The sequence below is a fragment of the Argiope bruennichi genome, chromosome X1 (assembly GCF_947563725.1).
Source record: "Argiope bruennichi chromosome X1, qqArgBrue1.1, whole genome shotgun sequence".
In the NCBI taxonomy this organism is placed as follows: Eukaryota; Metazoa; Arthropoda; class Arachnida; order Araneae; family Araneidae; genus Argiope; species Argiope bruennichi.
In genome coordinates, this window is record NC_079162.1 from 131,868,731 (window position 1) to 132,157,088 (window position 288,358).

At 29.8% G+C, this 288,358-nt stretch overlaps 4 protein-coding genes across 5 annotated transcripts in view; 2 read left to right on the top strand and 2 right to left on the bottom strand.

Moving 5' to 3' along the window:
• Positions 1-20,234: 20,234 nt before the first annotated feature.
• Positions 20,235-141,663, bottom strand: LOC129958364 (potassium voltage-gated channel protein eag-like). The gene is made up of 10 exons (XM_056070798.1): positions 140,342-141,663; positions 90,638-90,871; positions 72,823-72,951; positions 71,764-71,885; positions 60,365-60,760; positions 56,785-57,217; positions 46,370-46,569; positions 36,502-36,754; positions 34,815-35,011; positions 20,235-24,282 (listed from the first exon to the last, which is right to left on the bottom strand). The coding sequence occupies exons 1-10, from the start codon at positions 140,418-140,420 to the stop codon at positions 23,530-23,532; spliced, it is 2,796 nt and encodes a 931-aa protein (XP_055926773.1). The 5' UTR covers positions 140,421-141,663; the 3' UTR covers positions 20,235-23,529.
• A 52,018-nt stretch (positions 141,664-193,681) lies between these two features.
• Positions 193,682-217,591, top strand: LOC129959022 (uncharacterized). Of its 2 annotated transcripts, none has more exons than XM_056071792.1 (3): positions 193,682-194,133; positions 204,465-205,238; positions 217,301-217,591. In XM_056071792.1, the coding sequence occupies exons 1-3, from the start codon at positions 193,755-193,757 to the stop codon at positions 217,432-217,434; spliced, it is 1,287 nt and encodes a 428-aa protein (XP_055927767.1). In that variant the 5' UTR covers positions 193,682-193,754; the 3' UTR covers positions 217,435-217,591. The 2 variants fall into 2 exon arrangements, with proteins under 2 accessions (XP_055927767.1, XP_055927768.1); XM_056071793.1 differs by having other exon boundaries at positions 204,465-205,124.
• A 6,265-nt stretch (positions 217,592-223,856) lies between these two features.
• Positions 223,857-246,375, bottom strand: LOC129959406 (protein-cysteine N-palmitoyltransferase HHAT-like). Its single transcript, XM_056072225.1, has 10 exons — positions 246,254-246,375; positions 245,563-245,692; positions 244,932-245,116; positions 233,973-234,167; positions 233,565-233,777; positions 233,079-233,404; positions 232,952-232,987; positions 224,441-224,642; positions 224,050-224,185; positions 223,857-223,948 (listed from the first exon to the last, which is right to left on the bottom strand). Exons 2-10 carry the CDS (start codon positions 245,636-245,638, stop codon positions 223,857-223,859), a joined length of 1,461 nt encoding a protein of 486 aa, XP_055928200.1. The 5' UTR covers positions 245,639-245,692; positions 246,254-246,375.
• A 257-nt stretch (positions 246,376-246,632) lies between these two features.
• LOC129958786 (endoplasmic reticulum mannosyl-oligosaccharide 1,2-alpha-mannosidase-like) overlaps positions 246,633-288,358 on the top strand; it is a 43,854-nt gene continuing 2,128 nt past the window's right edge. The window contains exons 1-9 of the mRNA XM_056071461.1: positions 246,633-247,193; positions 252,877-253,131; positions 270,631-270,706; positions 276,230-276,415; positions 276,502-276,650; positions 276,858-277,046; positions 279,342-279,529; positions 283,405-283,528; positions 286,497-286,691. Coding sequence (XP_055927436.1) covers positions 247,056-247,193; positions 252,877-253,131; positions 270,631-270,706; positions 276,230-276,415; positions 276,502-276,650; positions 276,858-277,046; positions 279,342-279,529; positions 283,405-283,528; positions 286,497-286,691 — 1,500 coding nt within the window. The 5' untranslated portion in view covers positions 246,633-247,055. The remainder of the gene's footprint in view (positions 247,194-252,876; positions 253,132-270,630; positions 270,707-276,229; positions 276,416-276,501; positions 276,651-276,857; positions 277,047-279,341; positions 279,530-283,404; positions 283,529-286,496; positions 286,692-288,358) is intronic.

Below are 288,358 nucleotides of genomic sequence, written 5' to 3' on the forward strand. Positions count from 1 at the left end.
ATATTTAAGTTATGAACATTTTCATTTAATTACAATAATTTTCGAAATCTATTTATTCTTGATATATGTAAGAAAGAGCGAAACATGCATATTTGTCAGTCGAACAATTTTATGTCGTACAAGAAACAAAAAAAAAAAGGAATTGATAAAAGTTATGTTTAAATCAACTTTGAAAAATTGATTATAAGAGTCAGAGAAGAATTGTATGGTAATAAAATTGATATCACTATAAAATCCTTTTTTAATTTTAAAGTGGTGTAAAAATAATATTTATACGATGATTTGTTCAGAAGTCATGTCAGAGAAAGCCTAAAACATTTTTACTCCCATTTCATCCCTCTTAGAAGGGCATAGAAACGTTTTAATAGCTCACTTAATCCTTCTTGGTGCTAAGAAATACATGACGTAATTTCGTTAGAATCTGTCAAAGGATATGGAATTGTATGAAATAAACAAAGGAATATTCAATATACAAGGTGATCGATAAAGTCCTTTATGCCTTTTAAATTCAATATGGCGTCTTGCATAGCCAGGGAAGTAACTTGTACCTGTAGTAAAGTGATTATGCTAAATTTATTCAGACACTAGAGGCCAAATAACGAAGTTACACACACACATACAAAAAAAAAAAAAAAAAAAAAAAAGAGATCGGTCAAAAAATTCAGTTAGAAAAATTAATAAGTTATAAATTCTATGTCATACAAAAACATAGAGGAAAGGTTCATGGAAATATCTGTAAAATTTACGGCGATGTTTGAGATTAAAATTATGAACTTGAAATTCTGTGAATTGAAAAAATGTTCGTCGTAAAATTAAAAAATATCACAACCCCCACCTCGAATGGGATTTCCAGATTCTTTAAAAATTATTTTTGTTTACTTTCTTCATTACTTAAATTCCACTTCGCCGTTTTTCAATTTTAGACAAACCCTTTTTTCAAATTCCGCAATGTTCTTAATTTTAATCTTAAATATTTCCTAGAGTTCTGCAGATAACTTCATGAAACTTTTTCCTGCACTTCTATTATTTATTTCCTGCACTTTATTATTTTATTTATTTTTTATTATTACATACATTTTTCATCATGTACTTTTATAGATTTATAATACTTTTTTGTTAACCATGCTAATATAAAATACATATTAATAATATTCCTAATGCCATACTTTGAATGGTAATGGCTTTTGAAAGGATTTAACACTTAACTTTCTCCCGTTATTTTCATTATTTATCGAAATTTTTCAGCTTCTAAAGAAATACAAAAATCCTTTTAAAATTATGTCAAATAGTCGAAAAATCAAATCTAATAAAACCAGATGATGATTTCCTCTGCACGTTCGCTGCAATGATTCATGTCTGCGATTTTTAGCACTATCTAATAAGACGTTTACTTCTTTTTTTTATCATTTAATTATTGAGGGGAAAAGAACATTTAATTGGACAGCATATGTGAATCATAGGCGATTCACATGGCGAATAGTGCGCTGAAACAAGAAGATATAAGCTAAATATAGGCATATTCTACTCTCATCAATTTCTACACAGAATAAGAAACTTTTACTGTCAGCCAAATATAAGTGATACGGCAGTCAACGTGTTAACTCATTCGCATATAATGATATGTCTGACTTGCGCATAGAATCACAGAATTTTTTTAATTCATAATTAATAATAGAAATTAACTGGACTCGCATAGGAACAACCTCCTAATTAGAACATGTTCTTTATGTACTTATATAGGAGACTGAATAAAGCCGTCAGTTAAATGTTACAAAATTCTAGACATCTCCTGCAGAACGATAATTTAAATATAGACTTTTCAGAAAATGTATTTAACTTTCTATGGCAAATGATAAATGTCATTTGAAGTGCAAAGTAAAAATTTAAGAACTTAAATGATCCTACTTTTATATTTACTTGTTACTTTGAAAATAAAAGCTTGAACTAATGGAATCATCAATAACTTTCTGCAAGTCTTCATTCCTGTGAGGAATGGATAATCAAATAAATAAAGAAGCAATTTCCTTGGCAGCTTTCGGGTTAGGATAGCTAGTCATATTAACTTCCCGTTTTTAAAGCAACATTAGGGCTATCTTGGGGCGGGCCTCGTAATTTTGAGCATCGGTTAAATGACGAGGACGGCACCTGGACTGGCGCTCTCTCTCCAAACTTCCGTGCTACACCAGTGGCAGGGCCCTTGGACCTGGCTGATTTGGCGTTCACCAGACTCGCTTACACGACGGCCCTTCGGTGGAATCGGGTCTCGAACCTAAAACCCTTCGACTACGGAGCTGAGACCTTATCACTAGGCCACCGCGGTTCCCTAAGTATGAGCCTAACCGTTTTCGGAGTATTGGAATTATGTGTTTTGATTTCATTTACGATAACCATGCACTAGCTTCTACTTAAAGTAAAATCAAATAACTTTTAAATTTTTGACCATTATTCTAACAATATTTCTTGTTAATTAACTTCTATAAGTATTTTAGTATGTTATTATTTGAGCTAGCGTAGTATTTTTCTAGAAATCCCTTCAGTTACAACTCTTGAAAACAATAGAAAAACTGTTGAAGATATTTCATTTCTTTGAATAAACTTTATCCTGAAAATTGAAATAAATTGAAAGGGGATTTGTTCAATCACTGATCATCATTCATATATCATAAGCGCCTGACTATAATAATTAACTTGATCTAAAATCACTTTCAGTCAAAGTCTTTTTATTTGAAAGAAATCACGATTATCAATATAGTATACAAAGTGTATTTTACAAAATCAATTGTTTTCTCAACAAAACTGGCATTATAGTCCTTGAACCCTTGGCAACTCAAACTCTGGTAACTCATTTCATTCTGCATGTTGTTTTCACATTCCCAACATCAAAATGAATTGCCTTTCGAGCCCTGTTTGAATTCCTTTGAGGATATATTAAGCAGCGAAGTATTTGGTATTAAAGAATCTCAGTATAAAATTCTTTTAACGTATTTTTAACGTGGGAAGTATTTTTTTTTTTTTTCATTCATATTAAGAACACTTGGTGCTCACTTATTCAGACTAGCCTTTATCCGCATTCCCTGATTTTAAATGTCGGGAATTCTTTTTACAGATTACCAAAATAACAATTCACTGACTTCAACCGCTTTTAATGGCTTAAGCTGACTTTGAGGGCAGAAAAGTACAGATCTTGACTGGATTGTTGAATTTCTCCACAAAACTAAATCTTCTTTAAACCACTCACTTCACAATATTCAAAAATGATAAACTACTGATTAGTTTTTTTACAATGAAGCATAGTTGAAATGAAATGGAACATAAGCTATGAGTATAATGTAGTAATTTTTATGAAATGTTAATCATGTAAGATTTATCAACACTTCATAGATAAGTAAATAAATTGTTCAAATTAAAGAACTGAAGATCCTTAAAAAATAACTCTCCCTATTAAATTAACCCCATGTCATGGTTCGTGAGAAATGATGGTATATTTAAGTAACAACATGTACACTACAGAAAGCTATCTAGAATACTTTTTTAAAATCTTACAGTAGCATAAATGAAGCTCAAAAAGAAATAGTACCAACCCAAGAAGCGAAGAAAATTAAAGAAGTCCTTGGATACTGATGATTTATGAGTAGTACTTCGTCTTTGGATTTTCTATGCGAATGTCATTCATTAATCATATTTCTTATTTTTAATTTGCTGGTAATTGGTATTAAACTCAGAAATGTAGCTGGATCATTCCAGTTGGATTTTGTTCTTTCAGCAATAAGATGGATGAAGTACATCGCCAAAGATAAATGAAAATATTTTATATTGATTTAAAATGGCTACCAATAGTCCCAGTAATGAGTGTTCTCACATAAAATTATTATTATGTACTAAAATTATTATATGTTTTTGCAATTCTCATTAAAACTGCGTAATAAGCAATCGTTTTGTGTTTGTCACAGTTCTACTTATTCTATATTTTCTTAATTGTTTATTGATATTTTCTAATATGTTTCACATTGATTTCAAATGTTTTGCACACAAAGTGAATACATTCAGCTTATTTTTTAAAAGTGTTTTGAACCTATTTGTGACAGGTCTATGAGCCCAAAATAAAAAAAGTTGTATGGTAGTACCTGTTGAATATCAATGGTGAAAGAATTCATTGTTGTTTACTTCTTCTATTTTATACACACCAAAAAACTAATATATATATATATACAGGGTGTTGCCGAATTCGACCGACAAATTTAGAGGAGTGATTGTAGGCATCAAGAGTATAAAGAATCACCATACAACATGAGGTCCCAAACGACGTTAAATTGGTGAAAATCGCAAAAATATAGAGAATCAGGCACTGTAAAAAATTAATAAAAAAATAACAAATGGTACTTAAACTATGATTTTTTTAAAGTGAAAGCACATTCTTGAAAGTTATTTTCATGCTGGTAACATGTGGATTTGATGATCTAGAGAGTCGTAAATTACTGAAAACGAAAAAGTAGTTTAGAACCCATATTTGCAAAAATATTAAAACTTGATAAAAAAATAAAAACTTGAAAATGTAAGGAATTTTATATTCTATAATTTGATATAAGGGTGTAGTGTGAGAATTGGGAAGTTTTAAAGATATTCAAGAAAAACTAAAATGGGAACTAGAAAATATCGCTGCACCATCAGTGCCGATGTTCACAGAGGGCGCGTTGTCAAATTCGAAAGACAAAGTCAGAGCAAGGATAATAGGCAATTAGGCATTAAGTAGATGAAAAATTACCAGAAAGCATAGGGTCGCAGGTAACGTTTATTAAGTAAAAATCGCAAAACAGACGTCGGAAAGACAATGAGTCTGGCGAAGAGAATGGCCCTATGAATGCGAGGATTAGGAACAATGTAATCGAGAAGAAGCCTTCTCGTATGTAAATTTTTCATACGTTCTAGGAAAATAAAAGCAGCGAGCAAGTATTCTTTTATGAGCGTTTTAGAAATGATGGTCATTATACTTTATTCGCAAACAACAAGTCAGATTTCACGAATGTAACTAAAATGTGCTGGTGCTCCATCATGCATTAACCAAATTTTCTGGCGTACAATTGTCAGCGTTTCCTGAAGTTAATCCGGAGGAACGTGCGACAAGAAAAAGAGGTACTTTTCGCCGCTGTGGCGTTTGAGCAGAAGATAGGGTCCAATTAGAAGACTCTGCCCATATGTTAATATCAAACTTGTGTTGTACGTTCGAGGAGATAGTGATGTGCGTGAGGATCTTCAAATGATGAAATATTCACATTGGGCGTACTGAACACACTTTATCTCGTAAAGCAGGCTTCATCTCACAATAAAACTCCTGCAGAAAAGTGCGCATCTTTCTGTGTGGCATCAAGCATCCAGCGTGCGAACTCCACCCGATTTAAGATTTTCACTGAATAAACGTTACCTGTGACCCTATGTTTTCTGGTAATTTTTCATTTACTTAATGCCTATTATCCTTGCTCTGAATTTGGCTTTCGAATTTGACAACGCCCTCTGTGAACATCGGCACTGATGTTGCAGCGATGTTTTCTAGTTCCCATTTTAGTTCTTTTTGAATAACTTTAAAACTTCCCTGTTCTCACACTACACCCTTATATCAAATTATAGAATATAAAATTCCTTACATTTTCAAGTTTTTATTTTTCATCAAGTTTTAAATTTTTGAAAATATGGGTTCTAAACTACTTTTTCGTTTTTAGTAATTTACGACCCTCTAGATCATCAAATCCACATGTTACCAGCATGAAAATAACTTTCAAGAATGTGCTTTCACTTTAAAAAAATCATAGTTTAAGCACCATTTGTTATTTTTTATTAATTTTTTACAGTGTCTGATTCTCTATATTTTTGCGATTTTCACCAATTAAACGTCTTTTGGGACCTCATGTTGTATGATGATTCTTTATCCTCTTGATGCCTAATATCAACCCTCTGAATTTGTCGGTCGAATTCGGCAACACCCTGTATATATATATATATATATATATATATACAAAAGTATTAGAATCAAGTTAATAGGAAAAACAAAAAATCAAATAAAAATTAAACCAAAAAAAATTATTAAAAAAATATAATATATATATATATATATATATATATATATATATATATATATATATATATATATATATATATATATATATATATATATATATACTATGCTATACTACAAGGATATATGGCATTACACAAGTATCGTTGAAGAAAGTGAATTTGGTCCAAAGCCTAGATTGGAACAATATCGTAACTTTAATTCTATTAAATAGTTGTGCTGTAAAACAGACAACTTATGTTACAACTATATAAATGTGATTTATGAAATTATTTTTTAGAAAAAGCTTTGTTTGGATTGAATAAGGGAACAAGTCCTTACATTTAGATATCAATTGAATGCTTTTAAAAAGACTAATAGTTTTTACATAGTTTTAACAATAAAAAGATGGGAACGGCCAGTTTGATCCCACATTAATTTTAGATGTTGATATTTTCCTTTCTCATTCTTCGATTTTTTATCTGTTCAGTGATTTTTTCCTAATCATTCATAAGAATGTGTAGGACAAAAACTATTTGATTTTGTTCGTTATTATTGCCACTATAAATGCATATACATAGAAAAATGCACCTTGATAATTTTGGCCGATGACAAAAATAGCTCAGGCTATGAAGAGTTTTCTATTCTATTTTAAATTTACATGCACACTCTGTGCCTTTCATTTCACGGGTAATTGAATATGATTTTATTGGAAAGTATATAAATAAATAGAAATAGTGGTAAAACGCACCTGTTGGTCATTTATAACACTTTTTGTGTTTGAAAGCATCTGCTTTATTGGAATGACTACTTATCATTTCTTTTAACGATTTTTATTTTGATTCACTTATTTCTTCACTTATTCGATATATTTTTTCTCTCTAGATGTCACACAGAACCTTTGTGAAAATAAATCTATTGGGAAAAGTTTTCACAGTGTTGCGGAGTTTATGTGAAACTGATTCTAGTTCAGATATGAAATCTTATTAATCTCAAGGTGAATATATTCCTGACGATAACTGTGAGTGAGCTTCAGCCCACGAATACTGATTTCATCTGAAAATTGCAAAACAATATCTTCTCTGAACACAAAAATGAAGAAACTTTATTGATAAACTTCGATATTCTGCATATAAGTTCTTTGCGAGAAACAGATAAAGATGAAGGAGGTTTAAAAGCGAAGTAGAGTAATGGAAAAAATCAAATATATATCTCTCTGTCAAAATGATCAAAATAAGCGAAATTAAGAAGTAGTAATAAGATCCGCATTGTTTCAGAGAAGACTTATACGGTTTTATTCCTGAAGATATTTTAAAAAAGAATCTGCTGTGTATGATTTGGAGTCTATTCTTTAAATAATGACTCGTAACTTATGTAAGAAAATCATGGGATGTTTGCGGTATGATTTCAAGTCTACAGAATTCTAAAGCGTTTGAAAGATCAGTTTATTCTAGTAAAATACAGGATGATCAGGAAATAACAAAAGATGTTTGGAGCCCTGTAGTATATTATGTACTGGACGAAACATAACAAAATTTGGCTACCATACACATTAAAATATGCGGTTTCGATTTAACAAGAAAAAAAAATTAGTACCGAAAAAACGCCGATAGGGAAAATCCTGGCGCTGCGATCGAAAATTGTATTATGTAATTTGCTTATACGGGTACTTTGTGACATGACATCGAAGATAAAAAGAAGGGTTGTGGGAATTTATGTCATTCTGCAATAATTCACTCGTCGATTGCGTTGTCACTACGTGAACGCGCTTTATTAGTAAAGCTGTTTTATCAGCGGGATGAAAATGCCAGTGCTGCTCTTCGTGAATAACGGTTTTTAAAACAGTTACGTAGAGGACCAATGACCGTAACTAACTTATGAAGAATATTGAAAGATTTGAAACAACAGGAATTCTTGGTGTGCAACCAGGCCGAAGACGTAAAGTTATCAAGCAGGAACAAGCTGAAGTTGCAACTGCCGTTATCGATCAGGTGATAGCTAATAAGCAGATTTATCAGCAGTGCACATTCAATATCACGACAAACAGATACCCTGTTCTCGACAATGAAGAAGAAAGCAAGCAGGAACAAGTTGAAGAAGTTGCAACAGCCGTTGTGGTTCAAGCAATAAGTAATAAGCAGGGTACCAGCAGTGCACGTTCAGTATCACGAAAAATAGATAGATATAGTATTATATGTTTTGATATTGTTTTAAAGTTATAAAATATGACGAATATGAAAGTCCTCTGCTGTACTTATCTTATTTGCTCTGTCTATGCCGGCTTTCGCCAAACTATTTGTAATCTACTCGGAGATCCGCTTTGGAATGATTGGGCTTCTCTACCTGGGATATTAGAAAAGTGTACAACAGACATGCCTTCCATCGATTTCATACTTGAAAAATTAAAATTAAATGAATAAAAATTACTGAATTTACTGTTGAAATTCACAAATACGAATAATCACGAATAAATAATATTTATTTACTTTTTAATCCAGCGTTTCTCAACCTTTCAGTATTCGTCGCCCAGTTTTCAATCATAATTTTCATCGCGCCCCCCGCATACAATAAAATGTATACAACAATAATGTATATTGAGTATTTGGATTCTGTTTTTAAATTATTTTTAACTAACTGCCAAAACAAGAGTAAAAGCGAGCCAACGTTGGCGAAAAACCACATCTTGTATTTTGGACAAGCCGGCAGTAAACAGATGAAACGAATGAAAGCGGGGAAAATTTAAATATTATATTTGAAATGAAAGCCAAACAGGGAGATAACGTTAAAAGAATATGAAAGTAAAAAAATCCCTGAAATCGCGAATCTTTTCCGCACTTTGTAAATACATGGGTTTCAATGCATTCAGCATTACTATTTTATTGCAAGGCAAGATGGTCATCACGTGGGAAATTTTTGCAACGTGTTTATGAATAAAAAGAAGAAATCGCCAATTTCCTAGCAGAAGAAAACAGACCGGAGGCCGAGAATTTTCGCGATGGTTTATTTGTGATAAAATGGAGGTACTTGGTCGACATATTCGAGAAATTAAATAACTTGAATCTTCAACTCCAAGGAGCAAATATACATACAGTGGTTAAAAAAAGTTTCCGTACGGAAGACTAAAATAAAAATGAACTAGTATAATTTCTAATCTTTGCATTTTATCTTTATAAACTACTTATATATTGTAAATATGAGTCTTTAAAAGGGAGTTTCATAATAAATTTATCTTTTTTACAAAACTCAGCAAGTCCGTTTGCAAATTTTAAGATAAATGACGAAGTATCATGCAAAAAAGTTTCCGTACGCAATATGCAAATTCCTCCTGACGTGCTCTACAACTAATCCACAGTAAATATTCGAAGTTTGATGGTTTGTCGGAGTGAAGAATATGACATAACAACAGTTGTTTAATTCCAATGTTTTTCTGTTCGTCTTAAAATGGAAATTCAGAAATCCATCCGAGAGTTAGTGATTCGGTTGCGAAAAAATAGATTATTTATGAAAAAAAAATCAGTGAAATGACTTACAAACCAAAGTCTACAGTGCAGTATATTATTGAAAGATACCGTGATGTGTAAACATTTGAGGATAGAGATCAACCGGAAGAACTCCGAAGTTAAATCGCTTGCATAAAAGAAATATCATGTGTAAGTTGCAAGATAATCCCTCGGATTAGTGCACCTCAACTTGCAACTGATTTAACGGTTAATTACAACATTAAATTCGCATCTTAAATTATACGAAATGTCATTTTAAATAAAGGTTATAATAGATGTGGGACCCGTAAGAAGCCTGTTATAAGTCTCTGCTACAGAAAAAGCGTCTCTAGTTTACAAAGAAGCATATAAGCAAGCCTCTATCTTTTTGGGAATCGGTCCTTTTTAGTGATGAATCAAAATTTAATATCCTTGGGTCAGATGGTCGAGTTATGATCTGGAGGGAATCAAAACAGCACTTAAGAATTTATGTGGAACTGTGAAGCACGGTGATGGTTGGAATATAGTACGGGTGGTGTCGGATATTTATGTTTTAGAAATGGAAATACGTATAGGTACATACATCTTGACATTCTAAAACAAAACGTTTTAACCAATACAGATAAACTGTCCCTTGGAATAGACTTTATTTTTCAACAGGACAGCGATCTTAAGCACGCCTCCTAGATTTGTCAAGAGTAATATCTCTATAATGTTAAAAAACAGCTTCATAGCCCTCACCAGTAGGGATTGCAATACCGGACCAAAATTTCAATACCGGTATTCGGTATTTTTTAAATCTTAATACCGGGATACCGGTTTTAATACCGGTATTAGAAATTTTGGAAAAAGAAAGACAACACAGGTGTTTCTTTTTATTTTCCAGTTTTGTTAGAGAGTGTAAATATCACAAAAAATAATTTGTAACTTATAAATTATAACAATATATAATCACAAAAAAGTAAAGAAACATCTTATTTATTTAAATCACAAAAAAAAATGTAAATATCACTATTCAGTTTGTGGTACTATTACAAATTTTTGAAATATGATCTAAAAAAACATAATGCATCAATTGTTCTGTCATTAAGCCTGAAAAGTAATTTTGTGTAAAAATTACCAGCTGTCGAAGACTCTCTTTCGGCATCTACGCTAGTTGGTGGTATACTGTTAGCAATGTGCGATATACTTTTTCCAAGTATTTACCTCTAAATCCCTCATCTTCAAATAAATCGATTTCTCGTCGGATGGTTTTGGATATAGCTGATTTCTGTATTGTATTTTGGTTCGTTGAAATTTTTTTATTTATCGCTAATTCTAATTTTTGTTCAAGAGACAATTCCTTTTCACTATCGGCAGTAGTGACATCATAATCTTCGATAATTGAACCGAATTCTGAATGTGGATAGGTTTGTGGGAAAAAAAATTTAAGAAACTTTATTCTAACTTAATCAGATTTGAATTGGTTATTTTCTTTTCTTCTTTTCATTTTTAAAATCATTAGAATTATGTAAATACCATAAGACATTTTCTATTTAGGTATGCCTTTCTTCTGTGCGATTTTTCAATGTAATATATAATTCTTCAGATACTAATGTGCGCTGTTCTTTCAGTGACTGCAACATTAAATTTATTGTTGCATTAGCTGTTAATAAATTAGAATCTCTCCGACATAATGCTTCAATAGTCAGTTTTATTGGAAGTAGAGCTGATATAGTTCTGGATAGATATCTGAAAAATTAATTTACAGATTTAAGACGATTATTGCTTTTTGGATTGGATTTCTCAGTTTCAAAAATCATTCCATCATTAGGAGTAAACTGTTCCAACGTATTTTAGAATCTAATATTAACATATATTCTGTTTTATTTTCAATTAGTATATATTTTAGTAATATATCCTTTTTATAGGGGAACGTTTAAATATTTTTAACAATTTTTCGAACTTTATAAATTATAGGAAGCAATTCTTGATAGGTTAATATTTCATCCTCATTAGCAATATCTTCTTCAACAATTACATTGTCATTATCTTCATTGTCAACATGACTCTCACTCTTACTCTTTTCAAAGTTGGAATCCGAAGTTTCTATATCCACAGTATTTGGATTCTTCTGTTCTTTATATTTTTGATATAATACATCTATTACTCCTAATTGAATTCCATGTGCATAGCACAACTGCTGATTTGCACCAATCAACTTTCCAACTTTTTTCATAATTGTTGCTCCATCACTCGTTATGGATACAATATTTTCTTTCAGGGATAATCCATGTTTCGCTAATTTAGATTGAAGCAATTAATTAAGCTATTAATTAGCTAATTAATTTCGCTCGTTAGGGAGACATAAAAACAAAAACGTATACTATATTGCTATGTTCGCGATACCTGAACATATAGTAGAGACAATTTTAAAAATTTCTAGTAAATACCGAAAAACCGGTATTTCAACTTGTGAATACCGGTATTACAAAATTGTACAAATGGCTCAAAATACCGGTATTCGGTATCCCGGTATACCGGTATTGCAATCCCTACTCACCAGTCGCCCGATTTCATCCTTATAGGACAGCGTTTCTCAACCTTTCAGTATTCGTGGCCTAGTTTTCAATCATAATTTTCATCGCACCCCCCGCTTACAATAAAATGTATATAACAATAATGTATATTGAGTATTTTGGATTCTGTTTTTAAACTATTTTTAACTAACTGCCAAAACAAGAGTAAAAGCGAGCCAACGTTGGCGAGAAACCACATCTTGCATTTTGTATAAGAGTGCGGTGAACAGATGAAGTGAATGAAAGTGTAGAAAATTTAAATATTATATTTGAAATGAAAGCCAAACAGGGAGATAACGTTAAAAGAATACGAAAGTAGAAAAATTCATCAATGAAAGTTAACCTAGACAGGGTGAGCTGAATTTAGAAACTGGGAATACATTTTTTCGAATAAAAAAAGAAATAAAACAGACGCATGACAAAACAAAAGTGAAAAAATAGCAATGTTTGTGGAAGGGAATACACACGACCGATGCCGTCTCGAGCATGCGCGGAGCAAATGTTTTCTCGTAAGAAGAAGGAAAATATTCGATAACGCAAGTTTCAATTCCAGCCAGTGTCATTCTAGTCGATCCTTTTATCGCTATCGAATCTATCGTGAATTTGTATGTTATATATGTTTTCGTGTTAATTGCAATTCACCACATAAAATATTCACAGCAGCAGATTATTTATGCAGACTCATGAATAAATTTTTAAGCGGAAGTAAGCAAGCATTACACGATAGTCAAGCATCAACAAGTACACAGACGAGCATGGTTCCGAAAATAAAATCAAGGAAATATTCTCAAGAATACTTAAATTTTGGGTTTACCAGTACTGAAGTAAATGAAGAAGAAAGGCCCCTGTGTATTATTTGCTCAAAAATGTTGGCCGTAGTCAGCATGAAACGTAATAAACTTAAACGACATTCGGAAGCGCTTCATAGTGAGTACGTCAACAAACCCAGAGAATTCTTCGAATTAAAATCATATAAAAAACAAAAATCATTTTTTAAAGAAACTTTGTTTGTAAATAAAAAAAGCTTTAATTGCATCTTACAAAGTTCATATAATTGTAGAAATCCTCACACCACTGGTGAAGAGCTTATTTTGCCAGCAGCAATTGAGATTGTATAAACTATGTTTGGAGATAATTTTTCAAAAAAATTGCAGTCCATACCTCTTTCAAATGATACTGTTTCCCGTCGAATTGGCGATATAGCTAAAGATGTACAGCGTCAACTTTTCTCAAAGTTTTGTGACAAATTGCTTTCAATACAGCTTGACGACGCAACAGATAGTAATAAAGATGCTCATTTAATTGCCTATGTTCGAATTTGTGATAATATGTCAGTAGTAGAACTACTTTTCTGCAAACCAAAAGAACTCAAAACATCAGCACTCGCATTATTTGTTATTTTAAATGATTTTATGAACGAAGCAAACATAGAATGGAAAAATTGCATCGGAATATGCGCCGATGGTGCTCGTTCAATGTCCGGCAGATTCCAAGGTATACAAGCACTTGTAAAACAAAAATCGCCTCAGTGCAACATTGCATGATCCACAGAGAAACTTTGGCTTCGAAAGAAATGAGTCCTGGTTTGAATATTGTGTTAACTACAGTTGTAACCGTAGTAAATTATATAAAAATGAGATCCCTGAAATCGAGAATCTTTTCGCGCTTAGTAAAGACATGAGTTCAGTACATTCAGCGTTACTATTTTATTGCGAGGCAAGACGGTCATCACGTGGGAAATTTTTGCAACGTGTTTATGAACTAAGAGAAGAAATCGCCATTTTCCTAGAAGAAGAAAACAGTCAGGAGACCGAGAATTTTCGCGATAGTTTATTTGTGATGAAATTGAGGTACTTGGTCGACATATTCGAGAAATTGAATCTTCAACTCCAAGGAGCAAATACACATATGTTGGATACGAGTGATAAAGTTAATGCTTTTTGTAGAAAATTAAAATTGTGGAGAAGAAATTTAAAGCAAAAACGCTAACAATGTTTGTAAATGTGGATGATTGTACTAAAACTTACAAGGCTGAAGAAGAACATGTAAAAGTTGTTTTTGTAACCATTGAAAATCATTTAGCCATGCTGGCAAAGAATTTTAAAAAGTATTTTCAAGCTGACGACAAACTGATAGCAAGTTACGAGTGGATTAGGGATCCATTTCATAAGACTCCCGAAGGACTCTCAATTGATGAGGAAGAAAAATTCATAGACTTCACGACAAGTGGCGAAACTAAAAGGCAATTTTGTAATAAATCACTATTTGAATTTTGGGCAGGAGTAAAGTTGATTTTTCTGAACTAAAAACAAGGACATTTCACATTCTATTACCATTCAACACCCTACCTTTGTGAAACTGGATTTTCTGCTGTGGCTTCTTTGAAAACAAAATATAGAAACAGAACTGAGAGTGGCTATTTCTAATATTAAGCCTTCCTACAAAAAACTTTGCTCTGCAAGACAGGCCCAAGGAAATCACTAATAATTATTAAATTTATTTTTAATTTAGTATGTTTTGATTAAGTAAGTTGTTTTACTTTAATAAGTTATTAAATATGTCGAAATGTATTTTGTTTTCTATGTGTATGTGTGCCTTCCTTTCAGTCAGTTAATCAATTTTTTAAAATAATATTTTCTCTTGGATATTCTTGCACCCCCCTCTTGTGTGCTCGCGCCCCCCTAGGGGGGCGTGCCCCACAGGTTGAGAATCGCTGTTTTAATCTAAAGAAACACTAAATATTATTAACATAGAATGAATTTCCCTTAGATTTGATCAACCAAGTATAAATGCTTCTTCCTTTGATTTTCTCTAGTCTTTGAGAGTAGGAATGGCACTTTTTTTAAAAAAAACATTTGTCTCAAATCCCAGGAGAAGCCAATATCCAATCAGTAAGAACAATTTAATAATCTCTCTGTGTATTGAACTTAGAGGCTATAATAATTTATCTTCTTTAATAATCTGAGAAACTTTGAAACACTCTCTAGAACTGATCGATGTAGAGGGTGTCCTAGAAAACGCGAAAAAGAGTTTATTTCCCTAAATATTGAATCCAGACATACAGTCTGTCAAAAAAGTATTGGGAGACACGACAAGTTCACAGATTTTTATCATAATATTTTACTTAAATATACAAATGAAACCAAAACTAAGAATTAAATATTATTTTGATGTATACAGATTATAATAATTCAAACAAAACTCTCATATTAATGCAATTATTGTTATAAGTGAAAAAAGAAGAAATCAAGTAAAAACACAGGCTCAAAAAAGTATTGGGACACTTTCCAATAAATTAAGAAAAACAAAATTAATATCTTGTTGGGCCGCCTTGCTTTTTATGATCTCTCGTAGTCTATTTGGCATGGATTCGACCCATTTTTTGCAAAATGATCCTTTGATTTTGGCCCATTCTTCAAACAAATGTTTTCTTAAATCTTGGTTATTAGAAATTTGACGTTCACCTAGTTTCTGCTGCAAATAATTTCACACATTCTATATGGGATTAAGGTCTGGACTTTGTGCAGAAGTCTTAATAACTCTAGGAAGTGATAGAGGACCCATAACAGCAAATATCAGAACTATGTTTCGAGGCATTATCTTGGTACAATTTAAAATGTCTTGAGATTCCCAGGTTGCTCGCACTTTGCTTTAACCCTTAACGGGGGGGGGGGTTAGGACTTAACTGGGGAGGTGCGGTCTACGAGACCGCATTTCATTTACTCACAAATTAAATTTTCTAATGAATGTATTAGTATGAAAAACTACCAAAATATTTTGCAGATATTTTTCTTGATATATAGATATGTTTTAGAAATTTTTCAAAATATATCATTAAAAAAAGTAAATGCGCTGGAACATAAATTTTCTTCTCAAATTACATGTTACAATACATAATGTAGTGATTGGATTTTGAAGCGTTAAGAAAATAAACGTTCATAGATGGCGCTAGGCAACTAGCGCGAGTGTAATTCAAAGAGTGATGTCATTCGAGTGTTGGCTCTTGGTGGAGAAGGAGTTACTGAGCAGAGTAACTCGAACGAATCTGAAATAAATCTGTTAAGTTTTCTATTTGCCTAATTTTTTTCAAAGCACTCACGAACCAGCCACGACACATAATATTCTTGAAAAAACATATTACTTTTTACTTTTTAAATGATATTTATTTTTACAGTATATACATGTATATAGAAGACAATATAATGTAAAATTCATTGTCTTCTATATATGAAAAATAAAAAAAGATTGACAATGGGTAAAATTGGCCCTTTTTTTATCGGCTTGTGTGACTTTCATAGCACGATTTTCTAGGGTATTTTAAACATACAGGTTGAGAACTAGTATAAAAATCAACCTATAAATTCTGTATATATTTCTCCTGGTATATTAATATATTTTATAAATTTTTGAAAATACATTATCACTAGAAATATTAATTATGTTTGAACATGCATATCAGAATCAGTTGAATGCGAACTTTCATCGAAAAACTATCTGGAGCACTGCTTCATAATAGGATCAGTAAATTGGGTGATATTTCAGAGTCCAAATTTTAGCGCCATCTGCTAAGAATTGTTTATCACTGAGACACTAACAGGGGGGTGCGGTCTTAGAGACCACGCTCAAAGAAATAACTGATTTATTTTAAAAAGCATCCGCTGAAATCAGTTGAAAAAGTGCACATGTATTGAAGATCACAAAACAGGAAGCTACAGGGTCAACCCATTCAATTGAGCTAACAATTGAAAAGGGGTGACCCAAAATCCATCTCTAGCGGTCTCACCAACCGCACGTCCCCAGTTAAGGGTTAAATTTCGCTGGAGAATGTTAAGATAGATATATTTATTCATTTTTCCATCAATAAAATGTAAGTTCCCAACACCGTGCTTGCAATACTATATTTTGGTCAAACTATATTTTGGCTATATTTATATACTAGCTATATTTATACAAACTATATTTTAGCATGCATTGCCGTATTTGGTTTACGCCAAGCTTTTTATTTGCCTTCCGATTGGAAAATGTTATATTTGCTTTCTTCAACAAAAATTACATTTTCCCAAAGTTCTTTTGGCTGCTTTATATACATTTTAGCAAATGCAAGCCTAGCTTGTTGATTTGCTGATGTAGGGCTTTCTTTGAGATACTCTGCAATGATAATTAGGTTTTCTTCAAACATTTCTGACAGTTTCAGAATGTACAGATTTTCTAAACTTATTTTTCTATTGCAGAGTCAATTTTACTTCTGTAGTTTTTGGATGAAAGTGAACTTTTTTCCCAATCCACCTCTCTTCCCGTCCTTGGACGCCCTGATCTTTGCTTGTTTTCAACACTGTTTATTTTCTTGAACCTGTGAATGACGTTAAAACAATTACACAATTTAAAAATTATCCTAACAAGCTGATTGATTTTCCATTTTTCCAATGAATTATTACAAGATTTCGCACATCAAGCGATGTATCTTTGTTTCTCGCCATTTTTTCTATTAGAAATTAAATAAGAAGTTATCTGTTGAAACTTTTATGTTTAAAATTAAAGTCTAAAACAGTGGTAGCAAACTCAATTTTATTGATGTGCTATATAATTGTTGAATTTCTCATTTCAAAAGTATCCCAATACTTTTTTGACTAATATTTACCTTTTAATTATATTTGAAAAGATAGATCAAATTATAATTCAAAAACACCAATAAAATTTTCCTTACAGACTGTACACCATATGTTAAAATATTTTTTTGATCATTTTGTTTTTATTTTAATGTGATAAATAGCTTCGTAACTATTCATGCCAAGTATCCAACACTTTTTTGAGTTACTGCATACTTCCAAATGCAGAGTTTCCTTAAATAAAGTGGGCATTTCTACGAAATTGTTTTGGCGTTTGTAGAAGTTGATAATAAAAAGTAAAATAATTCATGTGTATACGGTCTCCATAGTGTAAAAGTGTCAATTAGGGAAATGTTGCTATTACATTCATTTATATACACGCAAAGTTTCACGTTTCTACTTATAAAACTTATAGAAATAGGTTTATTTGTGAATTTAAAGGGATCGCAAATGTAGATGGAAACATTTACTTTTAAAATGTAAATTTATTCAATACATAAAAACTGTCATAAGCAAATATTTGCCTATTTGTACATTTTCATTCATCATGACTTGATAGAAAATTGCTAATCACTCTGTTCACTTTGATTTTACAACAGTTAAAACTAATAATAAATAGAAGATTAACTCGCGATTATGTGCGTGACATAAAACTTTCCTAAAAATATTACACGTTTGAGCAACGAGGAACATTGTGATATTTGGAGGATTCATCCTACTTGTAGTCGCAACGCAGCTACATATGTAAGTGAAAATTGTTAGAAAAATGCAGTTTTGTATAAGTATTGAAAATGATCATTCTGAATGTTTGGTAAATACTTCAATTTACGTATTATGAAATTGAATAAAGTGATATGCATTATTTTCTCATCTCGCCTTTCTAATAACCTGATGTGATATGTCTATTGACCCTGAAAAGTACAACGAAATTCTCTTTCAAATACCAGCCAGAGGTATGAAAATGTGGTCTAAGTTAAAAAATGATAGTTTTGAATGTCAGTATTTCTGTCTCGATTAAAGCAAAATTCGTTTTTCCAAATTGCATTTTTCAGAAAACAAGGACGTGATTTTACCTGAACTAAGACCTAATTGTAAAATTCTGAACTTCGACCGTATAGTTACCCATATAACTCCTGTAAGCTTCCATGGATTTATCGAATACTCTGTCAGTTTTTAAGTAGAAATATTTTAATCACTGCCTATTTTGGGATGTTAAGTTCTGAGCTGAGTTTTAATACACTAGCCCAAAGGTAACTTGAAACAAAATGTCAATTTATGAATTGCTTGTATAATATCTAATCCACCCCGTTTCTCTAAAAGAAAATAAGGTTCATGTAACTTGTCATCGCTAAACCGTTCTGTAAACCCATTTCATTAAGGAACACCGAGAATTCGGAAATTTGACTTCTAAAACTCGGGCGGTGTTACAATTACAAAGTAAATAGCAAAAAGAAAAAAAAATGTTCCTTGTTACAGAAATATGTCATTCATTTAGAAAGCATACGAGAGCAAGGAGATGATTTTATTTTCTTGTTCGACATTTTATTACTTGTCTGAAGTATGTTAAACGTTCAGTTTCTCAAGTTCATATACTCTTAATTATAAAGTCGGCCAATAAATGTAAACAATATTATGCATGATTAGCAAATTTCTTTCGAGACAGGATTATCGGATGATTGGTTATTAGATAAATATTTAAATATGACAGTTTTTCTGTTTTGAACACATTTTCTTTTCTGTACTAAATCTTTTCCTCTAAATGTGTGATTATTACCTCTAAACTTAAAAATAACTCTGCAAAACTTGTAGACAGAAATGTGAAACTTCGTGTGTGCATAAATGAATAGAAGAGTAACATTTTTTACTATTTGACACTCTGACACTATGGCGGCCGTATAAAAATGTGGTCTTTGCAAATTTTTATACTTATATAATTAAGTCAAAGCGTTTTCATATAATTGCCCATCTTATTTAAGGAAACTTTATAACTGGAAGTGTATATTTAGGTGCAATATTTAGGGAAATAAAAGCTTTGTCTGTTTTTTTAGGACTCTGATTGCTTAATTCTGCGCTGCACTTACTTTGCTTGTTCCATCTTAATGAGTGGAATGAGCTAAAACACAATAAAAGAACATTAAAGGCCACAAATATTGATTCAAAAAATAAGGCTAGGCAGTTTTTTCTTTCCCACACAGGCATTTTAGAACTGTGGCTACGTGGTTTTTTTTATCACACTTGAGAAAAAAGAAAAAAATGATACTGTGGATTCATACTTAGGATTATAAATTTCATACTTAGGATTTTACACTTTGTGCTGATATGAATTTGAGATTGTAAAACTAATTTTGCTTTCATTGAGTTTAAATGAATGTGTGTTTCTGTTTGGGAAATCGGCTTCTTTAATTGGACCGCGGACATACATTCAGTACACACTTTTTTCAATTTTTAAATGTATTTCTTAGGAAGCTAAAATTATTTTGAAAATAAATCAATAAACTCCTTTATTCATGAAATTTACATTAAAAATGTTTTAATAGTCCAAATTGGTTAAAATCGGCATTAAATTTATATTATTCTCTTAATAGATACAAGGTAACAAAAGGAAATATCCATCATTATACAGAAGTTTTTGCAAAATAAATAAGCAGACAATACACAAATTTACACAGCACATAATATTTATTACAAAATACGCATAATTTGACCTAACAGTTCAAAATAGTGCATCTTTTGATAGGAGTGTCTATGAACAATATATATGTACAGTATACTCAGAATGTAGAATAAAAATATCGTCATCTTCCGATCTTTCAACTGTTTCTATATGACAATTAAATAAAATATTTCTGTCATTGATAGAATATTGTAAGAATGATCCCAATTTCAGTGTTCGAAGAGTAGATGACTGAAAAATGTGCAGGCAGTAAAAAAAAGAAATAAGAAAAAAATGCAATCCTATCACATCTCTACTTTTCTGTTATAAAAAGAAAACTTATTCGGACTCTGCAGTATATCTAAAAACACTCCACTGCCCGAATTCAGGTCATTTTTTGTAGATTTGTTATCTATCAATAAGGCTATTAAATTTAGAAGCAAAAATACGCAAGAAAAATGATCTAACTCTATCATGTTATTTTAAATAAAATTTCTAAGCTAATCTGCATTTGTTCTCTGCAGTATATTCAGAGAAAATAAAAACTCTAACTTCAGGATGCTTACTGATGTTTAGAACTTTTTCTTTTCGAAATTATGCTGTTACCTTGAGTTATCTCATAACACATTGAATAATAACTCACTTTGATAAGCATCAATAGAAACAACTCAAGCTGTTTTGCCTTAATGAAACAAAATATGTAATTTACAATTGATTATTTTATATCTTCAGTTAATTTTAAACATCATCAATTATAAATTAAATGCAACTAAGAAAATAACATCACTATCACAATGCCTGTAATCTTAGCAATATTAAGTAAAAGCAAATCTTAACACATAAGATTTGCGTCCATTTTGTGCACATAATTCTACAAGAAAATGGCTTTATAATAACAATTTGGAAGCTTTATAATGTTTGTAAATAAATAAGAATTCAGTATTGAATTTGATACAAAAGTAATAGAATCCGACAATATTGGACACAATATAATTCATATTTGTTTTAAGTATTTAACTCGTTTGATTGTAATTCACTAACTGACATCAGTCCAACTCTTTAACTTTTAGATTTCTGCGCACATTACTTTAACCTTTAACTGGAGACGAGAGTCAAAATGACTCCGCGTTGTTCATTAGCTCTGATTATCACGTGGTATTTTGTCCTTGAATGCAATCATCTCTTCAGAACCTTTCTTTTGTTCTTTAAACAGTATATTGGCAAAAGTCTAAGTATGAATACGCGCATATAACCGAGTTATTCTTTTTCTTCTGCTTTCAATTTGAATAATGCAAAAAGAATAAAGGAATATTCTTAAAATAATATTTTATAATATTGTATTCTTCATTTTTTTTATAAATTCTAATAGTTATTAAAATCCACATCATTCCGTAGTATCTAAACGAAGTAAATACTCATTAAAAGATTGTTTAGGTTTTTCTAATAACATTTATCCAATATTTAATATTATAACATTTAACATTTTTAATATTCTTGGTAACTACATGATTTCCAGAATATATTGTGTTTCCAAAATAAATCCCAATGCGGTTTACAAAATACAAAAAAGAACAATAACAATGGAGTCATATTGATTCCATGTCTCTGGCCGCGTGAGGAATTTCATTTCTCCAGTTACTGGTTAAACAAATTAATGTAGGTTTCTCAGAATATCATGACAGCTGATATTCCTACATAAGCATATAAAAGATGAAATCATTAAATTACTCATAATAACAACATATAGACGCACAGTAAAATTCTGTTTGATTTACTTACAAAAGCTTGTGTCTTTTTCAAAAATCCATTCCTTTCTATTGTTACTATTTTTGTCCGTGTTTTAAAATGAATCACATGTTTCTTAAACATAAAAGTAAGTGAAAAGAGTCGTTTTACTTGCTTGTACTGTTAATCCAAAATTTACTTCAAATCAATCACCGAAGTGTAATATTTTTAGTGGTAGAACATGCCCTGGTTGTATTCAACAGATATTCCTTCGAACAAAAAACATGGCATCTGGCAATAATAGTTCCTTTACGAAAATATGTATCGTAAGGAAAGGTAACAATACATGGAAAATGTTTTTTTTTATTACACTAAGAGTCTTGTAATGTAAAAAAAGCTTCTATTCTCATTCAGAGAGCAGTCAACAATGCAATAATGAGTCCTTATGATATATCCTTAGTGTTCTCCTTTCACATGCTATTCGTTTCACAGACTAAAGCAGAGTGGCATGTGTTGAAGCTCAGCTGGGGAATGTTATCAATCGATTAATAATTCCATTGTTGCTTTTCCTCACCCATAGTGCTACTGAGGATGGCAGAAGACGGGCGAGTCCACTTCACCGCTTTCTATGCGAAAAAAATAGTCCGTATGGAACGGAATTCTGGTTTTGACCACCTTCAATAGTCAGAGGATTAAATGATAGAACGAATAATGATTTTTTATTTGATTTTTTAAAAATTAATACCCGGGTAACCAGTAAAGGCCCAGATTTTTAAATGAAAGCTCTGAATAAAGAAACAGTTTTTCCAAATCACGTTTTATTAATTCGAGTTTGACGGTAACAGTTATTTTACGATTAGAGAATTATAAAATTTACAAAAAATTTCTTAGCATGAATCTACATTCAGGTAATTAAAAAATTTACATCCAATAATTCAAGTTGATTTATAAAATAAGTTTTATTTATTGTTAATAGGAGATAAAGTACCCCTTTCTCGATTTGCCTTCAGTATTATACTTTTAGTGAAAATATTATAACATGTAAAATAAACGATTTCTAGAATGAAACAAAACGATAAAAATATTGCAAACGTTAAATCAAAACTACTGATTATGTTTACAATTTCTGTATTTAGAAAAATTATAAAATACTTTTTTCGTCACAAAACAGAATTGTATTTGAATTATTTTCTAAAGTATGCTGTGCAAGTCAAACTCTTCTATGTTATCTATTGTCATTATTAAATTATTACATTTTTAGTATTAAAAATAAACATTAGAAAACTAAAAAAGAAAAAAAACCCCGAAAAACTCAATTCATTGACATGATCCACAGAGCCCGAATTAAAAGGAACCTTGGAATCGGAAGACTGAACTCGCACAAATGGTAAAAAACTGTCAGCTTCAAACAGCCTATCAAATGGTGAGATGCCGGATAACTAAAATATATGTACTTTTCAGTTTATTGCATCTTACTTTTTTCTACATCATCTTTATCTTGTTCATAGATTTCATTTTCAAGCATTGCTCTAACAGCATCTTTGGGCCTTCTTTTGGGTAAAGAGTCTTTTCTAGTAAGGGATTTGCTTCGCTGGGGTTCCGGAGCCCGTAAACCCAACAAAGCATGTGGCATTTTCTCATTTCTTTGAGGTTTCACCAACCGAATCAACTGTCCAATTTGTTCATCAACGCGACAGATTTTTGTATTGAGTCTTTGCATTTCTAATTTCAAATCAACTCTTAAATCTACAAGATTTGCAAGAATTTTTTGGTATTCTGGTGATGATTCTCCTTCCGAATGAGGCGAACATTCTTCTTCAATAGTTGGTTCTTTAGCAAGAACTCGAGACCATTTGGAAACAGAGCGGTTTCCAGTCTTTTGGACATCCTTCTTGACAACTTGGGACACATTTTCAGAATGAGCGTTCTCCTTGTCGTCTCCAGGATCTGTGGTGACGGTCCACCTGGTTGGGCACTTCATCCCTCCACTCTCATTGACTTGTGCTATTCTAACTCGATTTTCAGTAGTTTCAGTTATAGGGCCTCTTTCCAAATCACTACTTAGAGCCCGATTCTCGCAAGAACCGTTTCTGCGGAATTTTGAAAAAATCTTCCGTACGAGATGATCTTGAGACAACTCCTGAAGAGGTTCATTTTTCCGACGTTCTGCCAGCTCTCGTTCACGTTTCACATCAGCCACCTTGCGAAATATCAGCTGAAAAAGATATCAAGTCACTTTAGGAAATTAAAAATAACACATGTAGGTTCCTTAAATTTATCAAATAATTCTTAATCTTCGAGAAACCTTTCTAAGAATTAAATTCTGTTGTATTTTATTGTTTGTTGTCTGTGAAACATTTATAATATTACTCAATAAATTTATTTAACTTTCATTAAAAAGGAATCATCTTGAAGACCATCAAGACCTTATTTTTAATACGATAAGTACAAATCGAAACTCTTTTAATCATTACCAATTTCATGCAACGGCTAAATACTAATTTGTAGTTAAAGCTCTAGAAATCATCTACAGAACTACTTTTAGAAATTAATATATGAGACTTTTAACTAAAAAAGCAAAATTTCACTTAAAAAAAAAGTAATTTTTCTGAAAATTAGTCTTTTTTTCGATGAACGTCGAAGCACGCTTCTAAATTGTTCATGTTTTCGAGCGATATTAACAATGTTTTTTAACTCCTAACGAAATTCCTTGTTGTCATCGGGATATGTTATTTAAAGATAATACATTTGATATAAATAAAGAGTTTAAATCTATATCGTTAATTTCTCTCGAATCGAATTGAAGATGCGTTTGTTCTGTTAGGCACAATATACTAGACTGTATTAATTCTTCAATTATACGTTGTAAAGTTTTTTGATGGAATTATTTGACCCTCGGACATTTTTTATCGAAAATACTGAATTAAATCATTGCGGTTCCAAATGAGATTTTGCTTTAGTAGGAAATTTGTAATACTTCATAAATACAAATAATTATATAACAATGGAACAGCATTTTTCTTCTTAAAGATGTATTTAATTTTGTCTCGTATATTGCTGAACATATAATTGCTGATAATATATATTATTCATAAACAAGTCCTATGGGGTTTTAGCTTAATTTCCGCATTATCTTGTCTGAGGAACAAATTGTGACAAGAAAAGAGTGTTTAATTCGTGTCACCCGTTTTATCCCGTTTTCTTTATTTTCAGGCTGTTTTTATTATATACTAGCCGCCTTTGGCGACCAGCCGGTTCGCCAATCTTAATGTTCATTTAAATTTTAATAATTAAATAGGTTGAACCGGAGTTTAACCCCCTTCTTCGCCAAGTTGCGATAACGCGCCAAAGCTGGCAATCTTTATTATGCACTATAATTGAACATCTGCTCCTTTGCTTTTGAACATTTCGCTAAGCCGTTGTTGGCGATTTTAAAAAATTGTGCCAAGCAGGGGGTTAAACGCCGGTCGTACCATTAAATATTTTACGCAATTCCAACTTTAATAGATTCTTCAGCAAAATATTTTAAAACTTCAAATTTTGATAGTCATATAATTCACTCATAATATTATAAAGGCCTTCAGTCATAAAGTGATATGTATCTCTCTAATTTTCTGTTACCCCTCGTAGAATTTATGCTTTAAATTAAAGTGTAAATGATTAATCTGCAATTAATATAATAATATTTTTTACTGAAACAAAGCATTTTTTTAATAATATGATTACTGATAATAGAGTCACTGAGCGTTTAAACTTTATGAGCACTAAAGAATATCGTTCTTAATTTATGTAATATCTCAAGAATTTGCCAACAAAATTTTCTCAAATTCATCAGGAACAGATCGATTCATTAACAATGTTTAATTTTAAATGCATCAAACACTAAGAAAATAAAATGAATCGTTTAAAATAATCGGTCGAAAACAGGTTTAAAAAAACTACTTAAAAAACGATGTACTTAAAACTATAAGCATATACAAAAAATATATATAACTAACATAAATACAATTTAATTACAAAAGCATGCAACTAACCTAAAAATAATTTAAATCATTGAAAACAGGTTAAAAAAACTACTTAAAATACGATGTACTTAAAACGATAAGCATATACAAAAAATATATAATTAACATAAATACAATTTACTTACAAAAGCATGCAACTAACCTAAAAATAATTTAAATCGTCCGTTGATAATGGTTGTCATGGCAACAATCGGAACAGAATGCGCATGCGTGAATTTTCTTCACCAATTACGGTAACGCAAATGCGTGAATTTTTCTACGCCAGTTGGGGTAACGCTATGTAGATTATACATTTTTAATTTCCTTTATTCTGTGTTATTTTAATTCAAAAGTACTTCAGAATGAATCTGAAACATGGATTAATTAACAATGTTTACTTTTAAATACATAAAACATTAAGAAAATAAACAGAATCGTTTGAAATAATCCGCCGAAAAACGTTAACCCTAGCTTCATTGCTGTTGGGAGAAAAAAAATACTGAAGCCTTACTCATTTGGCGGTGGAGAAAATGGAAGATTTTTTTGGCGGAAAAGTTGGCGGTGAAGAAAATGGAAGATTTTTTTGGCGGGAAAGTTAGTTTTTAATTAATAATTAAAATTTCAAAAAAAGGGACCAAAGGTGCACATTCCCGCCCTCTAAGGTATACATGTACCAAATTTGGTAGCTGTATGTCAAATGACCTGGCCTGTAGAGCGCCAACACACACACACACACACACACACACACACACACACACACACACACACACACACACACACACACATTGAGCTTTATTATAAGTATAGATTAGAAAACTTCACTTCATATTCTATTTTTGTAAACAGTCTTTTAAACATATTTCTCAACGAGATTTTAGAAGAAAATAAATAAAACTTATTTTTATTGAAATCTTATCAATACTATTATAAAAATATACCACATAATACAGATGTCATTAAATCCATTCACCTTTAAACTGTTTACTTCATTATTACTTAAAAATAATAATTATTTAAACCCATAACCATAACATTTTTGATAATTGTTGATACATCCGAAAAGTTAATAGGATAAATTCTTTAGAGTTTTAGCTTATTATGTATTTAATTTTTGTTTAGTTTTTCATATTGCAAAGAGTACATCATAATACTAAACAAATTCTTATTGATTATCACGAGTTAAAATCAGAATGAAAAATTCAGATGTTCTGTAAATGGTTTATAATTTATAAAAAAATTATTTTATTTTAATTTTCCAAACCTATCATTATAAAATTTCATAAATGATGAACTACTACAAATTTTTCAAGTAAAAGCCTCCTAATTTCTGAATTTGAGCTGATTATTAAAATATGGGAATGATTTTTTTTTTTCATTTTTCTTCTTTTCATACATTCTAATTTTTTCCAAAAACTTAACGAATCCTTGTTAAAAAATCACAAAACATTTAATCATAATTTAATTTTCACATCTTTCAATATTTCTTACCAAAATTTTTTCTATAAAAAGTAGCTGAAAATTGCGTATCTGTGATATTATTTTATACATATTTCCCTAAATTATATTTAGTATCAACAAATTAAATCGGCACTAAAAGCAGATGTCATTTTACAGATAGCAGGGGGGTTTTTCTGTGCGGATTTAGCAACTTGTGTTTTCACAACATGATCACTAATTATAAGGATTTCAATTTTTATGAAATTCACCTTTCTGTAGTGTGAGATACTTCGGAAGACTTCAAAATTTACATTAAAATGGGCAAACAGTTTATTTATTTTAATCATGCTCTGATATGAGAAAAAATCAGTTTCTAGTCTTGATTATTGTTTGTTCCTTATAACTAAACACTATTAACACAAAGATATTATTTGATGTTCTGAATGCTTGTTGTACACTAGCTTGAAAATATTGTAACGATATTGTAAATCATCTTATTCTATTTCAGAAAGTTTATCTATAAATGCGTCTATGTATCTTTCTTTTATTATTCTTTGATGTAGTTTAGCTAGAGAATGGATCTTGAGCCAGAATAGTATCCACATATTCATTCTTTCTTTTATTATTTCCTTTCCAAGCAGTACACAGAGTATTGGTATTTGCAAAAGTAATATTAGATTATATTTGTTCAGAATATTTAAACAATGTAAATGTAAAGCTTTAAGAATTTTGTATAATGTCATACAATATCATATATTATTTTAATATGGAAAACAAATTCTTAACAACTACGTTATTCAATCATCTATTTCAATAGAAGTCTTGTTAAAGCACATATGATTTATCATGAATCCCAAGTTGCGCATATATATATTGTACAATATTGTATGATATTAAACAACATTCATAATATTGTTACATATTAAATTATATGATATATTAATGTACAATATTATATAATACTGTGCAACAGGATGTGCTGCCTGGGATTCCGAACTTAAGACTCCATTTAGTTAGATAAAGATTCCTATCCATTAGATCAATCAGAATTCAAATGACATGGGTGGATTATGATAACGGTTTGTTGATTTAGAAGCTCTGCTTGATACGATTTGTTATTCACCTCCATATCAAATTACGAATAGACATATCAATGAAATAAATATGTTGTTTGAATTAAAAACCCAACTTGAAATCGAAGAAGATGCGATTTTCATTCACAACTAAAATTTGTACATGGAATAAGTTAAGGAATTACGGTTAAAATTTAATTGCTTTTAAAAATAGGAGACATTAAAAGAGTTTTTATTTCTCCTGAAATATTTGTGTGTGTTTATTATAAAAATTTGTGTGTGTGTTTTATTTAGTTTATAAGCATTAAAACTTCATAATTAAAAAAAAGTTAAAGACGAATTCTGCATAAAATGCGGAGTGCTAACGCATTGTTGATATTATAGCTTGACAAGGCAAAATAATTTTGAGAAATTAAGGATAAATTCTCTTCTAATGTGTTACGAAATGAATCAACGTCTTAAATATTTTTGAAGTATTGAAATTACCGAATATACGTGCTACAATATTATTTTGAATATATTTTACAACCAACAAGCTTATAACTCACACTATTGTTTTTATTGCATTGTACTGTATGTTACGCAGGCACCTATTTTTGGCAAAATTGACTTTACTTTTGTAGAACTTAGCATTTTGACTGGGAAAATTTTCGAAAATAATAATTTTTAGTGTTCCGAAAATAATGTTACATATTATGCAATTTTTTTCGTACGACAATTGGTATTCTTCGGTATACATAATATTGTGCAAATATCGTAAGATATTTCTCACCTACTAAATCTACAAAATGTGAAACTACGGGATTTCAAAACATATGAAGTTCATATGCCTGATAAATGAATAAAAGTATGAAAATTATAAAAGATAATTTTGAAAATATCATTAAAAATAGAGGCAAATAAATTTCTTGATTAGAAAAAGAAAAAAAAAATATCAATTGTAAAAAAAGATTGTTTGAAAAGTAATTTTGTTCGACATGCAAATAACTTGCTATGTATTGCACATGTAAAGATTTATAATCATAGTAATCTCACTTTTCGGAAATTGTTATAATTTCGGTAATAACAGAACCTCGAATTTATCAGTTTTCTATCATCAGATGGAGATTATTAGGATGACTGATCTTACTTTTTAAATTTACTGATTTCAATTAATGTATGGTGTGACCGTGGCAACTAGATGAGAATGCAGCCAGGTAGAAGAGCTGGTTCGATAATCGAACTTGAACATCGCGATAAATCGTCCAACACATATCGATATTTTTCGATATATCGTGATATCATTATTCATTTATAGTTATTATAAGTTATAAATAGCATCTCTTGTCATATATCAGGAAGATTCCTAATAAATGGAAGTTTCAATTTATGTAATAAAAATATTCGTTTTCTATTGAATAAAAAGAGTTGGAATATAAATAAAGTGTGTCAATGCCAAAGCAATGCCTGCCTGTTACAATTTATAATAATGAGTTTTTTCAAAACAATAATTTTTAAAATTTTACCCTTTTTACTGCTGACCGAAAAAAAACTTCAGTTTCTTTCCTTCTTCATTAAAAAACAGGAAAGCGACATAATAATGCCTTTAGCAAGTAAATTTAAGTAGCTTAAATAAATCATCAATTCAAAATCTGATGTCTTGGAAAATTAATTTTGTATATGCATTACATAAAATTTCATTCTTATTTTAATAATATTATTGGCAGATTTAATATAAATATGAACTAGAATTTAATATAAATATTAACAATAGGTATGCTATTTATATGAAATTAATATACTTCATTTACTATTTCAAAACACAAAAAGAGACGAAAAATAGTAATTCCGAAATAAGTAAAACTTTAATAATAAATATTATGAAGGTAAATTTATTTATGGACGAATGATGTAATACAAAAAAAATTTTAGAAAAAGTCCTGATCACGTTCAAATAAAAAACAAACATGCCATTACATATCATCATTAATATAAACTTAATGAAAAAATTATCAACACTCTAGAACAACTCTATATTTCTGAATATTAAAATTCTAGCTAATTATCTTTTAATTCTTAGTAATCTGTCAAAGTTTTGGCATATTATAAAATTTGAAATGGAATAAAAAAATTAAATTAAAATTAAATATGAAAAATTAAAATGAAAGGGGGAATGAAAAAAGGATTTTAAAAAAAGCAGTTAAAAGATTAAAAAATCACTACTAAGATATCTTTACATTAAAAACAGAAAAATAATAATTTCTCAAAAAGTTTCTTAAGTCAAATTGAATGCAGGAATTTTTAAATCAATTCAAAATACTGTGTATTTGAAAATAAAAAAAAGAAAATTAATAATAAAAAAGGAAATATGGAGTCAGACTATTTTACTCCATATTTTTATTCATTTTTTTAAATTTAAGATAAAGATTGTTTTTAATGGATGAATTTTATTACTTCAAATTATTTCACTTTATGTGATTGGATTATTCATTGCGATTTTTTCAAATTTTCAATCAGTGTAAAATAGTCTAATTTTACACTGAATAAAATTGTGGATTTAATCTGAATTAATTCTTTTTGCTTTTATCTCTGGTGATGGATAGGTAGCAATTGACCAAAGGACAACCAACAACCTTCTGATAACTGCAATTATTTTTCCATAATGGTATCAATCAGTTAGGGAGCAGAAAACAGTTCATTCCAAAATGGCAAGCTTCAAACAAGTATTTTTATGTAATCGTATATGATAGTATTTTTAGAAATATTACCGAAAATTCTGTATGAAGTTCAATAAGAAGGAAAAGCAACAAAAATAAATACTAACCGGTAACCAATGCGAAATCGAAAATGTATATTAATTGTGAATATCGAATTATTGTATCGCGATTCATCGTGAACTGATCATGATGTCGATATTTTTCGAAAACAGGCATCAAAAAATCGATTTTTCGAAAACAGACATCAAAAGATCGATTTTTCGAAAACAGACCCGATTTTTCGAATTGAATTTTTTTTTCAATAAAGCGAAAATAGGCACTGTCCTAGTGCCAGGAAGGGTAAATCGGGTCAAGGAACACTGGAAAACGGAAATTACATTGGAACAACATTCTTCATCTTCCATCGGATATACCTGATAAGGTGAAGCCTTAGGGAGCTGGGAAGTATGTACCTTCTTTAAGAAACTCTAAGAAAAGCCAAACAACACTTCCTCGCAATTGTGTTATTTCCGAACTTTTGTTTCTTTTAGATACAACGTACTCAAAACATCGTTATACATTTCATACATCGCTAATTTACAAATTTATACATTTTTTGGACCTTGTAGGATATAATAGTTACGAGAAAAACTCAATTTTCAATTTTGATCTTCCTTCTGAGGAATAGGAAGTGTTCTATTTCAGGCAATTTTCATCCTGGGAAAATCAGGAAAGGGCATTTATTATAATAAAAACCTATATTTTTCAGAAATTTGGGGTTATTTATTTTATGAAAAGATCTGTTAGTTAGTTATATTAACGTCCCGTTTTTTAAGGCAACACTAGGGATATTTTGGGACGGACCTCGTCATTTTGAATTGTCGTCAGATGACGAGGACGATACCTGAACTGTCACCCCTTCTCTAAGCTTCCACACCACACCAGTAGGATGAAAATATCTGAGATAGAACCTAAGAGCGCTGTTGCATTCCGTCCCACCAATAATTGTCATTATTTTATGTCAAACTATCAACTGACAATTTTAAAGTAACTGCCATGAATCTACATTTATATTACTGTTCACGAATGCAAGTTCTTTAGTATTAAGGATTTGAAGTTGTTTGACGTCAAGTATGGAAGAAAGCATGAACATTTACAACGAGGAAGAAAAAAATACGATGCTGAGGAAGAAATCTGATGATTTTGACTCTTTTCACTAAGAAATGGCAGTAGTAGAAATAGAGGAAGTAACTTATCTTGAATCATCCATGGATGATTTTCAACATATATATATGTTTTGAATGCTTATGTTGGAGGCACCAGATTGAAGACACGTTATTGATAAACTTGAGGTATTAAAGGAGTTGACGGTGAACAGCTGAATGTGACAGGTGTAGAGAATATAAGTTCAACTAAATCAAAATTTGTTTTGGTGGCTAATAATAATTCGCGATTTTTGAGAGTTGTATAAATGTTATTCTAAAAGGTCCTATCGCCTAGGTAGACTTCTTCATGTCAGAGAAAAACGAACTAAGTAGAGGATTAAAAGTTCAACTTGAAGTGAGTACTATGTTTTATACTATTAAATTGAATTATTAGTCATACTCATTTTGAAGTATGTTTATAAGATATGTCATGTCTCAAAAATTCTGTTATTTGTCTTTTTATAAAGGTTCATTTTCTGACTTTAAATTGAAGGTATTAAGTAGCTATGATAGTTTATGGCCTGTAAACCATTAAACAGAATATGTTTGTAGTGAAAAACAGTAAGAAAATAATATTTCGGGGGTGCTGATCACAGGTGGTAAAATATTCTGGGATAATTAGTAGTAGTAGTTTCTTTTTATCTCAAATATATTCTCTTCAACTCATTATGTTAGTGTGTTCAGAATCCAATGATTCTGGGGTAATATTGAAAGTTGCTGTAAAAGATATTGTTTAATCAATAAATCAATTTGAAAAAAAAAAGGCATTGTTTAATGATAGTTTATGGCTGATATACCATTAAACAGAATATGTTTGTATTGAAAAACAGTAAGAAAACAATATTTCGGGGTTGCTGATCACAGGTGGTAAAATATTATGGGATAAGTAGTAGTAGTTTCTTTTTATCTCAAATATATGCTCTTCAACTCATTATGTTAGTGTGTTCAGAATCCAATGATTCTGGGGTAATATTGAAAGTTGCTGTAAATGATAGTGGTTAACCAATGAATCAATTTGTTTAATGATCCCTCTAGAACATGATTAGGCACCAATATAAATTATAGATCTATTTTCCATCGTATACAATCATTTCAAAGAGAAGAAAATAACAAAGTTAGCAAAAACCATCTCGAATTTACTGAATTGTCTTTACCATCTCAAAGTTGAAATTGAAATGCATTTGCCTCTTTTATTTCTTACAAAGAGAGTGAAATGTAAGAGGGAACTAATTTCAACAATCAAATAAATAAGGGAACAGAATTTTGGCGAAAAAATGACAGGATATCATACAACACTTATAATATTTTAAACTAAATTTATTTTCGGCTTAAAAAAAATATAGATTGTAAAAATGAAAAATCTAAAAATAAATTTACAGCAAAACAAAATTATTCATTTTTTAAAATTATCTAATCTTGTCTTAATACAGTATAATGAAGATTTTTATATATTTTTCCCAGCTTTCATAGGAAATAAAATAATGTATAATCTATAAAGAAACATAAAATAATTTATTGAATTTTGATAGTCTTGGAAAATATTATCAATTATAAAGGAATGTATTTTATCCGAAACATTCACAAACAGAACACGATGATTCATAGTGTTACTTTGATATCTTCACAAAAGTGTACAAGTTTTGAAGTATCGAATAACATCAGGAAGATGTGTATGTACATGCAGGATTCTTTCGGTTTCGTTACCTTACTTGCATCTAATGAATAAAGTGGTGAAGTTCCCATACAGTTTTGACTACATTCTTTAATACAAATCAAAATGGTTTTTAATATAATAAATCTTTTAAATAGAATTCATTCCATACACTAGTAACAATAACTATTCCCTTTTTTCAGCATATGATCTTAAATAACAAGAAATCAATTTCCAACTGCTTTTTCTTATTTCAGATATAACATACATGTTGCTAAGTAAACATATTAATAAAGTTAACAAATTTAAATGAAAGAAGTGACAGAATTTGGTGCAGAAATGTTCTATTCTGAGCAGTTTAAGATTCTTAAAAGAATAAATAGTTGTACTGATTAATTTTTATTATTATTTTTAGATAGGTCTCTCAGTTTCTAAGCTTGAACTAAAATGACAGAATCTTAAATAAATTTTTGATCTCTTAGAAGTTTAAATTTTTATTTGGAATGAATATCAAGCTATTTATAAATGGGAATAAATTCAATTAAAAATAAAACATTATTTTTTCGGAGTCACTGTTTCTGTGATTTTTACTTTTGAGACTCAGTTCAGCTACAACAGCTTTAGAGAATATCTTATTGGTTATGAAATAAAACATTTACATCAGTAATGCAAGAAAAAATAACGGGGAAAAAATTATCTCACCCTGTGTCGCAAGTTATAAGTGAGAAGTAGATTCCTAGCAAATGAATTTGCAAAGGCGTGGTAGAAATTCAGCACTTCAAGTAACTTATCTCTCTTGATTGAATGCAAATCACAATAGGTTAAGCCACGAACATTGGCACATGATTGACCAATAGTGGGCTCTTTCCAAAATGCATCTCCGAATACATCTCCTTTGCCTAAAAGAGAAACCACAATTTAGTACGTTTTTAATATTAGATTTTCAAAGTAATGTAAAAATTACATAACATTTTTTTGGGGGGGGAATGAAACATAAATAGATATAAAAATTGCTTTCAACTGGATGTCATCTGAAAAATTTTTAATAAAACTGACCCCTTTAAATTAACTAATCGTCCCTGTCATATCAAAATGTGAAAACATTTCATTGCTGCAAAATACTTGCGTTAGTTAGGTATATGTGTTCTCCTATTTTTCAAATTGCATGCTTTCACAAAATACCTCACGTTGCTTGTATTAAAGCTCCACATGTTTTGGGCCACAAAAAGTACTCATTTGAATGAACATTAGCCATCTGAAAAAGAATGAATTTCATGGAAAAAATTTTCCATTGCTGGAAAGCCTTCTCATAAAATGTACACGTGATCAAGTTTGCCTTAAGCGTCCATTAAAAATTTATGCTTTTAAATGAAACATTTAATTTTTTATGAAACATACACACTTCAAGAGAGAGTGAAATTTAAATAATGCGTTGTAGCAAATAATTGTGAAATTAGAAAATTTTTAATCAGTGGCGATGGTCTCTCTCATCGATACTCATATAAAAAGTATCTCTATTACCAAAATCCGTTCTACATTATTTAACTACTACATTATTATGCTCCTTTATGCGTTATACTCACAGTATTAAGTGACATTCAGAAAATCGTAGAAATATCTTGTGCTAAAAGAGAAAGTAATTACTAATAATTCCTTCAAAAAATAGGCTGAGATTTGAAAACTGAAAAACCAAATGGATTTTCGGAAGAAATTACGATATATCACAGTGTTTCATATAAATAAACATCATCCATCTTTATAATGAGTTACAATGTGATAGCAGATTTAACTTTTTGCAATTTCACTTAAAAACGAATTTGTTACACGTTAACGAATAGATGTCTGTGGAAATAATGAATAAAAATGATTAAATAAAAAATACTGTGTAAAAACTATTTCTTATAATCATATTAATACAAGATACCGTATAACATCTTCCACGATGTTGTTAGATATTTTGAATGCTGTACAATATCATAGATATATATTAGCAGTATTACAGAGCATTCATGCTGAAAGAGGTCTATTTAGGAAATTCAATCACATTCTTTCGTGATTGAGTTGCTCTGGGGAAACAATTATCAGTAGCTTTTTAGCGAAATATCAAAGGATTCATTTATGTGCTCCTTTGTTCATTCTGATATTATAAAAAGGAATCTGGAATATCTCTATCTGATTTGAAATAGTTTTCTGAATCATACTGTATTTAAAGAGGTAAAGACCAGTTTACAAGGCTTCTAGTCAAGTATTGCTTTAAGGAAGGAAATGTTTGTTATGAAACGTTGGATATCATTATTTTAGACCGACGACTGCTTTAAGGACGATTATCCATTCAACCGTTTCCTCAAGGAGGCCGTTAATGGGTCAATATTAAGAACTCTTTCATTACCTAATATTGCAACCACTTCATCATCCTGAATCACTTCTAAAGATCCTGTCACTACGAAACATAAGGTGTCAATACTTTCTCCGGTATGATAGAGCAGATCTCCTGGAGCACTGTGTTCCATTGTGAAGTACATCGCAAGGGCCCTGAGGCAACCATCACTAGCTAAACGGAAAGCTGGGTGCTCGTTGAAAACTTTCCGATTTAAATGTACGCAGATGTCAGCTGTCATATCCTTGGGACAATAACTTAGGACCTAGAAGAGCAAATGCAAATAGTTCATATTCATCATAAGAAGATATCGAATGCAGTTTAGGGATTTATACTGTACTGTATTAATTCAATTTATATGGTAAATTTTATTCATAATTCATAGTTTAAGTTAAACTACGGATAAATGCAGAGCTTGAAACAGATTACACAGAACTTCAAAATGTTACATTTTGCAATTTAACTAACCCTCAACCTCCATTTCTCTTTTCAAAATACTTGAATATTTTTTCAGCAGCTTAGCACGGACAAAACAATTTTAATAAATGATTGATTAAAGGTATGAAAAATAAATGTTAAGCTTTCTAGCAGTAATTCTTAAAAATAATGATCTTAATTTTATTTCTAGCTTCAAACACTGAGACCACAGTATTAAAAAAAATGGAAAATGTACAGATGTTTGTTATCTTTAGAGTTTTATTAGGCAATTTCGATCTCATTTTATTAAGATTTGTTTCAGCGTCATTGCAAATTAATTTGCTTGATATTTTATTCAAATATCTATCATTTCATAAAATACTAAGACATATTATAAAGGCATTCACAATATAAATATTTAAAGCACACAAGAATAACACTTGAAATAAATCCTCAACGAAACTTTTCTAGAAGTATTTCTGCGAATAGAAACAGAAAAAGAAGGAATTGTGAACATTTGGAGATTTTTCTAAGAAGCAACGATAGCACACTATTTGTCACTTCAGGAAATTTAGTACTGTCTTTTATCTTTATTCCTCAACTTCCTACCATTTAGAACCTCCATTCTTGGTTTTATACCCTCACATCTCTTTATAAAAACTTTATGGATTTTTTTTAATGAGAAAATGGCTTTGTGAATGATTCGGCACTGTTTTGTAAGAAACAAACCAATTCATTCCATCTTGTCGGATATTGCTTACTTTATCTAATATTCTTTATTTTGTTAATGAAGAAACAGTGTTTGTCTTAATGAATTAGTATATTTTATTAGATTCATAATAAAAAAACAACAAGAGGCATTTTTTCATCAATAAAGCATGAGTGCAATGTGGAAAGAATGCCGCTGTGCTATTGAGAAATTAAATTTTTTAACATTACAAATAATGTGATTTGAAAATTTTAATCTATAAAGTTTGTTCTAATATTACTTATTCAAGTTTCATATATGTTTGAATGCAGAAAATATCTTGCTTAGGGTTGTATTTGTGGCAAATTTCTGGTTCATTCTTTCTGTTTAAAGGTTTCAAGGTGATATTTAAAATCTATTACATGTTTTGGCGTTTTCCATAAACATTTTCGGTAGTTTCTAAGCGATCATCTTAAAAATCTCTTAGAGCCTTATTAATTTAAAGTGTCTATATTTTCTTATTCTCATTCTAAAATTAGAATATTATTTGCTGCAGGGATACTAAATAAAATCTAAGAAAATATATACAAAAAATTAGAAACAATAAAAAGTAATTTAAAAAAAAATTAAGGAAAAAAAAGGAAGAGAGAAATAACTCATTTCCTCGAAGTTTATCATCGATTGACTAGTTTTCTTCCGGTTTATTTATCGATTCAGAGTGACTTATTTTATATACAGGATGTCTGCTGTTATTGTGACCTGATTTTCTAAACCGTTAGAGACAGACATTTACTTCCAATTAGAAAAATGCTTTAAAAGATGGAAAGAATTATGGATTTGAATCAATAAATATATTTCTCTAAAATTTACGAAATATAACTTTTTTTTTTCAAATCCCAGGCCCAATCAATTACATTTAGTAAAATATTCTTATCATTGCAGCATTTTAAACAAAACTTTCTTTCATTTGGAAATTGATAGATTTAGGTAATATTGAAAATTATCATTTTAGATGAATTTTACAGCTAAATTCGCTATTTCAACAAAAATTGTAAGTGGCTGTTTGCAAATTGAAATTATCCATTGTTGTGCTTTTAAACCGAGCTGTGTCGAATACATTACATAAGGAAGTATTACTACATCTTTGGAAATATTTTTAGACTATGATTATTTTTTCAGTCACTCTTTTCTCTTCTTTTACTTTCTTTTGACTATTTTTTTAGGTATTTTATTTAAAAAGAAACTTTAAATTTACCGAATTTGCATTTCTTTTATATATGAATATTTTTTGTGCTCTGCTTAGCCGCAAATTTACACTTTCAGATTAAAAAACAATTGATGTCAATAAGAAGACTTGGGAAATCATAAAGGAAAAAAAGGAAAGCAAATATTTACGTTTCTAAATGAAAACAATAATTATTTTTCATAAATTACAAACAAGCTGTGAACGGAGAAACGGAAATTTAATTTTTCTTCTATGATGAAAAATTTCAATTGCTTATAACATATTACTTTCTATACTTTCCTTTATACGGAAAACTTATTCATTTGGGTAATTGATTTTGGATTAAAAAGGCGTCTTCATACTCACGCTTTTGTTACCGCTATTTACACTTTATCTGTGAGATTATACACCTGACCAAGAATTAACCACATAACTTAAACTTTCTTAAATGTACGTAACTTTTAAAAGTTAACAGTAAAGTTACTCTTATTTTGTCTTTAGAATCAATGATTTTAATTACTGCATTTTAATTACTTAATTTTGTAATAAATATGATTTAGCTTTACTATGAATTTTTATGGAATAAAATATATTTTTACTGTTAATTATAGGCAAGTTGAATATATATTTTATATTTTTCTATTGAATAGATGAAACATTGAAAAATTATAATAATATTTTTAATTTCATCAAAGCATTTTATTTTTCAAATTGTTCTTTAAAATACATTTATATGAGATTCTTATTTAGGTGAAACAGCTATAATTTGGCCAATTTTAGTCATAAAAAGTGTTTTTTAATCATATATTTTAAGGAATGAACATTTTTTTTAATTAAGTAGTATTGATAATAACGGGGCAGAAAAAAATGTTAGAATCCTTAACTTCTTCAGAAATATATGTATTGATTTAAATGACATAAAATATTCTTCTTCTTGCCGTTGAAAGCATTCTTTCTTTTGGAGCTATATATTTATTTGTTAGCGGTTTAGAAATACGTAATTGTGCCACAATAAAAACGTACATTAAAAGATTAGATGCAAAATTATTCAGAAATCAGATTTCTGAAACTTGAACCTAATTTTCATTTTTAATATTAATATTTGCTAGGAATTATGATCCAGGACAAAGATTTAACATTTGGGACTGCTCAGGCACTTCATTCTAATTTAATCTTTAAAAAAGTTGAATTTGCATTTTCGCAAATGAAGGGTGAAAATCGATATTAATCAAATACAAATAAGCGTTTTATGCATTTCACTTTAGTAACTACATTTCCAGAACATTAAGAGGGATTAAAAATGCCAACCTTCAGATTGTCTGGCGGTGTAAACGGAGAAGCCATCTAAATGAAATGAAATGACAGGGAACGTTTACATGGAAGTGAGTGATTGTGGTGGTTCAAATATAAATGAATTTCGTACAGATCAGATTAATACGCAGATGTTATTTAGGGGCGAGATTCCCTTTCTAAATAAATTGCTCCGAAACTAGTTAAGAGCCTTATATCTGCATTTAGGTGAAAAGATAGTAGATTGTAAACCAAGTGCAAGAAGTAATTTAGAGATAAAAATTTCTTCTTTTGTGAAATTATTAGGTTTATTTCTATTTAGGTGTTGTTTAGAAATAGCAATTCTCTTCATTCCAAAGTAATTAGACTTATTTACAATCCTAGCATCTACATAACGATATTTAAATTTCTCCACTTAAAGAATTAAAAACTACTATTTGCTTCGAGAAAATATCGGTTACATTTTTAATTATAATAAACGATACTATCGAATTAAAACTAATATTCTAAATTGAAATTTAAGATTCCCGACAATTAAAGTGCCTCAAAAGATAGGAAAACGGTATTTAAAGAATTTCATTCCTATGTGTTTCTGAATATTAGTTTGTCATATTAACACTCCAGCGAAAGCCACACTAGAGATATCTTTATTACATAATCGATAATCAGCAAAGGAATAGGTAAAATTCTTTCCGCTGGGGGGTCTTGCAATATCCTCAAAGTAACGGGTTTATATAACTACTATTATGCTATTTTCGTTACAAATTTATATAGATCTAGTTACAAGTCTAATTTCTAAATAGAGATTATAAAATTTTGCCAGCTCGAGAATTAAATGACTATCATACGACAGAAGAAAATATCCATTACATTCTAATTCATGATAAATAATATTATGGAATGAAAACTAATTCAAATGATCGAAGATTTAGATCGCAAAAGATGTGTGCATTAAAAAATAGGCCAACGCTATTCGAAAAATTTTAGTAATGAGAAATTTTGAGTTATTGTTTTTTAATAATTTAGCAACATCTAATAGCCTTAAACAGGTAAAAAGGATCGATTTGTAAATCTCATTAAAGGTATCAAATACAAGAAAATTGTGGGAAGAGCTGCTCTAGAGATGAGTAGTTATTAAAACATAAACTTGCTAAAACCAGGATGCATTTAGTTCAAAATTTAATACGGATCTTCACTTTAGAAGCTAAACAAAAGTGCCAACTTTTATTTTTTACGTCTTTTCGTACAGTCAGGCAGACAAACCTCTGCGAATGAATTTTATTCCAAACTTGATAGAAATTTACAAACTTGACTGGCAATATAATCGACCAAATTTCATCTGTCAAGCTAAAAGTGTCTTTCTATTATTATTATTATTATTATTCATGGAGATATGAAAGTAAAATACGTCAAACTCACGAGGTCGACATTTCGACAACTACAATACTTTCTCTTTTTAGACTTCGAAGATGAGCAAAAAAAGAATATTACCTCTATCAGTGAGAAATTGGCATTATCGCGAAGCTGAATCTACCTTCAGAATCATAATCTGAAGCACACATTACAAATTGTGAAGGAATGTTTGGCGATATCGGATATCAAAAACTTTCTGTCGTCCTTTAGATCAGTAGTGGGCATTAGAGTGAAACGAAAATGGCCTTCATTTTTTTTACAGATTTTTAGTTTGGTAATAGTGTAGTAAAGGTGCCGTTTAGGTTAAAAACATATTACAAAATTTGGTTGTAATACAACAACATCTTGAGGTGCCACAAAGAGCTCAAAGTTTGTAAAAAATTGACAAATTTTAGAATAGGCCTTTTAAAAATTTGTTTAGATTTTAGTTTGGTAATAGTGGGAAAAAGTTGCCTTTTAGAAAAAGAGTTGTAAAAAATTTTGTTCCAACTACAACAACTTAAAGTGCCGCAAAAAGCTTAAAATTTGTAAAAAAACTGAAAAATTATAAACTTTGAGAAAATATTTTTTATGAATTTTTCGTAAGTATAATGCTACAAAAGATGATTTTAAAAACATATATAAGCATTACAGTTAGAAAAAAATATTAATTACAAAATACAATAATAGTAATAAAATATTTTTTTAATGTCAAATTTCTTGTTTCTTACTTCTGTATCCTTAATGACTACAAATGTTACAGCTGCAAACTGTTTACTTCTACTTTAATGCCGCATTAAACTGCCATTTTTTGTAACAATTTTTGGCATACTCACAGGTGAATCAACTTTTGCTCTTATGTATCCTTCTCATGCAATTAAACCATAGACATTTAGAGCCGATTCGGTCTCCAGTTTCAGAGCTCTTTCCACTGCTTGAGTGTGACAAGGAAGTCAGGGGAAGGGGATAACCGGATCCACTACACTATTTGGCTCAGTTTCAGATGCCTTGCGTATAAATACAATATTACCAGCTAAATATAATATCAATATTACCGAAATGGTTATAGGTAATATTGATACCTAATTAGCTACCACAAGCGCTTTGAGAAAGAAAGAAGCAAGAAAAAGTAAAGAACTACAGAAAATAGTTAAATTTAATCAAGAATGGACAAAAAACACTAGTGTTTCAGAAATGGTTACGGGCAACAATGAAAGCGCTGAAGAAAAATAGTGTTATTGCCAAAAAGAGGGAAACCAACCTAATCCTTCAAATATATCCCAAGACTGGCTATTATTAAAGTGTATGTGCATATGTGGTTTAATATTAAGTTGAAACCTTCGTATACTTATGGTTCCAAATACCTGTTTAACCTTATCTCATATTCAAGATATCTCTATGACGAACGTTACAGACCTCATTCAAAAGATGGGTACTTTGCTACTCCAGAAAATATCCTTTAGTCCATGCTAAGTGATGAACTTAAAGTTCAATGATAACTTGGTTTACGTGTTTTCAAAGAAAGAAGAGAAAGTAGAGCGGTGTCAGGAGGTTTAAAGTTCCAAAGATAAACTTCGATGCAAAGGATTACATCCACATGTTCTCATGACTTGAAAATTGACGAAACGAATCCCCCCCCACACACACACACTCCTTATTGAAACATGTTTGCAGAGATTCTCTCTCAAAGTGTTACATATTTCATTTTCAGAAGTAATTTTGAGGTTATGTCTAATATAACAGTAGCATTTCATAACAGATTTGTAAGTCGGCAGTTTTAACTCCAAGCAAATCACTAAATTTTCCAAAACATTCCGACATTTGTCTTGTCTTACTAATTTAGTCTGAGCCATTTTTGCTAACAAGAAAACGCACAAACACACAAAATAACAAATTAATTACATTAAATAGTTACATAATAGACGGAGCGGAGCGGAGACGCCAACTCAGTTGAACTCGGCAAAGTTGCTGATCTCACACCAGCTCTGAGCTTGTCACCACACGCAGATAAATTTCCACCTCCCCTCCATAACATCTGCTCCGGCGATGACTCAATGTTCCGGATGACATGCCAATGCAATAGTAAAACTGTTTTTATATTTTTATTCATATTATAACACTTATTTAAAAAAATTGATTTCATAATCAAAATACTCAAAAATCTTTGAAAGGTTCCAAAAAGTGTGTTTTTGTGAAATTTTAACGCCCTTGTGGCACCTCAAGATATTTTTCATATTTTTAATTTATCTTATCAACACCAAAAGGCAACTTTTCCGTGCTATTACCTATTAAAAATCGAAAATTGGTTTTTTCTTTCCACCGTAGTGGGCATTAAGTCGATGGACTACCAAGACATTTTAGAGTGATTGCCTTTACTAAGACTTGAGACGTGCATACTAAACGAAACCAATTGTTACATTTATGTGTTACCCATTTGGCAATGTTGATGTGGAAGAAATAACTGGAAATATAAATTATATATTATCTTTATCTCTTGAGGAAAATGAAGTTTTTCTCCTTCAAAATGACATAATTTTAAAAGCACGTTGTTCATCAACTAAGAATAACTTTGGGAATCAAATGGATGAAATAAAGTATTTTAATTTTAAAAAAAGTTCATATCATTTAACAAGGTTTTTTGACTCTACCTACCTGTGTGAATCAGCATTTTCAACGGTGAACGTATTTAAGACAACATGTCTTTCCTTTCTCACAGACGACCCCTTAGAATCCAGTTAAAGATTAGCAGAAAGTAATTATATACAGAGATATTCTAAATTGGCGATAGTTTTCAGACTAAGTCTTCTATTAACTATAACTACGAGAATTGAACTAACTTTCAATGAAAATGATTTTTTAAATATATTTTGAATTATATGATATTAAATGTATCATTTGATATTATCAGATTTGTGGATATTATTAATAAGTTTGCATTTATGTAGATAACTACATATTCCGTATTTATTATTAGGCTATAATAAAAATTGTGGAACTTTTTAGTTTCCCACACCTACACCACTGGGTGGACCGCAATACCTTGGAAAAAGTTAAAAGCAGTCCGTCCCCTGGCAAAGTCTGCCCACCCCTGCTCTAGATCTTAATCACATTAAAAGTTTATGAATGTATCTTGATAATAAAATACACCAAAGAATCCTTTGGAATAAATAAGATATGAAAAGAATTATTATGAAGAACAGTAATAAAAGGAGGCAAAAAAAAAAAAAAAAATTCGTAGAAGATGCCTAGACCTGCCCAGAAGACTTACTACTGTTGAAAGGTGAAACCCAAAGAAAACATTCGAAATATTAATTGCTACTTTTTCATATTTATTTTTTTTCATTTTATACTGTTTATACGCATGAAATTTGCTTCACTCTTGTTTTAATATAACTATTGCTTGTTGCATATAAGTTGTTACCTAAATAATTTTGTAATATTTACTTTATAAAATAAAGCATTTTAAAAAGCAATCATTATGAAATTCAATTAAAAAATATTTCCTGAACAACTAATAAAAGATACATTGTAATTAATCCCTGGTTTGATTCCCTGCCTGAGGGTGACCCTTGAAAAAAGTCTTCAGGCCGGATTCATCATTTCCTTATTTATTTCTTTATAGTTCTTTTTTTGCATTTAAACTTAATATTTATTTCTAATTCGGCATTTTAAAAAGGAATGTTTTCTTCAATCTCATAGAATTTTTATTTCACATTTCTCAATAAAGATCAAAATGGATGAATTATATTCAACTATTTAAAATGTTAGATTCTGGATAATTTCTATGGATTAACTATTACAATCTGAAGAAAATAACAAGTTTTTTGGTTTAGCCAGGACAATCTCCATTCTTGACTGTTACTAGTATTACTTTACCCCACCTTAGTGTTATTTTAAGAGCAAAAATGTGTGTATTAAAAAACGGAAAATGGTTGAAAAAATGTCATTTTTAAGCTTTGTTTTCTGAGGAATTTGTCTTCCCAACTTTTAAATTGCATAACATAACTCAGTGAATGAATCAGTCTGAAGAAAAAGCGTGCAATTTGTAATATTTGATTTTTTCATCGTTCCACCTCCTTCATCCTTCTAATCAAAGTTTCCGATTTCATGCCCACGATTTCGAGAACCGCTGATTGAATATATATTCACATTAGGCAATGATAATTTAACTTTTTCTTTCGAATTTACCTCCAAACCAATCAAATCGAAATTTATAGAATTTTTACTTTTACATTCAATTTCCTTTGGGCGTAAAATTTATAAATGGCACATTTCATTTATTTTGCACTCTAGAAAGTTTTTCGTAAAAGCTAGAGTCAGGCAAACAGTATAACATTTTTGATGTTGTCTGAAAACAAAGAATAAGTATATGCCCAATTTATCAGGCATAAGATCAAAATAAATTAAAATTATTTACATAGAACTGGGCATTCGAATTTACAACCGTTTTAAGATAAAGTTACACTTGTGCTAATATAGTAAGCAGATTAACCTTTTGACTAGCAATTCACACTTTTACGCCATAAGTTTAAGATAGTACATATTTAGTATTGGCATTATTAGTAAAAAAATTCAATCAGCTCTGTTAAATTTACATATTGCAGTGAACCAAGCAATAATTTTATTTCAGAAAATTGCATCTGGAAACGTCCTTACTTAAAGAACATTTTATTTAAATATCGGTATTCATATATCTAATCAAGGTATGCAAAACAAGAGGCACTACATAAAAATTATTGTACTTAAAAGTTGGCACTTTGTTTTTGAAGATCATGCTAGGTAAGCCTTTTGAATTATAAACATGTTTTATAAATAAGCCTCAATAAAGTCATGCATTTGACATAACACAGATATAAATGTGAGATTACTTTATTAGTATCTATTCCTTTAGTCATGGCCCATGTAGATACCACATAGTCCATAACCCGTTCGCTCAGAGCCTTTGGCACTTCGTGAAGTTTCATGAATTCTCGGACGTTATTCAGCATTTCGTGATATCTGGCAGTTGCTGAGGTCATCTGCTGAATTATGGTTGTCACATGGCCAAATATAGTTGCGTATAAAAGTGCTGTCAAGAAAGAAAAAGCATATAGTGGCATAGTATAAAGGACAAATATAAATAATGCATTTAGAAGCGTAACACATTTGGTAATTGAAAATAAATTTGACAAAAATAATAAATTTCTTATGATTACAACGAGGTTGATTTTTAAATAAGGACGTACGTAAGAAATGTCAAACTTTGTCATTTGCTCTTGTAAAAACGACTGTATAAAGTGCATTCGCCGTTTCTGCATTTTACGATAGCAATGATTGTCTCGTGGCCCCATTTCAAGATTATTTTATTTCCATTCGCAAGAATACAACTTGTGCAATCAAAGTGTGCTTAATAAAAAATGCTGTGGGAAAAAGAATATTGCCTCATCAAGTAATTGGCCATTTTAAGCTGTTATATGCATTACACAAAATTAGCAAAGATTGTGTTTTCTTATACCAAACCCTATGCAATGAAAAAAAAATCTGAACTTGTAAAGTTTATAAAAAAATATAAACTAGTTCAGCAACTATTACACAAAAACGCATGTTGCGTCACAAAGCAATAAATATATTAGAAATTATTTACAACATAACATTAAAATGGTGTTATGATACATTCATTATGAAAATGTATAATGGTTTTCTCTTCATTGAAAGGGACGAATGATAGCAATATTATATATATATTGTATGGAAAATTGCATAGCTATTTTTCTGTTTTTAAAAGAAGTGCTGTGTGTTAGGAAGATAAATGCAGAAAAAAAATGGCGAACATATGTATATCAGGTTTCATCTAGTTATTACAAACGACGAATAGAAGTCAATACGAAAAATACAGTTACAGGAGTTGAAATTTGTTTCATTCAAGATATCAACATTAAGGAATATATAAACATTTATGTTAACTGGTGAACAGAGTTAAAGAGCTGCTATGCAAAAAGATCCGGTTTTATTTTAATTCAAATCGCAGGGAAATAGTACGCTAGCAAAGAAGATTTGTACTGAATCATGCATTTATTGAGTATGCTTGTTAATCAGTGCTTAGTTATTGTTTACCATCAAATTCTATATATTATTTCCGATTAGATGAGTAATAATTTGAACTGGGTCAGCAGTCAAACTTCCTTTTCACTTTTTTTTAAAATACAGATCCCCCACTTTCCATTTCGACTGATAAATCGTATATCGGATTAATATTTTCCAATAATATTTTCATCCAAACGGATTATAACGGAGTATAATTAGACACAATATTTACGCACTCTAAATAAAAACACAACTAGAAATTAAATATTGTTTTGAAATTTCAATTTTATGTTTCAGGAGGATGAGTAGCAGCTGCATTTAATAGATGTTTATTCTTATTGTTTCATTTCACAAATAATCTTCAGCTACTCCAGAATCCTTTTTTTTTGCGGATAATAAGGGATTCATTTGCTTAAAATGAACTACAATAATTTATTCATCTTTTAAATGCATATGTTTTTTTTATCATTTTCATTATTAATCGATATCGAAAACGAATGGTTATTTAATAGTCAGATTCTTCAGATGCACTACGTTATTTATTTATTTCATCTTAGAAAATTAGTTAAGCCTCGGACAAAGAGCATATTTGAAAAAACAGTCGATGAATACTCCTAGAGAATTACATTTTCTCATAAACTGCTGAAATAAACATTTTTTTAACTTGCATGCATATGAATGAAATGTGAATAAATTTCCATGAAGTAAAGATGATGAATCTAATGAAACCATTTCATTTTCCGCCACCATTTATTTTTATCTGAAATTTTAATAAGGCGTTAGAGCGAAATTTTACTAAGGCGTTTTCATCTAATAATATTTTGTTTCCATAATGTTATAAAATCTATAATGTTATTTTGTGTTAATTGTAAATGTTTTTAGAGGAAGTAGGAGGTAATCGCATCTTTACCTGGTTAAATTCAATACGATTGATTTCATCGCTCTTTAAATCTTTAAAACTATTTCATTTTGATTCAAGACAGCTAGAGCTAGATTACTGGCTGAATAAATTGATATTTCGATTTAAAAACATTTATTTAAAAAATATTTAGATGATTTTATACAATTTAGAATTTTATACAATTAAAAATATTTAGATTTTTTTATACAATTTTATTTTACTTGATTTGTTCCATGTTTGTAAAGATGGAATAATGCAATATATTTCTCATTCATTTCTTAATATACTAATGGATTGAAATTTTGATTATTTGAGCATTCTCGAAGATAATATTCTATTTTAATATTTTTAGAGCTTTGTTATCAGTTGATCGACTCATTTAATTAAAATTTGGCTTCGGGACAATGGAGGCAAGTGGTAGTGACGTTAAGAACTAATACGTCCCAAAATTACACATCAGAAAATAATTAAAATAGAATTGTGCTGATTAGCAGTATGTTTCTAAAAGACACTTTCATTTGAATTTAATACTAAGATATTTGTGATCCATACAAACTGAACCTAGTGATTTTCTGGCACCATTTTTTTATGTAAGGAACAAAGCGGAAATATAAATAAACTAAAGAAGTGACTGAAATAATTTATAGTGTTTAATTTTTAGATTTACATCCCGTTTTGAAACTACATGATGGCTATTTTTCATAGACACGAGTGACATTTGAGATAGAACTTCAATCTTATGACTTCAACATAAAAGGAATGTAGGGTTGCTTTATCATACCAAATTCAACATTTACCACGGACAAATGCAAGTAGAATGTTCTAATGAATTCAGTCTCTTATTTTGTGATGTCCGTACCAAGATTGCAACTCTATGCCAATGCACACAACAATGTTCTCTTTGCGGTATAACTTTTAGATGAAGTTTTTCGCTTTCAGTACTTGTGAAATTCAATATCCAAAAATTTCTGTCCTGATTAGCGGCAGGAATATTAGAGTACTTGGTAAGTGGAAACCGCTCTAAATTGGAGAAGATTCGTTTATTTAAGTGCATTTTATAATAAACTCACCACTTCTTCTTGATCTTGATGATCTTCAATTTAATTGGCATATCTATAGACAAATATACATTAGGCGTATTTACCTTTTGTTGATTCATATCAATGATTTGAGAGACGGAATCATTTCTGATACAAAAAATATCTTTCTGAAATGTTTATTGCTAGTTTATTCTTGCTATTCACTAGCAGCAACTTCTGTGTCAGCAACATCCAAGAAATTTTGATCTAACATTTGAAATACGTTCGGCAACTCATAATAAGGAAATAATTTTAAAAAAGACTGTCTCACCTAATAATAAAATTCATTGTGTATACTCAGCAAACAAATCTCTGCAGTATTAGTTTTTATTAAGTACCACATATAGAAAGTTGATGTCTATACAATTCATGCAGTAATATCGTCGATATGACATGACCTGAAAAAATTGGGTGATTGATTTGAGTTGTTTAATCAATACCAACTCTTGTTTTTCTAACTTGAAAATTGATAGATATTTCATAATTTGAATTGTGATCAAATATTTAGCAAATTTTCACTACATTTGACGATCTCTATTTATTTAACCTTTTTTTCGATTTTGATGAAGTCACTGGCACCTTTTATAGACGATCTTGCGCTTTCCTTTTCTTTACATGCAGATGCCAGAAAAATAAATTAATTTCTCATTACTTTTAAATTACGGAAGTCTACTAATGAGCAATAAACAGAGAATATTCTCCGGGGAAAAAATTAAGAAGCCTCCCATTTGATTGTGCATCGATTTTTACTCTATCAATCGCATTTCAAGTTATTTTTCCAATTACTTGGGTTTCGAAAATTTCACATGACTTGTCAATGATATTCACAAGATATCCCAAAAGATCATTTGAAAAACTTAAAAGTTAATCACAAATAGCGAAGCAAGTTATTTTTTTAATAATAGAATATCGGATAACAAAATTAAAGGGAAGATCAGTGAATGAAGTAAAAGGAAAAGAGAAGGAAATGCAACGGAAAACTAAATTGTAACAATACGTGAATAACAATACAGCTATGTGAGAGTCACTTTTTTTTAAAGTTTCGTTGCTAACATTTCCCATTGTCATGATGCTGTTATGGTGTTAATCATGTATTCCGTTCAACCTGTCCTCTCCAGCTCTTTTAAATTCTTTGAAGAGCTGAAATGAAAGAGGAACTAATTCTTATGTTAATTATTTCTTTTATGATAGCACATACGAATTTCTAATTAGATAAAAGAAGGATCGGTTGATTTTTCTTTCTGTTTAAGATATGCGGTTTGTCAGAAGAGTAAAATGGAATGTTTAAATTGTTTTCATGAATTTCAAGGGAAAACAACCACCAAAATATTATATGAGAAAACATTGTTAAACCCATTTTTAGACATTTTAACTTACTCTTTTTAATTGAGATGAAGTTTTAAATCGATTTATTACTCCTAGATTTGGCAGCGCTCTGAAATTTTCAATACTTCCTACGCTTTCGATGGCAATACATTGATTATGTTTTAAAATTTAACTACCAGCTAACCTATTAAATATAATAAAATTTTGCCTCCATATTAGAAAAAAAAATCGTATGAAAAGTTTAAGAGAAAATTATTCCTGGATTTTACAATATTTATTATACTGATTATATACTAAAAAGGAGAAATAGTATTTTAATTAAAAATAATATCTATAGTGCAGAAATAACGAAAATCACAAGAGAATTCATAACATAAACTACGATGTTTACTCAGCGTTCAAAATGACCGCAGTCAACCGCTCTAAGTATATACATTTGCAGCATTTATAATACTGAGCAAAAAAAAAAGTTCTACGTCTACTTAATGAATACAAAATTAGACAAGTGAAATATGAACACATAAACTTTGTTTGCTTTCAAGATGACCGCTTCCATCATTATTTGCGTTGAATCCAATTCATCTGGATTTTTTTCATTTCTAAAGGGAACTATTTATTTTGATGAAAATAAAAAAATTCGAATATTATATATTATATATATATTATCCGAATCATTTTTCAGAATCATGCTTGAGTCAAAGAGCGAAATTGTACCAGCGTATCTGAAAGGTTTGGTCACTAGGTCAAAATCTTGAAAATATGGCCCACTGTCAAGATATGCGCGAATGGTATCTCTTTGCCTAGTGATCTACTGCATTTTGTTTACAAGCATTAATAATCTTCTCCAACTCCGTTAAAAATAAAATGTATACCACTCATCCATATTTAATATCAAACAAGGAACGTATACTCCGTGCATTCGTGCTATCTTTTTAGGAACTTTCGTTTATAATAAACTCACTTTATTTGGCGGTTTCATTTTCTTTTTCTATCAGCAGCATCACCTTCATGCCAGAAGTAATTGAATGCGAATTTCCGCATTGTAACTTCCTGATTTATTAATGTAGAGCATTTCCGCTGGCTAAGCAATGCACATTTCTGGGATCGTTTTGGCGGTTTCCCTTGGCGTTTTTATTTTTTCGTCCAGGATAGAAAAGCGAGTGCTGTTTACGGAAGACGAATTACTGCCCGTTTGGCCGCCTTTATTGTTTTTAATCATTTGCCTTTTCTTTTTGTTTTGTTTCTACTTTTCGTCAGAAATTGGCAAGCTTTTGAGTTTTAAAAATATTTATCTGGATTAGCCAGCTTTTATGGGCATCATTCCGAGTTTCAACAGTTTCCGAGTTATTATATATATATATATATATATATATATATATATATATATAAAGAGAAAATTGCAATTGAAATATGTATCAAAGATGGAGGCAGATATTTTCTGAGAGGAGGACAAAACCCTTTAAAGGGAAGGGGAAAGCAATTTTTTTCTTATTTTGCTTCAAAATAACACGCAGTAATTAATTTCTTTTTTTATATCAAGATATTTAAATATTTAATAACTAATTTAACTGAAATAAATAATTATTTGTATAATGTATGGGAATAAAAACTGTACAATCTAAAAATTTTACTTAAGATTACTTTAACTGATCGATTTGAGAAATCTTTGAATATAAGTATTTTTTAGCTACAATTTTGCATTTTTTTGTATTCTAAAACTAAATCTATTATAAGTCTTTTTAAATATAAGAATTATATAAAACACACAGAAAAATATACATATTATCTAAATTTCACGCAAATCTCTTGAACACTCCAGTTGTTTTTCCATAAAAATGACGTGTGTCGTTAAAAGGTCAACAGTAAAAAGGTTTAGTTTGAAAACATAAATCACAGTGTTAAAATGATAGTAAAAAAACAGTTTCAAATATGAAAGTTGAAGAAACTTAAAATTACCTTTAACTATATATCTTTATTACCATTATTACCTTAATTATAAAATTACCTTTAATTATATTAATCTCCCCAACCCACCCTTCAATATTTCTGCCAAGTTACGATGGTAACGCATGCATTCATTATTCAAATGACATTTCATTCCGTATGAAGAACTGGATCTTCTTCAAAATTAGATATAACCATAAACTGTATTTCCTGAAAATTAAAGTTATTCTTTTTTTTCCATTTGTAAACAAGAAATCTACATACGACACAACTAACGAATAAAATAATTTTAAAATGGATAATTATTTAATTATAAACCCACTCATACTTTCCTGATCAGGACAGTTAAGTTGGATCAATCCTCAAAATGCTTAACATATTTTGTAATTAATCCCAATCATTTTAATATGAAGTTTAAAAACAATTATGAAAGGTCCTAAATAGTTGACAATTTATAATGAAAAACACATTACATGAAAGCATAAAAAGCAAAAATTGTAGTTGGTAAAAAAATCTTTTTTATTTGAAATGTAGATTACGAATAAAAGATATTAGGATACAGAAACAAAGATAAAATTAATTGTCTTTTTATAAATATTTTTTTAAATTGATAATCTATTACAATATTTGAATATTCTTTTTGAAATTATCGGGGAAAAATTTGTTTAATAAACAAATATAAAAATACAACAAAAAATGGTAAATTGAAATTTGTCTCCATATACAAATGCAGAATACTTTATTTTGCATCAAAGCTAATACTTCCTATACGAAACAACTTTTTGACTGTAAAGTAAGCTACTAAGAAGATTTCTTGCGTTCCTTATTGTGTTTCAGAAATTTACTGTCTCCGATATCCTTTCGTTTGTTGATCATTGAGGAGCAGATGTATCAGACTACCTTTTAATACATATTTACGATTAATGTATACATAGTGGAAAAATTCCCTCACATATTTAGCAAGAAAAGCGAGAGACTCCATTATTTCCCGCAAATTGATGTTTTCTAGTCATACGTCCATAGAAATGTTAGATTTGAAGAGGAATTGCTTTCATTTTTTACAATTCGCAACATTTCTTTTCCTTGTGTGTGTATATATTATATATAACTCATTCTTTGAAAAAGTTCAGTCCAAATATAGACAGAATGACGATGGTAACGTTGGATCCTCATTTAAGTTTGTTATGCTGAATGCAATAGTTTCTGAAACAAGGGATATATTAAATTTTCTGAGCTGCAATTTATTCCCGCTTTCGTCCTACCAGAAAAGAGTGACCAAGTGTACCTGGAACATTCGAACCTGTTTTAAGCACTGCACAATGTTAAATTTTCTTCAAGGAATAACTTTTTTTCAGAATTTGTTACATCGGAGAAATAGAAATATGTACCTGAGAAGGTTAAAACTCTCTAGACAGAAGCGGGAATTGTTGACTTCTTGTCCACTAGATAACCTTATTACTTTTCTAAGCAGATCTTCGATGATCGTCAGATAAAAAAAGAAAACTCAAGGTATTTCTTTTTTGAAAAATCATTAGATTTTATATCTTGGTTTTTGTATTGGCGTTTTATATAAAATTGGCTAAAAGGATTTTTTAAATAAAAATGCTTCACTGTCAAATGCGAATTTATGAATTTAATATTCTGGAATTAATTTATCCAAAAACAAGAAATAAGATCTTAAATTCGTCATCGCCTGTCTTAATCTTTAAAATGGGTGTATGGGGAGGATCTCTCCCATTTAAGAACTCTTTTTCTCAGAACTATGCGAGCTTTAATAATCGAAAAAATAAGGATTTTTTTTTTTGCACAGCTTAAATAGTTTTTTTTACTGTGGTAGATATGAATATTTCATCAAAATGTTTTCATTAATTACTTAACAAGACACATTTATCATTTGAAGAAACATTTGGAATAAATAGCGTTTGTCTTGAAATAATTGGCTGAAGAAAAATACATTCATAACCGAATTTTTGTTTATAATAGTTTATATGATTTCTAAATAATCTTGAAATGAGCTTATTCAACAAATTTTGTACATTTTTGTATAAATTCTTTAACTGTTGATAATAGCCTACCATATTATCTATACATACTGTTTGTCGTCAAATCGTAAGCAGTAATATTTTATTAGAGAAATAAGTGGATTATAATAAATTAAATCGTAAAACACAGATATTTTAATCTACTTTCTATTTACACATTTTACTTAAACATTTGGTTTATGTTGAAATCATATCATTTGACAACAATAAAAATAAGACTCATAAATTATTATTATACATGTATGTATGTATTAACCTCGTGTCAAATCCTAACTAAAGATTATAGTTTATTTTTCGGGATATTTGTACATTATGCTTATTTGAGTAACTACAGCAACAATATCAACACACATTATATATTCTGCCTGCTTGTATTCTTGTTTTCTTTCTGCTATTCATTTTTTCAGTTTCCTTATTCTCGTGCCTTCTTTTATGAGCAATCATATCACGAAACTTTATCACTTTCTAATATTTAAATCACAAATTGCTTTATTTCCACTGCAGTGTTTTACTTTCTGATTCGCTGATTGTTGTACTCATTTTATGACAATACTTTGATTGCATTGGAAGTCAGAACTGCTGGATAACAAAAATCCATGAAGATTCTTGCCTCTCTATTTTTATTGAAGCTAAAGTATATTAATACGCCATCTTAATTTCTGCTGCAAGAGTCGCTAAATACTTTTAACATAACTAAAAAAAATGGATAAAGCGTTTTAATAATATAATAGTTCATAAAATAGCTAAAATGTTTTATAACACTAAGCAAAGAGTTTTACAAGTGTTTTAACGCATTTTTAACATGTTTTAAAAGTGTGTTTTCAAAGAACGCATTTCTATATTTTTTTCTACATAAGATACCGCTCAACAGCACAAGAGCAAGAATGTTCCAGTAACTCTTTCTAAACTTAACTGAAGTGACATGTATATGAGAAGTCTTTATTATTTTGCTTTTCAAGCGACTCATTAACTCCTCTTTCAAAAGTCAAAGGAAAAATACCTTCCCATTTTCAACTGTGCAGAGTATAATGGAGACAATTTTGAGATAAAATCAGTGAATACAATTTATCTAATGAATTCAATTTTAACATTTTTGGCATAAATAGAATTTCTTCCCCAATCGATGTAAGTAAGAAGTAGGAAACTATCTACAAAATGTTTTTAACACACTGCAGTTATATTATGTAATATCTCATTCTAATGCAACATTAATATTATTTTGAGAGGAACCTTCTAATTGTGAACAATGGTCAGATGATGAGAATGACATCTGAAAGAAACCCCTTTCAAATTTTCCCGCCACATCAGCTGAACCATGTTTTCTTCTGAACATCAAACCACCAGGGCGACGGATTTTCCGTGAATGGCATCGGCCCACAGAAGTGTCACTGAGCAGAAATTTCTGGATAACACTTCATTTCACAGTCGAACGAATCTATGATTGACGAAAAATAACTTCCATTGCATCATCAATCGCGCCTAATTATCATGAAAAAGACAGAATTCTCTATTTGTTGTTTCATTGTTTTCAGTAATATCTTATTTCATAAAAAATAAATATTACACATTTAATATTCATAGTATAAACATTCATTATAAGAATTCCTCCGCATTTATAATATTTAACCTTTTTAAGAATAATTCAAAGAAGAGATATATATCCTTTACAAATATTTTGAAATTAAGAATACTCATTCTGGTCACTCTAATTTTTTTAAAACAGTAAAGCATTGAAAAAAAAAAAAGAGCTGGTGTTTATTCTTAATTACAATGCCATCTTTCAAAGAATAATTTTCTCTATTATTCAATGAAAGTATCAAATTACATTTAAGTAAAATAAAACATCAGATAACTATAAAATACATATAGAAATCAGAACTAATGTAGATTGAATAAAATTTTTCTTTAGGTATCAAATCAGAACTTACCTCCAATGATCATCATGCAAATCGTGAAGACCTTCTCATTGTCTGTCTCTGCTGCGACGTTTCCGAAGCCAACAGAAGTCATACAAGTCATTGTAAAGTAAAGAGCAGTTATGTACATAGTTCCTCTTGGCGGACCTCCAATCAATTCATATTTAACAACATCTTTGTTTAAGATTCTGCTGAAGTTAAACTGTTGTTGCGTAACATTGCCCAGCTTCCAAAGCCAGCTGTAGGAGACACCATTTTCAGCGTCGCTGCGTCCAATGCTGTAGAAGATACAGGCTAACCAGTGGGCAACCAACATGTAGAAGCACAGAAGAAGGATGAGCATTGCAGCACCATATTCCAAGTAGCGGTCGAGCTTTCGGACGACGCGACCCAACCGCAGTAACCGGACCACCTTCAAGGCGCTGAACAGGCTTCCAATACCTTGCTACCGGGACACAACGTGCATTTTAGTGAGCCTTGGTACCAACAATCAAAAGGACCTTTGTTTTCCTCGCCTTTTGTGAGAAAAACGCCATTTCTTAATACTACTTTCGGTTTTTGCGATTTAAAAGTTTTTTTTTTTTTTTTTTTTTTTTTTTTGTAAGAGATGGGATTGAAAAAATATTAATGAAGATAGATATTTGGGGAGGAAATTGGACAAAATTTTAGATTTGGATCTAACTTATGCTCACCGTTTGTAAGATTGCGACCCATTAAAAAATTCGATTTAGTTTAAAAAAAGGTGAATGATTTCGTATTCATTTTAGGAGAGGATTATAATTAAATTAAATTAAACTAGCAGATTTTTCTTTCTTGACATTATTAAATCTGTTAAGAAAAGTTTCATATTTTCACTGAGAATAATTTAAGTGTTCCCGCTTCGAAATTTAGCAGAATTTTGCAGATTTTTGGAATGTAAATGTTTTTCTATTTGTTCCGTAGATTTTGTAACTTTCAAGGCATTCTTTGAATACGTACATGCTATTTTCTTCAACAACAAAGCATCGCTGAATATTCAGAAAGTAGGCAAATATTTAGTTGATCTTAAATGCAATTTGGAATCATTAAAATGCAGCAACAGGGAAATTTTGGTTGAGAATCTTTTACTCCTGATGTAAACACCCTACAATCCAAATTTTCATTTCCTAAGTGAATGCAAAACGAGAAATTCAGATAATATTTCTAAGCATTCATCACTTCCGCGAATGCAAGGAGAAATTTTGTTCTAGAGAAAAGCTGTATAAATTATTGCTGTTTTATGCTAATTTGGAAGATAATCGAGAAAACTTGCATTTCACTTTTACAAATATTCTCGAAATTGTGCGATTAGTATATGACAATCCATTAGAAAGTTTCCTTTTTAAAATCTTTCAAACGATTTATTAAAAATAAAATGTACCAGAATTCAATTATAGATAATAAAATATAGATGACTACATACTATAAACATAAATAAATACCTTAAATATATACTATAGAATATACAGTTAATAAAAATTTAGTTGGAAACAAATTGAACAACAATTTATCATGAAGAATTATAACTATTGGATAGATTGATCATGAACATTAATAAACTATTCCGTATAAAATTGTTAAATATACGCTAAGGAGCAAAAAATAAAACAATTCTTGATAGTATCTATATTTAAAATGTTAACGAAGAATCCTAGGATTATATTAATATTTTCATTGAATCAACAAATTTGTAAAATACTGAAGAAAGTTGTTAATGGTTGTTAGGAAGATCTGTTGATAAACAATTATTTTCACTTGTACTAAATAATTTGGGTAGCTAATTAACTTAAAGCCTTTCAAGGTGCATTCTCAGTTATTTCAAAAATCACGTTATTCTTCCAGGAAAGATTACATCACGAATTTAAATAACTTAGATTAATTAAGACTCTTAAGACCATTTGACATAAGTTCAAACACATACTTAGAGGGAAGACCTAGTTCTGAAAGGAGAAAATGCGTGCCAGAGTACAATTTTATAGATCCAAAATTTGAAGAACATAATATTGTTGATTTTCAAAATTGAATTCTCATAACTAACGTAAATACAGAGATAAAAATCAATGAAAAATTTGAAAGAACGGCAAGGCTTAGTTTTTGTAGTTGTGTCTGACTGTTGAAATAGATCATACTAGGAATCATTGCCAATGAAACTGTCATAAAACATGCAAATGAATAAAATACATTTTAGTTAATTTTTATCTTCGAAGATAAAAAATTTTCTATATTGCTGAAATATTTTTCTTGTGCTATTGAAAAATTTAGATACAGAATTATTTTTCGACATAAAAGCAAAATTTATTGTTTTTCAATAATCATGAATATTAACAAATAATTGCAATGTTTTAAAGAGAAAATTCTATGATAAAACATTTATAGAGTGATAGTGTTAAGCTTAAAAACCTTCACTGGTTGAACTTCTTTTTTTCCGAACTAGAAAATATTGAAGGAGATTATCCGACATAAGTTAGACTCTGATCTGCCGGCGTCCTAGCATAGGGGTAGCGCGTCTTCCTCCCCTTCCCGGGCGTCTTGGGTTCGAGTCCCGGTTTGGGCAGGGTTGTTCTTCCGTTGTTCTATCTGTGAGATGCGTGAATGTGCCCTCCTGTAAAAAGGGGTTGCGCAAGCGAATGAGTGATGCGTGAGTGGCAAAGTCGCACTCTTGGCCAAAATTGGCACTACTAAAAAAACAAGAGACGCTCCCCCACCGGCTTAAAATCGCTGTCTTCGTAACAGTGGGCTTGTCCATGGCAAGTGCCATAAGAAACAACAACAACAAGAGACTCTGATCTTGTTTTGTTATTTTAAAGAAGATTTGTTAGGTTTTGAAATATAATGAAACGAAACCATTAACTAAAAGAAATAATAAAATTTATCAGTTAAAATTAAGAATAAGATAAGTAAAACCTGAAGGATTTATAAGAAAATTCTCCTAGCTTACAAAACATTAAATAACAGAATAAAAAAAAGATCAGTGGTGTTCCAAAAATAAACAATTTAAATCTACGGAATCGATTTGTTGCCGTATAATACTCATCGACATTAAAACAAGGAATTGGGGCTTTGAAGAATCCACTTTTTTATATGATTAAACACAGTTTAAATTGATATAAAATAGAATATCATAAATTAACTATTTTTTCTTTTAGTGTTGAATCATATCTTCAAAAAATTTGCTTAATTAGTAAATTTATACTATTGCTAAACACAAATGAAAGACAATCTCTTCTTTTCAAAATATGAATCAGAAAATATTTATGTATCAACCAATAAGAAACAAAATTAAAGTTTCATACTTCAAATAGTTACACTAATCCTAACTACAAAATTCATTTTAAACTTTATTACTCTGAAACCTGTTTTCAAAATTTTCCATACTTTAAAAACTTAAAATTTTTTAAAAGATAGATAAAGCAAAAAAATTTATAAATTTTTAATTCTTTTAGTCAATGCGGGAAGTTAAATAAATTCTCTAGATAAATATTTTTAACATTGGTTGCCCACAAGGTTAAAAGACATTAAAAAAATCATGCACTTTCTAATGAAAGTTAAATAGGATATTCTCCTTAAAACTTACATCTTCTTCGTGATCAAATGCATTGAAAACATCGTATGGTAAACAAGAGAGTAAATCGATGATGAACCAGCTCTTGAGATAATTCATGCGAATGATTTTTGGATCCGAGACGACCTCGCCCCCTGGTCCAACGAATGTTGTGTGAAAATTGAGTACAATGTCGATGAAAAAGATGACATCGACTATGCTATCTAGGACAAGAAGTGATACATCTTCGGACGTCTTGTTCTTGAAGGCCACATTGTACGGTACCATGATGGCGGTGTAGAATGTCAAGCACAATATCACCCAATCCCAGATGGCTTTGAATGCGCAATAGTGAAGCAAAATATGAGGTGGCGTTTTCGGAGCTTCTTGTCGATACTGGGGGAGGACCTCGGAGTTCAAACTGATCATCTGGAAAGTAAAACATTTTTTATGTGTGTTTACTTGTCAAAAAACGAAATCTCAAAGAATTCACAGTGCTAATCGCAATAATGCCATTGCAGTATTACAAAGAAACTGTGATTTGATAGCATCGAATGAAGAAAACCCGACCCAACTTATCCTGTAAGGTGTACGGCCACATACAGAATCAGCGGATGAATGTCTTCTTAAAGCGACACAGTACTAGAAAAACGATTAAAAAAAAAGTCGAATATTTTTATTGGCTCATATGATAAATCGAGTCTTTCTAAATGTGCCTGCAAAATTTTAGAGCTGTAGCTTTATTTTTTATTAAGTTATTGAAGAATTTTTGATGCATGACAGGAGAGTAAACAATGTTGCCACGCCCACTTTTCAGATTCAAACATCTTCAAAAGAAGCTCATTCGGCAAAAATATTACCAATTTACCAAAGTTTTGCATCAAATGAGCTATTAGAGCGATGTAATCGGTGCATGATACAAAATTCCAACGAGACTCTCCATAGTGTCATTTGGAGTAAATGCTCACAAATTACGACTGCATCAATCAAGCAGAGTAGCAGAAATATACATTTAATCAATTTTGATATACTTATTAATTTTTTAAGGGTGTTTTGATATAGATTTGTGTAATTTTGCTCTTCCGTTAGTTTTTCTTTAGATTTTCAATATAAAAAAAATCCTATTTTGTTACAATAAATTTTTGCATTTTTTAACTTTAAATAATTTTGAATAACTTGAATTACATTTTTTAAAAGTTACAGGTAAATTGGATAAATTTTATATTATGATTTAGATTAATCGAAACTTTAAATGCATTTTTCTCCATGTTGTGTTTTTGCTTATATGCTACATTTCGAAAGCCTAAGGCTTTCTTAAAAATGGAGGTAGGAGTGTGAAAGTTTTTGTAAATGTTCAGAAATATATGTTTTATAAAATTTAGTATGAAATTAGCTTTAAGGTATGTAATAATTTTATTAAAAAGGTCCAAAGTCAGAATTTCTGCAATTTTCAGAATTTTTCGTGTTTTTTACAATAAAAGAAAATAAATTTAAATACGGTTGGCAGGAGGAAATCCATACTAAGTTTTATATAGTATATTAATAGGTACCTGGTAAAAATTGGAGAAAAATCTTCATACTTAAATAAGCCTTAGGGTTTTAAAAAAAAGCTCAAAATTTTATAAAAAATAATAAATTATAAATTATTTCAAAAAAATTTAGGGGAGAGTTATGGAATACTGTTTTACATAAAATAAAATAAAAATATAATTTTAAACTTTAAAATTTAAAAAAAATTGAGGTACCGTGTCACCCCTTAAGAAATGTTGCGAACTTCAAGGGATTTAATTTTCTAATCACTGTCATTCACTCAGTGAGAATTTTACGACCATTAAGAGATTTTTAAGATGAGCTAATATTATATGTCAAAGTTATTCTGTCACAGCATGTTACCTATTATATAAGGATGAAGTATAAATAATGCTTATACATAAAGATTAAACCACATTGCAAAGTTAATTATTTCTAACAAGTTATATTTTTCCAGTCAGTGAAAATTAATCAATGTTGTCAGTGTTAAGTCAGCGTTGTTTCTTTATTATTATTCTCTCTTTCTCTATATTTACAAATTCACATATTTGTAAAAATAATAAACGCAGAAGGAAAAATATAATTAGACTGAGAAAACATAATATAAAAATAAATGCAGAGTATATTTAAATGCAGAGTAAGCAAAGTACACAAATAAACATAAAAAATATAGAGGAAGAAAATTACACTACCAATTTACTTTGGGAAAGCCAACAATTTTTGCTTAGTTTTCAAAGCTCATACAGAATGTATTCCATAACATTTTTATGATTAGTCATAAATATTTCCTATTGCTAAAGCACATGTATTTTTGAAATCTTTTCATTATGCAGTTACTCCTTACATTTTTTAAAATCCAAATATTGATTCATATATGTTGAAATGATTATTTCTATTCCTGCATAAATATAAAAACAGAAAATATTAATAATTCGCAAAATAGTTTCATTTTAGTGAAAATGATGATGTCAAAATGTTAAGTACTCATGAAAATCTGTCACTTTTGCGCTTGTGAACAAGGTGCAGTAAGTAAGCAAGCAACTAAAAGTTTTGATTAATTTTATTATTAATAAAATATTTGCATAATCGAAAAATTGGCGAACGTATTCCATTGTTTAAAATACTTGCATGTAATTTGACTTGATCCGTAACGGTAACATTGGAATTAAGTAATTCCCTTACTTCCCGACATGCTAGAACTTTGAAACTTAGTATATTTTTTAAGGCAGTGTTCAATTTCAATACTTTAAGAATTTAGTTATTGGTTTATCGATTGATTTAATAAAATTTGGATTCATATGAGCAATTCCATTTAGTTCAGAAAAGTTCATTTTAAAAATTCATACTATCCATAATAATGAATTACAAAGTGAAGACTAAAAGGAGAAAATCATTAGATTAAAAAATTGTCATTAATTTTATTTATCATAGAATTACATAGAGCTATTAAACCCAGGTTAATACTTAGAAGTGACTTGCGCAGTTTCTAAATATTCTGTAAGTTCGAACTTTCTAATTAATTTTCATTTATGTTAACATTAATCTGGTTTTATGAAATAATAACATATAAGTAAATTTTGTCAAGCAGCTCAATTTTTGAAAGGCTGCTCTTTTAATTGATCATGTTAAATATTTGAGCGCAATGGATTTTTAGCTCTATATATTCTTATTTTTAAGGGCTATTATTTGTAATACATTTTAAAATTGAAACTAGATGATAATTTTAAAATATGACATTCCTAATAAGTCTGTGAAAAAAAATGAGAATTATGTTTTTTTTATTGCAGCTTTACCATTTTTAATCGATTTTCATTTATTTCTAGTCAGAGTTACAGACTTTTGTACCCTAAAGTAGAATAACTTGAGCAAAGTACATGGAATAATTCAGAATACGTTAAGCAGAGCAACTCCTCTATGATAAAAACATGATACAAAAAACAGAAATTCAGTGCTAAATTTAGAGATTCAGAACCTACTTTTGTTTCATTTCATTTCGACTCACATTGATAAGGAATTCTGAATTGAAATCAACTCCAAAAACGCACTGCCGCATGAAAAACGTTCAGATCATTTAAAACTGGAGAGAAGGAATTTTCAAGGTGAAACAAAATTCTTCAGCCATTTGTAAAAATGGTTTGAAACTCATCTATTTCATCATATTCAGAGGCGAGATATTTTCGTCAATTATTCATATTGTTATAAATCTGTAATGTTGCTTCCCAACACGGTTAGTTCATTTACTGAAAAGACTGTTTTATGATCAGTTCTGTTGGATGATCGATTGCCGAATCAGTGATCCCAGGGCTTGGCGACGAATTTGGAGACAAAATAGATAAAACCGGAATCTTCGAGAATTTTGGAGATAGAAACCATAGAAGCCGATATATGTTTGATTGTTCCAGAACCTTCTCTGCCCTGCTTCGGAGACTATAAAAGGTTAGCAATCTAAGCCGTTACAGTCATCGAGAGTTTAGAGTCGCCTAGCGAGTCAACAGCGAAATAGTTGGATTATTCCAGCGAAGCGCAAGTATTGAGTGGAGCTCAAGTGATTGCTGAATTGAGCTGTGTGCCTAGTCCTGGAATTTATTGTAGAAGCAGCATCGAGTTACTGTGAGGAGTAGCCAGTAGCGTAGTAGTGAGTCGGCAATTGGATACAGATAAAGTGAGGAGACAGTGGAGAATTGTAGGTGTTTGGAGAGACCGTAGAGAGTAGCTACGAAGATCCCCTCCTCATGCTGAATTCTGTCTAGTCGTTTTGTGTGCTGTGCTTGTTATTACTACCGATTACTACTTGTGGGCTACTGTTTGTTTTAATGTGCTGCTGTGTGTTGATTATGTGCATTTGTTGTCTGCGGCTGTGCAATTGTTGTCTGCGTATTCTTGCCTTCGCATTAATAAAAGTCTTCGTTTGTTACTAAGGCCTGTTGATTGTGTTTCTTCACCTACTAACAAATAGAAAGAACCTTGAATTCATAACAATATGAAATAACTGTTTATATCTAAACCAGTGAATTAATCAATGCACATTCCCTTTATATTACAACAATAAGGTGACATATATTTGAAGCGGTATTTGTATTCGCATACATCAAGGAGTTTTCTCATTGGATGCACAAAAGAAGTAGTCGGAAGAATTGTCTTTTCTAAACTTACAATATTAACTTGAAAAGGCCATATTTAATTATGCTATCTAGTCAAGAACTGCATTCCGAAAATTGAAATCTGAGCAATACTAACAAAACGAATGTTTACATTTAGAATTTCTTAATTTACTTTATTGCTTTTTAGTACTACATAATATTTAATAGCTTAAATTTAAGACTTCATTCATCATCATAGCCAGAATTAAAATAATATATTACGTTATGCAGTAAGAAAAACCAGACAGATCATTACGTATTCAGGGCAGTGTTTTTCGTTAACCTAATATCTGAACAAACTGAGCCAAGCATTAAGAGGCAATTGGACATAATAATGGGACTTTTAAATGGGGGGAGATCGAGCATGAAAATGCATTTCGACTTACAATACAACTAAAATTTTATTCTAGTAGCACAATCAAATAACCGAAACTTGTTTTAATAGGTGTCTATCTACAAAGTGAATTAGTATAAATGTTAATTTTTTTTTCCATTTATCTTGTAGCTTTCAAACAGAGAGACATTTGTTCCGATTAGACTTAATAAATAGGTAAAGTACTAGGTAAGTACATAGGTAATAGGTAAAGTAAATAGGTAAAGTACAGGGAAAAATACATAACATCTTTTTGCTTTACGTTGGATGTGGAGGTTGGAAATATGCTACATATAGATATCGGAGCGGATAAGGGACACGAGAGGAGAAGCTGAAATATTAGTTTTCCACTCTTAAATGAAAATAACTAGTAATCTAAGAGGAAAAATTTAACTTAGCAAGTCACAAGTAATAAAAAAAATTATAAAATCAGTCGACGGATATTAACATAGCTTTGTTACGCCAAGAGTAAATTTTTACAAAACATCAATTTTGAAAAATAATTATATTTTCTAAATTTGAGTTACATCATCAATTTCGGGACCCTATCTGCTTCCTTTTTCGAAAAACAAAGGGGGGGGGGGAATTGTCGGCAGTGAGAAATTTCAAATATGTACTTTTCTATCGGTTTGAAAACACAGAGAAGAGAAAAAAAAATCAATTCTAAAACTGTTCGACAGTTCCAGATGATTTCTATTTGATTTTTAATCAGAAAGTATGTTGAAAATTAAATTCGAAATCAATATTTTGCTTCAATGAGCATCCCTTTGCATGTGGATATTACGAATGAGACATAATTTTTATTCAAATACTCAAAACTAATAATTATCCCGCCTTGCCCTTCCTAGCCGGATATGTTAATATAAGGGCATAATCTGGATGGTCAACCCAATAAATAGAAGCAATAAAAATATTTTTAAGTATCTTTTATCATATTTTGATACTTTTGATAACACTGAGCTAGTAATTTGCCCTCATTCAAAAGGTCTGTTTTGGGCCTTTTTTCTAGTTTTAAAGGGGGGTTGGAGTTGGTGTGTAGGAAGGAAGTGTAGTGAACAGCAAAACCGTGGTATTAATTAAGGAATGGGAGCCGGTACAGAAGAGAACTTCAAGGTATTCAAGGAAGAAAATTTAAAAGCTGAGAATCCACTAATCAACAAATCATTTTGCTCCTTTAATAAAAGAGGGTATTAGCAGCATTAAATAACCATTACCAGAATGGGCTTATGCTACAAGTATTTTTAACAAGATTTTAATATACTAAAATATGTTAAATTTTTATTATTTGGGGAAAATATTCAGCTGTTAATAATCAGCGAAATAAAGTACATCAATTTAAGAAAGTCCAATTCTATCTTATGTTTCCATGTGTAGAATCTTACTGTGTCATTGTCAAAGATATAAGTTAAAATAATAATCAAATTTGTTTTCACTGTTGAGATTGCATAACTTCTCTTAATAAATTTAGTTCGCCTATATTGTTCATTAAAAGTTTGAAGTTGCATTTTCCACACTCAGTATTTCAAATAGAAATGTTAACATCAATATGAGTTTGTGTTTGAAATAACATCAGATAATATATGAATAAATAGAAATGACAAATCAAAGAAAGAGAATCTATTAAAAAAGGCTAAAAATATTTATTAATAAACGCAGATACAGCAAAGAAAGAGTAAATATTATGAAGTAACCGTTTTTGAAAAATAAAAAAGTGATCCTTAAACCAACACCTGGAAATTGCGGCGCTCAGCTCTAAGCCTTTTTATAAGATTGACACTGCTTCGCTTTGCATTATTAATCAATCAATATAATGCGATAAATTAGATTTCGATGGAAAAAACATTACTTTTGATAAAAATAGATTCTGGTCATAACTTGCATGGATAGATTCAGAATGAAATATCAAATGCGTTCATTTCCTATGTCTTCAAATAAAATTCGAGTTTTTGAATAATTTTAATGAAAATAATAGAAGCAATATGATTTACGTACTTTAGATTTTTTAACGACATCTTAGGATTCTTTTCTTACAAGTTAATCAAGAATCGTTTAAAAATTTTGGAAATGAAAAGAAAAATGAAGAAAATTTACTGCTACCATATTTTTACAAATTAAGCTCAAGTAGAATTTATCACTTTTTCACGTCGAAATTCCACTATTCTTTATTCTAACATAAAAATCGGAAGTTCGAAAAACTTTCCCTCTGGAAATATAGTTTCAAATAAACCAGAATATTGAATACAAATGTACTACAAGATCATCTTTCTTCGGTTCTTTCCTTCCTTGAATTCAGTCGAAATCCCATTACCCGTTGGATAAAGAGTTTTCGGAAGAACGAGTTTCCGATTAAAACGCGACTCATCCATATCAATTATTCAGCGAGATCCAGGAATTGGAAAAGATTCAAGTAGGACAACAAGTTGACCGCATCCTTCGATTAAGAGCTGAAACTACCATGGATCTGCCAGATTAGAATTTCTTTGATGGGATGTAGATGTAAAGTAAAAGGATTAAGTCCAAAAAGAATGTTTAAGATTCGTATATCAAAGAATAAGACTATTTTTTTTATTATTTTTATTCTTTGTAGCAAAGGTTGATGTTTGAACGGACACAATTTTTTTCTCTAGCTCAAACGTTCTACAGTAGGAAGTTCAGAAACATAATAAATTTATTTATTTTAAAAGCAATAATTATGATCATCTGATATTTTTTTAATTTCATAATTTTTTAAATAATTATAACCTGCGAGATTTATGGTCTTGTAGATGTTTTCAACACAGTAGATTGTGACAGATCAAAAGTTAATTCTTTCAATCCATTTTTTTAAGTGATCGAAAGGGAAATAAAAAAAAAATCTTTGGCATATAATTTGTATTTAAATGTAGATCAAAATTAAGTTGAGCATAAATTACTTTAAGAATGCAATAATCATCCATTTTGTTTCATTTATCCATTAATATAATATTCTTTACGACGACGAAATGAAATAATCTTTCTTTCTTATATTTAACTGACGTAAATTTCTTCATAGCCTTCACTTAGTAAGTATGAAGCAAAAACTAGAAGACAATAGTGCTGTTGATGAGTTTTGAGAACAAGTAGAAGAAATAAATATTATTGAGTTTAAAATACTTTCTGTCTGTTTCGCTTCTCTCTATTAAACAAATGAAACAAGATATAAAGAGTAAATTTGCATTAAATTGTCAATTGATTAGATTCAATTAGTATTATTCACATCAAAACTTTAATTTTTATAAATGTCTTCGGTACGGAAAAGTTATTGACATGTTCCTTAATAAATTTGTGGAAACAAATTCCTCTCATTTTATTTATTGTTTTCAACGCTCTTCTAAACGCGGTATCAGTCGCTCGTTTTAAAAGAACAAAACTTAGGACCACCAACATTTCCGTTATCTAGAACATAGATTGTCATTCTCACACTGATATTAATAGATTACCAAATGTCGTTCATTGCCAATGCGCCAAATCTTATAGACGAAAATAAAATTTATATGGCAACCATTTTTACTCTTGAGCGCATATAGCACTAGTTAATGAGCGAACTCAAATGCGAATGAGCGCAAAGCAATAAAGAGATTTAAAAAGTTGCTCTCTAAATATCACAAATAATAGAAGCTACTAATCGAAATGTTAGTAGATAACATAAATAATATTTTAAAAAAAATAATGCGACATCACTGAAGTTATCCAAAAGTAAAACAAGCGCCAGGAATATAATTGCATTTTGGATTTTGCATCGCAGTTAATTTATTTGTTAAGTTAACATCCCGTTCTGAAGCTCCATTAGAGCTTCCTGGTGCCTTGTAATTTTCAAAGGTGTTAAGGTGACATCAGAGGAAAAAAAACGGAAAAAAAAAACCGCACGTTTCCGCCCTTCAAACGAATGGGCATTATCATCGCGTCTTAATATGTTTACTAGTAGCTAATTATCGTGTTCCACCTTTATTATTACAGTGGAGTTGATCATGATGAAAACATGTAAAATCTACTCCAGATTTTTACTGTAAAAATTATCTAAAATAATGCGTAATTATTAGATTCTTAGATAAAACCGCAAATTCAAAAGTCGCGGTTCAGAAAACTTTTATCGCTTTAACAGTCATAGAGTAGCAATCTATTTGTACTGATCAATAAATAGGTAATCAGTAATGTAAAAAAAAAACAAAAACACTTTTGATTTTTAATTGGTAATAGAGCGGAAAAGTTGCCTTTTGGTGTAGATAACAAAAATTAAATGTCGCAAAGACGTTAAAGTTTCATAAAAACACACTTTTTCGAACTTTTTCAAAAAATGTTGCATACCTTTATTATGAAATAAAAAGATTTAAATAGGCGTTACAATATGAATAGAAATATAAAAACAGTTTTGCTATTACATTGGTATGACATCTAGGACAATAAGTCATCGCCGTAGAGGATGTTATTGAGAAGAAGCGGAGATTGCGTGTGGTGACAAGCTCAGACCTGGTGTCAGGTCAGCAACGTTGCCGAGTTCAACTAAGTTGGCGTCTCCGCTACGTCTATTGTGTACTAATTAACGTATCTCATTTTTTAGTTTGCGTGCTTGTGCTTTATGGTGAGTAAAAATGGTTCAGACTAAATTAGTGAAGTCAAGACAAATTTCGGAATGTCCTTTTTTGGGAAATTTAGTGAATTGCTTGAAGTTGAACTGCATGCTTACGAATCTGTTATTAATTGCTACTGTTAAATTAGATATAACCCAAAAATTGTTTCAGAGAAGGATCCTTCTGTAAGTGAAATATATAACACTTTGAGAGAGCCTCTGGAAAAATGTTTTGACAAGGGACGAGAGGTTCATTTCATTTTTGTCATTTGCAAGCTATGAGATCATATCAATGCAATACTTTGCATCGAAGTTTATCTTTATAACTTTAAACTTCCAGATTCCGTCTTTATTTTCTGTTCTTGCTTTTAAAACAAATCATAAACCAAATTCTCGTTGAATTTTACGTTCATTACTTAGCATGAACAAAACGATATTTTTCGGAGCATCAAAGTACCCATTTCTTAGAATAATCGGGTCTATAACGTTTTTGAATCGTCGTAGAGATGTCTGGAAAATGAGATAAGGTTAAACAGATGTTTGGAACCATCAGTATCTGAAGGTTTTAACTTAATATTAAATCACACAAGCACATACACTTTCACAATGTACTCAGTCAGAGTCTTAAGATATATTTGAAGGATGTGATTGGTTTGTCTCTTTATGTAAAGAACACTGTTTTTCTTCGGCGCTGTCATAGCCGCCAGTAACCGTTTTCAACACACTAGTATTTTTTGTCCATTCTTGATTAAATTTAACTATTTCTATTAGTTCTTTACTTTTTTCTTACTTCTTTCTTCCTCAAAGCGCTTGTGGTAGTTAAATAGATATCAATATTACCTATAACCATTTAGGTAATATTGATATTATATTTAACTGATAATATTTTTATATGCAAGGCATCTGAAACTGAGCCAAATAGTATAGTGGACCCGGTTATCGACTTTCCCCGGCTTCCTTGTCACTCGCAAGCAGTGGAAAGAGCTGTGAAACTGGTGACCGAATCGGCTCAAAATGTTTATGGTTTAATCGTAAGAGAGGATACATTAAGAGCAAAAATTGATTCATTTGTGAGTATGCCAAAAATTATTACAGAAAATGACAGTTTAATGCGGCATTGAAGTAGAAACAAACATTTTGAAGCAGTAACATCTGTAATTATAAAGTAAGGAATTGAAAATTTGACATTAAAAATATTTTATTACTATTATCGTATTTTGTAATTAATAATTTTTTTTCTAATTGTAATGTTTATATATGTATTTAAAACCATCTTTTGTAACATTATAAGAACAAAAAATATCATAAAAATATTTGATCAAAATTTATAATTTTTCATTTTTTATTTTTTTATTTTATTTTTATTGTTTTTGTTTTTTTTACAAATTCTATGTAGCACTTCAAGTCGTTGTAGAATTGCAACAAATTTTTTTGAATTTATTTGAACCTAAAAAGCAACTTTCCCCCGCTATTACGAAACTAAAATCTAAACAAATTTTTTAAAGGTCTATTTTAAAACTTATAAATTTTATTCAATTTTTTTTACAAATTTTAAGCTTTTTGCGCCATTTCAAGATGTTGTTGATTGCAACCAAATTTTAAAAAATTCTTTTCTTAGCTAAAAGGCGACTTTTCCTCACTATTACCAAACTAAAATCGAAAAAAAAAGAAAAAAATTAAGGCCATTTTCATTCCACCCTAATAATCAAGTATTTATACAAATCTTATTTCAGAATATTTTTATATTCTGAATATAATATATATATATAATAAGTCTTATTAATTATTTAAAATATGTACTTACATGAGCGATCTGTGATTGTTTTGTGTTTTCTGTTTTTATAGGCAGGTGCATCGAAAATTGCTGAACAAGAACGGATCGACTTCTCGTCACAGACCGCGCTAGTCGTGCGAACTTGCTCAACCCTGAAACGGAAAACAGTTCCTCTGATCATTTTTACAATTTATATGGCACAACAGTCAAATGTTGTCTCCTAAAAGTATGTCATTTAATTAACTTTGCACAGTCAAAACAATGAATGCAATTGAAATCATGGATAAAGCTTTGAGCAATATATATATAGAGCTCATGTTAAAACTCATGTTAAAATCCAGTTGCTCCATCCACATACTCATGTAAATGTAATGAAAAGTGACAAGCCTATTAGGAAGAGAGAAGGACATGGAAAAAAAGTGTAACGTTAGCAAGTTTTTGTCATGAAGTTCATTTTTAGGTAATTGGGCATTTTTTATCGTCTAATGCGTTACGCAGAACAAAGCATTCTTTCAAAACCTTGACGAATCACAGAAAATACGCTTTATCTTTTTTTCGCATACTTTTCAATAAATTAATGCCCCTAGAGGTGCTTATAAATAAATAGTAAACTATTGTGAAATAAAAAATAAAAATTTGAAAAAACAGACTTTCAAAAATTTATTAAAAAGCATAAAATATTCATGTAATAATATATATGGATTAAAAATAGCAAAAGCGCATGATGCTGATAAAAACAATGTAAGTGAATACAAATTTTAAGTTTTATTAAATGTTTCGGATTTTTCTTTCCTATAATCCGGTTTTTCATCTCATTTCTTCACAGTACCTCACGTTTTTGTGATTTCATGAACTATCATTAAAATTAGTGGAGAATTTTATAATCGACCTTTTTTCATATTCACTGGCAGGGCGTGCTTTCAAAGTTAATTGATTCCAACCAAGAGTTATTAAGTTCCTAGTTATTATTAAGTTACAAAAATATTATAATATCGAAGAGAACACTAAAATCATAACTCTATCTCATAAGGAAATGGATGAAAATTCCTAAGATGAAAGCTCGCACAAAGGGAATTGAAGGGAATTTACCTTTGGATGCATCGTCTTCCAAGGGCTGCTTCAAGGCTGTTATATCTCTGAAGGTGAGAAGAAAAAGCACAACCATGTCTTTCTCGTTCTTGATGGGTGCGATATGCAAAAGCAACCATAGCGGAGATCCTGCGGAAAAATGAAATTTATCATTTGACATCTAACATGACTAGGGAGTCCACGCTAATCATCAAGGATATTTGAAACATATCAATGACCCAAAATGAGCCATTTTCATTATGTGCAAGGGATACAAAAATCGTGCATGGGCTAACTGAATTTCTGTACCTTACAGAAAGAAAACAGGTTTAGTTAGATGGCATATTCATTGCAATTCATATTGGGGGTACTCATGATGAATGATGTGCAGTTAAATCAAAGAAAGTCATAGTCCGGTGATTAATGTTAAATGTAAAATATTTGTATAGTTTTAATTTTTGATGGCGAAGAACGAAATCTATGTACTATTCTTTACAGTGAGTAACTGAGAAAACGAGGGCTGCTGTATTTCTACTTGCCTCTAATAAAATTAGTAATATTCACCTTAGCTAGAAAAGAACCAGAAAATTACGATTTAATCACGATATATAAGAATTTTCATTCAAATAGAATTATTTATTGTACTGTACAATGGAGAAATAAACGTTATTAACATCATTTTCTTCTCATTTAATTATTCTCTTCATTCTCTCATTCATTCTCTTTTAATTATTAATAATTAAAAAAAAATCTTTTAACATACCTCAAATTCTAATTTCTGCTAATTTCTTTTATTTCAAATATATGAGCATGTAAAACAAAAATGGAATAGAAATATTAAAGATAGAAAGAAATATTAAAGTCAAGGATAAAGCTGTTTAATCAAACTGAGAGCAGCTGCGATAGTGAAGATTTATAAAATCTTTGATAAATATTTCAACTATCCGCTACCTAAAATATACAGTATTATTTCAATTATTCAGCACCTAAAATATATACCATCAGTCTGTTATACATTTTGTCTCAGAAAAATCAAATGCATGAAAGATTGAACTATCAATTTCTAATATTTTAAGAAAGTCTAAGGAGAAAACGTGACGCCAAATGTTCAAAGTTTAGTAAGTTTTTTTTTTTAATTATTTTTTTTTATTTTTATTTCAAAACGCAGTAATGCAAGAAATATCTATGAATAATAAGTTTTTACGAAAATAAAGTATGCAAAGAGGAGCGAAATTCTATGAAAATCTTTCCTCTAATATTTTTTAATTAAATTTGTGTTTTCCTGTCTATGAAACTATTTAGTGGTTTGATTTTACCATATATTGGATGTTTGCTGTATCCGCTATTGCATTTACTGAAACTTAATACATACACCATATAGGGATATAAATTTATAAAAATAATAAAATGAACATGTATCCAATAATATTTCGCAAAATTCCTTATTTATTTACACCTTTTCGGTGCCCTTTGTCATGATCAGAGCAGTACGCCTTTCGAAATATTTCTGATTTTAATTTGGGCTTGACAGGGTTTGATGGCAATATTATCAGGATACAAGGTGGATATCTTTAATTATTAATTAATTAATTAATTATTAATATTAATCTAAATACAATTAACCAGTTATTTGATTAATGAATCGGAAAGAAATCAATCATTTTAGTTTGAGAAATATTTCGAAAATCTTGTTTCATTTTTTTACTAAAAAATACTAATTTAAATGAATGAGTAAAAGTAATGAGTATTGAAAGAGTGAATACATTTCATATAAATATCAACACATGATTGCTGAAAAATGGATTTTGAATGCTCGAGAGGATTTTAATTAAAGAATTAATTTATTTTATATTCAATCACTGGTAAAAATCTCCCACAATGCAAAAGACTGAAAAGGATTTTTGCATAAAAAGGAATAAAAAAACATTGCATTAAAAAAAGTTCAAATATGTTTTGAAAAATATAGCGTGATACGAAAAATACCCTTTCGGATTTCCAAATATAATAATGAGCATTTATAAAGCTATGCATCTTAGAAACTGGAAAAAAGGACGAAATTCCGAAAAGAACTCTTATTTTAAAAAACTAATTTCAAATCATTTGAATCTGATTAGAGAAATCCTAAAATATTTTGTCCAACCTCTAGACAATGCTTAAATAATTATATATACCATTGTGATCAAATATTTTTGGTATAAAGTGTATGAAAGAAAACGTTAAATTAACAGGGAAAACGTTTTATGTTTTCACCAAATTTTTGGAAAAACACCAATGAAATTTTCTGATGAATTATTCCTTTTTTATGTTAATTTCGTATAAAAATTTAAAAATATGTATTCAAATTTCCTTTTTCAGGGAAAAAATAATTTTTGTCGATGCAAGCTTGGTACAAATATATATTAATAAAATCTATTTTTTAAATGCCATTTAAAAATATTCTTGTCGAAATCGAAAAAACACATTAGCTGATAAATTTAACAAGAATATTTTCAACAATAATTTATTTCGTATTTTCTGGCTCTGCTGTATAGTGATACATTCCAAAATCGATTCAATTTAATTATATACCCTTCATCAAAGCGTTACGCTGAAATTTGAATACATCGGTGCAATTATACAAAGAAAATGAAGGGAAAGAAAAAGGGCCAAATATTCCATTTATTCAGCCTTTTTCGTTTTATTAAGAAAAATTGTGTTTTAAGCATTGAAACCGAAACCTTAAAGAAGTATCGGTTTCATAAATCACGCAGAAGAGAGCTTTCACTCTTTTGAGCAGCTGTTACATTTTTCTTTTACAAAATAGGTGAAAAAATCGGTCCATTGCAATTAGGTAAAAAAGGCGAAAAATTTATCAAGTTCTGAAACTTAGTCAAAGGCTGCTTTGATTTCAAGAAGGTGAAAATTCCCATCTTTTCGAGAGAACTCTCCCCACTCCCAAAACTAAGAAAAGATCAAACCGGTTGTATCTTGCTTAGGAATTACAACATTGATTTTTCATAAATATAAGGAATACATTTTTCTGTGCATTATTAAGTTAGATTGAAACAAGTAATATATTTTATATAACTTTTCTGTAATATATTTTATATAAAAAAGTATCAGTAAATATAATTACTATAATATTTTTTATTAAAACGAACCAAACAAATATTTTATTGAACTGAAGATATAAAATAAATTTAGTTAAGCATTTGCTTTATGTTTTGTTTTACTAGTGTTGTTCTTAAATGCCTATACGATTTGGTCAATGCTGTTTAAAAATAATTTCTCATTGCCTTTTACAATAGAAAACGCATAAAATAGTTTAAACCCAAAGCTTTGTTAAACATCACATACAAAATTCTTTGTAAACAGAAAATTTAGAATATAGTCATAAAAATTTATTTGCATTGAAAATGGGAAAAAAAAGTTTCGGTTATATTTCAATATAACTATTTCTTTTTATTTGAGGATACTGTATTCTATAATTTTTCTTTCTGGATAGTGTAGAATAATATAATTATTTTGGTTTCATTGTTTTATATAATTTTCTCCGACGATGTAGAGATTATAAATTGGCATTGCCAGTTCTATCACATAGTAGGGCAACGTAAGTTATGCAATGAATGAAATGTTTTCAAATAGGGAAAATGAATTTTCTGAAATATCTATCTATTTATTTATTCCAATTTTTATTCATCTTTCAATAAAGTGCCACTGAAAGATTGATTCAAATGTTATTCAACGATGAACTTTGAAGTTCGTTGCTTCCCTCTTAATTTAATAAAAATTTAATAATAGGATATACAAGTTTCAAAATTTTGAGGGGATATTGTGAGCTTGGTATGAAAGAACCCTATAACAGCCAACTTCTTTTTAACAAAAAGGAAATAGAAAAGATTTAAAAGGAGAATTATAATGCCTACTAAATTGGAATATGCAAATTTTTCTACAATTTATAAAACGACATTCTTTCTGCACAATATATTAATCTGTTGAGAGAATTAACAGGCACAGATTGTTTTGTAACAGTGAATACGATGTCCCAGCAACATGGCTTGACTGAATAGATAAACTAGAGGGTCATTGGTTGCTTAGAAACAAGTCAAACGTAATCTATTCTTACGAAATGTTTGGAGATTTTCAAAGTGTCGTTTCCAGGCAATGGAATCGGTTTTTGAAAACTGAAAATGTTCACAGAACATTGGGGCAAGGTTGTACACCTGCAATAACACAAAATGAGGATAAGTTTTTAAAGGTAGCCCCCGCCCCAGCAGCAAACGAGCATTCTGTGCTCGTTTTCTGCTGTGGGGGAGGGGGGCTCTTCAGATAAGAAAATCAATGGAGCAACACGGTCATCACGGACCAAGTCCCACATCAGTGCACAACCTGACAATAAACGGATTCCCATCTGGAGGGAACCTGGTACTTGTAATAATCTTATATTTGTGCATGAAAGTGTCCGATCTGGTGAAATTGGAGAGATGGTCTACACCGGTATTACTATCAATGGCCGCATTGGCTCGTGCATTTTCAGCAATGGAGCACTATCGACTCAGCAACATAATTATGACTTCAGACTAATTGTGGACCTCTACGCTGAAGAAATCTGGTAAATTCATTCTCATGGATAATAACACAACGCCACATCGTGCACAGCTAGTGGACAATTTCCTTTTCGACGAAAGATTTTTCCGAATAAATTATACAACATATTCCTCAGACATCAACCCAATATAATATGTTTGGGACATTGTAGGGAGAACAAATGCTAGCTGCTTATCACCCTCAGAAACAATTCAGCAGTTTCTTCTATAGGAGTGGGAGCTAAAACTCCAGTCTCTCATTGATTCCATGCCTCCAATGTAGGGGCGTGTCATTGCTTTCGGTTAGGGAAAACATTACTACTTACTGAAACTCATTTTTAGCCGAAAAATCATAGTTTATAAACAAACAAAAATGTGAACGTACTGTACATTTCTTGTTTATTGACAAATATCGTCGATAATTTTATTTCATTTTCATCAAATAAAATATTGCTGGCTATTCGAAAGAAATGTATCAGAATTGAAAGTAGGAAAAAGAATTGAGATCTAATACTGCTATGAATATATGCCAGAAAGAAGAAAAGCGATCTTAATAGATTGAATATACCCACATTCTAGCGATTGATACATTATATATGTCAGTGAATATATTATCTCCATATTAATTATAATTATGCCAATTATAGCACAAATGACAGAATCGGCCTTAAAAGAACCAGAGCCCTATTAAAAAAATAATTTAGCCTCAAAATTTTTATGTTTTAAAAATATAGATTTAGAAATAAGAAAAAAATAATCGGCCCTGTTTGCTCCGATTTTCTGTTATGTTTGCATAATTTGAAATGTTATATGATTCGTTGTAAAATGTAAACAAACTAAGCAGTCCTTTTCTCTCATCAGGAAACAACATTTCATTCAGAAAAAGAATTTTGTTGATAAGAACAAAATTCTTTCAATTTCTTTTAAATAAGATATCCCATTTTTTTATTACAGTTTTCACATATCCAAGAACAAATAAATAGACAGACAATACACTCTTTCATAGATTTTGTTCAAAATATGATGCAATAATTATAATGACAAAACTTTATGCTAAATTTTATATTTCTAGATCTTTTCGTTTTGGAGTTAACATACCCACACGCAAACGGGCGTACAGACAAGTTTTATGTAAAAGTATTTAAAATTTGATCGATATTTGCAGTTTTAGTGCTATGAATACAAAACAAATTTCATCGGTTGCGTTTGATTTATCGTACTATACAGACTTAATTATTCCAAAGGGACATTTTTTCTTTTCATTGAAAAAATCTAAAACAGGAAGATTTGCCAAACTCTCTTGATTGAATTTAACCATTAACTGGGGTAGTGCGGTATCTCAGACAGCTAAAGATGGACTTTTGGTCACTCCTTTTTTATTTTTAACTCAATCGAATGGATTGACTCTACAGCTTCTTGTTTTGCGACCTTTACTACACTTTCAACCGGTTTCAGCGGATGCTTTATAAAATATTTCAGCTACTTCTTGCCCGACGTCTATGAGACCGCAAGTAATTTTTAGTGTTCCATCATTATACAACTCTTAGCAGATGGCTCTAAAACTTGGCCTTCGAAACATCACTTAACTTACTGATCCTCTTATGAAGCAGAGCTCCAGAGGCTTTAAAATGAAGCAGAAAGTGATTTTAGTGATGAGAAGGATAACTGTATAGAAGATTTTTTAGATGAAAGTTCGTATTCGACATATTCTGACATGTATGTTCAAATATAATTAATTTTTCTAATACTAATGTATTTTGAAAAATTTCTAGACTATATTAATATTCCAAGAGAAATATCTAAAGAATTTAAGGGTCGATTTTTGCACTAGTACTTAACCTGTATGTTTAAAATGCCCTCGAAATACGATGATGCTGATAAAAATAAAGGTCAGTTTTACCCATTGTCATTTTTATTATTTTTCATATAATTGTTAAATTTTCCATTATATTGTTTTCTATATACTTTTGTATACCGAAAAAATAAATGTGATTTAAAAAGTAAAAAGTAATATGTTTTTCAAAAATATCATTTATTGTAACATGCAATTTGAGCGGAAAGTGTATGTTCAAACGCAATTACTTTTTTCAATAATAATATATTTTGAAACATTTTTTAAACATATTTATATATCAAGAAAAATATCTGTAGAATATATTGGCTGATTTTCATATTAACACTTTCGTTAGAAAATTTAATTTGAGCAAAGAAAATGCGGTCTCGTAGACTGCACTTCCCCATTTAAGACCTAAATTTTTACCTCCCCATTTAAGGATTAAAGAAGGATTGCAATATTTTTCTTTTGTATATTTTATATGCGGCAAAGTAATAAAAAAGTGGCTTTTAGATTTCTTAATTGAATTTTGCAATTAAAAATGCGTGCTGAGCATTTGCTCCGATTTACGCAACTTGAATAATACAATTATACTGAGCTGAGAGTCAACAGTACTCTAAGCATGGAATCCGATCGGAAGCAACTGGTCCAATCGATTAAGGCCGACCTTAACCAGTGAATTTTATTCTATTCTTTTCAGTTGCATTAATGTTTATATTTACCATTAAGAATTTGCAATATACAAACTGATTATTATGAGAATCATGGTAATCTTCAGTTTTAATTCTATACATGCTTAAAATGCTTATTTCCAATCTTTTAGCGAGCGAGTAAATTGAAAATAATTTTTATATTATAAAACTTTTTACGAATGAAAATTCGTATCAAGTCACATAACGTATCTGTTTTGAAAACTTTTTTCTTAAAACATTCTTTCGCATTTTATGATTTCTAATAATGTAGGATGAGATGAAGCTTGAGATTTATATAAATATTAAAAATTTATCTATAAAGCCGAGATTTATATAAATATTTAAAAAAATTTCTATAAAGCCAGATGTTCACGTATGCGTATTAAAGTTTGATGCGAATAATATATTAATATTTTGTGCATGATTAGACAAAATACATAATACCCTCATTGTATTTGGCAATATTTGTTTTATTAACAATTAAAACACTGCTTCCATATAAGTTATGCATCAAAATGTTTTTTTAAAGGCTTTGAAGATAGATTTCAGAAACATAAACAAAAATACGGAAATCTTATTTAGCCTTCTAATAAAGAAATTTCCCAAACGAAAAGACTGTGGAAATAGCCTTAGTACTGAAGATGTTTTAATGGCTTTATTAAGCTTATTTTTGACATGAGGTAAGTAAGCGCTATGAAATATCTTCATTCCAACGTAGCTCTTTTTGAAAAAAGACGTTGCGTAATTTACAGCAAGATAAAATTTTAAATATTTTAAGTGAATTAACAGGCCAATTGATGCAAATTAAAACAAAAGGAAATAAATTTGCTAACATTAATATCAGCTAGAAATTATAAACATAAATAAAAAAAATTGTGTATGATTTTGCTAAAAAAATGAAATCAAACAATACTTAAAGCATCATTATTGCTTGGAGTATTGCAATGCTTCAGTGAATATGAGTCAGAGACGCTTGAATCGAGCTAGAGATTATAGCATGAAACAAGGATGCATCCAGAACGACGATGCTGAAATCGTAATGAAGGTAGGTTGCCACGGTAACCATATTTCATGCAGCGCCTGATTCGAAGAGTTAGGGAGTGAACTGTTTGGGTGATGTCATGAAATTGCTCCGTTTTGACCGAAATAATGGTCCCTGCCAGAAAAGATGGCAAAATGCTCATCTGATTGGAGAGCTGTCTAGAATATATTTTGGTACTGACTCCAGACAACGCTTGAAAAATTTGGTATTTTTTATACGGTTTAGAAATATGTGTTTAGCTTCTTTGCCAGAAAAGAAATGGGCGCCTTAAAGAGAAAAGAAAGCCTTAAAATATTGATTTCTTTAACTCCAGCTTTTGCGGGAAAAAAAGAAAAAAGAAAAACTGGTTTTGGAATATATAAAAAAAAATTAGATAAATTGACATGGCCATTTTTATAGTTAGCGATTGCGTTTTAAATTTCTAATGATATAAAAACAAAATGAAACTGCAACAAAGCAAATGAATAGCAATAAATGTGCGTTAAATTTACAAAATTTACATTAAATTATTTTTAAAACGAGTCATTTCAAATTGTGTAACACAATTTGTAAGAGAAAATACTTTATAAACATTTTCAAAATGCAGGCGAGATTTAAGTACTCGTTTAAAAAATGAAAAAGGGAAATTGAACCCGGGATTTCTAAACTCTTAGCCTTTATTATTAATCTATAACGTATTCTTGAAAATGTTACGTGAAAAATGTAAGTGTTTATCTAATGCTACATTTTGCATTTGTTCTAATTTCTAAAGAAAAATTTTAAAAAATACGAAATTAATTCTCCTTTTAATATATTTTAAAAAGAAAAGAAAAGATAAAAATAAATAATTAATAACAGAATATGTATTTTCTCTACTCAGTTTTGAAGATTAGTAAACTCTCTGACTGAAATCTAACAAGCCCGAACTATAAAAAAGCCTATTTTATCATAGGAAGGATAATACATTCTTAATTATAGCAAAGTCACTCCAAAATGTAAAACGGAAACATCTCGCACAAAATTTGGAGTTGCTTAACTTGATGCATAAAGCTTCTTTCGTTTAAGCTTAGGTCTTTGATAAAGATAAAAAGAAAGCAATGGTCCCTTTACTTGCATATTTACATGGTTCCTATAAATTAATTATCTGCAAATTGCAATGAAGTTTAAGCATTGTGCTTTTATCTCAAGAAATTAAATTCATTAATTTTGGCAAAACATGTAATTTGAGAAATAGGATTTAAATCTATGGTAACTAAATTATGTTATTCTATTAGAATTTCAATTTATAATAATCATATTACTTTATTCCATTCCTTTTTAATAACCCTTTCAACCTACAAAGATGCTATTAATTTGTTAAATATTCTGACGGTATCTTATGGAAAATATTTAATGTAGCTGCACAATCTGAGGCGATATTTTACTATTCAAATTTCATTTTAGTAATCTTGTTTCCAGCCAATTTGATTTAATAAACAAGAAATATTCTCACTCTTACAATTACTGACATTTTAAGTTAAAGCTTCCATAGGTGAAAAAAGTAAAGTTGGATCACTCCCAGAGAAGGAGTATATTTTAGAGAAAGGGCAATTTATAATTTTCTAGAACTACAGTGACGGATAAAATAGACGGATAAGACATATTTCTTCTTAACTGAGAACGTAAACTCCAAAAAATGTATTCACTGCAAAAGTCCTTATGATACGGTACCAGCGACTTTACACTAAGTTTAAGTGACTAGGTGCCGAAATGTGGCATCGCAATCACAATCCTTCTCAATCCGTTCTTCGAAAAAGTCACTTTTGCAGGTAAGAAAATGTTATCCATTTCAAGTGCCTGGTATATAATAATGTTGTAGAATTACGCAATTCCAGGATGGCAGTAATGAAACGTCTTGAATGACAATGTATGGATTAATGGTGCTCTTCCACTCGTAGCTAAAGATGTTTAATAAGTGCTGCAATAACACTTTGTTGTTTGAGGCAACTTCGTAACTTTTCGGTTTCTTGGCTACCGCGAGCAACCGACCTTATTACGATGGATTTCTGGCTATGCAGTTATCAGAAATCTAAGACATACACATCAAATCCGCGAGATTTGCTCAGAATTGAAAGATGTTATATAAAACATCAAATTATACATATTCCTCTTGCATCATTACATTCGTCATTGTTGTCAACTTTCTCCCGAATGCAAAGACTTGTTAACTGCGAAGGTGGGTATGTTAAAACTTTAATTGGAATTGCAATTTTTTCCCTTTCTTCCCTGTGCTCTTTACAATGCTCTTCTTTGCAAATATTTTGGGCCGTCATAGATGTATCGCCCCAACACAATTTATAATATTTCACTGTGCTGATCAATTTGAGCAAAAAAAAAAAAAAAAAAAAGTGGGTTTGGCTTTCGAAAATTTCGAAATCATTACAATCATCATTACAACCGCAATCGTCAGAGCTCTATTGATTTAAATCATCGCCAAGAACACATATTTCAAATAACAATATCTGAAATTTCCTTTCGATTGCTGTGCGGATAGGCCGCTGGAGCTTGTATCAGGGAAGTGTTTTCGTGACCATCTTGTATTTCAATGAATAATAAAAAGCAAAAATGATCTCAAAAAATAGCATCTAGTGTAGCGACATCTAAATTTCCTTTTTCATTTCAATCATTTGCATACTTGTTTTTTTCAATTTTATCGAAATTATTTCAAAATAATATGCCATTTTAGAAACTGCTAGTGATAAAATACATATTCATGTTGCAGAAAGCATTACAGACTGTGTAATACGTTTGCGTCTGTTTCTAAGGTGGAAACTTGCATTTTCATCATAATCATATGATCGATTTCCTTTGTGATTTACATAGAATCAATTTTATTGTTGTTGAATTAATTAGTTTTACATATCGAGCGACTATTTGCGTGTCGTATTTGCTTGGTTCTTACAAGGTTCTGCAAAACAATCGAAATATTTTTAAGCCTTCTCCGAAATATTTTTAAGCCTTTTCTCAATCATAACAGCACGCAATTTTGAAAAAGTAATGTTGTCTTTGACTCCGAAGGAAAGACCTATTTTTCAAAATAAATACTACTTGGCTTTTCAAAGACTGATAGAAGAATCCGAAATCATATGGCCAATTTTTGTATCTGAAAGTTTTTTGAAAAATACAATTTTATCTTTCATGTAAATGTAGTTGCCTAGCAAACTTTAAAAGAGAAGAGAATTAAGGATTGAATGAATGAATGAATTAAGAAAATATGTAGAGATATAAACACTATTGAAAGATTTTATCTGTGGCCAAGAAAAGAAACAAACAAGGAAAGAACAGTTTCTCAATGAAACTCTGCAACAGTATTATCATGATCAACGCAAATTCAAACTCAAACTTTTCAAAACTAGAAAGGATTTAAATTAATAATCTGCTTTACCAAATCGCTATTTTCCTTTGAAAACTTTCAACAATTTAAAAACAATACTGGGCTCCTAAAATATTTATATTTTAAAGGTTAGTTATGATACTTGAAATTTTATAACAAACTGAGCAGTTCTAAAAGGAATTCATTTTCTGTTGTGACAAGCATGATAAATAAGAAGGAGATCCTTAATTTTCTTTCATTCTGTCCGATTAATAAGCATACATTTCGATTGTACTATGAAGAAATTCATCTTTTTACATTCAGTTTTTTTTTTAAATTTTATTTTCCTTCTATTAATTTTTTAATTTCAAAAACGAATTTTTCTTTTTTAGAGCATCAGTTTATTAAAAACATCAAGTTCAAATAGAATTAAAATTGAAATGTTAAACAAAATTATTAGAAATTTTTTGATTGATTAAAATTCTGTTTTTGACAGGCCTCGCATTTCTAATTCTTGCAGAACGAGAGACTATACTACTGTATGCAGCTGTCTACAATACTCTGTAACTCCTAAGGATTTGTTGCTAGACAGCTTTTGCGCCATGCTCTTGAGAATCATTTCAGTTGTTTGAAAGAAGATTAATTTGAATTTTACGTTGTACAGGATAATTTTACAATGAGATAACTTTTCCAAGGAAAAGAAGTATCATCAAGATTTAATATAATAGACAACACATTATGGCTAAGATTTTAGATTTAATTACTTAATTAAATTAAAATTTAAAGAGTTTGAATCTCTCTGTATTCAAAAAAATCAAGCAAGCATGCTACAAATCAAATCTATAGTGGGAATTTTCTACTACTGTATATGCCAAAATCCTGTTAATATATTTTACCGTTAAATTATTGTAATAATATATAAATATAATTGTTCTGATATAGTTACTGCCATTCAAATTAATGACAACTTCAGTTCTTTCTCTATCAAAATCAAAACCTGATACACAAACATTAGAATTCACAATGTTTTTTTTTTTTTTTTTTTTTGCACTTTTAGTTCTAGCGATTTTGCAACATCATATAATTATTAATTACTTTATTTCAACAAACAGAAGCATCTGAAAAAAAAACATCCTAGATTTTCCAATTTTTTATATGCAATATAGCAATGGAAAAATCGTGGAACTCTGTCTAGTATCTGATTTTTCATATTATGTCAAATATATCATTTCAAAATAATGACCACATCTTAAATTGATTTTAACTATTTTTTTCGAATTTCGTTGAAAATAAATGTAAAATTATTAAGAATTCTTTTAATCGCCTTTCGGTTTTTCAACTGATCTATGCAATATCGAATTATTAACTTTCAAAAAGAATTCAAATTTCTTCTTACCTAGATCTAGATTAGACCTATCCAAAGACTATAAATTTTGTTTTAAATATTAAATTCAACCATTTTATGGATGCAATTGGTAAGAATTACTCCATGTTTCTAAGTTTTTCAAACATGAATGTAAACAATTTGGTTTCATTTAATGAACACAAATGTGCTTTGATTTCATTTTGCTATATCGCCATTTCAAAATGAAAAGAAAAAATTCAAGATATTTTTGCTTATTTTCGGGAATAATAGAGTTTGTTGCACTGCTCTGAACAAGTACATATGACTTCGTTTCTCAGAGACAATCGTTTACAAAATCTTGTATTTGCATCAATGTTTAAAAAAAAATCAGTCGAATGAAAATTTTATTGTCAGAAAAAAATTCTTCCTAAAAAATAATTTTCAAAGAATAAATGCCTTCTTGACTTCTTTTGCCATTACTAAAATTCCTTCTACACATTCTGTTGATGAAAATAAACTCTCTGGTCATTGACGAATAACCATATCAGTTGAAATGAAATCTTCGCAGATCTTTGAAAATGCGTTTTTATTTCAAACAGATTCAATTTGCTGGTGCATGGATAAGTACGAGGGTTGGAACTTGAATAGTGATAACTATTTATTTACATGGAATAGAAAGTGATTCATGTCACCATGTTTTACAGTCTTTCAATAGAGTCGCCAGCATTGTGTACAATCCGTTTCCAACGATGTGAAAATCGCAGAACACCTGAAGCAGCGCCTGTTCTGTTGATAGTTCGAATGGACCGGCAGTGGAATTGCGGCAGTTCGAATCTACTGCCGCAAGAATCTCTGGAACAGTTTTGAAGCGAATGCCACGAAATAGTTCCTTCATCTTAGGAATTAAGTCAAAGTCACAAGGGCTTAGATCTGGGAAGTATGGTGGATGGTAAAGTACTTCCCAGCCCCATCGATCGAGTAAATCAGCTACAGCTTGCGCTGCATGCGGCCGAGCATTGTCATGCAAAATGATAGAAACGTTCTTCAGAAAGTGTCGCCGTTTTTCTCTCAAAGCTGGTCTGAGATGGTGCTCCAAAAAATGAGCAGTAATATTGTGCATTGACGGTCTGCTATGGGAGAATGGTATGCGTTAGGATGACACTATCACAGTCGTACACGAAAATCAGCATAACTTTCACATTGCTGGAGTTCTGAAGAAATTTCGAACTTCGTGAAGACCCATAATGACACCATTCCTTTGATTGGCATTTCAGTTTTGGCTGGTACGACCTGGCCCAAGTCTCATCCAGCGTATTGATACTGCGTAAAAAGGCCTCTCCTTCGCTCTCATAGCTCTCCAGGTAGGTTTGAGCAGCATCGTATCGTAGCCATTCCTGCATTTCCATCAAATGATGTGGAACCTATCGTGAAGCAATTTTTCTCATGCCCAGGCGTTCATTCAGAATGTGCAGCACAGTCGTATGCGCAAATCTTGTCTGTCGGGCCTGCTCACGAATGGTTTAACATCGATCACTGTCCATTAGTGCGGCAGCAGCATGCACTTCTGCTTTGCTGACACTAGGACGACCTGGCCGATGCATATCTGCCACATTTTGGCATCCTTCATTGAAGGATTTTACCTATCTTGCAACAGTTCTCTAAGGCAAAGCAGATTACCCACAAGCCTCTTGAAGCCCTAGATGACATTGTCATGATGTACGACCTCTGGCACATTCAATTTTTATCCAACTTCGTTGTTCTTGTTTTTAAAATATCCTGACAACACTTACTTTAGACAGCAAGCTAATAGAAGGATCAGTACTTCGTGTCACTCCGCATGCGCGTGAAGTAGGAAGGACGACTCTTTTTGCTAAGAGGTAAGGTAGGTATGTAGCTAACGTGTGGTATGCTTGACATTCTTTGGTTTTGTTGCTTGGCGTTTTTACAGCAGTGGTGCCACTATTAAAGTTCCAACCCCCGCATGTAAAAGCAGTAAATTCTATGTAAAAAAAGTCATTTATTTCAGTGATATGCATTATATTCAGAGATTTCAAGTTTGTTTGTGTCAGTAGGAAACAAAATGAAAAGTTACTATAAAAAATAAATTGCTATTAATATGAAGGATTTTAAAGTTTTGTTTGGAAGTGCAGTTTATCTCTCTTAACTCGTTTATATAGCGCTTATATAAAATCTCCTCAAAGGCTTTTTTTCAAAAAAAGACAGTGTCGTGTTATATTTTCTTATAACAAAGAATTTATTAAATATAATCTTTTTTCGAATAATATATGTCATCTGGCATTTAAATAAAGGATTATTGCAACAAGTTGAAAAATTCAAATTTTTCGACTTTTGGCATCTTGTAAACTAGTTGCTCTATCAGAAATGATAATTAAAATATTTGAGCACTTGATAGGATATTATTTGTCCATAAAGAAGAAAATCGATATACTGTGCATATAGAATCTCTGGAAACTAAATTCTCGCTAGAAAATATAGCTTCAGAAAATTTAAAATAGTTTGTGACTAATATTTGAAGAGTTGTCAGTTTTTACATGCTTCTCAAAATATCCTATTTTGAAGTTTTACAAGTGAGGGAAGGATTTTATTTCAGATGATTAGCAGACACCCCATATCAAAACAATTGCCTCTGGGTCACGGCAAGACTGAATAAGCATCACGTTAGCGCAATGATGGATTTTATACGAAATAGAGTCTCGAATCCATGATCCTTAAACTTTAAGTTAATATAACTTTGAACGATAGGGCATGCAAGTTCGAAGCTTATGAACGAATTTAGACTCTAACAACAGGTCAAATATCTAATAAAAATTAATAATTGAAATATCGAACACCAGGTGGCAAGATGGAGCATAAAGATCAAGAAACACAAAGCGTTTTTTAATCACATTATTTGTTCATTGTGCATTCTATTTGAGTTAATCGCTTATTCAAAACTTGTTATAGTATATTTAACAGTAACGTGAAGCATTTCTGGAGGAATTGCAGAAACATGGCTTATTATTCTTGCTTTCAATCAGGAAGAGTCCATATTCTTTCTCCAAAGAATATGGACTCTTTCTCCAAAGACAAGATCTTCCAGGAATGATCCAGAATGATCAAATAAGAAAGTAGCGCAATCAAACAATTCTTTTATTTACAGCCTTATATATGTACATAAAAACAACTGGTTCTCATCTAGGTTAATATTATTTACAAAATTCATACAACATTTGAAAGTTTAATCATCAAATAGTTCCTCGGTCAAATCGAAGAATCGACATTAAAAAGACGCTAACAGGCTTTTAGCTCAAAATGGCTATTCCAAGGATATTTATTGGGTAGATCCTAACACAGAAACCCGAATCACACGGAGTTTCTCACAAAATCAAAAACATCTTCTTCGAACACCGACTTCTCTTTCGATGCCTCTAACTGCTATGCTCTTTTCTTCTCTTCCTTTCTCTCTCTGCTGTATTTTCGTTTTGTTTGAAAACATTTTATTTCCGTCAGATCTTCGCCTTTTATTTTATCATTGACGAACTACAGTTCCCTATCACCCAATAGCTGCTCAACAATGCTTCCTCAATGGTCTCCAGTCGAACTTGGGAATGTCTGTTCAGAATCCACCTTTGTAGCTGACCCTTCCCAAATACATGTTAATTATAATCAATTCACAACTAACACCGGCTAAAGTCCACCTGACTTCGACATTTAATGACAACGGTTTTTGGTGATTGATCATTTCTACAACATCTGTGGTCCTTCACCTGGATACAACAAATGACCAGACACAATGACTCTATACTAGTAAAAAGAATCTACATCTGGCTATCCGTAGACATTTAATTATGTGTGAGAAAACCGGTGACGTTATATCTACCAGAATGCAATTTCCATGTGAGAAAAAAAGGGATACGTTACATCACAAATCACAGGTCAAATCTGAGAATGAAGAGTTCAGACAATCAGATAATGTCTCGAAATTATCTGATCAATTCCAAAGTAGGCACAAAGCAGTGCTTTCACTTGTCTAATAATATAGGATGTTGCGCCATCTTGCATCAATAGTCTTAACATTCATGCTCTGTCAAGGCAGGAATAACTTACTACATACATCTAGAGCAGTAATGAGCGCCCATGATGAAACTCCATTTAAGCCCTTGAGGAGTATTTTTCGCAAAGAAAAAGGAACCAAGAATAAAATCAGCAATAAAATAGCAAACTATACAATAATGTAATCAAAATGTAGAAGCTATTCATGCTACAATTGAACGTGATGTATCGTATACGTGACAGCTCTTAGTATTCGTGACTCCTTCTAGAGTAAAATGACCATATCTGACCATGGCCATATATCCATCAGAAGATGTTACAAGGCGTTTCATTGTCAGCGGCTATTCTAGCCAGAAACTGGTAAGCAAAATCAATGTCTCTTTCAGGGTCTTGGAAAACCTTTCATGGTGAAGATTGATTTTATGACCCAAACTCCTAGCAATTTTATATGTTTATAATTTGTACAACAGCCTTTCTACATCGCATGGAAAGCGCCGTCTAGTGATTCAAATGTAAACACTTTTTTCGCAATTTTCCTTTTCCTATTGCCCATATAACGCATAAACCAAATTTCACTCAAGTACTTCAACGAAAACGGGCTCTATATAGGTCGAAAAGAGTCACATGAATTATAATCACCTAGTATGTCTGTTGTATTTGGTATTGTGGATTCTCACATTGATACGGTGTAAAATTTTAGAGAGTTGAGTTCACCAATAATGGATTCAAAACTACCCTCACTCTGCGCTTTAACGTAATTTCCAAATGTGAATTTAATGTACTTAAATTAAATCAACTCTTTTCTTTTAGTCATAAGTAAAAAAGCGTATGCTTGGAAGATTTTAAAAAATTGTAGACGACTTTTCTCATTGCCCTTTAATGTATTTTTTTTTTCTGATGAGAAAAAGATTTTGAAAATAAAAATTTCAATCCCCAGAATGTTTTAAATAATATCTCTGAGTGTGCATACTTACTGTTCTTTTTATACAGTAGAATTTCCACCTGCATCTGATCGTGATTTTCCAGACTATGTTCCACTTTCACGATACTGGATCGATCTGTGAGTTCTCCATACATAAAACTGCAGCGGCAAGACTTTTGCATCACCTCGGCTCGATTGTAACCCGAGATTTTGCAAAATGATTCGGAACAGTAGACGATGGGGAAGTCAACGATCTGGGCGTTGGCCAGTAAAAAACTGCAGTCAGCTGCAAAAGAAAGAACATAATGACAGTCGATCGAACACCCATTTAATATTGACATATAATGGAACACTTTCACAGTTATGAACGTTAAATTCCTGACATTTTTGAAACCCCTAGAGGTAATAAAAAATACTCTAGATAGAATTATCTCATGTAATGTCTATGGAGTTAAAAAAATCACTGAAATTGTTGCTATTTTTCTTTTTATAAATCGTAAGCGTAATCGTTTTTCAAAAAACGATTACGTTTAGGGCTTGTATTTGTCCCAAAGCAGCTGCTCTGTACTTCAAATGAATATAGAGCTAGGTTACATAATTTAAAGTGTGTATATAACCCCTCCATTTTTTAGTAAATGACTCTTTTTCAAAAAATAATTTTGAATAGTTTTATAATTCATAATATGAATTATTAAACGCATTTTTTCATTTGAAATTTATTAATGAAGAAATTTTATTTCAACGGATAGTGAGTTTATGATTAAGTTATTCTTAATCTGAGAATTAATCTTACTATATTTATTTTCATCAGATTTACAAATTTATGCCTGCAGTTTAGAATGAATTGAAGACTTATTGTCAATTTTGCTTTTTGTTCAAATATTACTCTTCCCACGCAAATACACCTTTCCTACAGGTATTTATTTGCATGCATTGACCAGATATTATGCCAAAGGAATGCGAATTAATCTATTGGGAAAAAAATATAGAAGTCCCGAAAAAGTGCTTACTAACTTTAAATAATTCTTTACTAATAATATATATGAATTGAAACAAAATATTAATAGAAAAGAAATTTTGTTCTTTATGTATGGAATGTGTAGATGGCAAAGATATAAATGTAGCCAAAGAGGTAATGATTAGGGCGAAATGAGATGATGAAAGTGAAGGACGATTTTGGGGCGAATTTGTAATGGATGAAAGCGAAATTGTATATGGGAAGACACTGATAGACTGACAGTGATTGCGAAAAAAATGTCTTTGAAGGATTCTCAGAATGTTGCCAAATGCAGACCAGGTTTTGTTCTTTATATTTTATTTGACGCTTTTTCTTATTCTTATGTTGAAATTCAACCTAACAAGATTATATGTTTACAAACTTTTTAATACCCTACAACTAACAATTTCTGTATTTTAAGTTTGCTTTGTATATCCTGTTCGATAATATAATTGCATCGATTAACCATTAACTATTCCATTGAATATCTTAAGTTTTTTTTTTTTTTTTTTTTTTTTTTAAATTTTGCTTTCTAATGTTTCCGAATGATTGATTAAAAGTTGACCATTTTTCATTTGCTTCTGTTTTTTTTATTTATTTATTTCCTTACATGCTTTTTAAAGCCTTGTAGTTCAGAACTATTAGAACTATTTCAATCACCATTGCAAATCTAATACCACAAAATGATCATGGGACTAGTTACCACAAAAATATTTTTTTCAGTCTTGAGAAATATAACTATATTCTTAATCACTTCATTTCTACAATTTTCAAACAGTAAAATTATGAAAAATAATTTTGTTTCAAATGGTTTAAATACTCTGATTCATTTTATTGACATTTTTAAAATAATTTGTGAAGTTTATTTTTTAACGAAAATAATGCAAATAAAATATAGTTAATTCTCGTACTTAAAATAGATTTAAAGGGCCAATGCGCACACAGCATGAGCATGTATATCAGACGAATTAATGATTTTCAGCTCATGTTGCTCATGAAAACTTATCAGTCTAAGCCCGCAATGCTGCTTTGTTACTGCTTTTAGCTCAACAGATGTTAAAAATTCTACTATTCATAAATTTAATTAAACGGTAGACAATTTTAAAACACGCAGCACACTTTAAAATATAACTTTGACTCGAGTGATACTAACATTTTACTAATGAGATAACCTAATGTATAAAAAGCCTAAATTTCTAAACATTTAAAATGGGTTTTTCTCTAACAGAATAAAATGAAATAATCAATATCATGTTGCCTTAGGGAAATAGATGCACTCTAGAGATTTTCTTTAGTTTCTTTCACGAAGCCGTACAGATTTCGTTTCGTATTCAGTGCATGAATCCAGATATAAGTTTTTTCTATACGTCATAAGCAATATTCCATGGTTAAATAACTGACTAGAGTAGCGTGATCAATTACTTAAAGTATAAAGGAAAATTCCTTTTTCTCAATATTCAAGAGTTTAAAAGTAATTTTCAATTTTTTTATAGTAAAATAAGGAAACATTCGTTCTGCATTATTAGGAATTTTTAAAAAAATCCCTTTCTCAAAACATTCTAAAGCCCTAATTTTTCTTTCTTAGAGTAAGTATTGATTTTCTTCGTTTTTGAGCTATAGATTTGTTTTTCTTTTTTTGTTAATCTTATTATAGAGAATTATTGCAACCATTTAAGCATTCACTTAACAGTTTTAATTAAAAGCATCCAGAATAAATGGAAATGCTCATAATTTTTTTTTATCTTCTTTAATTTTACGAAGAAAAAGGAAAAGCAATTAAGCATAGTATAAACATCGAAAGAACTGCTAAAAAGGTTGTTTATTTTTTCCTTCAAATTTCTGAAAATTGTTTTTATTTATCCTGAAAAAAAAGTATAATATATTTTACAGGTCTTTTCTTCCACTCATTTCTTAATAATGATAGTATTTTCTTCTTTAAATGATTCGAAATGTTTTAAGAAAAAGTTATGGGATGAAAATCTTCCTTCATGATGTAGTTATGTACCGTCAGAGCACAAGTTCTAGAATCAACTTATTAAAAGCATTGGAACAATTATTTGGATAAAAATATGTATGAATTTATTGATACATTTAGAATTTTTTAAGAAATTCAGATTAAAAATATGCTAAGCTCGATTTGTACAATATTGCAACATTTGATTCATAGTTTATCATTGCATTTGTTGATAAAAACAAAAAAAAATTTAAAATGAACAAAATACAATTTATTTTGCATTTTATTATGATTGGATTGTATAAATAACTTCTTTTCTAAAGTTATATATACAATGAAGCCCTATAAACAATCAAAATAAGTTCGAAATTTGATGACAGTGACAATACAGGGGGATCTTAAAAAATATTTTTCAGATTTTAACATTATTCCGAAGTACTTTAAATCAAATTTTTGGCTTGTTTGCCATGAATGTCTACAGAGTAGAGCCACGTATCAAGCACAATTCTATTATTTCCTTGTGGTCTGCTGAAGTTTCCTGTAGAATATCAAATTTGTTTTAGCTTGTTATTATAGAGTCAGTATAAAAAATTAAACATTTTGACATCGATTAATAATTAACGGCAACAGTTGCACTTTGAGTAGCATTTTTTAAGTTTTTCTTTTGACTACTCAACCTTTCAAGTGAATGTAATTTCGTAACCATGTAATCTTAACAGTGTAAATTAATTTCTTACAAATGGTATAAAGTTGTCATTTTAAAATTTCTTAAGTTAAAAAGTGCATATGTGTTAAACAAGATTTATGTTTCATACATTCGATTTTATGCATTCCTTTTTTTATTAATTAAGAATTGTTTTGGATACGCATTTACTCTTTAAATCTAAATAATAACGGCTGTTAAAAAAATGCGTGAATCGCGAGTTGAAAGGCCATGCCTATTCAGTCAATCATGGTTCCTGCAATGACAGCAGGCACTCCCTCTAATTACGTCGTAGTCTGACATCTGGTTTGGAGAGAAAACCAGTAAATGGGAAATCTAGGGTCTGACACCTATAAGCGATCCTTTTTTTCACAGGCAGACTGGAGCTTGCCATTACAAAAAAGTTCGCAAAGATTTTCGTACCTGGCGCTAGGGAGGTTAATTAGAGAAAACTATCTGCTTTTACATAAAGTTTCGAAAGACTCAAATCAAGACACTCTTCTACAATTCCGGAAATATTAGATTCAACTAGTCCACCATTGTAGACATTCGACAACTAATGGAATTCAAAGCAATATCCATTTTCTACGACTGACTCAGGTAGTATAGCCTGTTGCGCAATATTGTGCGATATTATATGATATATAACATTATTGCGAATATTAATCAATGTCATACAATAATGTACAATATTTCTGCGTTCTAGGGAGACTGAATGCAGATAAATGAAAAAGTTCCAATTTCGATTTTATGCACTCAAAAGATCCTCGAAAAATGTATATAATTAAGATTCAGAGAATCTCGACAGCTCAACTTACGTACTTAGGATAAAGTAGTACTCTTTTACTGTTTCATTTTCTTTTATATTTTAGCTACGTTATTATTACCTGCACATGATCAACAACTTTCTGGGCTATTTTTCTGTCAATTTCTGAGCTTCTCTTTTCGAAGGCTATTTTAAGCTCTTTCAAGACAAGACATAGTTAACTACTTTTATTCCTGTGATGACAACTTGTTTCCCAACGGTTTTGTTACCTTCTACAAAGAATACCAAAGCTATTAGAAGCAAACGATGAAATATTTTACCTAAGCCATAAGCTTTTTGAAATGATACATTTTCGTAATACAGAATGCCGGGCTCTATATTATTTGAATAATGGTCTTCAAATATATTTAAACAATACACCTAGGACTATCTACTAGTGCAACTCATTTTCTTTCCTTATGGCTAATGAATATTGCATTAAGAAGTGCGTATATTTATAAAATTTGTCATAATCCAAAGCGTAAGAAAACATTATCTTTTACGCTTTCCAGTGAGACCAAAGCACCTGGAATAAAACTCGGCTTTATCCAATATTTTGAAAGTATTGACTTATGGCGGGTACATAATGATTTTTCTAAAGCATGTAACCATAGAGCAATTTCTGGTAGAGCAGGAGCTCAACCAGTAAGTAGTCTTTTTCAGGAATTTATAGTAATAAAGCCAGAAAATCAGTTAGCGGAAATCAATAAATCAAAAGTTTTCATGAAAGGGTGAATAACAGTCAATTCAACTCGCGCCTCAGAAACAACTATGCTTCATTTTTATGAAGAAAAATGAAACGATAAGATAGTAAATTGTGAGTGGTAAATCTATAAGACTAACGACACAAGAATAATTCATATTTTAGATTTAAAAAACAAATTTTAAACTTATAAACTCCAGACAATGGTTCTGGGAAAGATAATTAATATTTATGAAAGAAAATTGCACTAATGAGAAAATATTAAATCTCTTCGTTTAGTGGGCTCCACAACAAATTCTGGAACCTCTAATGCTTCAACTTAATTGTTTGAAAATCTTTAAATTACTTTGTACAAGCAATAGTTTTCTTGCTTCATTTAGACGAGTTGCTTCTTAGGAAAGTTTTAGTTGCAATAGATGGTCTAACTTCTGAACTAAACCCAACAGTAAAACATTTAAGAATTTGTCTAGATTTACCAACGGTTGCAAATAACAAAATAGATTATTATTTTTTCAGAAGTTGATTTCAATGTTGAACACAAACGATAAATATTTTTGGGATATACATTAGTTTGTATTAAAAGGTGAATGCCTTCAGGAGTTGACAAAAAAGCTTTGAGAATATCTCTCGTCCAAAAGAGAGGTGACAATGGCAAACCAAATTTTACATCTGCATTTGGTTTCACTTGATCAAAATGCATAGTTGAAAAAATTACCCGAGTTTGTCATAAAAGTTTATGCTTCCTTATGATTTAATGAAAAATGTCATTCAAGAATTATTTATGCATCACAAAATATTTTCAAGATATGCAATGCATCAAGAACCTAGTAGATTATTTTAAGGTTAATGTTTAATCAATGCTACAAGGAAATATTTCTATGGCACATTCAGCATATCTTTTCTTGAAAATACTGTTTGATTGAAGAAAAACTTCTAGATTTCTAGCAAGCGAAAGGACGCAAAAAGCTCAAGAAACAGATTTAAAAGCAAAGATAATTTTCAGGCCACCACAAGTGAATTTTGAAACAGAGGATTCCAAAGATTTTATTAATTAATAATCTATAACAATAGTGAAACCACCCATCAGAATTGATTAAAGCAAACAAGAGCTAGAGTTGATCATCGAAACACAAATTAGCTCTGGAAAAGTGACAAATTCCTTCGCTTACACAAGCAGTGAAAAGAATTGTGAAAGAGGATACGGAAATTTTTAAATGCGTTTGTGGTATCAAACAGTGAAATGGGTTCACTCGATTAAGATTGATGGATAGAAAATACATTCCAAAAGCGAGAAAGAAACGTCACATCTATAACTAGTATGAGCAGAGATTCCATCCAACAAAGCAAACGAATTGATACTGATACCCGTCACCAAGTAGACCCCACCAATACAGGATACTGGACACATACTCGTGGCAAGAAACCCATTCTATAATTATGCTCAAACATCTCAACGATCAGAATGGACAATCGCCAACATCTCCATATCCGCCTTCATAATCGCTTTTTCTAAAAAAAATTTCGACAACTCTGGAAAATTACCTCTTGTAAAGATGGCATCCAAAAAAAAGTAATGACATCATTATAATTTACAATGACATACAATATACAAAATGATGATGAACAATTATTTTATAATATGTAATAATTAAAATTTTCAATACAATTTACAATCCATCAAATTATCATTTATCAATGAAAGCACAATTATTCTTGAAGAGAAAACTTCAGTAAGTTCTTGAAAATAATAACTAATCTTTACCTTACTAAATTAAGTCCAATCAAATATAAAATACTGAGAGTCCCAAAATTAATTGGAAAATATTGAATTCTAATGTCTTTCAGTAAAATATATCCCTAACAGTGACTAAATGTGCCTTTTTATTCAGTCAATAACGGCAATCGGTTTTTGTCTGAAAAAATATGTTCTAGTAAATATGTAATCTTCCATTCCCAGTTAATAATTGATTCAAATAAAAAATTTCCTTGAATTTCTTTAAATCTGTCCTGGGTAAAAGTTCGAAAATAAATTCTATCTCCAATATGTATTCCTATCTTTCTTGGCATATTTTTAAAGCAAACTTTTTAAGTCTCAACTTTTCTGCAGCCTTCATTGAATTCAATTTAGTTCTTAGTAGTTAAAAGCAAACATGTCCTTTCATTACATCTAACTCAATATGAACTCTAATCAATATAAGTTAGAATTCGATTAATTATTAATGCATTCTTTTGGGTAATTTAATTTTGAGCCTTGGAGATTCTAATGCCTGTAAGACAGATCTTGGGCCCACGTAAATAGATCCATTTAGGTCAGACATTTTCAGTCAAGCATTCTCTATAGCCAGAGCTTTCGCACTCATTAGAGCAAGGCTTCAGCCCTTAACCTTCAAAAACTTTTTTTCTGAACTATTTCCATTCGATATAATACCAATTCCCATGGCACTTGAAGTTGTCAGAAAACGCGTTATCTGCTTCGGTATTATCTTAATATTTCCTTAAGGGGGTCGATACAAACAAAATCATTTACTTCATTTGTTCTTATTTCACTTCCATCCATTTTAATATTCCATTTTAGCTTCAATAATTGAAATTTATTAACCTTATTTTTTGAAACAATATCTAAAGGAAGGTATCCTACCAATAACTGAATAGCAATTGAAGCTACTATTTGGTATGATTCAATAACACAACGTAAAACCTCTCATTGGGAAATTAATTTTAATCGATTGTTTGATCAATAAATTTAATCAATTTAATATTTTCTATTTATATAAATTGCACCTTTAAATTAAATCGTAATCCTGTAGAAAATCGTTTTCTGAATAACTTCCAGTTAGATAGCCTTTAAAATTGTAGATATAGTCATGTGAAGATTCGCAACTTCTTATCTTAACCTTTTTTACTTTATCTCTAATGCAGAACAAATGCAGAATCCAAGGTAATCTGTAGTCAATAATAGGATCAAGAAATTTGTAGTCAATAATAGAATCAAGAAATTTCAATCCGTTTACATATTTTATATTATTTTTCTGTAATAATATAGGTAGTTTTCTTGAGATTTTCTCAGAAATATGGTATATGTCGATTTGGAAGGATTCATTGGCAGTCCATACTTATTTTCTCAATCCTCAACCTGATTTAATGTTTTCTTAGTAGAACAGGTGAATCTATAAATACATCACTCTGTTTTAAGAGTAACAATATCATCCGCGAATATAGCACAATTTTCATTCAAATTCGTCCCTCTAAGGAGCCTGTCTGCAATTAAATACCACAAAATAGGTCCAAGGCGAGAATTTCAATATCATATTCGAATTCAGTCTCCCTTTCTTCATAAACTGTTACTCTATCAGTAAGAAAACAACGGATCATTTTTATCAGATGGTCAGGAATGCTCTTCAGTGAGTATCTGTTTCAAATTTTTCCATATTTAATGCATTAGACACTCCAAAGCTTTTCTTAACCTGCATTTTTATTTATTGATTAAATCTCTTCTTCGAAATCCATAGAAGTTTTTCTAGATTTTCTGAAACCATATTGATATTTTTTGTAGTTAATCTGTTTCTTCTAAATAAAACCAATTTTCCCAAAGCTTACTCTATACTGGTAGCAAGCAAACAAGTCCAACTATTTACAATCCTTAAATCCTTGCTTTATTTTGTAATTAAATTTACGTTTACCCTTTCATTTATAACAGCAAAATAGCTTTTCATCAAGCATTCCTTAAATATCTTTAAAAATAAGTGTTTATTCATATTAAAAATTTCATTTAATAGGCTCGAACTAAGGAACCAGGATTGAACCCAAAAACCTTTCTTGTACAAGAATAAATTTTAATTCATCCATCCAGGTTGAATAATCCAGTCATCTACTTCTATATACTCATCATAATCTGTTATCAAATATGAAAAATTATACTTCAGTATAAAATTCGTAGATTCCTTATAATTTTCTGTTTCATCACAGGAGTCTTTTATTACTCTTATTATATCATGTATTGACCTTTTATCCACCAAAAAATCATAGAAGAATGCGAAAGAATCCATTTTTCCGACAAATGATAGCATCCATATCATTTGCGTACTTTTCAAGTAACATTGGGTCTTTCCCACAATAGAAAAGACAGCGATAACACAGTAGAAAATGCCAGAGGGAAAAGTCATTGAAAATTACATTTAAAGCTAATTGCAATTTTATTTTGGCAGATTTTGTAAAAGTTTTTATGAACAGGCAAGCGTTATAATTGAATACACAATTTAATAAAAAAAATTATTGAAATGCTTTTGATTTAATTAAAACTGGATTTTAATAAATTGTTATTAGATTTTTCCATTATACAATTAATAAATTAATATGCGTTTTATACCCAATAATATCATCATCATCTTATAACCCAACAAATATTTTCAGTAAATGTATATTTCATGCCATTCATTATTAATTAGATATTACATTAAACCTGGAGTAAATGTAATAACTGGAGAAAATCAAATAGATTCATTCAATAAAATATTTTTGATACAAAGCAAAACTTATTCAACTTTAGGAAAACCTCGATAATGTTATTCTAATAAAATTCCCGCAATGATGTGTATTACTAAATATTTCAATGTCTGACCTTTATGATTACTACTCAGGATGCAATATTTTGTTACTTTGGAACAGATTTATGCTAAAGTCAAAAGTTTTAATTTTCAAAGGATATATTTAGATGTTTTATTTTGCTTCCACTTTTATACAATAATCTGATAACGAATTTAAATAACATTTATAATCGGTTCCTAAAACATCGAAGCATTACAGATTATATGAACTCATTCAGCAGAACGAACTAAAATCTTACGCATATGATAGCGATTTTATATGCATTAGAAAAAAAATATAAAATAAAAGAGAAATAAATATTTCTAAACTAACAACTCCAGAACAAATGAAAAAAATAAAAACTACACAAATGAAATGACTCACAAAGGAAATGTGTTGTGCAAAAGAAACATATCGATGGCATTATTAAGATTGGATTCGCGACTGTAGCAAAGTTAACAAACATTATCCTAGCAGACAGATACTCGGAACAGCGCAGAAATGTCGAAAGACTGTCTGACACGGATCATTTAGTTATTGTCACGTGATCTTCAATTAAACTATTATGAAAACAGAACTAATGCGAAATCAAATATTTTGCTCGTATTTTTGGAATGACATGAGCATAATTGTATTTATCGAAAAAGGAAAAATAATTTTCAAAATTCCCCAGTTTTACATTCATTTTTGGTGTAGACCTAATTCTTGAAAAAATAAATATTCTGAATTGAAAGTGGTGACACTTTTTGGATACTTTTACTTTTTACATTTTTTGCTTTATTTGGCTTTGTAGTAATCATTCCATATCTTAAAAAAATCTATCAATAGTAGAGATTTTAATCCTTTTCGAAAAGAAATAAAATTACAAAACTATTCAACGGGTACAAGTAAAACCTTTCGACATGAAAAATAAATACCATCTAAAAATGCTTGGAAATGAAACATTTATCTGATTAAATCAACATTATTTTCTGAAATGATGTAAAAGCCTTTGCCATTCAAAGCACTCGTTGGCGCCTATATATTCATCTTAACAGCTCTCAGTATTTGTATTTATTTCGCTTTTTTTCTATATGTGATTCATTTGTAAATTATGGAATTGCACGGCAACTCTTTCTGTCAAGAGAATAGAAATGGTAAGTTTATAAAATGTGTCCCATTTCTAGATTTTAAGCATAAGAGGAATATGTAATGAGGGTTAATGAGATGTGCAATAAAAAACGAATCACTATTTTAAATTCATTGTTCAAAACGTCACCTACAAACTCATCATTTATCATTCAAAACTCAAAATGCAATAATTAAATCCCTGCACTGCGAAATTATTTTATTTTCGGCATTTCTATGCATGTAAGGAAGTTTTCGAATGCGTTCAATTAGTTTTGCTCTTTTGAATGAACAGCTGCCTAACCCTTTCTAGAATCGTGAGAAGTATTTTTTCCCCAAATGCATTCCCTTTTCTGTGCAAATAGATAGGTTGCCCTCCTCCAATTTTTCGATGAAACAAAATTCCAGTTTGTATAGTTCATTCCAGCTTTTGTTATATTGTACATAAACAAATAAACTCATTTCTGTACATTTTCTGAGAAAGAAAATTCCAAATGTGAGTCAAAAAATATTTTTTTCTGGAAAATATTAGGGAAATAATTATATTTATTTTTATGGTAAAATATTATGGGAATTTATTTTTATGGAAAGTTTATGGGAAATATTAGGCCAATGAAAGAATTTCCATGTATATTGCAGAAAAAGAAGTGATGTATTAATCATTAACTATTTGCTATTTTACGAGTCAAAATAACAAGAGCACAGTTGGCTGATATCTTTGTTTATATGTAGTATATTTGAAGCCGTTTCGTTGATTCCATGTTATGAAAGGTCGAAAACGCTCTTTCAGTATCTAACACTAGTTGGTGGTATTGTTAGCAATGCGCGATATACTTTTTCCAAGTATTTACCTCTAAATCCCTCACCTTCAAATAAATCGATTTCTTATCGGACGGTTTTGGATATAGCTGATTTCTGTATTGTATTTTGGTTCGTTGAAATTTTCTTATTTATCACTAATTCTAATTTTTGTTTAAGAGACAATTCCTTTTCATTATCGACATTAGTGTCATCATAATCTTCGATAACTGAACAGAATTCTTTTGAATGTGGATAGGCTTGTGGGTGAAAAATGTTAAGAAAATTTACTATAAACTTAATCAGATTTGAATTGGTTATTTTCTTTTCTTCTTCTTCATTTTTAAAATCATTATAATTATGTAAATACCATAAGACATTTTCTATTTCGATATGCCTTTCTTCTGTGCGATTTTTCAATGTAATATATAATCTTTAGATAGTGATGTGTGCTTTCTAGTGTGATGTATGCTGTTAGGAGTAAACGGTGCCAACGTGTTTTAAAATCTAATATTAACATATATTCTGTTTTATTTTCAGTTAGTATGTATTGTTATTATCTTCATTGTCAATATCACTCTCACTCTTACTCTCTTCAAAGTTGGAATCCGAAGTTTCTATATCCACAGTATTTGGATTCTTCTGTTCTTTATTTTTTGGTATAATACATCTATTATTCCTAACTGAATTCCATGAGCATAGCGGAATTGGTGATTTGCACCAATCAACTTTCCAACTTTTTTTTTCATAACTGTTGCTCCATCAGTCATTATGGATACGATTTCTTCTTTCAGAGATAATCCATGTTTCGTTAATTTAGATTTAAGCAATTAATTAAGCCATTAATTTGTTAATTAATTTCGCCCGTTAAGGTGACATAAAAACAAAAACATATACTATTTTGCTATGTTGGCGATCCGTGAACATATAGTGTAGACAATTTTAAAAATTTCTAGTAAATAGAGAAAAACCGGTATTTAAACTTGTGAATACCGGTATTACAAAATTGTACAAATGACTCAAAATACCGGTATTCGGTATACCGGTATTGCAATCCCTAATCAAAAGTAAGATGCGTATGAATATGAAAATAACACTAAGTTAATAACATTGAGCAAATGTAACCTTAATAAAAAAAAAAGCAAATGTAACATTCATTAAAAGTAAGTAAATATCTGTTTAGACAACTTTTAAAAACAAAATACAATTCCATCCATCAAATATACTACTTTCCCTCTACTTGAAATTGAAATTTGAATTTCAACGTTTCACTTAAAAACAAAATATCTTATAATTTAGTGTCTATATTTGAAACAGGAAAAAAAAGTTTGTAAAATTTTGTTTTTAAGTGATCAAAAAATTTTATTAGGAAAAGATTTTTTATTTGTTTAAAAATAACATAGTATGTTGAATGAGTGAAAAAAAAAATCTAAAATAATATTTTTTATACCAAGAAAGATATTTTTAAGCGATTGAATAAAATGGATAGATAGCAGTAAGGAAACCATAGTATTTTGAAGTAAAAGTATTTTGTACTTTAAAAGATTTAATTCATACCTACAATATATTATGTCTGAAATTATATCCATTTTTAAAAGAAATGATATTCTGTGTATTAACTAAAAGAAAAAATACTGTATATGCCTTGTTCTTGCAATTTATTATTTTTCAGTATAATTACTTGTTATTACTTAAGTGCATATTTAGAACACCTATTAAATAGTAAAATGAAACTGTCTAAGATTTAGGATTTCAAACAGAAATATGACAGTTACTATATTATTGTTGAAATATCCTTATACTTGTTGAACACATAATCTTGAATTATACCAAACAAATTTTAAATAAAAGACCGCCTACTAAAATTCAGTTCATTTTTTAAATGTAAACAATGCATAACAATGAAAATTTTTGTGATGCGCAGAAAATTAGCATTAAGATACAATTTTTTAACATTATTTCGCAGTAAGTAGTGTTTTTTTATTATGTGTTTAGTTAAAATTACAAGAGCTATTTAATAGTTAATCATCTGTTATCTTTATATATTATGCTGCATGAATTAGCAGAGATATATAATCTCTGCTAATTCATGCAGCAATCTCTGCTAATTCATTAGAAAAGTATGAAGGCACTTATTCCTTACCCCAAAACGCACTTCACTTTAAATGCTAATGTCAGAATTGGGAAAACTCCTCAATCAGCATCTCAAATAAACTTCAGAATCTTGTTTTTTAATAATAAATATATGAAACAAAAAAAGATATTCATAACTTTAGTTTTATTTTATGAATTACGTGAAATTCAGCCATCAGCGAATGCTATTACGACTCTAATTATATATTTTAACAATTGATTCAACATTTCATATTACAGTGGCAAGTATCTTCAGGAATATATTTTTTATTTTTACCAAAGCATGGAAATTAAACCGCTCATCATTTTATATCTGTATAGTTTCTGTTTAAGTTAAATTTAAAACGTTAGATAAGCTTCTATAATGAGCTATGTACTTTAAAAATTGCTGATAACGTTAGGGTATATTTTCGAACCATCACAGTTGTGTTTTTCATAACATAATTTATATAGAAATTTGAGCGTGTGTTTTATAAATAAATATTCTACAACACGCTTACACCTACGAGATCTAATGATTAGGTGTAGTTAGGAAAATAAGCATACAAAAGAATACATGAAAAGGCACAAGAGTATACTTTATTGCGCAACAAGACGCATTAACGTAACGAGACTATTTCATGCTATCTCTATTAACTGCTATGTGCTACAATTTTATATAGGTTTATGGCATATTTCATATGCTTTTCCAAAAATAAACTCGAACTTTTCTGAATGGAGGTGGAGTTTTCGTGATAATAATGAAATGATATGATTACAAATTAAACGGTTTAAATTAGTTTAATCACATTGTTAAGATTTTAAATGAATTAAACTCTTATTTGAAATAAAAGTTGAAAGTTATAAAAATCAGGAAATACTAAATTTGATATTTTCAATATATCCTTTTTTTTAATATCTTCAAATATAGTGTTAAAATTTAGAAGATTTCCACAAAGCTTTGCACCCTAAGTAGAACCTGCTTAAGGAATGTCTACATTATCCCTAATTAATAAAACACAGAATTCATCCATTTTAAATAGCAGTATTATTTGAAATTGATTCAAAGTTAAATGGTTGTTTTTACTACATTTTGTAAAAGTTTACTCTAAAATAAATCGAAGATTTTGAATCTAAAATAATCTCTCGTAATAAAAAAAAACTCTTGATGAAATTCGTTTGGAGAAATTAAAGGAATTATTCAGAAGAATTCAAATCGACAACATGTTATTAAGAACAATTGCTTCGGCAAGTAAAGTTCTTTTTAATGCAGAAAAAAAACAATTCACGTTCATAAACTACAAGATTTAACTTAGATATCGTAATAAGTATATAATAATTATGCTGCGGAAAATTCTTTAAAATTCTGCAACTTTGAAGTATCATACAGAATTTGAACAAACATTCTGTGGAATACGTTAATAGAAAACCGATCATCACTTCAAATGTGGATGAAACGTTAGTAGATATGCACAATTGTATATGTCATGTCACTTCAACGTCACGTGAATTGATCCCATTATGTAAATGTAAAAAAGAATGAGTAAGTTTCATTTTTCCCCTTCTAATTCAACATCTCCATTTCAAAGCATTCAGGAACTGATTTTAACCGATTTAAAGAGTTTTCTTTTCCTTTTTCCCCCCTTTCAAAAGCCTATTTTCATGTGCGGCAGGAGGTTACAACGAAATAACCACATGAAAATTTATCATTGAGGATCAGAGCAATATTAAATTTTTACATTTTAGGTATGTCATCTAAAACTGAAAAATTATATTTTCTCTTTTGGATATAGAACTATTTTAATCCCAAAATTCTACGAAGATGGAGTATTTTAATAAATTTAAATAATTCTCAAATCATATCAAGAATGTACCAAAAAGTTATACTCTCCAACAAAAATTTATTACTTAGTTTTAGAGAAATACGGTAAGCATCTTTTGTATAAAATGAATGTGAACATTGTGAAAGTTTAACTTTGTATGTAAGATTCATTTAAAGAGCATGAAATAGTGTTGTAAATATATTCAGCCTGATGGCAATCTAACGGCTGGCAGCATACCGGCAAAGCCGAAGATCACGGGCCAAATGGAAAGGAAGGCAAAATCGGCGTGGCGCAAAAGGGGCATCTAATCCACAAACACAACTGATATTTTAGAAGAATCGAGTGCCGAACCCATGATTCCGAAATGGAAACTACAGCCAGATCCAAACATTAGCATCCCACAGAATATTAAAGAAAGAAGATTCATTAAAAACACTGGCTCATCAAGGAAGTTAAAGAAAGTAAGTTGTTTCTATCAGTGCATGACAACAGCATTCATTATTTTGAAAATGCATTGAAGAATATTTTTTTTTCCTTTAAAAGATTCCTATTAGTTTGCGGACGAATAATTATTCTTTCATTCATTCAATTCTAGACTATGAAAGCGACGTGATCAATACTTCCATATTTTATTCATGTAAAGGAAGAGAAAATGCCATCAGATGCAACGGAGAATTCATTCTCATACAAGGTATTCAGCTTTTCTGTTCGATATAATAGTGGTATTAAAGAAGAACAAGGGAAAAGAAAAGGCTTCTACCATTCAAGAGAATAATAAAGTAACTCAGCACTAACGAGTTTGTTTGCCACTCATTTTCTCAATAACCCAGGTAGCACAGCCTGTAGCACAATATTGTACGATATTATATAATATTATTCAATGTTAAACAATATTATGCAATATGTCGAATATTGTTTTATATCATAAATACTGTACAATACATACTTGCGATACTGATTATTGTGCCATTTTAATTGCATTAAAAAACCTTTTGGAGGCTAGGTAACTGCATTTTGGGATCAATCTTTGAATTTAGAACCAAAATAGGATGTCATTTATTCTGGTATTCTTCATCATCGCACTCGTACAAGTAATTTCGATTGTTTAACACGCAACGTCTAAAAGGCGGACATTTGACAGATTCAGGTTCTCGCATTTCGGATCTGAATGCAAGACTTCACCACGAAGCCTATCAGGTCCATGAAATCTGACAAAAATTATTTCCCTTATTCAAAACATAATTGAAGCAAAATTTTTGAAGTCAAGGTTATAAGTTGAAATGTGTCAAGTGTATCCTTTCAAAATTATTTCAAGAAGTAAAATTATAGATGATTTGACTCTTGCCTTGGAAAAAAAAGCTTTTATGCTGGAAATGCTGATCATTGAAATCTTCTCTTCTAAAGATTTGTGCCAATCTGCACCCATTAGGGAACCTCTACTTTGGATTTTCATTTAAAAAAAGGAAGACAAGAATTTATCCAAATTATTTTATAATAATGTAAGAAAACATTTAAGACATTAATCAGATGTTAATGATTATAAAATTTTATCCCTGCTTTAAAAAATATTACATATTAGTAATAAAATATTACATTATTATTTTCTTAATTATATACAGATAAAGCTTTGGAAAACCATAAAAAAGTGAAGCTTTTGAGATAACAAAATAAGCGATAGATTTCAAAATATCCCATATTCTTTTTACTACTAGTTTTCCTCAGCAATTTCATGCGCTCTAGCAATTCCAATTGTTTTACCGTTTTCAAATTCCTATCTTCACTTTTCAAATAATATAGTTACAGTTTGAATGGAAATTATAGAATATCCAATAATAAAACTGATATTCGAAAATGTTTTACTCTATCCTCTCAATTAGGAAAATATATTTTTCGTGAAAAAAAAACCATAATAATAAACTGCTATTTTGAAATATCAAACATTTATTTTATTCATATATTTATTTATTGGTTTACAAGAGCCCTACTGCCATTCTCTTTCAATTATTGCAAGCATTCTAATCAAGCTCCCTTTGTCAGAATTTTATTTGTACTTTTCAAATGTTATGTATGTGTTTTTAACAAAAGATTTACTCTTCCAAAATATTTCATTCGCTGTTATTATCTTTCCATAAATATAGAGTTCTCATCAACCTTTAATTATTTGAGCAATTAATACAAAACGTTCGGAGAGTAATCGATACCTGTACATAATTTATTGCATAATCTCACTCAGGAAAAAAAATTATTGGGAATTTATTATTCCTAAAATCAAATAGGAATGTTCCCATGTAACTTAATACAGAAAAAATCCAGTGATTTCACCAGACATAAGGCAAGAGCAGAAAATATATCCTTCGTCTTTCGTGACTTATTTTCATTAACTTAGCTGAGCTTTTCGGATCGGCATCGATTCCAGAGCTTCATCGATTTCAAGAGTTAAAGTGATACGAAGGAGAGGCGATTCATTTTTATATCTTTTTTTTCTTCCTATTTTACAGATTTCATTCCTTTCAAACTATGACATGACTATTAGATGTTTTCTATACCAGTAAAAAAGTTGAATGAAAGACCTTGATTCTCATGAGAGATTTTTCTGCCACACTGTACGAACTTGTACTAACTCATCTTTTTTTTTTCAGCACAAAGATAAATGATAGAGTCATTGATTAGCTCTAAATCATTCTCGTATGTCTATTTTTTTTCTCACGAACACGAGATAGCTCAGTCTTCGAGCAGATTTAGAAAATACATTTTCTGCTGTTCCTTATTTATTTTAATAATTATATGAAATATTAAATGAATAGATTCGTCAATGAAATGTCAATAGAGAGCCATTTATTAAATGAATGGCCTATAAAAAGAAAACATTACTTTTCTATGCAAACAAGACGATGGCTGTTTGGTTTTTAAACGTATTTAAATGGTTTTGTCAAATAAGATGCCACGAACAATTGTTGGAATGCTGTTGTATTGAAGTATTTTATAGAAGATGTGATCTTCAGCATAAAAATAAAATGTTTTCTTTATTAAATACACCAATGAAGCATTTACTACGATATTCGATTTGTACATATTATACTATTCAATATTTATTCCGCGCCTATTCATTTTTTTTCTGTTCGACAAACAGGAAACATTCAGTAATGCAAAACAGACGTAAGCTTGGTATTTCGCAAAATCAAAAAATCTGTTCAATTGAATCCTTAAATTCTACGCATCATAATGCAGCCCACTTCTTCGTTCTTAGGCGATGGTAAACCTTGATACTTTATTATTCTCAAAATATTCTGTGAAAATAAATGCGAAAAATTCAGGAAAAGTGATTAAACATTTTTTGAGCTTAAAATCTATATTATAAATAATGCATAAATTGCAGTTATTCTATTAAAACTTGTGAATCTAAAAAATTTTCTATTTAAAGTTAAAATAAAACTTTATTAATAATTTACAAAATTAATTGAAAAGTAATTGATACACATACATCATATATTATAAGACTGAAAAACATATTTTGGGAAAAAAATCTGGTGAACACTTTTTTTTGTATTGAGTAAACTATGCTTAAACTTTCTTGAAAACGAAATCTGTTGTATTTTCCGATTTATATCAAAGTAGTTGCAAAATACCCAACAGAACACGATACCCAAAAAACTAAAAAATAAAACTAATCCATGGGTTTTTTCTTTTGATAAACAAAATGAAGCACGCATAATGTTCCTTCTCCTTCCTCAATGTTTCCTTTCTTCCATTATCTCAATGGACACTTAAAGACGTGTTTCTCGTCATTGTTCACTAAAGAGAACGATTTGGCAAGCAGAAGTAGATCTACATCTGAAGCAATCAGTAGAATTGCCGTGAGCGTGCTTCGATTTCTTCGATTGTGTGATCAAATACACTCATTGAAGCGCAATGATGTTTTTATAGCAAACATCTTCAAAAGTTCCAAAAATAAAATATAATTAAGCTGAGAAAGCTATCTGAAGTTTTGAATAGCGAAGAACATTTTTATCTCATAAAAAAATATCCCACAATATGGACGAAATGGCTCCATTAAATATAAATTAGAAATCAAAAAGAATTCTGCCAGTGGAGAAAAAAAATGTATTCTGAAAAATGTATCACTCATTTAATACTACTGTTCATTTTTTTTCGAAATGAGTCGGTTAAAATTATATGTTTATTAAAAGGAAAAACAACCTAGTTTTGAATAGGTTTAATTAAATCTACATTTAGAAATTTCTTAGGGAAAAGCATGTGTCATTGAGACGTCAATAAGAGATATCTCCCTCAAAACAAAAGCAGCTGCATGGAAGCGAACGTTTCAATTGTATAGTTATATGATGACTCATTCTAAACTATGGGCAGATGAGCCGCCGGCAATAATCTATCCAAAATTTCGTACCACACTCAATTAAGGAGATTTGACTTGAAAAGATTTAATATACATCAAGCCAAAATACACTACAGATATTTGCTTTAAACCAACGATATTCCGGTTCTGAAGCCAAGACACTCCCTGCCATTCCCACCAAGTAGATTACAACTTATCTTGAAATTCTGATTATACTTCTTTGATGTTGCATTTTGGAACATAATGAAAGTACTTTATCTGGTGGTATCACATGAAAAGACACGTAAATGAATATGAAATTTAATTGCAATGTAAAAAGTATTCATGAATAAAAATTGGAGATTAAATTCAAAATATTGTATAATACGATAAATCATTGCATTTTTTCCGGTACATCTGAGTCCAGAATGAATAAAGAGATTTGCGTAACATCGCAGATTAAGATATTAAAGCCTCAATATCTACTGTTTTCATGACACTGTGTTAAATAAAAAAAAAATGTCATTAAAATATTTCGGAAAATAGCATGGGCGAATAATTGTTCCATTAGAATAGAAAAGCATATTATTAAATAGCAATATTCGACATTCAAAAATTAAATGTAAATGTCCATTTTTACTTCTGATTCTTATAGAATTAATTGTTATCTTAGTTTTCCTACATCGTGATATTCAGTGATGATACATCAGAATTTGTATAAAATATGTTGTGAATTGCTTAACATATATGAGAAAAATTCGTCCGTATAATTTCATATTCTTTAGCAAATATTAACCTGATAGGAATTTCCGTAATTCCCAACCTATTTTTGAATTGAATACTTACCCAATATCTCTTCAGAAGATATCATTTAAAATTTGCTTTGCATGAATGAACAAAAAAAATCAATTTCGGACCTTTCATTCGAAAATCATTGTATGAAAATGTTTTCGGCTTGAACTATTTGTCTTGTCTTTGTTTGGCGTGATTGCATTGGCCATTGTCTTCTGTATCTATCGAATTCTGTATCACACAATATACAGGAAAAATGACTATCTGTCTGTCTTATAAAAATTCTTTGTAGTAACATTTCTATATTTTTTTTCACATTATTTACGGAGTATGCCGGTCTAAGAATCATCATGCTAGAACATTTTAGTTCTTATAAAATATTGATTTTCACTTGCAATATACGTTGTAATTTTAAAAAATAAATAAAAACTGTGCACTACCATTGTTCAACTCTAAATAATAATCTTTTATCAAATATTATCTTATTTCAAAACACATTAGTTCAGAAATAAAAATAATGACACCGTAAATATAATAAAAGCAAAATTCATTTTATTACAGATTTGCATCCATTAGCGGAATAATCCGCTTATCAATTATCATCAACTCTTGTGCCATAAAGTTCCAGCTGCGAAGAAATAATAGGCTCTCGAAGATGTGCTGATAAAGGAATATTTCAATTAAATTAACGTTATTCTGTGATTAGTAATGCATTTAATCAATAAAAAGGGCAGTATTATGCCTATTAGAATATTTTCTTGTTGGTGCAGTATTTAGTACGAAACAGCGCAATGTCCATATACTCTTTGTAAAGATTTTAATTAAATAAACCTAGAAACATTCAATAGCTTTTTTTTAAATTTAGCTGCAGTCTGTGCAAACCCTAAGAAATTGCTCTGTACCTTGAAGAAAAGACTTGAAACTCAATCGAAAATAAGTGTATATCTTCTTTTCAGACTCCTCAAAGCAGATTTTTATTTACTTATTTATTGAGATTGAGCTATTTTTCTATGAATTAATTAAGCAGGAATTCTTAATGAAATTAGTCAGCTCATCGGTATCAGGAGAAAAAAAAATTCTGTTCCAGCTTCTAAATTAATATTTATGAATACTAATGAAGGTATTTTAATGAACGATAATTTAACAATAACAAATCAGCGGATTAAAACAGCTTGAAGAAATAAACTCTAAAAAGCGCCGGATCGAATGATCAAAAGAGGATTTTTTTCCTGTATATTAGTTGAAAAGAAAAAAAAAATCAAATCTAAAGTTGAATTGAAGTTAATTTAAATATCAAAAGAAAAAGATTAAAGATTATAACGTTGGTGCATTACAGATATCCCGATAATTTTCGTAGACATTTGAACTGATGCGTGAATACGTGTTTCTAGTCTTGTACGATTTGAAGAAACACAATTCATGTCCAAAGAAATTTATACTATAATTCGTTTGAAAAATTTGTAACATGATTGTATGAAAAAGGGTTACCATTTTCTTTAGCAGTAATACTCTAATAATGCATTAAATGAGAAAAATTTAAGAGATAAATTCATTTGATGAAGAATCATATTGTCGCTATTATATTAAAATGTCGCAAAAAAAACATTTACGGAAATACCAATGGCGCCATACAATAGCTTGAGAAGGTTGGAAATGACTAAAACTGTGTTATATTTATTTAGCCACGGTTCTAAATTATGATATTCATACCAACATATTTACAAAGTAGTTTCTAAAGGGGATATTAATTGAACTATACTATACCAGTAACAAAAGCAAGAAATCCGACTAGTTAGAGAAAACAGCAACGCATGATAGGCAGAGCTACATCAAGATCAAACTTCCCACGCCATTTATAAAAAAAAAATCAATCGATAAAAGTAAGCTCGAAAAATGGCAAGTAAATTTGGAATAAAAGTGGAACGGACAGGCTTTTCTTAGCATTCTTTCAAAAGTCAGTTTACCTCCAGCGAATTGGTTAAAAGAAGACACCATTTTCTTTATAGAGTATGGCCTCTTCCTTTTCTAACTCAAAAGATTTCGGTTTGCACACAACAGCTTCTGCACATGAGGAGATATTGAAATGCAACTAACTATGCCGCTGAGTACATTTTTTACAGTCTCCTGGTATCTAAGGAAACCCGCTCTTAATCTAATGCAAGACTAACTTTGGAGAGTAGTGTCCAACAGACTCTCCTGGCAAAAAATCCGTAAAATCCCCAATATAGAACACATTTTCAATAAATAATCCTTTGCTCTCTGCGAAAGATGAAGGTGGATTCTTCATTAACTAGTTTTATTCCTTGTTTCCTTTCAAAAGAGAAGCAGAGTAATCAAATTAAACAGCCTCAACATATGGAGGCTGTTTAATTCGATAAAAGACTTGGTTCTTTTGTTTTCCTGGACTCATGAGAGAATGAGAATTAAAAATCACCAATAGTCCGATGGCTTTTGATCCACTCAAGCTTTAGTAATGACATTTCTTTTGTTATTATTATTTCAGATCGACGAATTTTTAAATTATACTTTTGAATGTAACTTTTGTTTTTGTGTATATGCACCTGGATATTTTGTGTGGTTTTTCTTACTCTGCTATTTTAAATATTTTTGGTTTCAGTTTAATATTTTGTTATTTTTCTGAATTATAATTTTTTTTACTTATATTAAAGACATTTTTCGAGCATTATTTTTATCTATTTTTTTTATTGTTATTATTATTAATGGAAAGGGAAGTTTGATCTTGATGTAGCTCAGAACATCCTGTGTTGCTGCTTCCGCTAACTAGTTGGATTATTTACTAATTTTATATAATTTTTACTTATATCCACTCATCTATAAGGATAGAAACTTTCATGCTTCTATCTATAAAACATCCAGAAATATAAAAATGGAAATTTATACACTCCATTAGACCATTTATCCATTCCTCTGAGCAATGTTTGAATGAGGTTTTGATAATTAATTATTTTCTTTATAATAATGAATCTATCCTTTAAAGCTCTTAATTGGTACTCAACTATTTTTTTATCTCATTTTCGAGCAAGTGTAGCCAATATCAAAGTATCTGCTTATAGATATTCTAGCATAGTTCCTTGATCACCTACAAAAGACAAAAACAACATCTTTAATTTAAGCGATTCGGTATGTTTTAAAGCATTTAGACAGTCAAAATCTAGATCCGCCAGTAATAAGTGGGACGCAAATCATTAAAATTGTTACATATAATTTATAAATGTAACATTCAATATCTTTTTTTAAAATTTCATAATTTTTTTAAAGGAAGATCATGGCGTACAGGTACAGACGTCGAGAGGATGCTGTCTCCACAAAAATAAATTGTACACCCATACACAAAGCTTCATAATTCAAGACGACCCAAAGGTGCCAAGTATAATGAATGCCGCTTTTTTCTACAACAGTATTATTAAATAGTTTCTCTGAAATATAAGCAACGAATTTCGTACCTTGCCTCGCATCATCATGCGGGCTTCAATATTTGGACCATGCTTACCAGGATTCATCACTTCTAAGCAGAATAGTTGGAAGAAATAATTTCTTGTCTCCGTTTAAATAAGATTGACTGTTACGAGTTATAAATAAAAGGGGTGCAATTTCCTTTCCGATAATGAAGCAGGAAATGAAGGTTTCCTTGGAAATGAATAATTGCTCTCTAGAGAGGGAAAATTCTGACTATTGCTGCACGGAGCGGAATATATATTAAAGACAACAGCCCCAGGTGGCAACATTAAAAGACTTCTGTAGAGGCAGTTATTTCGAGAAAATTTAATTAACTTTCAAGTAAAAAATTCGAAGCCTTTCTGTGTAGTTTTTAAAATTCTCAAACCCCGCCTAATACGTTGGATGAAAGATGTTTCTTCCCTTCATCGTCTAAGGCACTTACTATTTCCTAAGAAAATATTAGTGTTTGCTTATTTCTCACGATATGTCAGTCACAAAGAATAGAAATTAGGAATCTTTTTTTTTAAATAAAACTATCAGAGAGATTTTCTTATTTTTTTTTTCGCATTTTTTTGTTTACACTTTTTTATTTATTTAAGTCGTCTTATTTCAAATTTGCAGAGACAAATTTTCATAATTATTCTTTCACTGTCTGGTGTTTGCGAGCTCCAAAATCCTGTACATTTGTGTGCTCTCGATGACAATTGATAATTGAATTCTCAGAATAATAAAATCTATTAATTTATTTGAATTTTGGTTTCGTATGATTGTTGTCATTAGGTAGAGAATTTGAAAAAAGATCAGTTTGAGATATTTATTGCTTTAAAAAGAGACTGAGAAAATTAAACAACGAGAAAACAAACATGAATTTTCCCTCAAAATAATGGTGATCATATTTTATTTAAATTTAACTTAAAAAATACAAAACTCAAACTATATACAAAGACAAAAAACATTACATAAAATTCTTTCTCAATTTATCATTAATATTCTTCGCCCTGCTTTTACCACTTTTTTTATAATTCCGACATCTTGCTTTTAATACTTTTTTACATTTCTGACATCCTGCATTTACCATGCAACATTTAAAATTTAACAACAACTCCGAAAGATTTTCACTTTAGGAACCAAATCATAAATTTTATAAATTAAAATCTGCACCATTTAATATATTGAATAATAAATTAGAAGATAAAAGTTAGAAAATAAAAAAATTACATAAATAAATGTGAATCTTCAAAAAGTGTTTTTTAACATTTTATTATAATATTTTTATTTTGTCTAAATCTTTTAATTTATTATTTTTTTATTTTACTTAATTTTGAGTCTGAATGGACTGGTCTGCAAAGCATCACTTTCCCATCCAAAGAACAACAAACATTCATCTTTTTCAGGAAAGCAAATTTTATTGAATGAAAAATTCACTGAGCCAGATAAAAATCTTGACTCTAGTATTCGCAAAATGTTCATTTGAATTTATTATGGTCTACCATAACTCCCTATTAGCATTTGATAAAGTGAAATTCTTCCAATGGAATCGGTTATTTTCAAGTAGCTGGAGCAGGTGCATTTTCTGGCGAGGGAAGTTAGCAATCACAGTCAAGAGCGAATCAATTGTTCGGATTTTTAGGGAGTTTTGAAAGGAATGCCCAGTTTTATTGAAAGCATACGTATCAATAAATTTATTTCATAAAATTTCTGCTTTTAACATAATAATTTTGTAGTGGAAATAAATTTTGAAGAAAAATATTTGGTTTTAATTTTAGTCTTAGTTAATATTAGCATTTTTTTTTTTTTTTAGTTTTTCGTATTCATTTTTTAAGATGCATAAAATATTCATTATTCCCTCATTTTTAATAAATTAGGATTTTTTAGGATACTGTTATTGACATATGAAACGACAGCCATCAAATGACCGTTAAATTATTTGGAAAAGTTTAATAATATACAAAAGAAATTTTTTTTTCCTGCATACTTTACATGACTACAAAATTGCCCATTTTCCGTATATGGAAAAGCATTCTTTCTTACTCCAACAACATTGGACACAGTCTGATAAATAATGAAACTACTTTTAAAGTTTTATAAGGATACATATTTATTTTTTATTTAATAATCAATTCATATACTTTTTAAGCACATACGGTTAGAAATTTAAATTAGATTTAATTTAAATTTAAATTAGACACTCAGTTGAGAAGGTTAATCTATAATGTTTTATGCCTTTGTATTGTGAAAAAAGTGTATTTGATTTTGAAACTTACAAGGGCTGTTTTGAAAATTATAACATTGAAGCAAGAGCTGCATCAGGCTACGATATTACAAGCACCCGATAACAAAAGGCATCTAAATTAGTATAAGAGCTAATAAACACTAAATGAAGTATTCTAGCAACTAACTGTCGCACCGCAAGAAAGTTATTTAATTAAATTACCACAAATAAAACGTTCATTGATGAAGGATACGAGTCAAAATCCTTTTAAATAATTGTGATTATTTTTTTTAATTGCTGAGAAAGGCTTAATGAAGAAAATAAACATGTTTGGCCAACTGATTTCCTGCAAGGGCAGGATAAAATTTGCATTTACTACAGAATGGGAACAAGTCATGGATTCGTTCCTTGTCTGCAATAAGACGTCCTTAATTTTGGAAGAAATTGAAGAAATTTGTAACAGAACAAAACGATATTTCTTATTGATGTTGATTTAATGGAAAATATTATTACTATTATGTTTTTTGTGTATAAAGGGATGGTATGTACTTATTTTTTCGATACTTTCCCTTTAATGCTTTTTGTTTGATTTAATGGTGTCTTATTTATTTATTCATTTTTGACGTAAGTGCCCTTGTTGAATATTTTCTGCATTTAAAATTTGAGAAACGGTAAAATGAAGCATTTTAGGAGCAGGAAGGTGAAAATGGAAAAAGATTTAACGAGATGTGTTCGATGATTTACTGGCACATTTAAAATAAAATAGGTGAGGATATCCAAAAACTGATTATATTCGGGAAAAACTCTTCCGAATATATAAAAATAAGACTTAAGCTTGGTACAGACAATACAATTTTCGAGGAGAAAAAGTTTATAGAAATTATCCAAATATTTCCAATAATGGTCTTTCCTTGATATCTAATGATAGAGACTTCAGAAATTTAAGAAGAAAAACGTAATATTTTTAGTGAAATTGTTACGCATATTTTTACCTTTTGATGGCCTAAGTACTACAAAAAAAAATTCTTAAATAAAGTTTCTAATGGTAAATTTGTGTCTAGAAACCAAAAAAAGGACGTTTCCTATCTCTCACTATCGTGGCTGGATTTTCGTGATAAAGTACCGGTGTAAAATAAATTGCAATACCAACGTTAGTAACCTTCCGTCGTATTCATTCCGGCACAGGCAATATCGAAACAACCCTACAACTTTCGTCAAACAAAACATATTAGTCAAAAATTCTCAGAATTTTTGAAAATAGATGACTTAAAAAAATCTTTGACTTATCTCTTGGATGACGGAAAGGGCATCTTGAGTAGTGTTACTTGCGAGCCTGTGCACTGAATAATTTTACTTCTATTTCAGAGCTTATTCATTTTTTTGCAATCCTTCCAATGTAAAACAAAATTCTTGCTTATATATTTATTTTTTAAACTAAATTATTTCAAGCTCGCACCCTGTGCTTCCCTTTCGAACTGGATGATTCATCCACGAAATTATCAGATTTCCATCTTAACTGTAATGTAAAGTGGTCGGAGTTAAACTTTTTCTATACAGAGCCCTCTGTAGCTGTAAATAAACTGCGGGTTGTTTCTAAAATTTGTTGTAGTAATATATTACCTGTCCATTCAAATTATTCCATCCAAAATTACTCGAGTTGTTTTGTTTAAAAGTTTACTTGGTATGCACAGCATAGGCAAGCTATTGTAAGGAAGGTGGTTTTGAGTTTTAGGGACCATGATTATGGGAGATATACAGAAACTTAAGAGAAATCACGTCATGACAGATGTTTCAATAGATAGTTCTACAAAACAGGATACATTTTTATAGAGTTTTAAAAATCACTATTTCTGAAAAATCAGAGAATGCTGATAACATAGTGCTTGCCTCCTTAACACATTGACTGCAATGAGACCATCGACAAAGTCATTTTTCTTCTTCTTAATTAGGTGATCCTTCTCAACTACGGTTAAGAAATAGCATAGAAGGGGTAATTCTATCTAATTGGATAGAAAAGCTGAGTCAAGGCAGTCAAAATGATTATAAAGATTTTACGATAGATATCTGTCAGTTATCTATCAATGATTTCCACCACATGCAGAGTCAGTCACGTTCCATTATCAGTGCAGAAAATCTGTGAGGCGTAATGTTAGAAGGTAACAAAAATTAATTATAATTGTTTGGTTTTTTTTAGATTTTGCATATTACTGAGAGGTCTTAAAATTCTTATGCTCATTTCTCAGTATCTTGTTAAGAATAAAATTCTGGATAATACTAAAATTCCGAAATTATTTTAACAGCAGAATGATAAAATATTCAAGTTGACTTTTCTCACTCCTAAATTTTGATTGGAAGTATTAAGCAATTCCTTAAATTATTAAGAAGTTTTATACTTTTAAACATTTTATAGTTTTCGGTGATTTTGAGCTAAACAAAAAAAAATATTGATGATGATATAGAAACATTTCTCAAAGGTACTATTACTAAATATATTAATAATTGCTTAAAAATTTCAGAAGAAACTTTTGAGATCTTAAAAGGATTTTAATCTAAACCTTGAGATGCAGAAAGTCTTATTTTAATACCGAAAAATCGATATTCTCAAGGGAAAAAATGCTCTCTTAAGTTATTTTTGACACCTGATAATTTGTTTTCGATAACGAAAAAAAAAATCTACTTAAACTAAAAGAACAGCATATCCATATTTATGATTTGAAAAACGCTTTTATCGAAAGTATTATTCAATTTTATAGATCCTCTCAGGCATTCAAATCAATCGTGATTATATAATAATTTTAATGCATTTATGATGCCTTTTGATTCATCTAGCTGCGAAAATGGGAAGGTTTATAAAATGCACTAAATTTCGCTCTTGATTAGAACACTCAACATCTTGTTTGTCATCTGACTATTAAGTTTATAATCTTATGGAATAATCTGGTTCAAGTGCAATCGTGACATTATACTTACACTACCTCGCTCTCACTTTCAGCACTGCCCAATCTCTTACCAAACTACTGTTGATGCCAGTTGATACGCTTTCTCATTTATTGTTTACTGTCCCAGTGGTTCTCCTCCTCTTAAGTACCAAGTAATTGCTCCGGGGAACAATAGACGAAAATCTATTTAATCGGTCTCTGCTTCGTACATTGTTTAATAGATAGTGACCCTTTATGAGATAACCATTCTCTGTAAAGCATGTATCGATGTCTTCCTCCTGTAATAATCTGAGTACTAAACACGACATACTTTAAGTCAAAATGTATCAATCACTGAAAGAAAGCACGTCATTTTTTGTATCAATACTGTACTGGTTCATATAGCATGCTATTGTTTCAATTAGAATGGGCAAAATGCTGATGGTTTAAAATGTTTAAAGCTGCTCCCTAAAATGTGCCATAAAAATACTTCATTAGACATGTATTTTTTTTATGTATTATTTGATTCCTAGAGTGTACTACAAAATGATACGTTAAATAGAGACGTTTAATAAATTTCATATATTATAAATTATAGACATGAAAATGTTTCTTTTTAAAGTTAACTTGAAGTCCGATCCGGTGCAATTTAAATTTATTTTAATACGTTAAGAACTCGTGCCAATTCAAAATCATTGCTCTCTGACAGAAAACTAAGCAGATTGAATTCCAATTTACAAAACGATTGCTCCTCATTTCTTAAAATTTAAAATAAGAATTTAATGGAATTCAAAATACCCAGCATCCACTACTTAGGTTTTCACTCCAAAAGAGAAACTTATTCAAAAACGAAGTCAGGACCTTTACAAGCTTAGTCGAATTATCTAGCAAATCTTCTAGGATATTCTTGTCTTTATGCGTCATTTCCCAAGAAATTTTGATTTGAATTGGTTAATATGTTGCCGTACCGTTTCAATAATTACTTTCAATATTGAATAGATTCAGGCGGCGAACATTTTTCTAATGGCAATAAGGAAACATACGACCTGCATTGACCCTAAGGAACATGGAAACTACTTTTTATTACAAAAGAAATCCCCTTGTTTTTCAGAACTACTTTTATGTGTTATTCAGTCATAAAAATTCTCATTTCTAATTGGATTATTTAAAAAATGACTCTCCAAAATAATAGTGTTTGCTTGGTAAAAGATATGGATGTATTATTTCCCTTCCGTGTACTTCGCTCATTGGGGTCTCACCTATGTATATCTCAACTACCCATTTCTACGGACTGAAGTACTTGCCTCTTGAAATGACAGCATTGAAATATATTATTATAAATAATCATTCTTTTTCTTTCAAATGAACGTCATCCCATATACAACATTTTCATTTCAACGGTTATTCAAAAAATTCTATATTTGAAGAATTAATGATTTCAATTTGAAAAACATTTCTGCTAAAAATGCAACCAAGATGTGTGCTTTGTACGAAATACTATTTACTAAACTTTAAAATAATATTTATCTGAATTTTTCAGCTCATCCTCCTCTTTCCAACGCCATTCATAAAATGTTGAAGGTACATCGAGTTATTTTTCGAGATTAGAGGGAAGATAACCTTTCAGCATTCTAATAAAAAGCTATCCATTCTAACTCATGATGTCCTTTCCAAATTAGGCCAAACTCTAAAGCAAAGTGACAGCCCTAAAGATTATCTTTCATTTCTTCATTGGACGCCACTGCCTCTTTTTTTCCTCCCCTCACTCACGTCTCCAGGTAAAAAAAAGTTCGACTCTCATTTTCGGGGGAACAAAGATGGCATCCATATAATCCAAAGACAAACAATGGAGGAGAAATGCGCTCTTTCTCGAAAATACCACTGATGAATGGATGGGCTCCAGTTTCTCTCCCATCTCTCAAGATTGTTTTGAAATCTCTTCTATTTGAATAGGAGGTGGAATGGCTCTTCAAGAAAAATGGTGAAGAGGAATAATCATTTGGATCTCACTTAGAAATGACATTCAAAATATTTATAAATATTGCGACCGGATGTTGGGGGTCTCATTTTGTGTGTCTGTGTGCGAAGTTACAAAAATTAACATTCTATTTGTCCTTTCAGCAAAAAAATAAACCATTTTCCTTAACGATACGTTCAATTCGTCATTTCATTCAAAAGAAATTCATTTCCTACAGCTTTATTGAACCGTTTTTAAGCAAGAGTCAATATAATTATAATTTTCATGTCATTCATCCAGAACTCCAAAAGAGTTCCAAGAGAACATTAGAAATTCAACCCTTTGCAGTCGGAAAGATCATTCGATGCATCCATATTCACTTCATACATTCACTGTTTATGACACCAAAAAATAAATACGTGCTCCTTTTTTGAGTTCCCCTGAAAAAGAAATCTACATCCTTTTAACATTCTGTAGGTATTTTTAACAGTTAAAATGAAAGAAAATAAATAAAATGTCAAAAGGAGGCACCGCCTTGAAGGGTGGCTGACAGAAGACATTCGATGGCAAAGAGTTCAATGATTCCGTTGATATTTGAAAGTAGCAACCCCTTCCTTAACAGATTCCGTTGACACCAAAAAAGATAAAACGGAAAGATAAGGAAAAACCAATACATTGTATTTTATTCATTTAGAATCCTGCTGAATGAATGATGAATGAGAAAGATTTTTTAAGTGTATATACACACTCAATAGTAAAGCTTATCACTCTACAATGTAAAGAAACAATACGAAGGGTACATCTGTGACATGAATACTCACAGAATTGTAAACTATTTTCATCCATCAATTGAGATAACAAAATTATGTTTCAGAAGGATTCTAGTTCTTTAAAGCTAATATTTCTTAAAATCATACTGGCCGGAGGAAGTATTATTAGACCCAATGATATATTTTTGAAAATAAGTATACATTTCTAGATAATGAATGCATACATACAATTTCTGATATTCTTATAGGCTCTATTATAATTGTTATATCTCAATTTTCAACAGTAGAAAGGTCATTCATAGTTTCGAAACAGAATAAAAATACGTCAACCATCTACACATCACACCAACTGAAAGATATATGTTAAGTATAAACTGTTGATTTTTGTCAACAGCAATGCTACAGAGTATGATATTCTTTCTTTTTTTTCGTGTATCGATAACTAGGAACTTTGAGGTATTATTTTTTAGTCATTTATACACAATTTCATGCTTTGGGAATTTATTTAATTAAAAATCCTCGGAACGCTCCAGATACTTAGAATTTGAAACCAAAATTAAATAAAGAATATGGATGAACTTCATTTTAGACCAGGGATTCATAATGCACGCATGGTTGAAGTACTTACTTTAAATATGCTGTATAGGTGCATTAAAAAGTAGAAATTTTCCACTTTTCCTTGTTTTATTTATAATTCCTTATTAAAAATTTCATGGAATTTTGAAATTAATTTTTTTGTAGTAGAAGAAGGCACTGCATGGAATCAAAATTTGATCATATCAATCAACTGATAATTAAGATTTGAATTTACTAATATAGTTTATTGTCATCGAGAATATACAATTGCACAAAAATTTTAAAAACTAAGCACATCAGAAATTCATTGAAACATCGATTATGAACTGCATCTTTACACACATGAAATAAACTTCAAATCAATTTCTTTTTATTAAAAATAAAGGTGAAATGATAAAAGATTTTTTTAAAAATATTTGTCTTCCTTTTCCTTATTAAAAATATATATCGGTGTTAAAAATTAAGAGAATAATCACTTTTGGTAGATTATAACCAGAACAATTGTATCTTAGTCAACAAAATTATACGTGTATAGTAGGCGATATAATATCAGAATAAAGAACCATACAAGATTTTAGTGTAGGTTTTATGATCTCAAGAAGAAACAAGTAATATATATATAAAAAAAAATTAAGTCAATTCCTACTTAGATCAACAACTTTTTTTTATTTTAGTTACTTTTTATTAAATAATAACAATTAATATAAATATGCATATACATATGACAGAATTACAATATTAAGTGGCAAAATAGAGCTTGACGACAAACTTGGCAACGGATTTGGCGACTTCGACGACCAAATAGAAATTACTGGACATATTTAATTAATTAATTAATATTTGAAAAAAACTGTATTAGCATCAAGTGTCATCCACTACAATTTTTAAATATGTATCTGAACTTGAGTGAATGAATAAAAAATATTTTATTAACGATTGAAAATTTGAACAAGACAAATAGAGAGAGAGTGTGAGCTAATAGTAGGAATTGAAAAATAGCTACAGTACATATCCTGTAATCAATTTGTTACATATAAGTGCATTCATCAAAATTACAAATACAGTTCTTATTTGCTAAAATATATCTTGAAATTAATAAGTTAGAATTAACATTTTGATCTAATTGGCAGAGTTAAATGATAATAGACTTTCTGTCCAGGATTTTCTCGCCACCAGTTATCTTATCAATATGAGCAATTCAAAATTTCAAAAAGTCTCATATAATAATATAAATTAATATCAAAATATGTAGGAATGCTTCTTAGATTACAATTACTTCAATATTGCATCTTATATAACAAAGGGTTCAAACTGTAGTTGAAAAGAATTCTTAAAAAATACTTTTTTCTTTTCATATCATCTCAAGTAAATGAACTCAAAAGAGAACCGTTAGTGAATGGGTCCAAATGCAACAAAAATAAAACTATATATCACTAAATGCTGATTCAAATGGATATAAAATGGAGAAAATTTCTTTTTTAAATAGTTTTATTTAACTTGATTTGCATCATGTGTGTAAAAATGCTCCTACTTTCTTCTTTATGTTCAGGATCTTTAAAATTTTATACACGTGTGTATTCTCGTTAACAAACACAATAAGTTAATATTGTCAGCACTTAATTTTCAATCAACCGTTTGATTTAAATAAATTTTCTGCCCTTTCAAGGAATGTCACCTGGGTGACAGTTTGAAAAAACAATGATTTCAAGATTCGTATTGATTAATAAAAAGGAAAAATTAGAAAATAATTCCAATAAAAAATTCTACATTTCAGTTCATCATTAAAAATGTGTTTTGAAAATGTTTTTGTTAAATTTATTTAATATTATTTATTCTAAATTAAAAGTTTATTTATTTGCAATTTGTTCCATAAATTGGGTTACATTTTTTTCTGAGTAAGCAAATTCAAATTTGCTAGTAATAATTTTCAGATATTACGAAATTAATAACCAGCTTTAATGATTCAGCATTTGACAGAAAGAAAAATTTTAAAGTTTTGAGATGCATATTTACTTAATGAAATAAAGCACATATTGATTATTAGCATGATTATGAAAAAATAAGAAATATAAAATTTTCTGTATTTAAAATTCTGTTTTTTCGAAGCATGCCCTACCGCCAGTTATTTATTCGATTAGTGAAAGATTCGAACGAGAATACATGCTTCACTTCTAGAAGAGACTTAATTCAGATAGGCATTAATAAGCAAACTATTTCCATGAAAGATAATAATTTCTTTATCCGAAATATTTCATTTACCGTTTCTAATTTCTCTCCTTGCATTAAAAATAAAGAAACTTTCTAAGGTTGTAGATTCATAAGCCAAACTGAACAAATCAATTAATAATCAAAATGGTATGGTATTAATCTTAACTACAATAATAATGAAAAATTGTTATTATAGTAAAAATTAACACCATTTACATTGAATAATTTTCTAATTTTAAATCTATAATTTAGAATGCGTTATTATAAATATAATGGAATTTTGAAATATTTTTTTTAAATTCACTACCAAATATCCCATGCTTATAGAAGTATAATTTAATGAAATTAATCAGTGAGGCGAAAATTAGTTGCAAATTGCGTTACAAATATGAAAATTGTATAAAAATTAGTCATAAGTAATAATAATTAATCTGTAAATCCGAAGAAAAAAAAAACATATCGAGAATCAGCGATGAATTCTATCTTTTCAGCGGATAGTAGAATTGTTCCTATATTTATGTTAAATGATAGCTGCAATCATGTTGTATGTTTATTAAAGGAATCTTTGGGTGGGTATCTATCGAAATGAAATGAGGGAGAAAGTTTAATATTAGTTCAATGAATGATAATTCTTGTTTTCTTTTTATATTCTAAAGACTTGCAATCAAACTCTTACACCCTCATATTACGCGTTTTATTATAGTTAGCTCATTTTACAAACAATTCTTCACATAATTCAAAATTCTTGAATTGTAAAAACTAAATTTCATTAATAGCATGATATGGTGTATACGGCAGCACGTGTTGAATCGATTATTTTTTTTATTTTGATAAAATTACAATCTGATATATCAATCTAATTTTTTCGAAATTTGAACTGTCTCCTTGATGGATCCATTCTCGAATATATATTCATATAAACCAATAGCTGGTATTTTATGAAAATCCATATATTAATTTATGACTTATAGCCAGATGATTTAAATATGGTTTCTCTATTCCTAAATAGTTACAATAAAAACATCACATACTTAATGGTAAACAAGAATTAAATTGATGGAAAACAGTAGCGAGAGCTATTGAACATATTTTACTCAAAGAAGATTTATTTTGTAAAAAGGGACATGCTTCCATTAAAGCTAGTTAAACAGCTAAGCAATTGCTTCAATTTGTCAGATTATTGTATGAGGTTCTTTTCATACTCCTCCTGTAAATGACCAGCATTTAAACACACATTTGAAACAACAAATTTAAAACAACACATTTAAAACAACCAATATATGAGAATATAGTCTAATTTCGAAATTCTTTATTGTTTCAAAAAGTGCTAGTTTTGAAAGATTCATATGGTTCGTGCACTTTATGTGCAGTCAGTATGCATCTGTTCCAAATACGCGCGTGAAAGATGTCAATGTTCATTTAGAAGGCATTACATAAATATCATGAGATTATTCATTATCGAATACAGTAAAGTTGATCCTAGAGTGAAGAAATCTCCTTAATGCCAGAAGTTTTAAACCAGAGATGTATATGCAATGAAATCCATGGGAGCATCTTAATACTTCAATTTCAATATCAATTTGAAATCCCTCATACTTTCAAGGACAGTAAAATTACTGTAGAAAAAAGGAGGATCCATTTTACTTTCGCATATCCTCTTTATATAAAGTGAAGTTATCAAAAATAAATTTATCTCAAGATTTTGAAAAATCTCAACAAGCCTACATCTGGAGGTGGGAATACCAAACCGATAAACGCAAAAGAGAGTTGTTTTATGTTGAAAGCACATGGAAAAAGGGGTCTGCATTCCATTTTAAAGTTGTATTTATTGGGCTGGCTTGAACTCGCACCACACACAAAGAAACATAGGACAAAAAACAGAGAAAAACATCTAGGGTCTATCCGGGTTCTCATCCTTGGGATTGTTAATATGCCAGAAAAAAAGTTACCATGAGGTATGCAATTTCACCCTTGGCAAAGGGAACTAAATCACCTCGGAATACCTAAAAATTCTCCCCAGTTGACGTATAATATTTCAGCATAATAAATGATATTAATATCAATGCAAAATTTCCCATATTAAATTCCCATTAAACAAATTTCACTACAAAACGAAATAAACACCAAACAATACGCAACATATTCATTCAGCAAGTTGTCTGCACCACACTGGCGGAATAAGAGACAAATGAATCAGATGTAGCATTTTGCAGAATTTTTTTGTACGTTCAACTAAGAAAATAACATGATGGAAGAGACTTTGTAAGGATTATTACTTTCATCAACTGTTTTGATCACTTATTGATGGAATTGTTAGAAAGTCAGTATTATACAAAAATTTGTCCTTAGATTAATCTTTGAGTGCTTTTCAACTTGCTTTCCCCAATTCCTATTTAATGGGAAAAAAATGACGCGACATTTTATCTATCAACCGTTTTTTTCTGAAGCAGTAAATTTGTAAGATTTCCTAATTTATCATATTTTGTTTCATTGTAACACTTCTTTGTCTGACTGATGGTTAAAAATAATTTAGTAGAAACACAGGCAGCAACTGTTGACATTCTTTTGTAACATAGGCATGTAAACAAAAGTTGTTTTATCGTAGAAAAATTATAAAATTTAATATTAACCCTTCTTTTATGCAAAATGTGTAAACGGAAATTAGGTTTACTTAATTGTCAAAAATGTTTTTCCTGATGTTTTTCCTGATGTCATTGCTTTAGGTCTTTCCGGTTTGGTATAGATGTAGGTGGACGGTATTTAAAAAAAAATTACACAGCAGTCAATTTGAAAGAAACAAACTAATGACAAAATATGAATAAGTATAACATAACAAGAAATGATAAACTCTGGAATGAAAATTACCTGGAGTACAATAAAATTGAATGAATGAACATGATAATTTACAGTATGATCGAAAGTATGAAGGAATTATAAAAATTAGTTACTTGGGGGCGGCTTAAGGATATATTATGAATAGAATGCAAGATATATTAAATATTGCCCTAAAATTTATAGGATTAATCTAATCGGAACAGTTCTCCATGATCAATTAGGAATCTAATCATGTTTATGATTCTTTCTTTTTGAAGATGAATTATTAAGGACTTTTTTGTAATAAGGACTTCCTAGGAGGTGCCATGAAAGAGTGAAAGGGCAGGACGTTACAAAGTGGATGGGATCGTCGACTTCCCCACAAGAGCAATAGTTATCTTCTAATAAATGGAAACGGTGAAGAAAAGAAGGGAATGGACCATGTCCTGTGATAAACAGGATTTCTTCACGAGTCCAGGAGAGTGGTTGCACTTTTACTGTTTTGCTGACTTTATAAACAGAGCGGCCAGGGTTTCCACTATCCCAAAGATTTTGTCATTTTCTTATAAATATTTTGAAAAATACTTCCAAAAAGCAGAATTTGCAGACCACAAATGGAAAATGAGGATAAAGTCATCTTTCCATTTGACCTTTCAGCAGAAGTCATACGGAAAGAAATCGCTCTTGGGATCGCTCTTTAACAATAATGGCATATGTATTGACGGATTGTCTATCTGTTCAACCGAAGTTAATGATATTGTTGATTTATCCGAACCGATCTATAGCTAAAGCAGATAGAAATCGATAATAAAACATTCTTAATGTCATTCTTAAATGTCACTTTTATTCATAGATGATTCCATTATTTTGATAACCATGTGCACATTTCTGAGCAGTTATTCTTTCGTGTTTTCATACTGATTTTTCTGCTTTATGTAGCAATTATTGATTTCAGCACAGAAAAAAAATTAAAAGAAATATCTAAATCGATGCTGGGTGACATTACTATTTTAGTAGAATGAACTTGATATGTGAACTATCTGTGATTTTAAATTTATATATATTGTGAATATTTACGCAAATATTTATATTAGTCTGCAATATTAATGGTTAATTAATGGTTAATTAACGGCGTATTAAGCCGTTTTGTTTTACAATCTGTATGCATTAATTTTACATGATTTTTTTAAACTCTAATATTTAATATTAGAAAAGATAATCACTAAACTGTATTTCACATTAGATTTACAAATAAAAATTCACGGTCAACTTTTGCAAAAAACCTGATATCATGATACCCTATTTTAATGAGTTTTACAAACAGAAATGTATTAACTTAATACTAATGTTTCTCTTAGTCTTTCAACTGAGAATTCCTTTTCTCCCTCTGCTAGGCTAATTTTTGTTATTAGTCTAGATCTTTTATATTCGTGAAGGATTCGTTTTATGCACTCGTGACTACGCTGAACATTCTTTAAAGTATTTCATAGAATGTTGTCTTCTTTAAATATTTGAAATTTAAGTTTCCGAATACGAATAATTGTTTCAGTACTAGACTTCATTTTGAGAATTAAATAATCGTGGACAATAAATAACGGTGTATTGAAGCATCAGATGTATTATACTTGTTTATTTAAAGTATCCGAACACGCTGAAAAATCGATTTTCGTCCAAAATTCACAGGTGTTTTTTTTTATTTTTTATTTTATTGAGATTGTTTTAGATTGCTCATCTATTTAGTTTTTTAAAAACTTTTACTTTCGTCTCTAATTAGAAACAGAGATATTTATTATTTTATCAGAAACTGAAAAGGGAAGTGGGTATTTAAATAACTGGAAGTTGACATTTAAAGATACAAAATCCTGTCAAAAACTCTTATAACTGTATTTTTTGAGTTAATGTGTTGTTGGTATACTTTTAGGAAAGTATTTAAAGTTTTCGTATATAATTTAAGAGTATGCCAACAGATTGCTTTTTTTTCATTATTTAATTTGGTAGTTTTATTTTGCTTACATTCTTTGCAAATTTGTTTGGGACATTTATTTTAGCTTCTTTTATATTCTGCCGCTTTTAATTGAGTTAAAAATTGCACCATAATTGTTTGCATGGTGAAACATCCTTATTTCTTACGATTATGAGCAATAATATAAATAAAGCCATTCAGGGAAGTAAAAGTTCAAAGGAAATAGATTTGCAAATAATGTCTCCAGCTTGGATAATATTAATACATTCATTCCCACTGTTAGTTAATCAAAACAGAAAAAATGATTCATCAGTAACAGAAGAAAAAAATACTGTTGATTAAGACAATATTTTGAACTACCAAATTCTGTACAATGTGATGACATCATTATGCTGTACTATGTTATTGGTATAAATCCTGGTATGCATAGATTTAAAGACTTTGCTAAATTCGATAAAACAACTGAATAAAAACTAAACGACATTTGCTGCCTTTTGCAAAAATAGCCAAAAAGAAGAACAGAGCCATTAAAAAAAAGAAATTTGCTAAAATTGAACAAGATAGCGGCATCAGCTATAAATGTAAAGAATTGTAATATTGATAATTTCTTGTTTGTAATAATATTATTGAAATGTAAACTAAAACTTCACCTTTTTCAGAATCATATTCTTTTGCATTATTTTCATACTGACAGACATATTTTTACATGATAATCAAGAGAATGTACAAGAATAATGTATAATGTGTAAACATTTTTAAATTATATTTTATATGAAAAATGAAGTAAAATATTCATGAGAAACATTATTATAATTGCTCGGTTAACTGTTAAATGTTGATTGATAAAATATTAAGATCTTAGTACATTAAACTAACGTTTGTATATTATTTTACGATAAATTTTATTTGAATCTGTATAAATCCTATCATGTTTGAAGTTTTCGAAAATGTTCTTCAAAAAGCACCATAAATGTAGCATTTAGTAAATTCTTAATAATTTAGACTTAAAAATTATTCTTTATTTTTTATCTTTATTGAATTCAAACCAGAAAAATGTGTTGTAGTGCTTTTATATTGCTTTTTTAAAAAATTGTTTTGAACATGAATCAAATGAATTCACTAGAAACTTGCTATAATGGCACACGATGCAAATATCCTGTATATAGAACATGTGTTCTTAAGTAATGGTTTTTAGTGAGAAAATTGGTTAGAAATTTCAGTCACATTAAATCGGAAAATATACAATAACTTCTCGTCAGAACCTTAAGTTCTTCTTTTAAATGATCAATCTTGCAGTTTAGTAGAGTTTGATGAATTTTTAAACAAAGTCTGGCCTCCCAAATCTTCAGTTTTATCACGTTTTAAATTTTTGCTTAGAGTCTAATTAAAATGATCATTTCGATCATTTAAATTTGTCCTCAATTAACTAGTCAGTAAGAAAATGTGAAAATCTCAATGACATTCCCGAATTGTCTGAAATTTTTTTCACGCAACTTAATTTAATCTTTCTTGTATAAGTGAATATAGCTTCAGTTTCTCCTTCAATTTCTCAGTGAGAAGATTTTATTTATTATACAAATTATTTCTTAAAATATCGATTTTATTGAAAAGATGAAAATGCGTTCAATGGGTTTTCATTTTGCCCCCCATAGAGATTGAAATCTTGCAATTTTGAAACAGCTTTCATAACATATTAAAACGTTACGAGCAAAAAATTATTCATTAAATAATAAAAATTACCTTCATTAAACCATAATCACATTTCTGATCTTCAGCTTGCCTATCAGAAAAAGTTATTTTCTTAAATAGAGCATTATTACAAAAAATGAGTCACTACAAAAAAAAGTATTAGAAGAAAAAATTTTCAAGAGAAAACGGTTGATATAGTTTCTATAGTAGTTCGAGAAAAATTTGAACCTTCATATTTAATATCATATTCTTTATCTCAATAACGTCATCAAATCATATGATTCATGATTATAAGTAAATTAAGTGCACAGTAGAATAAACATTTATAATAATTTAATATAGAACGTTTCATGCATTCAGTAAGTAGGCTGCCACAGACGCAATCTGATTTGCATGTAGGAATCATTCTATCTGATTCGATTTCCTGTTCTCTACTATAGCCAAGATATAACAGAAGGATTCGTTTAATGAGATAGAATGTCCGAATCAAAGACCTGAAACACTCCCGTCAACTTGCTAAAAGTTGCAACATCTTGCCTCATTTCACTGAAATTCATGTTCAATAATATCCACAGAATTTCCTAGCCTTTTCTTTCTTTAAAATTTCTTTCATTTCTTACGATCTTGTTGCGATTTGGTAAAATATAGTCAATCTAATTTATTCAACATTTAATTGATGGAGATAGATTTAATGAAACAAAAGCCACACTTGGCCATATTCAGATGTTGATTGAAATGGGTACGTCATATTTGAAAATTAACTCACTGCGGTCTTACAAGGCTCAGTAATCCAAATCTTCCTCGTCATTGCATTTGAATTGGAATCAATATGCTAGTTGATGACACAATGAAGTTGCCTTTTTAAAAAACTTCTACGTGGAGCAATGACAAAAGAATTACAATACCAAATTCTTTTCCTCAGAAAGACGCAAAACAGAGAATATTTAAAAAGAAATCGAAATTATTTCGATCCTACTAAATACATTTCAGAAAGCTAAAGAACAAGTTAACGCCACGCCCCTCGCCTAATATTCGGGTCCTCTATCTAGTTAGATGAGCCCTTCTTTGCTATCTCTTAACTATAGTAGAGATGGGGTCATCTAATAACAGAGAGAGTTTGGTACAATTATCGAACGCACAGGGATGTCACGTAATGCGGCAATCAAAGTGATAATATAGAAACAATTAAATCGATAATAATTAAAAAATAAATTGATTCTTTTGAATAATATATGTTGTGATTCATCTTATTGTAATTAAAAATTAAAGACAAACAATCTCATGAGCAGATACTTTTCTAAACATAGAAGCAAATTAAAAGATGTCCTTCAATAAACAAAAAAGTAACAAAATGAGAGATGCCATTTGAAAAGAGTATAAACGCGTCTTTTTATTAAATACCAAAGGAGTTCTTTTGAGTTCTTTCACAGCAATGATTATATTGCAAGCACATTCATTGCTTATATAGCTAAAATATCCATTTCAACAGAATAATATTTCTTCCTTTTTAAATGGGATAGAAGCCAAACAATCGTTGTCAAGTAGAAGTCATTTTTCAAAAAAGGTTCAACAATAAGAGGATTCTAAAATGTGGGTCCTGATTTTTCACAAAGAGAAAAGTATTCGCATATACGTCGAATAAATGAGACTATTTACCCTTTACTGAGTTTGGCATCAAAACTATGGGTTTCTAACTAAAAACCCCAAACAAAACTATGTTCCATTTGGGTTGCAACTCTTGTATTTACTGGAGTGTAATCATATACGTGCTAGGTTGAAATGGTAGCAAGGATTAGAATGGTCTTCTTCAAAACCAAAATTATTGATTCTGAATAATAAATTCAACAGATGATACCCAATCAATGCTAGTCATCTCTCTTTCAAAAGAAAACGCGTAGAGAATTTGGAATGGGAAATATCAGAACTAGTTTCAATTTGGGACTTGGATTTGAATAAAATTATTTACTTTCATAAAATATAATTTCTTAAGCAGAAACTATATTATTGTTCCAATAACATTACACATGATCAAATAGTTTATAATTAGTGTAAGATAAGGAAAATCAAATCTTGTTTCTTAACTATGTTTCTGCAATATTGTAATTCACTGGAACAATTTCAGAACAAAATGAACTAACCACTTTTCCCAAAAACTTTTCGTCATCTTGAAAACACATTTTACAAATAGTTTTATTCACACCTTCATTTATCAATAAATTATTACTGAAACAATTATCTTCAACAGAATTAGTCAACATAGTTTAATGATAAAAACTAGCATTTAACAAAAATCGCATTAAATGGCTGAAAACAGCTTTAAAAAGATCGCTACTATCAATCATTGGAAAGAAGACATTTAGCAACTGAGCATCAGTTGCATAAAACTGTAGCGATATTCATATCATTACTTCACTTCATGGGAGTCATTAGGGCTTCGCACTGTAGTTAGTGTTATCTTCACCGTTTCCTAAATGCTTTCAATTACGAAATTTCAACCACAGAATTGATTGATTTTGCTAATGGGAACATACTAATATAAAATTATTTCTATGAAGCTTTATTTATATAATGACTAACAAAACTTTAACAGCGATCCGTGTATTTCAAGTATAACATTAAAACTTAAAATCCATGATATCTCTATCGCAAAATATATATTCTGACATGCTTCTTACTCTAAAGGGAGAATATCACTCTTTTTTCAAATTAAAACAGCTATTTAAATAACTGTATGCAAAGAACACTGTCATCCTTATTTTAAAAACAAGAGACTTTCAGGTCTTGTGAATTCGTTGTTCACTTTTGGTTAAGTAGTAAATGTGATTTTTTAAAAATAAGTATTGTATCCCTTTTCAAAACGTTCTTTATGCAAATTTTCCTCTAAAATGTTAACCGATTTTACAGAATCTTACATATGCATCGAATTAACATATTTAAAACTAAGATGAGTCATTTTTAAACGTATTTCGAAGCAAACAATGTATAAAATTTCACAACTCATTCATGAATCAAAAATGGAACTAGATACATTTTGTTAACATTTAATATTTCGAATGAGATGTGACTTAGTTACTCAAATATTATAAATTTGTAAACACTTTAGCTGATATGCAAGATTTTCAAGCCTTTCATTTTTTTTAGTTGTCCTAAATAAATAAAAATTTTAGAATGCTCAATTTTATTTAAGATTTTATAAAACTTTATATTGAAAATTTTAATCCTTATCATAATTGGTAATCTTGATAATCTAATCTAGACGTGTAGTTTAGGAGTATAGTCACCCTCATGAAAACATTATCCTTTTCTTTAGATTTGCGTAACAATTATATCGAACTATGAAAAATATTGTATAATTATCTTACAAGAATACTTTTTTTTGTGAAATATAAAACAGATGTGCTGGAGCTGTAAAAACCCTTGTTCCGCAAGTAAGGACTGAGCATCACCGTTCATCGTTTCATGTACTAATCCATCACAACACTGAAGAAAATGACAGCGTCTTATTTCAAAGCCATATTCAATCGTCAACTTTACATCATACTGTTAAGAAAATAAGTATTAAACTATTTGTGAATCATATCTTACAACTACAATTAGCGTTAAAATGGTAAAGTATTGCCGGGTTAAAATGTTAAAACCATACAGTATTTTAACTCCCTATAGTATCATGAGGAGAGGACCATACAGTATTTTAACTCCATATAATATCATCAGGAGAGTACCAGTACTGAATGATCAAAAACGCTGTGCAAAATGTGAACTAAATGAGGGAGGAAAAAACTTAGATCAGAACCAAACATCCTTAATCCTCTGACGGGACTATCGCATCGCTTTCAGGTATTGTGGCTCCAATAGTTTTCGTACACTTTTGAAATATGAAGAAAACGCGATATAGCCTAGAATTGAATTCAGATGTGAAGTCTAATATTTTTTTTTCATATAATGTTCACGTGATTTTTTTTATCTCTCTGAAAAAAAGAGTTTTTACTATAGTTTTTAATAAAAATGAAAACGCATGAAAGAAGGGATAAAGCATGTTACAAAATTGTTCGTTCCTCGAAAAAATTTTAGTTAAATTAATAACTAAAATTATTGTCTATTAGATATTTTTCATTTTTGTAGTTTGGTGACATTTTAAAATTGTTTGAGTTTCCTCCTTGCTAGCTTACTTCTCTATGTTCTATTTATTATTTCAAAATAGCACATATTCGCAAGGAAACAACAAGAAGCATTCGAAAAATGATTATTTTTTTAACATAGCAGTGTTAAATCAATTCGGCATGTCGCTATGTTAGTAAATTTATTCCATTCAACGGTACAGTACGTCATAAAATGCTTTAAAAATCGAAACGAAAACAAAGTAAAAAAGGGTTGCCCAGCAAATTTAATTTACCTTATCAAGAGATTTATAACTAAAAAATTTGTGAATAATCCATGTTTGAGTGCTGTAAAAAATTTTGCAGTTTACCAAAATGTTTTCATTTTCACCAGAAACTGTTCGATTAGTGTCCATATCAGCTGGATTACATAGATGTCCAATAGGGAAAAAAATTTGTTTATGCAAAAAATAGAAAGCTTAGACTTCCCTTCGCGAAATCAATAGGAAAAATGCCCGATACACATTGTTCTATTTTACTTGCAGATGAAAGCACGTTTAATATTTTTGGTTCTAATAGGTATTTTATTATACGGAGATGCAAAAACAAGGAATTTAATCTAAAGAACCTTTACGGTGATGTATAAGTATGTGAAGTGCATGCCAGGCATAAGGATTAGACAACTTGTTATTTATTGATGGAATAATGAATCGTACTCTTTATTTAAATATTTTCAAAACAATTTAAAATCATCAGCCCTCAGCCCAATATCTGAGTTGCGCTTAGGATAACGATCCTATCCTAAGCGCACTGCTTTCAACATTCGCCTCTGGTGCGTATAATTGTCCACAAAATCTAAAAACACCATTTCAGATTCATTTCAATTCAACAATTCATATTTCGAGAGAACTGAGAATTAAAGTAAGAAGGTACAACAGTCATACAAAAACCAAACTAAAAATAGTACTGACAGAAAAAATTTCAAAATGTGAAAGGACATTAACTATTTATTAGAAGATCCAAAATCTGATCCCTCAGAAAGAAGTATTCAACTTTTTAAAATCAACTGGTAGATCTTTAAAGAATTCTTATGTAATAGAGGTTTTCGCCAATTTGTTCTTAGTATCAATCAATATTTTATAAAATGTAACCCTAACAACAGCTGTGGCGAATAGGCATTCTACCTAAAGACATCTGGATTTGTATTTTGATAGCAATAAGGAAAAAAATACAGCAACAAATGTTTTCCTTTGAGATATTATTCTAGAAACTTGATTAAACAGAGTGAAATCTAAAAAATTTTAAATCTGCATAAGCCGTACTCAATTCTTTTATTGTTTACAATTTTTTTTAAAATTAGATTATGTCAAAAAACGGCCGTTTATATTTAAATTACATAAATTATCTCGAAGATTTTATATTCACAATCTTCATAATTCTTTAACGAAAAGCACTTAATGTAAGTATATTTTATCAATCATCTGTTCTCTTTAAATAGGCTGGTTACTATTTTGCAAACTACAACATTAGCAAATAATTAAATATCTAGGAAAAGCATTCTAGAAAAAAAAAATTCTCTTAATTTCAGATTTAAAAACTTTCTTTTTATTTGTTTCTATTTACTAACTTCTAGGAAATGTTGGTTATAAAAAAGCATCAAATGTCCAGAACAACTATTCATTCGGGCACTACTTGGTAATTCATTTACATTTAAATCCAAATTCCTTGAAACTCTTTAAAAATTTGATTGTTTTACTATTTGCCAGTATTCACTATGAAATATATTCTAGATTTCTGAGCTTGTTTTATTTTCTATTATTGTTTTAAAACTAACTCGCAAAGCGCAAGCATTCAAAACCATGTTGATATCAACTTTATCGTACAGCAACAGTTTTAAAAAACATGGATAGCAGCTAATGCCTATCTATGATGAATTGCGTGACAGAACAAAACATCCGACACTCTTTACACAGACCTTTCATTAAATGTTGATGAAATATTCTTATTTTTTAAGGTCTTCAATTGATTTTTCTCATTTTCTAGTTCACTAAAATCCAGATCTTAGATGGAGAAATGTGTATTCATCAAAGTTCTCTGAAGTTACTATATAACATTCAGCGTTCGAAGTACATTATATTTTCAAAGAATCAAATTTCCAGTAATATTTTGATTTTTCACAAATTTTTACAAATGATGCCTTCGCCCTTTTCTTAATATTTGAATTCAAAAATTTGTTAAGCAGAATTCAAATATATGAAACCAGCTAGATTAGTCCATTTACTAATCATTTGAATCAATCCTTACGAAAGATATATGGTCCCGATACTTCAGGAACAGAGGAAAGTAATATTGTCAAAGTACTATTTTGTTTATTTTTAGGTAAATGTTATCCATAAAACTTTAGAACATGAAATATTTAAAAAAATTGTACTAAAGAATAATTAAGTTCCTGTCAAATTTAAAATAATTGGAAAATTTGAGCGTTTCTTTTTCAAAAAAAAAAAAAAAAATGTAAATCCAATTGGATTCAAGAGCAAAAATAGTACTAATGAATGAAACTTTTTTTCGAAAAAAAGGGGGGGGATGAAGGCTTTAAAAAATGCAGGATTTTTGCAAAAATCAACAAATAACTTGCTTTAAAGAGCTGTCGATAATATATTTTAACCAAATGTAAATTCGTGAACTACAATTTCGCAAGTATATACACAGCTGAGAAACCTTTTGAATACAATTATTACCTATAGCACTAAAACAAATAAAATTATTTTATGGTACAAAAAATGAACATTTAGAATGGCATTTTTCTTAATGTATCATCAGTATTTACAAAATTTATTAAATTGTAAAGTATACATTTAAATTTTCTTTACTTGAGCAATCATATACAAGTATTTTTATATAACGTCAAAAGACTATAATTTATAAGATAAAAATTGTTATATAAAGTCATCTACAAGGTAGAATCAAATAGCATAAAACTTTAAAAAAATGAATGGCAAAATGACACTATGAAAAATTTCAAAAGAATAGCCATAAACAAGATTCAAAGCCTTTAAACATTTTTATATAGAGATGTGAAAACATTTTAATAAAAGTATATATTTAATATGACCATGGGTAAATAACCAATAAATTCATCTTCGTCATTAATTAAGTATAAGAATTTATCAAAGTAATCTGCAGTTTTTTTCAGACAATCAAAAACAAAGGACGTTTCATGACATTGCATAATTTCTCGAAAAAATATTTTTTGTGCATATGGAAACCAGAAAAGTGAGGAAACAAAATTCACATAAATCTACTTTCTTTATCTAAATTTTATTATAAATCTTTGATTCCACTTCCATTTGAACATACGCATTCCTTTAATTCAAAATATTGCATCTTTTATCGAGAAAAAATGGATATCGAATGATCATTTACTGATATTTGAAAAATCAACCTATTTCTATCAGAAGAAATGAAAATATTTTTATCATTTCTTAAATTTTTACTTATTAAATCATGATTATTTTATTTCAAAACTTTGCAATCGTTTCGTATCAAACTTTTATAAATTTAGAAATACAGGCATTCAAGAAAAACTGTTTCGAGATAGACTTTGGCTTCAAAGAGTTAAACGGAAAATGTTATACAGAATTTTTGATATAATTTGAAAAGCTGAAAAATAAGAAACAAAAACACACACATCAGAGATCAATAAATAATAGCTCAAAGAAATTCTGAATGAAATATTTATTTTTCCGAAATGCCTTATTTAAAAACTTTTAAGTAAATTCATTCAATAGTTTTCAACATTTTTTTTTCAAAGCTGTAGTGAAATATTTTTTCAATGAGAGGCGAGATCGCGAATGTGTAAACAAAGCATGAACACCATCATCGCTCTCAAGTTATTGCAAACCTATCAATGGATGCCGATTTTTATTTATTTGATAGAGGACTAATGAAGAAAATGAGTATCACTCTGTCCAATCGTCCCCAGGCTGCTTTTTCCACATCATCCAATGTAGGTCAAAGAAGCCCTTGCAACAGGCAGCGATCTCGCAATGAAAATAACCATCGTCAGCGGGGGGAAAGGGAAGTGTTCAAAAGTATAATATTATGACATTTCTTCCATTCAATGGAGGGGGGGATGGAGGTATTAGGGACAGAGGTCGACCAGGACACAACGATCGATAGCCGGTCATCGATCTTGAGAGTGAAATTCGACAAAACTATGAATCTGCTTTCAAACTAACTTTCCTATCCTTTTGTCCACCACAGGTGGTCGAAAGTCTCCTAGCAACATCAATCAAACCGAACCATTTCCAGAAAGTCAACCTCCAGCACCCCGTCGCGGACCGTGATCATGTTCAATAAAAATGAAGGGAGAAAACAGAACTTACATAAGGAGTTGTATCTTCTGATAATGTTTTCGAGGAAGGTGTTCTGCGGTGCGACGAGACCCCTCCGTCCACCAGGCATCTTGACATCCCGACCCGTTCTTTGCTAGGGGAATCTTTCCCCTGCTCGGCCACCTGTTAGGTTAAAAAAGTAGTTAAGAAGTCTTTGGACACTTTGGGCCTGTTCCAGAAACGTGAAGCGGTGTTTCTCGAAAGCTAGAGAGACGCGAGCACACTGTTACTCGTTTCGTTCAACTCTCATTGGCTTCCCCTCAACTGCTCTCACTCCGATTCCTCCCAGTATTGATTTGGACTTGGCGTGCCATCTGTGATCCTCAGGGGGACTTTCAGAGGAAATCTCGCCAAACTTGGCTATCTTCATAAATCGTTAAAGTTGACGAAACGAAACCTCCCGAAATCTTTCTCATTTCAGAGTTTTCGTGACCAGGACGTTTAGATTTTACCTTTGGCACCTCAAGGGGGTGGGGGTAATGGCCCCAAAAAGGCCGTTTTAAATGAAAACACGCGAATTTGGCTCCGTCGAAATGTTTAGCACAGACTGAATATAACGTGCATTTAGTCGATTTAGTTCCATGAACACTGGCTATTTATTTTTGTTCTTAAAAATTCGCTTCAAAAATAATACACTTTTAAACAAAGAAAAACGAGTTGGAGCAAAGGAGTAACCAGAATAAGCTATGTAAGCATTCAAAACAAATCAATATCACATTTTCTGAAGCAGCTACGATCTGTGATACTGTGTTTCACATTCTTCACTGACAGGATAATAAATATATATTTGTGCATAATTTAAATAAAATAAAACTGTAGGTTTATAATAACTACGTTAAGTGCTTACAGTCGATATCAACAGGACATTTAATCATCGGAAATTGTCTTGTCAAGATACAATATAAAAAACTGCCTTTCAGATTTAAAAAAAAATGTTCATCTTTTTTCTTTAGCTTAAAAAAAGCATTCGAATCCTGAGAACTAATTGATGTCGGTGAAAAATTTTCTTTCCTCTTCTCAAGAGACTAATGAAGACCTGATTTTTTTCCTGGAGACTCCCTCATAAGATGGATGGAGCTACTTTATACCATACTGAGAATTCTTTTGTGAAAGTCACGTCTTCACGGAAGTTGACGCACAAAGCTGTTCGAAGTGTCAACTTGTAGCGCAATTCTCAGGCACGTTCCGAGTTTTGCTGTTACGTGTCTTCCAGCAGCGTGCAAGAGTTAACTAGTGAAAAAGAAATGATATACTCTTTTCCGTTAAAATAAAAAAGTATTAATCGAAATCAGTAAAAAAACATGGATACATCCGATATTAGTGTATCTTAAAGAATTTATTAATTTAGGAAAAATCCCCTTTCAGCATTCAATTTTTTTTTCTTTTATAATCAAGAATACCTTTGAACTGATCTCATCATGAATGATTAAATATGTTCATTTCATTTTCTTTTACATTAGTTTGATGATTGTTTTTCAATGAAATTTTCAGAAAATCAATAAAGCGGGTTAATCTGAAGATCTGTGCGACTCCAACTATTTTTAATCTTAAAATGGGATTTGTTTCGTTCGATTTAATTTTACAGTGAATTTTGCTGTCAGTTTTCTTCTTTTTACTTTATATCATAGTTTCCTGTAAAAGTCAAAAAATTCGATTTGCTTTTATATTGAAACCATAATCTTCTTTCGATTCGTTTCATTATCTGCCTCCTTTCTTTTAATTAGCTCAGTCATAGTGAAAGATTACTTCTAATTAATTATTTCATTCTATGCAATCTTTATAGACAGATTTCCATAAATTGTTTTTTAGTTTAAAACCCATATTTCATGGTGTAACAATCTTATCCTATTCATTAAGCCGTGATATCTTTGTTGACCACCCTTTGGTAGGAAGATTATAAGTTCTATCCCGCTAGAGAAGAAGGGGAGATCATATTTCCCTATAGAAGAAGTTTGTCGGTTTCATTCCTGATGAATCTAAAGTAATGATATTTTTTATATTTAAATAATTGAGTTAGTTCTAGTTTTTTCGTTAATTTATAAAGTGAAATGAAGGATTGAATCCAACTCTCAAGATACAGCTCGCTTCAAAGCAAATCATTTGAGCTTCTGATTGTATAGAGCGACACCAAATAAAATCTAGAAATTTCATTTTATTAATTAATATCCCTTATTTGTTTTTGTATCCGAGTTCACCGAGGCTTGATTATGTAAAAATATAGTAATAATAAAAAATTATCATGTGTTTGGGACTTGATTACGTTCAAATAAAACATTGGGTTACGAAGCTATTGCACATGCAATCTAAGAACAACTCAGTAACTTGAATCGGATGGCGTGGCGCGGAATTTTAGAGGTGGGGATGCACAGATGACGTCCTTATTTGACCATGGTTCAAAAACGAAGTCGTCCCAAAATAGCTGTCATGTTACTTCAAAACGGGATGCAAAAATAACTCCGAATGTTTGTGTGGCTTGGTGAGTTCCAGATTTGAGCTATCATACGACTATAATTGAAATGATTCAAAATGAATTTCTTCTACGTTCTCATTGATAAATGGGAAGGAGCTCCCATTATTTTGGGCAATGTAAGGAATGAACGGGATCATTATTTCTCAGAGAACATCTGATCTGTGGTTTAAAGCCGAAAAGAATGCATTTCTGAAATTCTCAAGCGAACAGATCAAAATCATATTTTGTACTTATCCAGAATTGAACCTATTTTTAAAATGAGACATATTATCTAGTTTCTTTATGTTAAGGAACTCAGAGAAGATCTTATTTACAGTTCAGGCATTTAAAAACTAGAGTCGACCAACCCATCATTCTCGTTTAACTCAACCAGAAAGCATGATTATGGATTGTGAATCAATATTTATTTACTGTATTGCAATTCGAACTCATCTGTTTCCTTCTGGTTAGGAAAGAAAACGTGTTTTCTGTTTTACGATGATATCTAGAACAGTTTATCGAAATTTATGCATTGGTCCAATCTAGTTTTCAAAGTCTAAATTTGCAATGTGATTTTTAGCATCGGTAGTTACTATAAAAACCACAGAATTGTGGTGATAGATGTCTTAACTCCATCTTGACTGTAATTAAATGTGTTTATTATATTTATGATAAATGATACTTTGTTTTTTCATGGATTCTGCCTCCTTTGGAGATATTTTGTTTGATTTATACTGGCCTTCCTGTTTCAAAGTTGATCAAGACCTTTAGTAGCTTTTCATTCTGAAAGGTCTAGCATCTCCTAGGCTATACCCGATGGTTATCTTTAAATAAGGGCTGAGTTTTTTAATTTTATATTGGATTCTTTTATAGTAGATTATGTGACGTCTTCGTGCGAATGACTGAAATAAATATTAAAAATTAGATGATACCTTCTCTGTTGCAGTTAAAAGATTGCAAAGAAGGGATCATCTAATTAGACAGAAGGCCCGGATATCAGGCTTGAACCGTGGCAGCGAACGTGTTAAAGATTGGAACTGTCGCATTTCTTTCATCTATTGCTTATATGTGCATCTTTAAAGAATTTTATGAATTAATGTTAATTCATTGATAATGCGTATGGTTTTTCTTGATACTTTAAGTTATTTTGACCAAAGTGATTTAATTACCAGAGTTTCAGGTGATGTTTAACATTCTTTTTAAAAATAAAATAAAGCAATGACGACTCCAGAGACTATGTGCATCTCATGATGCATCAAATCTTATACCTTTTAGGGGCGTGGGTCTTTCAAACAATACAAGGAACATCATTTATAAAAAAAAATTCTATAAATATTTATCTACATTTCTTCACAATTATCAATTAAAGGTTATCGTGTATCAGAAAATTAGAATAAAAAATCCTTTCACCCTTTTGTATACTTACGCAAATCTTATAAAAATTAATCTATTTATCCCATAATTTTTATACTTTATTTTATACGTCAGTGGTAAAATGTTTTAAGGAATATTTTATGGCTGAACAGAAAGACAATCCAGAGAGCAGTGTTTTGCAATGCGTAGTTGATTTCTTATTTTTTAATATTTCTAACTACGACGCTTCGCCACCCGAAGATGAGATTTGCATAATGCAAATGTGATAAAAGCATAAAAGTCAGGAAAAGTGGATTTAATTTACTTCTGAGGTTCAACAGTATCACTCTTTTATCTTCTATTAGAATAAACTCAACAATCACATCTTGCAGTGGGCTTGCTGCAGACACTTAACTTCATCATCCGTTTAAAGCGACACGAGAGTCATCATGACACGGACTTTCTGATTTTGAGTCTTAGTCAGAAAGTCCCCTTTTATATTTCCTTCCGGGCAGGCCTTTAGCCGACTGGACCGATTGCTTCCAATAGGACTCCTCGCCACAATGCTATAAAAATCGAAACTTATTCAAAATAAAATTAACTATCGGTTTATTTTTCGATCGTCAATTTTAGGGTTTTTCTTGTTTTTAAATTCCCTTGCTGGTCTATGTGGTCCAATTAAAAAAAAATAATCATAAGACTTGAATAATACAATGTAATTGCGGAAGAAGCAAAGAGAGAAGAAAAATAAAGTACATTTAGTCCCTCTCACAAGGACTGTTACTTCCTCTAAAGAGAACTTGTACTGCTTCCACTTTGCATCAGAACACCGATAACTATTAAAAAATCTGTGTATCTCCTGAGGCCTGGATGTGACAGAGGTTTTTTTGTGACATAAGTTTTATTGCCATTATGTTTATTTGTTTGAGAAGTAGAGCGGGAGTTTCTCGCGATTCTCTGTTTTAACAAGATCTTCCCTTTCTATTTTTCGCACATACATCCTTGAGGAACCATACTGTCTAATATGGAAAGGAAGCCACTGACCGTCAAACAAGCTGGCAAAACGGCCAGTCCGTCACTGATGTAACTTGATAATGCCTTCGGATTGCAACATTTGCGAAAAATGGATTCGACGTGGAAGGACTCGAATAGATTTATGGTCAAGGAATGCAGTTCAAAATCCCTGAATTCTTGTTGGATAAATATTTCAAATAGTTACCAAGAATAAGGCAGCGGATTAGAAAAAAGCATTCCCGTTTCAATATAGAAAGTAACTTGAAGCTGAAAAAGAATACTGGGACATATACAGCAACTTTTATACTAAACTTACTTTTAACCAGCAGCAATAATCTGCCCAAAATTTTCTCCCATATTCTCTAATATGTTATATCCCACCCTTCACATCAAATTTTGCATCTTTGATATGGCTGCGAAATGGAGGAAAATGGCGAACCACAGTTACGAAATATTGATGTTTAAGTAAATTTAGAATTTTTTACCAAATTTATTGTGATTTTCATCGATTTTTTTTTTTTGACGATCAATCCCTGACACTACCAGGCCCGCTTGGCCTGATGGTAAGATCTCGGCTTCACAACCGCAGAGTTTTTGAGACCCGATTCCCCCGAAGAACAGTTGTGTAAGCGGGTCTGGTGCACGTTAAATCCGTCGGGGCCAAACGTCCTTCCGCTGGTGTGGTGTGGTATGGAAGTTTGGAGAGATAGGTACGAGCTCAGGTTTCATACTCGTAGCGAATTATTTCGCGATGTTTCATTTGTTTTTCATTTTGTATCAAAATCTTTCTTTGTGTTCTGGAATTCGAGAACCTTACAAAGTCTTATTTCTAATGTTTCTGGAGCCTATTGCATGTACTTTACATTAAAAAGATGTCATTAACATTTTTTATTTTTTTATTTCATTGCAAACAATTTATCTCATGGCCAGAAAAAGTCTTTTCGAATATATGAGTTTATGAATGATGATTAAGGATGACAACGCCAATTGTCATGCTGCGAGGTCCATTGCATTGGTATGATGACAATGGGGTGAACCAACTGTCCTGTCCTGTCCAGAGTCCAGACTTGAATTCTAAAGAAAAACTCTGGAACGAGTTAGATTGTCAAATTAAAGGGGGCAGAAACTGTCCAAAATCGGTGAAAGAACTTCTTCCAGCCGAGTGGGAAAAATACCACTATCCATCATCCAAACACTTGTGGAAAGCATACCCTGGAGGATTAAGGCTGTAATTATCACAGGTAGAGGTTCTACCAACTATTGAATATGAATAAATTGTGTGTATTTCTTTTGTCACATGTTTCCAATTTCTTCTTGGTAGATAATATATCATGCATTGCCTAATAGAGAGCATGATTAAGAAGAGATGGGAGATAGCCAACGATGAGTTTTTGCTTGTCTTGATTCTTGTTACAATGTTTGAGTTTTATGGTTCACGTTAGTAAACTTATTAAAAGTGCCATTTTCAAATTACCAGTATACATGAAAAAGGATTCATCAAAATAAATTAACAACAATAGGTGGTATAAGTTGGCAAAATTAGTTTGATTTTTTTTAATTAAAAAACAATTACCATCTCTATCTCATTAGTTTCCACTGAATCCAAATAGAATTGCTTGTAATATCTCTAATAAAAATTTAGTTATTCTGCAGGAAAATATATAACATAAGAGAAATTTCATTTCGAAATACTGCATAAGATGCATGCACATCATTTCAAAAAATCTTATACACTGCATAAAATGTATGCCTTCTCATATTCAAAGACGGAAATCAGCATATTTTCGAAATTTTTCTTGCCTTTAATATTGCTTTTTAATGAATTGAATGAAAGTATGTAAAACTGCAGTTCGTAGATATTATCGGTTTCAATGATTTTTACATATAAGTACTTTTTTATAGTTTTTCTGTATATTATCCTTAAATCTACACAAAATCTTCAGATGTTTACTTATATTTTTAGAAAATTTTTAAGCTATCCTCTTAACATTTTGCAACCTCATGTAGGCTCTTCCTCGAATTTTTCTGAAACCAAATTTGTAAAACGTTATTTTTCCTTATATTAATCGTTTTTGACAGTATCATTTGGCAGTAATTTTGTTTCTATCACTCGGAATGAGCCTTCCTGGGAATGGATTTCGTTCAAATTTTGACAGAAATCTACAAATAAGGTCGTAACTCCATATACCAAATTTCTTGAAACACTTTTGAGAGTTATCGTGTTTACATACAGGCAGGTCTATTTACAAAAATAGGTTTTTCGGTCTTAGAGAAGTCTCAAACGTGAAGTTTCTTGAAAATCTCGAGTTTGATTATTTTGACAATTAAAAATACTTCCTCTGTACTTCGTATGCGAGAAAATAAAATCTGAAAAATACATGTGGAAAAATAAGTTAAATTCAACGAATCTTTAAAAGAAAGAACGATTTAGGAATAGCACAAGTAGACTCTCGGAATATAGATTACTTGATCGAAGCCTTTCCAAAAATAAACGAGATTGATGAAAAAAACAACAAAAAAATGATGTTACTCACTTAGAAATTCCTGCTGAAACTACAGCAAGTGAAAGTAATAACTCAATCCCACACCATATTCGAACTCCTCATCAGGCCGACGACGCTATAGGAGATGAAAGCCAGACAACAGATGTTGAGTTGAAGAGTAATGCGTAAATCAAATCTGACGCAGAAGTTAAGAAAGGCTCAAATTTAAACAAATGCCAGCCAATTTAGGCTTGTTACAGCTAATTTTAACTAAATAAAATGTGAAGATTATTCAAAATCATTTTCAACAGTCGTAAACATAGTATTTTTCGGGTTATTAATTGTATTTACATCGAAATTCAATTTATTTGTGGTGTAAAAACTGCATATTTATCTAGTAACACAGAAGAAATTGTTTATATGCTATGCCAGTTTATGAGATAAGAGAGATTTGTAAATTGAAAGCATTTTTATGTTTTTCTGATCATTCAAATATTCCGTGCGTCTTCGTGAGGGTTAGAGTTAATTCTATTACCGTCCTATTTTAAATCAACCTTATGGCTATTTTGCGACGGACCTTGTAATTCTGAATCATGGTCAGATGACGAGGACGACACCTGAGCTGCCATCCCTCACACCAAACTTCCACACCACACCAGCGTGTCGGGAGGGTTGGAAGAACCACTTGTGGAAATACAGTTGACTTCTGACAATTGTATTTTCATTAAAAATTATAGTCAAAATTACCTTAATATATCTTATATATACAAATACGTAGATGCTTTTAGGTATTTTTTTCTAATAATGATGAAATGTGCCATGAAATTGTAACTAATATAAAAATATATTTGAAGTGCTTGAGAACAAAGCTGGTAAGTTTTTAGAGATAGAAATTATAAAAGAATGAAAATAGTGTTCATTGGTCGCAATCTGATTATATTGATTCATTATTGGTTAAACATAATCTAGAAGAATGTGAGAGTGTTAAAATTTCAATTGCAAAAGGAGAAGGTAAGAGTTTTAATGAATAGATTGATACGATGTTAATGAATCAAGGAAGATGCACTTGAATAAAAATAACAAAAAAAATGTAATTTAAGATTTTTCTTTAAACCACAAGCCATTTTCACTGCAATACATTACATTTTTTCACGGCAATGAAATAGAAATCTGCTCCAACGGTTTCCACTCAATTCCATACAGCCAATTGAACTTCACGAGATAAAAAATGTCGGGCGTAGAAGTCGTTTTTTTTTTACTTATCCAAACAATTGGAAATCACACAAATCTAAGTCAGGACTGTATGGTGGGTGGGATGAAACTTCCGATTTCATTTTCTTCAGAAAAATTTATATTATGTGTGCTATTTGGTGCTTGGAGATGGTGCTTAAGATATTTGATGGGCACAAAATTAAAAAGATTATTTTATGATACCAAATTTGATTTTTTAATCCTGATGCTAGGTGGGAAAATGTGGAAAATGGTAAATTCTTTTCCGGTATTGTAATTTGATTAGGTAATACATTCATTTCCTGGAAATGTCATAAGAAAAAAAGTATTAGCCTTTCAACATGTAAAACAAAGTTATATGCTGTTTCAGAAGTTTGTAAAGACATTACTTGGTTTATAAATTTGTCACCTGAACTGAAGTGTAAACAATATATAAATAATGCTGCAATCTTAAATTCAGATATATGAGCAGCAATTAAGTGCAAATAAATCAAGACGCGTGAATTTACTATTACGAACTTAAGATCTTGAATTTCTGTTTGCTTTAAGGGTAAGTATTCAAAGGTCCATATACAGTGTTAATTACTAGTTAATGAAAAAAGAGTAAAAAACAGTTTTTGGTAGCCAAAGAACGGGAAATGTTATTGATTGTGCTTAAGGGCAATGAATGAAATGCAAACGTGTCTGTAACTTCATCAGTCATCTTTTACTCCCACAGCTAAGCATCAGAAAGAGATAGCGGAAATAATGGCCGCCTTTTGGCGAAAATGTTATCCCTAGTGAGAGAACGCCTTATCTTTTTCCTTTCTTTCATACTCCCGTATTTCTCAAAGCTAACGTCTGATAATAAAGGGTCTATTATAACAACTGATTGTGCTTACCCACCACCATTCTCATGAGTAAATAATATTAAAAGGAATCCTGAAAAAAAGATTCGTCTCGGCCTGAACACAGTCAAAAGGAATTTATAGAAATCACCCCGCCCTGGCATCTCAGACCATCTGAATTATCTACCGCGATGAATTATATACTGGATCAAAGCTAAGTTACAAAATAGCCATCACAAGCTACACATCAATTTCTCCAATACAATCCGCCATCGAAATATGGCCCTTCGCTTTACCATCCAAGGAAGTAAGAACCAGTTTACTAATTCGATAACTATTCACTCACGTACTCGTACTGCCTACCTCACCAGGAGGAGGGAAAGGCAGTACGAGTACATGAATGAGTAATCAAACTGAAACTCAAATTCGAAACTCTAGTCCGGAACCTCGTAACATAATTAGGCTCTAGGTTTGATTCGTCTATCTTCTCTTCATCAAAATATACAGAAGCGTGTGAAATGAGATTTTTCTATCCCGAATGACACAATTTAACGATTGTCTACCAGCTTAGAAACATTATCGTGTTCAAAAAAATTGAGACAGAAGGCATCTAATCGTTTTCAGAATTCAAAGTTGCCACTTATCACCCTTTATTGACAAATTTTACAGATTTATCTTTAATATTGCTACGAAATAATAAGCACTACGGAAGATGAGTCGTATATAAAGGAATGGTGTACTTAATTATTCTTTAAAATAATTAACACTTAACACTTTCGTAAAATTTCAAGGTGTTAATTATTTCCAAATATAATTATTTTTTTAAAAATTGAAAATTTTAAAATATAATTATTTTACGAATTTATCAATTACAAGTATTTTAATATAGAAAATTTATTTCAGCCTGGTTCAAGGACCAGGATTTCTGAATTGATGAGTTGTGGATTCGAGACCTGATTCCACTAAGTAAAATAGTTTATTCCATAGTTTAAAATGGCGAGGTCTATCCTAAATAAAACTTGTGTCAATCCGCAATGGAACGCTCATTTGGTTTGATTTCGCTTTTGAATTTTTATCTAGTAAATATTCCCTTTCTCAGACTGAAATTTTACTTTTTATTAAGCTATCTATAACGATTTAAGGCGTATAAATATATATTCTGATTCTGCACAGTTCTTTTTCAATAACACTGCAGTTTTGGGAATATATTTTATGACAAAGCCATTGCTTTCAAGTATCGAAATTTTGAACTTATTATTCAAACAAGGAAGGGGCCAAATGGAGATATTGCTCTGATGTATTTCTTTTTTCAAGAGAAAACATGTCAAGATTTTTAGATAAACAAACTAGATTTTTAGGAAAACCTCAAAACCTTTTGTTTGGTATAATTTATATCTATGAAGTACTTTGACCAACTGGATCCTACCAACGAATAACTTGAAATTCTTGATGAACATAAAGGAGGTTTTATGGCGGTATCTATTAAATGAGTTCAAAAACGGTAAAAAATTGAATCCACAATAGGACAATAAGATCGGTCACTTTAATAGAATGAAAAGGCGAAAATTTCAACAGGTATTTCCGAAAAATAAATTTCAGTCATAACGGGTCAATAATTATTGAAGGTTCATTGAGTTGTATTCTAAATTCCTTGGCCATATTTTATTCCAGAAACTTTTCCTTTTATAAGTTTAGATATGCACCAACGGTATCTCTTTTATTTCAATACATTATTTTGTGTTTTTCAAAAAAAAAAAAAAAATGCTGCATTTTTATACTCACTTATTTTTATATAAGTCAATTCTGGTATAAGAATTTATATTTTTACTAATATGCAGTTCAGTAAAATGATTCACAAAAAGAAAAAAAAATCAGTCATTTCATTTGATGACCCAAATATCTCTTTCTTAGATCTATCCTATACATATTTAAATAAGTGAAGTATGTCAAACTATCAAAAGAGAAAATAGGTATTATACGTAAGTGGATGGATGCGTAACGCTGATAACAACATTTGATGAGCAGAAGTAAATAGGTTGAATAACCGATAAGTTGTTCGTAGCATAGTACCCCATTAAGAACAGAAAAGCTGGTTTTGGGGAGGAAAATAAATCGGGATCGTTTGGTTCGGACTTGATAAAAGTAATAAACTGATTGCCCGTTAAAACCATTCATTTAACTTCGTTAAGTCTTACTTACTTATGGAAATTTTTATGAGTTAATTATTTCAAATACTGTTTTGCAGCAAAAATTGGTTATCAGACATTTCTAAGTATATGTCATTAAGCAAATTTAAAATATATAGCAGGTAGCGGCTGACGTTCGTTTGTATTTATATACATTTTAATTAATTTAACATGCTCGTAAAACAGAATTTTGTAATTAACTTATCTCTTACTTCCTGGTGTGTTAGAATTTGCGCACTTGTGTCTTTTTGATGACAATGCACTATTTTAATATTTTCAAACTTTTATTAAGTATATTAATATAATTACACTTTGATATTGTACCACTTGGTTCTGAATTTGGGAAAAATTCATTTAAAAGTTCCATAATGTCCATAATAGTGAATTACGAAACAAAAAGTAGCAGATTATTAAAACAAAGATTTTATTTTTTGAAAACCTAATAAAAATGGATGTTATGATAATATAACAACACCTAAGAAACAGAAAGATCGTGACGAAAATTAAATAAATTCAAAACCGCTTTAATGCAAAAAAAAAAAAAAAATATTGCTACTAAGATATTCTTAAAAGAAATATAAGACAAAGTGCGATAACGATCCGAAGCATAGTCATATATTAGTAAATTATAAGCTCTCTGTCATTGTCTTATATTATCAAAATTGTAGGCTCAAAATCCAGTCTATAATACTATAGAACAATTATGGGTGAGTATGCAAAACCGCTTGCATGATAATACAGGGTGTCCCTCAAGGTATGCAACTTTTAGTATTTACAAATTCGGATAGAACACGTTAAGACGAGTATTTTGATGTATAACATTTGAGTAATTAGACTATGACGCTATATTAGGGGGCCCCACGAGTTATACATCAAAATACATATTTTGAAGTCTTCTATCAGAATATGTAAATATTGAACGCCGTATACCTTGTGGGACACCCTATAATATCAAGGGTAAAAATATCTTGAAAAAAAAAACTAACTGAAACATGGCAAAATACTGATTTCAGTGTATGCAAGCAATTGTCTAATTGATTGCCAAGTAGATTGAAAGAAATGGTGAAAAAAAAAACATCTGCCAACAAAATACTAAAATATTACTTCCAAGGAGTAAAAGTACTTTTTAAATTAATTTATAAGTGTCCGAATACTTTTTCGGGTTAAAATTATTTTAGTACTTTACTATTTTTACTTATTTACTTGAAAAGTATTTTAGCTTTAACCATACTTTAATTCTTAAGAAAATTATTTTAGTTATACATGTATTTTCATATCTTGTAGGATTTAAAGATAAGATTCTTTTTGCGATGTATAGTTTTAGTATTTTTTTATCTGATGAATGCTTTTTTGAATGACTATATGTATTCTAACAGCTTGATTTTATCTAGGCTTGTTACAAATAGTTAACAAATTCGTAAATGAAAAAAAGCTATTATTTCTGTGTATACTTCAGTGAACTTTTCAATTATTTTGAAGCTACGTAAGGGCTAAAAAGATAGCCTTAATTTACAATTTTTGGTAAATTAAAATAACTGTACTGTAAACTGTAAAATTGATTTTGTAAAAAATTATCACTATCACAAAGCAATGAATATTCTATTTTTAGCTGATTGCTAAAACGAAGATTATGATTAAACAGAGGACAAAAGCAATAAAACAAAATGTAAGTTTTTAATATACTTCTTACAGTCATCAATAAGCTGCATTTGCTAACTTCGTCTCTGATTTCATTTATTTCAACTACTCTAATGCTTCGATAAGCATACCTAATTTGTTTCTTATACAAACATTTTTTAATTAACATTGAGTTTTTAAATGTTTTAATCAGTCTAAATACCAATAAGCCTAAAAGTGACCAGGTTTAAGTAAAACTACCAGATAATTATCTTGTTTTGTTGCAAACTTATGGCCTTTCCGGAAGAAGGCTAATTTTTAAATTTGGCATGACATTATATACATTTGACAAAAAAAAAAGTTCTTTAATTGTACTAAAAAAATCTAATAAGATTTTTAAAAATAAAAAATTAAAATATTTAATTCAGTCTTTATTTCATTCGTTGCTATGACTTTTACGATGCACATATTTCTTTCTTTTCCGAAAACGAAAAATGGAATGTCTTTAGTCATCGATATTTATAATTACCAGTCATTTGGCTCTCCAAATTCTTTGTAATCCGAACTTAACGTATATACATGACATATCTAAATATCAGATTAAAGAACATTTTAGGTTTCATTTTGCATTTACGTTAATTCTTGAGTCGCTTTGTGTCTTTTTAGTCTTGTCGAAAGGATGCACATTTAAAAGCTAATATTTTCAACACAGAAAGAAGAAAAAAATAATTTGCGAAGTAGTTTTCATGGGTCAACATGAGTGAAAAGGATCATTTAAGAACTTTCTTGAAACATTTATATCATTCTCCCTTCCCTGTCAGCTTCTAATCAACATTTCAATAACATGTTTTTGGAATATGTCATCCATCAAAACAACAAATATTGAAAAAATCTCAAAATACAATGCAAAAATTTTTTATCTTTAAAATTTCTGTATTCTATTTGATTTCCCGGAGAATTGTTTTATTATCTCTGAACTGCCACGGAGAGTGTATTCTTTTTGCCATATTTTCCTATTTATGATACTTCCTTTTTCAATGTAGGACACGAAATCTAAAAAGTGACTTGGGATTTTTATTGAAAGACAGTAGATACGAAAATCCCTTCTCCTAATAGCTGAAGTGAATGGAATCCATTGGAAAGAAGATCATAAATTTTCGGCTTCAATCTTTGCAAACTAAACTACTTTTTGAGAAGAAAGTTTTATTTGCCCACGCCTTGGGAATTGCTTTCGATTTCTTTAGCCATAAATTCTTAAAAATCTTCCGGGAATAATTTAGAGGAAACTGTTGAATTCTTAAATCTAGAATAGAAGTATGCATAGTTCCTTATTCAGCTTATCGGGTAATTATTTTACTTTCATTATTATTATTTAGTTATCAGGAATGATAAACAGAAACCTTTACATCCCAAAACTCAATAATAATCATTGTGTTTTAATCCTTTACAGGGCATAATTCAGGGACAGTGACAAATTAAATTTTTTTAGAGTTATATCAGGATAAAGTGAAAATGTAAATACTAAAACATCAGAAGTTTCGTTGATTTTCCTTTTAATTTATGAAATACGGGGAGGTAAATATTCTTATCAGAGATCATTCAGGTAAAACTGAAAGTGGTAAACATACCTAGCACTGAACTTTAAGAGTAAAAATATAATCAAATTTTCATTGGTAAGCATACTTACCACTCTATTATAGGTCATTGATAACTACAGTTTTTTATATACAGTTACATTACATACAGTGGTTTAGTTACAAATCATGTAATTCTAATTCAGTAATGTCTTACATGACAGTTTGTAGCTTATTTTACATTTATTAGGCTGGCTGAGCGGATTGCTACATTACATAAAAATAAAACCTTTGCAGTCTGATGCAATTTTATTAATAACATTTAGCCACGTTTTTCTTTAGAAAATTAACTAAAATGACGTAAACTACAGTATTCAAATAATCAATAAATCAAAATTGAAGTCAAAATAGGCATAAAATCATTAACAGGAAGATTCTGAATTTTAAGAAATTGCAGTTGCGTTACCAGTTTTTGTTCATTTTTTAAAATGAATGAATTTAAATTAGATGAATTTAATAACATATAATGATAATTAAATATAAGAATATCTTAGACATAATGAACACAACATAGTAGCGTTTCATGTCTGAATACTTTTTCAGGAGTTAAAATTTAATGGCAAATGCTGGAACATAATCCGAATGAATCGAAAATCCTTACATCGTGAACGGGCAGTGGTAAGCAAAATTGCCACTTTTAAATTTAAATGATATTTAACTATAGACTTAATGTATTTCGGGACTATTAAGGTAGTTCAATCGAATTTTAAGCATCTGATTACCCTATTTATCGTTTTAAAATACTTATTTGAGCCCTCATCAAAAGTCTTTTACAGGCGGTAAGAATATATACAAGAGAACTATAATAGTTAAATATAGAGATCAATCAAATCAATAGGAATATCAGACATATTCAAGGTATTCTGTTAATGGACCGCCAAACTCAAAAGGTTGTTAAGAGACATCAAGAAGAAAAAAATGTATTGGTATACAAATTCAAAAATGCAACACAAAATACAATATAGCTTAAGTTTAGCGAAAATCATTAAAAGTGATTGCAATTACAACTAAAGATTTATTCTTATACTTTTCCATATCAAAATGCAATGTTGCATACATTCGAGTTTTAAAAGTGCAATGAGTCCATTTTTAAAAAGTATTCCGTTCTTCATTATAAATCCTGCCGAATAGCCACTGGTCATATTCATAGATGATTTCATTTCAGTACCATTCAACGACCATCAAAAATTGGATAATTCTTTGGAATTGCTCTAAATTGTGAAATATAATGTTTCTTTTATTTCGTTTGACCATTCAAAATAATTGGAAATTATTACATAATTATTTAAAGCTAGAAATTATTCAACACGATTTTCAAATCTTTCATAGCATCAGAGAAATCTTACTTTCAATTTAATATTACTAACAAAAGAAATATTTTTTATAAATATACATTTATTTAATTTTCCCAAAATCGAATCATAAAAATAAATCATTGGGTTTAGCTCTTATCTAGTATTTTCTGTAAATTAACTATAACGCTCTTTACGATTCATATCATAAATTAGCCACTATTGATGACGTATACTACTTTCATTTAGTTAATAATGCAATTTAAAAGCTGTTTACAGCAATGATAATTATTGTACTTTGCACTAATAATTTGAGAATCATATGAAATACTTTTCAATTGAATTTTCTGAACACAATGAATGGATAGTTTTGATCAAGACGATGAATAAATGTGAAGAATTGAGCAATGAATTCCTATAAACCTAGTAAAATATATTTTAAAATGAATACTACTATCGTTTTCCCTACTCATTATACAAAATACCGGCACATTTAAATCTTGCATGTATCTCTCAAAATTTTGAAAAGTCGGAAATTATAACTGATTTTAAAAGTTTTATAAAGAAGAATTTATTGCATGAAAAAAAGAAAAGAATTATACTTCTATATTTTTTCCAGCCAAGCCCGAAACGAGAGGCTTGGATTCCCAGATTATAATGCCCTGCCTATTGTTTCTCAATATTAACCATTTTTTTCTAGTTATGGTTGATCATTTTCTTAATGAAAGAAGATCTTTTATTTTTAATCAAAAGAAAAAATAGATAAATGTCTCATTTGTGTGTCTCTTATTCGTTATTCCTATTTAAACTTGCGAAAACAAAACAAAAAAAAAACAAAGAATACGATACTTGATCACTGTCCACTATTTCACTTCATACAGAGAATAATATGAAATACGCAATATATAATTCATTTTAAATTTTAACCAGTACATTATTTAGCATATTTTTTTCACGCTTCAATTTCAAGTCTTTGTTCTGTTCATGTTAAAGAAGGAAACCCATTCATTGTTTTATTAAGGTTCAGTTTTGGGCTTGATTCATCTCAATTGCGAGCGAAGCTAAAGCAGCAAAATTTTCCTGTCCTGTATTGCTTCTCAAATATTGTTTCTTATGAATATCATTTTCGAGAATAATCGACCCATCTTAACTACAATTCAAGAAGCATTGAGTTCATAGTGCATGTTGAGCATACATCAAGAAAACTCGATGAATGTGAGCTGTGATTTATTATCCTCTTTCAACGACGTCTTCTCAAACATTGAAGAGTGGAAGGATACATTCTTTGGAAACTTTCTCACAAAATCAATGCCTTTTTTGCGGATCTCTTTTCAATTTGTTTACCTCAGAAATTCAGGCTGAATAACTTGGTAAGAGTCAAAATATTCTTCCAACTTTGAAAAGGATAAATAAACTAGAGCATAAAATATTATTTGGTAAAACACAATTACCAAATTCCGAATCTATTACTCAATCAAATCTGCGTAATTCGAAGTATTTTTTTTTTCATTTTAAGTTCGGATGCTAAGAAGTTAATTAGCTAATATTCTAGTTTAAATTTCATTTTAAATTTGCTCTAGTATAATTTTTTATTTAACCATATGGTTCTACGCACGGCACTGATCCATGCCTTGACAAGAATTCAAAGACTGATAGAAGATTTCTCTTATTGTTATATGTATCTGACGCTAATCCAATGGGAAGCGAGACTGTATATAGCAAGAGATAAGGTTGTTCTGATAAATTCAGGGAAAATTGGCTGTCGCAGACTTTTGCAACATTTTAATAATTCACTTCAAAAAAAATCCCCAGTCTATAATCCCAGGATAAATCCCAGTCCAGCAAGCTGCTAGACTCAATAACTGCTAGAAACCAGTTAATTTTTAATAAGAAAACAACCTGTCTTAGCCCTCTTTTCTTTTTTGTTCCTAATATTTGTTTAAAACAACTGATTTCTATCATTTTTTTTTTTTTTTTTTTTTTGAAATACCACTTTTCCTCGTCAAATTTTCTGATAAACCGTAACTTCGCCAAGAAACGTGTCATATTAATCGGTCTATGTGATACGATCTGATAACAGAGTATACATTATATGTTTAATCATCGATGCATAAAAAGATGTTGTATTTTCATTTCATTAAAAATAAACTTTATTTCTACTTAAATAAATAATTACTATAAAATATCTTTATATGTTGCTCGCTTTGTTCAAGAGACAAGGGGCATTATCTTCAACGGTTTCTACAACCTTGATAAAGAAAATTCTAGTCAATCACAAGTAATGCTTTTGATTCTTAAATGCATTTAAGTATTTATGTGTAAATTTTTCATAATTTACTTGCATATATGAGTACTATTTTACTAATGATCTAAAAGATACTTAATTCCTGTCAATTAAAATCAAATATATATTTAGTCTAAGTCATATTTTGATTTGAGTTTATTGGATATTATAAAAACAGTATGCCACCAGTCTTTTAGGATCAACACTTTAACTCGTATATCCATATTCAGATAAGCGAGTTCAATTAGCCGGAGAACAAGCGAGCTAAAGTAACCAGAAACTAACTTCAAAAGCAATTACAAACGCATTTTTGGACGCAAAATGTTGAAGCTGTTTTAAAAGTGCTTTTTTTATTATTATTATTAATTTTGCTATTTAATAATACATTGTTCCTATTTCCAATGCTTTCATTCATGTGATTTGAAGTGAACATTTGCTCTATTGCCAGTAGATGGCAGCACGAAATACAGTAAAAAATGTTTGCTCGAAAGAATGTCTAAAATATTAACATTCCTTTATGATAATCATGAGTGTATACAGTTATTTTACGGTGAAAATTAATAGCCTTAAAATTCATTCTGTGAACGAAAATTTTTTCAAAAGTGTATGCTATAAAAATCTTTCTATTATCCATGAATTAAGGATGTAAATAATGTTGACCGTGCTAATCATTTCAGATGAATGTGAAATTCTTGCTCATAATCATCAAGTTGTTTTTATTTTTACAAGGGCAGCCTTCAGAAGTATGGGAAGTATGGGCACTAATTGGAAACGATTTTCAATGGTTCCTGATTCCCAGGCAACTTCCGCCCAGAATATAAAATTAATTTAATTAAAAACCCTTTTTAAAAAAAACATTTATTAGTGAGTTAAGAAACAAAAATTCCTTATTTTAATTTTTTTCACTTTCTAGTCTAATTATTATTACATAGTTTATGGAATCTTAAAATACTTTTTTCTCAGTTTCACAAGCAGGTGGTAGACGCACATGGAACTGAAATATAAATAAACTGTTGAATAAATTCTTAAATAAATGCTGAAAAATTAACATTATGCATAATCACAGAGAATACAAACGTGTGTATAGTTTCAAAACCTAGTGAGTGTAAATTCCATTCAAGGAAAGACATTTCATTCATTACAATAACCATTAATAATTCTACTACACAGTGCATTAGAAGAAGCATAATTTATAAAAATGAATAATTTCCAGATTGAAATCAAAATTTGTATTATTATCTGTAGAAAAGAGTCAAATAATATTATTCCAAAGAATCAAAATTCCTATACAGAAGAAAAAAATAATTTTTTTGATGTGTGAAAAATACTTTATTTTTTAAATTTTACTCAAATTGAATTTCCATTCATCATTGTTATATTTATGGCATTTAAGCGACAAAGAAATCTTATTTTTCGTCCAAATATTTGAAAAGTTTTCCTTTCTTTAATTTATTCATTTTATCGTGGACATCCAATGATAATTTATATCCGTACCGAACAATCTTAGATCTACTAAAAGAATTCCTGTTCCTGTAAGCAAATAGTGTAAAATAATTAAACGAGTGAGTTTGAGTAATTCGAAGCAGCTATAAAATCTTGATTTATCCAAGAAAAAATGCATTGCCAGAACTTAAAACTATTAGGGTCTTTCTATTTCGAACCCCTTTTTTAGAAATGCAATTCGAGGGCATCATTGAATTACATGAGTGGCGAACTGGGCAATTTGCCAGCTTATTTGGTTTTCCTAACTCATATAACAGTATGAAACCTCCAGGATGTGTGTATGTCTGTGTGGAAGTTGCTAGAGCTTTCTGTGCCGTTCTCCCAACGAGTAAATAAAATGATAATAAATTTTATGTCACAGACAGGCAGCCTATTTTGTACAAGCCAGGGCGCAAGGGCCAAACAAATTTTTTGTGGCTTGTGAGAGGTGACAAAACGTATTTCCCCCACTTCTTTTCCCCCCCTTCTTTTGCAAATGCATTTCGCTATTCAAAACTGACGGTTTAAAAAATGGGCCACATAAGCCAACAAACGAATTTAAAAACAAGAAAAGCCTTAAAATTTATGATCAAAAAACGATACTTGATTTTATTTTATTTTGAAGATTTTTCGAGCACATTTTTGTAGCATTCTGGAACGGCACCCCTTAGAGAGCAATTGGCCCAATCGATTAAAGGCCGTCCATAACTGGGAAAGTACAGAGATAATCTTGCACTCTTGGCCAAAGCATTTTAAAGCAAACATTTCAGTCAATGCCGTATATAATTCTATGGTTGGTTGGTTTCGGTTTATTAGGTGCAAGGGCCAATATGTTGACGATACTGCGCAATTATAAATAGTAAATTATATTGTCAATATAAAAAGCAGGAGTTAACAAATAAGTAAAAAATTATGGAAAAATTTTCCGTCAAAACTTGGTAATGCTTATATGAGTGAGTAAAAGTAAAATTATGTGTATTAATAAAATTCAAGGCCAATTTTAGTAGCTGATCTAATCGCTTCTAGTTGTTTTTTATGCAGGATTATAGCTATTAAAAACTTTGTACGTTTCTGCTCATATTCTTGATTTACCTTCTAGCGGGGCTTTTTTTTTATGCCTTTGTCATTCTAGATCCGCTTTGTATTTCTACCTTGTATTTGTGTCATTCAGTTATTACTCACTTTATATAATGGGTTCACTTGGTATTTTAGATATTGGTACATTGTTTGATGTTCTGTACAGTATACTATATCTTTTGGACATTGTGATATTGTTTTTATGTTTACGTGTAATACTGCTTTCTCTGTACTTTTCAATTTAGTCTCTTGAATCCAGAATTGGTTTGTTAACTATTTAATTTAAATATCTTATTTTAGTCGAATGAACTATAATGTATACCCTTAATTACCTCCCATATTCTGGCGATGATTATAAGCCTTTCAATAAATAAATAATGGTTCTCTCCCCGGCGACCTTCAAGATCTTACATCCTTTCGAGTAGGCGGATGTCGTGGGGCAGACCAAGACCAATGAATGTTTTGTATTGACCATTTAAACGAGTAAATAAAAATTGAAATAAAATAAGAACTTTATCAGATCTAGTTTACTTAAATTATTAAGTATCCTTTAGATGAATGAATTTAAGCTAACCTGCTAAAGACTCTTTAAGTTTAAAATGTTTTTGCAAAGCAAATTTATAACAAAGGAGTTCGTTTATATAAGAAAATATACAGGATATATAAATACTGTATACAGGACCGCATTGAGGCGATTTAGCGCTTTCCCTTCTCTAAGTGTTGCATTTTCATTACGTTTTCATTGTTTCTGTGACTCTTCCCCGTAAAAAATTGCTTTCTCGTGTGTGTGTGTGTGTGTGTGTGTGTGTGTGTGTGTGTGTGTGTGTGTGTGTGTGTGTGTGTGTGTGTGTGTGTGTGTGTGTGTGTGTGTGTGTGTGTGTGTGTGTGTGTGTGTGTGTTTTCGCACAGATTCGGCAATCTTAAAATTATGTTGATAGATTTAATAATAATGATGTATTCTTGATAAATGATACTTCAGTAGTATTGATTAAAAAAAATACGGCTTATGGTCAATTACAACTGCTGTAAATATATTAGAGATTGTTAATATTTTCTAAAAGGTTGAAAATAGAAAAAAAAATCGTTATGATAGATGATAGTTACAAAGCATTGATTTTGTGGATTGAATACTGAAATTTATTGGTGCAAGACCTAAATTTGGTGCAAGGCTAAAATGCAAGGTTTGGTGCAAGGTTTTGGCTAAATTGGTGCAAGACCACAATAACATATAAAATTGTCAAAATTTTAAAATATCTACAAATACTCTAAACTCTGACTGAGTTATCTGATAAAATTCATGTCTTTAAAAACTAGCTAGTTCCGAACTATCATGTCTTTCGTTGCATAAGAGGTTGATGTTCTTCGTTTTGAATGAGAAACTTACTCACCTCGCCTGATTTCAGAACTTTCAATCTGCAAAGGTGATGATTTCCAAAATTTGGAGGTTTATGAGGAAGTTAGGAGTTTTATTTTGGTTGTTGGGTCAAATACATTTTTAGCTTCTATCAAGTAACACTTGTAAAACCAGACAAATCTTGTGATTCGTGTTTCTCAATTTAAGTAGTAGACGAATAAGATTGGTCAGAATAAGAAACTGAATGCCTGTTTGCAACTGGAAGTGTTTTCCTTGAAGTAATAGACTCGTTCACTGTAATTGGAGATTTCATCTAATTGAACGTGATCTGGATTATGAAAGCATAGCTGTTGCATAGAATAAGTGTTTTAGACGCAAATAGTTTCCGAGCTTCTATATAAGAAACTTTTTTGTCGCAATGACTTCTTTTTCGACTTTCCATAACAAGCAGTTTCAAGAATATGGTTACTTTGCAGTTTACGCATCTTTCCTTCAATGTGCAGCCTGTTCTTTCGTGGCCAGCTTCTGCACAATGGCCGTAAGTCAATGTTCCGAGGTGGGAAGTTTGATAATGTCCCAAACGCTACCATCAAACCTAAAATAGATTTAAACCATCAAAATAGATTTGGGATATATAGTGAGACCGAAAAACGCATATAACCTGCTTTTATATATTCCTGCAATTGTTTTGTTTGTGTTTTAAGATATTTTGGTGCAAGAGCCATTCTTTATTAAACTGGGCCAAAAACTTAGATGGATTCAAATAAAATGGTATGAAAATAAAATTTCAAAAACATGATTGTCTTTTGTAATTAAAAACCCCAGAAAAAAGAATAAAGGTAAAATTTTTCAATGAGAATCAAATATACTCTTAGTAAAAAATGATGATAAAAGGTATTAAATGTACATAAAAGAGATGATTGATTTTTAAAAAGTTAAAACATTTGGATGCCGCTTTTCTCCAACCAAGTATTTCAAACTAAGGGAACATGAATGGAAATGGAAATGACAATGAGAATTAAAAGAAGGACTGAGTTTCACAGCAAAATTTACGCGACATGAGTGACATATTGGTGCCCTCTCACTAAAAAATAGATGAAAATGTCCGAAACGAGTGTGTCCGATACGGAGGCGATTCAATTTGATATCAACTTCTCGTATAGGGAGATTAGGCCATAAGCCATTTATGGGTTTAGGTGAATATACCTTATTCTGAATATGCGGATTCCATATTTTTTGCCAAATAGAATAGACTATACAAACAAACGATATTTTAGAGTCACCATATGAGAGTGATTGTAATGAAAGAATGATTCAGATTTATCTACAAAATCTACCTTTTCATTACCGAAAGATCTGGATCTCAAGAAAGAGTGGTACTGAAACCCCTATTTTGTAGAAGAGCAGAGTGGCAAAATACGGACAAAAGTTCGATGCATCTGATTGTAGAAATTAGAAAATATTTTTAAATCACTCATACTCTCAGTTTAAATGATAAAATTACTCCGAATAAAACACAAAATTTCCATGAAGAGCATAGAAAGCTGTTGTCCTTCTGACACCAACATGTCCATCTGATATCGAGTTATCTATAAAACACTGATGTAAATGAATAATACTGACAGAGAAAGAGATAAAAAAGCTGTTAGAAAGCAGCAGTAGCAGTTGCAATTTAATCGAATCCCTAGAAGAGAATGATAAAAGAAAATTGCTGGACATCTTAAGGCGGAAAGAGAAAAAATTTTTTTGCCACAGTAGCATTATAAATATTCGAGCAATGCAAGAAATTTTTGATTCTCTTACAAATAAGATGGGTATGAGAGAATGGGCATTATAGATTCTTCGAAGACTAGCATGAAAAGCGGTGCGTCAAATGGAATGATTTGGTATAGACTTTGCATGAAAATAATATAAAATAGACAATGTTTTTCGACGTAAAGTGGCGATTGGTGACAAATAACATACAAACTCTCTAATTGAAAAGGCGGAAAGTTCTAGAGCAAATCCTTTGTGTAGAGTGGTGAAGGGTATCAAGTTGCCAAAAAACAGCAGAGCGAATAGGGGGACTCATACACCATGCAGCTATAACTATGTATGAGCGAATGACTGCTTGGTAGACACGGAAAAAAAGATATTCGATAGGCATTACAAAATGTTCTAGAGAGCACCTTTAAGATATCTCTCCTCCTCAGATGTAAGATATGTGGAAGAAAGGTGAATTTATGATTTGCGACCACTCCACAAAACTGATCACACTCGTAAAAATGACTTTTCTTAAGAGAGGTAGTATGGCTATTGTTATTGTACTAATCACCGCTTCATTAACGACATTTTGCAATTGTCTCTCTATGAAATTCATATCGATGCTTTAGTATGAGATCTGAAGATTATCGACATAAATAGTTCTATGAAAATAAAACGGTGAAAACGACAATTTCACTCAGAAGAACTATAAGAACTGTAACATTGAAGACACTTCCTCGTAGAAGTCTCTCAAGTGAAAGAATCGGATTAAAACCTGCCAACACGAACTCGGAAAGTTCAATAAGATAAAAAACTTTTTCAAAAAAATACAGGCGTTCTCTCCCCCCCCCCTCAAACCATTTTTAAACAGTGTAGAAAGTATGCCATAACGCCAGGAATGGTCATATGCTTTATCAGTATCGACAAATTGGCTCCTCCTAACAAATGCGTTGAATATTTGGGTTTCCAGTAAAACGATATTAACAAAAAACAGATCTCCCGTTACGGAAACCATTCTAGAACATGGAGATGCACATTTAATTCTCTAATTCATGCATTATACAAGATTTGACCATACGCTCAAAGGTCGTACAGAGGTAATTCGTTAGAGCAATCGATCTGTAGTTCAGAAAAATAGATGGATTTTTTTTTACAGGTTTCAAGATTGGAATAACAGTAGCTGTGTGCCATTCTGAAGGATACATCTGATTATTTAAGATTCTGTAAACAATAGCAAAATATTGAAAAGAGAAGTTGTATTCAAATGGAGAAACACGTTGTAGGTAATTCCATCTGGCCAGTAACTAGCATCATGAACTTGAGACAAGACCTATCCAAAATTGTTTGGAAAGGTATTTTGGTCATTGAAACGCAAAGGCAACCATTCCATACGATTCTTAATTGCCAGCAAATAAGGCAAATCAATCCGGCAGTAATGAATGTGCCTAAACTTTTGCGAATTCTTGGTCGAAAAAATTGGTTATGTCTAATGGGGCAGAAATGAAAGATTCGCGATAAATCCCATTGCCAATCTTCACTTTGTTCCACAAAGTTTTATTGGAACTAGAGAATGTAATGTATGGAACAAATTATATCCAAGATTAACTCTGACTACGATGGTGAATGTGACGATCAAAGGCTTTGGTGCTTTTAAAAGCGCCAGAATTTCTGACGTCGAGTACCTTCTAAATATTTTCCAATGTTTTTTTTTTTTTTTTTTTTTTTTTTTTTTTTGTTCTTATAACTGTGTTGACAGGCTTCATTCCACCACGATCTACGAAATTTCTTTGGAGTCAGTTTTCGCAAACAGAAAGTGAATGCATAAATAAGAGCAAGTGTCAGTATCTGGGATGAAACAATTCGTCTAACTTCGAAATATGATATATTTTCTTTAATTTTTATTGCTCTCCCCTCACAAACCGCATGCCTCTTTATAATGTATCACAAGATTTTTGCGGCTAAATATAAATTTGTGTGAATGCCCTTTATATTATTAAGATACTATTCTTTCTAGATTTCACGCTGTGCAGATGCAATTGCCTACCTTTAAGACGGAAAGCATTAAAAACTTAACACTAGGCCACCGTTCAATCTGACTTTAATTAATGAAAAACAAGTAAGAAAAATGGTAAATATGGTATTATCTAGTATTCTTGTACTATTTTTTATAAATTGTAAAAGAAAAAGCACAAGAAAAAAACAAAGCGTTGAAAAGTCTTGTTGAACTCATCACTTCATTGCATTTTTTGTTTCGCTGAAACATGGAAGATATTCTTAAGCAGCATTGTACATTTTTATTAGGTACCAGTCGCCTTTGGCGACCAGCCAGTTCGCCAATATTAATGCACGTTAAAATTTTAATAATTAAATATTTTATGTAACTCCCATTTTAATTGCTTCTTCATTAAAATATTTTAAAACTTCAAATTTTAATAGTCATATCATTCACTCATAATATTATAAAGGCATTCAGCCATAACGTAATATGTATCTCTCTAATTTTCTGTTAGCTCCCGTAGAATTTATGCTTTAAATTAAAGTGGAAATGTTTAAACTGCAATAAATATAATATTATTTTTTTTTTACTGAAACGAAGCATTTTTTTTTTAAATATGAGTATTGAAAATAGAGTCGCTGAGTATTAAAACCTTATGGGCACTAAAGAATATTTTTTCTTAATTTATATAATATCTCAAGAAGTTTTCAACAAAATTTTCTGAGATTCATCATGAACAGATGGATTAATTAACAATATTTAGTTTTAAATGCATCAAATACTAAAAAAAAAAATAACAGAATCGTTTGAAATAATCTGTCGAAAACATATTAAACCTTCAAAACCAAGTCCGTATTGTCAACAATCAGAACAGAATGCGCATGCGTGAATTTTGAACGCCAATTATGGTAAGGCAAATGCGCGAATTTTCTACTCCAGTTGGGGTAACGCTATGCAGATTAAAAATTTTTAATTTCCTTTCTTCTGTTTTATTTTAATTCAAAAGTACTTCAGAATGAATCTGAAAGATCAATTAATTAACAATGTTTAATTTTAAATGCATCAAACATTAAGAAAATAAACAGAATCCTTTAAAATAATCTGCCGAAAATTTCTTAAGCCTATCCTTTTTAGCGTGCGGAAATGAAGATTTTTTTGGCGGGAAAGTTAGTTTTTAATTAATAATTAATTATCTAATTAAAAATTCAAAAAAAGTTACCCCAGGTGCACATTCTCGACCTCTAAGGTTTGCATGTGCCAAATTTGGTAGCTGTAGGTCGAACGGTCTGGCCTGCAGAGCGCCAACACACACACACATTGAGCTTTATATAAGTATAGATAACAAATAACCAGAAATATGAAGAAGAATTGAAAGCATTAGATCGCTTAGTTTTGGGTAAACAAGAAAAACGTATTGTGGTTGTTGGCAGAAACCAACGACGCGGAAAATACTTATTTATGACTGAAATCTTTCCTTTTTTCCATGAAACAAGAATTAGGTATGATATAACACATTACATATTCTGTGCTTCAAATATATGCTTAATGTTCTATCTTCAGTCAATGAAACTTTTCCATTTACAAAAATATTAAATTATACTTTGAAATATGAAAAAAGTTTTAAATTTTTATTGTAGATTAATAAAGATAGTAATTTTTTCTAAATTCATACAAATAAACGTGAAAGTAACAAATTATTAATGAATTTATAACATTCACCTGGGTATGACGTTAATCTTAATTGTGTATGGTAGATTACAAAGTGGATTTATTTAGCTTGGAAACTTGAATCTCTCTCTCTCTCTCTCTCACACACACACACACACACACACATATATATATAATGTAGAATATTTATTAATGAAAAAATTCTGTTGTAAAATTAAGAAATTCAATTATTTTAATTGCATAATGTTTCAATCAAATGATATTCATTTTTAACTATTGAAATCTCAATTAATACATATCATTCAGCCAGAATATGGTGAAGATGTTAAATACAAACGAAACTAAATGAAGATAACTCGTCGCTAGTATTCAGAGAATATTTCATGGTATCTCTTTTATAACGGTGAATGTGTTGAAGCAACAGTCTCTTTAGAAGTACATGTTTCGGAGGCAATAAAATGCCTAATATGAAACAGTAAGTTAGGTGTAACTGTAAATATGAACTCTTTTTAATGTTTCATTGAAGTCAGAAAAATGCGATAAAAGACAACTAATTACATGATCTTAAATAAATTTTAAAGAAAACCTTTTTAGGATATATATTGCTGTTTAAGTTTATTGGAAGGATAAGATACTGTGCACTTACTTAATAACTTCGTATTTCCAATTTCATTTTTTCCCCCGGAACATTTTTTGAGAATTCGAAATTTTTAATTATTGCTTGGGTCTTTTCAAACAGAAATAAATTTATTTTCTTTGCCGAATTCCAGGCTTTTTGTACAAAAGCTTTCAACATGATACATATAATCTTTCAAGAAAAAAAACAGAAGATTAACATTAATCGTTATAAGGTTTGTGCACAGCTTTTTGCATTCTTTTTTAAAATTAAGTATTTTTTTTAATCCGTTATCTCTACTCTAATAAAAAAATAATGTAATAATTTAATCTGCTCATTATATATATGCAACATTTAAAAGTTAATCATTTTTGATTTTCAATTTACTTATTTTTTTCAAGTATTTTATCTGATAGATGGATTCTAATAAAATATATTATTTTTGTAGAAAAGGACAATTTTGGTGTTAAGAGCAAAATAAATTTTGCAGTCTAAAAGTTAAAGGCTTCATTATTTCTAAACAGAAAATCTCTGTAACAGAGGCAGTAATTTCCAAATATATTCCATCAATCACGTACAATTTTTTATTGCAAATTATGAGGAGTATATATTAAAAAAGCGCAACTGCAATGAAAAAATATTTAGATAAATTTATGAATTTTAATTTGAATTAAGTAAATTTTAGAAGAATTTATGAATAAAACAATAAAATTCTATGTCAAAGTACTTCACTAGTTTTTGAACAAATGTTTAAAAAAAATGAGATTTCCCTCTTTGGGGAAAAGATGAGTGAATTTCTTCTTTCGGTGCCTTTACTAGGAGAATGAAATTCCAGGTGTCAGCATAATATTATTTTTCAATCTTGACTTTAGCAATCCAGTTCCATTTTGAAAGAGATCTTATCTCTTAGTAAATCGTTAAGCTCGCTTTGAGAAAATCATCGGGGTCCCTCATCGATAGAAAAATCTGAACTACATTCGTCGGGGTGAGGTAATTTTTCTCCATCTTCAGAATCACTCTGGCTATCATCTAAACTTGGAAGTGAGTGTGGAACTGGTATTTCTGTATGCATGAGGAACTGAACGAATTTTAACGAGATTTTGGATTATTATTTTCAGTTTTAAATCCTCTTACATCTACCGAACAGAAATAGCAATCAGTAATGTGGTATTGCTGCTCACTTCACATCATAATGATGCCGAAATGAAAGGAGTTTTTTTACCCTTAAACCACAAAGGAAGATCTTTCTCACATTTTCTACCCACCTGTTGAAGTACATATGGTTTGTCTTGATCCCTCAAGTTTCAACTTGAAGTAAACAAAGTAAACCTCCTCCACAAAATCACTTATGATGCTTTGCTGATTTTTGATAGTGTATTCACCACAAATAATTTTAAAAAAATGTGTAGAGAACATGTCTAGATTGCGCAATCTTTTGGAGCCAAATTACCAAATTAAAACAAGTGCATAATAGCGAATCAATATAGGATGTAAAATGAGTTTTCAACATGGAACACCTTTCACTGGCCTACGGCAGTCTGTGACGAAGTGGCCATATTATCTGCTTGTCCCAAGACAAGAGGGCGCCATACACAAAAGACAGCGTGGGTTCCAGGTTATGTGTGACGGAAAGAAAATAAGAGCCTGATCAATATAGTTTCCTGCTCTGTTCCTTAACTAAATTTTCAAGATTTCAAAAAGTTTAATTTTATAAACCCATAATTTTTGTGCAAGATCGAAAATGCTGCGAACTTAAAGATTTTTATTGATTTCTGAAGCCCTGTCAAGACAGAATAAGAGTTGGCATCATCTTTATATGAATATTGCATTTCTGAGAAAAAAGTTCTTTATACTTACCCCTAATTATATTTTTTATTTTACTACTGCATTTTATGGACCTAACGCAACTAATTGACTTGTCTTATAATAAATGTAGTAGGCCCTTTTTTAAAGTGCAAAAAGTAGAATGAAAAAATCATGTCATTTTATGACTAAAGACAAATGACGAGATAAGAGGAACTCACTCATTCAGCCTTTTCTTAGGTTTATACATCTCGAAATGCATTTTTCATTATAGTTACATTGTAATAGAAAAGGTAAAGCAATGACTAGATTCTCGTTTTAAATGCTTTCCAGGTTGAACTATTAGCATTTACGGCTGAATATATCCTGGAGAACGGAAATCAACAAAATATCTTAGCAAACAGTTTGTCTTCCATATTAATATTTTCCCTCTGTTAATTTGATTAACGACCCTGATCTTAATGGCAGTGTTTGAGATCTTCTTTAGGATATCTAAGAGGGACTGGCAGTTATTGGTTTCACAAGTCCGGGTATTACGCTACGGCACATCCCTGCGTCCACTAGCCAGAGTTCACAGTTTGTAGTTGGATGGAATAAGAAGGATAGATGGAAGTTATTAAGTGCCACCGACTAGACTCGATCATACATTTTTGAAACAATAAAGCAATAATTTGAATTTAATAGCATATCAGGAAATAGATTTTCTCACTTTGATTTCATTTCGCAAGTCTTAAATGTGAGTGAAGTAAATTAAATTAAAATTATTATTTTTATAATCATAAATTCATATAGAATGAACCAGAATATTTGATATCATTGCGATAACATCATCATGGCGTAAAAAATATTTCAATAATCTAGTGACAATGGAAACTTAAAAACTAAAATACGAGCATATCTAATATATAATGAAACTATGTGCTCTTCATTTCCGTATTTTTATATTTAAATAATGATGAAAAAAATAAAATCTGCAAAAACATATTTAGTCCGTATTTCGCATACAGCAGAAGCATTTTCAAAACCAATACACTATCCACTTCTGCTGGTTGAAAAAAAATCCATCAGAAATGAATGGATCTCCATGCTATAAAATTCCTTAGTACAAGATTCTCATAGAAATTTACTACTAAAAACATGCAGAATACCTATATACACTCATGTCCAAAATTAAGGTCACAAACATAAAATCTGAGAAAAATGAAAAACTATTCACTGTGTTGCCACGGAATTTGGCACAGAGGTACACTACAATGGAAGAAAGAATATAGACACATAACAACATGAAAAAGATTTTAATTGGGAATTAAGAAATAGGGTATATCAAAAAGTGTTACATTATGAATCAGAGATAAAGCATTTATCTCATATGGAGTGTGACCACCGTGCACTGCTATACAGGCTTCACAACGAGCTTTCATACTGTTTATGAGGGTGTCAATAAATGCTTGGGGCAACAAAGCCCATTCTTCCAAAAGCGCGGCTTTTAACTCTTGGAGGGTATTAGGAGTGGGGTTACGCTGTGCAATGGGTCTTCCGAGACCATCCCAAACATGTTGAATAGGATTGTGATCCGGAGATCTCGAAGGCCAGTCCATACGTCGAATATCCTCTTCCTCAGGAAAATCATCAAAGATCTGGGCTCTGTGTGGAAGCGCGTTACCGTCCATAAATATGAAGTCTCGGCCAAAAGCACCCCGGAACAACCTCACATAGGCTTCAAGGATCTCATCTCGATAGAGATGTGCATTGACAGTACCCGCATCGAAGACATGCAGTGGTGTACGACTGCCCAACATTATGCCACCTTAGACAAGGATTCCTCTGCCATCCAGTCTGTCGATTTCTTTTATGTAGGAGGGATGATCGCGAGCTCCTCGCTCTCTCCAGATGAAGATTCAACGAGTGTCACTCTGTGTGGTAAATCTCGACTCATCAATGAAAAGAACACACCCCCGTTCTAGATGTGCCAAAGACTCTTGTGTTAGGTATCACAAGAACCGGGCTTTTCTGTTGGATGCAGTCAAAGGAGCACACTCAACTGGTCACCGGGCATAAAGGGCCCTCTCTGCTAGACATTTGTATACTGTTTATCTGGAAATTCTTATTCCAGACGCAGCAGCAAGGTCAAGAGCAAGTTGAAGAGCCGTTGTCAGCCTATGCCGTTATGCGCTTAAGGCTAAATAGCGATCCTGTGCAGGCGTCTTTGTTCTGTGACGGCCTTGGCCGGCCTTCCTGGTTACAGTACCACTTGTTTGGAATTGATTCCACAACCTGGATACCACTTTCGGGGCCACTTGTAATCTTCGAGTCACCTCCGCTTAAGACTGCCCAGCTACAAGCCTGCCAACGGCTCTCCATCTCAATGAATCGTCTAAAGGATTATGAGAACTCATTCTCACTGAAAACATGTTAAATTTTTTGTTTTAATTCAATATTTACAAAATTGCAGACAAAAATCCCAGATGCCTAAACGGTCTAATTTCAGAAGTTCCTCAAAACCTAATGCTAAACAATATTTTTCCCACAACAAAGGTTAATATCGTGTTGCCGGTCCTTCACAATATATAAAATATAATTTGTTTAAATTTTACCGGTAGCCATTTAGAATTACTTTGAAAAACATCTTTGTGACCTTAATTTTGGACATGAGTGTAGAATACCTCCGGTCAAACTCAGCATGCAAGAAAGCGGAATGATCGGTACCTGCAGGTAATAAATATTACTGGTGATGTCATCCGTTCAAAGAATCTCCCTTTACTACACAGTCCATATACATGTGCATACCAGAAGTAAGGGAGACCGGGGTTAGTTAATACATTTTTTTGAAGAATTTTTATTTAAGAATCTGTTATAAGTGCTTTTATGAAACGTTTTTAAAACTTACTCTGCTTATTGATCATGCGAAACATATTTTTAAAAACAATTAGACAGCGATAATTCAAAAGTATTAACAGTTTTAATATGTACGTAATAAATGTGTCTTAATTTAATTTATCTCTTAATTTTTTTACCTTAAATTAGCCCATATTACATTATTCTAAAATTATCTCTTATTTCCTAATCCGAATCTTATTTTTTATTTAATTATTTCTAATACTCGCTCCAAAAAACTGGTGACTAGTGCATTTCTTCAAAAATAATTCAAAAATTATCCTCTTTTCGGTCGAGCATCTGCAAACTTATGTTAATGTAAATAGTAGCAACTAACTCCATAATGAGATATGTTGTTTCACTACATCATGTAATTTGTTACACATAATATGCTGGTGATAATAAAAATAAAATGTTTTTATTATTTTGTAGGTTCTATAGAACAACAATAGGTTATGAGATTTATTCATAATGCACTTAATTTCATTCTGATGAACAAACATTAAAATTAATGTCTGAGTTACAGTTTTTACAAGAATGTAATTTTCAAAATTAGCTCTATGGTCATGAGCCCATTCTAATCAGTTGTGACACTTAAACCACCCTGAATTTTAAGAATGATTCAGAAACCTATGCAGTATCAATTGTCGTCTTCTTCATTCAAAGATGCTTGTTAAGGAATCTTTTCCTTTGTTTATTTGTCTGGACTGATGCTGCTATTCTTTCAGTGCTTGATCATTTTCTCTTTATAGTTTGACATTTTGCAACTTCAATGGTCATAGCATTTTTTAATGGATTTATATGTTTTCTTTCAACAGAGATTGTCAAATTCTTTATGGCATCCTGCAGATGGTGTTTTTTAATGTAGAACTAGTAGTAAAGTAGATGCAATGCTCGTCTAACATATTAAATAATGTTTCATTCATCTGAGAGTTTTCAGTATGGCTTCATGGACATTAACAATTTATTATTATTTCATATTAATATCATGGCTACAAAAATTAACAGGCAAGTGAATCATTTTCACCTATTTTTCAATGAAATTTTATAAAGTTCACCCACTATAATTATGAGACTGAATTGTGAACAATCTTACATGAATAGTGTAGTGACATTTATACTGTATAAAGTAAATATGCATTCATATAAGTCAGACACCCCCAAAAAAGAATGGCATTATTAATAAATAAAGAAAATAATGTTGAAAAATTGAACTTCAGTAATTATGCTAACTAGAAGTTCAAAATAGAAATGATTCTTATTCAAGATCTATTTGATCACTTCATAGAAAAAACGCGGGAACCGAAACTTGATGGTCAGAGTCAGAGGTATAAATTTATCCATTGAAGATAATCAAATTATCCATATACGACATGAAAAAACACCAAAAGAAACTCGAGACGCTCTAAAGAAAATTCATGAAAGATACAATCTGATTAGTAAATGATTTTTTATTTAAAAAAACACTTTATATTATAAAACTAGAAGAAGCATTTAATATGAATAATTATATTATGAATTTAATGGAATTAATCAATCCCGCTATCGGTGAAAATATAAATCTCTTACATGTCGCAGCGTTACTCTTACTCGTACCACACAATTACAATAATTTAATGTCTGCTCTTGAAGCAAGACTAGTAGCTGAATTGAGTGTTGATTTTATCAAGAGTAAATACAAGACGCTTGGAGGCATTTCAAAACGAAACTAGTAACAATATTTTCAAAAGAAAAATAAATAAAATGTGTGCATATACGGGAAATGAGTCATCAAAAATTAATTAGCCGGTATTCGCTAATAGAATTACAACAGAAAACTTGGTCATTGATTCTGATAGCAGGTCTCACATTTTCAAAGGCAAACATTTGTTTTGAGATAAATTACGAGCAATCGTGTTCAGTATTAGCGGCGAATAATTGGAAATTGAAAATTCAAGGTCGGGGCGAAATTCTACTTCGAAATACGAATAGGAATGGAAAAATAACGTTCTATTGAATAACATTTCATAGGCACCGAAAATAGAAACAAATTTATAATCAGTTAGAAAAACCACAGAGAATGGTTGCAGCATGATATTCGAGAAAAAAAAATGAATGTAAAATTATACAAAATGATAAAGTGCTTTTAGAAGGAAAATTAAACAACTCTCTTTATGAATTTATTTTAGATAATTCCGAATTTAAAATGTCTACCCAGATGGCATTTAATTGCAAAAATAACAGCTGTTTAAATCGTTGGCAAAAGCGCCTTGGTTGCAGAAATAATAATTCTATAAAATAGTTAATTTCAGAAAATTCAGTAAGAAGCACCAAAATTTATAATTAACATAACATTTCGTGCCAAAATTTTATTAAATCAAAATTAACAGATATGCCATACGATAAAATGGCTGAATTCAAGACCTCTTGAACTGATACATTCTGATGTTTGTGGTCCGTTTCAAAATTCAGTTGGTGGGAAATCATATTTCTTTACTCCTGTTGTTGATTATAATCGGTTCACCATGATTTATTTGATGTCAAGAAAACGTGAAGTATTCGCAAAACTAAAAGAATACATAGTTGTAAGAGAAAATATATTTTTGAGAAAAATACAAACGATTAATTAATGTAATTTATAAGCAACATTTCCTAAGAATATCTTTAAAAAATAATGAAATTTGTCTATATTCTTTATTCAATTAATTTAATTAACCCTAAAGCAGTTAAATTAGAAATGATGTTGATTTGAATTATTACTAGTAGTTTTCATCTGACTGCAAAATCTCATGCAAAAGTGCCATGAAATTAATTTCACATTATCCAACCACTTATCGCAGTGAACAACTAGTTGCTTCATCAGTTCCTCCAGAAAAGTTTCTTTTGCGGATTTATCCCTTTCCATTTTATTTTTAAGTTTGTCAAATCAACTTTGAAAAGAAAGCATATACTATAAAATTAAAACTTAATCGGGGTATATTATTACATTGTAATAATTAACCCCAAAGGAATTATAGCAAGTAACACATGTGGCGCCATTTTGTATCTTGAAACTTGAGTGGCATAACATAGTTGTACAGAACTTTTAAATATGATATCACTAAATCCAGACTTTCTACTGCTCCTAACCGTATATAGATACTTCTAAAGATTTTGGCACAAATAAAAAATTTAATCTTAAAAAATTGCAAATTACTGTAGAATTAATATTTCCGTAAGCATTTTTTTGTTATTAACTGAGTACTGTCCGAAAATTCTTGAGGAAACGACACGAATGAGAGCTACCACCTAGCGAGAGAAAGGTGAATTTCAACCAGTGGTTAGTTTAAAATTTTAATATAATAATTTGCTACGTGCAACAACTTGTTCTGGTCTCCCCTACGCTCTGTCATCAGAAAATGACCTATTAGCCAGGCAACATCACCATTAATGTACCCACCAATCAAGCGAGAATTTATAACTTATACGGCAACTTTTCATTCCTATACTTGAGGCATACCTCAGAAGAAATTCAAAACAAGTAAGTAATCTTAACCAATTTTTACTCTCCAAAATTCAGCTAGCTTTCCACAATTGATATATCTCACAAATCAGAGACCTCCCTCGGCAAATAAAGAAACTGATGACATTTCAAATTTTCGCTTTTTAATCTGCTCTAGGAAATATCGAAATTCAGACATTATGCAGGACCTTTTTTTTCCATAAAACTGCACAATGCTTGAATATAGGATGAGTAAAAAACTCTACACGCTATCATCCATATCATTTTTCAATTTGATGAATTATGATCTGTTTTACCGATACACTATCATTTCCGTGAGTTTTTCGTGTTTCCCATTACTGTGTTCGTGATCGACTGAGTACTATATCTAGCGTTTTGTTCCACTTTGCTTCGCTTCGTTTCTTTTGGTTCAATTATATCACTAATATCGTATCTCGTAGCGATTCTTCTCACGTAAAAATAGTTTCATTTTTTGTCAAGGTTCTTCGGAGTTGTTCTCTGACCTTAATCTTGATGGACGCAGAAATGAAAGTAGAGCAACTTTAAAATGCTTCTTTAGAAAAGTGCTTTTTATTATCAGGGGATTAAGCCTCCTGAAACAATAATTATACATATTAGTAATTGTTCGTAAAAACAGAATATTTATTTAAAGATCTTTTATTTCCAAGCAATCTTGATGTCATTTCATTTCCTTTCATATAAATATTTGCATTGCGTTGTGAACTGCAGCGTACTTTGATGTTTATTGTTGCAAACTTATCTTAAATAGGATGGGTAAAAATGATCTTTATTTCTTTACACGTTCGCTGACAGTTATGAGATAACTCAGAGTTGGCGGTTGTGCCAGCTAACGCTAAGAAACTTTTCTCATTTTTCTCCATGCAGTTACTAGCTATATTGATTTGGTATCTATTCTGCATTTAAAATTAAGAATAATAAGAGAAGATTCATTCCAATTGACTTCTGGAACTAAAAACCTTCTCTCTGGCATAGCTTATGTAAAGAATATAAAGGGTAGAGAGAGACCCTAATCTTCTGAAAATTATTTTATTTGTATTATTCAATATTAGCATTCTTGTTAATGACGACGATGCACTACTTACAGTAGTCACATAATTAAAACCATTATAAATTTAATTTCTTTCTGTCTTGGCATTATCTAGTGAATCTTGTCCATCATTTCAGTAATCACCCAATAAATCACTCATTATCCTTTAAATTTTTTCTCGAAATGTGACGCTGGTCTGAAGATAAAATTCAAAATTCATTTTCAAAGACCTGATTAGAGAAATATTTAATTACTCGTCATCACGACTATATCATCGATTCTTGTATTAATAATTAATCCATAATCTTTGCAGCAATGTCTTTCCTAATTCTTAATTAGCTTAATAGGGCACATTCTCAGGAAAATTTGATGCCTTAAATTATATTTTCGATGTATTTTTATGTACAAATTCATTTATACCTATGCTGAATTGTTTCAATTTGTCTGATAAAAATAATAACTTATTCACGAAGCAATAAAATTGATAATCAAAAACGCGCACACGCGTTTCATAGGAACCTCTCGCCCTATTTCCGGATTATACTCCTCTGGAGATTCGCTTCTCCTTAAAAGGTCGGGAAATAACGAAAGACGTCTACGCTTACAAAAAAAAAGGAGAATGTTCGCTAGTAAGCGCTCTTCAAAATATCACCATACTTTCCAAGGATACCTCTCAAATAGCCGAGTCTGGAGGTTTTAGTGATGAAGGTCATTTCGAAAAGTTTTATTTCTTCTGTAGAATTTCATGAGTGATATTAATTCAACGTTCATTCTTTTGTCACCATATGATTTGTCTAATTAATATTGTCTATTGTCACCATATTTGTCTATTTATTTAAAGAGTGTTTCTTTCTGAAGAATAACTATTTATATATAAGCTCGTCTTTTTTTTTTTTTTTTTTTTTTTTTAGAAAAATGGGTTTTTTTTTTTGTTGCTAACGTTTTTAAATGTGAAAAAAATTTCAAGTGAGTAAGTTGTGAACATGTGACAGCATAAAAAATTCACACATCCGATATAAGGTATGTATTATAGGCCCTTACAGTCTCAGAGTATATCGAGGAATGAAAAGAAATAACATTATTCCTATTTTTTTATCTGAAAAAAAAAAAGAAAACTAAGACAAGTCCAGGTGGAAGGAAACAGTCAAGGTCTATACATTCTTTTAAAACTTTAATTTTGAAGCAGTTTTTAATGGGCAATTTTATTAACAACAGACTTTCTCGGAAAGATACATCATAAATTTAGCTTTCTCAGGCTGATTGCCATTTACTTTCCATCGTTCAAAGTAACATATTTGTCAGCGCTATGAGGGCCGGTCTTAGGAGGTGCAGAGCCCACTTGGAAACAATTTTCGATACTATCTCGTTCCCAGCCAACTTTCACCTAGGGCGTAAAATTAATTAAATTAGAAAACACTTTTTAAAACATAAATGTATTTGTGAATAAAGAAATAGATTTTTTTTTTGTTGTAGTTGCTTACTTTTTAGTCATTAATTATCATTATATACATTATGGAATCTTAAAATGAAATTTTTTTCTTAAATTTCTCTATCAAGTACTACTGTTAACACGGAATTAAAATTATAATTGAGCAACTCATAAATAAATTCTGAAAAAATTAAAATTGAATATAGAGATAGAGAATACAAATGTGTATACAATTTCAAAACTCTGCCACATCTAGAAGTGAGTGAATGTTCCATTCAAGGAGAGGCATTCCATTCATTAAACCCTTTGCGAATGCCACTACGAAGTATACGAGAGACATAAGTAATGTATATCAAATGCATGATTTATAAAAATAAGCATCTAGAGGATTTAAATGAAAATACTTAATACCCCTTTTATTTAAATGACTCTGTAGAAAAGAGTTAAATCATAATATTTCGGAAATGCAATAAAGAACAAAAAAATAACGATCTGTGTGTTGATAAGCACTGTTTGGAAATTCACCTCAATTTGAATTTTCATTTATTTTTATTAAAGGCATGGCGTTTAAACAAACAAAAAAAAATGACTCCTATATTTGAAATCACCTGTTCTTATTCATTTATTTTTTATCAACATCCAGTGGCAATTTATATATGTATAAATTGACACTTTTAATAGAAAAATATGTATTGGTAAGCAAATAATACAAAAAGACAATTCAAAGTAATGAAAAGAACGGAATTTGACAAATTCGAAGCTGTCGCAAAAACTCGATTTATCCAAAAATTTGAATTGAGAAAAATGTGTACTAAAAATAAGCAAGAGTAAACTAAATTAACTAAAATAGGCAAAGTGTGATTCATGCATTATGTTTCGACGTTTTAGTAAATACTACATAAGGAATAAATAAACCATGAAATCAAAAAGAAATATTGAAATAATATTTATTCATAAAAAATTTATTAATTTTGAAGTAATAAATCTAATAATCTAACATCATTTTTTTTAAAAATTCAGAAAATAAGAAAATTTATCTTTTTTATTGGACGCATTAAATAGCAATCGAGTGCACTGGATTAAGGGCCTTAGAAAATTATTTACAAATGATCACTGTGGACATAAAGTATGCTGTACTTTACTATTAAAATCAATTATTGAAAAAATGTATTGCATTTTTTTTATTTATTTATCGAAATAATCATGACTTGCGGGTTTGATTTTATATTAAATACAATAAATTAGTCCTGCAAACAATATTTTAACATTATATTAATAAGGAAACAACAAGGAGAAAATTAGGTGTTTTTAGAGTTCGCTTACTTCGAACCTCTTTTTCTCAAATGTTGCAATCCGAAGTCATCATCGAATTACGCCAGTTGCCGGCTGAGCATTTTACCAGCTTGCCTGACCGCAAGTGGTTCTCTTAATAAATAAAACTGTATGGACCTTCCTGGTATGTGAGGTGAGAAAAGAAATAACTTCCACTTGCAGAGAATTGCTAGTGTAGCGTTTTCTCTTTTTCCTCACATGGTAATTGTCGTTTCGGCCATATGTAACGTCACCAGTTTTCCCACACATAGTTAAGTGCCTACGGACGACCAGATGTGGATCCTTTTCACTAGTAGAGTCATTGTGTCTGGTATTTTGTTACTTTCCAAGTGTGTGAACACAAATGGGTAGCTCGTCGTTCAAATAGATCCATCGGGTCTTTAAGGGAGGGGAACGTCAAAACAGCCAGATGCTAAACTTTTTGTCCTTTATGAAGAGACTCTTCAAGCCATTAGGAATCGATAAATCGCCAACAGTCGTTGTCATTAAGTGTCAAACCTAGGTGCACTTCAGCCGGCGTTAGCAGCGAATTGATTGTAATTAACATATGCTCAAGAGGCAGTCGGACACAAAGATGGTGTCTAAGAGACACTCCCTCGGTGGGGTTTTAGACAACTGAGGAGGCTAAGTAGCTATTGGGTGATAGGGAACTAAGATCACTAATGAGAAAACCGGAAGCGGAAATCTGATGAAAATAAAATGCATTTTCTTTATCCAGCGGAGGAGAGAAGACAAGTTTCGAATCAGAATTTGGAGAGACTTCGGGTGCAGAAAAGTTGTTCCTGATTTTTTTAGAAGCTCCGCGTGATTCGGGTTTCTGTAGTGGGGTCCACCCGATAAAGATCGGCCGATTTTTGGAACGGCACTGGAGTAGCCGTTTAAAGCTAATAGCCTGTTAACGGTTTTTTGGTGACTTCCTATTCTCCGATTTGTCCGAGGAAGTATTTCGTGATTGAACTGTTATTTGATATTTGTAAGTAAAATTAACCTAGATGAGAACAAGATATTTTTGTACATATATAAGGTCTGGTACATATATATTATACTAGAACGCCCCGTGTCTTTTCTCAAATAAATAAACAAATAATATGCTACAAAAAACTTTTTCATGCATGGCCATTCAGAATTTTTATGGCTGCTGAGGCCGGCAACAAATCGGAAAGGAAACTATCTCTCAATGCAGAAAACGGTGGTCTTTGCTGGAGGTGACAAAACGATGTGCCTTTTCACTTTCCCTCTTTCCATTTTCTCACTTTTATAAAATCGATAGCTGTAGGGGGGAAAAAATGATCACATAATTCAGCAAATTAATTTAAAGACCTAAAAATATTCTAAATTTAATTATCTAAAAATAAATCGATACTTGATTTTGTTTTGAACAACTTCCAATGCCTTTTTTTATAGCACTAAGGTGCAGAAGGTCTTATTGGAAGCAATTAGGGATCTGGATTTTTTCCTGTTCGTTTGTACTCATCTATTGATTAGTGTACATTTGTACTGATATATTTAATGCAAATACAAATGAAATCTATGTTATATATTATTTCTTAACTGATGGGTGTATTGTTTTGAAAGAAATAGATCTATTCCAAAGAAATTTTCGTGTAAACTCATAGAGAAAACAACTGAGGAGATATCTATATACAGGGGTAAGTATAAAAATTTTAAAATATTTCATAAAATTTATGCTGTTGTGAAAAACTTCAATCATATCATGCATATATTTATATATAATTTCTAGCATCCAAAAATTCAAGCGTTATTAAATTCCTGTCAATTAACGACTCTAGATATAGTGACAAATGTTAACCACTTTGAGCGTCTGAAAATGCATTGCACATAAGCAGGTGCCCATACACAGCATCTGAAGAGTTCTAATAAATTCTTTCTGTAATATTTAATTCCTTCTAATTGAATGTTCTCTAATATCCTTAGCATGATTCCGGATGACACAATAAAATATTCATTTTTAATGCATTTCATGATCCTTTTACTGAATTTAAATAACATAATTTCACGCAATCAAATGTTTCAAAGCAGTGAAGAAGCAATTTTAAACTACCTGAAGCGTGTCAAAAATCATTTTCTTGGATATTTAGTTTCTACCAAATGAATGTTCCATCGCAGCTTGAAATGAGAATCAGAGATGAAAAAATAAAATAATAATTTTCAGTGCATGACTCTATTACTCGATTTTAAATAGTATCATTTGATCTTGCAAATATTTTTTTTTACATTTTTAAAGTTTAATGGTCATAAAATTCACGTATAAGAAATATTATTTACACTGTTTCATATCCCTATGAAATTTTCTGTTCTATTAGTTATTAATTTTCCTCAACCAACTTTATGAAGCTGCAACAAAATCAAGATTTATGCAATATTTAGAATTTTTATTTGAGAGTAGATATTTGCTGTGTTATCTCATTAATTAGTAACAATATTTCAGAAGAAGAGGTATAAAACTTGGAATTCATTCTTTTTGACTCCAGAAAGTTGCGCTTTTCATTTAATTTTTTCAAATATGAATTGCTGTAAATAACATTAATCCGACAGAAGATGAACTGTGAAAGATTCTGGGTATCAGAGGAATATCAGCCTACTAATTTTTTTAAGCAAGTAACTTTTTTATAAAACGGCATTCAATTCTGTCTCCCGTAATTCATTATTTAATATATTTTCACACATGAAATAAAGACAGCGTACATTTTGAATGGATGAGTGGACTTTTTATCAACACCAAAAATCAATCTTAAAAATTTAAACGAGTAATTCTTGTTTCTATATAAATTTATTTCGTCTATCTCGGAAATGGCACTAACGATTTTGATCAAATTTTATATTTGGAAAATTTTTTGCGTTTTAAATTTATCTATATAGGTGTTTTTCCTGGAAAAATGCGATTTTACACACACAGCCCCCCCCCCATTTTTTTATAACTAAATATTGACATGTCGTTATACATAACCTATATAAGCGTATCAGAGATGGAATAGGGATTAAGCTCTTATGTTCGATTCCGTGTTTGCAGTTCAATTAGATTTCTTTTATACTCTTAAACAAGCCGTAGGATAAGATTTTATTTAGGATTAAAAAAAACTGTTAAATGAAACTCTGTTTCCCAGGTGTTGTATTTATGAATACTGGTAGTCCATAATAGTTGATGTGTAGTGGCCGCAGCACTTATGATCTCACATCAACTTTACATTATTTCTGTGGAGAAAAAAACACTTATTTGGTGGGAAAGTTATCAATATTTTTCAGTTATATAAATAGCGGAAGTAGGATTAAATTGTTCTTTTAGATTCTTTCTTTTTTTTCAAGTATTCTCAAATTTTAATTAAAATAATTAAAATTTCCATTCAGAGGTGTCATATACACTTACCAAAAATCCATATGCACTTTCAATAATTGCTATATGGATAGTTAATACTATACATCAAAGTTTCAAAATTCATTTTAATTCATACAAATTTAGGATTTTGTGAGTTATCAGACAAAAGGCCAAGCATTTCGCAGCAATGTGGGGGACAATATTTGTAAACAGTGCTTGTCGGGTACAAAATATAATTGTAAATAGCACTAAACATTTCAGTTGTCATTTTGATGCATTTTTTAAGAATGGTTGCTTTCATTTGAATTGATTGTATTGGTCTAGAGAAGAAAACATTTTTTTCATGTAATCCTTAAAAAAGAAATCTGCAGGGTTAAAATCTGATGATTGTGGAAAAGTTCGATAGTGCCTCTTCGTCGTAACATATGTTCACCAAGATACCATCCAGAAGAACCTCGAGTAGAAATAGAAAAGTAGAGGAGCTCCATCCTGCTGGAAGTATTTATTATTCCTCATTCTAAAATTGGGATAAGATCAAAAGATTTTCTGGTAAATATAATGAAAGCACATCAGTATCATTCTTAAATAAAAGTGGACAAATAATAACAAACGGCAAGGCTATTGCAGATACATTAGGTGAAGCATTTTCTGCAGTCTCCAGTGCAAATTCTTATTCACAGGATTTTATTTTATACAAAAAAAATGAAGAGAGCCATAAATTAAATTTTAACATCGAAACAAATGATGAATATAATTCTAATTTTAGTTTCATTGAATTTAAAAGAGCACTATCTAAATCTCATACGACGTCGGCAGGTCCTAATAATATTCATCTAAACATGCTCACTTACCTTACAGAAATTTCATTACTCAATATTTTAAGATTATTCAACAGAATATGGATGGAGCAGAAATTTCCTAATTTTTGGAAAAGAGCCCTAATAATCCCTATTTTGAAACCTGGTAAAGATGATAAACGAAATCCCAATAACTATCGACTGGAAGTATTTATTATTCCTCATTCTAAAATTGGGATAAGATCAAAAGATTTTCTGGTAAATATAATGAAAGCACATCAGTATCATTCTTAAATAAAAGCCCTCACTAGTTGCCTATGTAAGCTCCTTGAGAGGATGGTCAATGCTAGATTATTGCATGTTGTAGAGAAAAAGAAATGGCTATCTCCTTCCAAAGCGGATTCCTATCTGGTAGATGTACAATAGATAATATTCTACGACTAGAAACGGCCATACGTGAGGCCTTTATTGCCAAGAAACATCTTGTTTCAATCTTATTTGACATGGAGAAAGCTTATGACAAGACTTGGAGATATGGTATTTTAAGGGATTTATACGAAATTGGTTTTAGAGGTGATCTACAGATTTTTATCCTAAACTTTTTAAAGACAAGAACCTTCCAGGTTCGAATAGGTAATACTTTATTCCGCGAATTTCATCAGGAAGAAGGTGTTCCTCAGGGCAGCGTCCTTAGCGTAATATTATTTATTATCAAAATCAATGGCATCATCAATCAATTACCGACAGGTGTTTGTGGAAGATTTTGAGATTCACTGCACCGGGGAGGACATGAGGTTTGTTGAAAGAAAGTTGCAAGAGGCAATTCTTAAGATTAAGAGATGGATAGGGAAAAAGGGATTTCAGTTTTCAACACAAAAAACAGTTGCTTTGCATTTTTGAAGAAGACAAGGACTTCATTTGGATCCAAAACTCTTTCTTAATGATTCCACAATTCCCATTGTTCAGGAGGCGAAATATTTAGGAGTGGTTCTTGATCCGAAGCTAAAGTTTAAACCTCATATTAACTACTTAAAAAGAAAATGCACTCAGTCTCTGAATATTATTAAATTGCTTTCTGGGATATCATATGGAGCTGAAAGTTCTGCTTTACTTAGAGTTTATTAAGCTCTCGTACGTTCCCAGCTAGTTAACGGTTGCATTGTTTATGGGTCAGCTTCAAAATCTGTTTTAAGAGCTCTCGACACAATACATCACCAGGGTCTCTGTCTGTCCATAGGGGCTTTTAGAACATCTCCGATTCAGAGTATTTATGTGTTAACTAATGAACCTTCTTTAGAGTTAAGACGAGAGAGGCTTGCTCTTAATATGTTTTTTAAAATAAAAAGTAATTCATTGCATTATAAAATTTTAAACCCCATTTATGGTTCGCTTTTTGCATTACGGCTCTCATTCACCCCGACATTTGGTTTTAGAGTCGGAGAAATTTTAAGAAATCTTAATATTATTGACGTTCCAATCTTGGATAAAGTTGACGAGTTCCCGCCTTAGGAAGATATTAAGCTTAGTTTTATTGAGGAATTTGAATATTTACCGAAATCCACAACATCCTGTTTAATATACAAAACTTTATTTTATGGTCATCGACAACGCTTTTCTAGATATGAACCCATTTTCTCTGATGGCTCTAAAGACGCTTTTCATGTAGGAACAGCAGGTGTCATAGGAAATTCAGTTATTGCTCGGTATTTACGTCGGAAATATATAGCATTTATTTAGCTTTGCAAAAAATAGAAAATTTTAATACAAACTTTATTGTATATACGGATTCGAAAAGTCCTATTGAAACTCTAAAAATATAAATCCTGTCAGCCATCCTTTAGTGCTTAAGTGTGCAGAGATAGTTAATTATTTAGCAAGGGAAGGCTTATCGCTTTTTGTTAGATTCCTGGACATGCAGGAATATTGGGCAACGAAAAGGCTGACCAAGTTTCAAAAACTGTTTCACTAGTACTGGAAAATTTTGTCCCTTTAAATGATGCTCTACAGACTGTTAGGAATTTAATGTTGAAAAAATGGCAGAGTATTTGGGATGAGCAGCAATTCAATAAATTGCACGCGTTTCATCCTTCTGTCAGACACTCGTATAAATATGATTTTTATCGGTTATATTGATGCGTCTAAGAATTGGTCATACCAGGATCACACATAAGTATCTTCTTTGTTCAGAACTCCCACCTAAATGCTTACGTTGCCAACGTATTCTTTCAATAAAACATATTTTAATAGAATGTGCAAATTTTAACATTAGCAGACTCAACCATTTTGGTTTAGTTTAGTTTAGTTATATTAACGTCCAGTTGTAAGGCAACACTAGAGCTATTTTGGGACAGACCTCGTTATTTTGAACCGTGGTCAGATGACGAGGACGACACCTGAGACAGATATTCAATCTTGGCTAGAGAATCTGAAAAGAAAATTTTCTATGGTCAAAGTTTTCGAATTGTGTGTCCTGTGGAAAATTTTTGAGATCTCAAAAACGTGGAAGTTTTTAATTTTATTATATTCTTAAACGTTAGAAATTAAAAATAAATTAAAGAGCCATGTCTTCTTGGCTTAAACCATTCCATTAAAATTTACCTGAAGTTTATTTTCCTTCATCATTATTTTTTTATTAATCTGCTTTTTTTATCTGTATTTTTTACATAAGTGAAACTAAAATGTTCTTTCAGAAAACTTGCGAGAAGAAAATATCTTCATTAATCCAATTTAAAAAAATCTTAATATATGTTTCGTCAAACATAATATTTCATTTAAATAAATGAAATAAGGATAATTATACCTTAAAACTTATGCATTTATGTGGAATATTTTATCGAATTATTCTAAATTCAGACAGCTTATGAATACTAACATTTTTATTTAACTTGACTTGTTTCATGTTTATAAAGCTGAATTTTGCAGTCGATTTTTCAATCACTTTCTTATATGTCAGAGGATTATATGTTTGAGGAATGTGTTCTTTATACCTTATATTTTAAACATTTTCCATTTTCGCATTCTGGATCACAATACAGTATTTTAATATTTACAGAGTTTAATTATAAGTAATTTAATTATTATGTTTAATTTTGATTTCTTTCCAGTGGTTCTATTTGGTAGCTACTTTCAAAAATTAGATATAAGGATTAAAAGTTTTGAAATAATTTAAGCATGATACAGATCTGCTAGTTAGTGCGCTAATTATACTGGACTTTAAAAATTGTTTTAAATTAAATTTATTGTGTAATAACATTAAAAAATCCGAAGGAAAAAAAAGCCAATTTTTCTGATACTCCGAAGTTTATACTCATGACTCTACTTGGTATTGTCACCAATAATTTACGAAACCCCGTTTTATATCTATGGAGTATATTCTAGTTTCATTACGTAAAGCATAATTGAATAACATAGTAAATACGAAAGGCCGGAACTCCAAAAACTAATACATGAACTCTAAAAACTGTACAAAATAGACTCCATTACGAGCATCTTGTTCATAGGACCTTCGGAAGGAAGTACATTTCCCAGAGGCCTTAAAAATATTTGGGATCTACTAATCAGCTACAATACCATTATTGTGCGGTCAAAGAAAGCTAAGAATCTGCTAAATTATATGGCAGTTTTTCATTCTTATAATAGAGGTGACTCCCCGTCGTCGGGGTTGTAATGGAATGGTATTTTATAAAGAGAGACTTCACTCAATAAGTGCAGTGTGTTATGTATGATCTTACGGGCACAGATATTGTTACAGGCAAGATGGTCTACACAAAACAGTTTCTATTATTTACGGCGTAGACCCCTTCTGTGTCCTTTCATTGGCAATAGGACCACTGACTCATTGCCAACACTAATTGTTCTTCCAGAAGAAGCTGAAACATGCATATTAAGTCGAGAAGTTTCCTCCAAATATTCATCATTATAGAATAATATTAACTTTATTGCCTCACATTACACCACTTCCATTTCTGTTTTCAGAGCTAAAAGATTCTCTTCCGGTTTGTATGGATGGAAATGAATTTTATTTTTAAATGAAACGACAAATAATAAAGCAAAAAGAAAAAAATGACATACACAAAATACATAAAAACAAATAATAGACAGAGGAAGAAAAATAATAAAAGTAAGGACTGGAGGGGGTCTAAGTTCGAGATCCGGTTCCACCTAAGAAAGCGGTGTGACCGTGTAAGCGGGCCTAGGGCACGTAAAATCAGTCTGGATCAAATGCTTACCGGTGTTGTATCGCAAAAGTTTGGTGAGGAGTTGCTAGCTCTGTTGTCTTCATGATCTGACCGCGGTTCAGTATTACGAGGTCGATCCCAAAATAGCTTTAGTGGGGCTTTTAAACGGCAAATAAATATACCGAAACGAAACGAAGCCATGTGACGACCATCATATAAAATATATTAAATTTGCTTTCATCAACAAAAAATCTTTAATCCATGTGATTGAGCAAATTTTAAACACTTTCTTTGATTTCACAAACTTTAAACGGTTCTTTTCACACCACTTTAATATTATAACAAGTCTTTCCATGGCTTTGCATGTGGCTTGGTTACAAATACATCTACCAATGATTGCAGTTGTTTCTACAGCAAGGTCAGTGATATTTATTTTGGGATTCAACGTGATTTCTTTGAGCATTTTTCAACTGTACTTCAAATTTTTCTTCTTCCACTTTCATTTTCAACCAATATCTCTCTCTTTCATACTTTAAAATCATTTTCTGGGTATATATGAGACTTCGTGCTATCGTATTAGCAATTTCTGAATAAAATTTACCATTTTTTGACAGCATTAAGTTTCGTGACGCTAATACAAGTTTCACTTCGAGGTTTCATATTATCTTTGAAAACGCATAACTAAAGTATAAAAAATAGGAAGTAGTTTCGTTTCGAAGAATAAACAAGAACTACCTGCAACAATTAAATCTGTATCTATGTGCCCTTTATCTAAAATCTGTAGCTTTAAAAGAACATATTAATAACCAAACGCGTTTTTTCATCTGTGTATTCACAATTTTTTGAAAGCAAATTTTGTGTAGTAACAATTGTAAGTTTTATTTAAAAAAAACGTTTTTTAGTCTAATATTTTTTCTTTTATATATTTGGATAATGAAATGTCTGCATTTTCAAGCAAAATCATGCATATATTATCTTTTTAGCTTCAAATTTATATATATATATATATTGTATAGACATGGAAAAACATTCCATTCACAATTTTAGGAATAACTGTATACAGTATACAATCAAATGCTTCCTAACTTTCAAATAAGCATATTTTTTTCCGAATTTATCCAGGAAGTCTGAACGTATAAATCCTTGAACTCCAGCCACGAAAAGAATTTTCTTTAACTCACATTTTTTTAACTTTACCTTACATTTCACAGACCATTTAGAGGACTGCCCACAAATTGAAGAAAAATTTGAGCTCTCCCCGCTTTACAGAAAGCTGATAATGATATCAATTGTTCTGTTTGCTGTGCGAAATACTTGCATGCCTTTTAGTAAAAATATCACGTATATTCATAAAGATTTAGAATATTGTCTCATAATCATGTGCCTGGAACCATTATGGTTACTGAAACGGTTAAATGGATTTGAAAGCTTCAACTTCAGTAAAGAACACAAAAATAATTCACAAAATTTAATATTATTTAAATGATTATTTTGATGCTAATGATTAAAATATCTGGAATAAAAATATCGAAGGCATGTGAAATTCTAAGACGATGAAAAGCAAATATAGCACAGAAAATTTGAAACTTTTTAAGGTTTTTGCATTAAAAATAAAGCAACAGATTTAAAAATAAGAAAGATACATTATTTTAAAAACAATAATAATTAAGAAAATAAAGATTTTTAATAATAATACTAAATCATAATCTACATGAATCTTTTTTCTCGATTAAGAGAGGAAGAAAAACAATTAAATTTATTCATAAACACACACACACACATATTATGCATGTATATCTAAAGCATATTGCTCAAGAGCGTTTTAAAAATTCGTCATTGTGAAAAAATAACAATTAAAAAAGCTGGTCAATTTTGTGCCTCACCTCCGATGTCCGAGCGAATCAAAATGTCCAAGTCTGCTGATAATACGAAGCTCAATATTGCAGTTTTAGTGAAACATTATCTTAGGTTTGCTGAAGTTTGCTATGTTCGTTTACTAACTTTTTGAACAGAACAAGTGATGAATATTGATCAATCTGTTGAAGGTGTCATTATGATCTTTTGAAAATTGAAAGGGCTGAGATTTACTGAGATAATGTTCTGTTCTGGAGAGTGAAATTTATTATTCTATGGTTCTTCGCCTGGAGAAATTGTTAGACGCAATTCTCCTAAATCATTCTTGTATGAGATGTGGTCCAGACCTTCTTAGATGCTATGAGATCGCGATCATGTTCTTTGTTACATAATGGAGTGTTGTTTAATTACCTTTAGATGTAAAATAGCAGTTATATACAAGTTCAACTCTTTAGAAGAGGCAGGAAATGTGCCATGCTCTATACAGTAATGATGTCTTCTCTTAAAGAAAATCCAACTTTCCAATGTTGTCTTAATCGACGATCCGATGTCTTCATAAACTCTGTTGTACTTACTCTTCATTGTTTATAACGGTAAAAACGTTTTCTGCGTTATCATTTTTCCAACTCTCTCTATTTTTTCTTTTAATATGCCGATAGCAAATGACGAGAATTCTTGTCATCTGGCATAATAATTTTATTTTAACTTCATGAAATATTTTAATGAAATCCATTTTGAGGAGTCTTATTTCTGGTCCTTTTCGGCTTATGCATCAAAATATAATACATTTATTTTCCTTTCCATTGAATAAAAACTCCATCGATACAATTTAATATCATTATTATAAATGGCGAAGCATTTTAAATTTCTGATTGCATGATCAAGGTTTATCTTTAAAATGCTGAAAAGTTAGTATTGACTTGTAATACTTTGAAACATTTTGCCTATTTCTTTCGATAGGAAAGTGTTTCTGCTTTTTTATCTATGGTTTAGATCTTTAACGTAATGTCTCATTTTAAACCGTCGATAAACAAAATGTCTACTTTTAACACTAACAAATCTACCAACAAGCTACTTGAAGCAATGAAATTTGAAAAGACAGGAATTTCAGCTATAAAAGCTACTATACCCGAACCAGCAAAGAATTCTATTTTATAAATATATATAAAAAGGAAATTTTGAAGAAAATTACTTAGGCATTGTTTATTTTATAAAGCGTTGGATCTAAAATAATTCTCTTCTCAAGCACATTGGACATGATAAGGCTGTCTATTAAAAATAGCAACACCATTTATTGCCTGTCATCAGAAATCATGTTGAAAAACACTAAACGATATATCGTATTGGAAGGTCAATCTAGAACGAGAAATTGTTTTGAGACCTTGTAAAGGCTGCGTGGAAATATTAAGTTTTGAAAGTAAAAGTTAAATCACATATAATGGAATGTTGGATATACTAATTTTTGATAAGAATACAGATTTTTTGGAAGTGAATGCATTTAGTTTTGCAAAAAATTAAACACTTTAAGGAGCTCTACAAAGAAGGGCAAATGAATTTTCTGACAAAATGTGATTGCATCCTTGTATAGTCGGGCTGTATAATAAAAAACTATAGAAAAGGAAAAGTTTCTGAATTCTGAAATGTTTTTAAAAAAATTCGGCTATGTTTGCTGTTGATAAACGGCTCTTTAACTTTAAAATAAAAGTAAGGTTTGAAACTATTTCTTATTGCTTCAACCATTTTTTTTTTCAGATTTTAGAAAATTGCTTTTACACTAGAAGAAATAAACAACTTGCCAGTTAGTAAGACAAATACTTTTTTGAAATCATTACGTTAAACTTAATAAAGAAGTGGATTCTTCTTGAAGTATCCTCAGCCGGTATATTTATTCTGTATAATTGTGAAAGAAGATGAGAATAAATTCTTGATTTAATAAAAGCTTATTCATTGCAGTTCCGTTAGACAAATTTTTTACAAGTTTCTGGAAAACAATAATTTATTTCATTCTTTTTAACCATTATTGCTTATACATTTTGTATTGTTTTCCATAAACATTCTCATTAAAAAGGGAGAAGTGCTTATAAATTACAATATACATTAACGAAAAAAAAAAGATTTCTTTGTAACTTGACAGTTTTAAAGATTTTTGCTTTTTGCACAACATGCAGTCTCATTTTCATTCCGCACTTATTTATTTGATCCATTGTAGTTTAATATAAAAAATCTCCGTTTCTTCTGAATAAACTGCGGTTTAGAACGAGAGAAATTCCAGAAAACCGGTGTTTTCTTCAAAGCATGAGCACAGTTTTTGTAATCTCTCTGTGGGCGGTAGGTCGTCACAGGGCATAAAGGTGGAGTCCAGTTCCGCCTTTCTGAGGATGCTTTGTAAGACTTACGAGATGTGTTCCGAGGTTCGACTTCCGAGTCAGTTTCGGTAAGCGACTTTCTATTCATCAGAATGTTTTTCAACCTTTTCTTAATAGCGTCGAACAATACATGAGTACACCGTCAGTCATTTTCACTTCTTAAAGTCATAATTCTCGTAGAAATGTATCTATTTTAACGAAGATAGAATTTAAATCTTAATTAAACAAATGAAGTGTGAAAATATCGGGATAATCCATGAAATGATTTAAAACTCGCATCAAAGGTGATTTTTAATCTGATCTTGACCCATTTGAGCCTGACTGTGAACTTCTCGGTTAGGCGATGCGCTTGGCCGCATTGACCCTGTCGACCGTAACATAACCGTCGTGTGGTTGGCTCTCTGTGTAGTACCCATAACTTCGCTAACAATTCATAAGTTGAAGACGTACGACCGACGTCTCAAAACAAACATCCGTCGTTGATCTAGTGACCCATTTAAATAGCTTGATTTGGACCAATGATTGATTCCTCAGCCGTATAACGAACCGACCTAGTAATTCGTAAATCTTTCTTCAGGTACTTCCACAATAACTTTAGACAGGATGAAGGGAAAATGCAGTTATCAGGCTCTTATCAAACGGATTCGAAGCAGTAAGACTTCTGGTGCCTTTTCACTCCCAAGAATGCAATTCATCCTATTGCTCACGTTGCAGTTGATGTCGCTGTCGACGAGTACCGAAATGGACAGCGGCCGCTTCTTAATAGATAGCCGGCCTTTTCTTTTCGCTGATGGACAGAACACGGATTCTGGAATCATAAATACGACTCAATTTCTTAAAAAGAAAGCTAGTGTGGGTGGTCCTGTTTATTACAATACAAGAAAGCCAGATTATACCGTCAGCAATCATCCTATGTCTTCTATAGGAACCGTATGGAAGCAACCGGAAACACCTCTATCACTAGTCATCAGTAACCATAAAGGTGAGTAATTACGACTTAATTTATATTGCAGAGTATTACTGCCTCCTTTTTCTCTTTTTCGATACTGCACGAGATGCATAACAATTTCATGTATGAAATTGAAAAATTGAAAAATATTTAATCATCATTTACTGACTTTGTGAAAAAGTTAATTTGAGAAAGTACGCAGTAAAAAGTTTGAACTGACTATTGACAATAATATTTTTATAGCTGAAATTCCGCTAACATGAAAATCTAATTGTCTTTTAACTATAGTTAATCCAAGAAAATAGTGTGCCCTTCGATCAGAATTTTTACTTATAACAAATGCTTCTTTTTAAAGCCCAACTGATGGCAAAAAGTAAAATCAATTCATCTTTCTTTATTTAGAATCTTCAAAGAGATGGTATAGAGTAATCACAGTTTCAAAAGCATGATAGCTTTGACATATTCCTAAACAAAAGGTTGGTTATTTTTCAAAATACACGAATTTTTATAAATCACAGTAGAAGCTAATAAAACAATTCATAAAATAGCAAAAATTACCAAAACGAAAAGCAGCATCATGATGTACCGGGACACTACAAAGAAAATTTTGCATGATGAATTTTTAATAAAATAGCTCACGGAATTATTAAAAAGTCATATTTCAGAGTTAACTTTGTTATTAAATGAAATGAATATACTAGAAGTTTACCCTGAAAGTTATTTCAAGTACTCAAGTTTCAAAAAATCAAATGATAAGAAATAAACTGGATATAATTATTTGAACTTCTAATATAATAATAATAATTCTTTAGAAAAATGGGAAAGAAAAAAGGACATTGCATTTTTTTTATAAAATATTTTGTCTCAATGATAAATGAAAAACTAAAAAGAATTGATTTTATCATTGTCAAAACTATGATTCGTGTAATTATTCCTTAAAACTTCTAAAAATTAAGATTTTTTTGAGAATTTTAGCATAATTAAATTAATAAGGCACTTATACTCACGTATGGTACTTTTTATTTTAGCTTTTTTTTTTACTTAAGTGTATATTATACAATTGTAACCTTTTGTTAATATTCACTTAACTTAAGGGTAAAGTCATTAATGGTAATAAGTAGGAAAATCTGCATACTTATTTTTAATCTTAGTACGATAGCTGCCTCTTAATGTATTTACTTCCGAATTTAACAATTTTGAGAGCAGAAACAGATTGACAATAATAAACGAAATGGATAGAATGAACTAAATTTTTATCCTATCGAAGGAAAAAAAAAGCTTAGACACTTATTTTAGGCCTATCCATCATTTATTTCAAAAATATCAATTAATAACTTTATTAATCTTTGCTTGTCGACAAATATGTCTTAATGGCTGGTTCGGTTATGTATTGTTCCTACTTGTATTTTTTTAAAAACTGTTGAACGATGATGCTGGATTTCAAATATCATTTGACCCCCTTCGTCGGAAATTATATTTATTTATTTTTTATCATTTTCTCTTGTCTGAGCCACAAACGTTTTATTGCTTAGTATTGCTCACTCAAGGCTAAAGATTTTTCAAAATTTTGGAAAGAAGCCGCCAAATTTTCAACTGCACTGCAACGTCGCATTGACTAATTTTAGGTGAACTTTCATACTTGTTAACATTTTCGTCTTTAAAATTCAAAAGTTTTTTTTTTATTTATTTATTCATTTTACTTTCATAATTCAATCGCAGGCAACAACGGTTTATGGTCGTTCATCAGCTGCCAGCTTAATCTGGCAGCGTAGCTGATGTTTTAAGTGAAACCAGAACTCTGTAGTCCTGACAAAAGAATGTAAAACACATCTAATGGGGAAATATATTTCCTTAGTTTCCTTTTCTCCCCAGATATTTCCTTACAAGCGTAACAAGAAATTCAGCCAGTATTATGTGTCATTAACACTTGCTGAAAATGAATTCTCTACTTTGAAACTCATACCATTAAACGGTGTAGTAATCACACTAAGTGACTGTTTTTGTATACGTTTGAATACTTTAGTTCGAGACCAGAGATTCTTGATAATATAAAGCAAATGATTACATTAAGCGGTACCCACTGTATATCTACTTTGAAATGTCATCCAATCCAATGAAAGCAAATTACGACCGCTTAGAAATATCAGCCGTAATCTTTAAAATCATAGTATAATAATTTAAAATCATAGTAGAATCAGTGAACTATGCTCGGCTCAATGCGTTAGAATGAAATAATTTTAAGAACAACTTTTCGAACTTGAGTGTTTTTGTTATATTAAACAGTAAGCATTTTGTTGAAATGAGTATTAAAGCGGCTGAAATATCACACTCACTTTTTGATACTGCAAGTGTTAAAAAATTTGTTGTCTAGTCATTATCGGAAGAATCGACAATACCGAAAATAAAGAAAAAATGTTGGAAAAGTATATAAACCAACCTTTTTATGCTCTTGCGATTTAAACACCAAGAAGTTATTTCAGACAGTAACTTTCTAGTCTATTAAATAACATTCTTCTGAAATCTTTTAATGAATAAAAATCTGTTTATTTTTAAATTAGAATCTGGTGGATCAGCTACTTTAAAATCTGCATTGGTTAAATGCAAAATGTAGATCTCAACAATTCAGTCAGTTGAACTTTCTTGTAGCATTTTTGCCATAAAAATAGAACAGAAATCTAAACACTCATTTAATCCGTTTTATTTGCAGGGTCATTGAGCTACTAAATATATAATTAAATGAATGACTTAAAATACATTCTGTTTTTATCATAATTCAAGTAATATTGTTTTCGTGTGAATAATTCATGTCATCTATTGATACAGGGAGTTTCCTTCTAAAATAGTGGCTGGATTCATTAAACGACCTCACTTTACAAGAAGAAGTATTCTCATGACTCAATGAACTAAAACAAGCAACTATGGCTGGATGCAAAAATTTTAAAAACAATGCACTATTATTCTAATATAACGAAGAAAAATATCTAAATTAAAACGATTTTCACCAAAATATAACGCATTAATACTAGCAATAAATAAATTATACCTCGCCATCAATTACCATTAAGCGCTATAAATGAAATATACTTTTCACTTTGAAAAGATATCTTCATTCTTAATTTTCCATTCTATTATTTTGGTTTCTAGTATCTTCATTTTATTTTTAAAAAAGCTATTTGATTGTTTTTAGATGAGAGGACTATGCAAATTTTTAGCTGCTTTCTCTTAAGAGTTGTGCTTATTTTAGTAGCAGAATCTTCATTCATGAAATATAGAGCTAATTCCTCGTCTGTCTCTTTAAGCGCGCGTATTTGGATATATCATATCAATTTTCGTTTTCGCCTATGTTTACGTACCCAATCTTACATCTATATACTTCTGATGTCATTTCTAGTTAATATTCTGCATTTCATTTAATTTTTTTTATATAATGAACTAACAATATCTTCTATCAGTTTCTCCGAATCTCGAGCATTTTGAATCTTTGTGATAATCTGGAGAGAAAAAGAGTAAAACTATGTTGAAGAAGTGGTTTGTTACACGGAAGTGCCATGCCTTCAGAAAAATGAAATGCAATGATTTTCTAGTGTGTCGCATATGAACAAAAGTTTTGATATATTCTTTTCATAAATTCAGTTCGTTTTTCATATTTTATTCATATTTTAAGGATGCGTTTTATTGACATGATTTATTAAATTTAGAAAGTAAAACGTATTTACGCCTTATACGTATATTGACTGAAGAATATCCATCAATCGTTTTAAATTATGCAAGAGTCTAGATATATATTTAAATATATATATATATATATATATATATATATATATATATATATATATATATATATATATATATATATATATATATATATATATATATATATATATATATATATTTATATATATATTTATATATATATATATATATATATTTATATATATATATATATATATATATATATATATATATATATATATATATATATATATATATATATATATATATATATATATATTTAAAAAAATTCGAAATAATTAATTTAAGTTAAAATATCATGTATTTTTTCTAAAATGTTCTACTTCTGAGTGGATCCCATGCAGAGTAAGAAAATCAGATAAACTTTTATTAGCACTGTAATGCCCTAATGTTTATTTTATATCAAGTATGATATGTAAATGGTTTTTATTTAATATAATCTCTAAGTATGTCTCTATTTTAGCAGCATTTTTATGCATATTTGCCGTTCCTATTACCAAAAGACCACTTCCGCAAACAAATCTCAACTGGAGTTGAAATACTAAAATTCCTTTCATTTTTTTCAGAAAAACGGCTTTTCATCATGAAATTTTCACTCAAAAATATTTATACTGAATATAAAAATAAATACTCATTAAATAATACAAAATAAAATAACAAATAATAACTGATAATGTTTCTCGATTTTATGGCATATGAATTAATGTTCACCTAAGCTTATAATAAAAATAATACCATGTTCAAATGGGAAATTGTGAGCATAGAACGAGAAAAGTTTTATTTTTTCTAAAATTCTGAATCAAATTTAAAAGTCGTTAACAGATCATTTAAAAAGATTAATTAAAATTATAGAATTGAAACAGTTTTTTTATGTAAAATTATAAATATCAATGGCTTGTAAAAATGAAAAAAATATATAGATAGGGACGTTCTCCCACCACATCTAATGTTTATAGATATTGAGCTAAAACACTGCTAATTATAATTTTTTTAAACAAGACAATGAACTAAAATCTGATAGACGCTAAAATCTCAGTGGTAAGTTGTACAAGCAGGGCACCTCTTACCAAATAAAAGACGTTTATGTGTTAAACGGAAATTGATTTAGTTCAATATTAAGCACATGTATCCATTGGAGTGACTGGCCAGAAGCTTTATATAGGTTAGATAGAATGAAGCTTTTAATGGACTTGCAGATCTCAATCTTCCAGGAATGATGAGTGAAAATAATCGGAAAATAATTCTTTTTATGTCTGCATAGAGAAGTGGATGATTTGAAGGGACGGAAGCTGCCCTTGCAGCATTCGGCCATTTAACTGTCATAAAAACCCACATGAATAGGGATCCAATAGAATAAAATATCGTAAAGTGTTCTCAACAAAGCGTATACTAAACTATATGATATGTTAAATTCTGAGAATGGGCAAAAATCTCTAGGGTGTCCGTGCTGTACGAGTAGATACAAAATGATTGCTCTAGAAAGGTAGAAAATATTTCAGGTGCGTGAACTCTGCTGTTAAAATAGAGATCTTGGGATGCAAAAGGCAACTGTATATAATCTGAGTTTTTTCACCGACTCCATAACCAACAATGTAAAGTTGTTTATGATACGTCCATTAAAATGGGACAATAAATGAAAAACTGGTTATGATGAGATAATAAGAAAGCTGTTACAAAAAGCTGTGTTTGTAGTAGATTTGTTAAAAATTAAAAAAAAAATGTATTAAGAAATGTGTAATCTCCTACAGACGGAAAGACAAAACAGAATTTTTATAATCGATGGATTTATGCAATTGCAAAAACTCATTCTTCAAGAGATAGATAGATAAAACGGAATTATTCAGATGAGAGTGAATGCAGAAATATTGTTGTAAACATTGTTTTCTGCCTTGCAGATGGACTTGACGACATATCGTGTACAGACTGTCTACCAGTGATACGCGAAAAACTCCAAAGCAAATCAGTAATGCTCAGATGGGGATCGAATCCAGCCGCCATAAAACACTACAACAAGTTGAGCCCTAAATTTGCATTCATAATCAATCCGTGAAAATATCATTGGTTTATAAATGTGAAGCACAGACTTTCGATTTGCTCATCAGAACTATTGGGGAAAACCTTAAGAAAATTCAATAGTTTCTCGTATTTCTTTCGAAGATGAAAAACATGTTTTCAAATCATTATTCCTGGTACAATTTAAAATACCTTGAGATTACCATGTTCCCTGCACTATTTTGTAAATTTTGCTTGAGAATGTCAAGGTAGGCATAAATATTCGTTGTATTGTCTCTAAAGTTCAAATTTTAAATTCCCCTCACCTAACTTGGCATGCTACCTCGGACTAATTTGTTGTCATCTACACATTTTACAGTACACCGCAAATTTTTAATATGCATTGCTACATTCGACGTGCGCAAAATTTTTTTCTTGCTATCGCATTCAAAAATGTTATGCTCTCATCCACAAAAATGACATCTTCCAAAAATTTTGTTGGTTCTTTAGGTACATTTTAGCAAATGCCAGTCTAGCTTTTCATTTTGCATTGTTGATATAGGGTTTTCTCCCTGGTACTCTGCCATGATACTTACGTTTTCTTAAAACATTTATGATAGTTTCAAGATTTTCAGGTTTCTTCTTTTATATTTTAGAGTCATTTTTACTGCGTTGGTTCTTGGATTAATGCGAATTGTTTCATATTCTACCTCTCTTCACTTTTACTAAATGCTCTTGGACACTCTGATCGTTGTTTGCTTTCAACGTTAATTGTCTTTTGGGGGAGGGGGTATCTACGAATAATGTTTAAAACCGGTGGGTTTAATGAGCTTCAAGATTTATTCTGTTCGACGAAATGATTTCCCATTTTTCCAATAACTAATCACTAGATTTTGCATATCAATCACACTGCCTTTGTTTTTCACCATGGTTGCATACGTAACTTTTTCTATTGTTACTTTTATGTTTAAAATTATAGCCTTAACGAAGTGGTACTACATTGAATTTTATTGATGCGCTATGTATTTCTTACATTTTTCATTTCGAAATTGTACCAATACTTTTTGACAATTGTTTGCGTTTAACTTATAGTTAAAAGAATAGATAGAATTGTAATTCCAAAATAGGAAGACACCTTTTCATATATTCTGTATACCAAATCTTAAAGTATTGTTTTTCTTTTAATGTTTAATATTCTTATAAATAGTTTTACATGCTATGGATACTTAGTGCCCCAATACTTAGCGAGTTTAGATAGTGAAGCGTGCTGTGCGTAATAAGTCTGGTCTTTTACTAGTATCATAAACTTGATTTAAGGCATTCTTTAACTCGAATATTTGAAATATACATTTGTATGAAAAAAATTCTGTTGGTCTTAAGTTGAATAGGTCTCCTTTAAACTGTTCTTTTTGTCATACATAAAATAATTGGACTGTATGAGTCAGCGCTGGGAATTAGCAAATGCTTGTCCAATAATATTGCCAACTTCCATAGGGGAAATATACAAAATGGTTCCTGTACGTAATATGGAAAAAGGAAATTCTTTGTATACCCCATTGGAAGCTTTCACTTTTTACCCAAGATTGTGCACTAGGTGTATCTGAAGTAATGGAAGAGATATATGCTATCCAAGATTCACCTTGACTGCAACGTTGAGTGTGAAGTGAAATTCCACTGTAGAATGATCTCGAAAAATCTCCATGATTTTCTTTGCTTTATTGTAGCATAAGTCCTTGTAATTTGTTGAATTTTCTGGGATTGGTGGAACTTTTAAGGATTATAAGATCATCAGTACCAATTATCTGTTCCGAGACTGGTTTAATAGCTTTACCAATAATGTACGATATAAACATTCTTTCAGAAATCACTGGAAGTCGCGTGAAAGTATACGATTCCGCTCGCTGGAATAGAAATCACTGCCAGTGTTGTATCACACAGGCACTGTTAACATAGGAGGCAATGAAAGGAAAGTGATCACTCTTAACAATTCCACTGCGAAAGTCAACATCGGTAACAACGAGGGAGAATAACTGGTCAGATTTAAGCTATGAAATTTGTGTACGAGATTCATGAAACTGTGTTTTCTCATTATCATTGAGTAGGCAGAAACAGTTGTCAAAGGGTAAATTTTTGATTGGCAACACACGAGAATTTTTACTATTAGAGCTCCTTAAAGTATTGTGCCCTTTAAATCCTCAGTGAATAGAAGTGGCGCAGATAGTTGGTCTACCAAGACATTGAAATCATCAAGAAAGATGGCATCATACTGTGACCGGAAGATACAATAAATGTAACGTGAATTAGCAGCACATGAAGTATCTGGGCATGATAGCTTCAAAGAGTAATAGTGCTCTATCTGAGAAGTAGAGGGCTTTATCATAGAGGGCTTCTTTACTTTCGGTCGAGAAATAGAACTGAACAAAAGAAAGAAGTACGATTTTGGGCGCATAAATTTTAATTGAGTAAAGACCTATGGGAACCTTGGGATCAGGACAAACGCACTCACCTTCTGAGAGTAACTCCTTGAGAGGAGGGGGTAATAATTAATGAACGAAAGTAAAAATGTGTATTTCAAGCTGTTATTTTTTTTTCAGTATAATCATTATATTAGAAACAATTTATTGAGCCATAACCAACGATAATTATAAATATAATTTTTTATAATTCAGCATAATAAATAACAATCTAATTACCACTTCTATGATGAGTAGCACAATATTTCACATTTAACACCGAAGGAACAAGTACTTATTTATGAAATATTGCAGATATATAACGCGGGATTACTCATAACCAAACGGATGACCCCATTAGGACTCACAGAAAGGACGGATGACAGAAGGAAACTCAGATAGGCCTAATTAGAAATTAGAAATTAATTGGAATAAAAAGAAATTTATTTTAATTAAATACGCTATTGTTCTTTTCTTTTCTTACTGATGAGTTCGCTGATAATTAATATATAATGGTTGTGAGGAAACCTTTCTCTTAGTAATTATTTTTATGTTATATCTCATTATCTTTCCACAGAATGATTCTATTTCAATCAAAATCAATACATTTCTTTGACACTGTAAATCAAAATAATTTTCTTAATCTATCTAATATAAAACAAGAGAGCGGTGTCAAAATTCAAAGAGAAATGTTATCTTCACAGTTTGAAAATATCATAATGAGATCCATTTAAGAGTTAAATTACTGATATAAAAGACTGAGTATATGTAGAAAAACTCTACTGTATTGAAAAGAAAAAATATTTAGTTTTAATTAAATTATAATAGAAATTATTTATGCTTTATTGTAGTTTAGTGTAGTTTAAAGGAAGTATGAAATGATATTACTAAATATTTCTTTCTTGCAACCGGAGTGAGATTGGAAAATAAGTATTGCTAAAAATAGTTTATATCACTGTATATATAAAATCCTTATATAATATCCTGCCTTATTTAATAATTTCATTTTGAAGAGGTTTAGCAAATACGAGAATATTTTTATTCTCTGATTTTTTTAAATATTCAAAAAGAATACTGAAATCTTCATTCTAACAAATTTATTTGTATTATATAGGGTGCTCTATTAATGGACCGACAAACTCAGAGGGTTGTCAGTAGGCATCGAGAGAAATAAAAATTGTAATTGAACAGAGTGGATGAAAATCGAAAAAATTGCATGCAGGCTCTGAGTATAAAGCGCATTATTAATATACTTAATGCATCATATGGTAAAACTCATGCCGGTTACCATGGAAATCTTAACCGAAAGTTTAGTGTCAAAATGAAGTAACACAATTTGTTTTTCTTCTAAACGTCCTCCCGGAAATTTTGCAAAACGTGTCGGCTGCAGTACAGTGAGGCATGTGATTCATGCGCATTGCATGTAACCTTGCACATTTTGTCCAGCAAGATATATAATTAAATAGATGCTACTTACTGAACTAGACATGTGAACCCATTGCTTGGGCTCAATTTGAGCTGCATTTTAATCCGTGTGACTTTTTTCCAATGAAATAACCTTAAATCACCCGTTTAAGTGATGCCTACAGGCACAACAGGATTCCCGTCGCTGCAACTGACATCAACAGCATACCTGGTATCTTCGAGAGTGACCAGAAAATGTTTTTATATCGCTATAGACTGTTCAAGGGCATTAGCGGCAGCCATTTCCAATAAATATTGTAATAATTAATCAAACAAAAGGTTTTGTAGTTAGAATTTTATTTTTTGTTGTTCTTGCGTGACATTGACACCTGTGTTTGTTTTACGCTATTTTCACTCTCTGAGCTTCGTTTGCGACACCACTTTCCATAGCAGTTTTTATTCCACTTATTGTGTACTCATATCCCTTCAAATTTATCATTTCTTTAACAAAACACCCTCCATAATGTGCAGAAAGAGATAAGACTCACTGTAACTTTATTTTTGTAAATATTTTGTTATATTATTTCAGATGTTTTACTTGGTCATCGAATTCTATGACTAAATTGTGGTACAAGTATTTATAATTTTTTGGTCTTTACATCAAACTTCTAAAGATCTAAATTGCACAAAATCTTTAAAATCAAGAATAAAAAATATACATAAATACATACTTATTTATATATGTATATATTCTTATTTCAGGTAATTCTCATTGGAATCATAAATGGTTTCATAAACTTGGAAGCACAACAGCAATTCCTCATAAAACGAAACATCAAATTCCTTTGACGGAAGAATCTTTAGTTATCAACAATCACAAATCCAACAAACTACCCATCCGACCACATCAGCCGCAATCTTTAGTAACTGTTGCTGATGCAGTACCCACAAGACAGACTAGTACAGATGTTTTGGGGGACAGATTAAAACGACCAGATGTTGTCAAATCAGCTACTCTCAATATCTTGGATGCTCCAAGTAATTTAAAAACAACCATTAAACACAACAAAATAATTGTAATTCAGAAGCGTACAGATTCATTTACATCAAATCATGTTGATGATGGAATCAAGTTCAATAGAGGAAAACCAAACAAATTGCCTCAACTCGGAAATTTTTCTGTAGCTCCAGTGATGGATCCATGGTCAAACATTCCCATCCCTTCAAGGCCATCGTGGGAACAACATGAAGTTCAACAAGCACCCCATCAAGCATCCCAACAAGTACCAATTAAAGGAGGAGTCGCACAACAGCCAGCTCCACCTCAAACGGTATTACCCAATTTGCCGTTCATGCCTTTTTTAAGCTCCATTATCATGCCACTTCTGAGTAAACCGCTTTCGCCACAAGCTCTGAATTCAGGTATGCAAGGCATTAAGGCCATGCAACGTTTTCTACGAAATTCTCTAATGGGAGCTATGTTCTGTTTTTTACCAAGTGCCTTCATTGCTCTTTCACTAACAGCAACTCAAAGAAGTAAGTTTACTTAAAGCTATCCTAAAATTGCTAGCACCGCGGATTTTCGCACAGCTTATAAAGAAATACTTAAAAGTTAGTATTATTTTAATATATATTTTGTTTTTATGATTTCTTCCGTTATTCCATTCACGGATACGAAAAGTAACAAAAGAAAAAAATTGTCCAAATATGAGTAATAAATGAAATCAACAAATGAATTAAAAGTAAGAAACTTCTTTTGAAAAACATGTTATATTCCTTCATTTCAGTCAAGCTCATGTGCTTGTATTCTGCTAAATATATTGGAAAAGTACCGTATAATCATCACAATTTTTATAGTTAAAAGAACAGTAGACTACCTTATGGTCATAAAGGTCCTTTCAACTCAGAAATCAAAATCTAGTCGGTTGGAATAATTACACACGAATGAGAACCTGAAATAAAGGCTGTAAAATTTAGTTCAGTTGAGCTTAGTTATATTAACGTCCTGTTTTAAAGCAACACTATGGCTATTTTGGACTGACCTCGAAATTTTGAAATGCAGTCATATGACGAGAACGACACCTCAGCTGGCACCCCCTCACCAAACTCCCACACCACACCAGCGGGAGGACGTTTGACCCTACTGATTTAACGTGCACCAAACCCGCTTACACCACTGCCCTTCGGGGGAATCGGATCTCGAACCTAAAACCCTCCGCTTCTGAAGCCGAGACCTTGCCACCATGCCACTGCGGCCCATAAAGGCTGTAAAGAATTGCTTATCTGTTCGCTTTATTCAAGTTCACATGAGCACTAATTACTCTCTATATTGAAAAAAATGTCTCAAAGTAGTCAAGGCTCCTAATATTTCAAATTTTAGGGCATTTTATATTTTCTCAAAGAAAAAATGACATTGTCGAATGATATCATGTTGATTCTATAGATTGTAAATCTTTTAGGCGAAATGAGTAAAAATGTTCTCTCTCTCACACACTTTTTTTTAAAGAAACATCTCATTTTTTTAAAAAAAATCACTTGCTTCTTCGATTTTATCTATAACTCATATGTTTAAAAGATAAGTTTGCTCATCTCCGCATCCTTAAATAATGAGCATTTTTAAAAAATGTAAGTTAGTTTAAAAAATAATATCCTTCTTCTTTTTGCACTTTTAAACTTTTAATGTAAATTCTGTGAATTCTTATTTTGAGAATGTAAAGATAACTATGCATTTTGAAGTTTTATTTGTATACAGATACCTTAATAATAGGCCTGTTAATAATCTGGAACTATCCGTTTTAACCTAAGATATATTCTTAGAGTAACAAGGAATTGAATTTCCTGTATTAAACAGCCCTCATGAAAAAATTAAACCTCATTTTAAAAAAAAATAATGTTTGATGAGAAAGAGCTAAGCAAAGGAAATACATCGCAGCCACTCTTGAATCTGATTTTAATTAAATTTTCTTAAAAATCCAATCATTGTCATATGAGTCCAAAAGCTATTAATTACTAATTATTATTACTAACTATATTTTCAGATTTTATCAGTGATTGCTGAAAACATATGACACCAAACCATTAACATACTTTCAAGCCAATTCTTAGCATTGAAATTCCTAATACACTTACAGTTCCTCTGCCAACTGCACGAAATATTGTTTTTATGAAATCCGGATCAATAAATAATTCCTTTCAATTTCTAGATACAAAAGAAATAACGAAGCGTTGTAATTAAAACTAAAACTCATGTTCTCAAAGTCAAATAAAAATTACATTTTGATCTCGCACTGAATGATGAATCTTGTGCTTCTAATCGTTCCTTGATTTGCAAATTGCTGCATTACTTATTTTTAGAAGGAAGGGAGGGAGATTTATAAAATTATGAATTTGTCACAATCAGGGAATCTAAAAATTAGTACCGAGAAATTAATTGCATAAAATGAGAAAGAAAGAAATACGTTCGAGAGTAAAAATATCATTAAAAAAATTTGCATTGTCAGCTAATACGCATGACTGATTTTCACAAGAATATCTCTAATTAAGTTAGTCACTTTCTGTCATCAAATAATGATTGACTTCATATCATTTTCCAGATGCTGGCTATTCTTATCAATTTTCAACTCAGACCAGTGACCTCAGATTGGATAAATGTGATGACAAGAACTAAAAAGAAGTCATTTAAAGAGTAAAGGAGTAACTTATAAGTACTTGATTCCAAAAGAATGAACATAATTCAAATCAAATATGAAAAATCATATACAAAATTATTTCCAGAGAATATTACCTTTTGACTTTTTAAAATTTTTGAAACCCTATGCGGGCTATAAATATTTTAAAGTCATAGATTCTTTTTTCAGTAGATTAATGAGCTTGCTTTTTTCCCAAACTTCAATTATTTCCATTCCAACTCTTGCATTGTTTAAATGGTACTCACAGAAGAAAAAAAAAAAACGTTTGGTTGCTTTTTGTAAGCATGTTGTTGTAATAAAATGTTGTTCATTACATTTTCTTCATCCATTTGCACTTAAGAAGGAGGAATTATCAAGAAATCAGTCTATCTAAATGTCAATAATAGTTTTTCAAAACTCCTGTGCATTTAGTTTTCATCTGTTTGAAAACGGAAACAGTAATAAGAATTTGCCTACAGAAATTCTGAAAAGCATATAAAAAAATATATAATTTTCAAGCATAAAATTTGCTACAGAAAATAAGAAGTTTGAAGACAGACGCTTTGATTAAAATTCAATTGTGAGACAATTCAGTGTAATTGTTTCACAATTACACTGATAATATTTCTTTCGATTCTAATTTTTTTTAAATCTTGAAAATGAAAAGTATGGAATTAATTTCATGTGAATTCAAATTAAATGCCATAATTATAATAATTATCGCATAAATGCATTTCTTAAATACGGACGTATCATATTCATAAACTTTTGAAATATAATAAAACTCTGACATCATTCGGCTTAAAATGTTGAATTTCAAATTCTTTAAATGCTGCAATACATTTTTTTTATCATTCTTTCGCTCATAATGTTTTCTCCATACACTTCACTGGCAAGCACAGCAACACTAGATGGAAAGGCGGGCAATGTTCTCCCCTGCCAGTGACCGCTTGCCCTTTTCCCCAGCGGGCGAAACTCTTCACCGTTTAAAAAAGGAAATGTAGAAAGCCAGATACCAAAGATTATTTGTATCCTTTCTTAAAGATATTACATAGTGAACAGTAAAAATCAACGAACTTTGTGGAAATTTGACGACCCGGTTAACAACAATTAAATCTGTAGAATGCGGGACATCTAATTTTGTTGCCATCCATTCAGCATGCAAATTACACTGAATTTGCAGAATAATCAGTAGGGCTACAAATGAATCATATGTTACATTTTGTCGACTGTTTTTGATTGATAGACTATGAAATCAGAAGTCAGACAAAATTTTAATGGATAGTTGCTTTAATCGATTGCTTTGATCACTTGTTGGTGGAATTGTTAGTGATAAACATCAATTGTTGGTGGAATTGTATGGGAAGTATACAAAACTGGGAAGGCTAGGATAATGTAGAGAATGCATCGCACTCGACTTGTTTTCTTCGATTCAAATTATATAGAAGCTATATTTTATTTTATTTCCCAGTCGTTTTTTTTTTTTTTTTTTTTTTTTTTCAGCAATAAAATTGTAAAGATTTTCTGATTTGTTATACTTTACTTCCTTATGATAACTTCTTGTCCCGCTAATATTTAAAGTCAGTCTAGTAAAAACATGGGCAGCTGCTCTCATTACTCTCTTGCCATACAGATTTATTAAGAATTGTTTTTGCAATTAAATAATATGAATTCAACATAAATTAGTCTTGTAAGCAAAATGAGTAAATGAAACTGGATTTACTTGAATGTAAAATATATTTTTTGTGATTTCATTCATTAGACTAAAATTATCTTAGTAATAAATTATTACTGATTTCAGTTTGATGACAAAAACAAATGTATATGATATTTATATATATTATTTAATAAACACGGTTAGAGAATTTATCCAAAAACACACTATTGTTGTTGACTGAGTTCATAGCGAAATTATTTAGATTTCCTATTCAGTATTATAAGTATGAAATTGGACTGTGATGTTTTCTTTTTCCTTTTGCCAATAACTTCCTGACAAAAACTGTATTATACCAAATATTTCTTTTAATGGTATACGGATAAATGTGTCTTGTTAAAATGACGATTAATAGAAAATGTCCATATCCACCACATTAAAAAAATTGGGAAAAAAATCCTATTTCTGAGAGCATTTAAGCACGAAATAATTCTAAGAAAAAAGTTCTTAAAAATACCCTTACCTACCCACAACCATACACATTTAAAGACAAAGACAGTCAAGTTCAAATTTAAGAACTGATTTCTCATCTTTGAATAAATCTATTTCAGAAAATAATTCCATATATTCACATTTTCCAGTCACAACTTTTTATATAAATATCTTTTTAATCAACTTTTATATAAAATACCAATACAAAATCCATATATAAAGCGCTAAATTATTTTTCAAAAAAGAAAAACATTGAGGTTCTTTTTTCCCCTTCCTATGAGAATTTTCATGAAAGATCTGTTTAGAAAAGTAATTATTGTGTCATTTGGACAAAAAGTCAATAAAAGATCTGCTTGTGCAGTTCTAACTTCCCATTCTTGGGTACAGAAAAAAATAAAAAAGTTATCACTGTGCAGCTGTTAAACAGTTCGTAGCTCCAGGCACGCTTGATTACAATTTTTTGGTGTGATGGGAGGGTACAATACAAACTGGGTATCCGCTATTTGAGTTTAGTTTGGGTTATATTAATGTCCCGTTTTAAAGCAGCACTCAGGCTGTTTTGAGATGGCCTTCGAAAGTTTGAACCGTGATCAGATGACGGGGACGACACCTGAGCTAGCACCTACTCTCCAAACTTCCACACCACACTAGTGGGGGGACGTTTGGCCCAGACGGATTTAACTCGCACCAGGCCCGGGTTTCGAATTTGAAACCCTTCGGTTCTGAAGCCGAGACCTTACCATCAGGCCATCGAGGCCCATCCGCCATTTGAGGGTAAACTGTTGTTGATAACATTAAATATATTTCTTATTTACGATATTACTACATTCAGAGGAAAAACTTTTGTGTTGATCCACCATTTTCATTGTCGTCTTGTTCATATCTCATCTTTATATTAAGAAATTACAAAGTTTGGCTTTCCCTACTTTTTTGCATTTACAAGGAAAAGAAGTATTATAACTTGGAGATAAAATTCAATGTGTTTTCTCTTGCAATCTGATAGTTCTACAGACAAATGACAATAGTTTTCAAGAAATGATGGAGTATTCCTGCTTTCGGGGGTCTTTATCCAACATCTATAAATTTTTTGCAATTATGTATTAAAAAGTAATTTGTTACATCTGCCCAACAAATAAACCAATAAAGTTGCATCTGAGCCACTGGATTGCATGAAACTCAGTAAGGAAACCAAGAAATCTTTCTAGTTGAAAAGCTATTTTGTTTTTTGATTATTAACCATGCAGCAAAAGAAAATGTTTTGCATTTGTTCTTGGAGACAAATTTCAGATATGCTATTTATTTTTTCCTTCTTTTTTTTTCTATTTATTCATTAAACAACCTTTCCTTTGATATTTTCACAAAGAAGATTCAAATATTGTGAAAGGTTCCCAATTAAAAAATATATACAAAAAATATTTTAGCTGCCTCTTTGTCTCTTACTCCAATATTTTTAATATTTGTAATAACTGTATACATTTCAAATAAAATATTTTTTTTCCCTTTTAGCAAACCTAACTTTTACTTTCTGTTCTTTCATGCAGTGTGTTTTTCAATGTGAAGTAGGATGTATTTATAACCTTTTGTTAATTTCTTTAGAAACTACATATTCAAATTATTGTGATGAATAAAATATGTGAAGCATTTTAAAGATTGATTCGATTTAACTGTCTTGAACTGAAATTATCAGTATATCTTCATAATTATGAGTTATTATTTTTATTGAATTATTTTATTTTTAAATTTTATTTATTTTAGTTTAATTTATATTATTTTTAATTTTATTTTAATTTTATTAAATTTTTGATGAAATATTTTATTTTTAAATTTTATCTTTTTGGTATCTCTAACATACGCAGATTTCTTTGTTTTTAAATATGAAAAAATAATGATTTCAACTTTTCGGAAATTCAGTTTATTTGAATTATTTCAGTTTATTTTAATTGGAACTATTTTTGTACTTTATAATTTAAATTTAGCACTGTGTAATTTATATTTTAAAGCTAAAAGTTTTCTTCTGTTACCTTTTAATATAGCCAAGATAGAGAAAAAAAAACTTTTCAAACAATTTAATATTTGGGGATTTTTAATTTTGATAACTTCATTTTAAATAAGTATATATTTACTTCATTAAAAATAACAACAATAACTATTATTGATATTTGGGCGAAAAATTTAAATTCAAACTTGAAAATTTTTAAACATTTGATTTAATTAATTTCACTTATATAGCGTTCATTTAATCAAATAAATTTAATTCAGTCCACGAAATATATCGTTCAATAGTTTAATAACAAGTTAATAATTATCTTCATTTATTTCGGCTATTATTTTATTTTATTCTTAAATTTAAGTAACGATGTGAAAATTCGTTTCCAACATCAGTGTCATACATGTCATTTGAAATTGTGTTCTTCACTTTCAATTATTCCCCGTCGTTCGGCCATGCAATTCTTATTTCTCGATGCCATACAAATAGTTAATTTGTGTGAATAATTATTTATTTTAATTAAATTAGTTATTAAATACTTAAATACCTTGATTTAAAAATTGAATTAATTATTATGTGTTATTTTGAAGCTAAATTAGAGAAATTTTGCTTCCCCCACCATCAGAAATGCCTATGATCTGCCTATGAATTTCATCCGTTTTCATATCTATTGCGTTAAAAAATATGATAGAGGGTATTCACAATCGGATTTTCACTTGACTGAAGCATTTTCAATATTCACAAGCAAACATAAACACGGTCGAATTTTTTTGTAATGACGTCTGTGCTACCCAAAAGAACTAAGCAACCATATTAGCACAAAATATCGTAACAATCTTGTTGAATAAAAAATCCACCTTTCAGGGAATTCCACATTCAACCATCGCCTTACACCTCAGGAGTGTTGAGAAATAGCACCATCTAATAAATAACCATTTGTATGGAAGTACTACCAAAAGTAATTCATCCATTAGTTTAGCAAAAGCTAAATTAACTCACTGGTCATCTTTCGCGTATTGTTATGCAAATGAGAGCAACCAATGAATTTCTAGAAACGCCACAGCATATATTTAGGGGAAATTGCCACTGATAATGAACCTCTCGTATGCAGAATTTTTATCGTTCCAAAAGGGATTGTTTCCATCTCAATTAATTGACATTCGTCTGTCCAAATGACACTTCTCAGTGAAAAAAAAATGATTTGATTCTACTTGAAGTAGAGTCAAGTTACACAATTGTAGACGTCGGTCATAATCTGATTATAGCTATAGAGACTACGAATGCTATCTAGATGTCAGTGATTGCGTTGCAGTCTTTTTTTTATTGGATTAGTTGCAGAGTTAAGTTTGTAAAAGTGGTAAATTTGCAAGTCTAACAGCTCATTTGAAAGTGATAAGTTACACGGCTTCATAAAAAAATCAAAACGGTATATAGTACATACGTGTTTATTCTCGATATATCTTAACTATTGTTCTTTATTGAACTATAAAATTATAATATTAAATATTTTTATACGACTTAAATATAGATTTTTTATTTTTGAAAATATGAGTTAGTTAAATTTGATTCAAATATAAAAAAATTAAAAAGTCATTATATATAAATAAATATACATATTTTCATTTATATATAAAAAAATTTCAAAAAATGTCCTCCACTTCTCTTTTTAAAATTTAAATAAATTTTATTAATTATTATTTAACTTAAATTTGTGCAAAATATTAGCAAATAAAAAAAATTTCTATTCTGAAAGAGCGAATTACATAATACAATAGATTCCATGCAATTTTCCATTTTTGATAAAATTCAGCATTCAGGATTTTAAAGAAAAATACGGAACACTTTTTTAAAAAAAGTAATCTCGTAATTTTTGATTTTTGATATTCTTTTGTCACTTTTTTCTGCATTTTCTACACGGTTTTTTTTTTACGTTGTTTATTAGTACCTATATAGATCGGTGCCATATACCTTGGATTTGAAGGGTTTGTAACTTAATCGTGTCTCGCTTCAACCTCCCTGTGTAGTTTACTGGTTTTGAAACAGATGTGGAATTTGAGAGACGTGAGACTTACATATGAATGGTGAATTCTGAAATGATTGTTCACACATTAGCATGAAAGTGACAGGTCAAAATGTTAATCATTTTTGTAATGTCTCAGCCACCCCGAGGATAGAAAGAATCTGCAGTTTACAACGACTGGACCGTTCTGCATTGGCGAATTTAAGCATTTTGCAGCGAGTACACAGTATGAAAACCTTCTTTCAGTAAATGGCCAATTTAGTAACATATTTCTATACATTTTTTTTAATTTTATCAACATGTTAATCATTTATTTTTGTTTTTTATTTTATTAAGTTTGAAAAAAAAAGCTTTTTACTGATTGATTTTCTTATGTCATTGATAAATGACTAAATAATAAACAAATTTTGAAAAATTAACCATAATTATAAATTAAAATTTCATTAACTACATATAAAAGCATTTAATTACCGTGATAAATTCTAAGGTAATAATAAATATTAAATTTAGTTTTAACAGAATTTGTCAAGTAGAATATAACATAACCAGTTAAAAAATATTAAGCATTTCAGTATATTATAAATAATTAGCTTTACTGGAGTTTATTTAATTATGATTTTAAAAATTCAATGTAAAATGCATATTGTAATCGTAATAATTTAAAATTCATAGCGTTATATATTTTGCACACTCATTTATTTCACAACTAGGTTAATAAAATCTTTTAATCAACATGACTGTGGTCCCCATTCAACCCAACCTCTTTCATTCCTGCCTAGTTGGAAATCCGCCACTGTCGTGCACTTTCTAAAATGACGCCGGGAATTCTAAAACTTTGTATTCTTCGGCAACTAGACAACATCACGATTATATAGAGCATAAGGCATTAGCATTTCGAAAGTTCTTCGCTGTAGCAATGCGTTCTCCTTTAGAAAAACTTAATATCATGCGCACAATTAAAAGGAAAGAATTTTATTTTTTTGCTAAAATTATGCTGCTTCTTTGATGTTTGAATTATCTTAAATGTTTATTTCTCAAGTTTCTCTTCACTCTTTATAAATTCGGAGTTGCAACTGTTGATCAGTCAAGGTAAATACAGTGGCTTGACCACGCGTTATCTGCAAATTTCTTTCAAATCGCAATGATTGGATGTTGTACTAATAAAGAAATACTTGCAAATGACAGTTTTTCTGTTGTATTTCTAAAATAAATGTCTATATCTAAATTTATATTAAGCTCCTCTAAATATATAAGTAAACATATATCTGCAAATATCTGTAAACAGAAGTTTCAAATATTATGTATATTGTTCGTTTTCGAATTCGAAAACCCTTTGCACTCTTACGCATGCTTAGGATGCGTTTATTTAATCAAAATAAAGGTGAAAAGATATATGAAAGGAGAAGATGTTTACATTTAACAATAAGGTATACTCGGATCATCCGCGGATTTGGGAGGTGTAAAAACTGCGGATAACGAATAACATTGTCGGAAAAAGATACTAATTCACAATGAAATACTTTAGAGCAATTTTTATTTACTGTAAGGGGCATAAACATTAATTTACGATGAATAAATAGACAATTTCTGTTTTTAAAATTTGGCAGTTCACTTTTTTACAAAACAATAATAACTTTTATGTTAATAGACATCTTTTTTTATTTGTTGTTGTATTTTTTGATAACATTTTGAGATAAACAAAGATAGATAATCTCAGTATATATATATATATATATATATATATATATATATATATATATATATATATATATATCTTGTTTTTCTTTGGGCATTAACTCTAAACCGAGACCTGACTTTCGCTCTTATTGCATAGTAAACCCATCTAATATATATATATATATATATATATATATATATATATATATATATATATATATATATATATATATATATATATATATATATACGACAGTTTTTTAAAACTGTTCGGATTTCGTGTGTTGTTTCTTACACACGGTTAAACTTCGTTTTCGATCATATTTAATTTTTCAGTGAATTCAGTTAATATCTAAGGCATTTTAATGTCTGTTTTTCAATTCAATCTGGCCAACTTATAAGTCTTTTATTTCATTTTTTTTAATTTTTAGTTTTATTATCTGTATGTTTCTAAAATTTTTAAGAAAACTGGAATATTTTTTTCGTAAAGCTTCAAATTTATACTTCCTAAAATATGACAGCCGGTATCTGTTTTTATATTTCAAAAATACCAATTTTCAGCTTCCTTACAACTTGGCAGAATCTATAATTCAGGCAGACGCTTTCCTCTTACAAGGTATTACAAAGAAAAAAAAATATAAAATCATTTCCATCGCTTTATTTAACCATGTTTTTTTAACTTAAGATTTGAACAGAGGTTGTATGTTGAATAAAATAAACTCCTACTGAAATTTTACATATTTTAAGTTCAAGTAACTAAAGTTAAAGTTAAACCTTTAGAATTCAGAAAGGATAAGAGAAGTAATTTTTATTGTTTCGTTAATTTTTGAAAAACTCTCTTTAAGCCTCACACTTTACTTTTTATTGAACTTAGTAAATTTTTTTGTGTTAAAATATATATAATATCCTAACTAAATCATCGATATAAGTAATATTCCATTTTATTATGAGAATGTGACTTCATGACTTCTATTATTTGAATTTTGCATCATTTCAGTTTTTACGTTAAAGCTAAAATTTTAATTCAGATAACAAACCTCTAATTAGGCAAGAATATAAGTATAAGATATAGGAACGATACAAACCGGTTATTCCTTTCACAAATTGTACCTGAAATGTCAAATGTTTCACTAGAAGTGCCTCATAAGAAGAACAAATGGTATTTAATTGATATTAAATACGCACAACATTTCAGAAGAGCAAGCTCACTAAAAAGGCATCATGATTTTTAAGTATTTTTCTTTTTCTAATATTGATATGGCAAAAATTTAAATCATGCATATTATTTAATAAAATCGACTTTCGAATTCAGAATTTTTAATATCTACAATGATTCCTCGAGATCAAAAGGTTTAAGAATGTCTACTTTACTGTTATTACCACCAAACTCAACTTATCTTCAATATTAGACTACGACTGTGATGTAATGAAATAAGAGCTCCATACTAGAGAAGGGATATATGTTCGCCCTTGATGAAAACTCTACAGAAGAGAAAATATAAGAATTAATTTTTAATGATATGAAGAAATAAAAATGCAACTAAGAAAAAAGTAATTTAGATCTGTAGTAGAAGGTAAATTATAAAAAACGTTCAATCGTTTTTAGACAGCTCATAAAAAAAGAAAGGAGTTGCCATTTTCATCTGTGTATTTCAAAGTTATGCTTTTCGTGGAATCTAAATAATATATTCACATAACTTAAATACACTTGAAAAAGTTTTCAGAACAATATCTTAAGTGATAAGCAAAATGTAGTAAAAACATCAAGCATTCTTAAAATGCAACTTATAATTGCATAATGAGTGCTTCTATGCAAAATAATTCTTGATTTACCTTTTGAATTTCCTGTTTTATAAAACTGAATTTATTTCGCAATTTATTTAACTAAAGCATTTATCAGTATAATAAAATTCATTCACTTAAACATATATTTATATAAAACTTGTTTAACATAGTTATGCTATTAATAGTTTAAAGTGAAAGAAGGAAACCGGTAACATGATATTTATGTGGCACATTTAATTTTACAGATTTTGGAAACATAATATATTTTCTGAATACGTCCAATATAACTCTGAAAATTTTTTTCTTTTTTTACAGCTGAGACACCTAAGATTCCTGAACTGGATGATTTGAAACTCTTCTGCAAGAAATGCAAAGAAAATCTGAGGAAAAGCTTGGAAAAAGATTTTGCACACTCCGATGAAGCTTGGTTGGATGAAAATTCTTCATAGAGCACTTATTTTCTGAATTTCTACTGATGCCATAATATTATTTATGATTTTCATTGAATGCTTTCATATTTTTCCAACAATATACAGTATCTATATATCTTTCAAATATCAGTAATATATTCATATTAAATGCACCTCATATTAGCAGAAGATGAAAAGATAAATGTTGTTCCCAATTAAATTTTTAAAAGTACTAACTACAATTCTTATTTATACCAGGGTTCACACATTTAAAAAAATCATTTTAAATTCTTACAAAAAATATTAAGTCCATACAAATTAAAACACGACTTTTCAATCATTAATAAATTGAGATATATTATAAATTCCAATTTCTCAACAGTTGAAACAATCATTAATCATTGTGAATATATCTATACTCTAATGTATAGATGTATTCACAATATTTGAAAATATTTTGTTTAATTTCCTTACTTTACTTTACAGTTATGTACAATGTTTATGTGTTAATTTATTTTTAAAACATATTAGCAATAAAAGTCTATCGTGTGACTTTCAGAGTTTTTCATTTCATATAAAAAGAAAGAAAACTTTTCATTTCATACCAAAAGGGTGGCTCACATTTTTCTTGTTTGATTTTCCTGATATTTAACAGTTTTATGTATTAAAAAAAAAGGAAAATTTATAAAAAATGTAAAATAAAAATGTAAAAGCATAAAAAGTTTTTTTGGATGTATCTAAATCTCCAGAACAATCTTATTTAATTTTCTTCGCTTTACTCATTGCACACTATGCTGTTAATAATATGCGAAAAATACTTCTGCAAATTTAATGCTCAGAAAACAAAATAGAAAAAATCATTTTCATTTATTAGATTTCACATAAGCTTCGTCTTTGTAAACATTTCCCCATTTTTACAAATATGTTAATTAATCAACACAACACTGAACGATGTGTGCTTGCCAATCATTATCAGAGGTTTTTATTGTCACAGATTGAGTTGAATTTGTATTTTATCCCATAAAAGCCATTTTTGACTAAGCTACGCCACATTTATAGCATTAATATATTTATATCAATTTATTATAAAATCGAAACATTGAATGTAAAATAATAAAAGATTTAGCTAATGTTGTAAAAACCCGCGCATTAAAAAAAGAAACTAAAAAGGTTAAGATGAGAAATTTTGAAAAACAAATTACCCAAATTAGAGTAAGGCATTTGAAAAAAAATATTAGACATTGTGAAACAAATTGTTAGAACTCAACAAGAATGTTCAAAACAGACATGGACTAATTACAAATTGAACTGGTTCAACGGGTTCCCCCAGAAGCATATGCTGATATATAAATCGGGTATGGCCTACTCTCACTCTTATTAAAATGGTGTCTTAATTTTCTACTATGTAATATGAACAAGAGACCTATTGTAGGCCCAATTATATGGAGCTTATAAGGAATTTGTGCGCCCCATCAATTTGCCACTGGAAATATAAAATCTGACATATATTTCTTACAGGTACAGGTAGGTATATAGGGTTTATTGGAACAAGAGCCATGTGAGGCCATACTGCGCCAGTCATATTCTTACAGGTACAGAGCAAGAAAGTAGTAGCTACTCTAGCTGCCATGTCGGCTTTCTCATTTCCCGAAATTCCCACATATGCAGAGAATAAGCATAAAATAATAAACAAAACTCTTACAGGTAAGCTAGTTATACAAGTCTAAAATATTGAAAAGCAAAGGATGGCTGTAGATATGTGGAAATAAAAGCTATTCCAGACGATTGAATGAATCAGTATGTGTTATATAGTTACCAACAAAACAGACTGAAATAAATGAAAATCTCTTAAAATAGTAGTTACTTCTGTTGTGAAAATGGAACAAAATGAATGAATTTTATAAACTATTGCTGAATTTAAAACGATGCAAGCATAAGCAGGATTATAGCTTATCGAACCATTTGTAAAAATTGACTTTGAAGTGAGGGTATTTTTGACGATGATCAGTAAATATTTGCTGATAAATGATATCTGCAATGTTTTGCTTGTCAAAATATAGAAAATGATTTAAGCTTTGGATACCATCACTTTTCCAGAGTGGTCAGGGAAATTATTGTTAAGAAACAATGTACACCTCCTATAGATGTAGCGCTGAAACTACTCGAGCCATTCTCTCAAGGAATGAAGGTTTTTAATGATAATCTAGTAGCTTAGGACATTAAAAAAAAAGGTTTTGATTAAAATTATAAAAAGAACGATCAGGGTTGATATGATTTTAAAATAATGAAATGACAAAATCTGCCGCCAAATGTGCAGAAAAGGCTTATCACAAACTTTGTATAAGCGAATTTCGGAATGCCCAAAAAACAATCGCAGAGCAGTATGATAGACAGTATCTAGTCTTTGAAGAATATTAAACCTTGCAGAATCATAAGTACTGCATCCACAATCGGTTTGCATCCAGTTTCGATAAAATTACTATTCTGTAGATGCGAAGTAGCGATAAATAATTAACGCTTCATAAAGCATTGCAAGAATCTTTAAGATGTTCAAAGATCTCTCACATTTCTTTCTTCAATAAGTTATATAAAAGGTAAACGCTTAAAAGATTAAAGATCACACCTAAAAATTTAACCTCATTAGGAACTCTTACAGGTTGACCTATAAGATGAATCTCCGGTTCAGGAAAGAGACTAAGTTACTCTTCGGAAATGCATACAATGTGTTTTTTCGGAAAATAATGCAAAGCCATTCTTACTATAACTCCTGTGAGTTGATTCACAGCAATTTGAAAATGTCTTTCAATAAAAGACATACTTTCATAGATCAAAAAATGGGAGGTTGTCAACGTATAAAAGTATCTTCACGAATGAAGACAAATGGTCTAAAATAGTGCTAATTTTTTAAACAAAAACAGGCACTCTCAAGATATTTCCCTCAGAGACACCTTCCTCTAGTACGAAAACATAAAAAAATTCAGAGTCCATTTTAACTCTGAAATCCTTAACTTCAAAAAATTTTGGATGAAGATTGGCACCTTTCCCCTTTCAATTATAGTCATAGAGGTCTTTCAAGATGTCAAAAGTCCGAGCTATGTCATAGGCTTTTCCAATATCGAAAGAAATTGCCAATAAATATTTTCTGTACAGAAAAGTATTCAGCACACCATTTTCAAGAATCAAAAAATTGTCTATAGTTGATCATCCTAGTCTGAAATCACTTTGAAAAGGTTTAACACTTTATTATGTTCCAAAAAATATATAAACTACGATTAATAATGCTTTCCAACAGCTTACAGAAACAGCTATTCAGGGGAATTAGATGGTAGTAAGAAGGGTATAGACATTTTTATTAGGTTTTAGAAGAAGTATGGTGTTTGCTTTTTGTCACAAAATAAGAAAATATTGCTCCTGCTAGATTTTATTATATAATATATAAAAAGTAAATTTTTAAAAGGCATTTAAGAAAGATGTTTAAGCATATCATAACTTATATTGTGAGATCCAAGGATTGAATTATGTATATTATTTAGATATGTTTTTAGAATGTTAATTTTCTTGTCATATGGGGAGTTTGCTGCAGTTTGGAATTCCAGCTCTTCTTTTTTCTTTAAAATTTGACAATTTTGGAATGGATTTGTGTAACAGCTACTGCTACTTTGTGAGAGAAAGTCATCAAATTTGTTACATTTCGTAAAGAACTTATAGGCGTATAACTTGGTAAATAGGTTAGAAATCCGATTACTCGTTAATGAACCAAACAAATTTTTTTACTGTTTCAAAGCTGTTTGTCAGAAAGTGAAATGTTGATCTAGCTCACATAACGCGCCCACGAATCCCGCTTGTTGCGTCTCTAAATCCGTCAAGAATTAGTTTTTGCTTTTTTAACAAAGCTCTCAGGGCACCTATGGAACGTATCCTAAGTTTTTTTTTAAGACAATTGCCTGCAATCATTATCCAACATATTTCGCATTGCTTTTTAAATTTTGCACTTGCAAACCTGCGTAATTAGGACTATTGTTGCCTCTTTATCAATGCTTTTCACCACTTCCCTCGAAACATTGTCTAATGAAGTAAATTTGGTCTAGTGATGGTGTCTATTATTGCGTAATATTAAAGGGAAATTGTCACTGTTACGTAAATCCTTATTTATTTGGAGGGGGAAAAAAGGATAGATGAATGGGGAACATTTTGCCAAATCAAATGCATGGAAACTTTTTATTATCTAATAAAAATAAGTTTGCTCATCATTATTAACCCTTTGCACTCGGAAAAGCAATTCGATGCATATTATTCACCTAGTAGAAAGACTTATTTATTGTACGGAAAAAGAAATACATGCATAATGTTTTTAAGATGAATTTCCCTGAAAAATTGATCAACATCTTTTTAACATTCTGTAAGCGTTTTTAACAATCAAAATTGAAAAATAAATAAATAAAACGACAATATGATGCACCGTTTTGAATGGTGAGTGAATGGCACCATTCGAGTGCAAAGGGTTAAATAGATGAAGATCATGGTCGGCTAAAAACCGTTCTGGCGACTTTTGCGGTTATTGTCATTGATTCTTCAAAGATATTTGCATTTATTGAAATTACCTACAGTAATGAAAAGCTCAGGGAGTTCAGAAACAAGGTTATTCAGACTACACTGATCAATATGTATGTTTGATGGTAGATAAGGAATGAAAACAGTAACCAAGGAGTGCATGTGGATTAAGGTTGCAACTACTTGTGATGGAGAGTTCAGAACCATTGGATACGAAAGCCTGGAATTATAAATAAAGAAAGCAACTCCTCCCGAAGCGAGCTCTTTCGGCAACACGGGCTTTATGGAAAACGTTATAGTGGAATAATATAAACATGTCATTAGGCTTTCTTGCAGAGCAATGCAAGCAGCTTAGCAAGAATTCATATCTTTGAAATCAGAATTTTCTGATCCACTCCACGATAGTTCCAAGAAACAAATGTATCCGAATTCCATCACCAGAAAAAAAGGAGGCAAGGTGTGTGAAATACTAACAAATGCTTGCAGACTGACGGATTATAAGCCTCAGACATGAACTATCCTCAGATGAGTAAGCCTTGAGAGAATTATTACATTTTGCTTTTTCATCTTTATTTTTTTTAAAAAAATCCTGCAAATATAAGGTTCGTTTCTTTAAATTTTAGGGAAAATCCTTGACTTGGCATTGAGATGAGTCTACTAAATCTCTATCTTCCCTCGCCTCTAGTCTTTTTTTACAGCTTTTTGTAGTGGTACAACGGGTTACAATTTTTAAACATCGGTAAAGACAAATTGGCTAAAAACAGACCAGGAAGATAATTCTGTTATTCAGAGATTACCTTATAAGATACTTAAGTCTGAAATCATTCGATGGGAATATCGATAGATAGAGATGTATTAATTGTGATAATTTGCCTTAATAAGCTGGAATGCTGCACAAATTGTAGTCTGCAGAAATAAGCATCATCCTCCCTTGTCAGATCAGATATTCTGACGAGATATTTCGGTTTGCATATCTGTAGATCTGATGAAAGTTTGAAGGGTAAAAGAGTAAGATCTACTAGTTGTTGAAATTCCAGTGGAGACACTTTTGCGGGCTCCGACGAACAGCAGATTCTGAATTATTCTTGCATTTCGGATTTCTTGCTTTTGTATTCAATTTGAACAATTTTTTGGAGAAAGCAGGATGGTTTGCACTTCGGAGAGGACATTGAATATGTTTTACTGTGATATCCAATTTCGGAGCACTGATCACGTCTGTTTACCGTGGCAACTTAGCACTATGTAACCAAATTTTAGTTATTTGAATTGAAAATCAGAAATTATTTATGAAAAATACCAGCAAACTTCAAGCATAATAAGAATTATTAAAATGAAAAAAATTCCAGTTTTATAATAGATTTTTCCTTCTGACTTGCATTTACTTTTCTTCATCTACTGGAATTCCCTAGCAATTCCCAGATGAGTAGACACAATGATCCAACTTATTAGCCTGACGATTTTCATATAAATATACAAAACATAATATCTTTCTCAAAAAAATTATTATAATTTAAAGACATATTGTCATCATTTCAAATTATTAAAATGGGAGGAAATTTATCAATAACTCCGTGTTATTAAATAAAAAGTTAATTAGGCAGTTTAAACATTTCTTGAAATAGAATAGAATAAATCTTGTATATCTTCTTAAGAGATACACGATTAAGAAAATAAAGCATATGCATAGAAAAAAAATAGTTAAAAAGTTGGAATTTTTCATACGGCAAACATGGCATACAATATAAGAAATTCATTTGAACTTCCGAGATTAATTTAGCAGAAGGGTTTTATTATTTATTACACGTGTTTTATTAAATTATATAAATTTGTTTCATTTTACTTCATATTAGTACCACAACAAAGTAACATATACAGCAACAAAACCATTAACTATTTATTATTTACAAAATTTACATGGTTTTTATCACTGCTTTTGAATCCATAGATACATGACAACCACAGTACATGATAATGAGAAGAGGTCCAAGAGGATACAAATCACCTAGAAGGAAAAAATGTTTACATTTTTAAATACTTTCAAATCATAAAATTAAGGTCATACATGAATAATTTTTTTCTTTAACTTAAAGTATAAAAACTAACCTGAAAAAATTCTTTTAACTAATAACATCCCAATATCATAGTTAGATAAAAAGAAGCAACATGATAAACACATCATCAGAAAATGAGGTGTAGAAACAGCAGCAGAAATTCTGGTCTTCATTGCAGATGAAAGTTTCTGTTGAGTAAAGGTTAAATATGTGTTGTATGAACTAGATTCAACAATCTTTCATTTTAGACAAGAATGTAATTTTATAGAATTTCTTAATTACTAATAATTTTGTAGTAAAATAAATATATGTTTTAATACATCTAGCATAATCATACCTAAATGCACCATATGAACTTTAAATTTCCCAAACATTATAGCATAGAATTTCTTAAATAATGTCAATACATAATGAAATTTTCTGAAGGAAAAAGGAAACTTTACTTCAAAAGATTTTCCATTTCTTGTAGTCAAGATGAATTTTACAACAATTTCGGATGAAACCAAAAGACAATTTATAGTGGTTGATAAACATACTGACTTGTCCATCCCATGCCAAATACAAACAAATCCAAAGCATATACAAAGTGCTAGCAATTTTCTCAAGATATTCCATTGACTGTTTATAACAGGATAGTACAAGTACCTACAAAACATAAAAAAAGTTTTTAAAGTAGAGTAATGATGCTAATTCATGCATTTTTAAAAAAAAGTTTAACAAAGTTTGGCAAGTTTAAACTATATCACACCTCTATGATAGTAAGAGTTTATTGAATAATTTCACATACACAGAAATCCTACAGCTGATCATGAGAAAGAGGTACATTAAGACTAAATTGAATAGAATTAAGTAGTAAAATATATTTTTACCTTTGAGCTACACAAATGTGACATAAAATAATTTAAAGAATATAAATAGTAAAATAATAATAATAAAAATGGATGCAATTTAATGCATAATGCAATTTGGCAAAATTTATAGAAAGATATTTTATAATTAAATGTATTGATCAAAGCAATTATAAGTATCAGGATTTGGGGTACTAAATGCAGATTAAGGAAAGCTTTATTGGCTGATCCAAGATATATAGGCATAAGAAATAATGAAAAAAGGAAAAATGATAATGAAACAAGATATATATTTTCCTTTTCTTGCGTTTGGGGGAGAATAGAAAGGTAAAATATAAATTAGGTACAACCGTGGGAAAAAAAACATCCGGTTTTATTTTGCTGTCTGTCACCATACATGGAAAAAAAGCCACGTTTTTAAAGGTAGTAATGTATACTAAACGATTCTGTATTCAAAATATTCATGAAGGATTATCTACATATTAAAAACTTTGAATTTCCTATGATAAAACTTTTTTGATGTCATGAATAGATTCCTCTTGGAAACATTATCCGGAATACAATTTTTGGTTAAGACACTATGATTATATCGGGAGACATTCTTTATGATTCTATCGGAGACATTTGACATTCTTTACTTAAGAGTCGTTTCCATATTTGGATATATAGGATTTAGATATTCTCAAGACGTTGGTAATATTATTTTTCATTTTTGTGACACTTCAAAAGCAACTTTAACGTTTTAATACACATGATGCCATTGACTGCTATATGATGTACAAAAAAACATTATTGTGGAAATTTTTTCATAAGTCTGATTTTCTCCATAACACAAATAATCAAGAGCATCAAAAAATTTGTCTAAATTGCATTTGAGCATGAATTGACATTATGTCCAAAGCAACACTTTTGCTCCATGGGCTAAAGAAATAAAATTAAATATTATTTTTGCATTTCTTTATCATCATTTTCCATTACTACATACTACTCAATAATAGACATGAAATGCTTTACCAGTTTGTTTTACAAGCATATAAAAAAGTGGTGCATTTCATTTTCTTATAAATGTTAATCAGTTTTTATTTTTTTTAATTTTTTTTATCATGCTCTACAGGCAGCTTAGTGTTCTATACAAATGCCTTTTGACTGTGGAAGATTTCACTATTGACAACACGTATACACCATATATGCGTGTAACAAATGTAAAATTGTAGAACATAAAACTTCCATTTATTTATTCTATCTTTGATTTCCTTCACTATAGCATTTTTAGGTAATTAAGCTACTAATTTATCACACAATTTGTTGCTTCCGACATGAATAAAATCGGAAAACAGGTTCGTTATAGAATTATATATATACAAGAACAATTATTTCATAGTTAAGAAGTAACTAGTATAACAATCAAAAATATATATTGTAACTTTTTTGATTAAACACAGTGAAATAAATCCATTTATTTGGCTTTGAAAGAAGCATACCATTTATCAATCAAATATATTAGAGTAATAAAATTACTAAATAAATTGATCATAATAATACATTTAAATATAATTTACGGAAAACAATATAATTACACTTAAAATTTGAAAACAGATCTCAATTTAATTTTTCCATTCTTTTCAAGTGGTTGTAGGAAAGGCGCTTTATTCGTCTCTCTACTAGCAGAGTAGAGTTTACTTTTATTCATTTCTAAATTAAAGCAAATATTGGTATTTATATTTTAAAATTCTATTTGAACTTACTGTACATCATTTAAATACAGGGTGATTGTAATTAAAATTTCTCTTCCAAAAGGCTGTAAAAAACATTGATCAGAATGAACCGATATCTGATAAGCATACGTGAAACAATGAAAATTTATGCTGCAAAAGAAAAAAAAAAGTTCAAAAGCTGACCGACAGATAGTGCTGTATTTCTCACAAGATGGTAGATTGTTTTAAAAGATACGCGGATTTTAAAATGCTAATTAAAAGATAAATATTCTTGCTATTCTACGTCCGAGAAGGAAAAGTCATGACTCCATCAATGAAGGATCGGACTCTGCTTGCTAAGATTTTTTTTTACAAGAACGGTGACTGCGCAGCAATTGCATTAAAGAAATTCCGGACATTAAAGGGTTTAAAGAGCGGCTCTGCTTCGATCCGAAGAAGATTGTTAAATTTGAAGAAACGGGTTCATTTGACGTGAAATATAGCAGAGGAAGGAGAGACTTTGCTTCAAAATCACGGGAGGATGAGGCTATAACACTGCAGGAAGCGTCTAGCAGTGCTTTGAGATCATCCAGTTCATGGGGAATTTCTCGAATTTTAGACATGCCTGTCAGCACGGTTCGTAAAATTTTACAAAATATCCTGCGATGTTATCCATTTAAAATTACCCATGTTCAGGAGTCGCCTTCCAAAATGAGAAGCTTTCGCCCTGAAATTTCTTGTTCGAATGGAAGTGGACAATGCGTGGCTATGAAATGTTTTGCGGACAGACGAAGTTCATTTCCATTTCCAAGGTTCTGTCAATCTGAAAAACTGCAAAGCATAGGCAAGAGAAAACCATTCCAAATGCAACCATTGCTTCTTCATTCTTAAAATGTCACTGTGTGGTGCGGGTTTACGGCAGCATTTATTGTTGGCCCTTTCCTTTTTGATTAAATTTGTCTTTTGGATTTTGTCCATTTGATTCAAATGTCTTTTAAATTTATCAAGTTTTTAATTGCACTACTTTTGGCAATATAACCGACAAGGCGACATGTGAATAAAACATAAAACATGTAGTATTTTGTAAAAAAAATTTTGATCGGTCGAATAAGAATTCAATGCGATGGATGTCGATGAAGCCAAGTCCAAATTCTCAGTCATCTGATTTAAATGTTAAAATGTTCATTCAACAAATAATTTATACATGATTTAGCAGAAAAATCAATAAGCTGTCAATGGAATAAGACGTCACATTTTCCCCGACTAATCTTTGACTCTATCGAAGTATGAACTAAATTTGTTAAATAAATTACTACCTAAATTCTTCAGACTCTGTATTTAATAATATGACTATGTAATCGGGAATGTATCGTTTAATTGTTTTTTCTTTCAATTATTATTCGCGACAAAGACTATATAATTCCAGATGCTTCTAAAATTTAATAGACTTTGAATAAAGATGTCTTGATAAAAAGATGATTTAAATAGTTATTCGTAGAATACTCATAAATAGCACATTAACCCCATGACATACGAATTTACTTAACTTTCTAATTAGATGGTGGATTTTATTTTGGACAATTATTCTTATTTTAATCCCTAGAATAATATAACGACATTTAAGGTAATGATGTGTTTTTAAGTGATTTTTGCAATTTAAATTACTTAATACTTTCACTTAATTGCAGTTTTAAAATTAAAAATTTAATAATTCCATACGCGAGTCAGACTCGTCATTGTATACGAAGAAATTAAGAAAAACCAGTGCATGCAGCTGAAGAGATAAAATTCACTTTTTGGGAAGAATATTAGCTTGCAATAACTTCGAATTAAAAAAGTATTTAACACATACCTAAAAATGATGATAGGAGAATTTATACTCAAGACCTAATTGATTTTAATAAAACGCATTGGTTTTTTAAGCCTAAATATACATTAAAAAATAAATACATGGGGATCTAACGTTTAAGTAGTCCATATTTTCTCCGGCTTTCTTAAGAAATAACATCATTGTATCTTTTCCGCATTCTATATTGATCGTGTCCGAACTATAGTAAATTTTTGTTCAATACGTGCACTTATTCTCCTCGCATTCGAAATACATCTGAATTCCTGCTCGTTGTTGCAATCCTTACTTAACAAATATTTTAGATAGGGGGCTAAGCAGAAAACATCTATTTTTTTTAAAATTTATTATTTTGGATTTCTAAAAAAGTTACTTTTATAAAGCTTTTTCTTTAAACATTCTCTTTATATAGCTTCCGATATAAAATAGTAAGAGTTTGCATCTGTTCATTTAGCATGTCACGTCATTCTGGCGCAATCTATGTTTCTGTCTACACACTACAATATAAAATGGAATATAAACATATTTTTTCTAAAATTAGATCTCAGAGAAATTAAATATCAAGAGTCTCACAAAGAAATAGACTCATATATTGATAATTGTTTGATGGCCAGTAAAAGAAACTGAGAACATTTTTTTTTTTTTTTTTTTTTTTTTTTTTTACAAATACATTTGTAAAGTTTTAACAATGAAAGATCAGCATCAGAATAAAAAAAGCTAAATAATACTTGAATTTCTTTAATTAAATATAAAATTAATTATTATGAGTTATTTTGAAGCCAAATTAAAGATATTGTGCTTGCCCCCTTGTCGGATTTGTCTTGACCTCCCCCCCGACGGCAAATCTCTGCCGCCGCCTCTGTTTTGTAATTTCAAAACTTTAATTTACTCATCACGGGATGCATATTATGTACAAGAAGCGATGATAAAATTGACGCCCGTTAAATCGCGATCTAAGAGCAGAATAGCAAAACAGAAAGAAATTTTTCCTCAGTGATTTTATAATGCGATTTTGATAGGGATTTCTTTGACACGTGTAGATTAAAGATAGGGAAATTTAGGTATCTTTTAAAAGAAAGTTGAAAGAATTAAGGATTTTTACCCCTTCATTCAGAGCGTGAGAACCTGCTGAATCCGGTAGTTTGCAAAGAACATGTTGAATTAATTAAATAAAAAGTAGGAATTGGAACAGAAAATAAGAGAACATTCTAGAATGAAAATATGGATTGAATTAAGATAAAAATTAGGAAATTAGGTAAGATTTAAATTAAATTAAGAGATATCATTACATATACATATCAATAAACCAGATATTTTTCTGTCAAAGAACAGAATTCAAAATTCTTAACAGCCAAAGAGAAAGGGAGATAAAAAAGAGAGAGAACGAAGACAAACTTCAGGAAGGGGGAAAAAATCATCAGGCCGCACTTTAAACATGGTCAAGTTTTTCTGCAGTTATAGCATCTCTAAATTCAATGGGAGAAAGTGTTGAGTTCAGTCTTCAGATAAATCATTTAAGTTTGAGCCCATTCCATTTATGTGTTCTTATAGACTGCAGAACATGGCTCTTGCTTATTGATTCATTTCCCTTATTTCTAGGCATTTATTTATTTATTTGCATTCCAATTGATCAACTAAATCGCAGACTGGAAAAATAAACAAATTCAACAACAACAAAAAAAAAAAAAAAAAAAAAAACCGAAAATGTCATTTTTAAGAATAATTTCATTAGATGCTGCAAATTTGTAACTACAATATACAAGTCGCTCTATTGATGTTTTACATTAATATAATTTCATACAAGATCAGTTTTGTGTCAAATGTAATGGTTTAATGAGTTAAATTTGTTATTTTACTTCCTAAATTTTAAGAAGTAAAATTTTAAAAGCTTTGTTTCTAATAAAAATTTTCTTTTTTAATCATTTAATCAGAATCTGAAAGCAAATGTATCAGAATTTTCTACGGAATCCTAGGTCATACTTTGATGTAATCTACATAACTAAGATACTGATCAGGGGGAAAAAATGTACACTTCGGCTTTTTATTTTTATTTATTTTTTAAGTTTTTGTGGAAAGGAGTTCAGAGTCTGAAATAAGTGAGATTCGAGATAGTATTTTTCTACTAAAGTAATCCTTTTATTCATTTCAGAAATAAAAAAAAGTAGACATTCTGAATAATCATAATCCTTTATAAGATTAATTGTTCCATCATCAGTGCCAATTCAGAGATAGTTTAATTTTTGGATATTTTATGTTTTTAAGGTGCTTATTACAAATCTGAGGTTAGTTTTAAAAAATCTTTTATAGCCCAAAAATAAATTTTTTTCTATGAAAGTTTTTTTTAATAAATAAAATTTAAAAAAAAAAACCTGTCAACTTCTGGCATACATCCCTCTATTTAAAAGAATTCATACAAAAAATTCCTGAACTTTAGATTCTTACAACCTTTTTCGTCACATGCACTATTTAAGGGCAACTGAAGTTTTACAAATGTTTGGCTTAACTGTTAGCATGACCTGGAAAACACGAAACCATTTTGAATGTATGTACAAATATAAACTAGCAAATTTGTTTTAGTTAATAAAACTTTTCTATCTCAAAGTACTGATGCAAATAAGTTTTTATCTGTGCAACATGTTTAAAATTCCCTCAATATCGAAAAGAATTGATGTTAATGAACAAGTAAAATCCCTTTCGCAATAATAATTTATCAATAAAAAATTAAAAATATTTTCAAGCAAATCTTAGTGAAAAAGTTATTAATTTCCTATCACTAATTTAAATAATTTTGTATGTAGGATCATTAAAGACCAAGAAAAAGAATGAAATGAAAAAAATGATAAAAATTATCCCAAACTGCACACACCATAATAAAATAATAACCAGAAATTCATCAGCATCTTCATATCTGACACTTCAATCAAATTATCAAGTATTACTGATTTATTGTCATTCTCACTATTAAGATCTGGCACCCACATTTTATTGCAAATATTTCAAAAATGGAGGCACAACACTTAACAACACAGTCAAGCTTTCCTATAACTACAATTTATAGAACACCCTTTTATGAATCTGCAGAATATTTTGTAAAGGATAGAACAAGGTGCAGGAGATTTTAAAGTTGTGATAGGTTAAAGCCCATTGCTTGTTCTTTTCCTACCCCTATCATCAGACCCATTTTTTTATTTCCAAGCCAGTACTGTAGTTGATGATAAGCTCCTAGGGAAAGTTGCTTCAGTTGGAGGAAGTGAAGCTATACCAGTATTTTTATTAAATGAAGATTTTATGTAGCATTAGTAACAAATTTCATTTAGAGAAGGTATATCGGAGATGGATGTCTGGTAGCCAAACAATGCCATGACAAAATAGTTCCCTACATCCACAATTTCAGGATTTTTTAAAAAATTAATTATTTTGAGGTGATTAGGATTGTTTTTATAGCCTGCATAAACTTTATTTTGCCACATTTATAAAGAGCTGATTTTATATGTCAACTGCTCATGACATATATAAAAAGAATATTTTCAGCTTTTGTTTTCTCTACAATAGTATGAAGGCAGAATATCTTTTGTGTATTTTCCTTTTTTCTGGTATAGAAAACATAAGTAGTTAAAAGCAGAGATGAATAACAGATTGATACCCTCACTTAAGACAATCACAGATGAATGTGTAGGTGCCACAGTTAGGACTGTGTTCACAAATGAATAATCGGCATCTTTAATTTCACTGTCATATTTTCTGAGATGAACTTCATCAGGACTGAGATGAGTCTATTTTTGTTCTAAGGGAATTATTCTTGTTAAAGATGTTGTTATAGTGTCAACAAGCATTATTTCACTTGATATAATTTTCCATTATCTTCTGGTACATTCTACAAATTTAGTGCTTCTTCCCTGTTTCATTTTCAGGATATCCATAAAAAATCACAACAGTAGTTGATTTGTAATTTGAAAGAACATATGACACACAACTGTCACAGATTGATGAAATTGATAAATTCTTCATCAGATGACTGTGTAGCAAATGCCCACCATCAACAACATACAGATGGCTTCAGTATTAATATCCTATGCACATGGCTTGAGTGCTTTGTACAATAAAGATTTTACAACTTTTGCATTTCATATGCATCAAACAGAAGTAATGGAAAGGGACATAATGCATGTGTTAGGCCATCTTTCAATTTTTTCAAAGTGTTAATATTATTCTATATTTTATGATTAACAGAATTTGCATTATTTTTACAATTTATTTGGCAACTTGGCTAGCAGTTTTTTTTTAATTGATCTGCCACCTCACTCCCACCTCTGGTCATGTAGTCATAGGCAGCTGAACAGTAGGAAATGCAGCAATAAAGAAGAGCATTTTACATTTTTTGATTTCAAAGGGAATTAGCTTTCTATTTTTGTGAAATGCTTTACAAAATTTAATAAAGAACTGTTATATAAAGGATATACTGTGAAAAAATGTAATAATATATGAAAAAAAAAAGAAAATTAAAAGAAATACAACTGAATATCAATTATATAGTAAAAAAGTTTTAGTTAATGAAATGCTACTTACTTTAATATCCACAAATACAGACCCCTATCAAAATGCCTACAGGAAAGTAAATTAAAACTTCATTAGAAGACCAAAATATCAATGATCATAGAAGAAATTAGTCTTTAACAAATTACAGACTACTTACCTCCACAAGAAAGATGATAAATGTATACAAGAAATGCATTTAGGAGGTGGAGGTAATTCAAAGCCTTCTAATTTCCCAATACCATTTGCAGTGCCATATATAACATAATATTTGAGAAAAAACATCATTGGTAGAGCATACCCTAAGCCACACAAAGCCCAACTGTCATAATTTGTTACTTCTTCTGGATAAAATTGCACAGATGATGAGTATATGAAAAGTAAAAGTAATTCGTATACAAAGTACCACGAAATTCGACAAAAGAGAAGATGCAGAAAATGTAAAGAAAATTCTTTTAATGGAATAGGGTGACTTGTCTTGTGCATCTGCAAAAATTAAACACAAATTTTAGAAATAAATAAAACTAATAGTAATAGAAAAAAAAATAGCATAAAATGACTTTTCCCAACACTTTTCATTCATACTCTATAAATTAGCATTATTAAAAAAAAAAAAAAAAATACTCAGAAGAATAATATTACAAACCTCACAAAAAGTTTCATAATTCATTACAGGCCCGGTAAAGAAAACAGGAAGATAAAAACAATAGGCAAGAATGCTAAAAATGTCAGATGATGTCCAACTACCATAAATCTTTGCATCAATACGGTCAATAGCAAAACTCAAGCTTTTGATAGTTAACCAAGCAAGTGCAACATCAAATAAAAATGATTCTGAGTCTTTCAAAGCCAAACTTTCCTATAAAAATAGATTTAAAAGAAGTAGTTGAAATTTTTACTAATTCTAAAATTAGATGTTCAATTTAAGATAAACGAAAATATATTGCATAAAATTTAAAATATTTTAAATCTTTCTAAAAATATTTCATATATAAAATATAGAAAAAATATAATAAATGAAAAGATTGTGATAAAATTTTATTATAAAACATACCTTTACAATATGGAAACTAGGTTGATGTACAAGTAACAATGTACATATGGTCAAGAAATAACATACAAGTTTTCTTCCTATTCGATGGACAATAAACATTAGGGCAGGATATAATACAAATAATAGAACTGCTGGACATCCCATAATGATTGTAAGGCACATCAGGGAAAAAATTGAATAAAAAACAAGAATTATCTATAATATAAATGAAAATTACTTATAAGCATCAAACACACTCTTAAGCAGAATTATAAATAAAACAATAAAATAAGAATATAAAACAGGCACTTCAAAAATGTGATCATTAAACTAAAATTGAATTGAATATAAAATACTTATATATTGTAATCAATATATTTCATTAATAAATTCCAAGTAAGAAGGAATCAATGTCAAACAGTATTTTTTACTCATTTTTAAATTTAAAATATTCAACATTTAAAGGAACTAGGAATTTGTAGAGGGCAATTTCATTGCCTTTTAATACTAAATTATTATACAAATAGAATGCCAAAAAACCAGTCTCATGCACATTATTTTAAAGGGGTAAAAAATTATCAGGATCTTAAAAATTTTGCTGTTACATAACAGCATATTAATGAAGTATGAATTTAGAAACCAAAGCATTTAATATCAAAAACTGATTAAATATACACCTGAAAAAAAATAAACCAACAGAATACATGAATAAATCAGAGAATAGAAAAAAAAATTAAAGAACAAAGCAATTACTTAGAAAAAATGCATCAGATGATGAAGATGCATTACTAAAAAAAGAATTTTCAAAAAGATTCAAAAAAATTTATTAGAAAAATATCTTTTAAAAAATAATTAAGAAAATATATTTGGTATTATATGTATATAATTTAATATTTTGGCATAATTTGTTTTGTTCTCTTTCATAATCAATTTGCAAACCTACAACTACATAAAGGATTTTATTTAATATATATATATATATATATATATATATATATATATATATATATATTGTTACGAATCTGTGATGCGGCTTTCCAGCATAGTTGGTTCCATAGGAGGTCCTAGAGCTTGGCGACTTTGGCGCCAAAATAGATTATACCCGAAACATCGAGAATTTTCCCGAACCGTCCAGTAGGAACCGAGATATGTCTCGAACGTTCCCGATTGGTTGAGAGGCTCCTAGATCCGCCTCCTGAGACCTATAAATGGAAGCAGCCGCAACTGCCAGAGTCATCGTGAACCAGTGGAGTCGAAGAGTAGTCGGAAGCGAAAGAGTAGTCGTAGTCGGAAGTGACAGCGCGAGAGTAGTCGGAATTGACGGTAAAGAACTGGCCTTCCAGAGATAAGCGGAGCAGCGACGGAGTGAAGATAGTGCTGAACTAAGCTGTGCGCTACTGTCTGCAGCAGAGTCTGGTTGTATGCTGCACGTCTCAGCTGAAGATAATCGTCTTCTGTGCTGTATATAGTTGCCGTCTTTGTGCTGTCCTGTGTGTCTTCGTGTAAATAAACGTCGTTGTTTTATTTTCTACTGTCGCATGCTGATTGAGCGTTCTCCACACCATATAAATCCCACTATCCAAATGAACCCAGAAATTTCGCAACAATATATATATATATATATATATTACTAATTTATTAAATGCATCTCAACTGTTTTGAAATAAACTATAAAATTAGCAAAGTTTGAAGCAGTTTTAATTTTTTTTTTTAAAAAAAGATAATATTGAAAATAACAAAAAGATCCATTTTAAAATTTTATATTATATATATATATATATATATATATATATATATATATATATATATATATATATATATACAGTGGTGGCCAAAAGTGTGGACATTTTTTGAAAGTTTCATGTTTTCCAAATTTGCGTGCTTGTAGAATATATTAATTTTCACTTAAATACAAATGTTTATATATCAAATTGAAGGTAATTTATAGTAGAATTTAATAACAAAAACAGTATTATAATATCTGTATTACAAAAAAAGTTACGCTCATTTTAGTAGAACAAACAAACACAAATCGTTTTGAATAATGACGTGTTTTGCAATAAAAGCGTACTAGCCAATCACAAACACTGTTCTGAGGACCCCATCAAATGTCTGTAACTATAATTTAGGTTATTTGGTATGTAAAATAGTTATTGTTGTGGAAATATTTTGCGGAATGATGCATACAAGTACAATTAAATAGAGTATTGCTGTTTTTGAATATTTTAAGTCCTTTTTTTCTAATTAAACTAATTTTAAACAATGTCACCAACAAGAAGAACTGATTGGACATCTACAAAAAGAAGCCGAATTGTCATATTGAGAGAAATTGTCCTCTCTTATGCTGAAATGGTAAGACAAGTTGATGGTTCAGTGACTTGTTCTGGTGTACGAAAGTTCTGTTTACGTTATGAAAAAACGAAATCAGTGGAAAATAAGGCCAAATCAGGCCGAAAAAAGTGCACAAGTGCTACTGCCGATAGAAAAATCAAACGGCTATGCCTTCAAGATAGAAAAATTTCATCAGATGCCATTAGATGTTAAATGAATGCAGCGGGTATTGCAGTAAGTTCAAGAACAATAAGAAGAAGGTTATCAGGATTTAGACTACAAGCTAGAATTCCAAGGAAAAAACCATATTTAAATCAAAAGCAACGCGAAAAACGAGTTAAGTGAAAAGAACACATTAAATGGTCAGAAAATCAATGAAAGCAAGTAATCTGGAGCGATGAGACTAAAATATCTCTCTTTGGTAGTGATGGTAGAAAATATGTGAGACGTAGAGTAGGTGAAGGACTTCATCCTGATTGCATTGAAGCAACTATAAAAACTACAACAAATGCCATGATTTGGGCATGTATTTCTGCAGATAGTGTGGGCCGAATTCAAGTGATTGATGGCATCCTGAATGCCAAAAAATACATCGAAACTGTCCTGGAACCAAAATTGATACTTTCCATCAGGGATTTCTTCCCCAACAAATCACCATTTATTTTTCAGCAGAATTCAGCTCCATGCCACACAGCAAAAGTATGCAAAACATAGTTTCAAAATAAAGGCATAGATGTATTACCATGGCCAGGAAACAGTCCTAATCTCAATCCAATTGAAAATTTGCGGCAACGTTTGAAAATTCTTGTACGAAAAAAACGTCCCTCCAATAAAAGACAACTTATTGAATCTATAATTGATTCTTGACATCATGTGATTACGAAAGATGAACTCCAAACACTCGTTCACTCGATGAAAAGACGCTGTGAAGCTGTCTTAAAAAATAAGGGTTATCCTACTAAGTATTGATTGTGTAAGTATCACTTTAAAAAAATGCAAATCTAAGATCTTACTAAAAAGAGCGTAATTTTTTTTGTAATACTGTTTTTGTTATTAAATTTTACATTAAATTACCTTCAATTTGATATATAAACATTTGTATTTAAGTGAAAATTAATATATTCTACAAGCACGCAAAGTTGAAAAACATGAAACTTTCAAAAAATGTCCACACTTTTGGCCACAACTGTATGTGTATATATATATATATATATATATATATATATATATATATATATATATATATATATATATATATATATATATATATATATATATATATATATGTGTGTGTGTGTGTGTGTAATGATATTTTAACTCTAATTTCAATTTAATTAATTTTCATAGTAACTTCATCTTAATTTAGCCCATAGTAACTTCATTCTAAAATATTCTCTTATTTCGTGATCCAATTCCACTGTCTCTACTTAATTAATTCAAGAGAAGCTTTGTTAAATTGTTGAATCAGCTAAAATCTAACTTTCCTACACTGCGCGTGAAGAGATAAAATACCGCTGACCAGGCAAATTCTTTTTTAAAATCTCCCTGTGTTTCCTCTACCTTGTCCACCCGTATAACGAAAATCCCTATCGAAATCTCATAATACATTAGCACTGTAAAGAAGTATTTTCCCTATCAAAATCATAGGTTATATAAGACCAGGGATAAAATGTCCAAGAGCTTTTTCCTCACTCCTTTCTGTGTGCTCGTCGCTTGTACATATGCTTGCTTCTTCAAAATGAAATAAAACGACGTCACGAAATTAAAAGTATCTTCATTGCCTTCAAACTGCATCATGCTTCACAAATAATACTACATATATATATATATGTCACTACAAAAAAATTATTTTCTTAGGATTTAAATATTAAAATCAAGCTGTGAAGTTTCAAAACTATAAAGAAAACACTAGTCATGGCAAACAGTAAATGCAATTGAAGAAATGCTGAAATGAGTAAGTAATATAAAGAATGGACAAGAGTTTAAATTGAAGCATGAATAGAAATAATTTTGTTAGGACTGTGTCTAATGAGAGAGAAAATCCAATAATAGTAATGAAATCAAACAAAATAATTTATGAACTTCATTTTAATATTCTTTTTGTTCCACTATTATCAGAAATGTTCCTTAATTAAATGTTTGCTTCCCACAGCTTACAAGAATTTGTGATACCTCTGTTTGTATCTTTTTAAGCACTGTAGCAAAAAAGTTAAGCACTTTTGCACATGCATGAATACATAAGAATTTTTTACTCATGGATTTTTTTTTTTGTCTTATAATAAATTATAATTTTCATAAAAAAAATTTTTTTTAAATATATCTATTTTTAAATTTTTTTAAAATTTTAATCTTTGATTAAAAAACTTTTTAAATTTTAATCGATGTTTAGATGTTGAATCCAGCTGCATCTTTTATTTAAATTGGCAACATTATCTTCAGCAATAATTAATACAAAGAAACTCTGAAAATTTGAATTAAGAGCAAGTTGAATATAATCAATATATGTTACAAACATTAAAGATTCAAATAATTGGTAAATTCAACAAAAATGGGCTTATAAAATTATTTTCACAAGACATCGGATGAAAAAAATTATGCTAATTATACAAGAAAAACTATAATCAATTACATATTAGCTCAGAAAACTTAATTTATTAATACTAGATAATGCTGATAAATTTTTATCAGAATAATTTTAAATTTAAGTTTAAATTTTTAAAAAAAAAATCTGAAAAAATATAATTAAGTAAGTTCTAGGTCTTAATAATTTTTAATTTTCTAAGTGTACAATTTAAAAAAAAAATTACACACAAAAAGTAACTGACTGTTTCCCTCTCCTAATTTTTAAAATACTCAACTCAAATTTGAAAATTAAAATGACAAAAATCTGACAGCATTATTTTGTACTGATAAATTAAATTAACTAATACAACTTTAATTTTAATGTTATTTTTATTAAAAAAATTGATTATATAAGACATTTACTATTCATATAAATATTTATATGAATAGAACTAATCAGCATAGAAACAAGAACACTAATATCACAGCTAATTAGGTATGTAAGTAGAGAAATATTATTATTGCAGCTAATTATACATTTAAAAAAAATTTCTCATTATCTTGTCTTATAAAAGTTTACCTTATCTTACCTTATAAATCCCTCTATTTTGAATTTTGTTGCATTTCACTACGAATGAAAAATCCGTTGCTTCATTAGCTTTTCTTGGCAGTTCTTTAATTTCTACAGTGTATAGTGTATGTGAATTGCAGAATATATTCAAGGGAAAGTCGGCAGCATTAATTTTTTTATGGAGGATAATTTACAAATGCTGTAGGCGATAATTTCCGCTTTGTGTTCACTAACGGATTTTTGTATCAGGTTTCTTTATCAGAACTGAATTCCAAACATATGTAATAACTATGAATTCGCTTCTTTCGTTCTAAAAAAATGGGTTTACAGAGGAGAGTGGTAAGAATTTATTGATGGAATGCGAGTGGCTAGCATTTTTCTGAAGCTTTAAAAAAGAGCGAAATCCATCAAAGTACTATAGGAGAATGTCAGATTTGAAAGCTGTTAATGGGAAAATCCTTCTATTACTATCACAGTTAATGCAAGCCTTCCAAGGCAATCAAAGTAAATGAGAAGTAACAAGAGGCAACCAAATTCACAGAAGAGTGTAGGAAAATATTATATAAACACCTTTAAGAAGGTGTAAAAATATATTTTGTACCATAATATTTCTTAATATTTTGTGGGAAATACGTTAAAATTTTAATTTTTAAATTCAATTTCTAATTAAAATTTTGCAAAATCCATCCTGAGTGAGCCTCTAACATCCAAAATGTAATTGCCCGCTAAATTTCATGTCTCCTATTTCAATGACGCTCAGTATTAGTCAGGCAAATCTTTATATCTTCGTTGGGAAACAAAAAAGAAAAAAATCGCAAAGTTACAAAAAGGGAATTTTTTTTAAAATTTTTTCTTATTGATATAATCTGAATCATAAAAGTTTCTTAAAACTTCTTTTTATTTGTTTTAAATTTTAAATACCAGACCTAGCAGAATTTTTTTAAAAACAGAAACTAACATTTGACAAGATTGGTTCAACAAATGATAATTTTCAAAGGAATGGAGACATTCGCCTAAAGTAATTACAATCGCAATAAATAATCGTATAGTAAAATCCCTTTCGTAGTCGTTCAAAAGATCGCTCAAAACAACATATTAATGAGAATGATGATTGAATATGTAATGAGACTTCATGGTAATCAGAATGAAAACAGGTAAATATCATAAGTATCTTTCATGTACGCTTTTAGAACAACTTTTCCCATCTCTGATGTATCTATTTCTTTTACGAACCATACTGTATTCATATTTTTCGTCGATCGGAGCTAATCTGCTTAGTCTTTAAATACACATAACGAGAACATAAAGTTACCAGGCATAACGAAAATAAATTATTCACTATTTAGAATATTAATTGAAACGTTTGTTTTAGTTAAAAAGTTCAAACGTTTTGCGAGTTGCAACCAGTTTGGCGTATTTCTATTTCGCTCTTTCGGAATAACCATTCCAATATACGCCAGTGCCCATTGTTTAAAAAAGGAGGAGGGGAAAAGTTAATTAAGCATTATCTTAACATGGGTTGAAACTACATTATCCCTTCGCCGAATATTTCCCTTTCTTCGGTTTTCTTTTATGATATATTCACTAAACAAAGATTTATGACTATTTAAGATTTATTATATTGATCGTCTGCGGAAACAAAAAGGAATATCTTCCTTGCACTTCACAAAAAAATTAAGCACTTTTAAGGACCTTTTTACTAAAAGTAAGCACTTTTATGGTGCTTAAAATTGGTTTTCAAATTTAAGAACTTTTCACAGCGACGCTGAAAAATGATGTAAAGTTATAGAAAATATATTTTGCGCAATTTTCTTATAAAAATTCTTACCAAAACACTTTCAGTGCATTACACTACAGTTAGCTGTATTAAAGGGGGGGGGGACTACCTTGCCACTTCATTAAAATTTCAATCTTTTGGACAAAAAAAAAAAAAAAAAAAAAGGCCTAGTACATAAGTAAAAATATTTAGAACATAAAAATCTGCTCATTTTATCAACTATTCAAATAATTTTCTATTTCACTTTAGAAATTTTGTTATTTAATTCTGTCAAATATCCAGTTTTCTCACAAGCAGCTTTTCACGTTACAATAAATTTTGTTGGTAAAGAAAAATCTTTTGCTTGTTCAGTAAAAGCATTTACTTTCTATTCAATATCAGCAATTCCCTTATCCATGGGAGATTTCAATTTCTGTATTAAGATAAAAAATATCCCCCCTCTTTATGTCACTGGCAACAATTTCGTTAGCTCTGTCTTTCCCCTCCCAAAATAGGCGATTTTTCTAATGAGTCAACATTCTCAATTCTTTAGTAATACTTTATACTTTAGTTTTATTTTTGAAGGACTTGCATCGTTCAATATATACACTTTGGAAACCCTACTGTGAATTAAATACAGATTCCCGGCATCGGTAAAAAAAGTTCTAAAACTTCGCACAAAAATTTCTTGTAGTAAAAATAGATAAGTAATTCACTATTAATAATATTGAAATGTAATAAACAATTTCTCGATAATGAAATAACCACATGCATTTAAGCAAGTTAAAAATAAACTTCCATTATTTCTAGGAATACATTTAATTATCTCTGAAAATAAAATTATTTTATTCCTTCTTAGACAAACAAATGGAGATAAAAATTTCAAGAAAATGAAAATCATATTTTCCCCAAACTATCTGTATTTGCTTATACAGAGGGGAAAACCTTTTACACTGACCTCTGGACTCATGGGTGTTCCACAATGATTAACAATTAATCATCGCAAAGAAAAATACATTAATAAAATTTGGCTGATTTAGCATGAAGATATTTTTTTAGTATTTAGAAAAATAATCACCTGGATATTTTTTTTTAATAAAAGCACTTTTAAGACCTTTATACAAAGATCATTAAAAAGTAAGCAACTTTCAAGGGCTTTTAATTGACTTAAGCATCCTGTAACTATAACATATATGAATATTAATCTTTCGTTTAGCTATAAGTCCCATTTTACCAATTCAGCAACTCATGAGGTCAAATTTATATTTGATAATGCATTTTCATATAATGACAGCATATTAAAATTTAAAAATAATATTAGGTTAGCTTTGTATTGAATCTAAAAGGTAGTTAATGAATACAGGCGTCTTAGATACTTTTACAGACAGTTTGAAAAATACTAATCGAGGATCTTAAACTAGATATACAACATAAATAAGTCAAATGACTAGAGAATTATGCTTTGTCATAACTGGATATTCTTTGATAATTTCAAAGAATAAAAAAATATCAGGAAAAAGTACAAATATATCAAACATGATTTCAAACAATTGTTAGCTGATGAATTCTTACTAACAATAAATTCTATATGCAGGAAATTTTTTAATTATGTAAGCAATCTTAAGAATAAACTGCAAATTCATATAAATTTTATTTCAATTATAAGAAATATTTCAGTAAATTAAATTTTTTTCATGCATTATTTTCTTTAGTATCTACTTTAAATTCTCAAAAGACAATCACAATTTACAGTAATGCTGCATAATGTGAGCATAACATTAAATAACATTAACTATATATAATCATATCAAGAGAATAAGAGAAGAAAAAAAACTTTTATATCAAAATTATCTATAATTGCAAAAAAAGTAATTAAAAAATCTATCTTAACAATTACTTCTGAACAGTTCACTTAGATATTGTTTCATATATTAATAAATATATTTGTTGAAAGATGTTGTAAGTTGAGTTTGAAATCAACAAATATTTATCTCATTTTAAAATTTGATGAAATATTTTTTCAATAAATTTGTTCCTGTCAAAGTTTATTGCTTCGTTTTGCTCAAGAAAAGCAAATTATTTTTTAAAAAATTTTACAAAGAAGAAGCTATGGAATTTTTAACTATGCCGCAGTACACATTTTTAGCAAATTTTCAGACATTAAGAAATTCAATTTTATTTTTAACACTCAAATTAGTATTTTTTAAAAAAAATTTACTTTTATAATTTATCACAAGCAACAAAGGTATGACTATTCCAACAGATTTCAAACCAGAATCGGCAGTGTAGCTGTACATTTAAATTGATTCAGACAGTCCTAGTCCAGACAAAAGAATGTGAACTATCACAAAAGAAAAATGGCACCAGATGTTTTTTTACAAGCAGAGTAAGAAATTTCAAATACATCATTACCATTAGTTGAAAATGAAGGATCTGTCAATTCTATGCTTTAAATCTTATGACAAACAATGTAGTTATAACATTAAATGAACACTAATGTAGTTAAAACACTTTTATGTACATATATAAATAAGTTGGTTCTGGCCTTCAAGGATTTTCATAATATGAAGCAAATGATAATATTAACTGCAAATGCATTCATCAATATCCATTGCATATAATATTTATATATACACATATATAATTATTATATATGTTACATAATGCGAAGTATAATATTTATATATACACATATGAAGAAAATAAACTTTTAATTAACTAAATAATAAATATTAATAAATTCAAAAACTCAAAATTTCTTCTTAACTTACATTATATGAAAATTTTTATTCAATTTTTTAAAAGAAAACAAGTGCATATAGATAATTATAAAAAATGGAACATTGAATTAAAAATAAACAATATATATTTTTTTCAAAAATAAAATTAACATACAAGTAAGTAACTATTTAAAGTTTCAGTATAAAAAAATAAAAAAAAATAATAGTTATTCAGAGAAGCATATGCCATCTACAGCAGGTAGAAATAAAAGCAATGAAATTAATAGCAAAAACTTGCTGGACTTCTCCAACCTAGAATTAAAACTGAATGTTGATTTAATATTGTATAATTGTTAATATTGTTAATATTGTATATTACACACTATATATATATATATATATATATATATTATAAAGTCTATAATTACAGAAAATGTAATATAAGTCACTTTTTTATATCAACAAAATTAAGGAAAGCACAGAATTAGTGATTAGTCAATGCTATATCTTATGTTTAATTTAACAACCTGGTGATTTAAAGAAGTAAAACGATCTCTAAATCATACATCATGTTGCCTAAAATTCTAATGGGATCATTTTAGTAACAATTAAAAATCATTTATAAATGCACCATCTAATAAAAAAATAGATATTTTTATATATTTAATTATATACATTAAAAACAATTTTATAAAAATTAAAGAGTGCTTGGACAGTAAATTTTAAATTAAGAAATTTCAAGCAATTCATGAAAGAAATATAAAAAGTAGTACTCTGAAACAAGTACTCTGAAACAGAATAACTATTTTTAATCAATAAGAATTTAAGATCAATCATATTTTAAGAAAAATGTTTTCCAAATTTTAAATAATATTTGCATACCAAATAAAAAACAAATTTTAACATTCATATAAAATATGACACTATCTTTTATGAGAGCTTTACAAAACTATCATTTATTACATCACATTTTCTGTAAAAAAGAATTCTGAGTGAAAAAAAGACAATGTAATTTCTTATTATGGCAAAGTAAAACTTACAAATTTATTTATCCTCAAAATGATTTGTATGCAGACTACTTGAAATAAAAGAATCATGTAGAATTTCTTAAAAGTAGATGTCAATATTAACCATTCGAGATCCGAATTATCCTTCATGATATGCTCCAAGGAGAAAACATTCCATCCTTTAGTAAAGTCGTGAGGGCTGAGTCTTGGATGATATTCTAAAAGTGTAAGACTTTTTAAGCAATATAACATCAAATAAATTGGCCATACAAGAGAATCTGGTACATGACAGCAATTGGAGCCATGTTGTAACTTTTTGAAGATGACAAGTTACCAAATGTATTAATCTTTTTTTATTTATTTCTCACTATATTAATTAATTTAGCAAGTTGATAGATTTGGTTTGAGATTTATTCTGCTTTCATGAGAACCTGGTATCCGATTCTCTTGTTTTGTCAACAAATTAAGTAAACATTTTTTTTTACTTGTTTAATATTTTGTGCACTAAATGAATAGTTTAACAACATTAAAAATTTAAAATAAAGCTAATTATATCAAATTTTTAACCATGATAAATAATATTAGATTTGAAGTTTTTTGAAAGTACTGAACTGCAAAAATTAAAAATTATAACCTAGGAAAAGCAAAATAATGTAAAACTTACCACAAGACTTCTTAAATTTATATAAAGAATAAAATATTGAAGCACTCCAAATTGACCAATGAAAAGCACGTTCCATTTTCAAAGTCACTGCATGTCACTACACTTTTAAATGAGAAATTCTTCCAGATCTCTGAAACAAAAAATAATCATCAGGGAAGGAAACATCAAAGGTATTTTTACATTAAAAAAATTGCTTTATTTTTATTATATACAAAAAGCAGAAGAAATATTGAAATGCGGAACATAAATGATTTTTTTTTTTTTAATTATAGAGAAAATTTCCAATCTAGTTGTCAAAATTGCTATGAAATACTCCTCTTGGCCATTTAAAATTTTTTAAGTTCCATAAATGGAACAATTACGGTTTAAATTCTTGCTTAAAACATGCTGCTAGGATTTTTCAATGATAAAACAATACATATAACAATTAAAATATTTTTTATCGAGATACGGAAGCCATTTCCAAGTAAATAAAACAAATCTTAGAACTTTAAATTGAATTTTTTTAAAAAAAAAATTTCTTACAATACATGAGAAGCATGTGAAATTAATTTCTAGATGATATTGAATGAAAAACATTATTAATATATGAAGGTATAACTTTAGAATATATAAACTTCAGAAATTAATGGAATTTTTTTAGCTTAAATCATAAATATCACTATTTTTTAATAATAACTGAATATCTTACCAAGCTCGTGACTGAAAAATTATTCTAATTAACCCAACCATGCACGTCTTTGTTTCTTTCCATCGTAAACTGTTTACAAAGTTAAGAAAACTTTCGGTTCCCGCTATCAAAATAAATTATGGAAACATATCAATGTTGCCAAACAGAAAACTCCTCGAAAAATAATATATTTAAAAACTCGGTTTATATGAAATATTTATCGGAAAGAAGAGATTTCTAACTTTAGAAAATCAATTCTTTAGCTGAAGAATAATAACAAAAAAAAAATGCTTTCATTTTTTTGCTACTTCTTAAAAGCCAATCATTTTATAATTGTTTTAGAATTTATCAGGTTAGGTTGCCATCATGAAACGAAACTTTCAATTTCTAAATAACTGCCTCAAGCAGAAGTCTTCCAATCAACCAAACCAGACCTTCCCATCTTAATACGATTTACACATGTTTTGTGGAATCAATAATATAATATTTAATGTGTTCTTTGAAATTTAACAGTTTTGTTACTCAGTTCCTTTTATAAAAACCTTTCGTCTCATTTTGATCATTATATGCGTGTATAATATAACTTCAATAGATAATAATTGCTGTCTGAGCAGCATCAAAGAAAACTATTTTTGATTATGTAAGCAGATTTCAAAGGAAGTGAAATTATTTAAAATTTTCAAGAATAGAACGTTCTAAAAAGCCAAATGTGTTTGTGTTACGACATCAGTTAGGAATGCGTAATTATTTCAAGGGATTGTTTATTTTAAGGATTGAAGCGGCATCATGACTTGTTTGTTAATGATATGATTTTTCTGATAAAATGACGAACTATAATACTCATTTGAATATTGATAGTGATATAGAAAAAGGACGCTTATTAGATGACCACATCAGTGACAACTTTTTATTTTCCAGAGGTGCCGGTATTTCACATCCGCAATCGCGAAGCATTCGTCGGGTAAGATATTTAACATTTCTGTGTTTAAAGCTCAGATTCTTTATATACATAATCATGCATTGAAAGGAGTGTGCTGTTGATTTTCATGAACATTTTGTATTAGAATATTTTTTTATGCAAATAGCATTTTGTTTCAGATTTCACAGAGAGCATTCAAAACATGGCGTATAATTATGTATATAAATGCCCCTCCTTTTAGTTTAGTTTCCGGGTTTCGATAACAGTTGCATCAATTCTGTAGCTTATTTTATATTTATTATGTAATTCGCATTTTAGTAGGAAAAGATATATTTAAATATATATATCAGCATTTCCCAAACTAATTTAAAACTTTTAAAATTAAAAATAATTAAACAAAATATATACTAATAAAAAATGCAGAAGATTGATGTTTTTGAAAAAAAAAATTATTATTTTCCTCTCTTTTGATGTTGTGTACCTTACATTTCCTTCTACCTTTTTTTTTATGATTATTTCTTAAAAATTAGCTATATCATCCAATATATGGTCAATACATAAATGAATATTATAGTTTATCAACCTTAGGAATGCAATGAGCATTCTTATTGCTTTCAGCAGTTTTTTTATTGCTTTCAGTTTGCAATGTTTGATATTTTTCTTCCATTGTAATTTTCTTGAATCATGCTGATCAAAAAAAAAAAAAAAAAAAAAAATTTCATGAAAGGAGATTTTTTGTTGTGGGAAATTATTTTAAAAATTTGAATAGAAAATACATTTGGTATATATATAATTAATCTTATACATGTTAGAGAATTTCAAAACAATTTTTCCCTGCAAATTTATCAAATTCTTCATAAATATATAATATTTTTTTTCCAAAAATTTAAAAAAGAAAGCCTGAATTTATAATCAGTTTTATTTACTTTACATATTCCTTGAAATCCTAGATGGGCCCACCTCTTGGCGACTTATTTGAAATCTCGCCAAGTTGACTACTAATTGAATATTTATTATTATTTTTCATTTAAAAAACGATACTTAAAGGCCAGAAATAATAAAAAATAAAATAAATATATTAAATAGATAATAAAATTATAAATAAATATAATAAATAAATAATAATAAAAATAAAATAAATATAATAAAAAATAAAATAAAAATAAATTTTAAAAAATCTGTCTAGATTGCCAAATTGGCGACGTTATTGCCACTCGTTTTACGAGAATTCAAAAAGACGCCAAGAGGATCCACCCAAACCCTTAATCATAAAAATGCAATTCATTAATATATATATGAGAATGTTTATAGGTAAGAAAAATTTTGAGTTCTCAATTAAACATTTAATTTCAATTTCGCTATGCTCTTCAGTCAGATATTTCCCTATTTTTATAGTATTAGTTAAAATTATGACCCAAATATACCCATGACAGTTTTATATACAGAGTAGAAAATACAAATTTCATTTGTACATAACTTATTAGCATATGGTATTTTACTATTTGTTCATTATTCTGAATGCTACATAATATCATGAAGGTATCACTTGGGTTAGTAAAATTTGCATGAAATTATTACTTCTAATATTCTGGACCATCATCCTGTCACAAATAGACTCTATGGTTTTCTTACTAATAGCATGTTCTAAACTAATGAAAATAAAACAAATGAAAGAAATAAAAATTTAAAATTTTCATACTGAATAATTGTCAGATATAAAATTTGTTTCATTTGTGTATGATAAAAAGAAGTAAAATATTTATGACATTTAGTTAAAAAATTTTATTTATTGAAAGAAAATATTGTCTCTGGAGATTTAGCAATGCTTTTTTGCTACTAAGCAAAAGTTTGATTCTATTTCTTACAAAATCAACTTTTTAGTCACAAACTCAAAAATAAGTTTTTATATTTATGAGTAAATTCACATATTTTTGTTTTAAATATCTATTGTTTCTCTAGAGTCTGCATGCATGAGATTGCATAGTTAATGAGATTAGTTGTCAAATAATAATGATAATAAATAATTTATTGAAATAAATTGGGTGCATTCCTAATCTAATATGAAATTATATGCCACCTGAAAAGCCTCAGCCTAGAAATTTTTAAATAATTGAGTGATAGCATAAATTTACTTATCAGAAATTAAGCTTTTCTAAAAAAAATCAAAACATTTTTATTTTATTTTGTTCGAAATTATTTTGACTATTATATTCTATAAATTTAAATGTTTAGAGTTTATCTCTGCCAAAAGAATGTAGTAGCAAAACCATATTTATATGGCAATCATTTTCAGATATGTTATCCATATATTAACAATTATATATATATTGCAGTGTTGCATACTTTGATATGAGATTTTGAGGAAATGTTTGGAATTGCTTTATAATTTGTGTGAATTTTATCTTTGTCTTAGATGCTATCAAACAAAATCTTTAAATGATTTTTTTTTTTTTTTTTTGTCAATTTTCATAAAAAATCTAAAAGCATTTTTAATAAAAACCTGAATTGGTCAGGAAAAAAAGTAAGGTAAAAGAATGAATTAAATTAAAAGTAAGAAGAAAAAAGTAATGAAATGAATCTCATTCATTTATGTATTGTAAAAGTAAATTTTAAATATTGTATTATATATTGTCATTATTCTCTGTTATTATCATGTCTTATTTCTAATATAATTTGAAATTTCAGTTCTCATGTCATCCAAATTCCTGTATAATACTAGATATTTAAAATTATGAGATGGTTTTTAACAATATAGCAATGATTTTTATAATTTCAGTACTTGTCAAATATAGTTATAATCTGAAAACCCAGCATCTGCTCCAGCCATCCTGCTTTTCTCTCTCTCTCTCTCTCTTTTTTTTTTTTTTTTTTTCCCTCTGTCATTAACAGCCTTACTTTTACTCAAGAGTTTTTTAACTTCTTCACAACATTATGGTGTGTTATGATAGTTGTAGAAAATTATTTGTTAATCCACAAAATATATATTTAACTAAATTCTCTTTGAAGGTGAGCTCTAAGAGTTTCATGCTATATGGAAATATTGCATAATTATGCTCTCATAAAAACTTAAGAGATCTCTGTCTATGCTGGATGTATTGAGGTGAAATGTATTTATAAATGTATAATCATAATGCTAATAGAATAAATATTATATTTGCTCTGATGATTCAATAATTTTTAGTTTTCAGGTTCTTTCAAAAAATGTTTGTTTAAATGAGTCATTACAGAATCTCACTAAGATGTTATTCCCCCCCCCCATCAGAATAATTACAATGTTTTCATAATTCTAGATTCAAATGATAAATGCTTGAATTTTGCTGATATTTAAAAAAAAAACTATTTAAATTATGAAATGTTCTACCTTCAGATTTAAAAATTGTTTGTCTCTTCTAGTATTACTTTTATTCTCAGCAATTTATGAAAGATAATTTAATGCATTAAAATTGCTTTCTACCATATTAGAGCAAACATGAACTAAGACTGTCATGAACAAACATGAACTAAGACTATTTTTGTTGCTCTTTTATTTAAAAAAGGTCATTTAAATTTTTTGTTATTTCTCTTTATAAAATTTATTTTTTTAGATTGCTATTTTATGTAAATATTTTTTAATCTTTTTATTGTTTAATCTCTCATCACTTTCCAGAATCTTAGATTGTATTGTGTACACCACTAAATCTTATGTTCAAGCTATTTCCAATTAAAATTGTTTGAATGTAAGTTGAATTGAATTAAGCAAAAATTATATTATACTTCACAATATGAGCATGTATGTGTGTTAGGCACCATCAAAAATATATTTTCTTAAGTCAGCAAACTTCATCATGGTTTGTCACACCCTTATCACATCTTTATCTATTTTAAAATATTGACACATTTTTAAAGTTCAGTAAAAGAAATCAAAGAATTTCTTGAGAAGAGCACAAATATGTTTGTACCTGAAAATTCCTTGCTGTCTAGTTGTTTCTAAAAATAATTTATAGTAAAATAATAAAGTAAAAATAGTTTTCTGAATTCAGAGCATAAGATTGATTATCTAAGCAAATTAAGTTCAAATAAATGCTTAGTAAACTAAATGTGAATTTTATGTAAGATTGAAAAGCTTTGTTATCCCTTAAAGCTCAAAAAAGAAAAAAGAAAGAAAAAAAAATAGCTTCAAAATACTTAATGACAAATGTGCCCTAATAGGGATTCCTAAAGGGGGAAAAAATTGACACTTGTTTCAATAATGAATGAATTGAGATTTGATTGTGCTATTTTTTGGAAGCTTGAAGAAATTATTTCATAAAATATGATATATGATAATTAATGCTAAAATATCTTTAGTTATATTGTTTAAATTTTTAAATCCATTAAAATATAAGATATTTTTTAAAGATAGATACATTTTATTTCCTTAGCTAAATGGAATGATGCATTCCATTGTGTCTTATTATGCTTTACTTAACAAACTAATATGTTTTCAAGTGGTATTTACCACCCATTAGTCAGATTTAGAAATCAAAATGTCATCACTTTGAAATTTTTTATTTATTTCTGAAGTAATAAAAAGAATTCAAAAATAATCTTTTTAAAAAATTACTATATTTTAAAATGACTTTTTAAAAAATAATTTTTTCTCATCCTAATCCATCGCTACTTTTTATTGGCATTTTCAGCAGAATTTTGAAGAATTTTTCTGAAATCTATGTTTTTAAAATTAAATTGAGCATTAACAGATTAAGGTAAATAACTAAATCTTATATTGCATATTTTAGTCTAAAGCTATTGAAGTTCCAGTTTCATTATTTTTTCATGGCGAATTGAATTGTTGTGACTGTGTTTGTACAAGATAATTTTACCTTTTTCCTCTTTAAAAGAACATTAGATGATTTACCAATTTTGTGATAAATAGAATTTTAAAATGGAACATATTGATCTTCAAAATAAATGTATTATCAAAATATCCTTTAAAGTTGGAATTCAAATTTGACGAATTCAAATTGAAAAATTATCAGATTTAAGCTTAAAACTAATTAGTGAAATCAAAGTTGCATAGTTAGCAATCTATTGCCTAATCTGTTTCATAATCATTAAAAAATTTAGATTTCTGAATTTTGTTTTTCATTTGCTTGTAGTTTTTGATGTTTCAATTTTTAATCAATGCTTTTTTCATACATTTATAACATTTATTGTAAGTTTATAGAAGTTATATTTTTGTAACAATTTTGATAGCATGCTCATAAAAGCAACATTTTAAGATGAGTTGATCAAAAATCAATTTCAAAATAAAGAATAGTTTAAATAATTTAGATTCTTTGCCAGAGATTCTTTTTTAACCATTCAAGCACCATATTATTTTGATCTTATTGCTTTCAGGTTTTAAAAATTATGTTTTAAAATTAATGAGCTTGCCTTTTTGTTTTGTCTTTAATAATATCTATGAAATCTTAAGAATACTTTATTCATGATTGGTTAATGAAATCTACATATAAATATGAATTTTCTACTCTTGAATTGAATTTTAGAAATGGAAAAGAAATAGTTCCACTGAAAAGAAGATTAATGTAGTATTTTAACTTAGTATGATACATACATTTTTAGTTTATTGCATTCATTTAATTATATTTATGCAAGTGCATTTTATGAAATAGATTTTTTTCTTTTAATTAACTGAAATACTTTATAATCTGAAATGAATTTCATTTAATATTTGCATTTAACGCTCTTTTAATATCTGTTTTAGTTATGGAATCAACTGTCTAGACTACAACGTTTTATGATTGGCATGCTGTTTTTCTTTGTGATATTGTGTGTAATAGTGCTACTTCCATGGACTGATAGTTCCTTTATAATTGGTGTTAAAACTGATAAGCATAAAAAAGTTCAAGAAGCAAAGACCAGAGACTTTGTGATTGACTTTGAATTTGATGAAAAATCTGACAAACATCTTAGCACTGCTGCTGAAAAAATAGAAAAGGAAAATGTACCAAAGCTTAAGGTATGTGTGAAATTTGAATGGATTTTTAAATAATATCAAATAATTACAAATTCTAAAAATATCCCTTACAGGAAACATAGTGCATAGCGTAGTGAAAATGCTTAATTTTCTTGAGAGGTGTATATATATATATATATATATATATATATATATATAAGTAATAAAAACCAAGTTAATAGGAAAATCAAATTAAACCAATTAAAATTGAACCAAAAAAAAAAGAAAGAATCTGGCCTGTAGACTTTTTCAGGCAGGGATTCAAAAAAAGGAATTTTTTTCTGTGAAGGAATGCATACAAAACAGACTAATGATTCCTCATGTCCCTGGTGCTGGTATTGTCTTTCCTTTTTGTTTGCATTACTGGTTTGAGTGTTATTATATGGTATTATTGTTATTTTTGTTATTGTATTTTTGCTTATTAGTGGATGTATTCTTCTAATCTATTGTTTTGTATTTTACTTTCTGTTAAAATAGTACATCTCTTAGACTTAATTTCAGGGTATTTTCAGGTCATGCAGAATCATTATTATACTGTTTACTCTGCATTCCTTCACAGAAAAAAAATCCCTTTTTTTTTTAATCCATTCTTTTTTTTTTTTTTTGTTTTATTTGATTTTCCTATTAACTTGGTTTTTATTACTTTTGTCTCAATTCGTCAGTGTTTTAGAAGTAGCTGCATTTGCGCTCTCTAAATACTATGATGTTTTTCCTGTTCCTTTTGTGGTTTTAGTTTGATTAAGAAATAATTGCGATTCCGAAACTATTTCGTTTTCGTTTTCAAAATATTTCTTACTTTAGATTGGTTATATATATGTATATATATATTTGATTCCCCATTATTGAATACAATACAGTAAAATGAAATTATAATTATAAAGCTTTGATTTTCAGATGTATCAAGAAAAGAATATATATATATATATATATATATATATATATATATATATATATATATATATATATATATATATATATATATATATATATATATATATGTAATATTATTTGTTGTGAAGCAGAATGCAGTTTGAAGACATTGAAGAGACTGTTTAAAATTTTAAATTCTTTTTAATCCATCGGGAAAGCATAATTATTTACAAGTAAAGACGCGGACATTGTGCGTCCGCCACAGCGCGGCCAAAAGCGGAAGTGGGGAAGAAGGGCGAAATAAATTATCCCTCACCTTATATAACCTTAGATTTTGATAGGGAAAATATTTCTCCACAGTGCCAATATATTAATAAGATTCTGGTAGGGATTTCTGACGCATGTCAATCACATGTAAGGGAAACACAGGGATCTTTTAAAAAAGAATGTGCTTACTGGACATTTTTTACGCCTTCACGACGAGCGTGTGAAAGTGTCGGCGTTTAGCTGATTAAGCAATTTTATAAAGCTTCTCTTGAATTAATTAAGTAGAGACAGTGGAATTGGATCACGAAATAAGAGAATGAACTTATTATGGGCTAGATTAAGATAATACTTTGGAAATTAATTAAGTTGAAATTAAAGTTTAAAATATCATTACATATATATATATATATATGACAAAAAAGAAGGATTCTGGTAAGGAATCCAAAGGTATGAACAATTGTTAAGATATCACTTAATGGCTTTCTTCAGCAAAGCAATTATGACTGCTGTTCATTGAAATACTGTAATGATAATTTTGAAGAGACAATATAAAATATGGACTATGTCAGACTTTTTCTCAGAAATCTTTCGAAGTTCTTTAATGTTTTGCTCTTTCGATGGTGAAGAATTTTAGTTATACTTGGGAAGTGTATAACCCTTTATGGGGTGTTAAAGAAGAATACCTGGGTTAACTCCAATAAATGAAAAATACTTATAATAAAGATGAACATGTGTTTATTCTCTACAGACTATGTTGTTTGACCTAGAGTTATCAAACTTGGCTCATATATACTTTGGAAGGTGGAAATATGAAACCCATTTCAATTTTTTTGAAATTGTAATTAGAATTAAATTTAAAATAAAACAAAAGGGTCGGGTTTTCTTTGTGATAACTACCAAAAATATTACAATACAAAAATAATTTTTACATTACCATGAAATTAAAAAAAAATTATATTTTCAGTGATACCAATTATATTATGGTATTTTAAAAAAATGTTTTAAATATATTTTCCAACAAGAATCATTAGAATTCTGAATGAATATCAAATGTATCATGAACTGTAAGGCAATAATTTAAGAATTCTGGAACAACACATTATTGATAAAAGTCGTTGTTAAAGTTGCAAATATTTTTTTGTTTTTGTTTTACAATCAAATTTCTATCTTATCTTTATCATAAATCGTTATTGGCTAAGCAGATTTAAGGGATGCAAGCAATGTGTTTACTTAACTCTGGTAAGTAATTCTTATCTAAAAATTATTTAAATTTATATTTTAAATACTAGTAATAGAGGAAAATGCCTAATTTTAAATTGTTTTAAGCTTGAAATTGTTACATTGTTAAAAGATTAGAAATAGTAAAGTGAATCTATTTTTTATGAATTTAAGGGGAGCTGACAAAAAATATGGGAAATGCATAATGAAATGAGCATAATGTCACAAAGCTTCTAAAATAGTATGAAATATAAATCTGTCAAAATTTGTAGCTTGAAAAATATTTAGGTGAAGAAGCCATTAAGACTAGTTATTTGAAAGGATTTAATTAAAAAATTTTAGCCATAATTAATCTTGGTGGAAAGACTAGTCCCCAAAGGCAACTAATTAAGAATAAAGTAAGGTGTATTTGGTATGCAAAGTAGATATATTGAACATAGGATAATCTACTAAAAAAAAACCACATATGAAAGTTATATATAACAATTCCTTTTATTCTTGTTATAGTGAAACCTCTTTAATGCATTTCACATTTAGTCACCTTTCTCATTAACATGTTGTTTTGGAACAGCCCACTAAAGTGGTTTATTGAATTATATTGAAATGCAATTCATTGTGGTGTATAATTATGTTAATCGACTATATAAATTCCAGTTTGATGAAATTTTAATTTGAAATTTTAGGTTTTCATTGATCTAAATTTATTTCACAGTATATATATTTTTTAAATGTTCCCTATTCTTTTGAAAATTATTATTTGTTTTTCAACCGTGCCAAATTTTAGTTTTTATAAAGGGGGGCGGACCTTGCTAAGTTGGGTATTTAAAACTGAAAAAAAAAACAAAAAGCTATAGAGTTTAGATTTTGTAGTTTTTTTTAGTATTTAAAGTTCAAATTCTGTTATTTTTAACTTAAAACCTTTTTCTCTGTTTATAACTTTAAATTTTTTTTTTAGTTTTCCGGTGAAATTTTACTCTTTGTATAATGGTTTGTGCATAGAACAATGCAGAGAATAAATCATTGAAGCTAGAAACATGAAATTTGGCAGGAAGTTGCTTATTGGGTGTTAGATAACAGAGTTTGCAAAATTTAATTAGAATTTTTATTAAAAAATAAACAGAATTTTCACTTGTTTGTGCCATAACATCAAAGCATATTATTACTCTAATATTATTTTTTCATCATCTTGAGGATATTTTTTAAATCAATTATACCAATTTTATTCGAATGAATGCCATTTTTAGAATTTTTTAAATTATTGTTTAAAAATTAGTTTTCAATGCTTTCTGAAACAATGATTATTATCCTGCAATGGCTTTAATAAATACTTTTTGAAAACTACAGTACAATCAATACTTTTTTCATTTGAGGCCGCGGTGGCCTGGTGATAAGGTCTCTGCTTCGGAACCGGAGAATTTCAGGTTCGAGACCCAATTCCACCGAAGAACCGTTGTGTAAGCGGGTCTGATGCATTACTTCAGAAATAACTAAAAACTTCAGAAATAAGAAGTAATAAGATGCTGTTCTTTTTAATCTGACAATTTATAAATGTTTCTATTCTTTTTTGGTCAAAAATTAGATCAAAAAATTGAATTAGACAATTGGAATGAATTCAGTTAGAGCATGGCATTGTTCTGTCACCAATTTCATAGCACTTTTGTCAAATCTTATTATTGTTGTCACCTAGAAATGCTTTAGTTCTTACTTTTTTAAGGTTGCAGATAAAATTTTCTTGATTTCTAAATATAATGAGTTTGAACTGAAAAAAAGTTAAACTTTCCATTCCAGCCTTGTCGAATCTTATTTGTTGTTGCATTTATAGAAATCAAATGCAACTCATTTATTGACTCATCATGAAATCTCCTAATTATGATACCTATTTAAAAGTTTGTAGGCAATTACTTATTGGGTAGAGAGTGCTTATTAAAAAATATTTAATGTCTTTTCTCTAAATACTAAAATGATATTACTGTGGTCGCTGCTTGTAGTAATCACTTTAGACCGACGTGATCATTATATCCGAATGATCAGTGCATCGACAATTGTTAAAATAATACAACTATGTAAGTATACAAGGACAGCAGGAGAAACAGCACACAACATCATTTTTATTATTCATTCGTTTTAATTAAAAACAAAAACAAAATTGATACGTTGTACAGCATTAAAAAATTTTCGTACATATTTAGTTCTTAAAAATTTAAAAAGGTATTTAGATTATTGAGTTATCAAGCATTCATTACATAAATCTTTCATATGAGTAATATTCGATAAAAGATTCAGCACGGCATTGTTCGTAACATTAGCATGATGGTAACTTGAAATCTTCTCGTCACGTTCCTCTACGGGAAAATAAGGATTCTGTAGTCTGTAATCGCTAAGCATTTCTATAAATACGCTACCTACAAAGTTGCTGACAATTTAGAAGATTATACTTTTTTCTTCTATATCCAAGCCGGCATTACGATTACGTGTAGCATAAATCGTCAGCATATCCACTTGTTACTGAATATGTCATTCTTTTAGTGCGAGCAAAGAATTTAATTTTCTTCATCAGCATTTTAGTGCTTCTTGGATAAGACTTAAATGTTCGGTTTCTGAAGCTTCCCTTCCTTTCTTCATAAAACTGAAGTTGCAACTGTCGACCGATCAAAGTGGAAAAGTTTTGCGCGATTAGCAAATTTTTTTTTTGAAATCCTGATGATTCAATTCTTTTAATATATATATAAGCATTATTTTGTTTGATGCAGAATGAAGTTTCGAAGACAGAAAGACTCATTGAAGTTTTAAAGTTCGCTTCATTTTCTCTCCCAAGAGGCAGACAGGCAGGCATGTTAAGCGACGCGGACAAGCACTTCCCCTCACACCAACAGATTTGTCAAGAAGTGGCGTAAAAAGAGAGAGAAACAAATTATTCCTGTCTTATATACTGTGATGTTTTAATAGGGATTTCCATGGCATGTCAATCAAAAAGCAAGGGAAACACAGGAATCTTTTAGAAGAATTTGTATTTTGTCCCTTCACGCAGAGCGTGTGAAAGTGTCGGCGTTTAGCCAATTCAGCAATTTTATAAAGCTTCCCTTGAATTAATTAAGTAGAGGAAGTGGAATTGGATCAGGAAATAAGAGAATTAAATTATTGTGGGCTAAATTAAGATAAGGCTTTGGAAATTAATTTGGATTAAATTAAGGGTTTAAAATATCATTTTATATATATATATATATATATATTCATTTAAATGTGTGATGAGTTCCTCTAAATTTAAAAATAAACATATCTGCAAATTTTGTACATAGAAATGTGAAATTTTGTATGGATGAACATAAGAAAAATATTTTATTCATTGACACTTTTTCCCTGTAAGAATCGTATGAAAATTTATTTTTTTAGATAATTTCCTTCTATAAAATTCAAAGTGCATTTAGACAATTGCCCACCTTATTTAATGAAATTTTGTAACTGGAACTATATGCGTAGGTACAATATTTAGGGAAATCAAAGCTTATTTCTCTTTAAAAATTAATATTTTGGTTCGATTATAGTTACAAATTGATTGTGAAGTTAAGTACAATTTAACTATTTCTGTTCATATTTATTATGATATTCCTTAAATTTATATATTCATTTTTTCATATATATTTAAAATTTTTAAAATGCTGAAAGGTGTTTAATTTTATTTCATTCTAATTCGATAAAAAAAACGAAATGAAAATTTTTGGATTGATGTACAGTTTTCCTTTTTTTTAAACTTATTCTGCGTTCTAAAATTGAATATAAAACCAAATTGTAACTGTCCAAAACCGTATTCAACACATTTTGTTGCGGTGCATTGCATTTCGAGAACTGCGTCTCATCATTATTTCTGCTTATAAAAGCATCTATATGCAGAATATATCTTTTTTTGGTCCAATTGAATATCTTAAATTGAGTGGTAAATCTTCCTTGGAGGGGGGGGGGGGGGGGTAGAGCTGCAATCTCTCCATAAAATTATTATTAATGGCACATTTTTTTCCCCGAATTTCCTTACTTTTCAGCTAACTCTGAGAGTTCAATAATCTACGGAAATGGGAATTGTAATTAAAACGTAAAAATTTATGTTTCATTAATTAGAAAGCCCAACTTTTATAGAAATATAACCAGGTATAATTTTAAAGTTTAATTGGTCTCCTGTCTCCTTTTAAATAAAAGATATATATGATCCTTCCCTCCCTTTTCTTCCTTCGAACTTCAAATCGATCATACTACCTGTTACGAAAGCGAAAGTATGAATTTTGGGTATTAATTTGAAAACTATTTAAGCTGGATATAAAATACTGACTGATTATTATAATTCCGAAACAATTTATTTTAATAAGTATTTAACAATAAAAAATTTCCGATACATTCAACAAAACACACTATAATTAAAAAATAATAATAAACTCGAGAAATTAATCTGTTCTATACATTATAGGTAAACAGGCCTCTTATAATTTTTTTTAAGAGAAGGGCAGCTTTTTTTTTATAAGGTTTGATGTATTCCACAAAAATTTAAAAATTCCATTCATACCATCTTTTTGAAATTTATACATCTAAAACATTTTTTTTTTTTTTCTTTTTTTATGCAATAAAGAAACAAGCTATTTTTCTGTCTCACTTTCATATTTAGTTTTTTCGAACCGTTTTGGACGATTACGAGTAGGGCTGGGTAATGACCGAACTTCATCATTGCGATATATTGTCTAGCATATACCGATATTTCTCGTTATATCGCAATTTCATTATTGATTTATTGCTATTATAAATAACTTTATTAACATACTGACTAATGAAAACGATTCCAAATAAAAAGAATTTTTATTTTATATAATAAATATATTTATTTTATATAATAATATATTTTTTCAGTACAAATAATTAAAAAAATAATTGTGTTAAATCCCGCTCAGTAAAATGTGTCAGTGTCAAAGCAGTGGCTGCATTTTACAATTTATCATATTCCTCTTTTTTTCCTTTTTTTTTTTTTCAATTATATAGTAATTTTTAAAATTTTATCTTCTTTCCGTCTGATTCAGAAAACGTCAGTTTCTTTCATTCCTCATTAAAAAAGAAAGGAAAAGAAAAAAAAAAAACCATAACATTGCCATTAACAGGTAACATTAAGTAGCTTTGATAAAACTTGAATTCAAAATCTGAAGTTTAATGTCTTGAAAAATTAATTCCGTATATGAATTGCATACTTTACTTTTCTTATACTAAAGGTATTTTTGGCAGTTTTAATTTAAATATGCACAAAAAATTTTAACAATAGGTCGAATAGATAATTAAAATTAAAGAAGCCTTCTTACAATTTACTGTTTTAAAAATCAAAGAAACGAAAGAAGTAATTCCGAAATGAGTAAAACATGAATAGCAAATATTATGGATTGGAAGTTTATTTACGGAAGAATGATACAATAAATTAAAAATTTTAGAAAAGGTCTTCAAATTTTCATTCAATTATGAAATAACATTGTCAAATAAATGAAAAATACGCTATTATATATTATCATTAATTTTGTCATTTCGGCGTATTATAATATTCAAAATTAAATAAAAAATTGAAAATTAAAATGAAGGAGAAAATAAAATATTGAAAACTTACTACAGAAATGATCTTTATCCTAAAAATAAAAAAATGGTACTTCCACAAAGAATTTCTTAAGTCAATTAAATGCAGGATTTTTTAAATCAATGCAAAATACTACATATTTGAAAGAAAAAAAAAAGCACATGTATAAAAGTAGGGAAAAAAAGGAAACATTTTTAAACTGCGTGAAAATTTGAAAAAAGGGCAACATAAATTCCATTTATATAAACTGAAATAAAAAGGAGTAACAAACATTTATCATTAAAAATAATCTTTATTTTGAATGCAAAATAAAATAATTTAATAAAAAATATATTATGTAATTGGAACAGAGTATTTTATAAAGATACAAAACTAGAAAAATTATACATACTTAGAAATATAAGAGCACATACTTCAAAAAAGCATGCGGATTAAAAAGAAAAGAGAGAAAAAAAAAGAAAAAAAAACATCGCATATTTCCCACTTAAATACTAAGCAATGCCTTGAAATCCACTCATAAAATATTGCCAGGACTGATTCTCGAGTATCTTGAAAATTCGATCATTATCGAATACTCAAAATTATCGAAAATTCCATCAATTCCCGCCATCACCGAGCAATCGATCAAGTTCGATGAGCGTCAAAATTTACATAGCTATGAAATGAATATGAACCGTTCTACAATTAAAAATAATCTTAAACTTAAATACAAGATAAAATTTTCTAATAATATATTATGAAATTGAAAAAAATATAAAACTAGAAAAATTATATAATTTTAAAAATATAAAAGCATATACTGCAGAAAAGCACGCGGATTAAGAAATTAAAAAAAAAAAAAATATGAACATAATTTGTACAGATAAACAAAACAATACCTTGAAATCCAGGCGTAAAATAATGCCATAATTGATTATCGATTGTGGTAAAAATTCGGTCATTATCAAAAGTTCGAAGATTCGATAAGTTTCGGAAGTTCGATCCAGACCAACGAGGGTTCGAATTAATTTTTAAAGGAGTTAGAATTTCTAAAAGCCATTAATGAGCAGCGCTTTAGGAAGGGCTGATTTCTTTTCCATTGCACTTCCTGTGCACCTTAAGACGGAGGGGAAGGGATTTCCATTCACAAAAAGGACCATTTATATAAAGTTTCAGTTCAGTAAAGTTTCATATGTTGTTACCCCTCATGCAAAAAACACATGTTAGAACAAGTGCATAACATATATATGTAGAAAGGATTTTTTGGCTGACGATTCAGCTTTCGCATTGTAATTCTGTCTTGCGTTAAAAGTGCTGATACTAATATCTCTTTTGAGTGTATTATTGTAAGGAGATCTGAAAGACTTTAAAGGCTGTTACATTTCTTACTCCAGATTGCATGAGATCACATAAAGCTTGATACGTATACTAAATTTTTAACTCCAGTTCACTACTGAAAATTTCTATTTTGCTCTCCTGTTTTTATATTTATTTATATCTTGAACATAGAATTTGAAAGTTATCTATAATATTAATTTTGAGAAAATTTTCTTTCTTTTCGTGGAACAATTTCTTTTTAAATCTCGACTAAGTTTAGTTGTTAGTAGTGTATTATCTTACTGTAAAATATATTATTTGTATTCTTTACTAAAGAAAATTACATTTTAATTTGAAGTTTATTTTGATAAGAATATATTGGTTGCGGCCTCTTTCTTTTTGGCTGCCTAGGGCAACAATACAAAAACAAGAAATGCCAATTTTGACAGTAAAAACTTTATAAATTTTATTATAGTAAATTAATATTTTTCAGAGTTTTAAAAAATTGTTAAAACATTTTTTTAAAGGGGACTTTCGTTTAAAACGAATTTTATTACAAATTTATTTTTGAAATGCGTTAAGATATTTAGACTTTTAAAACTCGTATAGAAAGAATTAAATTTTTTTAAAAAAATGCTCGGAAAATGATGGCAGCATTCGAATAGTTTGTTAAACATATATGTTATTAATTTCAAATTCAAATAAGTGTATTTTTTTAATGACAATAATAATAAATATCTTACATAATATCTTAATTAATTGATTTGATAAATACTATAAAATGTATTTAAAATTAAATAATTTTTGAGCATCTGTTGCCGAACAAATACACGTAGAGTTCAGTTATTTGCATGTTTTTGAAACTTAATTCACAAAGGTATTAAAAATTATTAAATAACTGTTTTATCATTACTTCAGGAAGATATTTAAAATGAATTAAGCATAAAAAATTCGCGTGAATTGTGAATATATCTTAAAGTAAAAGATACATCGATAATTCATTTATATATAAATTGAAATCTGTTGCTGGTGTGTTTCAACAACGCTTTATTCCAAAAGGGCATGCTTAAAGCAAGTATTTTTATATATACCAAAAATTCGATTTTTCATTTTTTTTTTAAATCGAAAATCGGAATACCCCTAATTGCGTGCGGTATGAAAACTTTCCCCTGCATACATAACAAATTCTTTCCGTTTTAAGATTTTGATTTTTGTTTTGACGGAATTATACATATTTTGTTGCTTGCTTTTGAGGACCTGTTGCTTTCGTTTCCTTACTGTATACTTAGGAATTATTTCAGACTAGCCACTTTTGACGACCAGCTGATTCGCCAATCTTAATGTTCGTTTCAATTTTAATAATTAAATATTTTACGCAATTCCTACTTTAATAGATTCTTCATCAAAATATTTTAAAACTTCAAATTTTGATAGTCATATAATTCACTCATAATATTATAAAGGCCTTCAGTCATAGCGTGATATGTATCTCTCTAATTTTCTGTTAGCTCCCGTAGAATTTATGCTTTAAATTAAAGTGGAAAGAATTAATCTGCAATTAATATAATAATATTTTTTACTGAAACGAAGCATTTTTTTATAATATGATTACTGCTAACAGAGTCACTGATCGTTTAAACTTTATGGGCAATAAAAAATATCTTTCTTTATTTATGTAATATCTCAAGAATTTCTCAACAAAATTTTCTCAGATTCATCATGAACAGATCGATTCATTAGCAATGTTTAATTTTAAATGCAACAAACACTAAAAAAATAAAAGGAATCGTTTTAAATTATCGGTCGAAAACAGGTTTAAAAAAGCTACTTAAAAAACGATGTACTTAAAACTATAAGCATATACAAAAAAATATATAACTAACATAAATACAATTTAATTAGAAAAGCATGCAACTAACCTAAAAATAATTTAAATCAAAAATCATTCGTTGATAATATTGTCAACAATCAGAACACAATGCGCATGCGTGAATTTTCAATGCCAGTTACGGTAACGCAACTGGCTAATTTTTCTACCCCAGTTGGGGTAACGCTATGCAGATTAGACATTTTTAATTTCCTTTATTCTGTTTTATTTTAATTCAAAAGTACTTCAGAATGAATCTGAAAGATCGATTAATTAACAATGTTTGATTTTAAATGCATAAAACATTAAGAAAATAAACAGAATCGTTTGAAATAATCGGCCGAAAAATGTTAACCCTATCCTCATTACTGTTGGGGAAAAAAACTGAAGCCTTACTCATTTGGCGGTGGGGAAAATGGAAGATTTTTTTGGCGTGAAAGTTAGTTTTTAATTAATAATTAAAATTCTAATTAAAAATTCAAAAAAAAGGGACCCCAGGTGCACATTTCAGACCTCTAAGGTATACATGTACCAAATTTGGTAGCTGTAGGTCAAATGGCCTGGACTGTAGAGCGCCAACACACACACACACATTGAGCTTTATATAAGTATAGATAATGATTTGCCACTAGATGAAAAAAAAAAAAAATCACATTCACAATCTAACTGAGATGGTGGAAACTATGTTTTCCCGTCACTGACACCTGTATGTTCTTTCGTTCTGAAATCCTATATTTCATACAATTTATCTGCTACAGTTAAATCGTATTTTTTTTTTTTTTTTTTTAATCCTTCTTGTTTTTTCTTACTTGACAATAGTATTCGAATGTTAAAGTTAATCGTGATACAAATTGCACATGCGCTTCATTTGATAAGCTTTGAGCATTTTTGAAATTCCTAGAACATTCTCGAGGTACAGGTTGAAATTTAGCTAAAGATAATTTTTTTATATATATAATGTGACAATTCTTCCTCATTTGCATTGTAAATGTTGTTGGCTTTAATCCGCAGGAAGTTAAATAGTATCGCGGCTTGTAAGCCTTTAGGAACTTCATTAGTAGTGAATGCTTTTTCCAAGGAATTAAAAAACAAATTCAATGCCCCAACAGAAATTGTGTTTTTATGCATTTTTATTAAATTTTCAACACTAAGAAGCGCGTTTTTTCATTCATCAGGTAATGATTTATTTATTTAGTTTGACTTTTCTAGCTCAGTTTCTTTCTCGAGTTGGACCTATTTCATTTTTTCAATCTCTAATTTAGGTTGTTCATTAGCTGCCTTAATCGTCCAATCTTCAGCTATCGATTTCACGACTCCACGAACAAACTTTTGATTTCATTTTGAACACATCAGAATTTTTAATTAATTTCTTAGGTTTCAAAATTTTTCTTGATTAACAAATATAATTATGAGGATTTTTTCATGTTGAGAATTCAATAAGGAAGAAGGAATTTGCATAGGAACTCTTCTTCTCAAGGATTCCAGATGCGTTTTTTTTTAGAGGATAATCTCTTTTTGAGCTTCAATCCAGCCCTTTTCTACTGACGTCTCGTACCAAAGTTTGGCTGCTAGCCATCATCAAAAGTGTGCAAAACGCCCATTTGTAAATTACTCCTCTCATATATATGCATTGGAAAAATGTGCATGATTATTAAATTCAGGGTGCGCAACGTCATTAAATGCCCTTAAAAACTGCTTATTTCAAATGGCTCATATCTAAGGATAAAAGTGCTTATTTTTCTTTCTGAAGGGGAAAGGAAATTTCACTCCAATACAGAATCATGCTAGATCTGCCTGATTATATGACTGTATTTTCTGTGCGGTACAGCAAAATACAAACAATTATCTTTTATTTGCATCGTTAAATGCTGTAACATTTTTGTACCACAACTCCCTTATATGAGGGAGTATGAGACTCCTATAAAGAAGGAATGGGGCAATATTTGAGAAAATTAAAATTGATAGATATTGCATTTTGATATCCTTTTCATTCAATAATTTACTGTTTTGTACATGCCAAACATGAATTAATTTTGAAATCTTTATTGGTGCAGCTGCATCTTGAAAACTTTTATTTTCTTTTACAACCATTGATTGCAGTATTTTATTATTTAATATATTTTCCCCATCTCGATGATTTTTCTTCCATATTCATGACATTTTTACATAAAAAAAGTATATAATTCATAGTTTGTTTGTTTTTTAATTGAGAGTAACAAAAGCTTTAATAAATAACTTCCAAAATTTAGCTTTATATTTTTCATTACTTAATATTTATTATTACTGCCTATTACTTTATTACATTTACAGTAGAATTTCCTTTAACTGAAATTAAGTGGTAAATATGATTTTAGGAAGAAAGAATTTTTTTATATGAAATTTTACAGAATGTATTCATACTTTATATGTTACAGTTATTGACAAAAATAAAGAATAAGTTTAAAATTATCAACTTTTTATTGCATTGTAACACACCAATAACTAATTTTACTAAACAACTTTAAGAAAAATTAAAAATTTTAACTGGTCAGCATATTTAGCCATTAAGAAAATGCATTCAAATGGAATCGAATATGTCCCATTCCTCCCTCTGCAGAATTTTCTTTTAAAATACATATCTCATAAAGCAAGCTATATTTAAAAATATTTTTATTTTAGAAACAATATGACTGAAAAAAATCATTGATGAAGTAAGAATTTGTATTTATTTCTGAGACATAAAAAGTATGTTTTCTATTTTAAACACAAATAATATTATGGCTGGTGTAACAGTTAGGATCAAACAAGGTGTTATGGCTGCTCTATCTAATGGAGAAACTAGAAATTGATTCCAATCTTTTATTTAGACATAAATTCAGCTGTCCGATTCCTCCCAACGCCCCCTATATTTATTATCAAACTTCTAAGTATATTGTTTGATAACGGATTCTAAAACCCTCCGTGCTTCTGCGCATGCGTTAGGATGGGTTTAATTGGTTAAAATAGAGCCGAGGGGAAAGATGAAAGAAGGAGATTTACATTTAACAGTAAAATAAACTCGCTGACTAAATTAAAATAAAATAATAAAATCAGAAAAAACATGATACTAACATATACGTGGGGAAAAAAAGAAGAAGAAAGAAAAAAAAAAACTGAACGGAAAAAGTATCTAAATGAGCAGGAATCAAGTCAAAAGACGAAGAATTCCGGAAATGCTCTCATCCTTACCGCGTAGCTTAATGAGAATAGAATTGTCGAAAAGTGGTCGTCTCAGGATACTGAAACGAACAGTAATTAAATTGTTTTTGATAAGTTACATTTAGATGGTTTATTACACTTTGTAACTCTTTTTTGATTGATTTTATTACTCCGTTTGATGTATTTGATTGATAAATGCCAATTTAACTAAATTAATTTTGCTGTGTTTAATCAACTTTTAATATATGTTTTCGATTATTGAACTGGATACTTCTTAAAGATAACCTTTGGAATAATTATTTTAATGATGATATATGATGATTATTCCTATTAATATACATGCTTTCAAATTTCTATTCATATCGGAAATAGCAAAATATGGGATGAATAATAGCTTTAAGAAGTGTAGCAATAATGGAAATTAAAAATATGTAGGATAAATGAATGAATATTTAGAATGGTGTTCTGTGATTTGTGTTCTACGTCTGTAACAAGCATATATCCTGTATATATCTTTACATATAATGAAGCCTTTCTCAATCAAAATGTATTTGGATAGAACATTAAGTTGTCTGTAAAGCATAGAAGAAAACGGATTTACATTTATGAATAAATGTAATGCACTATTTTTTTTTTATATATATATTCGTAAAATAAAATGATGTGGTCTATTTATGAGAAGTAAGCGATGATGATAGGAATTATATATACTGATAAAGAAATCGATGAATAAAACGCAAAAAGGATAAAAAATCACTTGAATTTTCTCTTTTTATCGGTATTCATTTTTACACTAAAATGAGTGTTTTTTAAACAATAAAAAATATATTTGATTTTATTTCTTCTGCTCAAATTGCAAAGCTTTTCATTTTTTCAGCAAAATGGCGATTCAAGATTATATGCAATTTAAACCAAACTTTCAATGTTCTTGAATATTTCTTTGCAGAAAAGAATCAAACTTCACCCAGAAATTTTCGTTGTAAATATTTTGCTATAAATGATTTAACATGTAGATTGTAATTTCTCGGATGCTTTCAGTGTCTTAGAAATTAACCAGTTGGAGTGGTTCCACAAAAACTTTCTCACATATTCTCTAATAAAGGTATTATTCCCCCACCCCACAAAAAATTATGAACCCAGGGTAAGGTAGCGAACGCCTTGCATGGCATTGGCGTATAATAGTTACGAAATGTTTATCTTTGGCGTGAATTTAGCATTTTTATTAAATCTAACGTGTGATCCTTGGGTCCCCCCCCCGCTTAATTCCTGGCATGCGGTAATAGTATTCGAAAATCAAATTTGTGTTTTGATGTGGTTTTTCCTACCGATTGAAACCAAAATTTGACACAGAACTGCAATTCTAATCAAAAATCGCATACCATATTTGATATTTAAGTCATTGCGTTTACATGCTTCTGAAAGTACCGATAGACAAACTGTCTACTTCTAGTTGGATTTGGCTCAAAATTGGATGGATGTCTCTACTTTTGATGTTAAATTTTTGTACTGAATTTTAACTACTTAGCCTGCTTCGTTTTGTTTTTATCGTGTTAACTTATATTCGAATAGCCGGACAAACAGGCCCTATGAATGGATTTTGCTCAAAATATGACAGAGATCTACAAATTGGTTGTAAAGATCATATACTATATCTCTATCTATTCTCCCCTCCATCTCAAAGCGGTTTTGAATTATCTTTATTATAGACAGACATAATGCAAATAATGTGTGTTTTTGTAACTCAGGGAGGTCTAAAACGTGGAGATTCCTCGTAATCACGAACCCGAATTTTTGAATGATTACAATATTTTCTCTATATTTGTCGTATACGAAAAAGTAAAAATTATATTATTTACATCAAGATAATATTTAAATTTTGCACATATAAATATGAAAACCCTTTAATAGAAAACGTTAGATGTCTCCCAATGTAATCATGATATATTAACCGTAGTTTACACTCTGGTTTATTTTTCCTAGATGAATCTATTCATGATATTGAAAAAAAGGTGCTGCCATAGAAAGTGAAAAATAATGTACAACTTAATAATAATGTACAATGTTTGTACAATTTTAAATATGCAAACATTCCTCTACGAACATTTTATGTTGAGAATCTTTTAGCATTCTTTTCTAGCTTTAAAGTGATATTTTTAGTTTTCATATACAATGATAAACAGCAGAATTAAATTGTGTGTTCTGAGACTGTGCTTGTTGTAAACTGATTTTAAAACCATTTTTAGTGTGTATCCTATTGGCAACAAACATTACAGCTTCGGTCTTATTCTCATATTATTTTTGACGACAGAATTGAATATTTTGGTTAAGTGTGACACTTAGCATTTTTAAAAGTTTACATTTGGCCAAATATGACTTTTATCTTAAGGTATTTTAATATCTTCAATTATTTATTCAATGTGAGTCTAAATTTTATAATTGCTAAAAACAGACACTTTATCTTCTTTACATTATTTGTCTTCAGAATTTGAATAAAATTATATTTTTAGTGAATATTTTTGTAACTTTTATGCTAGTGCCATGACCTGTTCTAAATAATTGATGTTCTTAAATTCACTTAACATTAGTAAATATCCGTATTATTAATGATTGAAGTTTAGGAAATATTGTATATATTGTCAGAAGAGCAGTGAATAACAAGGTTAACATTCTGATATTGCTTTTGTACTTATCAAAACTTTATTGGTTCATCTATTCCAGAAAATGAGAGGGGAAAAGAATAATTCCCCTTAATTCCTAGTGTTAAATTTCAGTGGATATGTCAAAAAATAGTTATTTATTGTCTATTATGAAGTTGAACACTACAAAAATGAACTTGGTGATGTAATTTGTTAATAAACAAGAAGTTCTCAAATATTTCCTGTTTATATAATGAAATGGAAATTTTCTCTGAAGAAAAGAAATCAAGAAAGATTTCTTGGAATGAAAGAGAGAACTGTAGTTGAAGTTTTTGCATTTTTCTGGTATAAAAATTTCTGAGAACCTTATGTATTCATTCGAAATTGTGTCAAAAATTACTTAAATATGTAATGGTTTTTGAAAATATCATTTATGATAAATTTTGAAATTTATTAACACAAAATGTTCTTCATTTTGCCATCTTATGCTAATTTTTCCTTCTGTTTTAGTTCAATGATTAAAACTCATTCATACATCACATTGTGATATCATTTATCAATAACATAATGTTTGTTTTTAGATGGAGAAGGTTAGTTTTGATGGTGGTGGAGGTATTTTTATGGAAAAAATTGTAGGAGCTGCTACAGAACAAAAAAGTGAGTACTTTCAATATATTCAGTATAATGTCTATTCATTTGTCTGTCAATTGCATTTAGTAAACGGAAATTATCTTCGAAAATATCAATGTGTTAATTTTGAAAATTATCAAATCAAGAAAATTTAAAGTTGATTTCATCTAGAAAAGTTGGAAAATAATAACATTCATATATATATATATATATATATAATATTTTATTTTAAAGTAATTTGTAATGAATATTGAGTTGCAATTTGCATTTTGTAATTATTTTTACAATTACAAAATTTCTTTAAATTTCCTATTTCTTAGATATATAGATGACTAAAATATATATATTCATATTCTTTCCTAATTAATGTATTGACTATTCTGCCCCAATCAAAATTAAAAAATATTAATTTTTATTTGATTTTGTTTAAAGATTTTGTCAAAGTAACAGACAATTTCTTTTTAAAAGTTAATTTTCTATATCAAAAACAGTTATTGAGACCAACAATCAGTAATAAAACTATGCTTCTTTTTATTGATGATAACTGATAAAAATTGAAATTATAATATCTCTTTATTGCAACAAACAGGCGTGTTCCCCTTGTCTTAAATTTGCATAATATGTATTTGAAACACAAAAACATATATTTACTTAATTAATAATTATTCGATCCCAAGTCTTGGCTTCCTCTCCTGTCTGAAGTTAAAATATCCATTTCTAATTTTAACTGCTTGTTTTTAAATATTTTGCTGTATATTGATTTTTTTAATTTAAGCCTCGAAAATGTTAATATACAATTTCTAATATTTTGTTAAAAATGTCTTTGTATGTCTATTGTTGCCAAATCTGTATTTACCAATCTCTGCCCATGAGGTGCTGAAACATTTTCCTTTATTTTTTATGCAATCCCTGTCAAATGACTATGAATTCATATTCTTGTCAAATAACCTTTTATCATTACCTGTTAATCTTGTGCTATGTTGTAGTTATGCATTAATACTGCTACGAATATATTCCTCTAAAATTTATGGTTTTGTTATAGTGAGTGTTTGGTGACAGTCAGCAGGCTTCAGTAACAAATAACGACGTGTATTCTCGCGAATACTCAGGCGATGAGTTTAAAAATCATCTAAAAAAAACCTAGAAAATGCAAGGAAATTTGAGAATTTTCATAAAAACAGGAAAAATATATTAAATTGTAAATATCTTAGTCCCCCCCCCATTTAAAAATTGCCTATTTCTAAAGATGCAGTAAACGATCGCAGTCGTTGCTTTTAAAAACGAAACAATACCATTCGCGATTGTGTAATGTGGGAACTCTCCTCTTTTTTTTTTTTTTTTTTTCCTTCTTTTTCTGTACATCATTTCAGTTTCGATTTGCGAGACAATTGTTCCTTTTCTATGAGATTCCGGAATTGCAGCTAATGAGCATGCATGAGATTTCTGTAACTGCGTGAAAGAATGGAATACATTTCTCTGGCAGGATTAGCAACATTCAGTCTGCGGAAGCAGCGCAGTGGTGTTTAATCAACCATACTTGAGTATATTGAATGATTTCTTTATTATTTAAGAAATTGGGAGCTTATTCAAAGTAGATTAGAGAATTTTCGTAAAACAGTGGACTTCTCTAAATCATTATTAATACGAATTGGACGGATAAAAAAAATCAATCCTGACTTTGATGAATGAGTTAGAGAAGTTCCACGAAATCAATTTATTACGTACTGCTCGCTTTGTAAGAGGAAAATAAACCCAAGTAATATGGGAAAACACTGAAATGTCATCATGCCGAAAGAGGAAAATATACAAGACTGGTACCAGTTCAAAATAATCATTGATGTTGGACTTAGAATCTAAATGGATTGCAGGAAAATATCACACGTCAAATCCGAAAGCGTCAAATTTATTATTCAAAAATACTTTAGTTCTTGAACTTTCAGTCGAGTTTTTTTATTTCAAGAACAATCATTTAAAGCTGAATTTTTATGGACATTAAAATGTGTGGCGTCACATTCGTCCTTTCCTGCATTCAATAATATATCGAAAATATTTTCTTATATAAAAATCTACGTTAAGCCGTACAGAAATGTACCTTATTTGTTACGGATTAGATCCATTAGCTCCATGAAACTGATGGCTGAAAAATCTGCAGAAATTGATGCTCAAATATTTGAATTGGCAAAAATGAATAATTATGAAAAAGTAATCTTACTTTGTAACATTTTTTGTTAAGCAGTCATTAAATGATTTGTATCATGATAACAAAAATGTTTTGTTTCACCCGAACCCTTAATTTTATACGGTTTACAATTAAGGAACATTGGATGTAATATATCCCTCCATGAATATATAAATTTTGTCTTGCTAAATTCTAGATAATAAATAAAGATTTAAAAAAAATTCAGTATGTATAACTTTCTTTTAATATGCTATTTCGAATAATGTTAAATTGGTGCTTCTTTTCCTTACTTTTTTTACTCCTTCGAACCATATTCCATTATAATTAGCACATTAATGCTACTTGCGTATTTCCTTGTATCTTGAATATATTTACAGGGAAAATGCAGGGATTTTTCTTTTTCCCATATTTGAGTGACAAAATGTTTAAATTAATATTTTCTTAAAATTCATTATCAAGTGTGCCGATATTACCGATATTATTGGCATAAGAACTTAATTTCTTGGATGGATTAAATTATTGGTTCTGAAAATTTTAAAATAATGTATTGTATTGAAGTATGCATAATTGTTCAAAAATTAACACATTAGGAAGTGAGTGAAAAGTTGACAGCGAAATCCCATCTGTTCTAACATGAAATAGCAAAAGTTAAATAAAGGTGTATGAAAAATAATCCATTTTTTTAAGAGAAATGTTTCCAAGCCATATAAACATAATTTTTATGCCTCTTCCTTGTGGGAGAGGGAAGACTTATATGCAAAATTAGACTTTATATAATATATTATTGGCAATAATTTATAAATTTAAAAATTGGATGTCTGATATAAAATTCCATTTTGAACCTGAGCCGATGTCTTCAAGAAAGGATTCAAAGCATTGGGCAAGGATGGATCAGATATAAAGTATAAATTTATGCTATTAGCTGATTTATTGCGTCTATGTTAAAAGTGCCCTTTAATGCAAACTAAAAAGACACAATCTTTAGCTTAATGTAAACGACTTTTATTTTGCTTTTCTTTCTAATATACACTGGTGTGCAAAACTTAAGCAACAGGTGCTTTTTGTTTGCCATAACTGTACAAGAAATCGCCTAAGAGACATGAAATTCAGGAATGAAAGACAGCATTTTGTAAAACGATGACGAAAGCATAGTTGCACAAAAATGAATACAATACATATAGCAAAACAAAAAAAGGCTTTATTGAATTCATGGTATCGCTACACATGATTGCCCAAGAGGAAGAACAACAAGCAGTTGTTTCTTAGTATGGGTATGCCCTCCCCTTACTGCAGTGGTTGCTTCGTACCGTCTCACCATACTCAGCACCAGATTGACCAACATTTCTTGACGTAAAAGAGGGCACATTCCTCAATCAGCATCTGTTTCAGTTGTTGGGTGTTCCCCGGAGGATGTAATCGTGCCGCAAGGCATCTCCCCAAAGCATTCCACATATGTTCTATGGGATTTAAGTCAGGAGAGAATCCTGGCCAATCCATTCGAGTGATATCTTCACTTTCCAGTAGCTGCTGAACATCAGCAGTCCGGTCTGGCCATTCATTGTCATTCATAAAAACGAAGTATTGTCCAGTAGCATCTCGGAACAGATGCACATGGGGAAGGATCCGTTCAGCATAATGTCTCCCCGACAACAACTACTCCAGAACCACCGTACCGGATTCTTTCCGTGATGTTACTGTTATGAAACAGTGTCCAGACCTCCATTTGTGGCACTAAAACGACTCTCATCCGTAAAGAGGACACGACTCCTTTGATGAGATGTCCAGTTTTTGTGCGGCTTACACCACTCTAAACGGTGCCTCCGATGGACAACTTTCGAAGGGATGCATCATTCAGGACGGTGGGCGAATAGACTACCTTTGTGAAGGCTTCTGGCAACAGTAAACCACGTCACTTGTCACCCTGTTGCTGTACATAGTTATTGAGCAGTTGCGCTTTCTGACTGGTATCGGGCTCTTGTCGTCTGCAGGACGATATATCAGTCATCCACTGCAATGGTTTTCCTAGGGAGGTCACCTCTAACCTTTATAACAACAGTACCTATGATTTGGAAGGCTTTCCAAGCGCACGAAACGACACTTTTGTTGATTTCGAATTCCAGCTATACTAATAAAATTACGACTCACCTCCAGCTTTCCGATCATTCCTCCACGTGTGAATCCATCCAGGTGATTTCTTCTAACCATATTTCACAAAAGAACTCACTTGAACTTGCAGCGAATGTCTTGAATTGCACCCCCGTTCTTCCTTTCCTTGTAGTCTTGAGATGCGCGCACTGTCTGTACGCGTTTTGAGTATACTCATTTCGCCTATGATGTTTTGTTCCCGACATTTGCATACACATCATCTTTCTACTGAATTGCGTTTTCATTGTACTGATCGCAATAATCCCTTTTCTACAATTTCATGGCTTCCTGCAAAAATTTACATTGTTGCTTAAGTTTTGCTCACCAGTGTATTTTTATTTTAGAGTATACTGATTTTTTTTATCAAGTTTTTAAAAATCTTTTTTCTTTTAAAATTGTGTGCAGGTACAAATTTGAGATTTTTCTTTTAGTTATCCTTGTATTTGAATTGCAACTGATACTTGGCAGTTTGGTTGGTTGCATTCAATAATGTAATGTAAACTTTCAAATTAAGCAATTGGAGAGGGCAAGATCCTAAAATCGAAAGTTCTTTAAATTGTAAACTGTGACATAAATAATATTTAAAATAAGATTTTGTATTTGAAATAGTGTTATATGAGATAAAATATTTAAAATACAAACCCATTTTTATATAAACAGTTCCTTGCAACTACATAAAATGATTTTTAAAAAAAAAATCAATTGCTTTCAGATATCTATGAAACTATCCATTTAATCTGAAGTCTGTTGACCCTTGATTGGTCAAATTGTTAGTTTGCAGTATTTTTGTTTCTTCATGGATTTTATACAATATTGTAACCTGTTTAAAGATATTTACAATATTGTAAAACATCTGGTGCTACTCCTAGGCAAATGGAAAATAAATTAATCTCTTTCATTTGAAAAAAAAACGTATAAGTTCATCTTATTTGTTATAAATACTGAAATAAATGAGTTAGTTTGATGTATTAAATGATCTCAAAGAAATGAGGTGATTAATTTTGTGTAAGTTCTTGCAAAATAATGTCTTCTTTTAATTTATCTTTTTTTTTTTTTTTTTTGTCTTTTTATTTATCCATATTTTATTGTGCAAATTAAATTTTATCTTATGTTTTTCCTTTAAGGAAAGGAAAAAAGACAAGCAGATCCTTATACTAGATTTCTAGTATTTGTTTCCAAAAAGCAAATGTCTATCTTGTAAAATTTACTAATTTTTAATTGTTTAGGCTCATCTCAGGCAAAACAGAAAGCAGTCGTCGCTGCTTTTTTACATGCCTGGAAAGGTTACAAAAACCATGCTTGGGGGCATGATCACCTTAAACCTATTACCAAAACATTTCAAAATTGGTTTGGTTTAGGTCTTACTATAGTGGATTCTTTAGACACTATGTATATTATGGGATTAGAAGAAGGTGAGTTTCTTTTCATTCTTTGTTTATATGATGATTCTTTATTCTTTTTTCTTGGTTGTAAGCAAGTGTTTGTTAATTTTTTCCAGAATTCAATGAAGCAAAGGAATGGGTTAAAGAGAAGCTGAATTTTAATGTAAATAAAGATGTTAATTTCTTTGAAACAACAATTAGAGTTTTGGGTGGTCTTCTCAGTGCCTTTCATCTAAGTCAAGAGTCTTTGTTTCTTGAAAAAGCGGTATGTTGCATTAATATTTTTCTCATTATCCAGTTTATTTAATATCTTATTAAATAACTTTTTCTTTCCTCCCCCCCCCCCTTTTTTTTCTGAAATTTTAAAAATGCCATTCTCTCTAACTTTCCTCTTTTGAAATGGATATTTGATCCATTTTTATTTGATAGAGTTCTCAAAATAAAATGGTAAATAGAATTACTTTGTTTATAGATAGATTTAGCCAATAGATTGATGCCGGGATTTAGAAGTTCTTCGGGAATACCATATTCCGATGTGAATCTTTTAACTGGGCATGCACATCCTCCTACTTGGGGACAAGACAGTACTGTATCTGAAATTTCAACTGTTCAATTAGAATTCCGAGATGTGAGTCGCTTGACCGGTGACCCGAAATATGAGGTTAATTTCGTTTTGTTTCTTTCTTATCTAGTGATATATTTGCTAATATTTATTTTGATATTGTAGTCATCTAAATGAAAAATATGCAGAATTATAAAGTCCTGCCGAAAAAATTATGTTAGAGACAGTAATTTTTGGTCCTTGGAGTAACTATGCTTTAGTAAACTAAACGCAAAAATGAAATAACTATCTGCATTCTTTTTGTTATTATACATTTAAGAATCATGTAAATGGTACATAGATGTTTATATTATTTAATTAATCATGTATCAATCAAAATCTGTTCATTATTTTCAATAAATTTTCCATTAAAATGAAAAACTGAAAATAAAAAAAAAAATATTTCAAATTACCGTACTACCTAACGATGAAATAATGAATACTATAATTTTTTGATTACTGATTATTAGAATCATTCTACTTAATTTCGGTTGCTTTCTGCAAAGCACCTTACAAATATCTTATTTTGCCTTTCTATGACGCAAGTGCCATAAAGTTAGCTCTGATACCTATAAAACCGTTAGTTGATCCTTATCCATGAAATCTATTTTATTGCTGACTAGCCGGTTCCCCAATCTTAATGTTCATTAAAATTATAATAATTAAATATTTTATGTAATTCCTACTTTAATAGCTTCTTCTTCAAAATATTTTAAAACTTCAAATTTTGATAGTCATATAATTCACTCATAATATTATAAAGGCCTTCAGTCATAACGTAATATGTATCTCTCTAATTTTTTGTTAGCTCCCGTAGAATTTATGCTTTAAATTAAAAAGGAAATGATTAATCTGCAGTTAATATAATAATATTTTATACTGAAACAAAGCATTTTTTTATAATATGATTATTGAAAACAGAATCACTGAGCATTTAAACCTTATAGATAAAGAATATCTTTCTTAATCTATGTAATATCTCAAGAATTCAGCAATAAAATTTTCTCAGATTCATTATGAGCAGATCGATTAATTAACAATGTTTAATTTTAAATACATCAAACACTAAGAAAATAAGCAGAATCATTTAAAATAATCGGTCGAAAACAGATTTAAAAAAACTACTTAAAAACTATGTACTTAAAACTATAAGCATATACAAAAAATATATAACTAACATAAATACAATTTAATTACAAAATATACAACTAACCTAAAAATAATTTAAATCAAGTCCGCATCCGTTGAAAATAGATATCAACAATCAGAACACAATGCGCATACGTGAATTTACAATGTCAGTTATGGTAACGCAAATGCGTGAATTTTTCTACGCCAGTTGCTGTAACGCTATGCAGATTAGAAATTTTCAGTTTCCTTTATTCTGTTTTATTTTAATTCAAAAGTACTTCAAAATGAATCTGAAAGATAGATTAATTAATAATGTTTGATTTTAAATGCATAAAACATTAAGAAAATAAACAGAATCGTTTGAAATAATCGGTCGAAAAATAATAAGCCTAGCCTCATTAACATAGGAAAGAAAACTGAAGTCTTACTCATTTGGCAATGGGGAAAGGAAGATTTTTTTTTTGGCGGGAAAGTTAGTTTTGAATTAATAATTAAAAATTTAAAAAAAAGGGATCCCAAATGCACATTCCCGATCTCCAAGGTATACATGTACCAAATTTAGTAGCTGTAGATCAAACGATCTGGCCTGTTGAGCGCCAACACACACACATACACACACACACACACATTGAGCTTTATTATAAGTATAGATTTCTCATTAAAAGGAGTGGAAACTTACCTTTCTGGTTTCATCTTACTTTTGAACTTTTTTCTTAAATAATCAAAGTTATTATAAGACTCCTATGGTTTGTTGCACACCTTATTTGATTACCCATATAATGGGCATATCTGAATTTAGTGCCATTAAACTCTACTAGTCAATTTATAATGAGAGGTTTATAATATGTAAATACTAATAACCTATTTTGTAAAGCAAAATACATTTTGAAATACTTTTATTGAAATATTATTTTTTAACTGAGTTAGCATATTTCTTTAAGGCTTACATTTATTTTATAAATCTTTTGTTTCAAAAAATATAATAAAGATTTTAGCAAATATTTTGCAAAAATGTATACATGTGTGTTTCTCATTTACTTTCTTATAATTAGTGGTAACTTATTAAATTTATAACAAAATGTGAAATCACTGTAATTTTATATTTTCATTGTTTGAAATACATATTAAGTTTTATGCAAAAGAAGCTGAAATCTTTTTGATATTTAATGTTCATTAATCAGTCTGAATTTATTTTCAATAAATTAATTTATTATGTTATTATAGATTGCAGCCTTCAAAGTGTGCCAACATCTTCATCAATTGCCGAAGAAAGATGGATTGGTTCCCATGTTCATTAATGCTGAAAGTGGCCAATTTCGTTCCACATCAACCATAACAGTGGGAGCTAGAGCTGATAGTTATTATGAGTATCTACTGAAGCAGTGGATTCAAACTGGAAGAACAATTGATTGGTAAATATTCTTTCTTATTTACTTTTAATTCTAAAATACTATAAATTTTTAATTTCAAGTGTCAAAAAGTTTGAGAAATGTGTTTGGTTTCTAGCTTTAGGATGATTCAAATAAAAATGGTTAAGAAATCACGAATATTAGAAATCTTGCACGTAAAAGAAATATGCAAATATTCTTTGTAAATAATTATCTGTACCCGTGTCCTCGTCCAGAAAATAAAAATGATTATAAAACTGAGAATACTCAACCGTTATTAGATTAATGATTTTAATATTTTGTGGTCTTAATGCATTTAGGAATACCTCAGTTCTTTTGTTTTAGAAGTTCCTGAAAAGAAAGGTAAGAGTAAATTTTCTCTTGCATTTAGATATTTTTGAATTTGGAGCCTAGAAATCCCAAAATCTGGCATTCCTGCTGGTATTTACGTAAAAAGATTTAGAATTCGAGGTATTTAGAATTAGAATTTAGGAATTTTTAAAAATGGATGTCGAAAGTATTAAAAAGTTTAGAACTCCTACGTGGAGTAATTTTACGAGAGCGTTAAATAAAGCTGAAATTTTAGAAAAGAAAGTAGAGGACATAAATATTTTGCAGCACAGATAGTTTTTTTAGAACAAAAATATAAAGAATTAAATGGTTTAGATACAAAGATTTTAGCTATTTTGCAAAACGATGCAACGTGCACACAAGAAAATTTTAATCTGGAATATGAAGCAATTACTACTTATGAAGATAGATTTTTAAGAAGAAAAACGAAATTACAAAGGAGATTAAACAAGATGTCAGTATAATAAAAGAATCTGTCGATAATACTAATAGCAAATTTAAATTCTCAGGGTTGGGATTAAAACAATTTACTGGAAACATTCAGGAAATGACTCAAATGGTGGAGGCGGTTTAAAAAGAGTCTTAAAGATGAAGTTTTTGTAGATGGTGACAAATTTCAGCATTTGCTGTAATCAATACAAAAGTGTTCGCTTGCAAGGCAGTTAGTAGAATCTTTCTTGCCTACAGGAACAAATTACGAGGAAGCTGTCAAATGCCTAAAACAGCACTTCATAAGAGATGATTTGTTGATCGAAGTTTACATCAAAGCACTTCTTTCGGTTGTCATAAATAACGCGAATCCTCAAGGTGGAAAGTATTCTTTAGTTAAACTGTGGGATACTTTAGAAGGACAGCTTAAAGCATTAAAATCACTAGGAGTTGCAGAAGATAACTTTTCAGCTATTTTGCTATATCACCTTGTAGAGTTTTGTTTACCAAGGGATTTATTGAGAGTTTACGAACGCAATCAAACTGAGTTAATTACAGCAGAAAGTTTAGGGCTGACTCATCTCTTGAACTTTCTTAAAAAAGAAATCGAACCGGAACAAAAATTGATTATTGCGCGTTCTTTTTTCGATTTAGGAAAACATAATTAAAAAAAAAAACGATCATCTTGTTCGTGAAAAGGCAAATAGGCCACCTGGTTTCAATTTATTTAAAATAAATCGAAGTGAAATTCGTATCCAGTCGATTCAAAAAATAAGGAATGCATTTTTTGCGATAAATCGCATATGACTCTAGATTGTAGATTTGTAAAGGGTTTAACATAGGAAAAAAAGAAGGAACTTGTTTTCGATGCTTAAATTCTAAACCCAGATATATTGCTCATTTTTGTAATCAAAGAATTGTTTTAAATACGACGAGAAACATTTGTGTATCAAGTGTAATACAATGATGAATGTGTCTGTAATAAAAAAAATGAAAAAAATTCGGAAGAAAAAAATTGTTATAGACAGCTCTTTAATTAATAAAATATCCTTACGTTTAGTTCATCTACAAACATTAATAGTTTAAATTCGTGGGAGCAGTGAAGTTAAATTAATTCGTTGTCTCTTTGATACAGGGTTTCAAAGATCCTACATATCAAGATACGCTGAATAAAGAATGAATTATGAAGTTATCAGTGAAGAATGTATTTTGCATTCTTTATTTAGCGGCATTGAAAAAGCGGAAAACCATAAAGAGTATTTGGTAAACTTAAGTTATGTAGATAAGTTTCCATTGTAATTTCGAAGTGTTAGATCAGGAAATGATTTCTTCTGATATTTCTAGAGTGAGATAACTAAAATCTAATAGAATATTTTTAACTGATATAGTGCAGGCTTATGATGGCCAGTTATTGTATTGTTTTCTCCATTAGAGATTCATTTGTTAATTGGGGCTGATGTCACAGGTAAACTGCTCACAGGAGAGATAAAGTAACTTGTTCAGGAGTAGTCTGTGTAGGATCTAAATTAGGTTGGAAGCTGATGGGAAAGACAAATGAGATAGAAAAGAATGACATTACGCCTACTGTTCTATCCTGCCACATTAATGATGCAATCATCTTTGATTTATAGATTTTAGACATACTTGGAATTTGTGATCCAAGTGAAAAGGAAACTTGGGAAGAATTGGAACGATCAGCAATTTTTCGAACTGTAACCAGAAATCAAGAAAGATGGTACCAAATACGATTACCTTGCTTGGAAGGATATCCCCCCTAACAAACTGCGATGACATGTATGAAAAGAAAAGAAAAAAGACTTGTAAATTCCATCAAATCCTCTAAAGAAAAGAAGAAAAAAATCGAGGAATACGAAAACATTTTAAGGATTGGCTGGACAGGGTATTATTGAGGAGGTAGATACTTCAAAAGTGGGCAGTACTTACCTCATTGGCATGCATATAAGGATCCTTTCTAAATTTTTTTTTAAATTCCACTCCAATCTACTACTATATTTATGATCTTTTATAAATTTTCAAACTTATTTAGCAGCATTCTAATGAAGTCAATGGACCAAAAAGAGTGAATAGTTACTGGGTGCCGAGTATATGAGTATCATTGCAAAAAAGTTCGAAAATATATCGTAACTGAGTTCCTGATTGTGATACATTGGATAACGTGATTTACTTCATATTTCTGTTCATGTCCAGTCTCGCCGGAAATCCGCAAAATATTGCTGATTGGGCTTGAAACTATGAAGTCACATTTTTCATCGCCATTGGAATATTTGCAGAATTTTAAGAACCTTATACTTATATTTTGAGATCGACCATCAAATAGGCGAGTAACAAATAAGTGTCATTATTCTGGTCCTGTTTTTCTAGCCTAATTAGTTATTTTGCTTATGTGTTAAAATTACTGTAGCTGATTGTGTGTATTTAAGCCAAGGAAAGATGCCTTCTTGTCTCTTTTCTTATTTATTTTGCACACACACACATATAACAACACATGGACGATGACTTCACATATATAAGGTAACACATAATACTATATACAATTAAAGTAGAAATTGCCGCTAACAAAGAGCGAACGAATACTTCTTTTTGCCACTAACAAAAGAGCGAGCGGTGCCTACTTGCACCAGTTTCACACCAACTCTCAGGGTCAAGTCTTTACAAAAACAGCTTAAGTGCGCTTCCCCCACATTCCAAACATACATATGGGTTAGCGCATACTGCGCCATCTATGTTCAGTATTAATCTTTACTGTATGAATACATATACAAAGAAACAAAAATACAAATAAAGTAATTAAATAAAAACAAAATATTATAAATAATAAAATCACATAAACAATTACATAATTACTCATTACCTCGTTTAGTTTCAGAGTCAAGTCATATTTAATATAACTGATTGGTTCTCTTATCACTAATTTCTTTTAGCTGCCTCATCACTAATTACGAATTCTACCTGTAGTGTTTATGTACATAATGAGTAATCTTCATTTTATCTTTACTCTTTTCGGCTTTTCATATATGCTAGATCTATTGCAAATAATAAATGTAATCCATCAGATTCTAATTTTTTTTTGTAAATATTTGTTATTTTCTCCCCCTAAGGTTGAAAGAAGATTATATGGAAGCAGTAGATGGAATTTTAAAACATCTTGTCAAACAATCATATCCAAACAGGTTGACATTTGTTGGAGAATTGTTAAGTGGCCGTAGCTATAGTCCAAAAATGGCAAGTATATCATTTTCTTTTATTTTCAAAACTTTTTTTGCGAAAATAAAGCTGATGAATACTTCTAAAGAAAACTCAGATATATACACCTAATGAAATGTATGCATCAAAATATAAGAAGCTTACTAATAAAACGAGCTTATGCAATTTTAAAAATTAAATACCATTTTTTACAGTATTTCATAATCTGAGCAAAAACCACTGTTTTCCCTGAACGCTTTCCTGTTAAGCATGATAACGTGGAAATTTTCTTAGTTATTCTTTATTATTACAAAGTTTTACAATAATTTACCGTTTTCTTTCCAGCAATGACTCTTCTTTCAAATAATTTTTCATTATGGGGCAACATCTTGTATTTTAAAATAAATTTTTATAATTTGAAATGTTGTTGTAGAGGAAAATGCTCATCTCTGTAGTATTCATAAACTATTCAAAGTCTGTCCATGGTATACAGAATTTCTCTTGCATTCACACAATAAATTTCAACTAGGCAAATATTTAACCCCCTTTTTAAGCTCTATTAGCCGTTATTGCCATTCATGTATTCTTGATAAAAATGTGCCCGCTTTAGGAATATTTTTAGGGTGTGTAGTGTCAGGAAAAGTATTTAAATTTTGAAGCCATTTTTAACACCATAAAAGTGCTTAATTTTCTCGAGAAAATATTCTTTTGTGTGGGGGGGGATGCTTCTGTGTCGGAGAAGGAATCCAGGATGAAATACATACTGAGTTCCCTGTACATATTAAGATAACGCTTAATGATCTTTTTCCCCATTCTGACTGACCGCTTATAAATAACTGGTAGTTCCTTTTTGATTGGTGTTAAAGCTGATAAGCATAAAGCAATTCAAGAAACAATGACCAAAGAGTTTATGATTGACTTGATATTTGATGAAAAATCTAACAAACACATTAGCACTTCTGCTGAAAAAATAGAAAAGAAAAATATACCATAGCTTAATGTATGTATGAATGAATTATTAAATATCAAATAACTACAATTTTTTTAAGTACCCCTTACGATAAACAAGGTGCAAAGTGCAATTGAAAACTATTTTTAAGCACCTTAAAAGTGCTTATTTTTGAGGGGGAAAAAAAAAACTTTAAAAATTGTTTAGTTTTCTCGACAAGTGCAAAGAAGATATTCTTTATATAATATGTTATCCCCAGTCATTCAGTACCATAAATCGAAAGCGCATTTATAAGGCCTTGTTTTTCGGATGTATCAGGAAAAGAAAACAGAATATACATATATGGAAAGTTAGCAAAAAGGAAGATTTCGGGAAAAGAATCCTGGGCTATGAACTCTTCTTAATATAGAGCTTAATGCCCCCCTTCCCCCCTCGCTGGTCTCTCTTTCTTCAACTACGCTGTTTATAGAAATACTGGAATGGTTATCCCGAAGGAGCGTTTCGAAATATGCACTGTGTCATACTTTTTGCAACTCGTAAAACGTTCGAACTTTATTTTTTAGTGCTTTAGATGGTGAAGAATGTATTTTAGTTATGGCTGATAAATGGGTATTTATTTGTTGTCAAAAAAAAGGGCGGGAAATAAAAATAAAGCAGGATGAATTTGATGCGCGAAAGTTATATATCGAACATGGGAAAAGTTGCTCTAAAAACGCTTACAATGAAGCATCTTTAATATGTTATGCATATGATCATCGTTCTCATTAACATATCGTTTTAGAGCGATGCCTTGGACGATCTATTAAAGGAATTTTACTGTACATTATTGAATTGCAGTTCATTGTGGTGTGTAATTACCTTAGTCAATTGTATAAGATCCAATGTGATGAAATTTTAACTTGAAGCAATTTCAGTTTTCACTTATCGTTATTTCGTTCGCTGTATACTTTTAAAATGCTCCCACCCGCTTGAAACTTATTAGTTATTGGACTGATATTATCAAATTTTAGTTACTATTAAAAAAAATAAAAGAATTTCTACTAGATCTAGTACTAAAATTTTTAAGGCTATGAAAGCAAGTTTTTCAAGACTTTTATTCTTCGGAGCTTAGATTCTATAATTTTTAACTTGATTTTTTCTTCCTCTAACACTGATTTTCTTCTTTCCCAATGAAATCGCTCTTATATAAAGGCTTGTCCTGATTAACTGAGCAATATGCAACATGAACCATTGAAAATAGGAGCATGAAATTTGGCAGAAAGTTGCTTCTTCAATATTAGAAGCTCGCTAAGAATGGACTTTTCAAAATTTTATTTAGAAGTTTAATTAAAATTATGGAAAGCAGTTTTAACGTATTTCCTCCTGAACATCAAAGCATATAACTGCACAAAAAATATTTTAACATTCTCTTTAGTTTGCCTAGGTTACAAAAAAGTCACATTTTCTTCATTTGGCGATTTCTAAAATTAATTTTCTTTTCACGAAATTTTTTCCTTCTCTACCAAATTTCGGAATCTTTTCAACTGGTAGATCGAGCTACAGATGGATTTGAGTAGTGTTAGCTGAAAAAAATAGGCATATTTATATTTTAAAATTAAATTAATTACTTATTATATTCTGATTATAGAAAACCATGCATAATCAACTTTATTTCGTAGAATTTTTTATAATAATTGCTCTTATTCTAAAAAGTGTTGAGGAAATTATTAAGTATTAATGAAATATATATTATAAAGTAAGTACAGAAAGAAAATCTCTAAATTTCCATTATTATGACATTGGCTCTGTTTGCTAAGTATGTTTGTTTACATCCATAACTTTATTTAATGCTTTGTATACATTTAATATTTTTAGGAATGAAAGTAAAAGTAATTTTCAGCATTTTTAAAATCGCAAATTATATAATAATTGGTCATTAACAAGCAAATGCACTTTTTAAAAAAAAAGTTGAATCTCTTTTTTGAAAAACGTTGAAATGGATTATACAGTATCGCATCTTTTCATGAAATTACTCTAAATATGGTATTTTGTGATTTTATAATCTTTTTTTTTTTTTAGGACCATCTTGTTTGTTATTTGCCTGGTACTTTAGCTCTTGGCTTTCATTATGGTATGCCATCTTCACACTTACGATTAGCGTTTGATTTAATGGATACTTGTTATAATATGTATGCACAAACAGCCACACGACTCAGTCCTGAAATTGCATACTTCAATTTACAGCCTCATGGGACAAGTGATATAATTATAAAGGTAAAGTAGTTTTTATTGTTTTTGGAGTGGAGAAAGAGATCGAATTTATTTAAATTCCGTAAAGACTTTTGTCTTTTAATGCAGTTTTTGTTTTCATTCATAAAATGTTGTTCACGAATGTTTGTGTGCTCCCGCGCATGTTTTCAGCAGTGTGTGCAATGATATAACTTAATTTAATTTAAATCCTAATTAATTCTCTAATTTTGTCTTAAATTAACCCATGTTAACTTCATTCTAAAATTTTCTCTTGTTTCGTGATCCAAATATCACTTTTTTTATTTAATCATTGCCAACACGCGCTGTAAAAAAAAAAATACGAATTCCTGGCACCCAAGCAGGTGTTTCAACGGTATGCAAGATTTCCTTTCCTAAATCGACACATGCAAAATAAATCCCTTTGGCCATCTCATAATAAAACCACTGAAGAGAAAACTTCTGTCATTTTCGCGCTTTTCTTCTGATCTGAACGTACATATCTCCCTTTTTCCTGTGTAAAAAATATGCCATAACGTGGCAAAACAAATTGAAATTCATTCAAAAAGTCTCTTCCTTTAGGCCACGTAACTACCAAAGTTATTCTGCTGGAGAAATCTCTTAAGATGTTTTTCAAAAATTACTTCAATTCTTTATTGAACATATAATTAATCACTGTGAAAATTTTTATCTTCTTTCATTTAGAGGCTGTCATAAAAATTTAAAGTCCATATTTTGTTTAAAAAGTATATACTTTCTTGATGGACTGAGAAAAATACATATAGTGTTTTCAAGCATTGGTGGTGCCAGTAGAGGGGTTAAGGAGAATACCTAGCCTTGCCCTATCTTGATGAAGCGCTTCTTTCCACCCATCCACCATTTAAAAAATATTTTGTGGGGAAAATATTTCACATTTTTTTGCAATTTTCACTCAATAGGCAATTTTTCTTTATACCGCTATAGACATTATGAGTCTTACTTTGCATACAGTAGTAGCGAACTCCTGGATACTGGTAGCTTTGATGCCACAGTCACCAACATTTTTGAAAACAGAAGATATAATTGCTTGAAATTGATTGTATTGCAGTAAAATCACAAAAACTTTTAAAAGCATCGAAAATATGTTGGTAATTTTGCATAAACTGAAAAAATTATTGCAACTGCGGCACTGTGCTTCTCGAGTTGCTGACGTATTTTACGAAATCAATAGTTTGATTTTTAAAAAACTGCATGTACACTACCACTATAAACATGTTCATGTGAAAAAATGTTTCAATACATTTCAAATTGGTAAAAATTCTATTATCTTTATTATGGTTCAGACTGAGCTTAAAGCTTCATAATCTTCAAAGTGCATAATGGCAGATGAAGAAAATGAAATTTGCATCATAACGTTTCCAAGATAAAGCGTGATAAAATGTACCAAAAAACCGAATTCTGCTTCAGTGTCATTAAGACCTACTATCGCTATGAACTAATTTATCATATTTTTCAAATATAACAAGTTTGACCATTAATGATGTTATCTGTTTTGTAATATCTTTTGTATATATGGTTTTATCTGTTTTGACTAATAAATTAAATATTATAATTTAAAAGTCTTATTACTTGAAAAGGACTATTAAATAAGTGGGAATTGATACAAAAATTGCTATCTGTTGTAAATATGTAAATGAAATGCTTTTCTCATTTTT

Bases quoted from the DNA above. Each gene is read 5' to 3' on its own strand.
- LOC129959406 (XM_056072225.1), bottom strand. From the start codon at position 245,638: ATGGAACGTGCTTTTCATTGGTCAATTTGGAGTGCTTCAATATTTTAT. The intron at 233,405-233,564 runs GTTTGTAATATT...TAATTTTTGCAG, and splicing joins ATTATGAAACTTTTTGTGAG to ATGCACAAGACAAGTCACCC. The intron at 224,643-232,951 runs GTAAGTAGCATT...TATGTTTTGTAG, and splicing joins CTGTATTTGTGGATATTAAA to GTACTTGTACTATCCTGTTA.
- LOC129959022 (XM_056071792.1), top strand. From the start codon at position 193,755: ATGAAGGGAAAATGCAGTTATCAGGCTCTTATCAAACGGATTCGAAGC. The intron at 194,134-204,464 runs GTGAGTAATTAC...TTCTTATTTCAG, and splicing joins AGTCATCAGTAACCATAAAG to GTAATTCTCATTGGAATCAT. The intron at 205,239-217,300 runs GTAAGTTTACTT...CTTTTTTTACAG, and splicing joins ACTAACAGCAACTCAAAGAA to CTGAGACACCTAAGATTCCT.
- LOC129958364 (XM_056070798.1), bottom strand. From the start codon at position 140,420: ATGCCTGGTGGACGGAGGGGTCTCGTCGCACCGCAGAACACCTTCCTC. The intron at 57,218-60,364 runs GTAAGTTTTAAG...GTGTCCCGGTAG, and splicing joins CATTTGATCACGAAGAAGAT to CAAGGTATTGGAAGCCTGTT. The intron at 46,570-56,784 runs GTAAGTTCTGAT...CTTTCTTGACAG, and splicing joins TTGCATGATGATCATTGGAG to CACTTTTATACGCAACTATA.